The sequence below is a fragment of the Elgaria multicarinata genome, chromosome 7 (genome assembly GCF_023053635.1).
Source record: "Elgaria multicarinata webbii isolate HBS135686 ecotype San Diego chromosome 7, rElgMul1.1.pri, whole genome shotgun sequence".
Taxonomy (NCBI): Eukaryota; Metazoa; Chordata; class Lepidosauria; order Squamata; family Anguidae; genus Elgaria; species Elgaria multicarinata.
The window spans coordinates 16,571,044-16,859,401 of NC_086177.1; the positions used below are offsets into that span (position 1 = coordinate 16,571,044).

The 288,358-nt window shown below is 41.9% G+C and overlaps 1 protein-coding gene across 1 annotated transcript; it reads right to left on the reverse strand.

Annotated features, from left to right (window-relative positions):
* Nucleotides 1–33,622: 33,622 nt before the first annotated feature.
* Nucleotides 33,623–218,858, reverse strand: MYO10 (myosin X). Its single transcript, XM_063130250.1, has 41 exons — nucleotides 218,806–218,858; nucleotides 179,801–179,899; nucleotides 138,636–138,794; nucleotides 126,266–126,453; nucleotides 119,602–119,736; nucleotides 116,530–116,654; nucleotides 115,405–115,418; nucleotides 115,206–115,290; nucleotides 113,849–113,952; nucleotides 112,996–113,125; nucleotides 112,529–112,647; nucleotides 109,720–109,866; nucleotides 109,478–109,578; nucleotides 108,845–108,911; nucleotides 107,167–107,259; nucleotides 105,778–105,846; nucleotides 105,481–105,563; nucleotides 102,242–102,350; nucleotides 101,696–101,776; nucleotides 71,918–72,042; nucleotides 71,694–71,808; nucleotides 70,037–70,143; nucleotides 67,844–68,035; nucleotides 67,604–67,643; nucleotides 65,330–66,232; nucleotides 63,742–63,865; nucleotides 62,146–62,389; nucleotides 61,637–61,732; nucleotides 57,036–57,129; nucleotides 55,169–55,224; nucleotides 51,975–52,117; nucleotides 51,047–51,241; nucleotides 49,583–49,740; nucleotides 47,063–47,186; nucleotides 45,810–46,107; nucleotides 44,181–44,388; nucleotides 42,984–43,120; nucleotides 41,382–41,502; nucleotides 36,830–37,285; nucleotides 35,539–35,730; nucleotides 33,623–34,624 (listed from the first exon to the last, which is right to left on the reverse strand). The coding sequence occupies exons 1-41, from the start codon at nucleotides 218,848–218,850 to the stop codon at nucleotides 34,514–34,516; spliced, it is 6,192 nt and encodes a 2,063-aa protein (XP_062986320.1). The 5' UTR covers nucleotides 218,851–218,858; the 3' UTR covers nucleotides 33,623–34,513.
* Between the last annotated feature and the right edge of the window lie 69,500 nt (nucleotides 218,859–288,358).

The following is a 288,358-nucleotide window of genomic DNA, read 5'->3' on the forward strand; positions in this document are numbered from 1 at the left end:
CTGCAAATAAAGTATTTCTGAAAATGCAGTACAAAGGAGGGAGGACTTAAATAAGTAGCAATGTTGTTGAGAAACCATCCTCTTCCTCATTACACTAGTCTTTACTTCTTCACCCTTCTGCCTGACTTTAACAGTCTGTACCTGAGCCCCTTATAAAGCATACACATCTTTTAGTTGGGATCTCCTGGGGTGGCTGCAGCCCAGTAAGTTCAGCATAGCCCGAGATGCTGGCTGTTCTTCCATCCAGTCTATTGCTGACTGCACCTTGTTTCTGTTTTTCTTATTTCCAGATTCCCAACAGGATTAGTTGTCTATGAGCAATCCTCAGTACCTCACTCATATAGCAGCCTAGTAATTGAACTGTTGAGTAATTTCAATAGATTAACATTACTGATGGTAGGGAGGTAGCAAGTAGTGGGTTGTAGGGTGGGTATGAAGCCACCCCCTGCCCTGGGTTTGGATGACATGCCAATCTGTGCTGCATTGCAGGGGATTATGCAAATAGCAGTTGCACGTGCATGGACGGAGGGAGGAGCCACGATGGCTTCTTTTCCTATTGCAATTGACTGAACCAAGTCTCTAGGTCCGTCATGTTAATGTTACACCTGTCCAAATTGAAGTTCTCTGTTCGCAAGGGAGAGACCTACCTTGCAACTAAACTAGACCATATTTCTCCCTCATTCCCTTGCAACCCTTGCGTCCTCTATACATTTAAGTATGACACTAAGGACTGTCTTCGGTGGCTGTAATTCAACCCACACACCAATAATTATGGGGCCACAGTTGCGCCCCTATGTTAAGGGTGAAAAAGTTGAATTGCTTAAGAACTGCTTTGAAATTTGACAGTGTAGGAGAGGTAGGTTTGAGGATGGTCCATGTTGGTTCTGAGATAGAAAGGATAAGAAATCACTTATTTTGATAGGAGTTAAAGTCTGACAAGTGGTTCCAGCAGTTTGAAAGTTTTTGTCAGTTTTCCTCACCATAGTGTTTGCTGGGACTGGACTTCGTCAGCTGATTTCTCTGTGAGGCATCGTTTGGGAATTTGTGTGTATGTGTGCTAGATCAAGGGGAATGTCTACAATGTTTGCCTTAGTAGTAACGTATTTGTCATTCTTACTAAAATTCAAATTTGTTGCTTATTTTAGCCTATCGTTGGGGATAAGATTTGTGATGGCACATGGTCAGTAGGAGCCTGTGTTGCTTAGCAACAGCTTCAGCTAGAGAAGTTGTTTACAGTGGTGAATGAGGGCTATGGTGGGTTGAGGGGATGACATATTTGGTTTTATATAGTAGCTCACTTCGTTTAGAATGTGGTGCTGTACAGTTCTGGTCACTGCACTTAAAAAAGGATACTGTAAGAGTTGGGGAAAGGACAACTAAAATGATCAAGTGTAACCTTATAGGGGAATTACAACTTCTGCAACTGTTGAGCTTAGCAAAGAGGTGACTGAGGGGAGACAGGATAGAGGTGTAAATGATAACATGGTGTGGAGAACATTGGGTCATTCCATGAAGCTGACTAGTGGACAGATGGAAGTACTTCTTCACAAAGTGCATAGTTCAACTATGGAATTTGCTACTACAAGATGTGATGGTCACCAATTTGGATGGCTTTAAAAAGGGGGTTAGACAAATTCATGGAGAATAAGGCTATCAATGGTTACTAGTTCTGATGGCTATATGCTACCTGTCAGGACGGGCTCCCTTAAAACACCAACAGGTTAACACACGTTAAAATAAACAGCAAACTCTCTTTATTGCACTAAAGATAGCAACACAAACAATCCTTCAAAGTCTGTGGCCCTGAAACTTTAGATAGCTTTCAGTCACATTAAATCAGTTAACCCACACAGAAGCCAGAGATTGGGTTGTAAAATCCAGCATTAAGTTCCAAGACAACAATCCAAGAAGGAGCTAGAAACAGAGTCTTAAAGTCTTGACGGTTTTATCCAAGACAGAGTCCAAAAGGAATGGGATTCTAGGCTTTCAAGAGTTTCGGGGCCAAGAGTATATTCCTAGACAAAGTCCCAAGTGCATGGGAATCTAGGCAAACCAGAAGCTTGGAGCACAGGTATATTCCAAGCAAAGGAGTTTTCCTGTAATAGAGATGTTGTACCCATGAAGCTCTTTAGCCTATGCAGCATTTTTAAATGGATGGCAGGGCGCCTAGAGCTCTTCGCCAGTCCACCTATCCCTGCAGGTAAACCTCAGCCATAATAGTGAACTACATCTGAGTGTCTCTCCTCTATTCTCTTTAGTTGTCCTTGTTGCCAAGGAGACAAGCCTGAACTGTCCGCTTCCTCAGGCAAGTCTCTGACCTGCTCTTTTCACACAGAAAGTTTATCAGGCTCCTGTGCCTCAAGTACCTCTCCCAAGGCCAAATCTTGCAGCTGGCAAGGAGTGTCAGACTCTTTCAGCAGCAGCACCCCTCCCTAGGAAACCAGTCAGAAATAAGCTCTCACCCAGCTTACATTCCACAGCCTGAGCAGGCAGGTCCTAAGTCATCCCCCTCCATATTTCTGAGTCTGAATCTTCATCCAAGGCTGCAGTGCCAGGGACATGGAGAGACATGGCGCTACCGCTAGTATCAGAGGCAGTGTAGCTATGTACACCAGTTGCTGGAGAAGATAATCAGCAAGATGCTATTGCAGGCACCTCATCGGCCAGTGTGTGAAAAGAATGCTTGATGAGATAGACCCTGATCCAGCATGGCCCCCCTTAAATAAAATGAATATATGTTCCCCTATACTGGCATGCAATATCACACAGCGATTTGGTGGTGGACAGGAAATTTGAGTTATAAAACTAGCTGTAATATTAACCTTGCAGTCTTCACTCCCCTCGTCTCCATTCCAATGTAATCTTCACTGCCAGCAAATGCTATCATGCAGGAATTTCCAAATGGTAGATTTCCTGAATTTCCTTTAATAGAATCCTTTTCCAGTAATTTTATTGAGTCGGTAAAAAATGAACAAGTTGTATCTCCACACTGCAGGAGAGAGCAGTGGGGTTAAGCTACTACTGGTGTCACCTAAACAAACTGCAGAATGTTTTTGCTCTGCCTGGGAAAATTGAATCCTTATTTTTATTATGTTTCTATACCATCCAGCAGCCTAAGCTCTCTAGGTGATTAACAGAAGTTAAAACCATAAAATGCAACAGGATAAAACATAGTTTACATTTTTAAAACTGCAGTATAAAGCCAAAATAAAAACTAGCAGCAGTATGAAGATTTAAAATACAGTAACAGATTAAAAAACAAACAACTGAAAGACTAACATACCTAGGAAAAGGCTCTTCACCTAGCACCGAAAGACCACAGCGTAGGTACTAGGCAAGTCTTTAGGGAGCTCATTCCGCAATGGGTACCACAAGAGAAAAGTCCCTCATTTTACTAGTCACCTACCTCACTTCATTTGTCAGTAGCAAATTTGCACCCCATGGCTGTCCCTGACATTTGCCAGTAATGCTGTTCCTGGAACACAAAAAAATTAAACAAAATACTTATAGCCAATTATTATATTTCAAAAGTATATCTATGTATTGGTGGCGTGTAACATATACATTAGTAATAATAAAAATAAAGTACATTGATATAATGAAAACAATTATACAGCATGTGGTAATTCAATGACATTCATATGATGAAAGCAATTATACAGCATGTGGTAATTCAATGAACAGGAGTCCGGTACACATTTATTTATTTATTTATTTATTATTTAAATATTTATATACTGCCCTATATCACTAAGATCTCAGGGTGGCGTACAGATAAAAACATACAGTGTAAAACAATAAATATACACAGTTAAAAACAAATTAAACCATAATCCAAGTTAAAACAATATATAATTTAAAAGAAATAGATGCAGTTAAAACAGTTAAAACAATGTGCCAGTGAGTTGAACCATCAAAGGCTTTGTAAAAAAGCCATGTTTTTACTTGGTGTCGAAATGCAATCAATGTTGGTGCCAATCGGGCCTCCAAGGGGAGGGCATTCCACCACATGACCTCTTTCGCTGGGAATGCGCTCTGGGATATCAATCAGGCTTATAGGTCTGTAGTTATTTGGATCCTGTCAGTAGGATAAGTATGACCATCCATCAAACTCTTAAACCATGCCCACGGACAGGTGCCCCTCCCCCTTTTGGACTGGATGTCCCACCCACCCTAGGCGGAAGTCCTGCTGCCGGAAAAAGTGGTCACCTGATGGGAATCACATGACCCAGCAGGGTCATGTGACCCCTCTAGGGATGCGTCAGGCCATCCTTGACCAATAGAAGGGTTTTTAGAACCCTAACCCTTACAGGGGTGCAGAAATCCCCCCTAGATTGATATTTCCAACCGGATTGGTCCAACAGGGTCATGTGACCCCTCTAGGGATGCGTCAGGCCACCCCCCTTCGCTCTAGGTGGTGTTCTACAAGTATAGAAGGGATGTATTTTGCCTGCCCAGACACGTTTCCTGCATAGAGAAGATGGCGAATCTGACCCCCGCCACTGGATCTTCACTAGCTCCTCCACAGCCATCCTTGAGGATTCAAACCAGAAAGAAAGGGGTGATTCGGGCTTCCTCATATCCGCCAGAAGACAAACATATGAAAGATAGGGCACTTTTAATTAACCGTGATGACTATGCCAGAAGTTACACCCTTTTTGCATTTGACCTGATGCCCGATCAAGAGGAAGGAGACCACTATTCTTTGATTAAAACTGGAAACCTTAGGGCAGAATTTCGCTTTAGTAGAGCCCTGGCTGACACGATCAACATGATCGTGTATGGGTTTTTTTGAGAATGTGATAGAGATAAATCACAGAAGAAACGTCCTGTTTGATTATATGTAACATGGACAGTCCTCTATCTTCAAACCCCTACACTAGAGCGTCTTTCTATAGAGTGTTTCCCAGTGACATGCTACCCCAGCAGCGGTTACATCAGAGACCTGTATGTTTGGTGGTTAACACCCACCCTCACAAACTCCCTGGAGAACATTGGTTGGCCATCGACTTGACTGCAGACAAGGGAGGGGAATTTTTTGATTCCTATGGGCACCTTCCTAACCACAACCTGTTCCCTAAAACCATTATGACATTTTAAAGAAAAAATACGCGCAAGATTGTGTTTCAACCAAGACAACTGCAAGCACCAGAGTCTTTGGTTTGTGGTTACCACTGTGTATTTTTTCTGCAACAGCGCTCTAAGGGGTTAACATTTAAACAAATTCAAGACCTGTATTCTCTCAACTTGGAAAGAAACGACCAGATGGTGGAGCAGTTGGTAAAAAACAAGAACATGTCCAGACCTACCTCAAACATGTTCCAACCAACCCAAGGATGTATATCGTGTAATGATTTTCATAGTCGCATTTCACAATAAAGCATCCTCTAATAGGGGCTTTAAAAAGACTTTGATATCTGTGTGTTTCCCTCCCACCCACCCACCCCATCCCTTTTCCCTTGAAGTAGATAGTCATAGCACAAATTAAATATGTTTTAAAAATAATAATTTATTTATAGGTCTGAAAAAACAGTGGAAATGCATTGGTAAGAAATCATAAGTTGATCCAGGCAGGGGCATTGCGTTGTCTTTGCTTTTTAGCACTCCTGTGAGAAAGGATAGGTGAGCGAGCTGTTGTTGTAATGCTCTTGGGGGATTTTAGCTCATCCAAGGCTTCTCTATTAGCAGGGCTGCCCACTACAGAGGTTGGGACATTCAGTTCAGCCAGAGCCCTCATAAAAACACCCCAGCCTTTAGGGGTGCATTTGTTTGTTAGGGCATGCATTTGCATGACCCCCTTAACCAAATCCATCATATTGGAGCCAGATATAACATCTCCCTTGTACACAAAGGTTCCTTTCTCATCCCATGAGGAAACATCTTTGTTTTGCTTCATTTTGTTTAATAGGAGTCTTGCATGATTTTTATATCTAGCCGGTAGGATGTCGAGTACTTCTTGGTAGACATGGTCAGAAACTCCTGGCACTTCCTCAGTGTTCTGTGGTGTCTGAGGCAGAAATAAGTTTAGGCTTTCTTTCTCTCCCTCCCTCTGCCTTATATGTGTTAGATATTTTGAAGCAAAGAATCATACTTTTTGGCTTTTTCATATTCAGTTAAGCCCTGTCTGTTAAGAATATTCTGCATTTCAGCATCCAAAAAGCTTATTGTCGCACTCCTGATGTTCTCCTCCTTAGGAGATGTCCCCTTTAGTTGTTCTTGTTGGTGGCTGGGGACCAAATACATCTTTTCAGCATGCTCCATTAGTGACTGGTTAAAAGTCCAGTGATCAGGGGAACTGCAAAACTTAGTAAGGGCCCAAGAAACCCACCAGATTGTTTCACCAAATGCTTCTTCCTTCTCAGCGATATTTTCTTGTTACTCAACTTTTTAATAACGGCCCGCTTCGTTCTTAATACATGTACCTGCTGAGGAGATAGAGGAATGTTGCTTTTTAAAGTATTGAGGGCTATTTCTGCGATGACAGCAACCAGGTCATCAGAAGCAATGCATAAAATGGCTTTTCTCTGGCGCGGAGAGGCCTTAATAAGATGCTTTAAGAGAAACAGGTTACTTTTTACACGGGCTAACATGTTTCCCTTCAGCTGGGCTGTACAGCAATATTTAGCACAACACTAAAGGCATCGCTTTTTGTTACCCCCTGCGGTATTTTTCATAGTGTACACTACAGGGAGGTCTGGTGGAAAAAGACCTGATCTTAGCCTATAAGATTCTGGGGTAGCGGCGTTTAAATCCACCACCAGATAACCATAAGGTTTGCTTGTAGAATCTGCAAAAGCTTCCATGAAGAATTGACTGTTTTGAGGATACATTTGATGAGCTAAAGTCGCAATTTGTAATTTAACTCTAGGGTTTTTGAACAGTACCATATATTTGGCATTCGGGCTAATGGTACGGTTGCTTTTTCCCTTGCAGAAAATATTCTGCATGATGAAAAACACACTCAAATTCCAGTGGTGTACATACTGAGTAAAGCTCTTTTCAAACTCGCTATTATCAGACGCAGACAACATCAGATCATCTATCACCAAAAAAATTACTTTATTTGGGGGTAACAAATCAGGATCATCAAATTTCTCAGGCAAACCCGCCACAAATTGGATAAATGAGTATTTACACAGGAGATTTATGTACAAAGGCTGCCAACAACCATAACACCAAACAATATTTTCAGGTATCACGGAAAACACATTATGAGCATTGAACATGTTTTTGATTAAAAAAAAAAAAACTTTTCCCACAGTTGCTAGGCCCGGCCAAAATAGCTGAAAAAGGATGCTGCCAACGGGTATCCATATTCAAAAACCATAGGGCAGAGTGTTAAACCCTTCAGTAATAACTCTTTTGTCATATACCACCTTTTGAGTTTTTTTAAGAGTCTTTGATTCAAGTGTCCATTTGGCTTTGTTCCTTACAATCCCTGGTTGTTGTATGACAATCTCATGAGCCGTCCCCTGGCCCCTGTCTGAGACGTATGCAAAAACCAGGTCTTTGAGACTGTTGAAATTAATTTTTTCACAATTAGCAGTGTTCAATGTGATCCCTTTGATCTTGAGAAAAGCTTTTCCTTTAGAATTTTTAAAACCATAAGATTTTGGCCCTGCTGACACATACTCGGTGATAAATTCATCTGCGGGGATTTCGCTTGTGAGGACTCCTAAATAATCACCTAGGGGCGGCACCCACTCTCCAGGACAACTCACAAATATCACAGAATCTGTGTCATGGTATAAGCAACGCTCCTGCAATCTGTCTAGCACTTTGTACAGCTCAAGACGTGCATATGCTGTTGTAAATGCTGCTATAAACACATTCTTCCTGCCTGTAACCGTTGCTCGTGTCTCAGAATGTTTCCAGGACACACAAACAGCCTCATCAATAAATTCACACATTGAAACATCATAAGCATCAGAAAACAATCTGAAATAACTCATCAGGCTCTCTCACCAACTGTGTGTTTGGCAGATTTGTCCTCTGTCCAAATTTTCCCCACAGAGAATTTAAAAACAATTTAGCTATTTGCCTCTTTGCAGGGTTCACTTCAATCTGATTGGGACGCAATGCAATCCCTTCATTTCGGAGATAATCATCTATATATCACTTTATATCTCCTGCACTGACACACCGATAGGGATACCCTGAAGCCTCCTGTTTCTGGCAAAGATCCAGACAGTGTCCAAGGGAATGTGTGGGTACATCAGACCAAAGCTTAAGATCGTAAGAGGAAGATAAGGAACGAAATCGTAGAGCTGCAGTGTCTTGAGGGTCATCCACATGGATATTGAAGTCACCCAAGATAAGAGTAGAACAGTTATCAGAGAGGAAAAAGGACAGCCACGAATCAAAATCAGAGAGGAATTTTGAGGATGAGCCTGGGGGGCGGTACAAAACTGCAATCCGCAGTCGCAATGGTGCGAAGAGCCTCACCACATGTGCCTCAAAGGAGGAGAAACAATGTGATGGTGGAATGGAAAGAGGCTGGAACTAGCACAAACTAGATAATAAAAGACCCACACCACCACCCCGACCCTCTGGGTGACTCGAGTGAGAGAAAAAGAGTCCTCCAAGAGAGAGGGCAGCCGAGATGGCGGTATCATGGGCAGGAAGCTAGGTTTCAGTAAGAGCAAGGAGGTGAAGAGACCTCGAAATAAACAAGTCCTGAATGACAGGGGCCTTAGAAGCAACAGAGCGACAGTTCCATAAGGAACACGAAAAAGGCAGCTGAGAAGAGGGGAGACACCGAATAGGAACTAAGTTGGGAGAGATGAAATTGGAACGAGCCATAAGGACAGATATGAGGAGAAAGGAATTAAGAGAAGAAATGAGGAGAGAGATAGCAAGTGGGCAGAGAAGTAGAGCAAGCGCAGGACAGGATTAACCAGAACCAGCCCGGCCAAGACCAGTAGCAGGCATGCAAGCAAGAAGGCAGGCACAGCGAAAAGCAGACAGATAGGGTATGTAAATGCAGTCACATCGCCAAATAATAACCCAACACTGTAGGAGATCATGTCCTGAAGCAGAAGTAGCGAAGACCGGTCTGCGGCTGGGGTTCTTCCTCCGAGGTAGCAGTTCCGCTTGACGACTTCGCGCCCACGGCTGAGAGCCTCAGGCTGAGAGCCCTTGTGCTCGCGCCGAAGGCTCGCGCCTCCAGCAAACTGGAGACTTAATTACCTGAAGGGCAAAGCAGCAGTTCAGATTCAAACCAACCAATCCAGGCTCCCCTCTAGTTTCCCGGCCAAGCCCACGTGCAGCACTTCTGCAAACTGCTTGATTGCAAGCTGGAGACTTAATTACCTGAAGGGCAAAGCAGCAGTTCAGATAATCACCTAGGGGCGGTACCCACTCTCCAGGACGACTCACAAAAATCACAGAATCTGTGTCATGGTATAAGCACCGCTCTTGCAAACGGTCTAACACTTTGTACAGTTCAAGATGCGCATATGCAGTTGTAAATGCTGCTATAAACACATTCTTCCTGCCTGTAACTGTGGGCCGTGTCACAGAATGTTTCCAGGACACACAAATGGCCTCGTCATCAATAAATTCACACATTGAAACATCATAAGCATCAGAAAACAGAAGCTGAAATAACTCATCAGGATCTCTCACCAATTGTGTGTTTGGCAGATTTGTCCTCTGTCCAAATTTCCCCCACAGAGAATTTAAATACAATTTAGCTATTTGCCTCTTTGCAGGGTTCACTTCAATCTGATCGGGACATAATTCAATCCCTTCATTTCGGAAATAATCAGCTATATATCGACTTTTATCTTCTGCACTGACACACCATTGGGGATACCCTGGAGCCTCCTGTTTCTGGCGTAGATGCATATCAATATAATCTGAAAACAAGTGATTGGTCTTATTTTCAAAATGCCAGACTTCAAAAATCGCCGCCACCTTGTACCCCTTTTCTATAGCAACATTAAGCTCGATTGTACACCATGTTCCTAATAGGGCCCGTTCCTCATCTGAATGTTTACAAGCTGTCTGTTGGTGAGTTTCTGCACAGGTTGCACACAGCACAAACATGAGCTTACCATCAACCTTGGCTGGGAGAACAGGAAAGAAAAGTCCTCTGGGTGGATAAACTTTAACCCTTGCAAGGCCAAAGTAATCTGTGAGTGGCTTAAAGTTCTCATAAATTATTTCAGGGTGGCCAAGAGGGTAATGCTTGTTTTTGTTTACATAAGGATACAGACTTGTAAAATCATAGTAATGGATCTTTTCCCCATCTTCAGGTTTATAATAGAGGGAGATCGCATTAGTACGTCCCCCAAAGAGGGCGTCTCTAGGTTCTATAGGTTCTGGGAAACGAGCAGCAGTAAGAAAATTCTTGAGGTCCTCATCTGTGCTTAATATTTGCCGCCACTCATGTTCCCAGATGGCTATGACTTCAAACCCTATTAATTTCAGCGTTGTAGTCCTTTTTTCTGTGCTGTTGTATAGGCTTCCATATGTCTTACCCATTAGAGGGTTATGATCCGTTGGAGAATAACACAGTACACAGCCATGCCAAAAACAGCCATGAAGTTCAAAAGCTGTTTTCTTATTGTCTATGACTGCATACCCATCTAGAGAATAATTACCGACTTTGAATTCCCCACCCTTTAAGGCATGCTGGATCTGGACATTGTCTTTATGCTCTATGTAGCACAGCCATTGAATTGCTGAAGAAGAAAATCGCTTACACCTGTTTTCATAATTGTCGTGGGAGGATATTGCAATATTATAATCCATAAACTTAAATCTGTACATTGCGAAACAGGTGCTGGGTAAAGTGGGGTATTGAATAGGATCTATAGCAAACCTTTTCTGTGCCCATTTCTTACCTTTGCGAACAAATCTCACTGTCTGTGTCATCTCTATGATCTCATGTCTATACTTTGTGCAGGCCTGCTCCAAAATATTAACATCTTGTTGGCAGTAAAAAGCTAACTCTGCCTGCATATCAAAGGTTTTTAGTCTGTTTTCCTCATACCAGGCTAAAAAAGCCTCTCTTTCCCCCGGCATCATGTGATTCACACCATAGTCCTCTGCTTTAGGCATTGGACCCACATAATCCCAATTCTCTGGTTTGTTAAAATAATGGGGAAAGTAACCCTTGCAACTAGCAAACCCTAGAGCCTTTGGAAGCTTAGCGAGGGCCATGGGAAGATGATAGAGGGAATCAATAAATTTTATATCTAAACCCTTCACGGTGATACATATTAATTTTCCACCTTGCGTAATAAGATCTACTTCCAGTTTTTCTTTTATCAGCTGGCTGAGAATAAAGTAGCCATCATAGCCCTTTGAGTTATGGGCTATAAATGTACAGTCTGTGAACTGTGTGCTATCTGTGAAAGTCTGGATAAAAGCAGCCAGGCAATCTTCACCCTTAAATTCCCATGTTTTACCTGCTAAATTCCAGGGGATGACATCCCCGTAGGGTTTCGCAACGCTCATTCTTTTCTTACCAGCAGATGATTCAACCTTAAAGGTTTCTACCGTCTCACCTGCAAATGCCTTTGCAAAACAATAATTAGGAATGTGAATGCCTGTAGATTGCTGGGCTTCAAAATCATAGAACACATATTTTACAGACACCATTGGTTTCTTTTTTTTTTAATTTTTATTTTTCTACAATACTTAAACATACACATTTACATTTTCACATAAAAACACACAACAACATACTACATAATGTTGAAATGTTGAATACATAATATCTTATCTTAATAACATAATCAAGATTAACATACAAGTGCACCCCCCACCTTGGGATCTCATTCCTGATTCCAGAATCTCATACTTTCTTCTGCTGGTGGTTTCCCACTTCCTTTAGAAAACACAAATATTAGGAACTGTTTACAAATTCCTTCAAAATCATTTGATTTAGCTATACCTCTTCTCCATTTAATATTACTTGTCAATTTATCATTAATAGCTATATCCCATACTTCTTTATACCATTCTTCAATAGAATATTCCCCTTGAATCTTCCAGTTCCTAGCTACAATCAATCTTGCTGCAGTCAACAAATTCGTTATCAGTTCCTTAATTTCCTTTTTACATTTAAAATCTTCTTCAAATAGTGACAGCAATGCAACTTTTGGTGTTCGTTCTATCTTCATTTCCACAATTTCTTCAATCTCCAAAAACACCATCTTCCACAATTTCTGAACATAGTTACATTCCCACCACATATGCAAATACGTTCCTTTAACCCCACAACCTCTCCAACAATTTTCTGATTGCTGATTGTTTATCTTATTCAATCTAACCGGAGTTAGGTACCACCTCCATACAATTTTAAAATAATTCTCTTTTATTCTTACTGACATATTTCTCAACGCTCTTTGTTTCCATAATCCCTCCCAACCCTGTTGTCCTATTTGTACCTTCAAATCTGTCTCCCAAACCATTTTACCCGAATTATCCACAGTCCCTTTCTCCACCAATATTCTGTATATTTCACTCATCAACCCTTTTAACACTGTTCTTTTCTCCCTTTCATTATCTTTCTTAACTATTAGTTCCTCAAACTTTGTTAATTCTCTACAATCTCCATTATCTCTTACCCACTTTTTAGTCCACTGTTCTAATTGCCTATAATTTAACCAAGTTAATTTTTTATCCTTCAAAACCTCTTCCATATCCTCTCTTGTACTCATTCCTCTTAACCAATCCCTTAATTTCATTTTATTTTTTTCTATTAAAACTTTACTTAATCTACTCTTTAATTCCTCCGGGAAATTCTTCAACATTATTACCGGTGACAAAGGAGAGCTGCTTGGAAGCAGCTCCCCTTTATATTTACTCCAAATTTCCCAGTGAGACCTCAAAAGCGGGTTATTTATACTTTCCACCCATTTTTTTTCCCCTTCCATAAAAAATACATTTTCCAAATTAGTCTCTATATTACTCGTAATTTTTTCTTCCATCCAATCTAATTCCCCTAATCCCGTAATTGCCTCCACTATATATCTTAATCTATTAGCTACATAATATAATTTAATATTCGGGAGACCCAATCCTCCCTTTTTTTGGCTCAAATACCATTTACTTTTATTTACCCTCGCTTTCTTATCACCATTACAATAATTATTTATAATCCTTTGCCAACTTTTTAGCTCTAATTCTGAAATTTTTATTGGTAGCATCCTGAACACAAAATTAATCTTTGCTAAAATCTTCATTTTTGCTATTCTTCCAAACCAAGATAAATTTAACCTTTTATATTTTTCCAATTTTGCTAAAATCTCTTTTTTAACACATTTAAATTCTCTTTCTCTAAACTCTCTAGCTTCTGCGTAATTTTTATTCCCAAATATCTAATCTGATTCTTAACTCTCATTTCTCTTCCCTTTTCTTCCCAATCCTTCTCTTCCTTTTTAGTTTAATTAAACAACATCAATTCTGATTTAGACCAATTTATTTTTAACCCCGTAATATCCTCAAATTCTCTCAGCTGCTGTTTAATTCTCCCCATCTTCTCTATTGGATTCTTTACCGTCAACAACGTGTCGTCTGCAAACATATTCAATTTAATTTCTTTCATACTACCTATTCCTTCAATCTCCTCATCTTCTCGTATTGCATTCGCCAATAATTCCATTACCATTACAAATAGGACTGGTGAGAGCGGACATCCTTGCCTTGTCCTTCTGGCTAGTCGTATCTTATCTGTCACACCATCATTCACTACCACTACGGCTGTATTTTGAGAGTATAACTCTTCTATTATCGCTTTAAATTTATTTCCAAACCCCATTTTATTTAAAACCATCTTTAAAGCTTGCCAGCTCACACAATCAAAAGCCTTAAAAATATCCAATGCCAGAATTCCCGCTTTAACCTTAGACTTATTTATCACCTGTATTACATTTAATACTCTTCCCACTAAATTAGACATCTGTCTACCTGCCACAAATCCACATTGGTCCTCCCCTATGTATTCCTCTATAAATTTATTCAACCGCCTTGCTAAAATAGTTGAAAAAATCTTAGCATCTTGGTTTATTAATGAAATAGGTCTATATGAATCAGGGACAGTCAAATCTTTATCTGGTTTTGGTATTAAAATTATTAATGAATGTTCCCATGATTCTGGCGTTCTATCCCCTTCCAATATGGAATTATACAAATTTAATAATTTTGGTACTAAAATTCTTTTAAAAACCTTAAAATATTCTGGACCTAAACAATCTACCCCCGGTGATTTACCCGGCTTCAAGTTCTCAATTACTTCTTCTACTTCTCCTTGAGTTATTACCTTTTCCATTAACTCTTTATGCTCTATTTTTATTCTCTTCTTTATATACTTTTCTATATAAGCTTCCAACTTTTGTTTTTGAATATCCTTTCCCTTATACAACTCTTGATAAAACTCCTGAAAAATCTTTACTCTATCCTTTATTGTATGACAATACTTCCCTTGTTTATCCTTCAAAATCCCTATCCCATTCCTGGCTTTTTCTTTTTGTGTGAGCCTGGCAAGCAATCTAGAATTCCTATTACTGTTTTCAAAATACTCCCTTTTCATATATATTAAATTTTTTTGAACCTCCTCTAAATTTAAATTTTCTAATTGTTTTTTCTTTGCTTGTATTTCTATTAATTTATATTTATTTTTATATTGCCAATAATCTTTCTCCATTTTCTTAATCTCTTCCTCCAATTGTTCCTGCTCTGCTACTTGTTGCCTCCTTAAATTACACATTTCTCTAATACATATCCCTCTTGATACTGCCTTCATGGTATCCCAAACTACTGCCCTTGACGTTCCTCCCTTCTCATTAATTTCCCAAGACTCTGTCAATTCTCTTTGCATTTTTTCTACCACCTTATTATACTTCAAAAGTTTTGTGTTTAGTTTCCACCTAAACGCTTCCTTATAATTCTTTTTAACTGTAAACTCTAAACTTAACACTGCATGGTTTGTTACCTTTATTACCCCCATTTCCATTTTACATACCTTTCTTGCAAACTCTTTTGAAACCATTATATAATCTATTCTAGAGTATGTCTGATGAACTGAGGAGTAGTAAGAAAATCCCGAATTCGATCCATTCAGTAAACGCCAACAATCTACATAATCTTTTTCTTTTACTAGTTTATTCAATATAGTAATATTATTTCTTTTTTCCACATTTGTGGGGTTTGATCTATCCACTCTATTATCCATTACCATATTAAAATCCCCAGCTAAAATAAGATATCCTTCCCTAAACTCCTCTATTTCATTAAATAAATCCATAAAAAACTCTCTATGTCTTTCATTAGGGGCATAAACATTTACTAATGTATATTGTTCACTTTCTATTTGCCCCTTTATCATAAGATATCTACCATTATCATCCTTTTTTACAGTTTTCAGTATGAATCCACTTTTTTTTGAAATCAAAATTGCTACTCCATTTTTTTTGACGTCCCTAATGACTTTTCATAATAAACAGACCACCTTGTCCGAATTTCATTTACGCCATCAAATTTTTGGTGTGTTTCTTGCATCATAATAATATCCGATCTTTCTTTATTTAACATTTGTTCTATTCTCCTACTTTTCACGACTGCCCCCAGACCTTTAACATTAAGCGTTGATACTTTAATATTCTTATTCATAATTACCCTTTTGATTTTCCTTCCGATCCCGTGTGCTCTGCAACTCATAAACATATACAACAACAAAAATAAAAATAAACCCTGAACCCCCTTCATCTCCCTCCCTCCCACCCTATTAATCCCCCCAACCCCTCTTCCCCCCCACTACCTTCCCCCTCCCCATATCCCCGTGAGTCTATTACTCCGGCCATTATCTAACTTAGGGGAGAGGGGGGAGGCGGGGCCCCGCCCTAATGGCAAGATCTCTGTACTTAACTACTTAACATATTATTATCTCATAATACCATTCCCCATTTTACCCCGTCCCAGACGCCCCGGCTTTGGCTCCATTCCCAACTCCAGCAACAAGACTTGCATCCTTAAATAACCCCAAACTCTTCAGCAGCTCCTTGCCCTGCTCCAAAGAGGTTACTCTGTGTTGGCCCCCAGCATAGGAAAACTTTTAAAAAACAGGGTAACCCCAAGAATATCTCACTGTATTTTTTGTTAGCGTTTCAGTTATTTGCTTAACGCTGCGCCTCCATTGGAGTGTTTGCTGACAAAGATCGTTGAATACCTGCACTGCTTTGCCTTTATATTTAATCATGACCATAGACCTCAATTTCTTCATCACTTGCTCTTTTTTGTAGTAACTGCCAAATCTCACTAGAATGTCTCTGGTTGATCCTCTATAATTTGCTCCTCCCACTCTATGGATCCTTTCGATATCACAGTCTTTTATATCCAAATCTGGCATCATATCGTTGAACCACTTCAAAACTATTTTTCTCAAATCCTTTGCTGGTTTTTCAGCAAGTTGTTTAATGCGTACATTACAACGACGATCCTGATCTTGAAGTTGGATCAACTTTAGATCTTGATCTTGAAATTTTACCTCACAACTTTTTTCAAAGACATCCTGTTTTTTCACAAGTGCTTTTACTTCCACATCCAGATTCTTTATCTCTCTGTCATTTTGCGCGATCTTATCTGCAAGCACCCCCATCCGTGCTGCTGTGTTTTTTCATTAACATCCATCTTCTTGCTCAAAGTGGCAGTGCTATCCAGAATCAGTTTCTTCAATTCTTCCAATGCAGTTGAAATTGGCACCGTGCCAGATCCCTCAGCCATCTTGACAAATCCGTTGCTATCATTTCCACTACTTTGTGAGTCTTTTTCTGCAGACACTTTCTCAAGACGGGCCAAATTATGATTAGAAGGATGAACTCTTTGCCAAGTAGCCTTCCCCGGGGTTTTTTTTTTCTAACGTATGGCATGGGTCTATTTTTAACTCTGAGTCAATGTCCCGTTTACAATCCACACCATCTCTCTTTCTACGCAAATAAACATTTCTTCTTCGGTGCTTTTTTAAAGGGTGAATTTACTGCCAAATAAACCTTTCTCTCAGATTAGGAGTATAAATCACCGCTTATCAGACTTAGGAGACGGGAGAGCTGTAGCAAAGTTAGTTTCGTTTTCTAACTCCCCCCTCCTTCTGTCTGTTTACAGCCAAGGAACGGGCTGCTTTCCTCCCTCCTTTTTCTGAGTCTGCTTCCGAAAACAGGATTTCCACCCTCTCTTAGCACTCATAATCATCAACCTTCATTTTCATTAACGACCCATGCCTTTTTAAGTGAGATAATTAGCTTTCCAGATCTTCCCGATCGGGAGCTCTTAAGGAGAGATCTTACCAGTCATGGCGTCCGGCTCCGCCCCCCCACCATTGGTTTCTTAAGCTTGGACATGTAACACAGATGCTTTTCGCCATCAATAAAACCCCAGCACACTCTGCAAAGTCTTCCAGGACAGTTTTGAAAATCGTGAGTTAATTCCTGGTAACTCCACAATACACTCTACGAACATATTCTACTTTAACTGCCGGGGCTAGTTCTTTATGTTTGCGCAGACATAACGGCGATCTACAGTTACGTTGGCAATACTTACAATGCAGTATTTTTACAAGATTACTGGCACAGTCTGCACTCTGACAGACTCTACAAAAATATAGACAGGAATGAGAATGTGTGAAAAGTGTGGCACATTTCTCACAGAAATTCTCTGCACCAAAAACAGCTTTCACGCTACGTACACCATAATAATGCTCATCGTGAAGTAACATTGAATAGGTTTTACCATATCTGACACCGGTTGGTTTGAATATTCCCCAACCATTTTTTGTGTATCTTATGACCTGTATGTTTACCCTCAAATGATTTTCAATCAGTGAAACATCGCTGAGTGTGACTTGTTTCTGGGGAGACCACCCCAAATCCTCATGTAGTTGTCTGGCCGCAGACAATAATTCTGCATCTGTGGGGGCTTTCTCAGCCATGACAGCTAAGAGCCCCCCTGCAAAGCAGAGATTACTGCCTGTGTAATTAAAATCTTCTAGATGCTGACATTTTCTATGTATGATTTTACTATTAGGAATAGAGCTTATTTTCCGCCTTTTTCCGCCCTCACTATTGTGATAATTAAACGCAGTGTTGTATCCCCACAGCATTGCTTTGCATGAGATTGCTAATATGGGTTAGAAAATCCTCTATATTTAAAACAGCCCATGGTCTTTTAACTGAAAAGAGTGGAAAGCTTAAACCTCCACCATCTAAACGCAATTGCACAAAATCTCCTGGCGAAAATCTCCAGCTGACGTCATCGAGGATTTGTTGTATAGCCGCGTATAGAGCCGTAACAGCCTGGGAAAATGAAGTTATACGATCTAGATTAACAAATCTGAATTCTTCCCCTATGTGCAGGGTCCTGTACTGGCCCCTCTCGTACTCCCAATGCCTCACACGCTCTGCATATACCTGTGGTTGTTCCTCTGACCCCTCTGAGTCATGGCTGGGTTGGGACACCCCAAAAGTATCGCTGTCTGCTTCACAAGAGGGTGTGGGGGGTAGGGAGTGATGTATCTCTGAAGACTCAGACTCTGGATCTGTTTCAGAAATTGGTGGTGAGGTTTTCTTTGCTTTTTACTTGTCATGAGTGTTTTTTTAGCTCTATTTAATATTTTACATACCCTCACCCTCCAATATGGCTGACGTTTGTAGAGGCTCTTTCTCAGAGACCCCCTTTTCCAAAACCTTTGACCACCCCCTACTTGCACATGTTTGAAAAATGTATGGTCCGGCTCCGCACAACTTTGATATTTTTTAATATTATGAGAATTTATGACAGAACCCCCATAACCACTGGAGTTGAGTTCCATAGCTCTCTGCACCAAAAGGGCACCTCCTTGTTGTACAATTTTAAATGGTGGTTCAACCCATGCAGCAAGTTCCGTGACTGTCAACCCTTCAAGATGTTCAAAAGTTGGTAAGACTAGAGGGTTTTCATTTCTCTGCTTCTTTGTTTTTCGACCCCCATCACCGTGAGGTTCTGAGCGATCTCTTTTCACAGCTGCAATTTTCTTGTCTGAAAAAACAAAAGACATCTACATTAACTATGTACAATCATCCTTAACACATTTTTATTTTATTTTATTTTGCACTGTGACACCGCTGCTACTATCTTGGTTCTTGAAAAGTGTTCGACCAGTGTTGGTTATTCATTTCTCTGCTACTAATATACATATTAAAATAAATGTTTAGGCTTTCCTTATAACACATCGCAAAAACGTTTAGTCTTATGGGTAGCTTTCTTACGCTCCGGTTCCTGAACAGTTGGGGTATTTTCTAAATGCAAACAAACAAACAATAATAAAGATGTTTTCAATTATGCAAGGATGGATTGTAAAATATTTGGTATTTACTACACATACACACACACAGATAGATAACTATTACCTGACACCCTTGATGCATCCTGAGATGACACCCCTACTGGCCTTTTAAAAGGAGTCTTAGTTATTGCAAAATCTTCTGTAAAAAACAACAACACATATTTCAGAAGCAGTAGCATGTTGATATTGGTATTTTTAAAAAGGAGCCTAGTTTTGATAGTTCTGTGAAAGCTATGGTTATAACTTTTTAGGAATTGGGGTAGCACATCTATATATGTGTATGTGTTGTTAGCTGTGAAATACCTCCACATTTTTGTTTTTAAAGTCCTATTGAACCTCTCCACAACCCCCGCTTTGACTTCATTATTGGTAACAAAATGGTGTACCCCTGTTTCTTGAATAGGCGATTCACATCCCTGTTTAGGAACTCACACCCTTTATCTGTCTGTATTTTGACAGGAACTCTTCCGTCTTGTGTGAAAATAGCTTTAAAAGCGGCGGACACCTGCCTACCTGTCTTGTCTTTTAGAACCTCTGCCCAAGCATATTTAGACAAAATATCTATAACCGTTAAAATGTACTTGTAGCCCTTGTTATATTTAGAAAATTGCTGCATATCGACTAGATCGGCCTGCCATTGAGCATCCACCTCAGACACAATTGTTCTATTCCTTTTAAAATGGATCGTAGCTGGTGTAAGCATCCTGATCTGACAGCCATCTGCTAACATCTCTTCTGCTCAGGTCTTTGCTCTGTTTTTTGGCCTCCTGAAATAGGGAGTTCATGCCACCCAACCCCCCTACGTGTCTGGGGGTATAATAAATATCCCTTAGGATTTCTTCATGATCGGCCATATTATAGGTTAACACAAGAATGGAAACGTAAGTTTACAACAAACTGTTTTTATTGACTCCGCGGCATCATTTTTTTTTTTTTTTTAGTTTTCATTGTTCAGGTCTGTGGAAACACATGATATGCAGGAAACGTGTCAATCTGCATTTTCTCAAAAGCACCATGGGCCTGCGTAAAAACAAAATTTAGGGGTTTTTAGTAATCAATCTGGCCTTAATACTAAGAACAAATTTCATATATAAAAATACTCACATTCTCCGTCATAACGTCCATCGGTTCTTCCAGTGGCGGGTATGTGTCAGGATCTTCCTGCTCCATTTTCTCTTCAGATGGTAGAACCAATTTCATAAGGCTCCTGCCATCCACAGCTTCATCATTATACTTCTCCGCCTTTAGGTGCACATTTTTTAAATCAGAGCCACAATCACACTCTGTATCAGACCATTGCTTGGTACAATCCATTCTCCAATTGGCCCATTGTGAGGTTTCAGGAAAAGAATTTGGCTCTGCTGGGTACACAGATGATGGTAAATGCCCAGTTGGCGGGTATGAGGAAGACCGAAACAGCTCCGGCTTTTCGGGCTGAAGATCCAGGGGTGCCAGTGGATAAGAAAATCCAGAAGGTCCAATGGGTAAGGGTTTACTAATTGTTGCATCAGAACTATTATTTATAATATTCTGAGATGGTTGTGTAATTTCTCTGTCTTCTGGAAAATATGTGGAAGCACGACTCACCCCTTTCTTTCTGTTTTGATTCCTCAGGGGTGTCTGTGGAGGCACTGGTGAAGATCCGCTGGCGGGGATAGGATTCGCCATCTTCTCTATGCAGGAAAACGTGTCTGGGCAGGCAAAATGGGGGATCCCTTCTATACGCGTCTAGAGCGAGGGGGCTGGCCTTACAGGACCACGTGCACCCTCTAAAACCCCTTCCTATTGGTCGAGGACGGTCTTCCACTTTCCTAGAGGGGTCACATGACCCCCTTTGGACCAATCGGCATCGAGATATCAATCTAGGGGGGATTTCTCCAATCCCATAAGGGTTAGGGCTCTAAACCCCCTTCCTATTGGTCAAGGGCAGTCTGACGCAACCCTAGAGGGGTCACATGACCCTGTTGGGGTCATGTGATCCACGTCAGGTGACCACTATTTCCGGAGGTGGGACTTCCGGCGGCGGGACTTCCGTCTAAGGCGGGACATCTGGTCTAAAAGGGAGAGGGGCACCTGTCAGTGGGCGGGGCTTAGGAGTTTGATGGATGGTCATACTTGTACTACTTCTCTGCAGTTGTCAAGCAATCCATGGAATCCTTTTTTGCTCTGGATAACTCCTGTGCATCACCCAATCTTCCTTTCATGTTACTTTCTTGATGTAGAGCATCATATTCCTCCCCATCCCCTTGTGCGCCTTCCTTATCTGTAGGTCTGCCTCTGTCAATTTGCATGTTGATCAGATGTTCTCTTAAGGTGTCAAGTCTCATCATAATGTCATTTTGTGCAACTTGGGGCAAAGTACAAAAGGAGTTTAGTAGTGCTTTCTCCTAATTATTGTGAAATTCATTTCATTTAGCAGGTATTTGCCATTTTCCATAAACCTCAGCAGGGTATGACCTCTTCTGCCCATGTATCCCTGGGTTTTTGTCAATGGAGATATTTTCTTGGATGGAATCTAAATCAATAAGATTTTTAGGTCTCTCCAGCTGAGCATCTTTTTTTGACCTATATTAAGGTATTTCCCTATTACGTTCAGAGGTATCCGATTTTCATAGAATCTTGAGACTGGAATGCCATATCTGCTGAGTTCTTCCCTCCTGTTTAATAACAGTCTTGCTGAATCCTGGTCATTGAATGTGACCACCACTCATGCCACAGATATGGTTGTAATACAAATATTCCACATAGGTAATATCTGCCAGAGAGAAGAGGCAACAATGTCCAGAATTTGGAGAGGGTGTACTTTGCGTTCCGATTGAGATAAGAGTCCTTTGGGTTTGGGATAGTTGGACACGACCAACTTTTGATGAATCAATACTAAGTTCCAGCTCACAGCGTTTCCTGAATTCTTTAGGTACAATTTTGCTTCCTGTGTTGCTGGTACACATAAATCTGGCATTTCCTCTTCCTGGTGTTCAACCAAGATGTTATGTGGGGTCTGTGGAACAAGGCTGACTATATTTTCTGAAAAGGATTTGACACTGTAATTTTTCTTTACCTTGTTCTTAGATTTCTTTTTAGACTTCAGTTCAGTTTTCTGCACAGTATCTTTGTTCATTTTCTTATAGGAAACACCCTTTGTATTTTTGATGTTTTTACTCTTGTTTTGTTTCCACCCTTCTTCTTGGTCACCTTTTCATTTGATGTAGTGAGAGTTTTTGTTTGTGGCCTATATTTACTGGGCTTCCTTCCTAGACTTCCCTCTCTATATTCTGGGCCACAGTGGGCCAGCCTGTTTTTGCACTAACGCAAGTATTGTTAGGAGTCCATTACATTGGGACAGATAGGATTTGATGTGTTCTATATCCTTCATTATCATAAACAACCAGCCCTCAACTGGTAAACCACCCCTACCCCATCAACTGACTCATTTTGGCTCTTATCCCCTTCTTTATTTGCTCTTCTGTTACAGTGAGCCAGTTCTGAAACTTGTTTTAACATCAGGTCATTTAACTGTTCATTTAACTGTTTGGCCTTTCCAGTTACCTTGTTTGCTCCTTTATCATCCTTATTTCAGCAAGAGCCAGTTCTAAAGCAAGGTTATGAGGGCCTAAATCCTCTGTAACAACCTGAGTGGCACTTTTAAGGTCAACAGACCAATCTAAAATAGGACTTGATGTATCTAGAGGTTCATCTTCAACCACCACCACCTCTTTGCCCACCTCTCTGGCTGTAAAAAAGCATTTTTTTTGTCTGTACTTTCCCATTTAAAGGATACTCTCAAAGGTGGGAACTATCCCCAGCATTCTGCATGCAGTTCTAGCAAGCATCATATTTTTACCACTTTCTGTCCAGCTGGGAAAAGTGGGCTACTCACCCCTGCCAACAGGAACTGGTAAATCAGTAGTATTTGTTGTAAAATTAGATTTCAATCAGTCACAGCCTTGGGTCTCCAGCCTACTCCAACTGTTCATGATAACGAAGGCCAGGTGGTGATTTCGAACATGCTAGGCAGTTTTCTGACTGCAAGCTAAATCCCTATGCTTCCCGGCCTTCTATCAGACAAACACCAATGGGATTAAGGTGAGTATTCTCCTTGTCCTCTGCGCAGCTATGGCACTTCATATTAGTAGCAGCTTGTCAGTTCAAACTCTCCTCTCGTTCAGTTCTTCCAAGGTGGCAGTTCCTCTTGAATGGCTTCCTGCCCACGGCTGAGAGCCTCAGGCCAAGAGCCATGTTGCTCATGCCTCCAGCACACTGGAGGCTTTAGTACCTGTGGAGATGGGAGGGTCAGACAAACACTGTCAGGGCTCAGCCACAAACACCACAACCTTTTCTGCAACAGCCCTCCCCCAAGATGATTTTAGAGTTCAGGCAGGTATATATGTGTAGAGGTAGCTCGAGGGCAGGTGATATAAATCTGTCATGCTACCACCAACCTCAAAGACCTCTTGGCACCTGAGGTTTAGGGGAAAACCTACCAGAAATTCTGGAGCAGTAGCCCATGGATTTAGACTGGACCCAACAGAGAGAAACTGGCAGCACAATTAAATGAGGTAGAGATTTATTTATAAACAAGAATTTAGGAAAGAACAAAAAGGGATCTTAAAAGAAATACACAGAACCATTATATAGCATGGCAACCCAATAGGTTTTTCCTATATAGAGAAGTCCACATGGGCAGATGATAACATAAATTACCCATTTTGTTCCACAATTGGAGAAATGATGTAGCTTAAACAGTCGGTGGTCATCTGGATTTCAAATGTATCAGTTTGCAAAGATAATGTACATATAGTACATCCACTGGATTTAAAGTGACCATGGATGATGGCCGCAGTAAATTGGGGTGGATCAATATCAGAATGGACCAAAAGACCCCGAAGATTTTTTGTACGTCTGAGTCCAATTCATGGTGTATAATTACACCTTGGTAGATCACCCACAATATGCCAATTTTTAAAATAGTTTACATTGTGGCATAGGACAAATGGGAATGTGTCAAAGAGCATGTGATTCTGTTTTCAGGATTCCTTACATGATTCTGCAATAAACTGGATCTTGGAACTGCAGCCGTTCGTCTTTCAGCAATATTAATAACTGTGCTAGGGTACTCCCTGTCCATAAGCTTATATCTTAACTTGAGTTTAATCTTGGAATACTCCTCAGCACAAGAAGAGTTCCTTTTGAGACACAAATATTGGTCGTATGGTAAACTGCTGCACAACTGGGATGAATGACAGGATGAGAAATGCAAGAGAGAATTCCTATCTGTAGGTTTTGTAAATGTTCTTAAATACAGTTGATCTCAATATACCACTATATCCAAAGAAGGAATCTGATGCATATCTGAATGAAAAGAAAATTTTATATTATATATGGTGTACATCCAACTGAAAAATTCCTGCACCCTATGCTGATTTGAGAATACCAGAAAAATATCGTCAATGTAACATTTATAGAAGAAAATGTCATTGTAGAAAAGATTGTTACTAGAATGACAGATAATAGTTTCCTCAAGATAAGCCATGAATAAATTAGCCACACTGGGAGCAAAGGGACTGCCTATCTCAACTCCACTGATTTGAAAATAAAACTGGTTAGAAAACCTAAAGGATAGATAGATAGATCATAGGCATATGAATGCTACAAACACAGTCTCAAATGATAATGTGCAATTAGCTGTCTTCAGGAATGCAAAATAGTGTAACGTCTATCATAAAGAAATTAATACAGTTAAAAATGTCTCATTTTAATAAATAAAAGCAATGTTAGTAAACATAAGTAATTTACATTTACCCTTCAAGAATAATTATTCAAAAATGTCTTTTGATAATAGCATTTAACAATAGTAGTTTAGTGAGCAATAATAACTTATCTAATGACAATTCCAATATTTACTGCTGTTTCTGTGCTTTATCAGAATAATGAAACTTGTTTTATGTGTAATCAATATCTAGCCAGACTGAATTCCTCAAAAACACTATGCTCAATTCTGAGAACCTTGAAACCAATTGTGGAGACAATTCCTTGGAGTGCTTCAATGACCCGTTGTCAGAAACTATGTAAACTTCAAGGAAAGAAATATTTCTGCTGTTCAAGTATATTCCTGATCAAATCTTGCTTCTAGTATGCTAAAAAAAGCCAAACAGCAAGGGGTGGAACCTAAAAAGGACTTCTTGAAGAACGTTTATTCAGATATGCGTTTCTTGAAATATGTTTATTCAGATAAGCCTCAGATAAGCCTATGCATTTCAGACCCCCAAAACTGGGTCCTTCCTCAGTTCAAAAAAGCAGTTTTTGTTCCTGTCATACCCTGTGTAGGTATGGAGTCGGGATGAGGACATGGAGGAACCCAGACCCATTGCTGAAGAGTCCAGCTCAAGGGGGGTGGAACCTGTGCCAACAGGGAGTCCTCCCAACCTAGGGAGCCAAGAGGAGGAAGAGCCGAGCACAAGTGTGTCAGCATCTAGGTCAGCAAGGAGTCCTGCCAATCTAGATAACCAAGAGGGGGAAGAACCAAATGTACCCGTTCCGTCTTTCAGCCAGCAGAGAGCAGAAAAGAAAGCCAGACGCTGGTCCCAGAGGCTTTATCTGAAACGCCAAGCAATCAAGGAGCACCTGGGGGCAGCAGTGACTTGCATATATATGCCTCAGGGAGCTGGGGAGAGTTTGTCAGAGGTTAACTGATTACCCTGGCGAAAGCTCTTGTGTTGGTTGCCTGTGACTTCTCAGCCTTGTTGCCTCGAATCCTGTTTGACCACGGACCTGTTCCTGACCACATTGCCTGCTAATCTTGTTTGACCACGGACTGGCTCTGGACCACGCTGCCTGCTAATTCTATTTGACCACAGACTTGTTCTAGACCACCCTGCCTGTTGTAAGCCTTGACTATTAGCTCTGTGACCTGGACTATTCTTTGTGTGTCTCCTTGCCTGCATCTGGCCACTTTCAAAGAGACTGAATTCTGCCTGTAAACTTTGAGTGTATCTGCTTAGCCCTAATTTCTTGGTTGTTGCTATAAAGTTGGCAGATTACCCAGACACTGTTCTTATCTCTGTCAGCTCCTTAGTTGGTTGTTTATTGTCGGCCTTTGGCAGCTTTCCCGGACAGTTCCTTGTTCAAATGCAGTAAGTTCCTAGTGCAGAAGTTTCATTAGAGGAGATGTAATTGCAGAGTACCCTGGAATGAAGTGGTGATAATAATTTGCAAAGCTAAGGAAACATTAGATGTCTTTCAGAGACTGGGGAGCTTGCCTTTTCAGTACTGCCTGTACTTCCTGAGGATCCTCTATGGGGTGATTTCATGCCCTAAGAAGTCCTTAGCAGTTAGGTCAAATAAACATTTTTCAAGCTGGGAAAAGAGCCTATACTATCATAGACTTTGGAGAATTGAAGCTGATGGTCTGAGGAATAAATCATAATATAATCTAAATAAATGATCATAAATTGATCTAGGAGATCTTCGGAAATGTAATTCATGAAGTCTTGAAATATCACAGGTGCATTGCATAAGCCAAATGGCATTACTATATATTTGTAATGCCCATATTAGGTCTGGTATGCAGTTTTCCATCTATCACCCTTATGGTCCCTGACAAAATGTATCCTCCACACAATTCTAATTTGGAATTAATCTGAACACCATGTAGATATTCTAAAAGTTCAGGTATCAGGGACAAGGGATAATGGTTCCATATTGTTACTTTGTTACAAATAATAGTACAAAACTGATATCCAGATCGGGATGGGCTGATCAGGGAAGCTGCCCTTAGGAACCTTCTAATGTAGAGTTGGGTCACTATAGGGCCATACCTAATTCTCCTAGAATGGATCCTAGGGCTGAGATCTGACTTCTCAGGGTGTTAGCCTTAGGGCTTGCAGACAGGCTTTCCTGTAAGAATTCCAGAACATTTGTAATGTCGTTGGTTAGTGGGTTCCTCCCCATGCCTTGACAGCAGCTGTTAAATGTATGTCAGCTGTGCTTGTAGGTTCTGTTACTTGAAGCCCTGTAGGAGGCAAGGAGAGTGCAATATCCTAGCTGACTAGCCTCAACTGTTTATCCATCCCCACTCAACCTCCAGGCAGTTAGCTTCAGGAAGGCTGGATCTTGGTACATGATTGGCCCCTCCTTAGACGTTCCTGCCAAACTGGAATAGTTACTGGCCTGCTCCTTGATAAGCAGACAGCTGCATACAAGAGTTCTTTATAAGACAGATAAGTCAACTGAGTTGTTTTTCACAATTCTGATTGTTTTATACAAAGCCACAAAGCCAGTAGGTAGATTCTTTACAAGACAGAAAGTTAACTGAATTGTTTTTCACAAGTCTGATAACAGGCATCTGGTTTTTATCCTGTTTCGTCATATATTAGACTTCATCAGAAAAAACAGTTCCATTATCTGTAAAACCAAAACACACTAGGCTGCAGTTGCTAACAACCAAATGTCCAGAATGCTAACAACAGACTAATATACTGTATTACTAATTATAACAGGATTCCGGTTATCTTTTCCCGTTTCGTCATATTAATTTCATTTCAGACTTCCTCAGACATATACCCTTTCAAGTCGCCGTGTGCCGTCAAGAGCTGTGGGGGTGTCGACAGGAGATAGTACTCCCTAAGTTGGTTCCAGCTAACAGATAGTGAAATTCTTTCTTATGTCCTGGCTGAAAATTCATTAGCTTCCAAGTGGCGAGGAAATGATCCATCCATTATCTGTAAAACCAATAAACACATGCAAGATTTAAATTGAATAATATCTTGGGTTACATCATTATCTCCAGAAAGCATCAAAAGATTCCAAGTTATTTTAAAATGTTAAAATAGAGTGTAATTAAACACTCCCCGCTGTGAACAAGCAATAGTCGTTCTGTACTGTTTTTAGTTAAAGCCCTCCAAAAGAAGTTTTTCTGCATAATAAATGTTTTAAAAACATAATAATAAAAATAATAAAATTTATTTCTTACCTGCCCCTCCATTTTGATTTAAAGGTTTTAGAAACATTTTGATCAAAAGGTTTTAGAAACATAATAAGATAAACACAAAGACGGAATAATAATAAAGAATTCAAACTTCAATCGCTGGCAAGTGATCCAAAACGCTTCAACAACGGCAAGTAATGTAGACAGGTGTTTTCTTTTTACCTTATTAGGTTATTTTATACATGAATCTTAAAGGTACAGGAACATACACTGTATGTAGTACTGACTAGAATAGCAATGGTGGAACTGGTAGTAAAAAAGACCATCTGTTGATATTATTTTCCAAGAAAGGATTCCAAATCCAAACTAACATTCAGGCCATGTGGTTGTACAGTGTCAAGCTTGAAAATCCATTCTGCTTCCTTCCTTAAAAGAAGGTTATCAAGATTGTTCCAGTTGTATTTATGGGGGTATACTCTATCAATAACGAAAAACTTGAACTATCATATCTATGAGAGTTTTCAGTAAAATGCTGAACCAATGGTGCATCCAAGATTTGATGTTTTAATTTAGAACGATGTTGTATTATACGTTTTCTCACACTGAGGTTTTTCCTACATAGAGAAGTCCACATGGGCAGATGATAACATAAATTATCCATTTTGTTCCACAATTAGAAAAGTGATGTAGCTTAAACAATCGGTGGTCATCTGGATGCTCAAACGTGTCAGTCTACAAAGATAATGTACATATAGTACATCCACTGCATTTAAAGTTACCATGAATGGTGCATGCAGTAAATTGGGATGGGTCAATATCAGAATGGACCAAAAAATCATGAAGATTTTTTGTTCATCTCAGTCCAATTTGTGGTGTATGATTACACCCAGGTAGATCACACACAATATGCCAATGTTTTTTTTAATATAGTTTTCATTATGGCATAAGACACATGGGAATGTGTCAAAGAGTATGTGATTCTATTTTCAGGATTCCTCACACTATTCTGTAATAAACTGGAGCTTGGAACTGCATCCACCCATCTTTGAGCAACGTTAATAACTGTACTAGGGCACCCCCTGTCCATAAGCTGCTGTCTTAACCTGAGTTTAATCTTGGAATACTCTTCAGCACAAGAGTTCATTTTAAGACACAAATATTGGCTGTATGGTAAACTGCTGCACAACTGGAATGAATGACAAGATGAGAAATGCAAGAGAGAATTCCAATCTATAGGTTTGTAAATGTCGATCTCTATATACTACTGTATCCAAAAAAGGAATCTGATGCTTATCAGAATGATTTAAAATATATATTATTATGTATGGTGTTCATCCAGCTGAGGAACCTTCTAATGTAGAGATGGGTCCCTATAGGGCCATACCTAATTCCCTTAGGATGGATCCTAGGGCTGAGATCTGACTTCTCAGGGTGTTAGCCTTAGGGCTTGCAGACAGGCTTTCTTGTAAGAATTCCAGAACATCTGTAATGTCGTTGGTTAGTGGGTTCCTCCCCATGCCTTGACAGCAGCTGTTAAATGTATGTCAGCTGTGCTCATAGGTTCTGTTACTTGAAGCCCTGTAGGAGGCAAGGAGAGTGCAGTATGCTAGCTGACTAGCCTCAACTCCCACACAATCTCCAGGCAGTTAGCTTCAGGAAGGCTGGATCTTGGTGCAAGATTGGCCTTAGAAGATCCTGCCAAACTGGAAGAGTTACTGGCCTGCTCTTGGATAAGTTAATGAGCTCAGCATAGCATGGTCTTCTTGGCCAGTTTGGGGCTACAGGATGATCTCTGCCCACTGATCCTTTATCCTTTGGATTACCCCCAAGATGAAGAGCAGGGTCAGGAAGGCATACAGGAGGCCTCGAGCTCAAGGTGTCTGTGAACTCAGCACCTTTTGCTTGGTAGCAGATGACAAATATGAGGAATTTGGCATTCTGGGGTGAAGCAAAGAGGTCAAGGCAGGGTAGGCTAAGCTGGGCCTTCACTACCTTGAAGGACTATGGGTGGAGTGATCATTACCCTGGGTCTTGCTCAGCAGTACTGTCCTAATTGGCTTGGATATTTAAAATGTCTTTCAGGTGTATTTTCCTCACTTGAATAACTTCATGGCTTCTTTCTGTAGAGCCCTGGAGGAGTCTCTCAGAAAAGCTGGTGTTGTGGCTATTTCCCACATGATTTCATGTGTGTCGTTCCCAAAGGATGTCTTGGAGCAGGTCGTTTGCTTTCATGTAGGCACTTAATGCAACTATGGAATCCACCAGGAGAAGAGCCTTGTGTAGTAAACCCTTCTCTGTGGAACTCCTGGAGGTCAGGCAGGCGCCTACACTAGGCTGCTTCTGGCACCTCCTGAAAACAACTCTGTTTCGAGAAGCCTTCCTCAACTGACTTGCCACTGTTTTTCTGGTTCCTTTGTTTTTAAATTGAACAATTTTAATTTGTTTTTTAAATATTTTACTGTTTATACCTATGTTCACTGCTCTGGGATCTGTGTTAGATAATGGAGCAATATATAAATATTGTTAATAATAATTAATAAAATATATTTAAGCTTTGGTCACTTACCTGAAGGAGGGTATGATGGCCAACTCCTCCCTCCATGTCTTCAGTCACTGACTATATGGATCAACTGGACAGACTTGTGAATCAGTCAGAATCCAACAAGTCCCGCTTTCAAAGTGAGTCTAAAGGGCCCTGCAGCATCCTTTATATTTCTCTGTCTCCATGGAGACTAGAACCCCACCCACCCACCTACACACACACATTGTGACATAAGAGGCAGGAGCCCTAGCCTATCAGGACATGCCTTGCTAGCCAGAAAAGGCTCAGTTCTTGATGAGTAAAGGATGTGGCCCTTAAGATGAAGTACAGTGCTGCTGGAGAAAGGAAACTTGCCTCAAGGTTGAGACAGTTCTGAAGGGGATCGTGGCTTTTAGATTATGACCCAACATGTCTTAAAATCCTAATGTATTTACCCACATAAAATTCCACTGAGCTAAGTCATTATTATTTCAGGTGATAAACTGATGTGGTTAGGGCTACAAGGCAGATGTAGGATTTGAAACCATCAAGCCCAGGACATTAGATTCTGAACATCCTAATAGTACAGAACTAGCCATAGAAAGTCTTTTATCCTACACTTTTTTCCTCATAGAGCACTAGAAAAGGAGGAATAAACCGTTCTGAGCACCATCAGGACGTATGGTAGAATATGGCCATGTACAATGCTAGCTAGATTTTAAGGTTGAGGCTATGCACCAACTATCATAAGGAGTGTCTTTGTACACAAATTGATGATGTGACCACACTTAGAATACTGTGTATAGCCCTGGTCACCAACCTAAACTAAGATATTGCAGAGCTGGAAAGAAGTGCAGAAAAAAGCAACTAAAACGAGCAAGGAGCTGGAGCAAGTCCCCTGTGAGGAAAGTTACCTTGGGATTGTTTAACTTGGAAAAAAGGAGAGTAGAGGAGACATGATAGAGGTGTATGGAATTATGCATGGTGTGAAGATGGATAGGGAGACATTTCTCTCTCCCGTAATACTAGAACTCAGGTTCACCCCATGAAGCTGATTGGTGGGAGATTCAGGATACATAAAAGGAAGTACTTCTTCACACAGCGTGAAGGGCAACTATGGAATTTGCCAGCACAAGATGTAGCGATGGCCACCAATTTGGATGGTTTAAAAGTGGGTTAAGACAAATTCCTAGAGCAGACTATAAATGGTTAGTAGTAGTGATGGCTATGTGCTTCCCCAAGATCAGAGGCAGTAACCCTAAGTACACAAGTTGCTGGGGACTATGGGTGGGAGGGTGCTATTGCACTGGTGTCCTGCTTGTGGTTTTCCAGTCAACAGCTGGTTGGCTACTGAGTGAACAGAATTCTGTACTAAATGGACCCTTCTGTGCCTCAGTTAGTAACTCAGCCTTTGGCAGAGCAGTTGAGCTGTGGATTAACTTGGGAAATACGAGGATAAAAATAACAATAGTAATAATAATTGAAATACAGAATTTAAACATTTAGAATCAGATTGTGCCAATAAAACCATGGTCGGTTAATCAGGGAAAGCTTGTTTAAATAAAAATATCTTCAGCAAGCATTGAAAACAAAACAAAGTTGGTGCCTGCCTAACATCGCACAAAATTAGAGAAGGCAGAGTAGTTGATATGAATGATAGCAACCAACGAGTGCCAAAGGCACACAACTACTATAGTAATGTACAATATACCAATTACTAAAAAAAGGGGTGAACACTTACATCAAACAAAAGTTTATATAACATAATAAACAACTATAAATGGTAGACATTAGAAAATCACAACATGTAAACACAAATAACAGTATTTTTGAAATTGATATAAACTTCTTTCAAATAGGCTTTTTGACATAAGCTTCTTTCAATAGGCTTAACATGATAAGCAACTATAAATGGTCATAGTACACATTAGAAAATCACAAAATGTAAACACAAATCTCAACAGTATTTTTTTTTTAATGATATAAACTTTTTTCAATAGGCTTAAACAGGTTACCAGTGTGAATTAGTCCTGTTTTCACTGTTTGCTTCTTCAGAATTACTGGAAGGAAATAATAATAGATACAGGTTTATGTTTGTGTTTACATTTTGTGATTTTCTAATGTGTGCTATGACTGTTTATGGTTGTTTATTATGTTATATAAACTTTTGTTTGATATAAGTGTTCACCCCCTTTTTCTAGTAATTGGTATTTTTTATATTACTATAGTAGTTGTGTGCGTTTGGCACGCGTTGGTTGCCTGCCTAACATCAACATGCAGGGACCTCCATAAAGAGGGAACCGATACACTAAGGCTCTACTCCGAGTGGACTCCAAATAGATTATAGGTCCACGTGAAAACAAATAGGAGTGTCTCATCTGATGATCTCAGTGCCCAAGCAGGGTGGTGAGGGAGAAGGCACTCTTACCAATGTTGCAAGTCACACATGATTAGAGGAAGGCACATGCAAGGCCAAGAGTTGTTGTGCATTCTACTACATGTAGAAGCTACATGCTTCAAGTATGTGTGAACTGGCCCATAGGATGCCACTATCGTTTTCTTGCTTCCTCTACTACTCAAGGCTAGTAATCCATTTCTTTAGCATACGTCAGAGTTTTCCAATGCAAGGTTGGGAGTCCATGGCCTGCTTTTCCACTGTCTGTTACCATTCTTTTCTTTTGTCAAGGACTAACCATTAGCTCTAGGTAAAATAGTTCGTACTTTTTCTGTATAAATCACTTGTTTCTTTTTAGTATGGGTTGTAGTTGGCAAGTTCCAACGAGCATATTACAAACTCATGAGATAAATATTTTTAAAAGAAATGTTTAATACCTTAAAAAAACAACTTTATGAACTGAAGACAAGTGATTGAATATTGTGCTGATAATGGCATTTCCATATTAAGGACAGTCTATAAATACAGTTTCTTTCAGCTACATGTATTATCTACAGTACAGCAGATACAGAAATGCAGACAATGCATGGAAAATCCCTCTCTAGAAGAAAATACATTTTAATGCCCCCCCCCCCCCAATTTGTAAATAAAACTGGCTTATAAACAAACTCTAAAATTGGGACAACTATAGCTCTGGACTATTAAAATGTACAGAAAGACTGTTTACACCATTGCACATTATTATTCCCTTTTAATTTTAAGGTTGTGAAACGTGGAATAAAGTTAGAAGTTGACCTGGATCATACGCATGCACCCATATGAAAAGAAGAGCAGGAAGAGAACACAACATTGCCGATTAAGTCCACATGGAAAGCCGCCTGCAGCATTCCAAGAAAGATGCTTCCTTTCTTCCTCATGCATGAACCAGCCGGTTGGTTAGTGCAAGATGGCTGAATTTACGCTCCCGTAATACGCTAAGTGGTTTATTAAAAAACACAACTCCTCTGATAATACAATATAGATCAATGCAAGTTGGTTTTAAACATTTTAAGGCACTTTGTACTGCTTGGAAAACAGTGTTTTAAGGCATACAGTATGATATCTAGAGGTAACAGAGCTTTGGAAGGCTTGAAGTATCCTAGCCAACACATTTAGTATGAGACGATTCAAGTGGATGTTATATTTATCTAAGCTTGCTGAATATCGTGTGTTGAGTGAAGGTTGTCCTAGAATCCTGGATTTGTTTGTAGCTTGGGAGATGCCTCCAATCATCATTTTTGGAGAAAGCAACGGGTTGGCAGTGATATGTTCCAATAGTAAAGGCAGAATAAGGCATATTCTCTAGCTTCACCTGGAGCTGCCTTGACTTCCATGACTACTCACTGATCGAGAGGTGCTGTAACGTTTTTTCACAATCATGCTGATATAGGCTTTCATCAATTTAGCGATGTCAACAACCTAGCAAAACAATATAGCAACAATACAAAACTGGTTAATGCACACTTTAACTGATTTATCTGTGTTGTGGACAGCATGCAAATATGAGATTTTCCCAACTTTGGGGTGATGTGGTATAGTCCAGGAAAGGCTGTACCACATTTCTTTTAAATTGGCTTTTATTTTATGAACTGTCACAGAAGTCAGTTGGGCTTTAATGCAGCCTAGTTACTCACACTTAAATTTTGTTGAATATAACAAGCCTTTAGATTTTCATTGAAATCAACAGAACAAAGGCAAGGAACTACCTAATGAGTTGTGAGACTGAGGTGTCAATACTTACACATCAAGAACATAGTACTACACCTTCTCTGTACTAGGTATTCCAATTGTGTACAGTCTTTGAACACTTTCCAGCTTTTTAAAAACAACCAAACTAAAGACAATTGCAAGTATATATTTTCAGTACTGAAGAAAAACAATGCAGTTTCAGCCCAACCTATTATTTTTACTTGAAGATAAGACTTGCTGAGTTGAATAAAGTTCCCTGAAAATGATATATAGATCAGAACTTTTTGAAGAAGAGAGAAGACACACACACACACACACTTTTTTTTAGCCACTAAAGCAAATACTAGAGCAAGCTATCGTAAGTTTAACATCAACAGTTCAATCTTAAGCATGCTTACTTGGAAATCCCTCTGAGGTCAATGAGGCTTACTTCCATGTAAACATGCATAGGCTTGCAGCCTAAATCTTTAATCTCTATGTGAAATTATGGAGACAACAAAATAATAGAAGACTTCCTACTTCTTAATACTGGCATTGTGGGTTGAGTTTATTCATCCTTTCTATACACACCCACCAAAAATGAAAATAAAAAGATAAAGGAACAGGGCAGCAAAAAAAGGGGTTCCATTTCGATCCTCTCTCACCTCACTGGTTCCAAAAAGCAGCTCTCTCTCATCCACAACAATCTTGTAGAGGTTAGCAAGGGGAGCACCAAAGGAGAGGATGTGTTCATACTGAAACACTTCTAAAGGCCTGCCTTCTCCACGCTTGTAGACAGAAATAGCATCAGCACTAACGCCCAGCCAAAGCTCTTGAGGGAAGCCGCCTTCTTTACACTGGAGAGAGGGGAAAAACACATAAAATGTCAAGGCAAATGGTAGAAAATGTACATAATCAATGACTGAATACCACTGTGATCCCCCAAAGCAATTAAACGTGATTATTCCTATAGCACTTTCTAGTATACAGTGTACGTTACAATTCTTTTCTTGTTTAGTCTTGCATTTTTGTTTAGTGACGTAGACTATGGGAGTAACCTGCCTAAACCTATCAAATGAGAAATCTGGCATTGTGTTTCAAAATCAACACTTTCACTTTTGTACACAATGGGACTCCTATTGGTTAGTATTGGAGTGACTGCTTATTATGAACCTCTTATGAAATGCTAGATTTGAAAATGTCAACAAAACCAGTTCCTTGCACAGGCAGATCCTCTAGCCTCTGAAATTAATGCCAAATCCGCCTCCCTACAATCTTTATTTTTTATAGCCATGATCAGTGTTACCTAGCTATTTCTTTCTGCTTGCCATTTTTCCATGATTAGCAGTTCTTAATATTTTTTTTCCACCTGCACTTAAGTTTGTGGTAGGGATACCTACTAATGCTACTGTACAAAAAGGCACCATGGTTGAAATGTGTGGAAATGTGGTCATAAGATGGACTGTACCTGAGTGGATGTGTACATACTGGTTGTATATATTGATATTTGACTATTCCGTTTCCAGGCCTCTTACGCACAGCAGTCTTTGCTGTTTTCCTTAATGAGGTGGGTATGATCTGAGAGGTGGGTATAGCTTAAAGTAGTAGTGGATGATGTCACAAAGGTCCTGATGACTCCTTATAACAGGGTAAGGACTGATATTCCCCCATGCAGTTCCCAAGGCTGAAGGGGCATTTGGGTATTCTCTCTCTCTCTCTCTCTCTGGTGAAATGTTGCCACTATGTACTTTTCCCTTTTCTCAGGTTTCCATTCAAAGCTCTCCCACACAAGCTAGCAAACAGTTCAGGAACTGGCAAGACAGACTTGTAAATGGGTGGACTGTTATAATAGGAGCTATCTTAACATGTTGCATACTATACATTGTAAGTTTAGCTGTACTTCCTTCGTCCATAATTATGCTGCCAAGACGGATAGCAGAACGCTGGTATGCTCACCTCTACGTCAAAGAGTGTTGACCCATAGCCAGGCCATTCCTTAATCAAACTCATGTATTTAGCCATTGCTTGTTCTTGATTCATTCCCTGCATTTTTTTCCATTTATCAATCACACTAGTCCTGGCTGCAGAAATCTCTTCTTTAACCCACATATCAACCATTTGATCCTCTTCCATCTTCTGCTTGCTGATAGAACTGCTGCGGAAACTCCTCCTCAGTGTTCCTTCCAGAAAGTTGGCCCGCTTCCTCTCCAACCTCTCTGCTGGAGTGAACATTTTAGTGGACTGGATAATATGGGATTTCAGCCTCTGCAACGGATAGACTTCTTCCATTTCTGGCACAGTGATATTGGACGAAGTATAGTCTCCTTGCAGGTATTGGAGCCGCAAGGCAGCAAGGACCTGGAGCGTTTCTTCTGGAGCTGGATAATGTCCTCGAATCACAGCTTCATGTGCCTAAAGGAAAGAACAGCAATACCTTTACAGGTATATGATTGCAACATCCTGAATTCTAAATTTGCTGGTGTAGCACAGTAAAGAGACAGAGCTATGAATCAGGAAGTCCCTGGTTTGAATCTTGTCTCTGTCATAAACGCTCCAAGATGATCTTAAGCAAGCCACTGCTTTCCTCAGACCTCCCTCCCCATCTAAAACATGAAAGTAAGAATATTTGTCTCACTGGATTGTTGTAAAGATTACAACACGGAAGTATATGTGAAGTGTTTTGAACACTTGAATGTGAAATATAAATTATTATTCTAATTAATTAAATAATAATTTCTGTGTGTGTATGTGTATATATGTATGTGCAATAGTTGTACACTTATTTATTAGTAATATTTGTATACCACTTAATAGAGTAAAATCTCTCAGCGGCTCACTTTTTTTTTTTTAAATCACTGTAGTACATGAAAACTTTTCCCCTTTCAACAACAACAATAACAACACAATAAAAACAGAAAAGTAAAATGGAGCAGAATCATGACATTCCATTATAAACCAGGGAAAGCTTGCCTAAATAAGTACATTTTCAGAAGATGTTTTAAACACACCACATTTCCTGACTCCCGAACTGTACGTGGAACTATGTTCCAGAGAATAGGTGCCACTATTGAGAAAGCCAGCTTTCGAGATGTACAACCAACAGAATGTTGACACCTAACAATAGCCATCAAGGCCTCCTCTGAGGATCTTAGAGGTTGGCTGGGTTTATATAGGGGAAGGCAGTCCGCTAGGTGTCCTGGTCTCAAGTTACTTAGGGATTTGTATGGCAACAACAAAACCTTGAATAGGCAGCTAATGCATTTTTTTTTATCACAGCTGTAGTGTGTACATAGCTGGGTGCCCCACTGAGCATCCTACCTCCTGCATTATGCATTAGTTGCAGCTTCTGAACCAAGCACAATAGCATCCCCACATAGAGTGCATTTCAGTAGCCTAATTGAGCTGTTACCAGTGCATGGACTACAGTGTCTAGCCTATCCTTATCCAGGAATGGGTGAGGTTGTTGTACCAGCTGAAGTTCTTCTAGCTAGGTTACTACTCTTGGCAGAACAGAAGAGTGCTCAAATGGTGAGAGCCACCAGAGGGCAGCCAAGCAGCCTCTTCTCCAAGTAGCTGGCTTCTTTATAAATAACTGCAGATGAAATTGTGAAATGAACTGTGCCTGTCTGCAGGTTTAAAGGCAAGGTTATTGGGTGTGTGTGTGTGTGTGACCCATTGCAACACCGAGGAGTGTTTCTTGCCCCCCAAAGATGCAAGGAGTTATTTTAATATTTTTCACTTTAATTTTTGTTGGTGCTTGGTTGTATTGTACTTTAAACAGCAGGACTCCTATCCAGGTTACACTACTAAGCAAGAAACAGTGACTAAGGAACTAAAAGGATAACTGATCAACTATGAGCTAATATTGCTACAAGTAATTTCTATTAATAGTCAAAGCAACTGATCGGCATAAGACATAGGGAACAGCACATGGTTAAGCTATGGAATTCACTTCCACAAGATGTGGAGATGCCCATCAGCGTAGGCTTTAAACAAAGATTAGAGAAATTCATGGAGGATGAGGCTATCAACATCTCCTAGTCATGATGGCTATGTACTGATCTCCAGGATCAGGGGGGGAATGCTTCTGAATACAAGTCACCAGAAAAGGCTAGTAGGTCACTGTGGGAAACAGAATACTGGACTAGACAGGCCTTGTGTCTGGGCTCTATTTATGTTCTTATGAAATGATCCTGACTTCCTAAGCAATGGTTCAGGAAGCCAGAAATAAGCATTACACTTGCTTGCCTCCTCCCCCAAACTTGACTGCTTCAGTCACGGGGATAATCTAAACCTGCAGCCCTTTTGCTACGGAAAAAGGATGCTTCCGCATGTTCCCCATTTCAGTGATCTCCACTCACAGGGCACACGCAAGTGATATTGACTGCAATTACAGGAGTGCCGTTGCAGGAGCGTGTGTGCCCTGCTTCCACATGTGTATCGGTAGAAGTGAGCAGCGCTAGGCAGACGACGTGTACAACTGCACTTGCCAACATTGCACAGTGCCGTATCACACCTGTCTATGGGGCAGATGTGGTTTTTTTTAATGAGTTGTGAGGCATGCGCACAAGCACAGATGCACAGGAACATATAGGGCAGCGGTTCTCAACCTGTGGGTCGGGACCCCTTTGGGGGTCGAACGACCCTTTCACAGGGGTCGCCTAAGACCATCGGAAAACACATATTTCCGATGGTCTTAGGAAACTGTATTGACTGAACTATGTCATGTATCACCTTTTGTTTTATTAAAGCTATTGTTATGTATTATTTTCATTAGCAAACCATCCCATGACAATGGATCGTGTAGAGAAGAACGAAAATAATTTTATGGTTGGGGGTCACCACAACATGAGGAACTGTATTAAAGGGTCGTGGCATTAGGAAGGTTGAGAACCACTGATATAGGGGCATACGAACTCCGATGAATATGCACTCCAGTGCAAAGCTATGGTTGTATTAAAAAAACCCACACCATTCAGCAATGAAACACGCCAATACCCATAAAAAAATGTGGTGGAAATGGCGGACAGGTCCACTCCCACACAGCTGATTGGCTGTTCGCTGAGCCTGCAACTCGCGATGAACAGCAACAACATCACAAAGGGGGGCGGGCACCACACATGTCCATCAGAATGGAAGTGAGAAAGGGGGAGAAACTGCAACAGAAGGAGTAAGGGATATTCCAGAATAAATGAGATGTGGAACCAAGATCACTGCGGGAGCAAGTGAATGTCATGTGCCCCGTTAGTGATGACTGAAATACAATCCTGCAATAAATGGCTGGTGTAGACCCCACCCTGGTTTATCTGAACCAGGAGTTCCCTTTTACATCGACAATGGGGAAATCTGATTTAATGTTGATTTACTAATCAGGATATTAAAACATGAGGAAAAGGCACTTTGGGTTTAAAATCAGTTTACTAAGCAGGCTCTTAAACCATGTTTTGATCTTGATTATAAGGTACTGAGGAGATACTGAAAATGACCATAAAGTTGCAGTTTTGAATCTCCGTTTGTTTGTGTTGTGGGGAGCTCTACACATACAAAACCCCACAGATTCTAATAAGGTGGGGCAGATGAAGATGTGTATTTAAGTCAGACAAGGAAAATCAAAGAGGGATGCATCAGTTTATCAAAACGGAGAATTATCAGAAGTAAACGGTTGACAGAACTACAGAGTTTAAATTATCATTATTTTATCAGGCGTTAACGGAATATTTGAAAGTAGCTTTTTCAAAAGTAGAAATAAGTGAACTAGGAATGAGTTGTCCCCAGTGTATTTCAGCCTCTGATGCAGAAAATTCAAATAGCATCCATGACCAAGTAGTTAATATAGGACAGAATCTACTGGGGATTTCTCCAATGCTAGTCTTACTAAAATGAACTGGAGCAGTACAAGTTCCTGAACTTCCTGATGGATTGTCCCTATGGACTAAGTCTGACTTTTTCCTACTCTACCCCCATTAAAGGTACACAAAATGTGACATGAGGCAACTGCTTCATTTTGCCCCTATGGCAGGACTGCCTCTGGGAATAGGCAAATGTAGGCACCACTTTTAAATTGCTTCTTCAGTAGCTCTCACCTGCCTCTTTGATTTGAATGGTATATGTCATGGGAGGGGAATCTGCAGACTTCCAGATGTTGCAGAACTCCAACTCTCATCAGGCTGAGGCAGCACAGTGAATGGTTACAGGTTCCCCCATTATTATTATTATTATTATTATTATTATTATTATTATTATTATTATATATAGCACCATCAATGTACATGGTGCTGTACAGAGTAAAACAGTAAATAGCAAGACCCTGCCGCATAGGCTTACATTCTAATAAAATCATAATAAAACAATAAGGAGGGGAAGAGAATGCAAACAGGCACAGGGTAGGGTAAGCAGGCACAGGGTAGGGTAAAACTAACAGTAATCATGACATAGGATTTTTTTTAAAAAATAATAATCTCTTACTCTTCCCCAAAGTATAAAACCAAACCTTATTCCCATTCTTTACCTGCTCAAACATGAATGCGAATTCCACACTGTCTTTTGGCACGTGCTCAGTGTCCAGGAAGCAGTAGAGCTTGAAGTAAAATTTCCACGCCATAGTATCTCCTTCTGAAGCAGCACCAAGCCTGAAAAAGTGTAAGTGCAGTTTGAGTTTAAAGAATCAAATTCTCTCAAATCGACAATAAAAACTGTATATAAGACTAGACCCCCCCCCAACTTCCTCTGCTATTTGGAATAAACGGTTGGCTAAAATCCAAATTACCACGTCAATGGCTGCATTTGCACATATCGTTCATGAGCACCACGTGGTGCTTACTGTCCAGTTGCTCCTACTCCATAAGCAAGAAAGCCAAAGCTTCCTGTTAGGTTTGAGCCCAGCTTCGGCTATTGGGTGGTATAAATATGCAATAAATAAATAAATAATAGTTTGCCACTGCCCTAAATAAACCAGAGTCTGAAGCCAGCATTTGAAGTTGGTTTCCTGTTCCTGGTTTGTTAAGAGGACAACAACTCAGAGTCTGGATTTGGATATAATTGGAAACATTTGTTTCCTTGTTAGTTTCTGATTAGTTCAGTTGGCGAGAGGAGCCAAGAGGGGATGATCTGGCAGTGTGGACCAGCATGCTGTTCATGGACAATAAGCCAGAATGGTCAGCAATTCTGGCTTATCATTACATCCGGACCTGGCCAATGTAAAATATTAAGAGCCTGGATGTAACATCAGTGTGGGTCCAAGTACCACTTCAGGCTGTACCCGAGGGTGAGAATTGCAATTTTGAATGCTCCCTAAGCAGAAAATACACTAAAACATCAGGGAGAAGGATTCAAACTGGCAGCCTCTCTAATGCTCTTTTTCTTTTTTTCCTTCAGAAAGGTGCAATGATATGAGATCAGGTATTGCAGATGTAACCTCAGAGCAGCTGATAGTCAAGTGAGCAAGTTTTTGGGTTGCACTTGCTGTTTAGGAAATAGAAACTCAAACAAAAAATGTAAGTGCTGAGTAAAAGCTCCAGAGGAAACAAATACATTTATTGGGTATTGAAATGTAAAAACTGAAGGTGTGTTTAAGATGAATGGCCCACCACCCTGTAGCAAACGTAGCACAGGGCTGCTGAGGAATTGAGAAGGAGAAAATTCTGGTAGCCTTTTCTATAATTTACCACTGCTGCTATAACCAGCTTTACTCCAACATCTGAAGCAAGGCTGGAAGAGCTCTGCATGGATGAGTTTTAAGAAGCTACTGGCAACGTGGGTTCCCTGTCATCCAAGGTTGCCTTGGAACTCTGCCTGCACTAGTGCACCCCACGTTTGGTACCACCGGCGTAGATGTACCAGTTGTGGGAAATCCTAAAGAAGAAAAGGTCCGGAGTAGAGCCAAAATCCAGTTGGGGAGGGTGACTGTTGGGAAGGGATGAGAGAGGAAATTTTAGGATAGCAGAACACAAGTACCACAGTGAAGGGCGATGAAATCATCTACAGGCGTACAAGCGCTTCATTAATCCTTTTTTTGGGGGAGGAAAATGATGCTATTGATTTGAGAAAAGGAAATTCAGAAAGCTGCTGCTAGGGATTTTAATTGCTTACTTATTAGGAGAGGCACACTCACTTTTCAAACTTTGCCAAGACATCAGCCACAACAGTCCTGCTTTCAATGGCTTTATCTGTAGTTCCATTGTATTCAAACAAAGCAAACATATTTCTGCTATCTTCCATGGCCAGGCCTCGAATTAACTTTTCAACAACCTAGTGGACAAAAACAAAATGGGACAAAACAAAGACCGTTAGATCTTAGAAGGTAATAACATCAATTAACAGAAAATGAAGGCAAGGTTAGAATTAGAAAATGTTGGGTCTGGTAGATGGTGTCCTTTTGATCCTAAACCATTTGCTCACTTTAACTGCTTTCCTTTTTATCTTTCAAAAGTCAACATTTTAAATTAGTTTTACTGCAAGTTCTTTCTTGACAAAGTGTTCTTAGATTGTAGATTTTGCAATTTGAAGTTGGTCAGGCACATGCTGAACTGCAGATTTCCTTTTTTTACCCTCAAGAATGTCCCACAACTTGTAATTCTGCATCAAGGTTACCAATAATGAGAACACTATAATAATAATATTTATATCCTGTTCTTCTACTAAAAGTACCCAGTGAAGTGTACCTCATAATCATAACACCGCACAGTATAATTAACAAAAACGCAAGTACAACTAGGGGGAGTTCTAAAGCAAATTACTGTCACAGCTTCTTCACGATATTTTTCTCTCTCCCTGTTATTGTTCCTCAGATTTGGAACATTTGGTCCTGCCCTGTGGCTTGCAAGTCTGCACAAATCAAAGTCATTAGGGCTCTTCCAGTACTGCCCTCTACAAAGGAAAACAGGCAACATTCACAAATACCATATGCTTCTATACCTCTCAAGACAGATTGCAGATCAAAACTGTATGGCTGTTAAAAAGCCACAGATCAAAAGTCCACAAAATCAAACTCCCTGTGCAAAAAAGCTTGACCATCCACTCAACACAACTCAAACTGAGTAATCCAGGCCAAGCTCATAGACTGCTATCTCAAGATTACTTCCATGGAGACAAAGGTGCACTTTTGGGAGATATACGCATCTCTCAAGATGCTTGAAACTGCAGTGCCAGGAAGGTAATATATGTATGTATCTATTTCACAGAGGACGTGCAGAGGTAGGATCTGCTTCTACACTTCACTTGTCAGGCATCGCTCTGGCAAAAGGGGTATGAGACATGGCCCTCTGTAGTTGTCATAACAAAGTCTTGTTCCATCCTATCACCTTCTCACCTCGCCGGCGGTGGTGTGGGAGTTAATGGTGATCTTACAGGATCCTCCGCCGTGACAGTAGACTGTAGATGTCATCTCCTGTCTGTTGATCAAGGCTTCGATTTCCTCCCGGGATGGCACGAACTCTCTGCCTTTTGTCTTTTTAAGAGATTCGTAAATGAACAGGGCATACTTTTCCATTTCTGTGCCTGGAAACTGATCATGCACCCTGTGGGGAGAAACACTGAGCTTCAATTCCTTTGCTGTTGTTGTTTCAACCTTGGTGATCTGAGACATTTCAAGAGGCCATGATGATAACATTCAACACAAGGGGTGACTGACATGGGTGGGAGGTCTCTCTTTACAAACCTCCCTCTCCACTCTGGGGGCAGCTCTAGGACTTTATTTAATTGACCCAATCTCAGACTCATAAGTAAGGTTGATGTGCAGAAAGCTTCTTTATATTCTTTCATCTTACAGATGAGTTGATGGTGGTTAATTGCACCCTGTTCCTGCCTTGTGTGGCCCTGTCTCCCCATAGTTCAGAGTTTCTCTGTCCCCTCAAGCCCCAGGCAAGTGATTGCCTATGTCTCTCGTCTGGGATACCTCCCTCAACAATGGTGCCTTCCCAGTTGGGCTGTTTTCTTGCCCTCTTTTCCTCTCTCCAACATCTGCCCCTACCTGTGGCTCAGCTAGCCTCGGTTTTGGGCCTGTGTCCCCATGTGTTCCAGTCCTGGGAGCAGGAGTCTGTCTTCTCTACTTCCACCTTCCTCTTGGTCTCTGCCTCTTGTCCCTCTCTCCCCAGCCCCATTCCCCTACCAGCATCCCTTTTCCATTGTGCTTCTGTTGGCCCTTTCCTGAGGCCCTGCCTTTACAGCTAAATAAAGTAAATTTTAATATATAAAACTAGTTTTGTCAATAAGATTTCAGTGAAGCTGAATCAGTCCTTTAAACTAGAAATAAAACTACTTTATGAAATTTCACAATTTATTTAAAAGATTTTAGCCTGCATTTCAGGGTGCACTGTCCTCACAAAAAAGTGTACAATATTGTAAAAACGTGAGCATTATAATTATAATTAAACACACACACACCACTAGCAGCTAATTATTTTTAAGCATGAAATGCAGAGTGGAATAAATGTGTCTTCAGGGTTTCTTTTAAAAGCTAGCAGTGATGCGGCCATCTATATCTCTCTGAGGAGGGAGTTCCAAAGGTATGAGGCCCCATTGAGAAAGTCCTTAGTCCCAAGCAGGCTAGGATTGTAGAGTGTTTTGAGGAAACCTTCCCCCTTATTTCCCTTCAAATCCCTCCCCTTCTCTTCCCTCCTGCTACACCCCCTACACAAGTGCCACCCTGAACCCAAGGACTAGGTTCTCCAAAGGTGCACAGAGAAGGAAGCCTGTGCAGCCTTGATCTATACCTTCCTTTGTCCCCTTCCCATGGGTCCAGCTACAGTTCCACAGCTACTGTTTCTCTATCACACTCTAGCATGACAGAGCATGGCAAAGAGATAATCTTGGAAACTGTAGGACTGTAAAATGGTGCAGAAACGTACATTCCTCCCAGTAATTGGTGTGTGTGTGTGGGGGGGGAAATCAACCAAGACACTTTATTGTACTGGATGCAATCATTCCTAGCTGTGCTTACCGTTTTAGGTGGAACTTCAGGTACTTGAGAATGCCACGGCTTGGCAGAAACATGCAGCTCATGCATGTGAGGATCTGCCAGCTGTACAGATTGCCGACGCTCCCTGGATTAGGCACTTTGCTGGTTTGTTTGATGAGCTGACAGTACAGCTCATCACGCAGAGGCCGTAAATCATGTCCTGTCTGGAGAATACCCTGAATAATAGGAACGGGATCTGACACAGATTCCAGTTGCTGCAGAGAATTAAATATCTTGATAGCTTCATCCTGGAGAGTTGTGTAGCCTTTGTCTTTTAGAACTAGACAAGGGAAACATGAAAGTATACTTAAATTGCTCAGAGATCAAACTAATATGTTTGAAATGGTGCAAAGCATTTGGAGCAATGTTTTACAAAATTCAAAACCGAGTAAGCAGAAAACGGGATTTTATTTTTATTAATTTGTAACAATTAAAATACATTTTACACAGATATTTACTTGGTTCATTTCCCTCCGCCCCTTTTCCTTGGAACTGGTTATTTTGTCAAAGATTTGGGAGCGGATTATTTTGTCTGGCTTCTAACAGACAGAAGGTTCTGGACAGTGCTGTGTTGATCCCACACTGGGGAAGCCATTTCCCCCTCCTGCAATAATCACCTCTTCCCCAAGCTCCAACAGCCTCCCTGGTTCTACAACCTTCCCTCATGAAGTGCATGAATAAACCAGGTACCGAAGCAGCCGGCTACCAACATTTATACACCACCCCTCTCCCGCTTTAATGCTGTAGAAAGAGAGGCTAGCTCTGGTGCTATACAGGATGATAAATATAGGCTGGTGTTTGTAAAAAAAAATGTTTTTATTTAAAAGTTCAAGAAGGCTCAACGTTTCGGATTGTCAGATCCTTCGTCAGGAGCACTGATTGACACTTTTTCTGTAGAGAGTCTTTGTGGAGAGCTGTGTTTTCTTATCCAAAAAACTGCTGCTGTTGACAAATACCAGCCAGGAATGCTGGCCATTCCTGCTAAAGATGGATGAGGATGGAGGGAAGTGGGAAGAGGGAGAATGGCAGGTAACTATGCTTGGCTGAGCACAGCAGTAACACGCCGTAACTACCTCTGCTATTTAACTACAGCAGCATGTCAGTGAAGAGACTTCAGAAGGGACTCTATTGAGGGGAGTAAAAGAGCCAAGTCATTTTATCTTTGTGAAAGTATCTGCAGCAAAGGTTCTTATGCAGAAGTGATTTTGCACACTGAAAAGGACGGACTTGCTTACCGTTCAGATTGATGTCTCCGTAGGGAAGGGGCAAGAGTGGGGAATGTAGTGGATGCTGTGTGTAACGAAGAATAGGGTTCCTCTTATAGATCTGTTCAACAACTTCAGGGTTCAGGCAGTTCTCCTGGGTGAATATGAAAGAATTCGAATTATTCATAGCCCAGATGAGAAAAATAATCTACTGTGGAATGCTTGTGAAAGGTCAGGAGTAAACTAAGTTATTTAAGCACAGGTCCAAAGGGAAAGGAGCTGAGCCAGAAAGAAGTGGCCTGTATTTGAATTCTCCCCCAAAACATTTCACAGGCAAACCCACATTCTTATTTATTTAGAAGATTCATATCTTGCCTTTTTCCTCCAAGGAAGCTTACAATATAGATTGAAATCATGTGCAATGATACCACACTGAAACACAAAAGAACGGAGTGCTTACAAACCAGAGCAGCAGGACGCAAAGTTCAAACGAAACAGTAAAACCAATTCAGACAATTAAAACTATGTTCTTTCTGTTGGCGCTGCTAATGAGAAGGCCGTATGCTGTGTCCCTGCCACCTATGCCTCTGAAGGCAAAGGGACATGGAGCAAGGCCTTCAAATAATCCGACCCCCAAAGCTTGCAGGGGCAAAACTAACACTCAAAGGGGTGAATATATTTGTTCAAAGAAGGTGGGGAAACCATTACTCCCATACTACAAAGGAGGAAAGCAACCAGATACGTTGCTTTTACTTCAATGCTGAAGAGAGCGTGCTCTGATGCCCGTTGTCATAGGCCCGATTCAAAAATAAAACACACCAAAAGGTGCAAGCACAAAGAAACAAAAATCCTGCACCTGCTGGACTTTTGTTTTGTTTTATAAATAGCCAGAGCAGCAGGGTTGCCTCTTTGTGGTAGTTGGATCCCACCCCAGTAAGGATGAAGAACTGGAATGCTGTGGGATGGCAGGATCACACATGCACTACCCATGCCGGTTGCTGCCACTGATAAAGGCATGGCTGATGTGATGCTGTCCTTCAAATGCTGCCCTGAGTTCTTTGGAGGAAAGGCGGGATACAAATGTGAATAACAGCACCATCACCACCACTATCACTCTCGTATTGTTATTCTACAAACGGAACCGGCCACAAAATGTTATAGGCTGGAACGCTGCTGTCCTGGGTTCCAGCTAGTCAGCCATGCCCTCTTCCAGGCTATTCCATTCCACCACTATCCCACCACCACCTGCACACAGTAGGCTTTCTGTGCTCACTCAGAATGCTCAGGGCCTCCCTGGGCTGTTGGGTTCCCCCCACTTAGTTATTTTTGTACTTCTGTAAACCTTGATGTTTCCCTCAAGCCTGCTGTTACTTTTCTCTTTTGCATGGATAGTGCTGTTTGGGCTACGTAAGGCTCCTTACTCAAGAGGGTGAGTTTGCTGTTAGCCTATAGGATTTGTTATTGTAATTACCTACATTTGCATCCTGTCTTCTTTGATGGAACCCAGGGTAGCATTTGAAGGACAGAATCATGTGGGGTGGCTAGGGATAGCAGCCACTGAACCGCTCTGGTAGCACGAATTGGGCTTTAGGGATAATGTGGTCATAGAAGGAACAATAACCTCAGTTTCAGAACATTTAACAGAACTCTACTCTCTTCCTTTATGGCAGGAGAAGAACATGGTGGAATCTCTTTCCCCAAATGACAGTTTTCAAGACCATAACCCATAGATGCAGAACGTCAGGCCTGGGGGACCAAATTGGCCCTCTGCAGGTCCCCAAAAGGCCATGCCAACTTCCCCTGGCCCTACCCCTTCTCCCCCAAGTACTGATTGTTTGGTGGATTCCTGGCTTTTGTGCACTTCCCCCCTCCCCCCCCCCCCATTCTAAAAGGTTGAAATGCTTCTCCTGAGACTTAGGGCATTTTTAAACCAGGGGGGTGGAGGGGGAGGATCTCGCGATATGCTGATCGCGAGATCCTCCCCCTCAGTCTACACGTGGCATGCAACGTCCCAGGAGGACATAGGATGTCGCACCCACCATTTTGTTTTCTTTTTTACTGAAAATGAGCACACGAGCGCTCGAATACCAAAGTAAGGTTTTTTTTTAAAATAAAACCCGCTCCTGAACCTCCCACCCCACAGGCACAGGGTTCCTGAAGAGCTCTGTGCCCGGTTCCCGTCTCCACGCGGTTATTTGCGAGGAGCTGGGACAAACTGGGAAGGCCGCCCACAAGTCCTGCGGTCTCGGGATCATCCAGGGACCGCAGGAAAAACTGGGACAAAAGTGTAGGGCAACATCCCGGGGAAATGCAGGGATCTTCCCTCCCTGCTCCCGGGATCCCCTGTGCATCATGTGGATGCACAGGGATGATCCCGGGGCGATCCCCGGGATCTCGCCCCATCTAACCATGCCCTGTGTTAGTTAATAAGAGCTTTGAACTAAAATATACTGGCATTTTGACCCCACCCACCACTGGAATGGGGCCACACTGAGCTTCTCTGAAATCCTTTGGATTGGAAGAGGTTTTGCACCCCTGCTACAAGCCTACCTTAATGTCTTGAATAAGCTGTTGAGTGGGAGTGTCGATGGGTGCTTTTGTGTCAATCACGTTCTGGATAGCACTTGACCAGCGGGTGGCTTCATTGAGCAGCTTGGTATATAGGCGGTAACAGTGCTTGCGTCCGTACACCGTTACATTCCAGTAACCTAAGGGAAGAATAAATAAGAAAACACCTCGTTAATTTGATTTAGACTAACTATGAACAGGTAGCTTCTGAACAACTCTGTATCAACACTTCCAGATCACCCCAAGAAGTGCAGCTAATAAATCTGATTTGTCATGAACTGTGGACCTGCACCAGTGTTTAGCAACCAGAGACTATTCCTTCCTTCTTGCAGCAACCCAGCATATTCTATTTTACATTTTTGTTGTGCAGATCAAAATAGTGCAAAGCCCAGGGTTCTATAGTGGGACATGGGAGAGGGCTTTCTTTGTTGTGGCACCCCTGCTGTGGAATGCCCCCCCCCCTCGGAGGCCTGACTGGGGCCGGCACTGGTTTCATTTTGGTGCCAAGTTAAGACATGGCTTTTTAACAAAGCCTTTGATGGCTAAATTCACCAAGCCTGTACATAGTTTTAATTTTCTGAATTGGTTTTACTGTTTTTAAATTCTATACTGGTTTTAGATTAGTAATAATTTAATTTGTTTTTAGCTGTGTACATTTACTGTTTTATATTGGTTGTATGATTTTATTTGTACGCCGCCTTGAGATCCTTGTGACATAGGGCAGGATACAAATGACTTAATAATAAAATAAAATGTCTCCAAATTGTACAAAATAATACCCCTTTAAAGACCAGTTAACGAAGCATAGCTAGCTACAAAAACACTAGCACTAAAAATAAACAATCATAAGTCCCTTCTTGTGATTTGGCTAATAAGATGTGCTTGAATTAAATTATCACTTTAGATCTGTTTGAAGTACCCAAGTATTTTTAGGGTACAATCTGATTAGGGTGACCATATGAAAAGGACAGGGCTCCTGTGTCTTTAACAGTTGCTTAGAAAAGGGAATTTCAGCAGGTGTCATTTGTATATATGGAGAACCTGGTGAAATTCCCTCTTCATCACAACAGTTAAAGCTGCAGGAGCTATACTAGAGTGACCAGATACAAAAGAGGCCAGGGCATCTGCAGCTTTAACTGTTGTGATGAAGAGGAAATTTCACCAGATTCTCCATATATACAAATGACACCTGCTGAAATTCCCTTTTCAATACAACTGTTAAAGATACAGGAGCCCTGTCCTCCGTTTCATATGGTCACCCTATACAATCCTATGTATGTTTAGACAGAAGGACCACAACTACCAGCATCTGTTGGCTGGGGAATGCTGGGAGTTGTAGATCTTTTCTCCCCGTCTAAACATGCATAGGGGCTGCACCTTCAATATCCTTAATGGATCACATGTCAATTGATTCTAGGAGAAAGGAGCTCCCAAGGAGTTTGTTACCTGTCTCTTTAAAGATTTTCTCATCGGGAGGCACAGCAGAGCAGAGGCTGTTTAGCACTAAAGTGCCTAGTTTGAGGGCATTCTTCTCTGAGCTCTTGTAATAATCCAAGGAATTGTGTGTCAGAACAAACCACCGCTTCTTCAGTTTCAACGAAGTCATCTTTGGAGTGTTCTTAACCTCCTTGTGCAACCATCCTAGTCAGGTGGAGAAAAGACAGTTCCTAAATTAAATAAAACTGTTTTGAAAGAAAAAGATAAAAAAAAAACCTACCATCACAGTGTGGGTGGGTGGGTGGGGAGGCATAGATGGCAGACAAATGCTCCCCTCAGATAAGGTAAATCAACACATTTGGATGATTCAAGCTAGCCCCTGTGCTAATTTGAAACAATTATCTAATGTAAAGTATTCAGCTTTGCCCATCTGTTCTTCAGAGAGAAATCCCTCTGATTCAGCCAACATTTTAACACAACCTGGTGTGAAGCTTTGCCAAAATGTCGAGATGCTGATGCTCTACCAACTTTAGGAAGACTCTCTTCCAACTATGCTGCTATAGTCTTCGCAGTTTTCCCCCAAGTCTGCAGTGGTCTCTGGTCTTGCAACGCGGTACGTAAGACGAAGGCTGCTGAGATGGTGTGGATGAGGAGAGACAGCAGGGCCTCCCCAGCAGAACTGTGCTGATGTTGAAACCAGCTAGTACAGGCAGACGCTTCCCTTTATCATGGTGCCTTAAAGAAACTAAAAACGTCTGCAGACATATATGGCACAGTCTATGCTGTGGTTTTCTGAATTAGGGATTTAGGTTGGAAGAAGAACAATCCTTGTTTTTTGCAAATTGCTACCAAGTTCTTCAAATTCTACAATTTAGTAAAATAAATAAATAAAAACAGCCAGTGTTACCGGGGGATTTCTTTTGAGAAGCGTTCTTACCCCTCACTATGAACTCTTGCCCCTCTACTCGAGTGTCGCCTTTCGATCTCTGCAGCAAGGTGATCCAGTGGTGCATCTCCTCTGGGGTGTCGGCGTTGCAGTGAAGAACACGATTAGCAGTGATGATCACAAATGAATTGGGTCTACGCAGGAGACACAAAAGAAAGGGAAATGCCTGTATAGTAAACATGGACACTATTTGGGACCATAACAAAGTCAGGCTGACCTGCTATCAGCATAAGCACTTCTCCCTTGTTTATAGTGTAGATTCAAGGAAACGTTGAATCACTTCCTTTATCATTTTACTTTAATGGACTTGTTTTTAAATCTTGCCGTTTGATAACTTGGCACACAATCCCCAAACTCAGAGGTAAGGCCCATAATTTTTAATGGAGAGCTCTCCCTACTACCATTTTTTAAAAAATATATCAGATTAAGTAATTTGCTGCAGCCTTTCTGGGGGCCAGAAGAGAGGGATTCATTTTGGCTGCCCCGGGTCTCTATGAACAGGTTGGCCGATGAGGATTCAATTAGACCAGGAGTAGGCAAACTTTTGGGGAACATTTGTCATTTTCTTTCCAGGCCTGCAGGCATCTATGCTTGGCCATTCTTTTCGTGCCCCCCATTTCCTTGTCTTCCTGATTGACTGCCCCCAATGTCTTTCCTTTTTTCTTTCTCTCTCCCGCATTCTGCTACTTGATTTTCTTTCTCCCTGCTGCTTTTATTTCCGCCACCCCCCCTCCACATACACTTCTGCCAAGAAAGTAGATTGGGAGATATGTCTCTCAGGGCCTTGCTAGACCTACCTGAAAATCGGTGCTTCAGGCGCGGCGAGGCTGCGCTACAATTAGCACAGGCTGTCATGCCTATCTACACGTCCGCCATGACGAAGCCCCGCCGCGTCCGCCATTTTTTGTTGTTGTTAAAGGGGCCGATGTGCGCAGGAGCGCACCACCGGAAAGGTGAGGGTTGTTTTTTTTAAAAAAAGGTCCCCCCATCCCCCGATTTCCCCCCCCACGACCTCCCCTGGCCTGCGATCCCCCCGTCCCCACCTCCTGTGTCCTGCCGCCGATGTCCCCAGCCGCTCTGTCCCTCTGCTGCCACCACTGTCCCCAGCCGGTGTTTCCTGTTGTCGCCATGACAACAGGAAACACCAGCTGGGGACAGTGGCGGCGGCAGAACACAGGAGGTGGGGATGGGGGGGTGAGACATGGACGTGGGGACAGGGGGGTTTGGCGGTCGTGGGGAGGGAATCAGGGGAAGGGGGCAGGAGCGCTGCAGCTCATCCGCCACTTTTCCCAGGTACTTGCGCATAAGTGCAATAGCCGGGAAAAGTGGCGGAATGGTCCACATGCCCGTGGTCCTGGCCTCAGCCCAACCTGAGGCCGGGACTGCGGGAAAAACCGGGCTAAATGGGGTTTCATTTACCTCACGCCCAGGGAGGTTTCACCCCTGCCTGACCCTGGGATCCCCTGTGTGTCATCTGGACGCACAGGAGCGAGCCCGGGGCGAGCACCCAGCTAAACCTCCATCTAGCAAGGCCCTCAATCTGCTGACTCCCTGATTCCTGGCTGGGTGTAAGAAAAAGTTGTCATGGTGAAAACTGGGTTCGTGTGTGCAGGGGGTCCATTGATCTGATCCAGCAGGGCTCCTCTTACGTTCATACATTGGAGTTGTCTGGCTTTTGCAGATATTAGTTCCTTATCAGTGGCCTGTTGTGTTGCAACTACTTATGTGTTCTCAAGGAGTTTTGAACATGTGCTTTTTGAAATAGGACTTTCCCATGTTGCATCACAAACATCTTTTGAAACTGAAGAAAGTTTAAAAATCAGTTTCTTTTCCTTCAAATAGCACATCATCATTCCCATAACTTACTACAGTCAAATGCCCCATGGGCACGCCAAATTTTGGTGTTTGGGTGCACTTAAGGATTCCAGACAACGTGTTTAGTTGTGGTATTAATAGATATAACTATATACACCTTGAATTGGCTTCAAAAAATTACAGCTCTCTCTCCAGAATGAGAGCATTTGCTTGCTTTTTTCATTGCATTTGGTGACAACTGTAAATAAAGTTAAAACTCCATGTTGAGACACTCATGAGTATAAACAAACTCTGATTTGAGATTGAAACTTTGTATCAAGTTTATTTAACATGTTTACCTTAGCAGTGACATTAGCTGAATCAGTTTTTATACAGCGTTTTGTAATGAAGTAGTATGGGAGCATAGATCTCATTACAAATGCACCACAACTCTGTATTAATTCAGGCAGTAGAGTTGGTGTGTTGTGGAGTTTCGGACTTTTACCCACTGTGCTTAGCCGTTTGTGGCATCCATTCTGGGATGCACTATCAGTTTGCAAAGGACTCTTGTGAAGCCTCTCTTCCTAAACCTGATGCCCCCCCCCCCGATATTTTGGACTATAATTCCCATCATCCCTGACTGTACACCATGCGTGATGGGAGGTAGTAAGGTCTGACAGCTGCTCATCTCACCAGTACTAGTGTAAAGATTCTCTGCCTCATTAAGATGATCTATGAGGCAGGTGGCTTCCAGATATAACACCCTCTGGGAACTCAGATATCACAGCCTCTGGCCTTAGAGAAGCATTTCCTTGAAAAAGGAATGGTCCGTTTACATTTACATGTTCATCACTTGATCACTTGCATGTGTGAATGACCCATCACAAATCTAAAGCATGTAACATTCACATGTTCACATATAACTTCAAATGTAGTGCTTTTCACTGGAGTCAGTTCACACATTCAGCTGCTAGTGTTCAAGTGTAAAGATACCAAGTCATGTATGCGTAAACAAGTCCATGCCCTTTGCTCCTTCGAAGCACTGAAGCTACTCACTCCAGAGTAACCCTTCTGAGATGAGGAGCAGGTAGTTTCAGAACTGCAGCCAAAGCTGCTTCTGGTCTTTTCATCTTGCTGTGCTGTCTCTCAATGACAACGACCTTGAAACTTTGCTGGTTCAGTCATTCTGAGGGTCAAGGTTAATAGACGCATGTTCTGAACACACAAAAGAGAAATTCTATCCAGTAGTCCAAAATAAAGCAGCTGAACTATTTTCATTTTCCTCTGAGTCCAGGCTCCGTGTGCAGGTGCAGAGCCCATGTGTGTGAAGTACAGAGACCACGAAGGAGAACACATCGTATTTCAAAGCAAAGACCTCCAAAATAACTTACCGATCTGGATTGTCAGATGCACAGACAGAATCAATCAGCCCCACATCCAGTGTCCCCTACGTAAAAACACACAATGAATATTGTCTTTGCTGGCCTTTGGAATCCAAAGGGATACTAACACTATAAATAAATGTATGAGGTACTATGATGATGATTTGGAGGATATTTCATGGATTCAAATTCTAAAAACAGTCGCCATTAACAATTTGAGAAAGACATTCTGTTGATAAGAAGATCTTTGCAAACACCTTCCTACAAGTAAAATATGATCTATATTCTTTTGCTAAGAAATATTTTGTATGTATGTATTGAAATATTAATATACAGAGTACTTTGTTTTCATAAGATAAATTTTAAAAAATGTTTCAAACAATTTACATTTGGACATAGGCCCTTGTGGCAATATGTAATATGTCAATTTAATTTTAAAATAAGAACATATTTTTATTACATGTTGTCCCTACCAGTTTTTACAGTATGTATTTTAAATGTTTACAGCCCCCTGAAGGCGGCCTTGAAAAGATACAGGCCGAAATGCGTCGGGCTTTTCAACCTACAAATAAAAAGCTCAGCATCCTGAGAATTTGTTTCTCCCTTCTTTTCACCTGATTTGGGTGCTTTTATCCTCCTGTTTTTGATATTATATTTATTTAATGTATACGCCGATATATGCAATATAAGCCAATTACGTATAACTAGGGCAACAGAAAAAAAAATTCAAATTTTCATCACTGTTTTATGCATTTGTTAATAAAACTGTTATAAGGGAAAAATGCAAATGCAAAATTTTACTGAAAACAAATTTTAATCACCCTCCCAAAGATTATAAGACAAAATAAGGTCTGATATTATCTCTACTGAAATGTGATCTCGGGAGCACACTTTTCCATTCTGGTGGTGTCCCCCTTCCCTTGGTGCCCTAAGCACGTGCTTATATTGCTTAAAGGTTAATCTAGGGCTGATGTGAGGGTTAAAGAATCTTCACATAACCCTTAAACAGACTATGGGTTATGTGAGGGCTGTTTAACGCTCACATAATCCACGCTCGCAAGGTTCACAAAGCACAACTTCCAAGCAGGGGTTGCATATTCAAAATGGCGGCCGCACAAGTCCTGCACACATTGCAGTTCATTATGCATTTCTTTGCTTTTTTGTTCTGTGGAAGCATGGACTTAACTTAAATAACCCACAGTGGGCTTTCATGTCATGCAAAAAGCCCCATTAACTTGATAAGGCTGTCTTTATTTTGTAACTAACAAAGTTCTACTGCAGGTTTCTTGTGCAAACAGAAAAAATAATCCGCAATCAGTAGACTGGCAGTGTAAATAGAATAATTTAAGATTCCAGCCTATGTGTTCTTTGGTATGCTGGATTTACTGCTTTTATTTGTGGCAATGTCATTGGGTATATGAGCCAAAATCTGTGTCTACTTTGGATTTTTTTCTGTTGACTTCCCCAACCGCAGCTCCGAGTCCAACCATTTGATTCACCAAACCTCTAGAGAAGCCTTGGCATGCCCATCTGAATACTGCAATGGTGCTCAGACTATTAAATCCAATCCTTGCGGTAGTGTAATGTTACTGCATTGCGCAAAGTGGGCAGAGTTTTCGTACCAAGTAGAAAGTGAGAGCGAGTGTATCACTTGTAGTGGCAGAACAGAAACTGGTTCAATCCACATGTAGCTAGGCAAACTCCACCCTGGAAAAATGGAGCACTAGGACCCACCAAATGTATTGCTATAATAATATTAGTAATATACAAAAGAAACTGTATTGTCAGAGATAAAGCCTCACTGATACCCAAGCCCTTTTGATTCTAAATGTGCAAATTGCTGGGGCTGAATGCGTGTCTTTAAATCTTTCCTTACCACGGCATTCTGTGGATTAGCCTGCTCATCATGCATTTCTCTGATTTCTTGTTCTGTGGATGCATGGACTTGACTCAAGACACTGAACCACTGACTGCAGGGACAGAAAGGGGATAAGAAGGAGAAAGGTCAGCATAAAAACATCTCATACTAGTGGGTTGTCTTTCTTACTGTCTTGATATGAAGCAATATTTGTTGAGCTATTTAATTTCTCCTAGAAGGATATGCACATTCCTGTCACCCTCTACTTCCCTGCCACTGGTAATTGGCTTCTAAAAAACCCCAATTTCAATTCCTTTTGCTATAACTACAAAATATACATTGTTGACTTTTAGAATTTAAATCCACTCATCTTCATTCTCAGGCCATATGGCATTATGATATAATTATTATTAATACATGTTTGAAAACTTTTTATTTCAAATGAATAAACACTCTCTTTCCATTGGTAGATACGCCAAGCTTTTTCACAAGGAAAGCCTGCAGTGGACATAACACTGATTTCTACAGGAACGTTACATTTTCTGTATTTGTCTCTGTCCCATTGAAGCCATCTTGATCAATGTTTGCTTTTTAAATATGATAACGCACAACCCTATTGGCCAGTTTAAAGAAATTCTTGCCAAAAAACAAACAAACCACCATCCAGTAATAAATCAGAAGAAAAATGAGTGATTTGGGTCATGACAATAAATACTAATGAAACTTGAGTATCAGATCGCTATTTTTGTTTATGAGATTAAACAGTCACAGGAACTGACAATGAATATGACTTTAAATTAGTCTTTCCAGCCCTTAAAATATTTAAAGCAAAGGTGTAAGCTTGCTTTAAAAGTGTATGAAGCAGAGCTATAAAGTTTTGATCTGAGGAATAAAATTAGTTGCCCAAAATGCTTATTTCAGGAAATGAATCAGACTTCCTAAAGTTGCTCCTGGAGCTCTACAGCCAGGTTCCAGTCTCATAATATCCCTAAACTGATTAGTACAATAGAGAAGGCTGCAACATGGGAGGATTTTTATTATTGCCACATTTATATCCTCCAAGGAACTGTTTTATACCACAACCTTTCAAGGTAGGCAAAGTTCAGAGTGACTTGTCCAAGTTCATGCTGCATGGATGAATGGAGATTTATTTGAACAAAGGTCTCAATAGTCCCACGTCCATTGATTACAGCTCACTTGGAAATGCTTGAGGATGTTAACTGTATCCAAGACTATTGCCTTATAAAAGGATACAAGGCTTTGGGCCAATTGCTAAACATCTCCTTGGTTATAGAGCACAATGTAAGTATGTGCCTTTTTTTTTTTTAAGGTCGCTCTAAAAACAGTTTAAAATCTGACTAAAAAGCCTACGACCATTTACCCATCAGAAATATTTTGAAAAAAGCAATAAACAGATTGACTGGGTTCAGATGACACAATAACCCACAATGGGTTTAATAACCAACAGTGGGTTATTTAACCCACCGTGGGTTATTGTGTCATGTGGTGGGATTTTTTTTAACCCCGGTGGGTTATTTTGCCAAAATAACGCGTGCAAATAACCAACGATGTGCAGTGGGTTATTTAAACCACTGTTGGTTATCGTGTTGTGTGGCGGGCACCATTGATTATTTCGTCAGCTACAGAGTCACTTGGCAAGAGTGGTCAAAGTGGCGGCTGCTGTTCTGCTCAGCCGACGGGATATATTTTCGGCAACAAGGGATGATGGGATACAAGCAGCAGGACTGAGAGGGGAGGGAGGACAGGGAAAGGGTTAGTCAACACACTGTGGATTAATAGACCACTCACAGTTGTTTATAATCCAATTACAGTTAGTTATTTCTCTGATCGTGTGGGGAGTACCCGCAAAATAACCAATTGTGAGTTGACTATTAACCTACTGTTGACTATCCTGGCGTCTGAATGTGGCCATTGTTAACTTGTAAGCTTGCAGGAACAGGAGAAAATGCTAATTCTATCCATATAGTTCAAAAGTAAGTAAGAATGAAGAAGAAATAACGGCAGAATCTTTTAACTATTTAAAAGATTTGTATCTATCAGTTTCCTAATGATAAGAATATCTTGATAAGACATAAATTACAAGGTTTATCCTGTGCCTGTACAACAGATACAAATGGCAATTAATTTATTAAAGCTAAAAAGAACCACCAGGCCTTGTTGGTCTTCTGACTGAATTTTATGAGATATTCACTGATATACTGTTCTTCCTTAAAAAAAAAGATTCTTGATTAATATAGAAATACAATAAAGATTTCAGACTTGTGGAATGATGCAAGAATGTTATTAATACATAAGAAAGGTAAAGATCCAACATTAACATTGTCCTATTGTCTCCTATCACTGCTGAATCAAGGCTACAAAATGTTAGCTGTAATGTATACAAAAATACTAAATATGGTTTCCACCTATATCATAGCTATATTTATTCTTATTAGCATGAAAGGAGGACCAGGTTTTATTTTCAGACACAAAATCGTTTCAGATTATTCCATTATTATAACTTCAGATAATGTATAAGATTGCTCTGCAAATTGTGTATATAGTAATAAAAAAAATAGTTGTTGGAGATGTTGGCAAATGAAGCAGCTTTTATTAATAAATGGTGGCATTGTCAGTTAATCAAATACTTTTGGAACAAAATTTTGCAGTTTCCATGATGATTCAAATCCTCTACATTATGTTATCTAATAATTATTTAATTTGAAAAACAGATTGATCCTATAAAAAAAAGAATTTGTTTAGAATTTGCTGGTGCTGCAAAAAATGTTGGTTGCTAAGAAATGGAAAAGTAATTTTGCTCCCACATTGAAAGAGTAGTTATCTAAAATAAGGAAGGTGGCTGAAATGTCAAGATTGACAGAATTAATGAGATTAAGAGAACTGGAAACTGATGTCCAAAAGTTTGTACAAGAAATGGTCTTTTATTCATGAAATATAGATACAATTTAGATATTAAGAAATACAAAACTTTCTCTTTCCTCTTGGCTGATTAAGTTTATGCATTTGTAAATGTATTTGTAATGACTCTCAATTGTTTAGCTTGTTTCATTCTTTTTATTAATAATCTATAATCATTTATATATGTGGCATATTACGTTTTCTTCGTCATCTATATATTTTATGCATTATATTATGTGTAGGTATCTATAGAAACACCTGATGTAGTTAACTACGTGGAAAATGATAATCCAGCAGTTAGAAGTACAGAAGAAGGATAAGAGAGACAGACTCAACTATGCAGTACATTGGTTATTTCTTTCTTTTTGGGGTTTGTTTTGGTTAAGAGAGCCAAGAATTTAGGGAGTGAGGAAGGCAAAAATCCCCAAGGAACAACATTGATGGTCAGGTCTCATAAATAGGACGGTAACCTCAGCTTTTCAGTTGCTCTGCCAACAATCAGTTCTGTGTTTAATCTTTCTTCTCATGCCAACAAAATATGAGGGAAGTAAAGCTTACATAGTTCTCATGTAGCTATACTGGCATAAGGAAAACAATGTAGTCATATCTTTGACCACTCCCCACTTTGTAAAGAAATGGTCAGCAGCAGATTCAGCATTAACTAGAAGGCGTAAATAATTCAAGGGTCCAATTTCCAGCACAAGGCCTTTTGATTTCAGTACATCTGGAAAATAATTAGCTCGTATTAGAATCAAGGTCTGTCAGGTGGGCAGTGTTTCGTGGAAAGATAAATAAAGAAAATGACAAGAGGTGAACCTGAAGTGTCAGTGTTGTGTGTACACTACACACATTTTGAAATGCACACAATTATCTTCATGTTTTTGGGGAAAAACGACAGGTCAGAGGACAAAAGTCACCTTAAACCCTAGTAAATTTCATTGGCACATCAACAAATCTATTTTTGAACATGCTGCTAATAAGGGGAAAACGCAGATTAATACTTTTATTTCTGAACATTACCAAGTGTAACTAAAGAAACCTGAAAAAAACTGGGGTTTTAAACAGAATTAGACCACTGGAAATAGAGTACACAGTTAATTTTTTACTTTATGGAAGGTCATTGCTCCATCTGCTATGTTTGTAGTGCATGAAAAGAAGCTTTCAACAATTGTATGAAAACAAATTTAGAGAGCAGGAAAAAAATTCCAAATTATACTAAGTTTGAATATTTTTAGTTGCCTCTTGGCCATAACTGAAACATTAGCATTTATTCCATTAACAGTTGTCAGATTCTGAGGGTTTTTCGTTTCTGATTAGCAAGGGTTTAGGAAGCACTGTGGTCTATTCAACAAATTGTTCAGTTATTGTTATCTCTAACATGAACTCCAACAACCATGTAATAATGTGCTGGGAAATGTTAGATCCTGATTAGCAAACAGAACCCCAGAATGGGGGGAAACTCAGTTTAATCTGATACTGGTCAACAGAGAGAAGTTTACAGAATATCGTATTTTGCCCATGCCCATCATTTGGGAACCTTGGCAATGGAGCCAATATCTAGAAAATAGTAAACAGAACCGTACCTGAAAACCTCACTGCTTCTGCTGATTAATTTTTTTGCTGGCCAAGTCATATCAAAGAGTTCACATGTGCAAAAGGATAATATGCAAGTAGAATCCAAAGGAGGAGGAAGTTCTTACCTTGCATCTTCCGGTGATTCAGCAATCAAGTGATAGGTCCTATCTGCCATGATGATGTCAATCCCATTTTCTTTGCTAGTGTTATCAATGATATCTCTAAAGCAGATAGGAAAGGGGGAAATACAATGCTTTCATTCTGAAAAGTCACTGATACTTTGAAAATAACAATAAGCCCCTGGAATTTAGTTTTGTTGCCCTAAAACAATTTCTGCTCTCTTCTGTTACCAAGCAGGTATTTATCTATTTTTTTATGTCCCTGTAGACATTTTACTATAGATTTGTTTTATTTTCATCTTAAATTTCTTCAGCTATTGATATGTTGTTTGAGGCAAATGTTTAAACTAGACATGGAGCTCATACTAAGCTCGAGAGAAGGTTGGTTCCAAAGTAGTGTCATCAGTTTTGACACTCTCAGGGAAGGTGGTGGCTTGCAGCTTAGAAGCCTCTACCTCTGAGGATGCTGAAGATGGCTACTATATCCATGGGATGCCTTAAATGACCTTACTTACTTGGCTGTTCGGATTTCAAGCGTTCCTTTGAGCTTTTCTTCACTATCGTTTTCAAAGTACATCAGCCTGGATTGGCGGAGGACAAACCAGCGTTTCTTCCAGTTTCTTCTGGAAAGTGTAGATGATCCACCACCTTTCTTATGCAGCCAGCCTTGCTTGAGAGCTTCCTGCTTTGAGCGGAACCATAAGAAGGTTTCATCTTTTAAGACACACCAACGGCGCTTCCAAGTATTTATCAAGCCACCTGCCAAGGGGTGGAGGGGAAGAGAGAGAAATAGGTTTAAAAACATGGATTTATTTAAAAATGTTCAACGCTCCCACGTAGCTCTGCATTGTTTTTTTTTGTTTTTTTTAGTAATGATGAATAAGTTGTCTTTCAGGTATGCTTGTAAATCAATACTATATCTCATCAAGAAAATCCGACTATCACAGAAACATAGAATAGTAGAGTTGGAAGGGGCCTATAAGACCATCGAGTCCAACCCCTTGCTCAATGCAGGAATCCACCCTAAAGCATACCTGGCAGATGGTTGTCCAGCTGCCTCTTGAATGCCTCTAGTGTGAGAGAGCCCACAACCCTATCTTCTGAGGTAGCCCAGGATTCTTAAGAGCATAATTTGAAAACCACTAGTCTAGGCAATTAATCAATAACAAAAACTGTAAAAGCTGTATATAGGTAAACAAATAAACAATAACAAATACACCTGCACTATATTTTACAACCGTCACAGAGTTCCAAGCTGTCCCCTCTTCTGACCAGTGTTTGAGAGAAGAATCCAATTCAGCTTCTGTCTCCTATTTGCTTCTCTTCTCCCTTCTCCCACTGCCTCTGGTGACACAATCCTTCTGCTGATGCACACAATCCCAATAACAGGTCCCTAAGTGTTCCAGAAGCCAAGTACTTTGTTAGAACTTCCCTCCGGCAGATGGAACGATGGGCCCACCATTCTTACAAGTAAAAGAAGAAATACAGGACAGAGCTATGCATAGCCTTTATTCAAGCACAGCATAATCATCATAGAGACCAAAATTATTGGTCCCTTGGGGAACATTTGAAAAACACACTTTTTAAGGTCTCTCTGCAGCGATTTCCTTCCATCTTTAGGCACATTCAGGCATTTATGAACACCCATCACAAGAGTTTACACCTCTGATCAATTTGATTAGCAGTCAGTAATGAGCTCCTCCTTCGATTTGTTTATTCCTTTCTTGTTTCATGGCTTTTTAGGCTGCCTTGAAATATCCAGCCTTTCAGTTTTGTTAATCAGAACATATATCATGAGTACAGATGAATGAGATAAAATCAATAAAACTGTAATAATTTCCAACAATATTACAGGGATGCCTGGTAAAAAAAGGCATTATTTAAATCTAAATACTATTAAAAGGGCTCTGCCTTATTATAATTTCTGTTTATTTTCCATCGAAGAAGTAGAGTGCTGATTCTCGACACATGAGAAAGAAAGGCACTTTATTTTGGTTCTTTAAATTACTCTGGACTCATCCATAAATAAATAAATATTGTGAACCACCCAGGGAGCTTCTGCTCTTGGGCGGTATAAAAATGCAATAAATAAATAAATTAAATAAAAATACCTTTCATGTACAAAAAGCTGTGGAAATAGGGCAGGGTGACACAGCTGTAGACAGAATCCCTCCGATACGAAAGTTCGTCATCTGTATCAAACCGTGAGTCAAAATCTTCCTCACTATCTTCAAACTGAAAGATCAACATAACACAGAGAATTAACTTATAGAAGAAGCATAACCTGGGACATTTTCATCACATTCTAGTCCTGTTCAGATATTATTAACTCCTGGCACATTTTTATATAAACAGGATCTCCCTGTTTGACTGGTCACTTCTCCCTGCAGTCAAGGGAGAAGGGGAGGAAGTGCCCTCTTCACAGGGGCAATCCTTCAAAGTGGGGTAGTGTGGCATAATTTCTGAATAGGTCTTCCTTCTTTCAGTAGTTCGCAGACATCCCCCCTCCCCAGAATACAAAAAAAATCCTGAAAGAATAGATCACATTTAGCAGATAATTTTCATATATAATCATTCATTTTCTACATTTATGTTGCTTCTGCAAAGTAACTTAATATCTTGGCCATGTGTTGCTTTATTCATGGTCATTAAAATTAATCCTATGCTGTCTTTTTTTCCTTTGATAGACAACAAATTCACTTTAAGAGTGATTGCAGAATAGCTATTGTAATACGCCCCTCAAAACTGAAATTTCCCCTCATGATAAAGGAGTAGCTATTTAATCTATAAAAGGCAAGAAGGTATCTTTTATTAGACCAGTTTGGTTGGTATGGGCAGAAATGAACTTTTGAGTTACAGCACAAAACCTCGAATCTACGTTTATAAATAGTAAATATTACATGTTAAGAAACGCTTATATTATTGAACCTGAACTCTTCAGGCACTTCCTTTTTCCTATGCTGCTCAACATCAGCAAATTTTTCACAGTGCTTCTCTGTTGTAACATATACAGTTCTGGGAAGAATTTGGTTTCAGGTTATGTCTGTGATCTCAGAGGACAGACGTTTGCAGTCATTACACTAAGCACCAGGAAATTAACTTTGACAATTTATTTATTTATTACATTTATATACCGCCCCATAGCCGAAGCTCTCTGGGCGGTTTACAAATATGTTTACTTGGGTGACCATATGAAAAGGAGGACAGGGTTCCTGTATCTTTAACAGTTGTATTGATTTTTTTTTCAACAGGTGTCATTTGTATATATGAGGAACCTGGTGAAATTCCCTCTTCTTCACCACAGTTAAAGCTGCAGGTGCCCTGCCCTCTTTTAAATCTGGTCACTCTAGTATAGCTTCTTCACCTTTAACTATTGTGATGAAGATGGAATTTCATCAGGTTCTCCATATATACAAATGACGCTTGCTGAAATTATCTTTCCTATGCACCTGTTAAAGACACATGAGACCTGTCCTCCTTTTCATATGGTCACCCTAATGTTTACATATATGTGTACGTATGTATGTATGTGGGTGTTGTTAATTGAAGTTGCACTTGGAATATGTTGGTAAGAACAGTCCTTGGTAGAGACAACTGTGCTACATTAATTTTGACAATGTTACATTTAAACCAGGACATCTTTACATTACCCTTATTCCTTCCCCAAATATGTATAATGGCAAAGAAAACAATACTCACAGAAGACTGAGCTCCCTCAGAACTAAACCTGTATGCTCCAGAACTGTTGTATGTCCCCACAGAATAGCGGTAGTCAGGGGACCACTGACTACTATGAGAATTAGAAAAGGTCACGCTGCTTCCAGAAGTGATAGCACCATCTTCATAGTCGTCTTGGTCATAATCGTAGTCCCCATCAGGAGAAATTAGGTCTGCAGAATTCAGAGGCCTGCATGAGATATTTTCTGGCATGCAGTATGTGGATTCTCCGCTTGAGGAGTTTTGGAGACTGATGGAATCATGGCTAGAAGGAATAAGTGTGCTGTTGCCAGCGTCAGGACTCGCCGGCACTACTGTGTCATTCATGTATGGATCCTCTTCTGAAGAGTCATCGCTCGTCCTGATGCCACTTGTCCTTTGATCAGAGTGGCCATGCTCACTCGGGTTGGGTGAATCTTTAAAAGCATCATCATCCGCTTCAAAGCCCTCATCAACCTCCTCCTCAGGGTACGGCTGGCTGAAGTTAAAATTGGGTTTCTCACTGCCGGTGTTCCCAGTCAAATCACTAAGATCTGCACAGAAACCGCTGCCAACGGAGAGCGTCCTCTCGATGTTTCGGACACATTCGTCAATCTCGTCAAAGTTCAGGGACTCCAAGAACTCCTGCGCTGCTCGACAGGCCTCGTCCTCCAGGCGTTTCAGCTCCTCATCCCGGAGCTGCTGCAGCCTCTGCAGTGAAGCCTCTGTCAAGGACAGTTCTTGCTGCTCCTTCATGCGCTGCAGGTCTTCAATCTCTTTTTCCAGGCGCAGGATCTCTTCCACCTGCTTGTTTTCTTTTTGCTTCTCCAACTCTCGCTTTAGCTCTTCTTCCCGTCGGGCTTTCTGAATAGCTGCCAGTTCCTGCTGCCGCCTCTCCTCCTCCGCCTGCATTTGCAACACACAAGAGTCCTTACTCTATCCCTTGCTACTGTACTTCTTCCAAATTGTTAATTTTGAAGCACTCACTTCCCCTTTTTTCATAAGACATTTGTCAAAATATCATTATACTGAGCTATGTAGAGAAAAAGCTCAGACTAATATCCAAGACTGAGGGTGGAATTACATTTTATAAGAAATACAGGTCTGCTGCTGAAAATAGCAGTCCCATGTGGAGTACTGCCAAGACACAGGCTCTGAACAACAGACCCGGCCGCGGCTATTCCCTGCTCAAGCCAAGCACCACCGCTTGATACGCCTGAGGCAAGGGATAAAAACGACCTTCCTCCAAACTATGTGGAGAAAAGAGTTTAAATGGAGAAGGATTTCAATAATAAAATAATACAATACACTGTGAGTTATATGTACTGAGGTGAATTATTGTCAAAGTGGGTGCTAAATGTATAAACTTCAGATGATAAATGCCAAACAGACATGTGGGACTTTTGTGGTAGTTAAAAACAAAATAATTAAAATTTATTTTTAAAAGTTCACAAGCTTTGTTTCAAATAAAACATTTAAAAACCTTTTTTGAAACCTTTCATCCAATCCTTTCACCCATTCACATACACGCTTTCCTTTCTCACACACAATCACTCTTGAGTTTTCTTTATTATCAGTATTGTTTAATATACATCAACTATGTGCACATCGCACTCCAAAGACACCACTCTCTACACTGAACCTCAAATTCTCCAGATCCAAGTACTCTAAACACCAAGAGCTAACACACAGAGAGTGCTAAAGACTCTAAGAGTACCCCAAAGTCTCTCAGTCCCCTCAGTCCTTCCCTTATATATCACTCCTCCCCCCTCCCAAGACATTCTAACTCCGCCCACTCAGGCCAACATTCTAAACTCACCACAGACTTACAAACTGCAGACATACATTTGGGAACTGAGTTGTGGGGTGTAATGCCACAAGTACCCCTTCCCATTTTAAGTTGTACAACAACATGACCCTGGACCTCCTTACATCATTATATTCGGCATTTCTCAGCCTCCTCACCCCCGTCTTCGGAGGCGATGAAACACTGCACAATGACATCAGAATATGGAGAAAATTATGCAATGATTTTGGGCAAGAGAGCAGGAAAAAGGAACTTGGGACTGCCAATTTTGTCAGTCTTATGTTTCATCCCTTAAAACCTTGCCAGAAAAAAGAAGCAGGGTGCAGAAATCAGACACAAACCACTTTGATCAAGTTCACAGTCATCAGTCCTATCTGACTACCACAGAAAATTCCTGCCACAGAATATTAATCCACATTGAAAAGTTATTCAAACACAAAAAGCGGCAGAACGTTTCTAACATAGCTTACCTGCCGAGCAAGACGTTCTGCTTCCTGCTTTTGTCGCTTTCTAGAAAGATAATCAGAAAAGGGTTAGAAACAAAGAAATAAAAACAAAGGCATCATTCAGCATAGTCTAGTTTTTCGAAATAACATGTGCTCAATAGTATCTGCACAAAATTTCAAAGGCTGATGAAGCGATTTTGCGTGAAAGCCAAGTTGCTTACCAAATATAACCTCCTCCCCACCGCCAAACAATATACTCCGTACCTTTCCTCTTCCTCTTGCTGTTGTTTCTCCTCCAGCAGCTGCTTGAAAACACGGCGGGCGATCTGCCCTCGGAGCTGTTTCTGGAAGGTGATGGCCGCTTTCTTCAGGAGCAGATATTTCCTCCTTAAGTAGAAAGCTCTGTAGTTCTTCTGTATGATAACCACATAGTAAAGGACCTTTCTGTAGTGCTTTCTGAAAAAAAGACAGAGATATGTCTTTGTGTAGAAGGAGTGAAGAACTGACTATTGGAACTGCCAATAGTGCTGTCTTAAATAAAAGTTTCCAAGCAGTTAAAGAGGGTTTGTGGACAGCAATATTAGCTCAGCAACTATGAAAATTCTTCATTGTGGTTTTTGCTACTGCTCCCCTAGGAAGGCTAGACTCAGTGTCTAGCATCTTTGCATGAGAAAAAGATGCATCTTGCTTAAGCAAACACATTTTTATATCATTGACTAAAAGCAACTATTTGTAATCCATCAAGATTCTTTGACATATATTTCCTGGCATGAAGAAAGTAAGTTGCATATGGCAGGGTAGCTTTTGTACTTAAGAGAAGAATTTTTTGCTCTTGTAAGAGACATACTGTCAAAGATATATAGGTAGGATAATATACAGATGAAAAGAAATGACCTCATTGAACAAACAGCTATTGAACAACTCTCTGTTGACTTATGAGGGGAGTAAACAGATGGGATCTACTACTCAGACTCGAGCACATAATGCATGACATTAGGTAAGCAAATAAAGTGTCATAATTCAGTCACCTCCTTCCCTTGTTCTATTGTTCCTTGGTGGGGGGGAATCAAAATAAACAGCTTGGTCTGCTAGGTCGTCTTTTTCTCCCTTCTGCCACTGTAAACACACTAAAGCTACAAATTTCCACATCCCCTTTCTCTTAACAGCACAAATTAAAAAAGTTGGGACTACACTCAAATAAGTGATTTGCAAGCCACAACCAAAAGTAAATATTCAGATGGTGTAAACCACAGGGCTACCTGCACGTTGCCTAGAGAATGTTTTGTGTGTGTGTGTGTGTGGGGGGGAAATCCTCTCATGATGGCTTTTCTCCAACACCCTTATAATATGTAGACCCTGTCACCACATTGTTCTTCTGCATGGTGTGGAACATCTCTGGGTCAGCACATCTGTTCAAGATGCTGAAGTTTAACACCGGCCCTACATATGGTTTCACAGGACACAACATCATGCATAGACAATTTTACATAGGCAGTTTCACGTTCTCTCAGACTTCAAGTTGTAAGAGACATATTCCACATTTTATTGTTACACCTTTTTGACTTTTTTTTAATGTCCTGGCAATCCCTGAACATATGTGCACTATAACTGTGAAGCACTTTCTCCTAAGCAGCATCAACTTTATTATTTTATATCTATTAAATGCCTTTAAATGGATTCTCTAGGCATTGCACAATTCAAATTTTAAAACACAATAATAATCCAATAAGTTAAAATCCAACACAGCATAAAACCCAAACAGCACAGCATAATAAATACAGATTACAAAAGCTTAAACCCACAATCAGGTATAGGAACTAAAAAACCATAGCACTGGGACTAAAATAATACATTTTAAATTACCAAAATACTAAAATACATAAATGCCTAAAATACTTTAAATGCCTTGAAGATTTACAGAGCCTAGCCATCCATCAGGGAGTTGGTTTGTGTGGCTAAATACACTTTTGGCCCATGGAATGCCACCTGGAGCACAGGGGGTCCCCCAATAATACACTAATATAGTAGAACTTCTCTTCTTCATTTAATTCTTCCTGAGTTGCCTATTAAGATCCATGCATCTATGTTTTCAGGAGGAAAAAATATTACACTTGAGAGAAAGACAAACAGACAGAGACAAAGACAACTGGAAGTCTAAAAGCAATTCATGGATTTAAAAATCTCACCCCAAACATGGGGAACACTAAGCGTACAGGTTAGCAAGCAACTTTCATGCCTAATATACAACGTAGGGAGCGGGTGTAGCTTCCGCTGCAGTTGCATGGTGATCCAATTCAATCTACTGTTAATCTTGTATCTCAGCTAGCTAGGCTGGGAAAGCTTGAGTTCCCAAATGGAGTTGGGCTTGAGACCTCAGCTTTTTGGAAGAGTTTTGATAATACTGAATGAGATAGTCTATTGGTCTGACACAGTAGAGGACAGCTCCAAGTTACATACCGTGCCACATAGCCCAAGACATGTGCTCGGATGATCATGGCTGCTTTGCCAACTTCTATCTCTCGCTCTTTTTCCAGCTTGTGTTCCAAAGATTCACGAAGAAAGACCTTGAAAGTAGCACAACAAAGTAAGCAAGGTTTTCTTTCTAGTACAATTGTAATGTGACATAATAAATATAAGTCATCCTGAGTGTCTAGGATAAAAATGGATTAAGGCTGTTTTAAATAAGTAAGTACCAGCCTTCAAGTTGGATCCACTTCTCTACTTATTAGGGCTATTTGCTCCCACACACAAAAAGAGACAAATCAAGTTAAAGTCTTTTTGTCTTCCACTGACAAGACCTTCTCTAAGCTCCTGCACAGCCTCTAGAATGGGTTAGTCAATCAAGGTTTAAAAATATGTTTCAAACACACACATATACACTAAAACTAATGCTTGCTAGTGAGCAGTCTGCTCCAGTAAGAAAAGTTGACTGCATGTGTAAAGGCCAATAATAGTTTCACATTGTTATGCTGGAGAAGGACTACTCACTTGACATATGTACACTCTATACAAGAGAGGGAATGGGAGCAAGTCCTGGGCTAATTGTTAACCTGCAGTGTGTGAAAATTGTAACATGGACCATTGGACCAGCCTTCTTCAACTTGGTACCTTCCATATGTGTTGGACTATAGCTCCTGGCATCCTCCAGCCAACCACGGCCATAGACCAAGGTCTATGCATGCAAAAGAAGGATATAGATCATAGAGTGGGGCCTACTTACGGATGAAAAGCACATGCAGGCCTCAGTTCACATAAAACAGTTGAGAATTGGATATACTGTAACCACCCTTCTGTGTATTACTCATTAACTCAGGATATACAAAGATATGTGCTAGGTGGTGGAATGAGAAGACTTACACTTCCTCACTAAGGTAGGCAGCAATTTGCAAAAGGCTTTTGGCAGACTTAGTGGCGCGGCCAAGCTCCTAAAGTTTTGGATCTACTATGGTGGCATCAATTTAGGATCATAAAACATTCATATGTAATTTGTATGGAGATCAGAGAACAAGCTGTCCTCACAGAAGCCATCCTGTGCCAGAAAATGTAATATCTGAATTGGCACTCAGATTCGTAACAACCCCTTTTTCCACCTCAAGAGTTACACCTCTTCTGAGGGAGAAAAATGAGCAATATAGCTGCAACAGACAATGGAGAAATGAGTTGTGAGGGGAAAATAAGTTAGTAATAAAGCAATGGGGGAATTTGTCATATGCATGGTCATAATTGTACAGAGTTTGCTCACTGTGCAAAAGTAACAATCAGGTTTGCTAACGATCCGATATCTTAGGAGGTCAGATTGGAGGAGTCAGTTATTTTACACTGACACCCAGTTTAGAGACTTGCATTTTTATTTCATTTGTCTGGAATTTCAAAGTCCAGAACCAGCATATTTAGAGTATGTTCCCACTGTATAGAAATTAAATATTTTTTTACTGCTGTTTGCAGTATAGCAATGAAATATTTTTTACTGCTGTTTGCTAACACAGATGCAAATACACCAACTGTTAACGTTTTCCTGGATTAGGAACAGAAGCAAAGTCACTTGGCAAAGTGTGTTAACTGTGCAATGCAGCTAGCTGCCCTAGTTTTGTATTAGCAATTCATTTTATTTTACCTTAGACTTTCCAAGTTGCCATTCAGTGTTTGTGCTATCATACAGATGAAGGAGGACAGTACACTTTCCTTTTAAATCTTCAGGAAGAGTCAAATTTCTCATCAGGACTTTGTACCTGTAGCAACAAAACAATAATAATGTGATTTCCTCTTTCTTTAATTGCTCTACTTGGACCAGATACATCCCATCTAATATGCTTTCTTTTAAACAAAAAGTAAGCTTACCTTTTATGAAAATCCTGAAATGGCCTCCGCACTGGAAAACCAGCCCTTCGTATCCGCACTGTTTCAAGCATACCTGAATAACGCAGCTGGTTCAGCACCACATTCTGTTCAAACTGGTCAGGCATCTAAAAACAAAACAAAAGCCAGTCAAGTCACATTGGATAATGAACTGATGAAGGTGAATTTACAAGCCTGACATTTAGGATGAGTCAGAGATTCATAATTTTGAAGCTCATGAACGTGGTTGTATTGCTCTTAACTATATGTTTCAGAGCTGATTCTTTCATTATATTTTGTGCTTGGGTACAAATGCCGCAAATTAAAAATGCAACTAAAGGACTCGCAAATGTAAAAGTTGATTATGTCCCTTTAAAATCTCAACTACTGGGAGTGGGAAAGTAGCAAACTCTACTTTTGAGTACTTTAAAGGGAGGAGTACATACCTTCAGCTATGACAACTGTAAAAGATATGTTGTAAACAAGCACAAAATGTAAAATGACATGTGTTCTAAGAACTAAAGTTCCATCTCTGTTCAGAATAGGGCCATCACCTTTTATTGGCTTCATTTCTGTGATTTTAGCAGCAGCCTATGATACAAAAATTTAGAACATTGAGTCTTGGGGGCTTGGAGATGGGTGATAAGAAAAGCATCAGCCATGCGTTGGGTTGTTGTTAAGATGCAGAAGCAAGCCCAATTAAGGAAAGATAGCAATCTTGTTTCCAAATGCAGTAAACCAAAGGGACAATTACAGAGGTAAGTCTCACATCTTGTTATTGCTTAATCCAATCAGCGATTCCATCTCATTTCCTTTCATTTCTATTTAGTAATTCCAAATGGTTGACAGTAATGATACAGTATAAAGGAGCCTTGATAACGATACGATATAATGGCTTCTTTAAGTGAATTGCTATAAGCCTTGGGGAAAATAAAATGCCTTGATTTGTATTCTCAAGAGGTAATCAAACCCCACTTGCGAATCAAATGCCACAGACACAAAATATGGGCTTTAATTCCCTTAAGAATCACTGCTCCTGATTCATTTCTTTAGTGATGAAATGTGTTCTACAGTACCACAGCCAGCCTCTTCAATAGATAGTTGTGTCAAGAATGCAAAATCAGGGGACAAATTATTTTAAATATTCCCAACTACTCTAACGAGGAATCCTGCTATATTTTTAGTGCAAGCTGTTAACTACTTTTCTTTCTTTCTTTCTTTTTTAAGGCAAAACCTTTACTGATATAAATCTCAGAAAATTACAACCCCAAAATGAGCAGTAAAATGCTGTTTATTATAGTTAAACTTAAATTCAAGGCTGTTTAAAATATTTTGCGTGCATGTGCATGAGTTCACATGAGAGAGAGGAGTGTGCACTTTAGAGGCTGTGTTGTATTATATTAATCCTGAAGAGAAACGGTAAAATTGTGTTACCACGATGTCATAATTAATTCCCAATTTAGTCATAAACTTGCAAAGACTCAATGCTCAAGTCATTATGCCAATTGTCAGTGTCTGAAGACCACATACATTAGTTTAACATTCATCCTCTGTATAAAACAAAACCATACAACTTAATGAAAGCACCCTCAGAGTTGTTGCTGATACCCAACATATAATCTATAATCAGGATGAGTACACAATTGTTGAAAACAGTCTGTACAGGCAAGAAGAGAATGTTTCAATACACTGGACTTAAGTTATTTCTTCCCAATGATTACAGCTTTCTGTAACATGTTCTGATTTTATTTTCCAATGGTCATATTTTGCATAGCAATGAAATGTACAGATATAAATGTATTTTCCTAATTCCTGGCACAATTTCCACATGTATGCCTCTTTTCCCTGAAATAGTTTCAGGACTGCACAACTTTATATTGCATTGCATTGCATTGCCCGGGGGTGTGGGTGAGAAGACAAAGTCTGAACCAAACACATCAAAGTCATGTCCGTCCACCGGGAGCAAACTATGCTCCTTTATATTCAGACAATGAAACGTATCTATTCAGAGATGAAAAGAAACAAAATGTAATTTTTACAAAACTTACTACAACTTCCAAAATCTCCCTCTGCAATAGCAAAGGTTGTATATGTGAGGAAAAGATAATAATATGGGAAGTTCCACACACCCCGCATTGCATGAGTTTCTTCCCTATGTAAATACTTTGCTCTGCCCATCTCTCAAGCAATATATGCAAGTTGAGAACTTTTATGATACCAGAAAGCTCAGCTATCACTCACCATTTTACAGGCATTGCAGGCGCATTTCAGGGTTGTCTTTGAGGCCAAAAATTCATAGAGAAAGTAACTGCTACACTGACCTTTTCTCTGCAGTGCTAAAGACACTGAACAATAATGAACACTATCCCTGGTGCTTTAAAAAGTACTCAGTTGCCATGGAAACCCCTCCCTTTCTGAGGATAATTAGTGTGGTGTGGCTTTGGGATCTGATGGGGAGGGCTGCACAGAAAAGCATGCTAATGAGCGACACAAGAGCAACAGCTTCTTGCGCTCTGCACTGTAGAGAGGGAACTCCACCTCAGAAAACAGAATATTAGAGGTATTGCATCCTTCAACCAACCACCTGGATTGAAAATGTACCACTGGACTAAAGCAGAGAGAGAAGAATGTGTGAAACTTAACTTGTGGTTTTCTATTCAGGCATCTTTGGCTGTGGACCACTGAGGTCAGAAAAAAAATATTTCCAACCCCTCAGAACCTACTTCTTCTGGGGCATGAGTGTCACTGCTACTGGCCAGTTACAGAATGGAAAGGAGTTGTTTTAGAAAACGCTCAGAAGATGGGTTTTGTCCACACTGAGTGTCTGATTATTTGGTACTGGGAAGGGATTTTCCTCCAAGTCAGACTGGCTAGCAACTTTGGTGTATGGGTGGGTGTGAGTGTTTACCTTCCTTTATCACACAGTTATTCAACTCACATGCCTGAGTAATCTGGAGGTCTTTGCTTATATTGCATTTCCCCCCCACCGTGCTCCTATTTTGGACATGCATGGTCTTATGATAGTGCAAATTGTTCTGAGATGGACCTAGATGGTCTTTCTGTACCTTTCAGTGCTAGGTAGTAGATAAGAGACTTAGCTACAAATCAGGAAGCCCCCAGCTCAAATCTAGACAAGCCACTCTCTCTCAACCTCAGCCCACCTTTTCTGCCAGATAGGAGATAATAATACTGACATACCTTGCATGGGTGCTGTAAGGAGTATAACTAGATAATGCATGTGAAGAATTTTGAACATTTGAAAGCAAAGTGCCAAACAAATGTAATTATAATTAATTCATACCTGTCTCTCAAGTTTTTATTGTTTATAGCCAATGGCCATCAGAATACAAACTCAAAGCACACAAGTATAAAACAGAAAATAATTTGATACAAGAAAGCAAGAATACAATAAAATGATAAGGATTTAAAACATTCCTTCTGTTTAACCCCCTTAGGATTTGACAGTGGTATGGTTTAGAAAGGCTGATCTTTTTTTCTTGCAGCGAGTGCAAATAAAGCTATCTTATAGCTGATGAATTTGTCCACATTAGCCAACAGCCATCTAATTTTAAAATTGTCTGATTGGCCTTCTAAGGTGGTCTGGAAAGGGAGGATAAATTTGGCCCTGGGTGAATCATACCATGGTGTGGAGGACTGGAAATTCTTCCTCCTTACTTTTCATGTGTGGCATCACATTCAGTTTGGCACTAGCCACAGTTTGCTGTGACATCCAAACTACAGCAAACTGTGGCTAGTGCTTGCCCTCCAAACCAGAATTGGAAACTATAGTTTAGAATGGAGGGCAAGTATCAACATGGCATATTTATCTGAACATCATGGCAAAGTATGGTTAGTGCTAAAAGGCAAAGTGAAAGCCACAGACAAAAAGGGAGAAGGAAGCACAGAAGCCTGTTCAGAGTAGGCAACCATCAGCCGAATTTCAAAAGCTCTGTACAAATAATCAGTCCAGACCACAGGATAGAGTGATTATGTCCTTCCCCTGTCAGCCTGTTGGATGGGGAAGAAGAAGGGGAGGAGGAGGAAGAGGAGGAGGAGAATTCTGAGATGCAGCCCCCAACAAATTAACCTTGAGGGAATGTGGCCCTCAAGCGAAAAAAGGTCCCCCCATCACTGGTGAAGCTCATTTTGTATCTCTCACGTTGTGGTTTGGAGCTTATCGCTGTGCTGAAGTTTCCCTACTCTCCATGCCTTTATTGAAGCCAATGCTTAAGTTGGAGTCACTTCAAAAACTTATATGAGAGAGGATAACAGTTGGATCACCTCCTGCTGAAGGTTAGACCTACAGCAGCTTCTCTCCTCTGCAAGGCTGAGGGCCCCATTAAGATGGTCTGCCCCTGGAGACTAATGGATCTGGATGATTTCCAGAGGGCTTTGGGGGCTGTGTTCCGACTGATATGGCCCATCTATGGAATGCAGAAATGACCTGGTTGCCCTCTCTGAAGTAGAGCTCGTATGGCTCCATGGTATATCCCAGAGGTGAGAGCAATGAAACAAAATACGAGATGGCGTGAGTGTAGATGGTGGGAGACTCTTAGTGCATAGTGAATGCAATAAAATACTGGGGTGTGCCTATGGTCAAGAATATTCAGAGGCAGTGAAAGTGGCGAAGAAACAATATCTCTTTGCCTCTACTGAATCCTTTATTTGCTGCCCAGCTGAGCTTTTCAGGGTTGTCTGGGGCTTATTACATACTGGCCCTAGGGACACTGTGGATCCATCATATTTGCAAGGCACTTGCAGATAAAATTTCTTACATCTGCCGGGACTTAAACTCCAGTGTTGTAACAGATGAATCGGGTGAGATATCCAGAGCACAGTCTTGGCTAGTTTTGTTGAATGAATTTCAATTAGTACAACTTGATGACATTGACAAGGCGCTTGGATATATTCGTGCAACCAGTTCCATACTGGATTCTTGCCTGTTTTGGCTTATAAAAACCAACACGGAGGGAACAGCCAGCTGGGTCAGGAAAATGATTAATGCCTTCTACCAGCTTCGATTGGTGGCCCAGCTATGCCCCTATCTGGACTAGGGATGCCAGAGAAATCCACAATGAAATCAGATGAATTCCGATTTCTATGAATCTGACCTGTGGATTCTGCAGTGGACCATCTTTTCCTAAGTCGCATGGATTCCATGACTTGTGGATTGTTATTTTTTTACTTTCCAGAATTTTACACAAATTTAATTGTTGAAGAAAGTTAATGGTCTTCGGCAGCCGCAGACCTACACACAAATGGACTTTGGACCAACAGGTCATTGAGCAGGTTCGCTCATTTAGATATCTGGGTATTCTCTTTAGTGAGTCCCTCTCGTGGAAAGGGCATAGGGAGGCAGCGAAATTGAAAGCACAAAAAACTATAGGGGCTCTAATGAAGTTTTATTATAATAAAGGGGGACAGTTGATCGAACCTGCCCTAAAAATCTTTAACACCAAAGTAATCACAGCTGCTTTCTGGGTCTGAAATCTGGGGGTCTGACAACACCACGACCGAAGCCTTGGAGATTGTGCAGAACAACTTCCTTCGAAAACTTTTCTCTCTTCCATCTGCTACCCCTGCAGCTTTCTTGCGCACAGAAGCTGGTAGTCCTTCAGTTAGGGCAAGAATTGAGAGTGTGCAGCTAAAATATTTTAAACGAATCGCCATCTTGCAAAATGAGCGTCTTCCTACTAAGTGTTTTCTAGAAATGGATAACAATTGTCATTGGATGGCAATATTCCAAAAGCTCCTGTATAGTTATCATCTCCCTGAATTGAAGTTTGCTCTAAGCATGGATAAGAAGCAACTAAGGGATTGGTGTTTTGGGGTAGATTCCAGGAGGGACCTACAACTTATTAAAAATTCTAAATTCTCTCGGTGGTTCCCTCTTCTAAAATCAGAACACTATAGAGCATGCTATCTGTCCAAATTGAGGCCACTGCCCCTGAGAAATGCTTTCATTGAATTGAGGTTTCAAATGATGCCAACTGCAGTGCTGGATGGACGCTACCACAAGGTACCATTTGAATCGAGATTATGTATCTCTGGTCAACAACATGTGGAAGACATAACACACTATATGTTAACTTGCCCTCTGTATAGGGACCCAAGAGAGAGACTCCTGAAACCGCTGCTGACATATGGAGGCATGAATGCCCAAGCAGAAACAGTTCTCTTCCTCCTTAGCGATACCAACAGTTATGTCACTCATAAAGTGGCCCTGTTTGCACTGGCAGCGAAAAAGATTAGGAAGAGAGAACTAGATAAAATTGCTATAAACTGCCACGGAGACTCAAAGTGCTGAGCGAAACGAGCGCTTTAGTCACAGTAAAGTTAAGCTTGTCTGTATGGTTCTCTTGGCTATTTTAAACTGTTGTGTACTTTTATAGTTGTATGCTTTTCTATGGATGTATTTGTCATGGCCTTCGGCTAGCACAATAAACTGATGATGATGATGATGTTGAAGAAAGCCAGTTGAAAATACGTATTTCCTCCATAGTCTAAAGCATAAAAATGTGTAAGGGGAGATTTGTGCCTTTTGCACAAATTCAGGAAATTAGAAAAAAAAAATGATTCCGTCAATGAGTGGACAACAGAAAGTAAGGCAATTGACAATTTGTGAAACACAGACAGAATGGATTTTACAAAATCCGTACATCCCTAATCTGGACAGGGAAACCTGGTCTCAGCAGTCTACCCTCTAGTAACCTCTAAATTAGATTACTGCAATGCACTCTGTATGAGGCACACTTGAAGATGGTTCAGAAGCAGCTTGTGTGAAATGTGGCAACCAGATAGATTGCAGGGACCAGAAGTTCTGAACATATAACACCAATTCTGCCCTGCTTGCATGTTTCTGAGACTAATTCAAGGTGCTGGTTTTGACCTATAAAGTCCTACATAATTTGAGGCGAAAATACCTGATGGAGGAGCATCTCTCCCAGTAGGAACCTACTTGTACACTATGATCATCATCTGAGGTCCTCCTCCAGAAGCCTCCTCAAGAGTGTTAGAGAGTGGTAACAAGGCAGAGGGCCTTCTCAACGGTTGTCCCCCAATTGTAGAATGCTCTCCCCACTGAGGCTTACCTGGTGCCAACACTGACATCCTTTCAGCACCAAGTTAAGACTCTCCTCTACTCACAGGTATTTAATAGCACATGATAAGGTTCTAACTGGTCCTGGAGTATTTTTTATGCTTAAAATTATTTTGTAAATCTTTTATATTAATGTTTTAATCTTTTGTAAACTGCTCAAAGACTTTGGCTATTGGGTGGTATACAGGGATGTAATAAATAAAATAAGGCGGGAAGATTTGGTTCTCTTAACTAATAAAAAAGGATGTTTGCAGTTGTGTGACTTCCATATTATTATTATTATTTCTATACTGCCCAATAACCGAAGGTCTCTGGGCAGTTCACAACAACTCACAAAAATGACAAACAACGGATACCAGATATTAAAACATATTAAAAAAAAAATTAACATACAAAAAATTAAAATAATTTAAACAGCAAAAATCTATTTCAATAAGGTACTAGACAGACCTATAAATGCCCCACAATATGCCATTATAACTGAATATTTCCTGGAAGGTTTTATAACTCAACCCTTCAAAAGCTTAGGACTTTATGTGACTGAAACTCATGATCTCTTAATCTGATAAATATCTGTTCTGAGCTGCCTTGAGCCTGCTGAAATGTAAAGCTGCTATCACAATACTAACTCTTGGGGGAAAACCCCAAGGACAAGACATCTTGACCCTTCCAAAGATTTCCCACCATTTATTTATGTTCTGCTTCATCCTGCACTGGAGGAATAATTTAAACCAGTGGTTCCCAAACTTTTTCAGGTCACCGCCCCCTTGGTTCCACAAACTCATGCCCAGTGCCCCCTACTCTACCCTATAAAAATCATTATTCATAATAGTGGTTTTCAACGACCCATTAAGGAAGATAATAAAATTCAAAACAGTAATAATTAATTGAATATTTATTCAAAATCCAATTACATTTTTTTAGTTTATTCAATTAAACATAATTGATGAACTTGATCCAATGATATCATCTTTTCAAAGTCATTTAGCAAGAATATTAGATATCACATTTAGTAACTAGGGTAGAGTACCTCACTATTCTGTAAATTCTTATTGTGATGGATGGGCTTGATGAAGTGATACCACTTTCCCAATGTCTGGTTTAAAGTCACTTAACATGAGTCTTAAATCACCATGTTTAGTAACCTGGAGTCGATTACTTTGCTTGGAGAGAAGTAGGCAGACCACACTAAAACTACATTCCACCAAATATGATGCTGGAAATGCAACCAGGAGCTTCTGAACCACTATCCATAGTGCAGGATAGTGATCAGAAATTTCCTTCTGTAACCAAAACTCCTGGTACAATTTCTTAAACTTTGGCTTCAGCTCAATGTCATTTTGTAGCTTAATTGGCCCCTTTAAATGGGAAGCACCCGCCACAGGCTTGCCGAGGGAGGGAGGGAAAAGAGAGTGAATGCCTCTATTTTGCAGCCGGCATGGCGGGACACACCAAGCGGGGTATGTCTCTTCATTAGCGTTTTGGTGCTTTTGAAACATTTCAATTCATCGTTAAAAGGACTCTTCTTAAACAGTGTTAATACATGTGTGGATTCTTCCCCTATATGGCTTGGGACCAAACTACCTTCTCCCATAAAAATGTCCCTGGGTTTTAAGACCTTCTGGAGAGGTGCTTCTCAGAAAAGACTACCTCAAGTGCCCCCCTGCCACCCCTTTGCCTCTTAGCGCCCCCCTGCTGTCCCCTTGCCTCTTAACGCCCCCCTATGCAGTACTGGGCGGTACTGCCAACTTTTGGAACCACTGATTTAAACCAACAATTTCTAGTAAGGTTATCAAAACAATGCAGGGCCATAGAATATCTAATTAACAGCAGCAATCAAATAACCAACTCCCAAGTGCCTTCCTGAACTCCATCTGAGATGTGTTTCGATGACTCTCCTCTGCTGGAAGGCTTATTCCACAGCAGTCTAAAAGGCCTCACTCCTTGTGTAGATCATGATGATCACCTATGATGATGGATCATGGCACAGAGCACTTGATACACATCTTAATTTGCAGAGATGGGGGGGTCACATACAGGGAGAAGCCATCTCAAAGGCGGGGGGTCACATACAGGGAGAAGCCATCTCAAAGGCTATCTGGGTCCGAGACACTGATGGCCTTTTAAAAGTGCATTATTTCCTTAGGTAAAACAATTGAATCAATAAAAATCTCACATGAAGGAAGGCAGTTTCCTTAATGTGCAAATTATATAGGAGTTCATCTGTAAGCCATCATGCATAGGATGTGTGTGGAGTTTACTTAGTCACACAAAAACAACTAGGTTATTTGAATAGCTTGTCTTTCAGGTAACCTAACAAAAGGTGGCATGAATTGTGAAAGAGGTTGATAGAAGCAAGATGAAACAAAGGCTTGGCAGCCAGGGTGTAAGTGTAAAAAATGAAAGTCTAGACAGGATGAGCTACCACAAAGAATAAACTGAGAAAAGGATATTAACTGGACTTTTTATTCTTTGCCATTATTACTCTAAATAAATTTCAGTTCAAATGCAAATTAATTCTGCTAGTGGGTAACTTTGTGGTGCAAATCTGCAGTATGGTATAGTTTGCTTTCCCTCACAATATTAAAATATAAAGAAATCGTAAGATCTTTACAATAGAGCACAGATGTGAAATAGTTCTTGTTCCCAAGAATAAGATTATTTTATAGCAAGGTAGCAATACTTCTATAAAATCTGCTTATTCTTGGAACTAGGAACTGTTTCGCACTTATGCTTTGTTTTCTAAAAGACCTTGAAGTCATTTATATTGTAATGTGAGATTAAGTAGCAAACAATAACATTTGCACCAAAGAGCTGTTCACAGTAACTAACAATATTAAAATCAGATGCAGCAGCTGAAAATAATTAAAAACAATGAAATAAAACAATGAAACAAGCAGCAAAGCATGAGAGGAAAAAGCTCATTGCAATAGATAACAGAGAAAATCTCCTTTCACATTCAGGGCCCCAAATGCCAACTGAAAACACACATCCTTCTCCTGTCACCGGGAGGCCAACAGTATTGATTTTTATTTTATTTATTTATTGCATTTGTATCCCACCTTTTTTCCTCCAAGGAACAGATAGCATACATAACCCTTTCTATCTCCATTTTATCCTCACAACAACCACCCTGTGAGGTGGGTTTGACTGAGAGTCTGTGACGGGCCTAAACTCACTCAGTGAGCTTCCATGGCCAAGTGGGGACTAGAACCTGGATCTCCTGACTCCCAGTCTAACTGCTACACCTAACTTGGGTGCCCTGAAGATCTGCTTATTCATCAGCTCCAGCCAGCTGTAGCCAAAAACATCTGTCAAGCCCTCAGATTAGGGAAGCCAGGTTTAGTGCAACAGTTTCCATTTTCCTAGTTGTGATTCTGCAAGTGCTGTATCTAGTTTGAAAACATCTGCCATGATACCTGGGAAAAACGAACATCTAGAAGCACGATAAAATAGACAACAGATACTTCACAAGTTAAAGAAACGGTGTGTGCCTGTCTGCATAAAGTGTGTGTGTGAGAGAGTATGAGAGAGAGAGAGAGAGAGAGAGAGAGAGAGAGAGAGAGAGAGAAACAAAAATCTTTATAGCATGTACCCATCACATGGAACTGCAATTAGTTGTGGGTATAGACAATTTTTATTGCAACGATGGCACTAGCTCAATCATGCTTCAGTATTTTGATAACAACAACAACAACAACAACAAGAAGGAATGGGGGTGCTCTTTTTTCTATAGGGATAAGCTTTGCTGCAGGTGGAACGTTAGTTGCTTTCCGAAAGAGAGTAAACAGCACAGCATCCATTCCACCGCAGGTGTAGCTCTGCCAGCGGCAAAGTATCAACATAGGGCTCCATGGAGCTCTCTTCTTAGGCAGGCCATTACTCTGTATGAGAGGCTTGTGCCCACTTCCCATATTATAGTCCTAAGCCAGACAGAAAAAAGGAATGTCTGCAAAAGGGTCAAAAAATGATTCTACAATTCTGCCTCCGTATTGTTGGCAAGTACTCAAACTGGAAAGGTTTTATCATATGCTAAAGATCTAAGTCAAAACTGCAAGCTTTCAAGAACTTAGCTTTCATTTGTGTGTGTGCACATATATATATATATATAAAGGCTGGTGCTGACAGAGTGAGCAGAAGACGAGCAGGGACTAGGGATGCCATGGAAAACAGATGCTTTGAACAGATGTTCAAAGTGTTGTGGGGAGGGAAAAGAAAGGGAAAAGATTTAAGTTTTTTATTTTGCTTCAGGGCTAACACATCTTACTAAAACCAGCAGCAGGACCCCAAGCACAGACCCCAGCTGGAAACCTTGATAGGCCCTCCTCTCCACCTGTGAAATGTCTGTTGCCATTTCATCTAAGGTCATCCTAATTAAAACCTACAGTCCCTGCTGGATAAGCCTCAATCTGGCCTCTCCCCCTTTTGCCACATTGTTATCGGTCAGTGGTCTTCCGCTAAAGAAAAATCAATCAGGCTTCTGGACAGTCACAGATTTGCCCATTTGAAAACACATACAAAAACATGCTGTGAAACGCTAATTAAGAGACAGCTGTCCTCTCCCACCTAACTCCTGATGACCAAAAAGAAGGAGCATCTTTGTTTAAGGCAATGACCAGGAGGTCTGGCCCACGTGTCTGAACAAGGACTATGCCATCGCTAACACAACACAATGTCTGTGGTTTAAAGTAACAGATGTACTCTTCCTTGTACTGCATACAAACTAATATCATAGACTTTATAGCAGTTACCTCTCGTAGCAACAGGGGACTGATTCAACCATATGTTTTTTCCGGTAGTTTTCATTTTACTTAGTACTCTGTTTTATTTTCAAAATCTTGTCTTATCCTGACCTCTGTCATTCAGATTCTCACTTATCTCAAATGGAATTCTATTTCTATGTAGATTTGCTTTGTGTATAATCTAGACACTGTAAGCTGTAAACCAATTAAATGTGAATTACCAACAAACTTAATGTAAATGCCTTCTTAAGATACTAAAAAAGTATGAGAGAACTCATGATAGAATACACAGAAATGTGTAACCCCAAGTTAGAATGAAAGCTCATCTAATTTTTTTGGTCCTGTAAACACCAGGACCAAAATGGCCTCAATGTCTGGGTTCACACAAGATGCTAGCCCACCCAATGTGGGCTATTACTGAACTGTGGGTTATTCTGCTGTCCAAACTCAGTTGAGTTTTTAATTTTTGCATTTATATCCCACCTTTTTTCCTCCAACGAACCCAATGCAGTGTACATAATTCTCCTCCTCCTCTCCATGTTATCCTCACAACAACAACCCTGTGAGGTGGGTTGGGCTGAGACTCTGTGACTGGCCCAAAAGTCACCCAGTGGGTTTTTCTGGCCAAGTGGGGACTAGAACCTGGATCTCCCGACTCCAGTTCGACACTTTAGCCACTATACCACACTGGCTCTCTGTGGGGTTGCTTGTTAACCATACAGTGTGGGTTGTTAATCACTCTGAACAACCCGAAAACAAGCCAAGTCAAGGTTGCTTGCTCATAAAAAATAAATCACACTGCATGGTTAACAAGCCACCCTACGAAAAAATGTGCTACGTTCAGACGATAACCCACTCTGTGGAAAATGTGTTGCATAGTGGGTTAATGCGTTGCGTGAACCTGGCCTAAAAATAAATAATCATTCCTTTAATTTTGGGCCTCGCTGATTCCAAATTTGTCCTCACCAATTAAGAAGCTGCACATTTATTAGTATATTAATTGCAAAGTTACAGTTTGCAGACTTAACAGACAAACTTTTAAAACAAAGACAGAATTATTATCTTGATGGTTTGGCACTTTCATTATCCAAGTTCAGTGGCATGCTAGCTGGGGGAAATGGAAGTTGCAGTCCAACATATTCACCATGTTAAGGAAGGGTAAACTCATTCAAAGGGAGGACTAGTTTAAATACTCAGCTACCCTACTTTTAGTTTAAAATGTGCATATGCATTATTTAAACGTTTTTGTGGTCACAAGACTATTCTTAAAAGTGCACATCAAAGAAAAAAATGTGCAAGAGAAGCATGGCTCCCTCCATACCAAGTTCTTCATGTTATGCAGTTAAGGTAAATTTGCATTTAAATTAATAATAGTATCAGTTTAACAGATTTAGAGGCGAGTGTTATCAGCATACCAACAGTATTTAGCTCCAAATCCCTGGAGTATTAATACAGATGTTAAAAAGCATGGAGGACAAGACGGAATCCCGTGGGACCCCATAATGCAGCCTTCCTCAACCCAGTGCCCATCAGATGCTTTGGACTACAACTTCCAGTATTCTTAACTATTGGCATGCTGGCTGGGGGTGATAGATGTTGCATTCCAACACATCTGCAGCACAGCAGATTGGGGAATGGTGCTATAATTCAAAAGCTATTCTCTGGTACCAACCCTGCAAATAGGAGTGAAACCACTGTACACCATGCTCCCAATTTCCAATTCACATAGCCGGTCCAGAAGCATACCATGGTTGATGGTATCCATGATAATCAACAGGGTGTCATTGCCTTCGCTAGAAAAATCCTCCTCAGAGGAGGAAGCAGAGCCCCCAGAAACCAGGGAGACACCACATCAAGCACTGGCACCAGACCAGGAGGAGCCTGGGCCTTCAGGGGAGACGGCTCCAGGTCCTTTCCTGACAGGGAGAGGGGACTTTGACTCTAGAGCAGAGGTTGAGCAACCCCCTAACCCCCAGGAGTGTCATTGCCTCAAGTGACAAGCCAGTAGGCCTCTTGTAAGGAGTGCTCGTTTGCAAAACCGGTCTCCTCAGGAGAAGGCAACTCCTCTTGAGTGGGGCTCTGGCCAGAGAGCTGTGACGGACAGCAGTTGAGGTGGGGCTCAGCAGCCTTTGTGAATAAAATCCAGCAGGGAGAGCTTGCTGATTGCTGGAAACATCTCACTAGCTTCTTCTGCCTAGTTGCCTGACTTGCTTTTGAACCCCCGTGCGATGACCTTGGACTCCTCCTTGACTCTGCTATTAGATGGCGTACAGTATGTATTGGAATGTCTCGCTGTGTTTGACCCTTCGCTTGGTTGACAACTCCTGCTTCACTTGCCTCTATACTTGGGACTGATTGCTTGTGCCTTGACCTTGTGCCTGTTATCTGGACTAGTACGGCTACAGTCAACACAGGACACAGGGTTGCACTCCTCCGATTCCTTTCCTGGCATAAGTCACCTATCAAGATGCCCAAGACCGTTTCGGTGCCAAAATCAAGTCTGAAACTAGGCTACAAAATCATTTTCTTCAACAGAACCTGGGCATTTTGACAAAAAGGGTCATATTGACAATTGGCAAATTGTCCAAGGAGGATTTTTTAAAGGAACAGTTGTACAAACAACTCCTTCAAGGTGGCTGGCACCACTCTGTCTCATAAGGAAGCATTAATCCCCTCTTGCTAGATGTCACCAGCCAAGAACAGCAAGGTCTCGCATACAGGTAGTAAGAAAAGAAAAGAAAAAAGAAAAAGTCTACTCCTCAAGCTGCATCAACTGAAAATATATTTTGACTGTAGGCCAAGAAAAAAATCTCACTAATTATGATTTGACAATTCTTTTCTGGAGTGATATTTTGCAAAGTTATCAGAAAATTGACAAAGACATTTCCATGACATTATGACCACAGATACTAGGGAAGATATCTTGAATTAAAGTAACTGTCACTGATTAGCTCCAGTGTGGAGATAAGCTCTTTCCATCACCAAGCTTCAGCCATTGGCCACTGCAACTCCTTATTCAAGGATAAGAAATTCATTAATCTGACCTGCACACCTTGTAACCCTTCAGCCATGGAGCCTGGTCTTCCAGATGATCTGGTTTTTGCAATCCCAGGCTGGCAGCAAAACCGGGATGTTTATTGAGTGTCTGATCATGGCTGATTATTTGGTTTGGCTTGGCAGGTCACAAGTTGTGCATGTCTAGTTTAAGGCCATGTGTGACAATAAGAGTTAGAGGTACATCTATGATTATGGAGTTTCTTATCCACTAGGAACACAACTTCAACTGTGCACTGGTTCTAGTCAAGCCACTGATCAAACGTTGGTAGACACACACTGAAGCAAGTCAATATGATCTTACTTTGTGAAGGAAAAAATTGCTTCTCTGTGATACAATTCATTCCTGGAGAAATCTTCTGTGAATTTACAGAGCAAAAAGGAGCCTAGATAACAATGCTGCTGCTGCAGCAGCAGACTGGCTGCTTGGAGCTTTTATTCAACAGGTATGTTCTTGACAATTCCAGGGAGTTTTGGAAGGGAAACGGAGCTAGAAAATGCAATTCTGAGCTTTCTCTATTGCTTATTAAAGAAATTGGCTGAGAAGTCAAAATGGGAAAAAAACAGCCTTAGTACACAGTTAATATTTGATATGTGTAAATTAGGTACCCCAGAAAATGTTCTACTGAGTGTCTTTGTGTTGCTAGGAAACCAAAGGTCAGGCAACATTCAAAGGCCAAATTTATTCCCGTCCCCTTGGAAAACTCATAGAACTCCTTTCATTTCAAACTCTGACTCTGTGAGTTGGGACTGAAAAACCTAGTGACCCTGCCACTCACGCAACCTAATTGTGATTCAGGGCTCCTTAGTTCCACCCTGATCAATCAATGCCCATTTACTTCCCTTATGCTTGAGAGAATGGGGATCAAATGATATTGCCACCTGTGGGTTTTCATCATAGAGTTTGGCACTCTCACAACAGCTGACTTCCTTCATGGCCAGAGAATCTTGTGGCATTCTTTAAAAAAATAAAATAGGGAAGTTCCAAAAGTGAGTGACTGGCAACGATCTTAAAAATTGCCATATTGTTTGTATTAATAGCTGGGGGCAATGTGCTAGCTCCCAGTGAAAGGACCCGATTTACAGGGGATATATTGATCTCTGCATATTAACATGGGTATTTTTCAGTAAGGTTCACAGTAAAGGCTTGCTTGGTACTATTTGTAGTCTAACAGGTGGAAAAGAACTACCAGACCGCTAGGAAATCCATGCAGTCTTCGCTACCTATCTCAACATGAACCCTCTTTCTTTCCTTTTTTGCATGTTTTAGTATTACATCAGCAGTGGTGTCAATTATGTTTAATGTTAACCAGCTTCCTTCTAAATTAGGATTGGCAAGCCCACTTCAAACCCTGGTTTCAAATCTTAGATAAGATGGAACCCTATTAGCATTAACCGTGAGGCATCTGTACAGATAAAAGAACCATCTTGGATCAGACCAAGGGTCCATCTAGTCAAGCATTGTGTTCACACAGCAAAATCAGCTGCCCATGGAAAACCCACAAGCAGGATGTGAGGGCAACAGCACCCTCCTGCTCATGTTCCCAAGCAACTAGTGTACATAGGCATACTGCTTCTGATACTGGAGGTAACATGAACCCACCATGACTAGTAGCCATGTCTAATCCCCTTTTACAGTCATCCAAACTGGTGGCCACCACATCTTGCGGTAGCAAATTCCATAGTTTAACTACGCGCTTTGTGATGAAATACTTCCTTTTATTTTATCTGTCCCGAATCACCCATCAATCAGCTTCATGAGATGATCCCAAGTTTGAGAATTCTGATATATAGCTATGCCTGGCTAAGGCAAATCAGCGAAGGGGTGGGGGAGGGAGGAATTTGTAAGATAGAAGGGAAGAGGGATGGAAGGAGCGCTCCTTGCTGGCATGCTGATTTGCAAGGAATTAACATGATATCTGCATCTGGCTGCATCTGGCCAATGTGCTTCTCCAAGGCCAACATGCAGTAGAAGCAACAAAGGCTTACCTTGCACGTTCCTCATGAGTTGTCTCAGCAGTATTTGGTTGACACATGCAGGAAATAACAAGGCTCCTGTGTTTTTATCCCCCCCCCCCCACAGCAAGTGGTAAGAGCTGGGTGGAGCTTCACTGTACAGGATCTCATGTCTCTTTGCTGCTAGCCAGCACAACACAGCCAGGTCATCCAAGAGTTGGTTGCAATTTAGCCCCCAGCTTAGCAAAGGATTGACGCTGCCTAATCTTATTGGTCTTCAGTGGAACATATGCACCTGTTTAAAGGGATCTGTTGAGCCACAGGTATGGACCACAGCAAACTGCTGGGAGCAGAAGCTTTGAGAGGACAGTTTTAGCAAATATGCTATTATGGACTGTTAGCATATTTGGTTCCACGCAATCAAAATAAATTCTAATGATTGACTGTTCCAAAACTTTTGTGTCAAAGTTTTTCCACAAAGCTGCTGGTTTACAGAGTATGGACTGGAGTCTATCATACTGCACTTAGGGGCACAGAGAGGTTTTATTATTATTATTATTTAGCTGAAATAAGCACAAACAGAGGTGGCTGGCACATTCTCCATGGGTGCTCTTGTTCTTTCAGCTGAATCTGGGGCAGCCATTCATCTGTGAAAGCTGATACCACACAAGAGTTGGCACTTAGCAGTAGCTCTTCGGAAGTGGAGAAGTTCTTTCAACCATTTGCTTTATCTCTCTGTTAGGCCATTTAAAAAGCTGCAGGCCTGGAGATCTGCTGATGACAATTAAGTGTATTAAAACATAATTAATTGCTACATATTTTTTTTGAAATTGCAAAATATTTAGACATGCAGAATGTTAATGGTGAAGAACCTTTGATGGCTTTGTTCATCTGTAAACATAATTATGTTACTAAACTGAACATTGATGATAATGAGAATCACTTGAGACAAGATAGATAGATAGATAGATATAGATATATATGAGATGATCAATTCATTATTATTATTTACATGATACACTCAAGGTATTTCTCTGTACAAATCCCCATTAATGTAAAAGAACTAATGTGAATGGGTATTTTTAATCATTATAAATGTCACTTTGCACATTACTTTGGTGTGGTTATATGCAAGTTGGGAAGGAAATGAACCCAAGGGACCACAAGGCTAGCTTTGTATCTGGGCCATGAGTGAAGTAGCCCACAGGGACACACCTACCATGTACACTTTGCAGGAAAGCAGTGACCAACCTCAGTTCCCTTGTGAGTGTATGTTTTATGCTGGCAGGTTTTCATGTGCCTTTAAAAGCTGCATGACTGGTAGAGGTACAACAGGTGCAGCCTTGCCCATCACTGCCTCTCGATGCTGGGAAAAGCTGCAGCTGCCTAAATACGACACCATAGGCAGGAATGTGACAGCTTTAGTTTTTCCTAGAATAGAGATGGAGTGATGGGAAAAGTTGCATGTGTTGCATTTTGGCTAGTCGTGCAACTTTTAAAGGCACAGGAGCCTGGCCAGAAAAAAATAGTGACAATTCTACATGCATTACATATTGATACATTACATATTTGCATGCACATGTGAAAACATTTCATGGGGAAACTTTTGAAAATATAATGTGAGAAATAGCCCTAAGATTTCCAGATGTATTTGACAAAGTTGGCTAGCGTCCATGAAAGCTTATGCCAGAATAAATTTAAGGTATTACAAGACACTTGATTGTTTCAATGATAAAGGCAGAAAATGCACAAGCCTGGTTCACACATAATGCTTACCCATGATTTATTCAACCCGTGGTTTGTTGCCCTACCCAAGGTTTGTCTGGAAGACAAATGAACAACCAGTGGTTTGTTTTCTTAATCCCTGGGTTGTTCATTTTCCTTCTCCTTCCCCCCCCCCCTCCCTCCCGGTATCCTAAATGCCTTTGCAGTGCTGTAGAGGAACTGGTGGTTTTTTTAAATGCTCTTGTCCATATGCTCTTGCCTCTGGCTAAACAACCCATGAATGCCACACAGTTCTGGGTTTCCATCTAATGACAACCCATGGTTTTAATATTTCAGAGTTAACAATCCAACAACAAACCGTGGGCTCTCTTTCTGGGCTGTTTATGGTTGACAAACTACGCTTTGTTAGCACAGTTACATTGACAAATTATGACAAGCCAGAATTCAAGAACCCAGAGTGTTGTGTGAACCAGGCCACAGTGTCAGCTAAATGATAAAAAGTCAAGGACTAATTTAAAAAAAATATCCATGGGTTTAATAAACATTTTTAGTGTTTTTGTAATCTTGCCAAAGTTTATTTTTAAAGTTGGTTTTTATTGCAATATTTCAGATGAAAGTAATGACTTTCAGTAGCGGGGGAGGGAGACTGTAACTTATTAACACTACTGGATTGTTTAACCCAGGACATCATTGTCAAATGCCTATGAGATTAACAATGTTTGTCTTACTTCTCTACTTGTTGGCAATGCACTTTTCATACCTCTAAAAAATACCATTGCTGATAATATAACATGAAGCAAGGTCATATTATTAACTTCTGACCTGAAACATATACTTTTGAACAGGCTAACTATAGGCAACTGAAGGGTATTTAAGGAAAACTGTCCTATGCCTAGGGATGGGCAAACTCCCCTGCATCCTGTTTGCACTCTGCTTGCCAGATTCCAACCAGTTACCCCACCGCAGTGTGCAGGTGGGGCAAGCTACCAGATGGTCCGCAGGCATCCAGCGAGAGCTTGTGTCCTTTTTTGGATCACAAGCTGTAGTTTGCACAAATTTGCAGTTGGGAATATTTACAGAAATCATTCACGCAAAATTGTGTCAATAGTGGGATTTGCATAAAGATGGAGATATAAAAGGCCATTTACGCGTGCAATTTTGCACAAATTGCACTATTTACAGCCGCAATTTTGCGCAAATCCGGAGTTTCATAAATGTTCCCAACTGCGAATTTACGCAAATGAGGATTTGTACACACACATTTTTTTTTTTTAAAAAAAGTGGAAAATTGCAAGCTTGGGCAAGTCAGTACGTGCCGAGTTGAGCCAGCTCAGGGATCTGCAAACTGGCATCCAGGGGGGACTGAGCTGGCAAAAACTTGCTGAGCTCCACCCCCAGACAAATTCCTTCAACATCCCTACCTATGCCTGATTACTAGGAGATTTCATTGTCAGAAAGGTTAACAAAGCCTGGGGACAATCTCCAGGAGCTGCCCTGTCTACCATTCCTCTTGAGAAAATGTTTCTGCAGTACTCACTGTTCTCCAGTCCCTGGATATTGGCAGCTCTGCCTCTATATGCTTATATGTTCATAGAAGAGAATACCACAGTGGAAGTATTTATACCTAGATCCAATTCACTGGGGTACAATCTGATAGGCAGTACTGCTCCTGTTTCCCACTGAACTGCTCATAAAGGGAAGCTACCAGAGGCCCCAGGGATCTTAAGGGATCTGCTGCACATATCCTCATCCAAATGCAATGAATGGCCAGACCAACACCATGGGATATATTGAACTAGGGACCTTCTGGGAACTGAACTGGAGCCTTGTTCCCTTATCAGCACTCTGCTTTGCTCTACTCTTTTCCTACTTGCATCACTTTTGACACACCAAGACAAATGCATCCACCAAGTAACCACTGGACAACCCCCTCATTTTTCCATGTCCTGGCAGTCAAAACAGGTCTGTCGAGACTCTAGAGGGCCAGTCTACATGGCTGGTGGGCTGTGTTCAGTTTGGTGGCATGCCATTTGTGTAAGCCTGATTTACTGGGTGCAACAGGATTGGTTCCAGGTGTGAGGGGCCCCTTAATAAATTGTCCTCTGGTAGTCTGCCTCCTCTTCTATCAGAGGACCCTTGCTGGCTTACTTGGTTGCAATGGCAGTGCTGGAGAGCAGGGTCTAAGTGCTGTTTTAATTTCCCAAAATTCCTCAGAACAATGCTAAATTGAGGATATTGCAGAATATTAAAAGAGTAGCGAAATCCAGGCACTTGTTGCTACTTGGAGTGATAGGCCAATAAGGGTGGAGCGAGACAGGCAAGAGCAGTAGGTGCTGACACTGGTCTTAGTATGCATCTTAGACTCAAAATCTCACCTTCCTGCCCCCTAGCCCTGCTGGACAGCTTTCTGCTCCTCATTCTTAACAGCCCTGAACCTACTCTTCTTCACCACATGGACCCTGTATATTCAGAGTGCCTTCTTGGAACTGAGCCCTCTAAAGTCAAGCGAGCTCAAGACTTCCTTGTTACCTGGTTTAGGTTTGTTTTTTAAAAACAAAACAGCAAACTGCTTTGTCTGCCAGTGGGCACAGAATCCCAGACTCAACAAATGTGCACCATCAGGTCTTGCCACAGATTGCAAAATTCATTCTAACTTGTGGGCGCTTGCATAAAAGAAGATAACCTCTTTCAACTTTTGTGCTTTTTCATCCTCACCTGCCCACCTCCCTCTCCACAGCTTTTACACAAACTGTACTTCAAGCAAAGCATTGCACTACACACTACCCACACTATCCCCCCACACACCCACCCCCCACTTATATATAAAGCTACACAACTGCCTGGCAAACAATAGAGATAATTTCCACTCCCTTCCCGTACTGAACCCTTTTCCAAACTGTGTACAAAGGAACCAAATGCTTTAAATGAAGCTCCATCAACGTTTTGTTCATGCAGTTCTGAGAGGGAGCTTCTGCAGAAAATATCGATAATGGTATTTTACAGCATTATATGACCTTTTCATGAAACACAGGGAACTTTGCTGGCTTGTTCTCTGCTTCCACACAAGTGAACAACTTAGGACACATTCTCACCAAAAAAAAAAAGGAGCTTGGTTAAATGTTCTGGTTCCTAAGCATTCACAAATATCTCTATGCTAGCAATCAAATAACTTCGTTTGGAAGTTAAGAACATTCCTTCCACCATAGTTTCAGCCCCAAAGCCAAAGAGTTAAAACTCCCATCTATCATCTATCTTGAGATTTCCCTTACCTTCTTGAAGCTCTTCCCTCTCTTAGTTTCTAATCGACAGTAAAACCCTGCATTTCCAGCAGCAGCAGCAGCTGCACACATTAAGCATACGTGCACACAGAGGCAGTGAAACTTGCACACAAAACAGGGCTTTCTTCAGTTTGCTGGTATTTTGAGTCTTTCATGTGATATCTTTGGCAATGCTTGTTTTAATTCATTCCTGCTGCTACTCAGAGGAAGTCATGCCTAGCCAGTGTTGGCTCAGCCGCAGCCACTGTTAGATACTCCCTAACCAAGAGTACACGGGGGCTAATCTTTCTTTATGACTGCTGAGAATGTAAATAGCTTTTAAAGCCAACAGATTCTTTAGAGACCTTAGGAGATAAAACAAGCAAGATGGCTTGAAACAAAGTCTAGCCTGGGAGTTAGGAACGCTAAATATTTTCGCTGGAGGAGAATAAGCTGCCCTCCAGTTGTGCTTTATTAGCGGCTATTCATCAAGGGCCTGCATATCTCCCTGAGCGGTTGCCATGTCAACATGGAGAACGCGATCAGAATTTAAGCCAGAATTCTAGAACTCTGGGGCAAGTTACTTTTTGCTTGTTTGCGGATACTGGGCAGGCACTCATACCCACTTTTGTTTGAAAATAAAAAGGCTTGCAAATGCAAGTGTTTGGTTTTAAATCTGGCTCTTCCAAGTTTCAGTGGGGCTCTATCGCCTTTCCCACAGTGTGGTGCTGTAGGAAGTAACATCAAACTTTCTCGCTCCCGTTCCTTGAGGTTTTAGTAGTTATTTTGCCACATGTGATGCTGTTTCACTCTACGAAACTTGAGAGTCAAACTACATATTATGTGAATGCATGGCATGTAGCGGAAGGTTAAGGTTTGTATTTACCCTAAGGTAAAAATGTATGGCCCTGATTCGAATCAGGTCTACCACACAGATGGAGCGGAGGATTAAACTATTAGTGTAGAGTGCAGTTTGGCTCCAAGAAAAGTTGCTAGGAAGTAATGTCAGTTACTACCTGTTTGCTGTGGCTATGAAGAGAAAGTAAAGCCCAGTTTACATGATCACTCTGCTCATCTAGCACTTCCGCTTTCCTCTATTGGTCCCCCAGTATGAGATGGGAGTACAATGAACCCCAGCACAAGAACAAAACCTTGTCAGTGACTGGCAGGTGCTGCTTGAGGAATTCTGCCATGAATAGTTTTTTATGAGTTTTTATTTTTATGAATTTGCAATTCCTCATATGCACATATGCCCAGTGTCATTGAACCCAAGGAGCCAGTATGGTATCTAGGAGTAGGGAGAACAGGGTTCAAATCCCTATTCAAAGCTAAAACAATGGGCCTGTTCAGATGACACACGAAACCATGGTTAGACCACTAACCCCTTTGCAGCAAATGGTTAGTGAGTGTGTTTAAACCATGGTTATGTAGCCACCATGGCTAGGAATGGTTCACATGACATGCTAAGCCGTAATGTTTAGCTCAAAATGCTTACCCACCATGGTTTAGCATGTCGTCTGAACAGGGTCAAACTGGGCGTCCTTTGGTGAGTCACCATCTCATAGCTGAATCTACCCCAGAGGGTTACTGGAACAATAAGGGGAAGGAGAACTATGTGTACTGTAAGCCCCTTGGGGGAAGAGCAAGATAAAGTGTAGAAATAGTGCAGAATCCAATTCTGCCTGTGAGCTGGTGGGAGCCATCGCTAGCTCAACAGGAAGCCAGCAGATTCTAAAGCAATTGGAAATGAGCTGAAATGCTCATTTCCAGCATGGGGCAGGTCAGCAGAGCTCACAGAAGGGAACTAAGTTGACCTGCCTTGCGCCAGAAACCAGCATTTCAGATCATTTCCAGAGTTGTTGCAGGGAGTGCAAGCTCCCTGTAGGGCTTGGGGAGGTCCTGCTGTCAGAAAAGAATGAGTGCGGTTTCAGTGGTGGTATTAGATACTGCCCAATAAATATTAAAACTAGTAGGGTGCACTATTTTCTCCTGGTCTTGAACATCAGGATCCAAAAGTCCAAATCAAGAAAAAAATGAGAAAAAGAATCCTTTGCTACACAAGCAGTGTTTGCAACACAAGCAGAGGTGAGCAGAAGGCAGATCTCCAAACCTTTTGGACTTCAGCAAGCAGCATTCCTGACCATTGGCCAGACTGGCAGGGGCTCCTGGAAGTTGAAGTCCAAGACATCTGGAGATCCATTCCTGCATTAGGGAACCCATTCACATGAACAAAACCTCCACTGTCTTCCACTGTCATAAATATTGGAGATACTTTTATGCATGATATGATGCTACTGTGGAAAGGCTCTTTTCTCCTTGCTTTCTGCCTCAGCCTCAGATTTCTGGGCTGTGCCTGTTTCAGTCCAAACATACAGAGAAATTAATTCATGGGTTCATGAATGAATTCCTGAGACCTGTAATGAGCTTCTGGAATAATGAATAGTTTCATTACTACCTTATGGAATGGAATTTGTCTTAAAGGAAAGAAAACCGAAAAGTAATCACAGCTGGAAATTGCCTACCTACACCCTGAGTTCAATGGCCAAAAGCAGCTGTGGCTGTATTCCAGAGACAAGGAATTTTAAATTATGTTATTTTATTTATTAATTTTTATCCTGCCTTTCTACCAAAATTGGTGCTCATGGTAGTGAGCAATAATAAAATGGAGGTTAAAACGGAACTTGAACACAAGATGTGAGAGGCATTTACAGCAAAAACAGTGAAGAAAACCACCAGGGAGAGTTCACAGGGATGGGGGGAGCTCACAGGTGGGGTGGGGTGGGGTGGGGAGAAGAAACAAAGAAATTAAAAATACACATGCACAAAGAAATTTCACCAAACCAGTTAAAAGCCCCTTCAGCAGCAGATCAGGTTACACGCCAAAGGCCTGTCCAAATCACAACATCTTTGCTTGCCAGCAGGAAGACAACAGAGAGGTGGCCGAACTACTTTTCTCAACAAGGACTTCTAGAGTCTGGGAGGAGCCACTGAGAAGCACCTCTCTCTCGTGTCTTCACCGATGGCAGTAGATCCAAGAGAAGGGCCTCCCCATAAAGACTTTAAAACCTGCACAGATTCATATGGGACAGTGGTTCTTTCAAATACGATATTCAAAAAGCAAAGGCAGCTGTGTTGGCTATAAGAAAAAAATCCAAAATCCATATTAACGCAACACTGAACTTTGGTAAGCCTAATAAAGGTATTGCCTTACTATGGATTTTCAAATATACATAGGATGCCTGTCAGCCTGTGAGGCTTCGTCCTTTTTCTTCTGCTGCCCCTTACGCCTGGAACGCTCTTCCAGAACACTTGAGAACTACAAACTCAATCACTGCTTTTAAAACTCAGCTAAAAACTTTTCTTTTCCCTATAGCCTTCAAATATTGAGTTTGTTCTGACTCTATACTGTTAGCTTCTCCCTACCCGGTGCCTGTTTACACTTTCCTGTGCCTGTTTGCATTCTCCTTCCCTCTTTATTGTTTACTACAACTTATTAGATTGTAAGCCTATGCAGCAGGGTCTTGCTATTTACTGTGATCTGTACAGCACCATGTACATTGATGGTGCTATATAAATAAATAAATAAATAATAATAATAATAATAATAATAATAAGATAGGCATCCAGATAGGACTGCACCTAACCCGTCAGCAAATAATATTGTCACTCCTCCTAAAAGAGAATATATAAGTTGCTTTACATCCATGTAAATATTTTAAGCGCATTGTAACTTATAACTGTCCCTTATACTGTACTGACAAAGATTTTGTTTTTAAATGTGGTGGCAATACACCTTTTTAAGTCCATTTAAAAAGCTGGTTACATGTAAACGTTACAGACTGAGGCAGGCACGATGCAGAAGTGAGCATCTGTGACAATTCTTGCTTGAGCCACTTCTTGTGAGGAAAGGTGAGCGCGAGTCTTGTATTGTCTCCTTTTTCTGTCCCTGAGTGACCTCCGGCTTACTTAAAATTCCGGTTCCTCAAACTTTTGGGCCTAACTCATGAGTCATCTTGAAAGGCAGAGGCCAGTCATTAGTTATACTGGATATGCCGATTACACATGACAAGGGCAGCAATGTAGCCGCTCAGGCCCTGTCTAGACAAGTGATCAAGGTCCAGCCCCCACCCCATTATTTTTAACCCTGACGCACAACATTTGTCCCATTGTGGGAAAGAAATATAAAACCTTGAGCCAAATCCAGCAAGTTTAGCCAAACTCGGAGGTCCCTAAAAGGTACTCTATTCCGAGTTTAGCTATAGTCATATTTCCTCCAGACTATGTGAGCAGCTAATATGAATTGTTCATCCCGCCATGACTCCCTTCCAATTAAAACTTGCACCTGTCATCAACCCTCTGCCAAGCCATGCACACAGGGGCAGCTTCTCCTCTAGCCAAGGCGGCTTGAACTGGCACAGACAGCTACACCCACCAAACATGTGTCATTTCTACTCTTTGGGCTGGCTCATAGCTGAATGTGCACGTGGTGAGAAGTGGGAACAGGCCTCGGGTTTATGTGTCCTCTCCCTCATTGTGTGTAGAACTGTAAACTGGATGCTGTGTTCATAGGCTGGGGAAAGTACTGGGGATGCCTTTCACGCTCACCACAGGTCTCCACACCTTAATAAGTGAGAGATGGGTGGGTGCATCTTGACTCTAGTATGCACACACATCTAAATGCATGTGCATGGACACAAAATGTGGTGTGCTCTTCCCTTCCATTCTACCTACAGCTGCTTACTCAAATAGTCAGCATTGCTGAATGTGTTTGAGTCACAGCAATTTTATAAGTACAAAGTGGATTTGATTGAGATCGAAGGTTCCATTAAACATTAGTTAAAGCAGGGATGGAGAACTTCCAGCTGTGGGCCGGGTGCAACCTAGGGGTTCCCATCGCACCCCAGCCCTCTGCAAGCCTCTTCTGCTGGTATCTCTGATCAGTGATTGGAGATAAGAGGGTATTTAAAGGCAATTAAACTTTAAATATCCTGCACAGAATTCAGCTGTTGCTTTTGCAGGCATGAGAGTTATTTGCACTAGGGCTTACACCCAAGGTGACTTACTTAGAATTGAGCTGTGCTTTGCAGGCCTGAAAGCTGTTGCACTGGGCCTTACTCCTGACTAGACTTGTTTAGAATTGAGCAGGGTTTTGTATGGTGGTGGGAAAATGTCCAAATTGGTCAGAATTACCTCTGCCCTTGGGTCTGCTCCACACCCTTAGCCCCACACACGGCTGAAATGCGGTCCCTGAGACTCTTCCCAAAATGGAATTTGGCCCCTAGACTGAAAATGATTCCCCACCCCTGACACAGTTTAACAAAGAAAGAACACTGATGGTCAGTTTACCAAGAAACGTTTATAATGGGAGAATTAAACTTGACATGTTCTAAAGTCAGTGCAGCACAGAGTTTGCAGAACAACTGAATACAACACACAACTACCTCCTCAGAAAGATCTCATGAGGCATCCAGATAAAACAGCACAGACTTCTTGTTTCATCAAGCATTTAATTAGTTCCCATGTATTTCTGCTACTGGATGGTTTTTATCACTTCTGCAGCTTGAATGGTTCTGTTTTAATGCTTTCTGATGTTTTTATGATTTTTTTTATGGATGTAAGCTGCCTTGGTGGCCTGTTTTGATTTTATATAGCAGCAAACAAAACAGCCAGAGGAGAAGAAGGGGTCAGGTGATGAACCTCAGTATGAGAATAGATGTTCTATTTTTATCCATTAAATGTTGGAGGGTATCCCTGTGTAGGCATTTGGACACAGAGGCCCCAGTTTGCACAATGAAGTGGGAAAGTAAGCAATTATTTATATCCCACATTTCTATGGCTCAAAAAAGCAGTGTGAGCTTCCAAAGATTGCTCTTGCATGTAGAATCTACACACCAGGGCTGTGTGTGAAGCAGGCCTGTTACAGCATACTGAAATATATTTAAGTCCAAAGGATTTAATCTGCACAGAAATTGTTATTTTCAGAAAGGCTTTCTTTTGTGACTGTTAAATCCTTGTGACATTTAGAACGTCCATGTAGAATATCCCATCAAACTTGTTTGTACAAGAGGTGCTTCGTATTTTCAAAGTCTTCTTCTGGGAACTTTGCTTTAACATATAGTCATGCAACAAAAAGTAGAAGCATTCAGAATATTCAAGAACTCAGCAAATATTTATTTCCAAATTGCTCAAAGCGATGTACAAAAATTTGGAGCGTTTTTGCCCTGTGACACACAATGAGACCAGAAAACCTGACATTATCTTACTCAAGAAATCCAAAGTGGGACTCAAAATAACTTTTGTTTATTTGCAGCTTTCCTCCTTTTCCTTTCTTCGTTTATTCTGGCAAGGGCCCACATGCTGGGGGAAAGAACCCTGGACTGGTACCCTCCCACAAAAACACATATACAAATACAAAAAGACTCAGGGAAGTAAAGAGCCTGAGAGGGTACCAGACAACTACCACATATCCTTTAGAAATCCTACTCAAAGCTTTCTTTCTTTCTTTTTTAAAGTTGAAATTCTGGCTAAAACTGCAGATTCAACAGCAGGCAATGTGTGTGCCCAAGATTAGGAAATACGATACCTCAACAGCTTGCACAAACTCAGCTGAAAAGAATCATCTACAGTAGGAGTTCCAAATCTGTTTCTACTCAGAACCTGAAAAAAAACAACCACTCTGCTTTCCCTTATAATTTCTACGAGCTTTTTGGAAACGCACCAGTTTTCTTACAGCCATGAATCCATTGATGAGCTTTTAATTTTACTAAATCTATTCCAGCAGAGATGAAACCACTCAAACTTGAAAGTCATTGACTTCGGCAAATGAAAGGTCACTGTGCGTTTCTGTTTTAGCTCTATCATGCCTTTGAGAGCCATGCCTTTGGGAAGTGTTTACCTGAATTAAATGACTAGTATCTAATGGATGTCATTAATGACCATTAAATGTGCTGTTTTTACCTCCCAAATGAAAAAAAGTTATTACTATTTATTTATTTCATTTTTATACTGCCCAATAGCTGAAGCTCTCTGGGCAGTTCACAAAACTTGAAACCATGAAAAGCATAAAACAACCAACAATTTACACTGGAATTAGTGGCTTTCAAATTGAGTTAGAAGGAACTCCGGGGATTCTGGGAAGCTTGTCAGGGATTCCTCAAAGAGAAGAACAGTAACGGCCAACAAGCGTCCCTGACAGGCAGCTTGAGCATCATCAATAACTACCTTTCCCTGCACATACAGAAAAGAGTATTGGGTGTATCCCAGAGTACATTCTTGGTTTATCTGAGGTGGCAGTGAGGCCCAGCAACCATAGCCGGGACCCATTTGAACAGAGTATGTTCATATAAATATGTATCCCACAGATCCTCTAGATACACAGTGACTCCTGAGGAGACAATCAATGTGAAAAGAGTGCCACAAATATAGGAGTTCGAAACCCATCAGTTTAAACTCTTATACAACCATGTACATTGTTTGAAAAGTAAACAGTAGCAATCAAAGAGCTATCATTTAACTTAAAATCTGCTTTAATAACCACAAAGTTGTGACTGCTTTCCACCTTAAGGCTGCAAACCTATACACCCTTCCCTGGGAATTTAGATTGCAGCAGCCTAACTGGTCTGCCTCATACAACCAACATACTGTAACCAAAAAGTTCTGCTCATGCTATATACACAAGGTGGGGTTTTGTTTTGTAGCCAAATTTTTGATTTTCAACTTCCAAGATTTCATTAAAAGTACAATCCCACAAGTGTGAAAGAAAACCAACATTGAAGGACTGCAGAGGATTGGATACCTGAAACATGCAAACTTGTAAAACTAGTTAGCATTTCGGTGAGTACAAGCAGAAAGCTACTGTCCTAATGACCACGAAAGACATACACAGGTAGCCATTAATCTCTGGACACATGTCAAAAAGTTCCAAGGCAAATGCAATCTTAAATATTACCTTCTGCATGTTTGGCTTGATACAGCGAACAAAGAAGGGATTGGATGTGCTTAGTGTTGTCATTAAGGAATGCAGTGAATCCTAAAACAAAAACAGAAAAGGGGGATTAAATTTGTAAATCATGCTGATCTCAGAAAACCTCTGCTAGCTGTCACTATAGCAGCACCTAGTGGCAAGGTCTGCAAATTACACCAATGTAGGTGTTTCTGCAGGAAATGTTTGATAGCAAGTCATATCTTTCTGAAATGAGCCTGTGCCCAACTAAAAGGAAGGGTAAGAATACATTAACAATGCAAACCTACACATCTACTTAGAAGTAAGTTTCACTGAGTTCAATGGGTCTTGGTCTCAGGTAAGTAATTCCAGCCTAAATATTTATTTTTAGGAAGTTAAAAAAAAACCTGAAAATAAATGTCAAAAACAATCTATTTATGGCTGGAGATTGAAGACTGCTTTGTGCGTTGATAAGGATTTGAGAGTGGATTCAGAGAACCAGTCACCGACAAAACACAATGACCAGAAGAACTCTAGGATGAAGCAACTAACCTTAAATTGTAGGCTGACTGTGGGTTTCCGGTGTTTGCTCCCACATTTCAAAGTGTCTTGACTGCTACGGCTGGAAACGTGTTCAAAGAGGTCATATATGAAATCGAGACTGAAACGGAATAAGAGATTTACATTAATTTTAAATGACCCAAGAATACACAGGGCCCACCATAAAACCCACACAGGGCTGTGCTTGCATTTACAAAAGTTGCTCTGGTTCCATGGGAAGGATATCTCTGACATACCTGGCAGTCTAAAGCTATATGAAACTGCGAGCTGAGAACTAGTGAAGATTATTTCCTCTGGATATAAGGGACTGAATCATCATACATTCATAGAGCACAATATACTTCTGACTACATTAGATTTGGGGCCTTGCTAGACCTGCCGGATAAACCGGCAGGGAGGAGGGGCGACGGCGCGCTAGAGCTAGCGTGCGCCGTCGCTGGCTTCTACACGCACAACGTGACGGGGCAACGGGAAGCCCCGTAGTGTCGGCCATTTTTTTTTTATTATTTTTTTGTTAAAGGAGCCATGTGCACCGGAGCCCCGCCGGAAAAGGTAAGTGGTTTTTTTTACAAAAATAAAGCCCCCCTGCTCTCCCTGCCCCTGATCCCCCGCTGCCTGCTCGCTCGTCCTCCCCCCATCCGCCAGGCCCGATCCCGTCCCCGATCTTCTCCCCCCCCCTTGCCAGGCCCAATCCCGTCCCCGAGCTTCTCCCCCCCTTGCCAGGCCCGGTCCCGTCCCCGATCTTCTCCCCCCCTTGCCAGGCCCGATCCCGTCCCCGATCTTCTCCCCCCCCCTGCCAGGCCCGATCCCATCCCCGATCTTCTCCCCCCCTTGCCAGGCCCGGTCCCGTCCCCGATCTTCTCCCCCCCTTGCCAGGCCCGATCCCGTCCCCGATCTTCTCCCCCCCCTTGCCAGGCCCAATCCCATCCCCGATCTTCTCCCCCCCCTTGCCAGGCCCAATCCCGTCCCCGATCTTCTCCCCCCCCTTGCCAGGCCCAATCCCATCCCCGATCTTCTCCCCCCCTTGCCAGGCCCAATCCCGTCCCCGATCTTCTCCCCCCCCTTGCCAGGCCCGATCTCGTCCCCAATCTTCTCCCCCCCTTGACAGGCCCAATCCCGTCCCCGATCTTCTCCCCCCCTTGCCAGGCCCGATGTCCGGCTTCCCCCCCCTCTCCTGGCAGTTCCGGTCTTCCCCCTGCCCCTCTCTCTCCCCCCCTGGGATCCCCCCCGGCCCGATGGGCACAGCGCTCGTATGAGTGCTGTGCCCAGTCCGTGGCTTTTCCCGGCTACTCGTGAGTAAGTGAGTAGCTGCAAAAAGCCACGGACCCTGCTAGATATTCCGCAGCCCCGGCCTGAGGCCAGGGCTGCGGAAAAGCCGGGCCATAAGCGAATTCGCTTATGCCGGCTTAAGGCAGGCTTCAGCACGGCCTGACCCCGGATTCCCCTGTGCGTCATCTGGATGCACAGGAGGGAAACTGGGCCTCACACTGCGCTAACGCCTGGTCTAGCAAGGCCCTAGGACAAGGAATCCTCGGTTTAAATCCCCATATAGCCATAAAGCCCACAGGAGAATGTTAGGCTAGCCACTATTTCTTAGCATGACCTACCTCGCAGGGTTTCTGTTATTATAAAATAAGATGACCTCATGTATGCTGCCCATCCTTGGAAGGAAGGGTAGAATCAAAATGAGATTGATCAATAATTGTATTTATATTCATTTTAGAGAATCGGTATCGCCCTGTCCACATTAAAAGCAGCACTCAGGATGGCTTAACTCACTTAAATAAATAATTGCGAGGTACTGCTGAGAAGGTTGTACAACATTCATATAAAATATGGGAGAACATGTGATTTTAGAGAGTTCTCCCAGTTTTTTTGTTGAACATGTTGAACATGTTTATTACAAGGCAGTCAAAACTGCATTTAATTATTTCCAATACTATTAATAGGGATTTGTCTATTAGCCATAAAAGCCTAATATATACAGCTCTACTAAGTACCAAGCAATGTCATTCGTGCATGCCTCCATATTATGGTATTGATTAAAACCCTTTGCAGAAGAACCTAATGGCACTTTTATGTCTCCGTAATTATGCCTATCTACTTCACATGCTCTCCATGTTTTACAAATATGCAATAGCCTTTGTGCATTTTCCTTGTTTGACACCTGCCTTTCCCTGCAAAGCTGCTTCATTTAGTGGAAGAAAAAGGATTAAATAATAGACATTAGAGAGTTATCGATCAGTGACTCCATGGTCACGGGCCCTCTCAAAAGTGAAGTTAAGACTGCCAGTTGCCTCTTTAGGTAAGTATATACTCAATAATAATGGTTGCATAGAACAAGGTTTCTATGCCCTTGAAGATTTCCCTGATTGGCGCTACTTTTCATAAGCAGGACAATTTGCCAGGCTTAAAAGAAATCTATAGGGCTGATTGTTTCTATGAAAAACTCTCTCTGAAGTTAAGAATTGTTGCTGGAATGCGAGATATTCAGATGCAACCTTAAGGGTCACGCAAAGCTCTCTAAAATGTAGACACATGAAGTCGATACACGCCCCAATAAATTGTATCATATTATCAATTTGTTCTATGTCCATAATTTATTTGGACTATCAATGAAGCACGTTATAACTAGAGTCCTCAAAATTAGTCACTGCATAAATCAAGGAAAATCTATTTTGAGCCTCCCTAAATGTAATTAAGGTAAAATTACAGCTTAGACATCCTTTTAAAAGCCTTGTGTTATGGAGAATTCAGGGGCAGAAAAAGCCTCTCCCATAGACCTTCAGCATAAACTATCAGCGCAAATGGAGGCAGGGGCATGTGTGTGAGCGCATGGCAGCACATTGTTTATGCAGCTATCCCCCTTCCATGCTTTAGGCAGGAAACAGATTGGCCCCGTTCAGACAACACGCTAAACCACGCTGCTTAACCACAAAATGGTCAATGGAATGCATGCATTCCGTTAATCATTTTGTGGTTAAGCAGCGTGGTTTAGCGTGTTGTCTGAATGGGGCCATTAGCATTCTACCTGACAAATCAAAGCAGACCCAGAGGTTGAAGCTGCACAATAAGGCCAACCTACTACTCAGGTGCTTCTTAATAAATACAGATTATGTTTAGAACAGCATACAACAGAGGTACACTATCTATCAATCTCCATTAATACTGGAATCCAAAATTTTCAGCGTGCTATATGATCAAGACCCTAGATGAAAGTCTTAACATACCTGCTTTCCCTTAAGAGGTTCAGGAGATCATCCCTGAAAGTGTCCCTGTTTTTCTCCAAGATTCCTCTGACATCATATTGGACCTATTTGAAAAGAAGCAGAACAGGCTCCACTTAATTTTTATTTTTTTAAAAGCAAGCTCCTCTTATTAACAGCTTCACACAGAGGCACTATTGTAAAGAGCAGAGAAGAAACTGAATGCTTCAGTTAATTTGCAAGTGGCTGCAGGGCAAAACTGAACTGCTGCTGAAACATTATTTGGAAGAAGTTCAATACACACAGAAGTAAAAAAATTACCTCCCCGGCATAGTGTTTCACTCCAAAGTTGTGGACAGCAACTCTTGGTTTCACATAAAAAGGATTGTTCTATTTACAAAGGAGGAAAAAGATAAACTTTTTTTAGGTTACAAAATTGGAAAATGTCAGAAGAGCAGAATATTACCATGCTTGTCAGAACTCGCTGGAAGACGGGCTTCATAAAATTGGCGGCCATGTTTATATGGGTAATCACTCTAGACTGCTTCAAAAGCACAGTAGGTAAACAGGCATTGTATAAGACTAATGCCTATTTGGCAAAGATGCAAATTAAAGGGTATACTGATTTTTAAAAAAATACACCTTTAACTGGACTTATTCATTTTAGGTATTAGTGAATATGCACAAATAGGTATCAAACAGGCATAAAATTCCAATAAAAACACAAAAAAATCTATGAAATACCTAGATCACAGATAGGCAACCTTTTTCGGCATTGGACAAATTTGTCAATTTGAGAAACTGCCCTGGGGACCATCACAAAATGGCTGCCATAGGAGGCGTGGCAAAGGACAAGTAACCTTCCCAAAAGACGGAGTACAAAGTAGAGGTGGGGTCTAGGTTCAACTCCTTTGAACCCATATTTATAAGGAACACCAAAAAATCAACTTCACAACTATACCAGCAGCCAGTAAGATGTGTATGTGTGTGTTTTAAGTGAGAGGGGTAGAGTACCTTGGTGGGTGCCAAGAAAGGCAATCATGTGCGCATGGGAGATCATGGACACCACGATTCCTCCCCCTATTAATGGTAGATACGGCCATTCCCCTGTCCAATAACACTGATCCTCCATGTATTAACTCTCCCATTTATTAACCCGCGTAATGAATATCAGTACAATATAGGCCCCAGAATTCACACTATTCCCCCGCTCGTGCTCTTCGCTCCTCTGATGCCAGGTTTCTCACCTGCCCAAGGGTCTCTACTTCCCTTGCTCGGCTTCGTCCATTTTCTTCTCCTGCCCCTTACGCCTAGAACACTCTTCCAGAACATTTGAGAACTACAAGTTCAATCGCAGCTTTTAAAGCTCAGCTAAAAAATTTTCTTTTTCCTAAAGCTTTTAAAACTTGATTTTGTTCTGACTTTATACTGCTAGTTTTACCCTACCCTGTGCCTGTTTGGTGCATTCTCTTCCCCTCCTTATTGTTTTATTATGATTTTATTAGAATGTAAGCCTATGCGGCAGGGTCTTGCTATTTACTGTTTTACTCTGTACTGCACCATGTACATTGATGGTGCTATATAAATAAATAATAATAATAATAATTTTTCTAAAGCCTACAAACACTTTGAACAGGATAAATACCAGCAACATATTTGAAGTTCAGTAGTAGAGCGTATCTATAAACAAATAACAAGAACATTACTCACAGCATGTTGGATGTGTAACTTTGCCAACAAGGTGCTGTCTGTAGCTTGAGGGAAATGGCTTTCTTCATTTATAAGTGCTAACAAGCCAAGTTTCTAGACAATTAAGACACAAGAAAATAAAATAATGTCAAGCAGGCCACAAAAGCTGTTTGTACCACTCTTTTCTTTTCTGTTTTTGTGTGTGACGTTTTTTGCACGGAATCACGTATTCTCAAGACCAGTAAGTCAGTGTGGTATGTTTGGCTTTTAGTGGTATAGAGTGACATGAACGGTATATTCTTCAAGGTTTCTCAAGCTGGAACCAGATCCTGGCCACCCTGCACTTGCTATAGCAACAGCAGCAACCTTGCATCTTGTTCTCCATACAACATCCAGTGGTGTACAATGTGTGGCGTGATATAATTGCTCTGCAGGTCCCCCTGCATGCAGCAGCCAATGAAATGGAGCAGGAATGGGTAAACATCCAGCAGGTTAATGTCATGTCACACATATGTATCTCAAGATCCCTAAAAATATCTATAGGGGAGGAGGAAACATGGATCTGCTGTTCTCAGCAGCAGCCGCCTCACATCTGCTCGAATGTATCAGTCTAGCCTCCAAATTACATTGCTGCCTGCTCCTCTGGCAGAGAACAGACTCATTCCTAAAGAATCAGCAGATGTTGCACCAAGGAAGACCTCAGATTTCAGATGGGCCAGGCTATTCACTATAATGAATAAACGAAGCATGTTTTTTATTAAAAATTGCCACCTCCCCCATTCCACTGATGGAAGCTGATCCATCAGCAGTTTGAGTTAATGTTCTTTTAGCTCTGGTCAATCAGCAAATTGGCTCCATCACTTCCTCGTAATCTACTTCTTGGTCACAACCTGATTTTGTTATCCTGATAGCTCTAGCTGTCTTCAAAATACTTGTTCTCTCTTTTTCCTTCCCTCAATAGCCCTGTCCTGCCCTACAGATGTGAAGGCTTGGGGGGGGGGAATCCATAAAATGGGGGTGGGAATAATAATTTTTTAAAAAATACTGGTGGGGAGGGCAATTCTTTCCAGAGGCTTTTGAAAAATTTGGAGAAAAAAAAACCTTCCATTTTTTCTGGGATTTGGACAATCAGTAGGAGAAACAATGCAGCATCGCATGATTCCCACACCTCCATGTGTGCTGGGATTACCCTAATTACCAGGGCTGCGTCATAGGTTGCCGTGTCATCGGAACCTGACGTGCGGTGCAGGCATAGTTAATTTCCCCCCACCCTACAACCCTATGCCATGTTCAGGTGATACAGCAACCCACGATGCAGCATGGGTAATCGGGGCAATCCCAGTTGCGTGGCTGTGGCATGCGGGGGCAGGGTGGGGGGGGGGGTTGGCGCTGCAGTGATTCCCCCTCTGATCGTCCAAAGTCAGCCAGACTCAGCAGTGATAACGAAGCTTGCCACAATGTTTCAGTTTGTAATGCACAATTATCACATTAACAAATAAACATATTACTTTTGTCAGTGGCTATTGTTTTGTCATTGTTATTAAAAATACATGCTGCCCTTGTATTCCAGTATTAATATGAATTATTTCTCAAATGTATAGACAGCTTCTCAGCAAAACACTCCTAAGGCCTTTAGCAATAAAACCAGAATAAACTGAACTGATTATATTGCACAACGCACAATATAAAGTATATTTACCTTTTCAATTAGATCCAAGCATTCCCCATTATCTGTCCAGTCAATGTCTTCCCATAGGAGTCCTTCTCTAACAAAACCCAAGAGGGACACATTTTATTACAATTATCAAAAGCAAATATAATTAGCCTACCCACTAAGAAAACTGAAGAGAAATCGGCTTGTTTTAAAACAGGGGTGGGCAACTTGTGGCCCCTGCAACTCCCCCCCTCAGCGTGGCCCTGCCACCCTCTGAATTCAGGGGGACACCCCCTACCCAAAATTCAATTTTTCCCTCCCAAGCAAAAAGGTGTCCAGAGTTGCTATGGAGAGCCCAAAGGGTAAAAAATAGCTCATTTGTGATTAACATTGACTATTTTGGAGCTACATAGCAGCTACAAATGTCATTTTGTTTTTATTTTTTATTCCTCCCCTTTGTTTGGCCCCCATGGGGGAAAGGTACAAGGGAAGGTCCAGAGAGCGAAAATGGCCTCTGGACCTCCCAAAGTTACCCACCCCTATGTTAAAATAATGGTAAGATAATGCTTATAGTGGTCCAAAATACCATAAGGGAGCGGAGCATCAGAATTAAAAGCAGATAAACTTGGGTTTTTTAAGTCTATGGCAGGAAAAAAAAAATCACCTTACAATTCTTACCTGCTATATTCTAATTGCTCCAATGAAAAAATATGCTTGTTGAAATACTCTTGAAGTTTTTCATTTGCATAGTTAATACTGAACTGCTCAAAACGATTAACCTGGAAAAAGTCAGGAGATATACGAAGTATTAAAAAAAAATCACCCTCAGCAACTGGAAATCCTAGTCAGGTTATGCAGGAGCAACCAGATCAACAATGAAAGATAAAAGCATCAGCTCTGAATACATTTTTGGAACATACCTCAAAATTTTCAAATCCAAAGATGTCTAAAATTCCAATGGACTTGAAGTCGTCTTTGCCTTTTATTCTGCTGTTGATTTTTTTAATAATCCAGGCAAAGCACTGGGAATAAAGTGCCATAGCTGCTGAATCTCTGCTATCTATTGCCTAATGAGAAACATAGAGCAGAGCAATTTTGCGTCAGGATTTTTGACATACTCCCTTTCCAGCAATATAACTCAAAGTTTAGAGACATGACAAGCACATCACAATTGATACACAGAGGCACACAACACACAGTCACATTTCATTGCCTTCTTGAAAAGCATAGACCCCCCCATCTCCGTCCCTCCCAACTGCTGCTGAATAAAGATGCAGATAGATAGATAGATAGATAGATAGATAGATAGAATCCAATGTTAGTCCTAACTTAAGTCCCATTCATTTCAATGGATCTACCCAACTTAGGACTAAAATTGGATACTACTCTGTTTCCCGCATTTTGTAGACAAGGCAAATATTTTAACATGAACTTGGAATTCTCTTGTTCTGCCTCACCCCACACAAAGATTTAGACACAGAACAAAAAGAGAGAAGAGCAACTGATAATGTAAAATCTCAAAGAAAAGCAAGATGGAGAATATGAAAGGGTCACCCAGAAAACCATGTAAGAGACATACTGTCCTCGTGAACATGGGAATGCCTTTGTCCACCCCGCATCCTCCCAACGAGAGAAGACGTGGTGCAGGCAAAGCCAACTCGACTGAGGGCGGTGGATGGAATGCTCCATTTGCCACTACGCCTGCCCTGCCTCCTCCCCAATGGAGGAAGGTATGGCATAAGTGAAGCTGGGGCAACCAAAGTGAGTGGGGTGCTCTAGATACTACCTCTGTTGGGGCGGCTTTGGTGAACTGCATACTTTCCCCGGCTGGGGAAAATCTGCCCGTACGGAAATTGCCATGACCAAGGCCCGGAGTGGAGGCTTTGCCTGACTTCTGCCTTCCCCCATTGGGGAAGATGAGAAGCATCTGAAGCTGTTCCCTGCCCAATTGGGAGAGTGAGTGGCATGGTAAGCAAAGGCAATCCCCTTTTCTTACATAGGAGCCTGCCCAGGGTTTTAAGATCTTCCGAGGATGCCCTTCTCTTGGTTTTGCTGCCATTGGAAGCAAGTTTGGTGGGGACATGAAACAGGACCTACACAGTGGCTGCTCCCAGTCTCTGGAACTCCCTGCCAAGGGAGATTAGGTTGGCTCCCTCTCTCTTGTTCTTCTGCCAGCAAGCAAATTTTTATTCAGGAAAGCCTTTATCATGTAAACTGATCTGTTGCAGAAGGGGTTTCAATTGAGTTGGGTGCTGTTTATTTCTTTTAATGCGGTGTTTTTAATTGTGCCTTATATTTATTTTATGATTTTTTTAATTACAGTTTGTTTCAATGTTAGTTTGAAACAAAATGTAATTAAAGCTGCCTTGGGCACCATTTTTGGGTGGAAAGAACATAAGATACTGAATCTGACCAAGGGTCCAACTAGTAGTCCAGCATTCTGTTCACACAGCGGCCAACCGGCTTCCCTCCGGAAAACTCGCAAGTAGGGTATTAGCACAACAGCACCCTCCTGCCCATGTTCCCCAGCAACCACTATACGTAGGCATATTGCCTCTGATACTAGAGGTAGCCTACAGGCATCACCACTAGGAGCCATGGATTGCCTTCTCCGGGAATTTGTCTAACCCCCTTTTAAAGTCACCCAAACTGTGGCCATCACTATATCTTCTGGTAGTGAATTCCACAGTTTTACTATGTGCTAAGTGAAGAAATACTTTCTTTTATCTATCCCGATTCTCCCATCAATCAGTTTCAAGGGATGACTCAAGTTCTAGTATTATGAGAGAAAGAAAAAATGTCTACTTATCCACATTTTTTATTATTATTATTATTGCATTTATATCCTGCCTTTTTTCCTCCAAGGAACCCAAGACGGCGTACATAATCCTCCTCCTCCTCTCCATGTTATCCTCACAACAACAACCCTGTGAGGCGGGTTGGGCTGAGAGTGTGTGACTGGCCCAAAGTCACCCAATGGTTTCCCTGGCCATGTGGGGACTAGGATGCTTTTAGTATGTTTTTAGGAAGTTTTAAATATTGTGTTTTGATTAATATTTTATGTATTTTATACTTGTTGTTCCCCGCCTCAATCAGGATGGAGAGGCGGGTTAGAAATAAATTTATTATTATTATTATTGTTGTTGTTGTTGTTGTTGTTAGAACCCGGATCTCCCGACTCCCAGTCCAATACTTTAGCCACTACACCACACTGGCATAATTTATCCACACCATGCATAATTTTGTAGACCTCTATCATATCTCCCATTACTTGCCTTCTTTTTCAAGCTAGAGGCAGGATATAAATCAAATATTAAATAATAATAATTCCAATCCATTATTCCCCCCCCATTGCTTCCAGATGATTTTTTAAATTTTTATTTTATTTTTATTTAAAGTGATACAAAGCTTCCAGAGGATGAGGCATGGGTGGGTGGTGGGGGTGATGGAGCCTGCAGAAGGAGCCCGCAAAAAGAACCAAAGTCTCCATAAATCAAATGGTGGGACCTTTATGGGCTGGATTAGGCCTGTGGGCTGGGGATTCCCCATCCCTGCCTAACATCCTCACCACAGCCCATCAAATTGAACGGTGCTGCCTTCTCTATCCTAGGGTCACGTTTGGCCTTCCAGCGTATGCACACCCTCTACAGGTCACAAGGCTGCAGCACCAGGGAAGCCAAGCAAGATCAGACAATGCATGTAAAATACCCCACAGTAACTTATTTTTACCTGCTGTACACTGAGAGGTGTTAAAATTTCTTCTCCCCTGAGTATCATTGATCTCTGCGTCAATGCTTCGGTTAGTTGCGTTGAGTCCAGCCCAAGTAACTCTGCGGATCTACCCAGAGCTAGAAAGAAACAGAGAGGATAAATAAACAAACAAATAAAAATAGATGCCGACAAGCACAGCAGTATGATTTGGGATGAAAAGAAAAACCTAAGGTTCCCTATGAGGCAAAGAAAAAGTGATAGATAACCTAATCAACAGTTTATCCAAATGTCTATTTCCCTTCAATTGAGTGCACTTTATACCCAATACCATATTCTGAGTTATCTAAATTTATTGATTTGGAACTCGAAGAGATGATTTGTTAGTTTCAAATGGATTTGGTAAGTTGCCTTGAGTCATTTAGCTTTTGAATAAAAAGACAGGATATAAACATTCCTAATATACAGGGCCTCGCCATCTTTCTCACCTGTTTTGAAGGACACCTGTGCTCCGCCAGCAGTAATAAATTCAATGTTGCCTAGGTGCAAAATGCCAGCAAGCAGCCGAAGAACGTCTCGCACCTCCTCAGTGGTGAACTGCATCACTTCCATGGCCGTCTAGAAGAAAACACAATGTGATTATTGAGGGCTTGAGAAGGTAAACACAATGCATTTTTTTCCCTTCCAGCCAAGTAGCTCCAATCTCCAATCCCCTCTGTTATGGATTCATGCAGAGAAAACCAATGCTTAACCTGCAGATCAGGAAGACAGTCAGCAATACCAATGGAAATTGTCAATTTTTGCGGCGTAAGAATGGGAGTGGGCAACTTTCTGGTTTCTCAGTTTTATGTAACCCACAGACATAGGAAATGAGAGAGATGCATGCCTTAGCTCTGGGAACGAGGCAGCCTGTAGCCTTGTCCCAGTTCCTGCCACTGAAACTAAAACGGGCAATTTCTAAAGTGATATAGTTCAGAAAGAAGGTTTTACTACTCTATTCGGATGATTCTGTAAATTGCCCCACAACATTGTTGTGGCTACAGAGGCTCCTTTATAGGACTATGAAGGCAGAAAAAGGGCCTTCAGGAAAATGGCATCCTAAGCTTCCCCCTGGGGAAAGATTGGGTGGAGGGGAGCACACATTCTTGGCCTCTTCTTCCCAAATGTGCACAGAGTGCCTTAGGGCAGTAGCACCCTATCCTCCTGCCCCACCCAGTCTTCCCCAAGGGGAAGGCTGTATGGGGCAGGGTGGGAAGCTGCATCAGAAGCTGCAGAATAGATATGGCCCATGAGCTGAGGGTTCCCCACCCGTGCTATAAAGAATGGGCATGCCAAACTCACAATGACTTCTTTGAATGATTCTTTGTCATTGATTGTCTTGTCCGCGACACATCCAGATTGGTTCAGGTAGTGATAGCTCTCCGGTGCAGATAGGTAAAATGCTTCTGGAAACAGGAAACACAATTATACCACACTATTGTATTTAAAATATGGAAAAAAATGCTTAAAAGTAAAGGAGAGGAGGAGTTACAGTATATCTTGATTATCTCCAATATGAACCCTGGTCTCCCCTAACCACTATACTATACTACACTGGCTCTTTATACTACACTGGTCAAGCCATCCAACAATCTAACCACTACACCACACTGGGTCTTACTAGGTAAAGCATTTAAGAAACTGGCTTTACTTAGTAGTAAAGACCCAGTGTGATATAGTGGTTAGATTGTTGGACTTGGAGAGGGGAAACCCGCAGCTGCAACAAGCAGTGGTGCCACGCCTCCCTGGAAAATGGATCCATCCGCCGAAAGAAGAAAACGGCCTCAGCGGATGGATCCAATTTGCAGTGACGCACCACCGCTTGTTGCTGGGTGACGGGCAGGTCGTGTCCTTTGCCGACACAGCAGACACCGTAGGGAGAAATGGGGTGGTGGTGCCTGGATCGCTCCTCGGAGGAAAAGCCATCTATCCGCCCCTTCCTCCTTTCAGCATGGCTAAAGCAATCTGCAGCAGGATGGACTCAGTAAGGACACCCCGCTGCAGGTTGCTGTAGCCGTGCTGAAAGGAAGGTGGTTTCTCCCGGCTTGACAATACATGTCAAGCCGCAGGAAATATCCTCCTTCCCCCCCTCGTGCTGTAATCTATTTGGAAATTGTGTCAAGGGGATGGCAGGAGCGCATCCATCCTCTCAACCCAATCTCCAAATAGAGCATGGCACAGGGTGTGGGTGAAGGGACATGGACGTCCCTGGGAACATGTGGGATGCCACAATTTGGGCCTGTCACTGATTCTCAGCCTTCTCTGGCTCACAGGGTTGTTGCGAGGATAAAATTGAGAAGAGCAGGACCATGCATGCCACTTTGGGCTTGTGGGAGGAAAATGCAGGATATAAATGTAACAAAGAAAGAAAGGGAACAAGTAATTTCTGCAGGCAATACCAGTGCGATGCTTGCCTATATGAAAAATGCAGCAGTTCTAGATTATTATTATTACATTAGTTATTTTCTTTCTTTACATTTAAAAATGTTGTTTTATTATGGTTTTAATTTTTGTGAACCGCCCAGAGAGCTTCGGCTATTGGGCGGTATAAAAATGTAATAAATAAATAAATAAATAGACTAAAATGGTGGAAAAGTAATGAAAAAGCGTTGGCAAAGAGCTACTCAAACCATTATTCAAGCACAAGAATGCCTCTCACCTTTCTTTTCTCCTTCAATCCCTGCCAGCAGGGCATAGAATACGTGATAATTCCTCTCTCCTGGATTTTGCCTTACTACTCGATTCTATGAGAGAAAACATACTTAGAGACCTATCCAGCACAATATAGGTGAGATCATAAGCAAGGTTCTTTACATTTAAAAACAAATTGTTAGGAAAGAAAATGAAATACGTCTTACCTTCTCTAATAAATCTTTCACAGGTAGCAGATAAATAGGTCAAGGAACAGAACAGTTGAGTTGAGCATGGGGAGGGTGGGGGGAGATATAGCCTGTATATTAACTTCTTGGAACACTTGGTTTACAAACATTTTTGTTTTATGTTTGTCTAATAAAAGATGCTAGAGCTTTTGTATCAATCCTTTTTTTAAAAAAAGAAGGTTATTTAAGACTGTCGTTGGGTGAGAATTTTAACTGGCATCTGTTTATTTGCTGCTCAGTTCAATGCCTGGCTAAGAATAACTTTTGTGAGATTTCAGTTAGGAATTAAGGGCAACTTTGAAAACCCCCTGATTAGACAGGCAGGGAGGATGACCTTTTCCACACATGCTGAACAGAAGAAATACCCATCTCTCTCTCTCTCATTCACCAATTCACTAGTACAGTAACAGCTAACCATTTTAACAAGTGCACCATATGACCAGTCCAAAAGGATGGGATAGCACTACTCTACAGAACTATAGAATAGAGGCAGTTCCTCATGGCTCAGTGTGATTTTTGCTAACCAAACCGGAGAGCTTGCAGCAGCGTAACATGGGAGAAGCAAGCAAGACTGCGTGGTTGCCTCTATGGCCACAGCCACGCCTACAGGGCCTCTCCTGCCTCTTCCAGGAATGTCACACATCGTTGTCACAGCTAGTCTCACTTGGGACAACCATGGCACAGGCTAACTGTCAACACACTAGTGCACAAATGAATTCGGCGGATTATCGACTTGATTAATAATGGTGAAGTTGGCACCACATCGTTCCCTTCTGCCTAGCCCAAAAGTGGATATCTGACCATGTTAAGATTGCCGTAATTCTTGTGTTTCAACAAAGAACAGAATTGTTCCTAAGGATTAATATGAAGCAAGAGCTAGATATTATAGAAATCCACTTTAAAATGTTATTACTCTTTCACCACAGCATTTCACAATAATCCACAATTAAAGAAAAGACAGAAGTAGTTTGATATTTAGAGACTTTGGCATTGTAAACTACGATCATGGGATGTGTATGGGAAGACAAGCAAAGTCCCCTTTGTCTGCCATATAAAAATACATGCCGTTATAATGTCAGGGCAATCACGGAAAACACAGGATACAATCTATAATTTTTCCTCCCTGAATGTTGCCTTTCTGACAGAAGTTCAGCTGAATGAACTTCCCAAAGCGGCTTGAGTTGTTGTTGTAAACAGTCTTCGCATTGCCGAAGGCCTCCATAATTGGGCTGTGGAAAAACAAAACAAAACAGGTGACAAAAGCCGGAGCGATAACAATAAGCCTTGCTCACTAAGTAAACAAAAAAGTACATCCAGTGTAAATCACCCCTGACTCATCCCCACCTATTCCTTGGTTGTTGGCTCCTAGACTGTACAGCAGCCTCCCCCAACCTGGTGCCATCCAGATGTTTTGGACTGCAACTCCCAGAATTCCTTACCATTGGCCATACTGGCTGGGGCTGATGGGAGCTGCAATCCAAACATCTGTAAGGCACAAGGTTGGGGAACGCCGCTGTACAGCTTCATGGTGCAAGTGGGAATTTGGATGGTTGAATGTGCTCTGGAGGGGGAGCCAGGGTAGAACTTTCCCCCTCACGGCATCTAGCTTGTTTGGTTTGTTTAATGGGTGGGCAGGTTTTGTACGGGTGAGAATACAACCAGGCAATCCTGCACCTTCAATCTGAAGTGCAGGGTTGTGCAGTCTTACAACAGGGAGTACTAGTGTGTTGAAAAATAGGTTCCGTGCATGTTTATGCTTGTTGCAGCTGCAGATAGGGAATCATAGTTTTACTTCTCATGTTTGTATGTGAACCCAGATATCCTGTTACCCATCAAGATAAATATGGCAATTCTCAATTTGTCCTTCTACCACAGTGATCCCTGTTCTTGATGTTGTTTTAGTTGTTGTTTTACCTGTTAAGGTAAAACAACAAGCCTTAATGGGTCCAATGCAATAAAACAAAAGTGGACCCCCAACCCACCCACCCCAATAGTTTGATTCAACTCTAAAATTTGAAGGTATCCATTTGTCTACCTATCCCTGATATTTTTTATTTATTTATTTATTACATTTATATACTGCCCCATAGCTGAAGCTGTCTGGGCGGTTTACAAAAGTAACCTCTGGCATTGAGTTCCCCTTGCCACCCCCGCTAGAAAAGGCTAAAGAGCTATAATTAGTATGAGCCAGTTATTATGAAATTGTCCAAGGTGGCCATAAAGAGATTCAGCTGCATCTGAGTGACCCTTGTCACACCCTTAGCCTTTCTCCTTTGCCATGTTCATTCATCTATGAAACCTGCAATTATGATCCAAGCTTCTTCAGAGACAATTTATTTAGCCTGTGATGAGATGTACCTGGCAAAGTAAATGAATGAATCATAGGTTATATGCACAGAAGAACATCTGCAAAAAAAGAACAATGAGCTCCATCAGACCGGGGGGGGGGGGGAGGGGGAGAGGAATCACGCTTGCCTCCTGTGGCTTCTCCACACCGGCTTTCATTGCTCGATACTTCCTCTTTCTCTTGGGGAGACGAAAAAGGAAGTAAAAAGTGCACGTGACCCATTCAGGGGTTGTCTTTATCGTGCTGCTGCTTCTGCACCCTGCAGGAGATAATGGCAACTTCCATGTTTAAAATACATCACACTTATTGGGGTGTATTTTTGTGGTATGAAGGAGGGGCGGGAGGCGTACAGGAGGCAGACAACGTCGTGAGAGGGACCCACGAAACTCTGTGAGTGCCCAGTAACGAGCGTGCAATAAAAAGATTGTCTGATGGAGCTCAATGCCTCTCTTGTGCATTTGTTCTATAATCATTTGGGCTTGTACACATTTATTTTCCTCCCCCCCCACCCGCTTTGCTGGGATTCTGTCGTGAGGACCTTGCCACATTTCTTGGCAGGTGGCCTCATTTGACGCAAGTAGGGTGGGTGAAGGATAGGTGCTGCTTGGTCACTGCTTTGATATGTCATGTCCTGGCAAATCAGAAAACAAACATCGAAAGTCCTCCTCCGGGTGCCTACTCTGAGAGAATCTCAGAGGATGGCAACAAGGGAGAGGGCCTTTTCAGTGGTGGCCCCCCAATTATGGAAGGATCTCCCTGACAAGGCTCGCCTGGCACCAACATTGTTATCTTTTCGGCACCGGGTCAAGACTTTTCTTTTCTCCCAGGCATGTAACAGCATCTGCTGAGTTTTTTTAAAAACTGACCCCAGAATAGTTGTTTTTAACTGGATATTGTCTGTTTTTATGCTTATCGTTTTTAAATTTTGTATACTTATTTTTAATGTTCAATGTTTTAATCTTTGTAAACCGCCCAGAGAGCTTCGGCTATGGGGCGGTATATAAATGTAATAAATAAATAAATAAATCTTTTTTAAAAAAATAAAATGAGTGGGGAACTCTGAGAAGCTTACATAAAAACCCGAAGGTTCTGGAATGCCCTCTGAGAGCCAGAAGAGAATTGACATAATTGTATTTTGCAGGCCACTATCAATCCTAACAGCTTATCTATTTTCTACAGCCTATTTATCTATTTTCACTATCTATCCTAAAAGACTCTTTCTGGTTCTCATTAATTCATTTATGATATTATGCCACTGCTTTTAGATAGATTGCAATAAAGTAACAGAATCTACAACAAACCTGCAGGGTATATGACAATCAGCTGCCCCGAAAATATTTATATTGAAGGACAGGATACAAATTTATAAAATAAAAATAATAATAAACAAATAAGTAAATAAAATGTGTAAGCTACTAAACTGAACACAACCCAGAATTGCAAAAACAAGGGCATTGCAAACCACCTGGCAGGCTAAAATAGGGTCAGATGTTAGAATTCTAATTACAAAGTTTGAATTTTTAGGAAGAAAACTATTCTTACTTTCATCTGAGTTTTAAAAGATTTGACGCGCTGAATAAGTGCAAACATCTGAACCAAGGAAACAAATTAGATGTTCCTCTAAAAAGACCACTGTAATTTAGAAAATCTCAAGGGATGGGATGTGCTTGTTGTCTGCCTGTCCTTGGTTCTGTAGCGTGTGGTTTTTTTCCTGGCAGCTGAACAGGCAAAGGTCTCCTTGGAAACATTTTCCTTCCAGATATGTTCCTTATTTAAATTTGTCCCTTGGAAAGTGCTGTGAAACACGGGTGAGGTTATGGACACGATACCTGCTCTCCAGAATCGCTTGTTCGACACTAGATGTCTTCTCCTTCTGAGAGAGTTCCAATGAATGTTGGCTCACAGCGGACAAAAACTTGAGGATCAACTTAGTGCTCTCTGTTTTGCCAGCACCACTTTCACCGCTGGAAAACAAAAATGAGACAAGACTCCAATGAGTGACCCATACAAAATACTTCCAAATCCAAAACTTGCTGGAGGCTGGTGAATGAAGGACTTCTTAGTGGGAAAGGGTGTCTGTTTGGTTGGTGTTGGTGTTGTTTTGAATGACTAGTAGTTATTGTATCATTCTTTAAAACATGTGGTTGTATTATTTTATTATATTACGTTTTCTATATTTGTTAACTACCACAAGAGTGCTAGCTATTGTTAAACCATGTTTCGAAAAATAGAATAAATAAAAAGAATCAAAAATAGGTCTTCTGAGAACTAAGATACATTAATGTAATGCAAATATGGGCAATTTGGGGCCCTCCAAATGTTTTCGCCTACAACTCCCATCAACCCAAGCCAGCATAGCCAATGGTGAGGGAGTTTTAGGACAAAACTTCTGCAGAGCCACAATGTAACATCAAATAGATCTTGCAAAGAACATGAAATCTGAAAACCACAGAAAACCCAAGTTTTTGTTACCATGAATTATTATGGCTGTGAATTAATCTTATTTGATGGTGATATTATTTATACTTAGATACCAGGTAACCTATGTTTGATGTAGTTGTTCTGTTAGGGGTTTGTTAGGAACTGCGATGGCATTTCTCCATGCCCCAAAGTGTTACTTTGTCCTGTAGTCCTACAACCCTCCCACTGAGTTATATAGGAGCAGGGGAGACTCCAACTTCCTCCTAGAGGCTAAAAAGCAAACCTCAAACGGCAATGTGCACTTTCGACCTCGGTATCTTTTGAAATGCAACAAAGCAACATACTTCAAACACACTTCAGTTCAATCTCTGGGCTCAACAACTCCCACAACAGGTAAGATAGAAGTCTCAAATGGCCGATGAGTTCATCACATTCATCCTTTTATCTTGCTGGGCCAGAATAAATCGCTCCCTGGAAAGTTTGATGCTTGTCCAAACAGTAACTTGCTTAATGTTTCTTTTAAGGCAGAACAAGAAACTCTGAGGCTTTCAGAAGGCACTTAAATGCAATGATCCAATATCAGACAAATTTCACACCTCAGGCATCATCACCTCCCCTCACAAGCAACTCATTCCTTCATGCTAGGGCCTCCACAATCTTGGCTGCTTTGACATAAAAATGGGGGGGGGAGGGGAATAATTTATTTTATTCACATCCTATGCCCCATACCCATGCATTAATAACAGCCAGCATGAGGAGCTGCTGGGTTGTATCTAGTTGCTAGTGGCAACTAGAACTTCAATTCTAGCAAGCAGCATGAAAAACTACAGGTCGACTCCATCACAGAAGCGGCCATTTGTTTTAAATAAACTAGCAGCACATGGAGGCAGACAACACCCCTTTCAAAATGGTGCCAGAGCTGCACCTGGGATTGAGATGCAGCAAATGGAAGGGTACAGGTTGCTAGCAACTCTATCCACCCTCTCTCTCACACACACAGAGCGAGTTTGGCTGACACTTTAGGCAATGGGGGGAGGGGAATAGGCAACTCACCATGTGTTATGTTGCCGGTACTCCCCACACAATCTGTTGGCCCGTCCCCTGTTGCGCGGCCGAAAGTCCCGTCGCCCCTCCACGCAGCTGGTGCTCTTTCCTCAGTCCTCCCACCCTATCCCATCATGCATTGCAAGTTCTGCCGGCTGTACAAGAGCAGCTGGGGCGCTTTTGGCTGCTCCTGCCGGAGAACTCTATGGCTAATGGAAATAACTCATGGTACACGCAACGGAGCCCGGCACATGACATTTTAATCAATGGGTCTCCGGATAAGCAATGGAGCAGCCTGTTGTTTTTCTCTGTGGGTTAAATGGAAAAAATAGCGTACCATGTGTTGTATGCCCATTCTTTGTCCCCCTACCCCCATGACATGATAAGCAACACAACGGACGATTGACTCTTTACCCCCCCATTACGTATTGTGTCATCCAAACCCAGCCGCACACACACACACAACCTGCAGCTCCTCCCTGCTACACCACCCCACTGGTGAGTCAAGTAGCTAGTATAAATGGGACCCATTAGTTTTGCCTTCACAGAACCAGAAGCAAGGAAGCAGAGCTTTGCCAGCTACGAGAAACAGTGCTTGGCTTCCAAGCTTGGCCAAGATGAGCATTTATATAGCACTTTGGAATGTTTGAAGCATTTCAGGTATCACAACTCAGTCATCTTTACAACAATCCTATCAGACAATCTTTCCCAACATGGCGCCCTACAGATGTGTTGGACCGCAACTCTCATCTGATTGCAAACGATGGGAGTTGCAGTCTCACACATCTGGAGGGCACTAGGCTGAGAAAGGCTGCTGTAAGTTAAGCCAGTACTATTCTCCCCATGATGCAGATGAGGGCTGAGGTGGAGAGAACAGTGGCTTGCCTAAGGCCACCATGTGAATTCATGACAGAGAATTTAGTCTCTTATAATAGTTATTATCACAATGAAAATGATATCTATTTGATCTAGACAGCAATATATCATGTCATCTCTCTCCAAATATTTCACAAGATGAAGAAAAAGAATCTAATTTATAAATAGTGATCCAATAATCCTTTAATTATAAATCTACTGTGCGTCAGATAACGAAATCCCCATAGAACCCACAGCCATGCTGTAAAGAAGGCAATCCACTAGAGGGCACTTGCTGCCTTTAACAACCCCACCATCTTCATTAGGCACAGGTTAGAATTTGCCTGGCAATGAGCCCTCCTACAACATGCATAACACACACACACACAACACCTGGGTCATGGTTTGACTTGAGGTCACACTTCGCAGCTACCTGGATGGGAGGCTGCTAGGGAACCCTCAGGTATGCTACCTTCAGTTCCACGGTGGAAGGAAAGTGAGATAAAATGTGCCAAAGAAATGTGTTGTGTATGTGTTTTAAAAAAGCAAAGTACACATTGAAAGGGCAGCGGTTAAGACCAAAATTGGGAATATTTAACCCTTTCCCTGCCTGCTATTTCTGTGTTTCCCCTCCCCCGCTCCCCACCGGCGGTATGAGGGCAAACAATATACCCTTGTAATACTGGGGTTTGGGGAAACATATGTCACAGAGGAAATTTGGTGCTAGGAAACAGCACGGAGGGAAAGGGTTCCTCCCTGCCACTTTTTTGCTCTAAATTACTTATTTCTTCTTTTTTTAAAAGATGACATTGGGGTACATTTACATGTATTACCATGTAGTGCATCATTTACTCCTAACAGAGTTGAAAACAAACAAACATCATTAAGTTCTTCACCTTTTCAAAAAAAGAATTTTTCATCATTATTCCCTCACCCCTTTTTAACTCTTTCATTTTGTACTTGCAAACCTGAAGATGATACACGTACACACATGCACACCTCAGCTATTTCCAACTCCTTGGCAAAAAATTTTAAAACATGCATGCCTGTTGCTCAACATCAGAATTTAACCACAGCCAAAATGGAAACAAAACCAAAACCATAAAGAAGAGTAAGTGCAGGAATAACACTTTACATTCCTAGTTGTGAAAATCCGTTAAAGAAAGAAAGAAGTGCTCAGTGCATTTGGGACTTTTTCCAACGACGAGCACAGTGAGAATAAAAGCCAGAAGAATCAGAAGAATACAACCCATAATCAATCACTTTTATCATTGTCACTGGACAGATGACAGAATTTTGATACACACCCAGTTCCTACTGTATCTGGCATAAAATAAGTCACTGTTAACACAACCCAGCAGTTTTCATCAACTGTTGCCAAAAAACGTGACTAATGTTGAAAGGGTTTCCTGCTGTCTCTTTGATGAGAAACTGCATGTGTTTGACAGTTCCAAGGATCTTGTCCCACACCCGTATCTTTTTGGCAGGGACCCATCCCACGCCTGGTTGCGCCCATTTTCTGTAGTGATGTGCTTACATTAAACTCCTCTGGTTTCACTGTAAAAAACCCAACATTCTTAGTACCAGCTCTTTAGATGGGCGCTTTGTGTCCTATTCTACAGGAATTAAATATATACCGATAGAAGGTGTCACAAGAAATAGGCACTAGACCTATAATGCCATGCTAGCACAATGTAGACAAACAACTAGGACCATGCAAGGGGAAGTCCTACGATCGCAGAGCACCTGGGTTTCTTCTTATTTTAGATTTTGTACTTGGGTGTGCCTGTCCATACCAACTTGTGGGAGCGGACAACGGTACATGTGCATTTAAACTGCTGCTTTCCCCTGCAAAATACCAGGAGGCAGGGGACCAATCCTGTCCCAGTAGCTGCTTCCCCATATTCCACTGAGAAAGGCAGCAAATTAATTGTGTATGAACCATTCTCAGCTGAAGTGGGGCACACATTATTTACACTTGAGTAATTTCACTACATATAAAATATAAAACAAGAAGCAGCACTTAAAAGACAGAACTTTTGTTAAATTATGTTAGCGATCACATTACAGAGAACTGCTTATGAAAGCAATGAAAGTCTCCCCACTTCACCCCCAATTCTAAAACATTTGGATTGGAACTACATGTTAGAAGGCCAAGTCACATCACCAATCCCCAGGGGCAAATGCAATTTGGATACCACAGATGAGGGAGGGATTAAGTGATCCTTCCCCAACCTGCCACATCTCCTCTTCAAAGTGTTCCTCTCAATTACATATTTGATCGCTTATTGTTGTTTCCCGCCTCAATCAAAATGGAGAGGCGGGTAAGAAATAATAATAATAATAATAATAATAATAATAATAATAATAATAATCTACTCTGCAGCAGAGAAATGGCAATTAGATTTTTATGATGTAGATTTGCCATCTAACATTTAGTTCTGGCCTTGAGGTAGTTGAACTTCCACTAACTATTCTGTAATCCTGTAACACGAGCGGGCTGCATGAAGCCCCGGCTCCCCACAAATGAGCAAAAGAAGGGGGGAAATCGGCGGTTTGCCACCAAAATTCAATGGTAAACAGTTACAGAAGCTTATGAAGGACAAATTTAGCTTGAAGACAGTAAGCTTCCATAGTGGTTTGCAGCCAAATTTCAATGGCATCCCAAGGATTACTTTCTCTTTTGTTTTGCTGTTGCCACTGCCATAGCAACAATAAGAGTGAAGCCGATAGGAGGGGGTGTGGAAATTGGTCCCCAGGCCACCCGAAGTTGCCCACGTACAACAATACAGCATAATAAGGGAGTGATATTTAGAGGTGGATATGTTTAAGCATATCCAGCCCATGAAGAGGGATAAACTATTTCTCAGGGGAGCAGCCCTGGATTAACCTTTAAGCAATATAAGCATGTGCTTAGGGCACCAAGGGAAGCGGGGCACCACAGAGTACTGGTACCATAACTGTAGCCATCTAATTTTAAGGAATTCCAGATTAAAAGTCATTTTCAATACATTTTTGCATTTGCCTTTTTCCCTTATAACAGTTTTAGTTAAAAGAAAGAAAGAAAGAAAGAAAGAAAGAAAGAAAGAAAGAAAAAAGTAGCATCCATTAAACTTCTTCAGCTGCAGACCAGCAGTCAGTCAATTAATTAATAGCAGTTAAATAGTCCGATCAGGGCCAGCCCAAGACATTTGCTGCCTGAGGCAAAGCAGCACATGGCATCCCACCTACCCACCCAAGTCAAGGTGCAGAGGCACTTATGGTGGAAAATTCCACAAGCAGCTCTCCCCCTTCGTGGTAGTAAAATACAATAGTAATAAATTAATAATGAACAATTTGCTGCCTTTTCATGACACCAGAAATGTGCTGCCTGAGGCACTGCCTCACTCTGCCCAGTGGTAGGGCCAGTAGTGATGGAATATCAGGCTATTATCCCCAGGCCGTTACTTGCTTGAGGATATATGTAAAAATGCTAATCCCGTCTTTCATGCAGTCAAAGGCCCTTTGAGAAGTGTGGTGCAACATCAGTGTCAATCACCATTAAGACAGTCACTGAAATGGTACCACTCAAAATACCAATGAACATCAAGCCTGAAGTTAGAAACGATTTTATCCTCATTAAATAAAAGCACAATTAAGTTAAACAACAGAGAAAACAAGCAAGCACAATTAAGCAGATTGAACAAACCAGCACACCCAAGACTTTCCTTTGTTGTTGTTGTTGTTGTTGTTATTTATGGGCTTCCTAACAGTCTTTTTTTTTTAAATAAATGTGCTTATTCCAAACTGCTTGCAACAAATTAATCCTCTGCACAGCAGGGTACAGCACAGTGGGTAAACTGCAGTGTTCAGAGTGTAAAATGAAGTCTAAGTGAATAGGCCAGAGTTAAAGTGTGTTGGATTTAGACTCTCTCTGTCTCTCTATGTAAATGGCCACAGGAGGACGGATATTAGCTGAGACAACTTTGTCATTCAAAAAGAGATTGGGATCACACAGCAAAGCTACGTCACCACAAAACTTATCATTAACGGGTTATGAGAAAAGAGTTGCACCCCCCTTTTCCTTTCTCCCATCATTCAAGGATCTGATGTATGCCCTCTCCGCCACCTCCCGCAGCACACACGTCAAATTCAATAACAAAGGCAGGAGTAATTAAAATAGCATTCAGGTACCTGATGAGAACACACTGGTTGTCATGACGTTTCCATAGGCAGCGGTAGCACTCGTTAGCAACAGCAAAAATATGAGGTGAAATTTCTCCCAGGTGGTGCCGGCTATACTGCTCCACTGTGGTGTGGTCATACAGGCCTGGAATGGTTTTATAGGGGTTGACAGAGGCAACAATGGAACCAATGTAAGTCTGAAAAAAAAGGGGGGCATATATTTGATGAGCCACAGCATGTTGTAGTGCAGAAAGTTCCAATACTGGAGGAAAACCAAAATAAGGATAATTCAACTTAAAACCAATGGCCACCCAAAGGAAACAATTTCCACAATATTTCCACAGTACTTTCTTACTAATTCTTATGAATATATTCTTGCCATGCAATCCTATGCATAATTACTCAATAGAGTTCAATCGGACTTACTTCCAGGTTAGCGGCCTAACCAAGGCTTAGCATGTTGTCTGAACAGGCCTGTCACATATGTATCTTTTTGAGAGTTTACATCAGGGATGAGGAACATGTGCCCCTCTAAATGTTGCTGTACTGCAACTACCAACATCCTTCACCATTGGCTATGCTGGTGGCTAGGGGTGATGGGAGTTGCAGTCTACCAACAGATGGAAGGCCACATGTTCCCCAGTACTGATTTACAGCTTTTGTTGAAATAACATTTGGTCTCAGTTTCTGTGTGACTGCAGCAAATCTTGCAACTCTGAATACAACAAATTTCTCTCAGTCAGACAGAATATAAATTATTCTGACAAAGATCAAAACTGGCTGAATGCTCCAACAACGGTTCACTATATGTTCTCCTGGGTTCAGTATAAATATCTCAACAGAGTAAGTAATGACAAAAGTGCTCTCTCACCTGAACTCCACAATGCCCCCCACCCCAAAAGCTGTTGATCTGAAATGATCTTCCAATATTTTCTCTCAAGATATTGACCTGGTTTGCACATAACACAGATGATCAAACAAACTGTGGTTTGATTTTGCAATCCCTGGATTGTTTCCCGCCTGCTTCCTCCCTGTATCCCAAGTGCCTCTGCAGCACAGTAGTACTGGCATGTATAACATCTGGCTTTTTTGACCACTCTTGCCCACCACCTCTGTAGCCTGACAAAACAATCCATGTTCTGGGTTCACATATAACAACAGCCAGAATTCATAACCTAACAACAGATCATGGATTTTCTTTCTGGGTTGTTTGTGCTTAATGGCTGGATTCACACATCATGACAATGAAAAATTTAACAACCCAGTTACTGCATATGCATAGTTTAGAATCTCAATGCAACAAAGGCCATAAATAGATAAGTCTTGAAAGTACATTTCAAGAACATGCTGTTTTAATTAAATGACGACATGGAGATAAAAAAGGAGATTGGTTTTTTTGAAGGCCCAGAAATATGAATCTTCACTGCCCTGAATCTCACTTCTGCTTTAATATTAAATGTGAGTATATAAACCCCAATTATTCACCAGACATACGTCCCATATTTACACTGGCGATAATTTTTTAAGTGTACAATGCAAACAGAAAGGGTGAGGCAGAGAAATTTACCTCTTGAACAATGAGACAGCCAATAACATCACCAACAAAATGTACCACCTAACCAATATGTATAGCTACATTATTTCCATTTGAAAAAAGTAGTATTTAAATTTATTTTTACAACTGCATTAAAAGTTATTATCGGGAATATATTCAGTCCACATAGTCTCACTCATCTCCCCCAAAACATAAACAAGCTTGCAAAAAGAATCCACAATGCCCCCCACCCCCTCAATCACTTAGCATGCTGAATACAAAAAAGATGTTACCATATTTCTTCGATTGTAAGACGCCATCGATTGTAAGACGCACACTAATTTCAGTACCACCAACAGAAAAACAACAACCCAAAGACACACCCGCGAGTCTAAGACGCACCCCGTTTTTAGAGATGTTTATATGGGGGGGAAAGTGCATCTTAGAATTGAAGAAATACGGTACTTGCAACTCTCTTAATTGCCTTAAGCTATAGGAAGACCCTGCATATAATCTTACAATTCCTCCACTTTGCAAACTCTTTAGGACTTCTATTTCAAACAAACATAAATACTCAAATTTGGTGTCTGCCATATGTACTGAAAAAGTTGAAGGACTGCAAGTTTGAAACATCACAGATAATGGTAAGAGGTCTATTTTAATTTTGGCAACCAGTAAACTTCCAGGTTTCAAAAACACCCTCAATGCTTCAGGTCCATCTAGTCCAGCACCTTAGCCATGATCCAAGGAACTGCTCAACATGTTCTGTACATCCAAGAAGGGCTGTTGTACAGCATCCCCTCCCTCTCTCTCTCACACACAGAGCAAACTTTTTTTTAAAACTGAGCTGAGTTTTAAAGCTCATGAAACAGGAAAAAAAAAGTGATAGTCATGCCTGTTGTTAACTTCCTGGTATCTGGACCAGTATTGAACAAGTGTGGGCAGGGCCAGCGCTGCCATAGAGGCAGCTTAGGCGGCGGCCTAGAGCGCCAAGCAAAGGAGGGCGCCAAACAGCGCACCCGGAAGCTGCTCTCCTAGAGCGGCTTCCGGGTGTGCTGTTCCAAAGCCGCCGCCCTGGCCACCCCCCAACCCCAGCGTCCTGGCTTTGAAGCCAGCGCCTGGCCGGAAGCCGCTCCTGGCTTCGAAGCCAGGATGCTGGGGTTGGGGGCGGCGGCTTCAGAATGGCGCGCCCGGAAGCCACTTCCGGGCACGCCACTTCGAAGTCTCCGTCCCAACCCCCAACCCCAGCGTCCTGGCTTCGAAGCCAGGAGCAGGCGCGGGGGCCGCGCCATTCTGAAGCTACCGCTCTGCCCCCCAACCCCAGCGTCCTGGCTTCAAAGCCAGGAGCAGGAGAGGGCTTTGGCTTCAGTACGGTGCACCCGGGTGCGCCATTCTGAAGCCGCCCCCCCGCCCCCAACCCCAGCATCCTGGCTTCAAAGTCAGGAGTGGGCGGCTTCAGTATGGCGCACCTGCCTAGGGCGCAAAATAGTTTGGCGCGGCCCTGAGTGTGGGCAGCCAGCCAATTTGAATATTCAAAGCCCAGATGCAGCTTGTCATGTGAACCTGGGACTGTGGGTTATGCGAGGGTTAAACAAACTTCGCAAAACCCATGATCTGTTGTTGGGTCATGCGAACCTGGGGTCCCTGGGTTCACAGGACACAACAAGCCACAGCCAAGCGTTGAATAGGCAAATCCCCTCTGGTACATGTTCCAATCCAGCATGGCTGTTTTGATCGTGCGAACTAGGTTACTTACTGCCTCTGAGCATGGTGGTTCCATTTTTCACTATCAGGTCTAATGGCCTTTGATAAAAATCACGTCAGTTGTAGCGTACTGTATGCTGGGCTGTGCCTCCTCTCTTGCTTCTCATTCTACGCAATTATCATAAGTTCGATTGAGCTTTCTTTGGTTTCATTTTCTCTGTGAGGCTAATAGGTCAGCCACTGAACATAAGCCAGCACAAAAGATGACATGAGGCAGCACTGCAGTTTGGCGTGGTGCTTTTTCAGTCTTATCCTAAAGAGAGTCATAATTGATGGCCTCATGCATGCTAGTAGCCTTGATTTACTGAAGCTGCCGTCAGCGCGGCCTGCAGTTCAGTTTGTCTCATGCTAATTTGTAAGGGAATGAGTCCAGTTCTCTTCCTGAAATTACAAGCTCAATGTCTGAAGCCAAAATATCTTTCTCAAAAGCAATAGTTTAACATGGCAGTGTGATTATACGTTTCAAGAAGCTTCTACCCAGTCAGATCATTTCTGTTATGGAAATGTCAAACCCTGTAATCTTGTTTTATGTTCACATAAGAGTTCGTGCGCCTCGCCATACAATGTAGCACTCACAACACATTTAAAATCTTCCTCTACAAACAAACAATAGATAATTTAATTTCGCTCAAGAGGAATTTGTTTTCTTTCCCATCATCCCATCCTGAAATTGGTTGCAAAAGAAACGCCTCAAGAAAAGTACAAACAAGAGAAGGACGGGGGAAAGGTCTGAATTAAGACTATAAAGAACTTACTCCTCATATACAAATAATCCCAATTTAATGTTCATTCGTGCCAGCAAAGCCAGAGGGAGGGAACTGAGTGCATTTTGCTGCTTACTCAGGAGGAAAAGCAGCATGGATTTGTGAGAACATGAAATAATCATAAATGTGAGAGTCCTAATTGGAGGAAAAGCAAAGTCGATGTTTTAAAAAGTAAATTAATTAAACCAACAAAAATGAATTGTGCCTTTCTACATATTTCATTGCAAGAAATACATGATATTGGATATTTTGCCCGAAATGTAACTTGTGTGCAAAAGTTGTTTCGCTATTTGTCAAATATGTACACTGCTGGTCAGCAAATAACTTTATGGCAGGTCCGCTCTGAGAAAGGAATAGGGGGTGATGGAATAGGGATCAGAATTTCCCATCCCAAAGTAGACTCCTGGTACGTGGACTGTTACCATGGACTTTACTTATAGCTACCCAGGTCTATTATCTCTTGTTTTACAACTGTGGGAGGGGGTAAGCTGGTATTTGTCAGGGTTTAGCCATGGGGGCTCCAGTTGATGAGCCCTAATGTAAGTCCACAATTTATTATATTTCCTTGCTCTGCAGGTATTTTATTGAGTTACACCTGTTTTCTGTTAGTAGTGCATTTGACTCTGGATTACATAAAATGATTGGGGGAGACTGGTGGGTGGGTGGCCGTATCTTGCAGGAGTAGGTTGCACTAAAGGTCCTTTTTATTCTGCCCTGCCCCCATCTCTGAAATTTTATACTGTTAGAGAAATATAACTTGTTTGTTTGTTTGTAGATGAAAAGAAAGCTAAAGAAAAGAATTCCGAAGACTTTTAAACTAAGCCATAGGAAATAAGACTACTGATCATATAATTAAAATTCTGGGTTGGAAAAACAGACTCCAGAATCATCTGGTATCCAGACACTTGGTAATCATCCACAGAGCAAAAGGTGTTTACATTTACAAAATTACCTCCATCTACAGGGGAAAAACCATCAACCAGAGCGAAGCCATGTAGCAGAAATTTCCTCTCTCTCTCCCGCTCTCTCTCTCTCTCTCTCTCTCTCTGTGCGTGTGTTTAAAGAAGAATCATCAGGGTTGCACTCCCCCAGTCTATCTCCCATCTAGGATTGATATATAAATATAACACTTCCAAAACATTAATGATGATTACAGGATTGGAAGGCAGGCTCCCTTCCCCAGCCTCTGATGTGATCACATAAAAATGTAAAGTGTGATTGTGACAAACAAAAGCTTAAAAACAGGGGTTTCACTACTAGTACACTTGTCAGGAGGTAAAGAGAGGCTGAAACTCCCTGCCATATGTACAATCAGTGGCAAACCTTGGGCCTTTGCTAGACCAGGCTATATCCCGGGATGATACTTGGGATCGCCCCTGTGCATCCATATGACGCATGGGGTCCCGGGCTCAGGGAGGGATCAACCCTCCCTGGCCCCGGGATATAGCCTACCCCTTTAAGCCCAATTTTCCCCACAGTCCTGGGCTGAGCCCAAGACCGCAAGCATGTAGCCCATTCCGTGGCTTTTCCCGGCTCCGCGCAATTACTTGCGCGTAGCCAGGAGAAGCCGTGCACGGGGCGCAGCACTCCCCAAAAGCACTGCGCCCATCAGGGGCAGGGTGGGGGGAGCGAGGAAATCTATTTTTTAAAAACAACAACAACACTTCCCTTTCATCATTCGTGCACTCCTGCGCAGCTGGCCCTTTAAATCTAAAAATAAATAAATGGCGGACATGACAGGTCTTTCCTTTAGCTCGTTGCGCCTGACGTGTAGACTAGGGCGACAGCCCACGATAGTTGCATCGCGGGCTCTCCCCTCCTCTCGCCCGGATTTTAAGGTAGGTCTAGCAAAGGCCTCAGTCTCCTTTACATGCTGTGTGAAATTAACCTTCAGCAATAGGACACGCGTAAGTACAAACAATTATTTAGACCTCCAATAGCCTCATGCTCTGAAAAGCTCTTGTTCATATCAGCCAAAAACACACTTAGAATTTGGAAAAGGAACTGGGCGGGGTGAGAAAGATGTGGTACACTTTCTGCAAAGGTAGCTCTAAAACAAAACAAAAACCAAGTGCAGGGACGTTACTTGAGTATGCACCCATGGCCAACATTTTACAACAATTAGCAATTTTCCATACCATACCATACTACTTTATTGCGATCCATAGATCCATGAGAAAACAAGAATCAAACATGAAATCATACAGTTAGAGCTATTATCAACTTTCATCTAATACACAGAGAGCTCTAATCCTGGCCGCCACTGTAAGAAATTTAGCAACAGCCGAAGATACTCTTGAGGACTTGTCTTCCAACAGAAACTTAACATAAAATTTTTGAGAAAACTTTTTGAGAAAACTTTAGCAAGTTGTAATTAATCACCTGTAGGGAAATGGCAGGGTTGGGGTTGGGCATTGCTCTTGGCGATATTACGTGAAGTTCTTTATTATTGTCATGGGCCATGGAAATAGACTTCATTTCCATTTCATAAATGAGCCAACTAAAGAAATGGGTTTGGTTAATGTTCCTTTCATAGGATCATCCTTAAAATGAAATGAAACTTGCTACAGAGTTCTCAGCAGACGGGAATTCTGCAGTTACGTGGCTGAGCTGCACAGTGACCCTTTTCTTCTGCCAGCACAAACATAATGTCAGACTTGACTAAAGCATGATTCTTCCCCTACACATGATGCAGAGTGCCTAGTTCACAAGTAATATAACCTGTGTGGTAGAAAGGAGCCCATGTGAAGCCTCTCATTGGTCCAGGTATGCCAGATGTTAACGACCACTTCACAATCTATTTCTTTTCACAGTGATTAATCAGATCTGAGGCACTACATTCCTCATTATGCACGAAGGAATGGCACAGACATTTTTCCTCCTCTTAGATGCTTGTGTTGGTAAGCCGCTGCTGCTCTTATCACCTTCCCAAAACACCTGGGGACGTACCAGTCCGTAGGGTGGATAAAAAGCAACATTTAGGGCACAATTCTATGCATGTTTGGACATTAAAAAAGTCTTACAAATCCTAGCATGCCTCAGCCAGCCATGCACAGGATTGTGGCCTTTAAAAAAAACAGAAAGATCAGATTTTTAAATCGGATTGTTCTTGAAAAAATTATCAAAAAACCCCACCCCACAAAAATTTCTCCATCGTTTGAAAGTAACATAGTTACAATTAAATATAATCACAGACATGCCAGACCTATACTTACAGTCTCATAAAAATGAATTAACGGCTCTCTCACACTCATATACATTGGCCTGGTTTGCATGTAACAAGAAGCCACAGTGGTGAGGGTAGGTTGTCAGGCTGATTAACAAGGCATCCAGAGCCCATGGCCTGTTTTAGGATTAACTACCCCAACAACCCACCCTCACTAGGTTTGCACGTAACAACAAACTATGGCGCCCCTACCACCGCTCGAATTTTCAAAATGGTGGCAGCCACCACAACGACAAACCTCACAAGGAAATTCCCTCACCATGGTTCCTTGTTTTGTGGAAATCTGCCCATTGAATTACCTACATATCAATTATGGCATTTATTTCAGCTTTTCCTCTCATAAAAATGGCTCTGTCCAGCCTAATTAGGGTGACCAGATAACTTGGAAACCCCCGGAGACCTCAGGAAAAATAGAGCTTCTCCGAGGCAACTGGGGCCGGGCCCCAATTTACCAGGTAAAAGGCCCAGAAAGGATACAAACAAATACAAAAGCTAAAATAAAACAACACAGCACAGGACAAAAATATATAACAACAACCATAATTTCAAAAACTAAATTCTAGGATGACTGGGGGGAAAAGACAGATAATGAAAAGATAACAATGTAGGTGCCACAAGAGGTCTTCTTGGGGAGGGCATTACATAAATGGTGCCACCAGTGACAAGGCCCTCTTGTAGCCACCTGCCAAACGTATTTCAGAGTTTGGCAGGTGGCTACAAGAATGCATAAGGGTCTCAAGCAAGTACATACCTGGAATGTCTTTAGATACTCTAGCCCCAAGCATTCAGGCCTTTAAGGATCAACACCAACTTTGAATTGGGCTTGGAAATGGACTGGAAGCACTGTTGTTTCCACTTGAGTTGCAGATATCTTATGCACCAGTGGATATTAAAGGGCCTTCTAAAGGATTCCCCCCCTCCCTTAACACCATATACTACTACTAGAAAATATGCAGTGCTGGAGGAAAGTGCTTGTTCAAAATTGGGCAGGGAGGAGAAAATCCCACTGCCTTTGAGCTAAACCCCAGTGAGTAGCACTACGGCTCTCCCAGTGCAAGGGAAGCTCCTCCCAATACACATTTTTAGACTTTTTGTGGGTGACCTCTTGTTTTGGTCATAAAGAAAATACATGACAGCTGCTTTCAGAAAAGTCTGTTACACAAATACCTAGAACCTGGATACCACATAAAAAATCTAGCAGATTAGGTTAACAGACCTACTGACCTGAATTTCTAAAGCATTTCTAGCATCTGGCTAGAATCCAAGAAAGAGCAAAACAATTCATTATTTCATTGATCATTAATGTGCAGCCATTAGCTCCCTGAGGGATCTCTTGAGAATAAAGCTAGACAGAAAAGTATGCTATAATTAGATGGATCAAGTGTTATTAGAAGAACTTACTGAACCAAAACGAAGAAATAAAGCAAATGGAGATCCAATTAAAGCTGATGAAAACTGTTCAATATATTATTTGAATGTTGCAAGACTAATTTAAGTTCCAATGCAGTTTCTAAGATATCAAAAAAGCAAATCAGAATAGAGCTTCTGCTTAGAAGTTTTAAATAAAATGATGAGGTATCCACAAAACATATAGAGAAATGAAGTCATAAACATGGGATTTGGCTAAGTGGGGTGGTGAGTGCCAACTGTAATATACATCCTCTGTTTCTAGCAGGCATTGGCCACCATTTGTGGTTTCCTTTGGGCTCTGCTTCCCATAGCCTAGGTCCCCTGATTTTTCCATTTCTGCTTCCCTTGACTCCTTGAATCTGTCTGCTGCCCCAGATGTTCCTGCCCCAGAATCCTTTCCTCAACCCCTGCTTTCTCTACACCTCTGTTTCTAGGGTCTTTGCTTTGCCTAGTGTATTTCCTAGTTGCTTTCTAGGAAATTCTCTAAGCCAGCCTTCCCTAACCTGGTTCCCTCCAGAAGTTTTGGACTTCAAGTTCCATCAAATCCTGGGAATTGTCATCCAAAACATCTGAAGGACACCTTATAGGCCCCTTCCAACTCTACTATTCTATGATTCTAAGTTGGGGGAGGCTTTCCTAAGCAAAGTAAGCAGCCTAGGGGAAAATATGATTTCATTCTAAAATATTAAGTGTCACTGGGCAAGTGGTTCTCTTATTGTTGCAGAACTGGGCCAAGGACAGAGCTTATATGGTAATGGTTAAACAGATGTTCAAACCATAGACATGAAAAGGAGTATGTGATTGGTTTATTGGCTGGTGATGTCACAATTAAAGACACCTGAAGACCAAATGCCCTGCTGCTATTCTTTTTTTGGCTTTTTCTTCACTATGGGCCTGTTCACACAACATGGTAAGCCATGGTTAGGCCGGTAACCCTTTTGGAGCAAATGGTTAGTGAGCATGTTTAAACGTGGTTATGTAGCCACCATGGTTATGAATAGTTCACACAACATGTTTAGCTCAAAATACTTAACCATCATGGTTTAGAATACTTAACCATCATGGTTTAGAATGTCTTCTGAACAGGGTCAATGTGTCTTGAGAAAGCAGGCATAAATCAGGAACAAGAAACCCAAAGCAATGCCTCTTAAGGAGTCAGTATAAAAACACAAGAGGAAGCTCTCATCACGGTAATGCTGACTCAGATGAATATGTCACCATTGATACAAATCATACCACATGCCTTAGAAATCCCTTGAAGACTGCCCACAGCAAAGAAAGATTTGGCTACTACACAGCATAAAATAAAGAAGGGCATATGTGTTAAATGGGGATACTTTTAGTATTGAATCACAGAGGATTCATGTGTGAGTTTACATATTTATTTAATGGTTTTATTTTTAGCTCTCACTCACCGTTCTTAAATAGCTCCCTTTCATTCTGCTTTGACCTCTTTTCGAGCTTATATTTGCCAGAAACAGTTGTCTGTCTGAGACATGTGGGAGGCAAATTCAGTCAGAGCCAACTCCTCAACACCATAATTTGAATGCCATTGCTTTAGGTACATCCCATATGTACTTATGTGGTTTTAAAGTCTTCCCTAAAACTTTCAATGTAAGCTCAAACTGTCCTAGGAAAGGATAGTCTCAACGGACTTAGGGACATGCCCCCACCCTTTGATAAAGCAAGCCACAAAACTGCCATACCACTGGCACATCTAATTTTGGAACTGGGCTTCTGAATACCCAGAAATTACAGCCTTTAGTTGGCCATTTTATTATATGCACATTTGTTTGCTTTGCTTTAGATGAAGCATCTCAAATAACAGTCATCTGGTCACATTTTCAAACCTGGACGTTTTAACGTTTTAACCATCTAACTGTATTAATCAGAGTAAAGTTTTAATGGTTCATATGATATTGTAATGGCCTTTGGCTATAAACAATAAAGGAGACTTGAGACACCATTGGAATATGTGCAAATTGGAAGGCTGAATTTTATACAATGATTTGAAGAAACAACCAAATTTTGGCTGCCCATCTCTACCACAGATGTAATTCATTATGTTATCTCTCGCCCTCCAATGCCACTAGCTGCTATAGCTTCCTCGCCTTGTTTCTCACCACTGCTACTACTTGCTTGCTTGACAGACAGAGAGCCAGTCAGCAAGTAGGCAGTGGCATATACTGTTCCTCCTTCTCACTACCACCATTGGCTGGGCCAGAATGAGAGGCAGGTGAAGAGGCAGGTTGCCATGGTGAAAAGGAGGAGCAAGGCCAGATGGCTCTCAGCAGGTGCTTAACCATGCCTACCATTGTTGTCTGCACTTAAATCAAAAGAGAACATGTGCTGATTCGCAAACTAGTAAGGTCCAGCTCTGGCTGTGGAGCACTTGGCCAGGCAGCTGGTGGTGGCTGGGCCTATGGTAGTGCTGCCACCCAAGACCCTGCCTGGGTTCTTCATGGTCAGGCTGACATCCTGCTGGACCATGGAGCACCCCTAGTGATGCAGCAGGGACTTACAGAATGCAGCTGGTCAGGACACACGCATACCAGTTTTGCGGCCCAGCTGGGCCTCAGGCAGCTGGTGGCAGGGTATGTGTGCACACCCATTCTGTGGCACCCCTCAATCCACTGCTAGAGATGTAAAATTTTCCAAAAATTGAGGCCATGGGGGGGGGGGAACATTTTTGCTAGGAAATGGACATTTTGGGGAAATTGAAAAATAAGCAATATTTTTTAGCGTTCTTTACAGATCTAAAATCACTTTATTGCTTTAAGACAGCCTTACCCAACCTGGTGCCCTACAGATACTTTGAATTTCAGCTCCCATCAGCCTCAGTCAGCATGGCCAATGGTCAGGAATGCTGGCACTGTAGTCCAAACCATCCAGAGAGCACCAGGTTGGGGAAAGCTGAATTTCTGGTCTTAAAATAATTTTATGTATACCTTAGTTTGCTCATAAAATTATCATTATATTTTAAAACTTCTAAAAGTAATCCCAGCTAGTAAATTTGTAATTATAGTCTGAATAGATTAGAACTAAATTAAATGACTGCTACAGCATAAGGAACACAGGCCTCTATAGAACAAAACTCTACTCACATGTTGGGGAACTGCACATAAATGTCTACCAGTACAATACACTTTAGATCAACAATTTTAATTAGGAATGAAAGAAACAACTATGCTGGGAATTCTTACAGAGAGGATTAAACAAACATTTCCCCCGTAGTTTCATTATTTCCAGACATTTTACATCTCTAGCCTTTCTATGAATCTGTTCTTATTGCATACCTTTTAGAAATCATTTTGAGGGATAACAATATATAAATATTTTGTCTTAAATTCTAAAAGAAAGTATTTCATAATGCAAAACTGTTCGATTTTTCAGAAAAAAACAAAAACAGTCCTCAGAAAAAAACTGGAAAAAAAGATGTGTGCGCACACACACACACACACACACACACACACACACACACACACACACACATTTCCCCCCAGGCCTTCACATCTCTGTCCACAGTCAGGAATCTCAGTGTGCGTCACGGTAGGGCTAATCCTATGGCATCATTTCATATATTGCAGAAAATAATTATTTATAATAATTTAAAATATTGCCCAATATATGCTTTAAAATATTGCCCAAGTTCATCCTATTCCTGCCCCCATCCCAACTTACATAAATTTTGTTTTGCTGGTACCGCTGGAATAGATTGTGCATGATGGCGCCCTCATGGAGGTCTATCAGTGCTGCCATGTCTTCCAGACCATCTGTGCTTGTAGACTGCATAGTTGTTACTTTTTGGTGTGTAATTGACCTCTGTTTGTAAGTATATACCTGAAAAAGAATAAAAATAGTCCATTAAAAACGGGTGGTTCTTTTAAACATTTGTTCTGGATTTTTGTTTGCAAAAAGTTTGTTTCCCTCTCCATGACTTCAGAATACCACAAGAAACCACAAACACTCTCACAGCCATGCACCAACTAGATACATGTTCAAATATCATAATCTTTGCCAATTGCTAACAACTTTGCAAAAGAGCAGCATGCAGCATCTACTAACTAAAGCCACCCCTACACATTACACAATTCTGAATCTTAAGAAGCTATCTATTGGGACAGAACAAATAAATCAAAAGCACATTAGAAAAGAAGTCTAAAGAAAACTAACATTATGCCTGCAGGTGCTACTTCAATTAAATGCCTGTTCTCCCAGTTCAGGCTGAGGTAACCAACAGGAAATCGTTATACTCAGAATTCTTTGTTCTGTGTAATGGAATCCAAAAATATATTCAGACACCATTTCATCCCTGGAATTCTACCCTGAGTGAGATTAGGGCTCAGGCATTCCTTTCCCCTACTTTACGCTATTCCCCTCACCATGGAGAGAATTCCAGGAGTCAATGTAAAGTGTCTAAAATAGACCCATTAGTAATAATTTGTATTTAGCCATAGGCCATTACACTAAAAGTACAATTAAAAACAGAGACCAAGAGAAACAAGTTAGGCTTACTCTTCACAAAGCAGCTGCATTTTTTTCTTTGCAGCCATAATGAACAGGGCTACCATATAACTAACAAAAGCTTGAACATCACACCCGAGTTCCACTATGATATCCTGAGGTGATTTACTGAGGCACTGCCAAGTCATATATGAAATTAATTTCCCCCTATTCCACATACAGTATGTGATGTGAGAGATCTTCAGTCTGACCACAGCTGAGAACACAAAACACCCAAATAGAATGTAAGCCTATGAGGCAGGGTCTTGCTATTTACTGTTTTACTCTGTACAGCACCATGTACACTGATGGTGCTATATAAATAAATAAATAAATAATAATAATAAAATAGGCAGAGGGCATCTCCTGAAACCCTACTTCAGTAAAAGCCCTGCAAATCTGAGGGTGAATCAGTGTTTGAATATAGTTTGCCCTAAAATGATTCCTTTTGATCTTAACAAACCAGGGTGAGGAACAGGAATAATTAATGACTTCCCTATCTTTGCCTGTATCCTGATTGAAAGCCCATTATTATGAGACCTTTGGGAAGTTCCTTTATAGAACAGGCAACATGGATTTAATAATAATAAAAAAATCTGCCTTTGCTCAAGCCTGTTTTTCAGTGGCTCAGCCTCCAACTTTTGCCTGTGAAAGCTCACTCCACAATAAGTCAACTAGCTTTTAAGCTTTGGTTGGTCACTGTATTGATCGGTAAGTCAGCCTGTGAAAACTGTATGAGGTCGTGGGCAAAATTATGCCCTGACCCTATGAAAGTTTTGTGAAAACAACCTCCTTTTCTTTCCACCACTGCTAGAGTTTCTACTTCTTCCCCATCCTTGCATTTCTTTTGCTCTTCCCTTAGCTGCCTGAAATATCTTTTTCTGGCAGATGGAAAAAGAGGAAAGGGAAAGGGGGAGGCATCTTCACAAACATGGGAGGAAAGCACGTTGTTGCTATTCGCTGTAGGAGGAAATCAGCTCTGCTCCATGCACAGCCTGCCCTCCTAAAATCTGGCTTTTCAGGGCCAAAAAAACACAGTTTCAGGTTGGAAGGGTGTGTGAGGAGTAGAACCAATGGCATCAATGAGAGACGCTTGTTACCCACCCCTCTCCAGGCTCCCTGTGCTACTACGGTTTCATGAATGGGAATGGGAAGTAACTAATCCACAATACTAGCTCCCCATGAGAGCACTCCACCAGCAATAAGCCCCAATCCAAAAAGTCTCGCTCCGGCCCCTTTTCTCCACTTCTCCCTGCATGCAAATGTCAGGCCTCTTTGCTGTCCCAGGGCAGATCTCTAATTCGATAAACCGGAAATGTGCAGTTGTGTAATGGCAAAGGAAAGAAGAAAAACACTGGAAATTTGCATTTTCAGAAATGTACGAAGGAAAAATAAAAAATCAAATGGAACAGAGACAGCTGAATAGGAGAAATGGGGGGATAGAATCATAGAATAGCCGAGTTGGAAGGGGCCTACAAGGCCATCTAGTCCAACCCCCTGCTCAATGGGGATAAGGGAAAAACTGCTCCATTTTCCTTGAGGAAGCAAAAATCCCCAGTAATCCTGGATAAGGTCTGAAGGCTCCCTATAAGAGCACCCCACCACCTCAATTTCACCCCATTCCAGCAAACTGTTGCAGAGTTATCCGCTGCTATATAAATAATAATAATAATAATAATAATAATAATAATAATACTCTTATCAGAGGAATGAAGTAATGCAATGCAAACATAAGAGTAATGCAAACATAAGAGGAGACAAATTACACAAATATCAGAGAATTACACAAACATCAGAGAATTGGAAAGTATCAGAGAAGTAAGTAACACAACGACAGAGAACTGAATGAATACAGCAATAAGAAAGCGTATAAACGTCTCTTAATGGAACTGGATAGGAAAATGAGGAAATGGGGAGGGGGAAGCGGCAGTCCCTGTCACAGCCAAGCCCAGGATTTAATGCAGGGGCATGGGAGCACACTGCAGAGCAAGCACCTGGGAGCTGCTTTAACTAAAACGAACGGTGTAAAATAACTCTCTGATACTGCGACTTTTCAAGACAGAAGCAACTGGTTGGGAGTGTGCTGGTCACAACATCATTTGCCGCAAACAACCTCACAATGCACCTGAGCCGCAGGAAACTCCCAGTGAAGACGGCTACAAAATTCTTGGCATTCTTTTAGGGCAGGGGTAGGCAACCTTTTCAGACCTGTGGACACACTCATCGTAGTTTTTTGGGGGGTTCAAGGGCTCATTTGTCCTGTGGTCACTGGGGGCCTCACACACTTATTTTCAGGATTATTTTCTTCCCCCTTCTTTTCCAGGATTTTCACTTTTCTTGAATCCCTCTTCCAGGATTCCTACCTCTCTTGAACCCCGCTTCTTTCCTCTCTTCCCCTCTGTCCTGCTTGGGGTTGCCTTCCTCCACTACCTCCCTTCTCATCCCCATCTTTCTACTACACTTAGCCCACTGCCACTGCTGCACTCACCTCAGCAGAGAAGAAGCAGGAAGGCAGCGGATCAGGAGATCGGACTTCCTTCTTCCTTGTTACTGAGCATGGTAGGAAGCAGAAGCAACGGCAAAGGTGAGTGGGGAAAGACAACGGCGGGCAGCTAGCGGGTGCTCCTGGGGGTCCTGGCAGGGCACCTATGGGCATAGGGCTTGCCCACCTCTGCTTTAGGGGTATGATTTGGCCAGAAAGCTACAAATTGCTAGTCTCTGTTCCAATACTTTTTCATTTTGTTTTATTTATGTGTTCTCCTCTCACATAACAAACCAATTGTTAACTTGAAAGCATCACTGGATTATAGTAAAATATTACAGATGTGAGTTATTCATTCATCAAAAAAAGGTTCATTGATATCACAGGAATACTGGATCAGAAAGAATTGGACCATTAAGCTCAGCATTCTGTTGCCCCTTTTTTCTTTTATCCATAGGCCACAAGCGAGTTGACAAGCAAGTAATGGGTAGAATAAGTCACCCCCTGCATCTGTAATTCATAACATATTCTTTCTGAATGCAGAAGCTGCATTTCTGGCTATTATGGCAGATATATATGACTAGAGGAATTCCTACTTGTATTTATATTATTTTAGATCAATTTATACTTTTGGTCATCCTAAGATCTTGGGATACTAAGTTCCATAGGTTAATTATATATTGTGTGAAGAAGTGTTTCTTTGGTTTTAAACCTGCTGTCTTCCAATTCCACTCTTGGACCATGGTCCATGAAATTCTTTGGCAGACTCTCATGACATTCAGACATTAACATCAAACTACATAAAGGAGAACCTATACACATGATGGAACCATTGCAAGCATTTTCCAGTGACCTTACAATAATTTTCCTAATTAGCTTTTTAAAATGCCTATTCCTGTGTATGTTTTTAAAAACATATATTTATGTAAGAGTTGCTGTTTTTCAGAACAGAGCCAGCACAACTTGGCACATGTATTTACTGGTAACATAATCACCCGTAATATTTTAGAAATTCAAACACGGTGGTAACTGAGGAGGTTTTAATAACATGAAACATAGAAAAGACCTTCTAAAACTTTCCAGAATATTTATAAAGCTCTTTTTCTTTTTTAAGGATTGTGATAGCTGGCAAATTGAACTATCTATGAACATTTAACAAATGCTAAAATGGCTAAATTCTATATTCTTGTTAATAGAAGTTCCAAATCAGGACAAGAGAACAATTAATTAGCTGCTCTTCTCTTGACCCGATGACTAAAGAATATATGCTTTCAGTCAAAAGCATTAACAACTGGCTTGTATTCTCTCCACACCATCCAGATTTGTTTTACTCAACAGACTATAATTTCTGGGTAGCCTGAGTACTTCAACTCTTCTTTCTGGAAACCATTTTCTATAGTTAATTTCTTGGGATTATCCCTTTATTCTTGCTTATAGTGCAGTGGTTTGATAGTGTTCCTAAATTAAACAGTAAAAAAATACTTCTTGAACCATTTCACCATTTTACAAGCAACATACCTGATTTCTTGCTGAGAAAAGCTTTGGACTGGTAGCCTCTTACCCCCACACACAAACACACATGCACACAGACGTCAGCATTTTACATTACTACTTTCCATTTTCAATCATTATCCCTCCTGCTACATAAGAGGAAATCAGAAGCAGATTTGGGATCACATGCTCTGCCTCCATTCCTCTCACTTGCGCTTAGAAGGTAGCATCTGAACTGGGAGATCTCCCAGTTACTTGAATGTGGGGTTTTCCTTACCATAGTTATTGCATGCTCTAAATTGAGAGAGAGGGGGGGGAATTATGAGCACCATCACACCTACATTTTTGTCCTGGTTTACCCCTGTGTTATCTGCCTTTGTTTCATTAGCGTATCAAGCACTGGTCACTTTCACGTGTGCATGTTGTTGTGCTATTTCAGTTTGTGCATCTTTTCACCTGTGCTGGTTTGTGCTTCCTCGTATCTTCCGCTATTGGACCCACCCCACCACCTCCCTTCTCCTTCCCCCAGCAGTTAATTGGTTGTTGTGGCTGTGAGGGACATTGTGATGGACATGTACACATATCCCCATTCTGTTTTTTCGTCTAACATTTAAGGGAATTGGGGTTTTATCGCCCATTTCTGGTATTTGAACTGCACACGGTGCAGCATCTTTCGTTACACCAGCTGCTCAGGAATTGCCTCCTGGTGGGCAGAAACCATTTTTTTAAAATTTCTGCACAAATACAACATTATGCAATCACAGCAGCCTGAAACTGTGCAATTATGGAAAAACAACACACAACGCTTTCCCCTAGAATCGTATTAAACAATCTAAGTGAAGGAGGGGTTGTTAGCAATCGGTGAAGGATGCCTTTGGGGAACCGCACAATAAACAGAAAGGAGTTTTTAATGGGAGACAGCATGGGCAATTTGGGGCTTTATTGGTGGCGCCTGTTTCTGCCATTTGAGCTGTGTGGGGCATTCGTGCGTCCACACTCCCCCCCTTTCTCAGTTGCGCAATTCCACCTGAGCACCCATACAACAGGCAGAAAAAAGAGGGAATCTGAAAGAGAGTGAGAGTTGGAGCAGTGAAAGTACAGTCAACTGTTCATTCGTTCCACTGACTCAGCAGAATGAGGAAAGGAATTCAAATGGCGCGCTGGAAGAGAACCGCCCTGCCTTCTTCTTTCATCTGTGAGACCATCCTTCAACACACATGCCCCCAACAAAAAAACTGGTATGTGCCGATAGCATGAGGAGAGCTTTACACAGGGACGAAGGAGTGGTTTAATTGCACATGGAGGAAAAAACTGACTTTCCCCGCTCCAAAATAAGATGGAAAAAGTGGGTGGGAAAGAGGCGAAATGAGTGCAGGACAGGGATGACGTCATGTGAGTACCGCGCTGCAAAACCACATGCCAGGCATGGTGAAAGAGCTATAGATCGCTGGTGTAATGGAGCTCTAAGAAAACAAGAGACAATCTACTTTTCAGTTTACATTGCAAAATTTAGGGTTACCTTTTCAGTGGTGCCTCCATTGGAATTCAAAGAATACCACCCATCCTGCTGTGTGCATAGTTCTCCCCTATTTCCGCATATATCTTTCCCCAAGTGCTGCCATTGCTGGTAACAGCAGAGTTTTAATTCAGAAGCCTTTTAAGCATCCCACATATTGGCAGTTCAGAGAATGCAATGGTTGCAAAGTAATGATCCTCAACTACTATTGGGCCACATTGTAAACCTTCAAGAATTAGTCAGTCCCAAAATGGAGCCATCTGGGGATGGAAAAAGAGGCAATGCCTGCAGAACTGAATGAAAGTCCCCCTAAACAACATAGTGGGTTGGAGCTTATTTGCAGAAAATGAAAGGACAGCCCAGTAGCTTGGTGTCAAAAATTAGAGGGTGTATATTGTACTGGCATCACAACTTTGAACATTACTGTTAACTACAGCAGAGGGAGGGAGGAAAATTCATGCTTTTCCAAGAGCCAATACGGCTGCTGTATATATCCAGTTGGCTCTTGCTGGCTCTTACGAGGGCTGCTGGAAGTAGAGCTGAAAGAAGACTGTGAGGAGACTCCTGAGTGGGAGAAAATAAGATGCAATCACTCTCTTCCCCAAAAGGCTGCTTACATTCTTTCAGCCTGAGATGAAATCTTGTCTGCTAAGCTACAGTCTTTAGGAAACTGGTGTTTTCCCTTTTCCCGGGAACGACAGCTGGTACTCCAAGCATCCATCCTCTGTGAACCTGATGCCAGACCACCTACAGTCCCTCCCGGGCAATATTTGTAGCTTGGGGATGCCCTGAAGAGGCGGCTCCGGGTGTTTGGTAGCAGCTGCATTCTACAGCAACTGCAAGTAGGGACAGTTATTTGTGGGTGCCCAGCCGTTCACATTTGATCCCTGATTTTGTGCTTGGGGACTTGGGCCAATAAGCTTCAGCAGAAAAGACTGCTCTTGATGTTTGAAGAAAACACACACATGCACCAGTTATTTTTGGCTATCTCTGGTTCTAACAAAAAGGTCACATTTTATATAGTGTTTGTGTGTGGGGGGGATGTTTTTATTTAAAAAAAAACAAAGTTAAGAGTTACTAGGGCTGACAATCCAGTGAGAGAGACCAAGGGAGCCTCAATCTCCAGGCATCTAGTCAACTACCCAAACAATTTACTTCATTTTTGCACATTCTTATAGAAATATGGCTTTCACATTCAGTGTGAGAGTCTAAAGGTCCAGTATCTGTCCAAGCCTGTACCCCACAGGGGAAAAGATACAGTAGCAAATACTATGTGTTGGATTTAGAGTTGACTTTCCGTGAATGGAATGGCTTCTTCCACTGATGGAAGTAACTGGGATCCAGCAGAGCCTTGCCACTGGAAGGAGGTGGGATGGCCATTTTCACTGATTTCTCCTGCCCCTTGAAGTCCCTGAAATCTGCCAGAGCACAATTTTAGGGCCATAAGAGGTTGCTGGGATCATCTGCTCCATGAAACTCTGGACTCAGCCTCATGCATCTTTTCAAATCTTTCTACATTTGTGATTTGAAAGGGAGCTCACATTACAAGCCACGGAATGCAGATGTCAAATCTGTCAGAGTTCTAACCAGAGCTCAAGCACACATAGTTTAGCAGCACATCCCCTTAAACTAAGGCTACAATCTTATGCGCACTTACATGGGGGTAAGTGCCACTTCAGTCACTGAGATGTAATAATGAGTAAATGTACATAGGGTAGGGCTGTAATATATGAAGGCTTTAACACCCAGGTTCAAATCCCCAGTCAGTGCCAAACCAGTCAATTATGAGAATGCAATTAATTGACACTTTTTTGTTACATAAATAGCAGTGTGCTCAGGAGAACCTGACCAGCATTGGCGCCCAAGCGGAGTGGAGAGAGGGAGCAAAAGTTTAACACACACACTCACCCTTCCAAGGTCATGATAAAACTGCCTCTCCTCAAGTTGCTGTTTGCATCAGGAAGGGAAGACTCTGTTGGTGCAATTAACACCGTGCATAGTTTGACCCTCAGCTGTGAAGCTCACTGGTCAGATGCTAGCCTAACCCACCTCACCTGGTTGTTGTGTGGTTAAAATGAGGTGGGGTGGGGGATGTGTGCCCTTCTTGGAGAAAGAGTGAGGAATAAATGTAACAACAAATATGGAACAGTGCACAAATGCTTGAACAGCTGAAATTTTTCGTATGCTTTTGCTGAGCTTGTCCATACACTGTAGGTCATATCCAACAGAACCTCAGCACGCACCGAATTCTGCTAAGTAGGGATTTCACCATTCGCCTAGGCTGGGGACTAGTCAGCCATTATTTATGTGGCTGAAAAAAGACTCCCTTACTTATTAATTATGTCTTCCAATGTCACCCAGGCTGGCTTGCTCAATGCAGCGATGTGCATGCTTCATTCCAGAGAATGGCAGCAAATCTGTTCTATTGATCCACCAGAGGCCAACGTAAGCAAATCTTGATCATTTCACTAGCATATTCATGTGGACAGTGTAATGTAGGAGCCAGGACTTTCATGTAAGTGATTTTCAGCAGAAGTCTACCATTAGCGTATCATCTGAACTCAGTTTTCCTCTGATATTTCCCCCCTTCTGAATTCTTCTCTGGCACTTACCGCCTGTTCTCGCATTGACTATTCTTTCCCTCTTTTTAATGTTTTTTCAGCTTTTTCTAATTAGACACACAGTGGGTGGCAGGAATGAGGGAACACCAATAGGAACAGCTGGGCAAAACCTTCAGCTGAAGAGCTGGAGAGGTTGAACAGCAAATTGGGCTCTTGCCCCTGAAAACTCGGCCACAAAAACAATTCGTTTGTAGGGTACCACAGTGCACATCATGACGAATGATCCTCTGGCTGTCGATAGGATACACTATTTTCCACAAATCCTTATTAAAGCTGGCTAAAAGGACACAATTTCCTCTCCCTCCATTATTGCTTTTCACACTAATCCAACTGATGTATATCAGCAGAAGAACCTCAAATTCCTCACAATCCCAGTGAAAGCTAAGATCTCATGGGTATATTCTGAACAGGAGAGTTACATATCATGTATGCAATTTCACACTGTCTTTTATTTTTGAACTGTGAACTTTCCTGTGAGTGTTCTTTTTTGATTAGGAAAATTCACACCTATTCTGCTGCAGAACATTCTGCACTCACAAAATCATATGGAATCAGATGGTGCAGGACTTGCAAGATGATGTAGGATGTGGCAGGGGTGGGGGTGGGGGCAGGAAGCCATTTTCACACCTTGGTTTAAAAAAAAAGATTATTTTTTTACAGCCTCCTTGGGAATGAAGAAAACCATTAACATTTTGACATCATTTACTGTTTTACTTTCTCGTCTTACAAAACGCTATTTTGCTTGTGGCACAGTATGCAGGGCAAGACAAAAATCTTGTGCAGCCATAAGTACTGCCAGAGACAAAAGGTTCTCTGTATGCAAAAGGTGTGTGATTAGGCAATTAAATCATGCTGCCAGGCCTCCAGAACACTATTTAATGATACCGGTATCAGGCCTGGCCGGCAGCGAACTTTCCATCTGGCAAAGTGAGCCAGGAAATAGTCCTATAAAATGCAACAGAGCACAAACTGCCTTGTTCGAAACCTCTCCTACCAATTAAGGCCTAGTTCTCCCTGTGGTGGTAAACCTGAGTTTGGGTGGTTACACTTTAGGGGCTCTTATAACTGAATGCTCCACTATTGGGGGGGGGGAATTAAAACCCTGCATATAGAAAACTAGCATGGCAAGGAAAGGGGTCTAGCCTGCCTTTTGCTTGAGATGCCAATTTTCTACGTGGACAGATTTTTTCTGTATGGACTAACATTCAGTCATGTGAGCCCCCACCTCCAGACTCAAGTGTGGAGGCACAGATTTACTAGGTAGGTCTTAAGTCAGTTTCCTGTTTCTTCATGTCAAAACTTTTCAAAAACAGACCAGAAAGGGCAACAGCAATTCCTGTATTGTGGTAAATGTCCTTATTTTCCTACTCCATGTGGGAGATTAGAGTGTTTTTGAAACAAAGATTTATTCTTGCCGAGCTGTGTCAGCTGTAATCATTTCAGGCCAACAGGTTGCCCTGCTTGGTGTGTGTCTGCTTTACTTATGGCTCCTGCTCTGTTTCAATCATGTTGCATTACTACTTGGGTCACTTCAACACCAGCTCACAGCCATCCTCAGATAACATGTTGCCAGCATATCAATCACGTACACTGCTTGGACTGGCTCCAAAGGCTGTAGCGTATAAAAATGCATTATGGATTGAGGGTTTGCATTTGCTTGCAGTACAAAAGAAGTCGGATGCAGTAATTTCAACAAAGCAGCCCTGCCCATCAGGAGGATCACAGCCCTCTAATTACGTAAAGAGGTTTGAAATACCTTCTGGTTTTGCTGATTGCTCAGGACATCAAAAACCGGGGTTTGTCAAGCACTTGCTGAGGCACAATACATGTCTGGCGGACTGTATTCAGCTTGGTGTGTCACAAGTTGGGCAAGCCTCCTCTTTTCCTATTTTTATTCAAGTTAAGGCACTAAAAGCAACTAGTCTACAATACAAATTCATTTTGTCTGGGTGTATAAGAGACAAATATTATTTATTTATTTTATTATTGCATTTATATCCTGCCTTTTCTCCCCTTAAGGAACCCAAGGTGGCATACATAATCCTCCTCCTCTCCATTTTTAGAGCAATGGCCACAACTAAACACAAAATTAAGCATGCTGAAGCATGTTGATTTCAATGGGCTTAAAGTGCACCAAACTCATTGCTACATAATGGCCCATAAATGATAGATGGTTACATGGTTTTACCTAGTACGAGCAAGATACATGGAATAAATGCACTGTGTTGTATTGACAGATGCAAGTAAGTGAAAATAACATGAAAAGGCGTTTTCGGGGAATAGGATTGGTTGGTAAATGATTTGTGAGATGTATTTTATTGTATTCCATTACTAATTAATGCTAGTTCCACTGCATCTCAAATCCTTTACGATGTCTCAGTGTGCTCTTCATCCCATTTGATGGCTTACTCAATCAGGAATGCAGACTCCTAAGAAATACATGTCACTCTGGAGTCATTGGCATCAGAGACAAGGGACAGAATTTCTTGCTATTAAGGAGATGTGAGCAAAATTCCTTTTCATACTGCCAGTAAATACCAACAGAGATTTACACAATGGCCACAATCCTGAATTGAAGTTAGGTATTGAAATAACTGAAATCAGGGTTGATTTGATTGAAATCAAAATGGTTTAAATCTTTGGTCCTGGTCAGCCATGACTTTGAAGTACATAACATGAGCCTCTGTTGATGATCTTAATACTGGAACAGGCTCATATGCCCAATCCCCCAGAAGTGGATCCTCTAGGCAATCTGGTCTCCTGAAAACTGCAAATTATTTTTCTACAGAAGACGACTCACAATCTCCTTTATCTGGGGCCTGCCCTTCCTTGTTGGAGAGAAGCCCCTGTCCCCGGGTGGTGGAGCGGGAAGAACAGCAAATTGCATTGTCCGTCCCCCCGCCCACTGAGAGGTCCCACCAGTGGGTGCTCCGGTGAGAGCCAAGCCAGTTGCTCTCCCACCATAGTATCTGTAAGATGTGGGAAGGGCTGGGGGCGTACGAAGAGGGAAAGTGACACAGTGAAGTGAAGGGAGTGGACTAGATACAACATGGTGTAGGGAATGGGTGTGATGTGTAGTGTAGCGCACTCCTCTGGTGGTGGGAGAGCTTGCACTTGGGCTGCCTAGATCCTACGTTACCCAATGCCCCAGAAGCGGCCACTCTAGTCAGCTTGATCTCAGTGGTTCTCATGGGAGTTCAGGCTTTCTCACCTGGATGTCTCTCAATGGCCCCCTGGCTTTCTGCCATGATTTCACTCACATTAAGGAACAAGATGGAACAGCTACACCTTGGGTGGACGGGATATTACTAATGCTGCTCTCAGAAATCTGTCCTACATTAATATATATTATCCCAAAAGCAAAAAAAGAAAGGAAGTGACATGTTCTGTCTGATCTTTATATCTAGTGGTATAAAAATCTAGGTACCAGTAACCTGGTGACTGACATCTTGGTTGCTACAGAGAACAGGAATCAGGAGGAGCAACTTGTCCAGCTCCTAAAAAATCTTAGTAGTATAGTTTTGCACATGTGCATGCACAGACGTTCAATCAGTTTAAACCCCAAGTGGCTCCCCACATCCCCACGTGTAATTATTGGCTGCATGCTTTATAGGTTTATTATCATCCATCAGCATCTCCCCTTTGCCGGCTTCCATCACTCAATATGATCAAGCTACCCTTCTTAAGGATTGATTTTCATTCAGGAGTCTGACTTTGCAGAGTACCATTAATTATTTAATCGTTCAATGCCAGTAAGGAAAATAAGGCCCAGCAGAATTCTTGACCAGGCACTATTTAAATTAATTTTGTTTGATTTAAGGGCAAACTTTATAGGAACAGTAGAGAGATGCCTCATATCTGCCTCAACCCTACCCAAGATGAATCACATCACTGATGCCATGGCCAACTTGAAGGAGAAGAAAGAGAAAAGGCAGGTGAAATGAGAATGCAGGAAAAATACAAATTAAAAGATGGGGCCAATGTTGCCAGCTGGGGCTAAAATTGAGTTCTGGCCTGGATGTTTAAAAGCCACTGGTAATTAGGGTGACCATAAGAAAAGGAGGACAGGGCTCCTGTATCTTTAATAGTTTTGTAGAAGAAGGAATTTCAGCAGGTGTCATTTTTATGTATACAGCGCCTGGTAAAATTCCCTTTTCTATGCAACTGTTAAAGATACAGGAGCCCTGTCCTCCTTTTCATATGGTCACCCTACCGGTAATACTATCAGTAACATAAACGGAGCAAGTGCAGTGCATGTAAGTTAAAGAGTCTTAAGAGACTTCTCAGAGAAAAACACAAAAGCATAAACAATGGAGATAACTTTCCTTGCTCATACTTTGAGTATCACAAAGGCACAAAAACAAATGTATTTCCCCAAGAAGGGGCTTGGAGGACAATACTAAGCTACCAAGCTCTGAACCTACCAAGCTCTGAACCTAATCCTGAAAGGGGTATGTAACCCTGTCCAGAACAAGTAGAACAGGTGAGCCACCTGCCAACACTGTGCTGTCTGAGCTTCAGTTTACTCCAGGTTGTAAAGCATTTTGAGGATAAAGGTTGCCAGAGGCAGGACAGCTGTGACTATCCTGTTTAAAAGTGCTTGAAAAGATTGCTTTATTTTGCTTATTTTTCATCAAAATTTGTTAGTCAACTGTCTATAGTTCAAAAAAAAAAAAAAACAGGGCAGAAAGGGCCACATTCAAAGTATACGTGCAGCTTAATTCGTCACCATTAGAGATTGGATGTTAAAAGCAAGGTTCAAAATCTTAGCAACCGGTAACGTTACCTTGGCATAAGAGCCATCCAAACAGAAAGCAAACTTTAATCCATCAGACCGACCAGGAAGTAACACTAAAAGAGGATGCAGCAATTATTCCACAACTCCTTTATTTTAGATTTTATTATAAAAACTACAATAAAGCAACGTATGAGAAACAGTCTCAGTCTCACTACAGTTGCAAGGGCATAATCTTAACTGCGGAATACGGAAGGTAAAACAGTAAATCTTGTCCGGAAAACAGATTTTCTATATTTTGGGGCCGCTAAAGTCTTCAAATATGGAGCACATTCACTCAAGCAAGGGATATTTAGATCATACGCGCCAATCTACTTCTATCCTTTCCTTAATTAGCACTTTGGCACCATCCATATCTGGCAGTAGTACAAGAGAGAATCCCAGGATGATGATTTTCTGAAAGCAAACCTTTTTCCAGAGGAAATAAATGGATCCATAAGAGTTAAATAGACCTAGCAGAATCACTAGAGCACAATTGGATCCAGAAGAGTTATAGTGCACTCTAAAGCCAGATTTTTCAAGGATCCCAACCCTACTTCCAGATTTCCCCTGCAACACTTTGAGGTAGAGATGTAGGATTTTTTTGTAAAATCCATTCCATCTGCATTTCACAGATTATCAGGTGCCTTTGATTTTGTCATCTACTCATTGACAGAATCGGATTTCCCCCAATTTCCCGAATTTGAACAAATTTGCACTGGCAAAAATATACAAATTTCCTCCAAAATACACATTTTCACATGATCGCTTTCCCTCCCACTGACCAAAACAGCAAGCCCTCTGGTCCACCTCTCCTCTAATTGGGCAAACTGCCCAACAGCACCCAAGCTTGGACACTGGTCTTTCCCAGAGAAAAGGCTGTCTGGGAGTTATTTGATAAGGGAGAGAGAGGAACTTGGCAATGACAATTTTAGCCCTTAAGGGCCAGCTAAAAACTGAACATCCCCTGGATGAAAAGTAACAGGGTAGCCTCCTCTGGAGGCAAGTAGTTCTGCACATCGGTAACAACTGAATAATCCAACCACATCTGACACAAAAGATGAAGTGAACGCCTTTCGTTATTTAATTAATATATCAGGGCACAATAGATCTTTCATGGCAACTCAGGTCGTGATTTCATTGCCATCTAAGATATTTTGCCCATTGCAAAGTAGCCCAGAGTTTCAGTAAGCTTGAGTCACTCTCTTTTCATGCATCCAGCTTTATCCTTAACATGTTGCTATGCAAAATTTTAAAAATACAAATGTTTTCTATGATGGCATTAAGGGTAGCCCTTCTATACGCTCCTCACCCTGTAAAGATTGAATAGGGGTAAAGCTCTCAATAATAGTATCATCATCGGTTTTGCCAAGTAATTTTTTTTTAAAGTGGCAGATGGTCGAGACCAGATTAAGGCCAAAAGAGACAATAAAACATCCATAGAATGAAAATGATTATATTAAAACAAATAATATTTTTGAAAGAATTAATGAGCATCAGGAGGTTGTGAAATCTCTTTCACTGGACATTTTGAAGAATTTGGGCAAGAATCTTTGACAAATGCATTAGATATAGGACATCCTATCTTAGGGTAAGGGACTATACTAAGAGCACATTTTTATTATTGTCAATTCAGAAATAAGCCCCACGGAGTTTAATAAAGCTTACTCCCAGGTAAGTGGGTATTGAATTGTAGCCATAATGATTCAATGTATTCATTCCAACTCTCAGAAACATGGCAGTTGCTAGCCACCTATTCCACTAAAAATTTTAGAGTTCCGTTATGTATATTCATTCAACCAGACCATTGTTTACAGCAGAATTAAGAAAACTCATGGCTCCAATTTTTGGTAGTTGAAGAAATAGCAGTGTCCTTCAATGAACTTCAACACTGCTTAATTAACAATAATGCATGAGAGTTACTGACTGGGTTCAGATGACATGATAGTCAACAGTTGATTAAACAGCCAACCATTGATTAAAAAGTCAACTGTTGACTACTGTGTCGCATGGCAAGCCTTTTCCATACCACGATAGTTTATTTCCCCAATATACCAATGCAAATAATCAACAGTGTGCAGTGTTGACCATTTGCACAACTGTAGATTATTGTGCCGTGTGGCACGCCACATTGACTATTTCACTTGCTCATTGACTATTTCACATGCTTTTGTCCAGCTGGGTTCCATAGACATGTGTCAGCAACCAACTCCATGTGCAGAGGTAGAGTTGCATGGGAAGACTGTACCACGTACTCTCTAAACATTTGCATCAGCTCTCAATACTATGTCTCAGGAACACTAAGATTCTCATCAGTCCAGTGGGTAAAAATCTAGGTCAGTGCTATGGCTGGCAACCTTTACTGCAATTAAGAACCGGTTCCTCCCTCCAAGTCATAAGACTGGCTAACCTATGTTTAAATGATTTGGCATGAGAGGTTTCCTTTACAATGCTCCCTTTACACTTTTGTATGCAACCACAAGGGTTCTGAAAGCTGGCTACCTAGATTTCTAAGCATAGGGCTGTGAGGGAGACAAGAGGAGGGAGTATGCAAAGTATCCCTTTCTCTTAACCCTATTTAAGAAATTGAGAATCATCTGTATGAGGCCTCTTTCTCTGCTTTCGAGCCATAAAACCAACTGTCTCTCTTTAAGTCTGTAGGAAAAGTGAGGACACTATGGAGGCTGTGTGAACAGCTCCATCCCATGATGGAATGGCAATTTAATGGCAACAGGGGGTGGGGGTGTTCGGCCACCTGGAGTCAACAGTAACTCACCTCTGGCTATCAGGCAAGTACTACATTACAAAGGGCTAGAAACATGGAGTTTTTCCTGCTTAAATCAAATACTCATCTTGGCAAGTTTAATGATCAGGTTCCACGTTTGTGCAGACCACCTTCAAAATCACATGTAACCTACACAACCATGGTTATGAGAAACCTGTAAGATCGAGAAAAAGTCTAGATTAAAAAATGGATTTTTAGCCTTTTAAAAAAAACCCACCGTCCTGTGGACATGGGCACCATCACACATGCAATACTCAAAATTCAACACTACAAGGCCAAAGACAAAGAGGATAGACAAATGGTACTCCTACTGCTACCATTACATTCAACAAATAGCAGCCTTCAGTCACAAGTCAATGTAAGACCTAGTTAGCTGTATTCCTCAAAAGTGTGTGCAGCAATTAGTTTGTACTTTTGCTAATTTAAAAAGGCTCAAAGTGCAGTGATAGAGACCGTACTGCTACGTGCTCCATAGCTTGGAGCAGTGGAAAATTCATGGAACAGAGCTACCCGGTTTAGTTCCCTTTGGAAGATTGAACACAGAAGACTACTGGTATGTTTTTAATATTTGCTTTATCTACAAATATATAAGCAGAGCATAAGTGGAAGTGATCAGTCACTCTTACAGCAGGCAGCAGATCCCCAAAGAGCAGCTTGTATATCACTTACTACAACTGTACCCACAATTTTGTTTAACCAGATAGAAACTTAGCATTCTTTCTCTGGCTCGATTCCAAAGTCGAAAACAAATTTGCTGGGTTGTTGTTGTAGAGCTAGTAGAGCTGGGGGAGACTGTACTCCTTCCCTTCTACTGGAGCTGTGTCACCTTCTGGGAGCTCTGGTGGGTCTCGCTCTTCCTCCTCCAGCACAATTCTTAGCTGTCAGGATACCATCTCCTGTCCTTAGCTCCCATTAAACCATTAACCACCATCCTGGATTACTAGCCAGCAATCTGCCTAACAAGGAAATAATCTGGCCATAACATCATGCTTCCTCAATTCAAACCATGCCGTCTCTAATTAAAAGAATTTCAGGTAACAGGTCTGGGAAAGAGTATTTTGTCTAAAGCCTTGGGGAGCATTGCCAATTGGAATAATGGACCAATCGTCTGGCTGCGTGTAAGGTAGCTGCACAGAATAGTAAGAAGCATCTAACATGAAACACACAACATCCTATGATTTACCATTAGTATGCCCAATTTTTAAATATCCCCCTAAAATACATGAGATTGGCTAACATGAATAGAAACACAGCGCAAAAGGAAATACTGCCTTGAAGTAATTTTTGATGCTGAAGGCCAGCAAAAGCATCTTAGGGAAACTCCTGGGATCACAAGGAATGCAGTCAAGAAAGCAGCTGTAAATAAAAGGAGAAAATCTGGCATAAAGAGCAAAGGTAAAACCCTCTGGAGGGGGATATATATATATATATATATATATATATATATATATATATATATATACACATACATATATATATATAAACACACACACACACACACACACACACACACACACACACACACATACACACACACCATTTGTGAGCCCTTTATCCCCACAAATCTGTGGAATCTGAAACCCTTGAAAGCCCCCTGTCTGCATTCCTTGAAATAATAAGGGTTAAATTTAAGTTCAACAGGAAATATGGTTAGATTATCCAAGCATGTTACTGAGAACACTTTAGAGCTAGAAGAAACTGATTAAAATCAGGCCATCCCTTCTGACTGGCTAACACAAGAGCAAAGGTTGTGAGATACTCGCTGAAACACCCTTTTAAATCCCATCCCTCTTGACAAGCACTCCCTTATGCCGTTCCAATTGCCCAAACGCCAACACCGTTTTGCAACAGAAATGAGCAAATGGCTTCCTTGAAAATTGTGCCCAAATATTTTACATCAGTCCATAGAGAATACCTTTCACTGAATGTTTATGGCTGTGGAATCCTGCAATTGAAACCCAAGAAAATCGACCCAACGATCCCCACTATTATCTGCATTGTGTCAAAGTCCAATTTTCAAACAATCACTCTGCCTTTCAGAGCATGCCTTTTACTTAACATGTTACTTTTCAAATCATTTGCTACGTAGAGGGCCTGCCCTTTTGAAATTACAACATTAATTTATGCTGACTGCTTTGTAAGCATCTCCGATATAATACTTTGCTTTTATTAAAAAGGAATGCTATTTCTATTTCCGTTTAAAACAAGGAAGACGTAAAGGGAGAACCGAAACCAAACAGAAAAAAGTGAAGAATTGGTGGTGGGTGTCAAACTGGAGGACCTGTTCAGCCAAAATGGCAGTATTACACAAATGGGTCCTGAGGAACCTCAGGTTCAAACAATGTCTTCTCCTCCCCTCAGGCACTATTTCCAATCCTTCCTTGCAACAAAACATAGGACATCGCTAGACCTACCGGGACTAGCATGACGGAGGGGGGAGGATCTCGTGATACCTTGCCCTCTGTCTACACGTGGCACGTGATGTCCCAGGAGGAAGATGACGTTGCGCCTGCCATTTTGTTTGGTTTTTAAAGGAGAAAGCGCATGAGCACTCGATCGCAAAAGGTAGGGTTTAAAAATCAATAATCTCCGCTCCCCCACCCCACCCCCGATGCCCAGCTCCCACGTTCTCACGAGGAGCCGAGACAACCTGTGGCACCCAGCTTCACGTTCATCCCGAGACCGCGGAAAAAGCAGACTAAAAGGGTAGGGCGATATCCAGGGGAAATGGAGGGATCATCCCTCCTTGCTCCCGGGATCCCCTGTGCATCATGTGAACACACAGGGGAGATCCCCAGGATATCGCCCTATCTAGCCATGCCCATAGTTTGTTAGTTTGGTCAAACATACAGACTAGAATTATTTGCTCTTGCCTGCAAACCAGGATCCAGCCCTTGCTTGTGATCCTGATTTGCTTGCAAGACATACATCACATTTTACCTGTTTGGGTAAACAACCAACTATGATGTCCAAATAAGGCCCCGAAGTTGCATGCAAGAGGACATGAATCCATGCGGCTCATTCATATAATGCTTAGATCACAGTAGACCAGAGGAAGCATTCCTTAATTGACCAGCCATGGTTTTGTTGCTCCTCTGTTTTAAAACTAACAATTTTAATATGGTGTTTTAATCTTTCTACCTTTTTAAAGTTTTCCCCTTATGTTCACCGCTCTGGAATCTGTCTCAGAAATGCTGTAAATAAATAAATAGTTATACCTGAATGGGCTCTGTGGGGGGGAAAAACGTATTATAACTCCTTCCTCACAACTGCTAGTATATTTTCCATATACATGAAATCTTTCCCTAGTTATTCCTTTATAATTAATATTTCACCTTCCTGCAATCAATAGTAAGAGGCTAAAATGTCCTACAGTTTTTAGCTTAAAGGTTCAGGATATATATGAATAATAATTTATTAATTATAAAATTATTTATTATTATTTGAAGCAGTCAACAAAACAAGCAATACTGCAGACACAGCTAGGGAAAGATGTTATGAGAGGCTTTTAACACACCAGATTTCCAAGGTTTGGTTAACCTTGAGAAATCCTCTTTAGAGTCCAGCTGCAATAGCAGGATCCAATAAGAGGAAAAGATTAATTCATTATTTACTCATTTTAGGATAAGGGTCAGACTGTGTTTTTAAAAGATTGGAACCATTAATTTTATCATGCTTCTAGTTGTGTACATTTTCCAATTTACCTTGTTTTTTCAGCAAGCCCTTTTCAGGACTAAAAGGAGTGCCTTCCGTTTCCATAAACATGGCACAACGTATCAGATAACATTGTAAGCCTACCTGAATCTAGGGCTGTAATTGGATGGGATGGCACAAAAAGCAGTCCCTCGCGTGCCATAATGTCTGCTTCCAATCCAAGTGTCACAAGCCCAAGTCCATCTTTCTATTCTCCTTCTGCTAACAATATTCTAGTCCACATTCTTCCATTCTATTTCAGCTGCGCTGCAATTCCATACACACTTACCTGAGATTAAATCCCATTGAATGCAACCAGGCTTACCTCTGAGTAGACATGTGCAAGATTGCACTGTTAGGATACTCTTTCAATTATACTTGCCAGAAGAAAGCAGCAAGCAAAGAAAGGTTTCAGAATCACAGAAACAAACGTTTAATTAAACCATGTTCTCTTAGAGATCAATAAATCTTTGTAATGTAATGTCACAATTGGCAGAAGTGACTTTGCTGACAGTTATCTTAAATGCAGAATTAATTACCCATCACAGATGTATTGTTATTGTACAACTTTTAAGAAACCTTAGCCAGTTGTGGGGGGAGGGGGACCTGTTATTCTAGTCATTCTATTTGGAGTTCTCTGCCCGTTATTGTCAGAACAGCTATATTAAGGCAGGATGCTTGATCCACAAGATATTCAGCCGAAACTGCTTGGCTTTAAACTAGTTTCTATCTAGGTATCTGATTCTGGACTGCAGCCTAGTCTAACATGGGGAGGCAAAATGAGAGTGGCCTTCACACTGCCAGTGTTCTTCCACTGCCTCACAATTTCTCATGTCACCCTTGTAGTAACCATGCAGAACATGGTGTGTTGCGCAAAATTTCAAACATATATTAGATCCTTTCACAAGGCTGGAGTTCCATGGGGATTTTGCCATCCCAAAGCAACCATGCCATATGCCATGATTTGTAAAGCAAAACGGTTGTGTGAATCCAACTCAGGTATGCTCAGTTCCAGAAAAAAGCATGAGAGTGTGTCTGTGGTTTGTACTGCAAAGGCAACATGGGTGAGAAAATTGAAGCCCGCTGCCCTAATAGGTTTGCATGCAGCTTGTCAGACAATATCTATCTGGTTAAAACAGTCGCCTCAAAATGAGACCCTACAAGTACCAAAGCCTCCTTGCACCCATAGGTGTGCGCAGCACATTTCATTAGGGTGTGCACCCAGAGATTTTTTTAAAAAAAGATGAACATTTATTGAATAGTCAGTCATATTTTTATTCATTTATTTATTAAACACTGTAGATACTGATGCCCTACTCTGCATTCAGCTAGCCTGACCATGGGAGGGCTGTTGCAGGTGGGGTGGGGAATGAGGAGATGCTCCTCAAGCCCTAGCATTGGTGGGGCTTTATGGTGACACTGGCCATTTCATTCCAGCAGCTGGGAGCATTGATGCTCTCTCAGAAACAGCAGTTCTTCGGCACGGTGGTGGAGCAGCCAGAGGGCAGCTGGAGGGCTGTTCCTGATGTGTCTGGATCCCCCTCTGGATCCCTACTCAATGGCCCCCTCAGTTCAGCACTTATTGCTTGAGACATTAGGGTGTGCATGGGCACACCCGGCACACCCCTTGCGCATGCCTATGCTCACACCTCTTGTAGCTATGGCACTCTAACAACTACCAACGGCAACTGCAGCTAAAGAATGGTCTTGTTTCCTCTGCACTCCCAGCAAGGGGAGAGCAGCCACCACCACCACCACCACTCACTCATCCTCCAGGTAGCCCCTAATGGAGGAGGAAGCTGTTTTGCTGGGCTGTTTAACATCCTTTTTCTGACAACTTCTGGAAATCGGGGAGGGAGGGGGTTGAGAGGGGATGAAGTAAATCTGCAAGGATTCTCTCTAGATTTCCACTCTCCAGTGAATTTCTTCAAACAATACAAAAGGCAACAGTGAGGGTGATATGTAAATATTTATCCATGCATTGCTGCAGAACAAAATTCTTACTCATACAGCGGCCTAAGCACAAGTCTTGATATCTTAACTATCTGTGAAATGGGACAGTGTTTAAATTAATTTCATATCCTCCCAAGCATGTCCAAAAACCAAAAATGGAATGGTGGCAGCTTAACACCAGGGCTCTAGATGCTATTTCTCAGTACAAAGCTGGGTTATTAATGCTAATATACAATAAATCAACAAATTAAAGATATATGCAAACTTGAGATGTCTCAAATCCTGAAAATATTTATACATATTCCCAAGGTGCACAAATGTGCAAATACAGAAAGGTCTGACCAGGGTTCTGAACTGAAATCAACCACTTTTGATTTTCTTTTGCTATCTTGGACTACCTCAGACAATTAAAACAAATTAACATTGTATAATGAAGGCCCAGGTCACACCAAACCACACCTCCTCTAGAAATGTAATTAGCTTAATCAGTGTAGGAAAAGGATTTGAGCAAAACCCAATGTTAGTGCTATGAAAGTGGAACTCCCAAGCCACACTTGTATTTGAGAGACACTTAAACAGAGCTGCTAGTCTGCTTTCTGGAGGCTCAGACAGTGCCTAGAAAGTGGTGCACTTCCCTATAAAAGACCTCAGGATGGGGTCATGTCTTCTGCTTGTTCTCACAGCATAGACTGGGGCTGTACACCCTAGCGTGCACTTGCCTCTTCCACTTTAGTGTACAACCCACAATGGGCTTCTTTGTACGTTATGCAGTGTGCCATGTGAACTCCGAATGCTGGGTTGTTTAGGGCTAAACAACCCATCAGTTAACCCAACAACAAACCATGGGTTGTTTAGCCCTGTCCACAGAAGAGAACTGTCTAGTGGGCACACATGGTTAGAGTATAGTGATGTACTGGAAGTGTCTCAAGGGGAATATAAACTAAAAGTAAGAGAAGGGTTGTTAAAGGAGGGCCATATATGTCGGTGGTTCTCCTACCTACAGATTACGGAGAAGTTTAAGAGAGACATAAAAGAATGCAGATCTGAGGAAACAAAGTCAATGTTTGAAGTAGCCCTTCGTAATGATGGACATGTTATCTCTAAGGTGTATAAGCTATTGTTAAAACTTGAGACAGAGAATGAACAAACAAAGGACTGTATGATAAAACGGGATCAAAATTTTGGGTACAATGTACTAATGGAATTATGGAAAAATATGTGGGTAAAAGGTTTAAAATGTATGTTAAGTACCAGACTTAAGGAGAATTTTTATAAGATGATGTATAGATGGTGTATGTCTCCCTCAAAATTAGCAAAAATGTACAGGGGCTGTTTAAGAGACTGTTGGAAATGTGAAGAACAAGAAGGAACTTTTTACCATATGTGGTGGTCATGTAAAAAAGCAAAATCTTTTTGGGCTCAGATGCATTTGTCAAGGCAAAAAATATTAAAGACAAATATACAAATGAATCCAGAAACATTTTTGTTGGGACTTATGGACGATCAACTTAAAGAAAAAGGAGGAACGTTGTTTTTGTACATGACAACGGCTGCCAGACTACTCTATGCACAATGTTAGAAAAATACACAAGGACCATCAACGGAGGAATGGCTGCTCAAGGTTTTGGAGCAGGCAGACATGGCCAAATTTACAGCTCTAGTAAGAGAAAAATCAACAACCTCGTTCGTATTGGACTGGAAACCTCTGATAGAGTATATACAAGAGTTGCAAAAGAATGATGTACTTGTTTGTGGTTTTTACATATAATCTGTGGTCTTAACACATAATACTGGGCTGGCTAAAGTGAAGTAACTGACAGCCTATATATCTGACATGAAGATTGCCTTAAATGGAATATAGCCTTATATGTTTTGTATATGTGTTTTTATTAGATTGTATTGTTAGTTAAGTGTGTGATGTTTTATGTTTTCCTTCTTTGCTTGTCTTTCCCCCCCTATTCCTTTGTAGAAAACAATAAAATTGTTAAAAAAAAAAAAGAACCCAGCAGTCCAGGTTTGACTGACATACTGTTCAACCTATGAAGGAGCCCATGGTGGGTTGTGCACTCCGCACATCGCTGATAACTCATCATTTTTTAAATCTAACAACAGTTTATTGCGGTCAATAGACCATTCCAGCAGATAAAAATTTTACATACAGCAAACTGAACATACCATTAACTATTAACTATTAAAAGTCAGGCGATCATAAAAGATCTAAAAGAAATGGCCAGGTTCAAAAACTTGGCCACTTGCTCAGTGGTTGATTTGTCTATATTACAAAGTAAAAGAGACGTTAAGAATTCAGTTGGGTGACCAGGATAAAATTGTAAAATAGGGTTTAGAAGATCATTTCTAGCCCCTAGATAAAATCTGCAAAACAGTAAAACATGAGATACAGTTTCCACTTCACTATTGTTGCAGGGGCAGCATCTGTTGAGCACTGGAATTTTCTTAAATCTGCCCTCCAAAAGTTTGGAGGGAAGAACATTAAGTCTGGCTAATGAGAATGCTCTCCTGTATTTAGGAATAGACAACCAGCGTAGATAAGGCATCCCATCTTTACAAAAGGAGGCTGGTAGTCCTAGGGACAGGGGGGAGCATGGGCCCCGTGCAGCACTCTGAAGGACTTGCATATCTATATCAAGCAGTCTCTGTTTCACTACTGATTTGGCACTAGCTAGATCCCTTGATAGTAGCTTTTGGGGGGATAGGATTTTTTTTAAAAAAAAATCTATGGATTGGTGTTACTTGCAACCTAGGTCACTATGTTTACCTTGATTTCAGATCCCAAAACCTAATCTACACAAACAATGACTCATCATGTGGTAAAAACTGTTCCTGGACTGCCTACCACTTCAGAATGAAGACCAGGGAAGATAGCATGATTGTTCTCCCCCCCCCCCAAAACCACCTAGACTATTTACTAACAATATTTATATGCTGCTCAGTAACTAAGTTATCTGGGCATCTTACAATGACAACAGATGTCAGATGCAAGGTTTCTTTTCTAGGCTTCTTCCTGTTATACTAGGTTTCTGTGTGCAGGAAACGTTGGTTCAGTCCAGATAAAGCTTTGCTACATTATTGGTCGAGACTGGGACCATGATCAAAACACGTAGCCTGGGGCAGAGGAGGCACAAGGATGGATTCAGAAACATCTGGGATAATAACTACCATTAGCTATGGAGGGTGTCATCTAGGCACAAAAAACACTGTCTTCAGGTCTCAGCAGGGATGACTTTATCTTCTCCCTGATGTAAAATATTCCTGTGAAGAAAGATCTTTCATAGAAACCTGTCCTTCTCCCAGACTGGCTGGCTGTACAGCATAATGTTTATCAAATTGGCCTTGGGGGCATTTAAAATATTTAGATTAATCAGCTGTGATGTTAAACATCATTCCTGATTATCTGAAGGTTAACTTGACGTGGGTCTGCAGATAAGAGAAAGGGTTACCGCAACACATCTTGCAGCTGTAGAACTACTGAAAATACAACTAACTTAAGACCCATTGAAGTATGACTAAGTCTGGTTCCATCCTAAATCTGTAATGAAAATTCAACAGAATGCTGCAGAACTGAGGGAAAACATCTCTGGGTATCCATCACAGGAGTGTTACAAATCCCACTGTTTTGTAATTATGTGCTGAATTTTGACTGCACATCTCAATTCCTCCAGAAACAGATTTTATATCAAGGTCTCCAATGGGAGAGCTTGTGCTGTTTTGTTTGTGTGTTTCCTCGTCCGTCCCATTTGTGAAGTTTAGATACCTTCTGAAGTCATATCCCATAGGATGGGAACTTTCTGTGTACTCTACCTATCCAGCTAGAATATATTTTTGTCATCTGTGTTATACCTTCTTCTGTTATCCCAACCATTTACTTTCAACTACATTGCGGCTGCAATTCTGCCAGAATTCCCTATCTTACACTGAATACTTGGAACCCTGAAAAAGTGTGGTGAATACTATTTGTCAAAATCCCATTTTATCTCCAGAAATCCAATTTTGCCCCAACTCACATGGTATTTAACACCATATTTAACACAGATGGTTTGCAAAGGACAGATTAATATAAAAATGGTCCATTTTATTCTGCATATTATAAACACTCATCATTTTTAAAAACAATAGAATTAGCTTTAGCCTATATTTTGGCACTGATGGCTAAGCCTTACCTTCGCTCCCTTTGGTTTAAACACCAAAGGCACTGGCCTGATTACTGTGTTTTGCAATTAATGAGATTAGCTTTTGACAGTCTGCCTGCATAAATCATACTTCCCATCTGTGTGCAGAATTGAGTTAAAATGAAAAGAACTCTAACTTGTTAATACAGGCTTTTAAAAAAATGCTTGTTACCAAAATAATAATCTACTAAAGTATTTCAAAAAGGTCTTTTTGAATTTAATAAAAGCAATAAAAAAGAACTAAATTGGCAAGTTGAAATAGCAATAATGGTACTCGGAAAACTGTGAGGGCGTCTCTCTCTCCCCAACACATACAATTTGATATAGCTAACTCAATAAGAAATAAGAAATCACATTACCAGCATTTCCTTAAACAAACACTTTGGGCCACTTTTGGAATGAAATGCTCAATTCTCACTGAAGTAATTGTATTACTAGAAATCTTCACAGTAAGCAAAACAGATACAAATGAATCCAGTTCCAAAAATTAAAGCCTATTAAAAAAAAAGCAATAAATAACTGTCTTCAGAACTCAAAGTGTATTTTGGAAATTTGAAAGCCATCTAGTTTTCTTCTAAAAAGATAAGTTATGAAGCCCACATAAACCTTTCAGTTTCCCCAGCTGTGGTTTATTTTATAATTCTATATAGTTTATTCAGCTAACATCTCCCCAATATTTAGAAATGTAAATAAAGACGCACAGCAGAACTGAACATTTAATATTAGTGGGTTTCCCTAGACAATTATTTTGAAGGGCACCAGCAGAAACAAAAAGAGAGTTACACATGCTTCTTAAGTTGGCACTAATGAACGATGCCTTCAAGGATAAATTACAGGTTACCTTAACAACCACCTTTTAGTATCTCACACTATCTAAATATTTGCAGCCAGCAATTAAAGACACACATATTCCTGTTTCCTTGTGAACTTGCAAATTCATACTCAATTACAGGTGCTGGTGGTCTTGCTGGAGCAGCTGTTTGCTCTAAGTGCAAGGAAATTTGGACAAAGCCTTCTCCTGCACTTTTTAGATGTTGTGCAGACCTAGATGAAAAATGTATGCAATTAACATGTCACACTTTGTAACTGCTGGACAAAAGACCATTGTAGAGCCACTTTTCATATTTTTCCTCCTTAGACAGATTATTAAAGGAGGAGGGCAAAGCCTGTTCATGCATCTTCATCTGAAGCATAAACTACTAGGAACGTCTCCTGTTTTAGCAGAATTAATGGTACCCAAGCAGGAGCATGAACCCCTCCTCACATAACTGCTACTCTCGTATAAATAAGGCTTGCACAACTCACACCCCATATCATAACATACTCAGGAACTTGGTAGTGGTGGTGATCAAGTATTTAGCAGTGGTCCTGCTTCGGCTTTGTTTCAGACAGCCCTCACCACCTAAGTTCCGCTATTAGAGGAAGTGATATGCGAGGGCAGACACTGCAGAGGTAAGCAATCGCATATTGATTTTAAATAACTACCCAAATTTTTTACCTCAGGCTAGAGATGTGAAGGCCCGGAAAAAACCCGAAAAAAATCGGGGGGAAACTGGGTTTTTTTTTCTGTTTTTTTGCAAAGCCTTTTTTCGGGTTTTTTCTGAAAAATTGAAAAAAATGAAGAAAAAAACGGATTACGGGATGTTTTATTTTAGCATGATGAATAAAATGTTTAAGACAAGGTGTTCAGATATTTACTTCTCCAAATGATTTCTAAAAACTGTACAGTATCAGATTATTACAATGTCTGTGCACCAAGGACAAGCAAGCCCTAGGTTGCAAACTGAGACTACGACTCTCAAATGCAAGAGGAAGAAGCATTTCTGCCTCTAGGGGGCACTTCCATGGAAGCAGAGACTGAAACTAATACTGATAGCTATAGGTCAGAAAATGAGTCTGATTAAATTTCATGCATATTCATTATCATTATCATTATCATTATTATTATTATTATTATTATTTATATAGCACCATCAATGTACATGGTGCTGTACAGAGTAAAACAGTAAATAGCAAGACCCTGCCGCATAGGCTTACATTCTAATAAAATCATAGTAAAACAATAAGGAGGGGAAGAGAATGCAAACAGGCACAGGGTAGGGTAAACAGGCACTGGGTAGGGTAAAACTTGAATTTTGGTTCCCCCCCCCCATTTTTCTCAGTTCTTTTTATGGGAATGGGGGCTTTATTTCTTGACACTGGAGGACTAGCGGAGACATAAATAATTTTCTTTGTTACTAATGTTGGTGGTTTCTTCAGTTGTTGTTTTTTAAAATTGTTTTTTGCCTGCTCCTCATAAACTGGCAGAACCAAAGAGGTTCCTTACAGTTCAGGTGTTCCTAACAGTTCAGGAGCTTGTAGCTCCATTTGTTACCAAAAAAAAAAAGTAAAAAAAAGTAAATTAAATTTGTAATAATTGTTTGAATACACTAGTTTTAATATACCAAATGTAATAATTTTATGCCAAACCAACTTGGACATAATTATATTTTATGTTCCTAAAGTAACAAAGTGACTTTTAATCTGTAAAAAGTGCTAATATTGCATTATTTCAATTTTTCTGAAAATTTCCATTTCCACCCCCCCCCAAAAAAAAAACAGGGAAAATGGTTTTTTATTCATTTCTGCCATTGCAATCTCAAGCATTTTTACTCAAAATTCTGCTGCACTGATTTCAATGAGATTTATGTAAAAGGATGTCCTAGGTGTAAAGAAAAGGTCCACTTCCTAAGCTACCTAGCAGCGAAAAATGGCAAGAGCCTTGCATTAAACACACACACACACACACACACACACACAAACACAAACTATATACGTCACTCTCAACTTTAATGTGGGTCTTTGTTTATTTTCTCTAAACCGCAATTCACCGTTGCTGAAAAATACCAGAAATTCTTCTTTATGCAAATTGGAAGGCACAGTAATTTTGCTCCGTTTAAGTCAAACCATATGTTTCTGTGACACCGAAAGCGCTGAACAATTGACTCAATCACACATCCATAGGAATTTTGTAACTGTGCATAACATTGGAACAGATGACAACAATCGCAACACCAGGATGGCGGGGCAGGGTGGGGGAAGAAGGCACCACGGAATGGTTTATTTTGTGTGAACAACTGAAATGTGCCCTAAATCTTACAAAGGGCATTTAAACTGCAGTCTATGTGCATCTGCTTTAATCTTAACACAAGAGCAATTCTGCTTTCTTTAGTGCAAGAAAAGGACAAGAAAAGAACAGATGGGTTTGGGGTTCTTTTCCAGGAAACCTACAGAGAGGACTGACATTTTAACTATTTACATAGCTGGATGACTTTGCTAGTCCCAAAGGACAGCAGATACGTCAGGTAAAGCAATATTACAGGACCAGTTCAGGTTGGTGTAAAAGTACACAAATGTTCAAATTTCACATAACCCTTGGGCTGCAATCCTATACCCTCGTACCTGGGAGTAAGCTCCACTTAATTCAATAGGACTTACTTCTGAGTAGACATGTCATCCTCAGTGGTCCTTCTTCAAGAGCCCCCACCAAAGGAGGTAAGGTGAGTGGCTACTAAGAAGAGGGATTTTTCTGTTGTGGCATCTTAGGTGTGGAATGAGCTTCCCAGAGAGGTTTTCCTGGCACCCACATTGTGCTCTTTTTGGTGCCAGGTGAAGACCTTATTTTCCCAGGCATTTTATTCTTTCAGTTTCTGTTGTTTTAAGTCTACTACTGTACTTTATATCTTTGCATTGCTCCTAGGTTCTATTTTGGTTTTTATTTTACACTGTATTTTTTAAAAATGTTATAATGTATCTTATTAAGTTAATTATTTCGAACCACCCAGAGCTTTGGCTATTGGAAATAAAAAAAATATAGGCTTGCACTACAAGTCATCATTGTATTTATCTATCCAGTGCCACACAATTTACATGGCACTATAACATAAGCAATAAAGTCCCTCCCACAGAGAGCTCTCTATTTAAAACTGGCAGAAAAATTATATGAAACCTGAAAGCTGGCCATTTCATTGTTATCCAGCTCTCCCTCCAAGGATGTTAGAGCATCATTTTCATCTCAAACAGTTCTAAGGGATAGTGATCATGCAAACAGTAATCTGGATGCATGGAGATTTGAAATGGAGTTTCTCACACCCAACACACTACACCTCAATGGATCTCTTGCATACCCTTAAATCCAAGCTACAGGTAGTCCGTTAAAGTATCATTCACTCATTCCATGCACAAGTTTTGTTTAATTGAACTAAGGTCCAAACTACACACTATGATGTCAGACCTGTGACTTTAAATGTGGAGCTGTCTCATTCACTTGTAAAGCAATATTAGGGTTCAATTTACAGGGCCAAAGGATGGGCAAAGGGTGGGTTGAGCCTGTCAGGTATAGGTTTCAGCAAGTCCGGGAGGCCTTGCAGGTTGTAGTTAGATTTAATTAGAACTAGGTTGGAATGTCAGAATCTGTGCAAACTTATCTCTGTCAGAGTTTTCACAGGAGTAGCTTCACTCACTCCCTGTCTCAGCCTTGACGCTGTTACGACTTCTCCAGGAAATGGATAGAGTATTTAGAAAGGCAGGGGGTTATGGTTGAAACAGTCACTCAGATTGCAGCGTCATCTTGGTGGGCTGAGCAGTGCTGCGCTGTTTGGACACGGGCATGGCTTAAGGGCCAGGGCCTGTCTGTTAAGTGGGTTGAAAGAGGCCCATGCCTCCTTTTATAAGCTGGAGCAAAGGTGAGGAGACTTTGCTAGGATCATCTTTCAACTCATGGCCCAAAATCCCTCCGTTTGGATCCATTTCCGCTTGGGACTCTGAAAGCACTCTGCACATAGACTCTGTTCTGTTTGGACTTTGGATTACTAAGGACTGTGCCATGAAAACTACTGTGAGGCATTTCACATTTGCTGTGGATTGTGTGCTCAGTGTAAGGAGAGTTATAGTGCCTGAGATTTTTATCTTACCTGTGATCTTGTTTAGGCTGTGGGCATGTTCCTTGAGTTATCAATGAATGATCCATGTTTGGACTAGCTCCCTAGGCATGGTTGGTTAAACCTTTCAAGAATGTCCCATTATGATTACCTGAAGGATCTTTAAAGACACAGGTCTGCTGCTGCTAATGTTCAGGCAAATTAGTTTAGGCCTCCTCTGCTGAAGAGAATGTAACTTTGTAAGACAAACAGAGAATTGGTAAAAGAAGCAAACACAAAAACAGCATACAAAACCCCACTTATGGCCACCCTCTATATCACTGGTCATGAATTGATGGGTCACCAGTGATATTACTACCATTTCTTTTTGCTTTTTTGTTTGAGTAGCTATATGTAGAAAGATCAGATGTGAGCAACCTATACTCCACTTCCAGAGTGTGGTGCCTGGCAAAATGCTGCATGTGTTCCACAAACCTCTGTGCGTTGCTCACAAGGCAAGCAATAGAACAGAAGCTCAATGAATACAAGCACAATGGTAGCCCCAGTGGTCCTCCTTCCAGCTGTAAAGAGTTATTGAATTTAGTTCAAAGAAACTGATTACTGAACGAGGGGGAAATCACACACACACACACACACACACACACACACACACACACACACACAAAGATTTGACAACTCCATTTCCTTTGTCCTCTTCATTCCTACTGACCCCCTCAGAGGTCATGACTCCACAAGTTGGGAAGTGATGAACAGGCCTTTTTGTGTCCTGCAAAAAGCTATTCTGAAACACTATACAAAGCCTGAAAGGTACTGTTAACTACAAAAAGTTGGTCAGTCTCCATATGTAGAGAACATATGTTTTTGGCCATTGTTACATGACTATGTTTCTCTAAGCAATGCCCAGTTAACATCTGCTGTTAGGTCTCTTTCACCATGGTGCTAGGCAGATGCTTGAAGCAAGACTTGCTGAACTCTGATAACTTGCCTTAAGGTGTATCTCACTTTAAAACAAAAGGTAAACTATCTTTTAAAAAAAAGGAATTAGAAAAAAAAAAAGGAAAGCAACCCTGAACCCCCTCCCCCACATCTACCCAATCCCTACTAGTTTCTAATGCTTTCTCACTTGATCTAGGTTCTGAGCCCATTATTGTGATATTGGCCATAGCTAGACCTAAGGTTTATCCCTGGATCGTCCAGGGGTCAAACCTGTTCATCTAGGTGACACACAGGGGATCCAGTGCTCAGGCAGGGGCAAACCCTGGATGATCCCAGGAGAAACCTTAGGTCTAGCTGTGGCCATGAGTCTCACCAAGCTGAACACCAAACAATTTATCAAGCCTATTTTTTTTATTGCATTTTTACCTATGCTTCCTCCAAGGAGTTCAGGGTGTTGGATTTATGGTTCATGCCCCTGCTACATTTTATCTCATAAAAAGAAGCCCAAGGTAATCCTGGATCTTCCTAATAACCTTTATTAATGTAATTGTTGCTATTGATATATAATTGTATTTGTATTAATGTAATTGTTGACTATTGCTATTATTGCTGGCACTCTATTCATATATTGCAAGCTGCTTCGGGCTCACTTTTATGGAAAAAAGCATACAAATACACCAATGATGAGGATATAATTTGTAGGCCAATTTAACTGAGTGTACTCAGTTAAAATCAGGCAATTTAGAAACCATTTTTTCTTCAAGAACTACCCATCATAATAAGAGACTTGGTAATAAAGGTTTGTAAGTTAGGTATGAGATGAGGTAGAAATGTTATGATCACTGTTATAAGGGACAACTCTGCTCACAATTTCCACAGTATTTGGTGTAGTGTACCAAGTCTGTTTATTAAAACACACACACACACACACACACACACACACACACACACAAACACACTTTAGAGCTCTGTCAGCAACTAACTTTACTAAACACCATTCTGAGTAGAGAATGCCTTTTTAAGATGACTTTTTAATAATGTGCTGCTTTTAATAATGTATTCGTTTTAAATGTTTTCATTAGTTATATGTATTTTATGGTGTTTGCATTTGTGTTGTACCCTGCCTCAATCCAGAGGGAGAGGTGGGTAACAAATTATTATTATTATTATTATTATTATTATTATTATTATTATTATTATTATTATGTGCCAAGTGATGAGCCAAATCTTCAAAATTGCAACTGCCTTCCTAAATAGCTTCTGTTTCCTCCATAACTCTCTCTTAGCCCTGGGTTAGCAATCTGGGGAGAGGCGGCAGACTACAGAATTGATTTTGGCCCAAAAAGGAAAGTACTATCAAAGTACTATCAAATTGTCCTTCAAAAAGTGCTTCCTCCCAATAACAGTTCACCCAAGACTTGGCCTCATAGCAGTCCACTGCTGCCATCTATTTTGGGGCACAACACTTTGCACATTCAGACAGAAAAAAAAAAGTCCTATAACCCCCAGCATTCTCCAGCCAGCTTTGTAGGAATTCTCAAGAAATGTAAGTGTGACTCTCCCTGAATATAAACGTTAATCCCCCTTTCCTCACCCTACTCTGACAAATTCCCAAATGAAAAGGAAAGAAGGAAAAGTATAAGCCTCCATAGACCCTATATTTTTGGAGGAGGAGAGATATATTTCAGGCTAACCATCATGTCATTCTGACTGTGCAGAAGCATTTTAAGTTAAATTCTCAAAGGGGTGGAGGGCTCGTTAAAAAAAACCCCACATTCCCCCCCCCCAAAAAAAAACATCTACAGGTGCCTGTTATTTAAAGCAGAGGATACTGGACTATGTTCTGTTTTCTGGCGTAATGCCACACTATGAATGACTTCTTTGTTAAGTAAATTCAAGGAAGGCTTTTTGAATGACAAGGTCTTTACTGGTGATACTTACCATCTGTGGTTTTGGGGGAAAGGCACACACTCTGCATTTTTTAGATATTATGTCTCAGCTGCTTCCATTTAGAGGGTTTGGATTTGAACCCCCACCCCCCAGGCTTTGTCCACTAGAATACATAATTAGGCATTCTGCAGTTTGATGTTACAGATGCTAATCAGTTTGTGGTCATCAACTAGACCCCCAGCCAAACTGTTGCTAGCTTTTCCATCCCACAGTTCTTTTCTTTTGTGTCACGTCTTGTTATATTTAGAGGAAAGGGTGTTTTCCCCTCTTCAGAAAGGGAAAAGGAAAAATCTGTTACAGAAATCACATTTTATTATGTGGTTGTTATTTGTTGTGTTTTTAAACCCCTTTAAAAGGCATGCAATCTTTGACATCACTAGTAGAAACTTACTTAGGTTGCCAAGAATAGAACTCCAATTTTGTGTGTGTGTGTGTGTGTGTGTGTGTGAGAGAGAGAGAGAGAGAGAGAGAGAGAGAGAGAGAGAGAGAGATACACATACATACATGCACACACATATATACAGTATATAGTAGTAAATATTCTGGACAATATGCATCTTTTTCAACAGGACTAACTAATTTTAATAGACACAACAGGTATTATTATTATTATTATTATTATTATTATTATTATTATTATTATTTGCATCCCGCCTTTTAGTGGAGAGCCAATGATTAGGCATTTTATGGTGGTGCCTACAGCAGTTTCTCAAAGTCCTAAATGTGCCCACAGGTCCAAAAAGGGCCGGGACCCGTGTCCTAATCAGTGGATCGCCGCTATAATGCAATGGATTGAGGACCTTGCAACATGTTCAATATTTGAATAGGTGGCATATAGACTCTACCTTCCAATGGATAGATATCTGGATATTTGGTCCAATTTTGTTGTAGCTTACATATAATGGCTAGAAAGTTGTATGCATTTCATACAAATCTATTTACATATATTAAAGAACGGAAAAATGAAAATAATAATTATTTTTTTCGGGTGCTCAAGGGCACTATGTTGGGGATCCTTTGTGAGCATCATGGCACCTGCGGGCCCCACATTCAGGATCCCTGGCATAATTCATTAGTGATTTGACAGATGGCCTTTACAACTGTTGTCTTCACATTTTCCTCTTTGAGCCATCTGCTAAGGATATCAGCACTTCAGCCATGGAAGTGATGGAATCTCTGTGCAGTCAAGGAAAAAGATGAGCATGGCGGGAACCAGATTTTTCACTGTGGAAATAGGGAAGGGCCATATTTTTTGAAAATGTTGTAAAGACTTAGCAACTAACAGAATATGGGGAGCAAAGGAGAGAGAGAAACTAAGATAAAGCAAAGACTTTATGCTTATTCAATAGGGTGGGTGGTTATGTCAGTGGTTATAGTTTACGCAAGGAGAGAAGGGACTGGAAGGATGAGAAGTTCTTGGGCATACCTGGTTCACACATAATGCTAACCCATAGTTTATTTAATCCATGGGTTGAATTCTGGGTTTTTGTGAAGTGCAAATCCAGCTGCACTAACAAACCATGGTTTGTTAGCCAGAAACAGCCCTGAAAGAGAACCCATGATTTGTTGTTGGGTTGTGAACTCTGGGTTGTTTGAACCATAGGATGTAATTATGTGTAAACCCAGAACTCTCTAGCCAAACTAGAGAAGCTGTAGGCAAGAGCGGTAAAACAACCACCACCACCAGCCATTCTACCTGACAATACTACAGTTCCGCAAAGTCATTTGGGATACAGGGAGGGAGCAGGAGAAGGAGGAAGGAAACAAACAACCTAGGAATTGTGAAAACAAAGCATGGTTTATTTGACTGTCTGCCAGACAAACCCTTGATATGGCTACAAACCATGGGTTAGCGAAGGCTTAAATAAACCATGGGTTAAGGTTATGTGCTACTGAGGCCAATGAGTTCGAAAATATCCAAGTGGAAATTTCATTAGAGATTGGGGACTGGATAGAGGCTGAAAGTTCTGAGGTACCCAGGTGAAGCTGGGTTTCATCACCATATAGGTAGCATGGGACAATTCCAAGGAACCCTCGAATTCCATGGAACACAATTTGAAAACCATTGCTTTTCAGCACACTTACAAAATAGAAAAACATATGACTATAATAATATCCATTACTAAGGCTGCAATCCTATACCATACTAAGTTCAATGTGTTTGAGTAGAAATATAAAGGATTGCTCTTTAAACGAGCACTTTAATATTGGGTTAAAAAAATTGAATACTAAAAAGAAATGTTATAAAACCCAGTGCACAAATGACCTTTAATAACTACTGCCATATCTTTTCCTAGGTAAGAATTCAATGTTTTGAATTCAAAACTTCATTCTGTCAGTTAAATACAAGAGCTACATTTTTCTGGTCTCATAGTACAAGAAACAGGTCAGCAAAAAGTAATCCAAATTTTATGTTTCTTTGCTTCTACAAATACAGTACCTTTCTTCATAAGCTATATGTTAATAATGGTCCTCCAAAGGAACAGTTGTCATTGCTTGAAAAATGAGATGTCATGAACACTCTTTTGGTCTGGCAAGAAAATTGATACATCGGGTAGGTTTCTGACAACAACTACAACAACAACAACTTCTTTTGTATAGCGGTGGAGGCAAGGGAAGTCAGGTCAATCTGCATTTTCTGTCAGGTCAATCTGCATTTCTGTCAATCTGTCAGGTCAATCTGCATTTTCAAACAATAAATGTGTTTTAGTAGCAAGGAAGCCCAGTTGCATCTAGAACAACTCCAAAATGCCGTATTGATTTATAGTCTCAATTCGGTTCCCTGTGCAAATTCTGAGACCCCTATTTCCAAAATACTTTTAAATTTTTGATAAAATATTTGTGTTGAACAAGTTGTACTCCTGCTATAAACCTATGTAACAGCTAAGTGGAAGGATGCACTGTCATGATTCAACTAACAGTCTGAACCTAAGTATGCACGTATTTGATTGTACACTACTGGTTCATTTTAAACAGTTGCCATTTACTGCACACAATGAGACAAGAGTAGAATATGTTGCTAACCCACCATTTAACACCAAGCCAAGAGCACTTGGTGACAGACGGAAAACTGTATGCATTGAAGCTAGCTGAACTGTTGAAAGGGAGATAAGTTGGTATCAAGCCACTGATATGGTTCTGTTCTCAGCCAAAGGAACAGCTGTCCCATTATCAATTTAATTGAAGTTTTCAACATCCCACCCTACAACTTCCCCTTGTAAAGAACAAATAGTTGAAATATATTCAAGAGTACAAAGTGCTTGCAATTGTTACATTTTAGAAAGCCTATAACAGTTAGTGTGCGCCAATACAATTTATAGGAGCAATTTACTAGAGGCAGTCTGAAGATATATTAGAGAGACACAGGGATCAAAGTGGCCTTGTTCGCATGCAATGACAAACCAAGGTTTGTTTAAACCCTGAGTTGCTGCAAACACTGGGGCACACTGCCTGATCACTCCAGCTGTGAGTGGCTAAACAACCCCAGAATGCTCCTTCCATGGGTTGTTTAGTGTTATGTCCATACCTGGATCTCTGACTTGCCTCTTCCCCAAAAAGACAGTTAAAACAAACCGTAGGCCATCCAAAAAGGGCCATGGTACTAATGAGTAGCGCTGAACTGAAACAAGTCATGCATTTTATTTTGTTTCCACTTTAACCCCAAACTGCCCCACAATTGAGGGTTATGTTCCATGACGTTTTGGGGCTTGTTTCATTCACTCTCTTTAACTGCACAACCTTTCAGTGCTGATATCAAAAGCCATAGCATACCACACAGTTTTGTATGCTAAATGGTATCCCACCAGCTGCCTTGACCCATAAATTCAATTTTCTGAACATAACATCAGTCCATTTGCTGAGTGAAACCTATTTGGCCTTAATAACCAAGGTGAATGTAAACTGAAATCCTAAGCACTTGAGAGTACTCCCTTTTAAGCTAAAATGCACAGGACTGTGCTATCAATTACAGAAACTTACTGTCACTCCTTTACCAAACTACTAGTAGTTTTTCCTTCTCAGTTTTTCCTTTCTCAGAGCTCATCATAGCTGGTAAGTTTAAAAAGGGAAGCTTTGTTTTCAAACACTACCTTTTTGGGAAAAGCAGCCAGACAACTCATTCAGCAAAGTTATCTGCCCCATCAAAAGTACATACAGCAATTCAAATATCAAACACCACAAAACTCAATACAACCCCAATCATATTATATGCATTTTATTGGATGACAAAGAACAGGTTATTTTAACTTGTTCTTTCTAATATTGGAATAGATGGACCTCTATCATAATTTTCCTTGCAATTTTTGTCCAAATAAGGCAACGTCGTGAACTATGCATTTAACCATCTTCTCCCACCCCTTAAAATAGGCAAACAAAATCTTAGCCTACCCTCAAGGTTCTCCTGCATGATAGAGTAATTGCAGTTTGCCAGTCTCTCATTTCCAGTACACCTTCATGGGTGTCTCAACACAATATATTTATCCTGAATTCCTTAGAAACCATCCTTGCTGGTCTGCTCTTCTGAAAACCTGAGTCTTACAGTCATCAAAGAGTGCACCAAATTTAATGTGACCGGCTAATCACAATTACTCATGCAACTGGAGCTACTACTCCAAAACCAGTCAGCCACAGCACATCAGGGCCAAGCCCCTGCAGACCCTATTTATAGTGCTCAGATGGGCCTGTTCGCACAAGCAAGCAAGCCAACATGGCTTAAATAAGCCACGGTAGCTTGTTTAATTTGGCAGCACATGCAATTCTCTTAATTACCCACCCGGGCGTAGCTTGTTGTATTGTCCAACCAGGGCAGCACGGCTTGTTTGAGGGGGAAACAACCTTCAAATTGCCCAACAACAAGCCCACTCAAACAAATAGTTTCACTACCCTATTTCTTCAATTCTAAGACACACTTCCCCCCCCCCATATAAACATCTCTAAAAATGGGGTGCATCTTAGAATCGCAGGTGTGTCTTAGGGTTTTTTTTTTCTGTTGGTGGTACTGAAATTAGTGTGCATCTTACAATCGATGGCGTCTTACAATCGAAGAAATACGGTATTTGGGTGCTCCCTCAAACATCACCAGAGTTAATGATACACCGTCATATAATGTTAGAATAGTACATACTTCACCTCAGAACAGAGACATGGAAAGCAAGTATATAGAACTGTATTTGCTCACAACCATTCTTTGTTATCCTTGCCTCTTTCACGTCTGTTACCACTGCTTCTCCCTTCCTTCCCCTCCTACTACCCCTGGTCAAATTTAAGTTGTAAGCTCCTTTGGGGCTGAGGCCAATTTGTCTGTTTTTGCTAACGATGCTCTTTACAAATGCATTGATGGTGACATATGAATAACGAAGGAACCAGAAACAAAATTTACACATTTTCTAAGTTAAACCTATCACAACATACACATTACACATTGTGTATCTCTGAACACAACTACAATTCCTGAGTGTTCCTTTGCCATTCAAAAGCCCCATGAGAGGCAAACCTGAAGTTTGATTGTGCCGAGGAATTGACTAAAGAAACAGATGATGACAATATCGGGAATGTAGACATGTTCTGCCTCTCTGAAAAAGTTTTATAGCAATTCAGAAAACATGGGGGGAAACTTGAGAATAGGATGAATAGATTTGGCCAGGTGATTTCTGTTCTTTGTCTCATCCCCCCTTCAAATGAATCCTGTACCTAAACAAATAAACAAACAAACACTCTGCAAATAGAATAAATTATACCCCCCCCAAAATGACTTTAATAATTTGCAAAAGAGGTATTTTGCATAATTTGTAGAGCTTCTCAGATTCAAATAATTTTTACTTTTTTTAAAAAAATGTATTCTTAAAGAAATAAGTATTCAAGGCAAAAAGCAGAGAAATTTGAATCAGACACCTTGCAAAGCAGGCTTCTACAATATCTGATCCAGAAAGACAAATGCAGACCACCAGGTGTGCACTATGGCCCCACTGCTGCTTGATAACCTCCCCACACCTCCATTTTTGCAGTCCAAGGCAGCAGAAACAAGAGGCTTATTGAGTCACTGCTGGGCTTCCACATGGATGAAGGCCCTAGAGAGTGTCAGTTGCTGGTTTCACACAACATGTTAACCCATATTCAGGGTTGTCGTTGAACGGTGGGTTAGCATGCTGTCCAAACCCAGGACATTTTCCGCAGGGTTGCTTGTTAACCATTCAGCATGGCTTATTTTTCTCAAACAAGCCATGGTTTATTATTGGATAGTTCAGGGTAGTTAACAACTGCATGGTTAACAAGCCACCTTGTGGAAAATGTCCTGGATCTGGACAACACACTAAACCACATTTCAATAAACAACCCACATTCAACCATTGAGCATGTTAGTGTGTTGTGTGAACCCAGCCTATGAGAGCACACAAGGCCACAAGTGTGAACACAGAGTGACTGAGGGTCTACAAGTACCTGGCTGATATTATGATTGTAGAATGAAGTGATAAACAAAGGACAGAACTATCAACAGATGATCAGGCAGCCTCCTCCACGAGCAGATAATCGGTCTGCTAGGGACTGAACTATCCAATCCTACCTGATGCAGAGGCATAGCAGAATTATCTATCCATGATGAAGGCTGAGTAGAAGAAAGCAAGACGAGGCAAGCTCTTCATTTGGGCTCAGAGAAGCCTTTAATGATTTATTTCTCATGGAACACTTGCAGTTCTCTCATGGTACACAAGTAGAGGAATTATATTTTAATATTACATTTATATTCTGCTGTTTTTTTCCTCCTGCAAGGAACCCAAGCCAAGTTACATGGTACTCCTTCTCTCCATTTTATCCTTACAACAACCTTTTGAAGTAGGTTAAGCTGAGAGTCAGTGACTGGCCCAAAGTCATCTAGTGAGCTTCATGGTCAAGTGGGGACTAGAACCTAGATCTCCCAAGTCCCAGTCCACCACTCTAACAGCAACACCATATTGGTTCTTCCTAATTACAACAACACATGTATTTTTCATAATGTGGAGTCGTGACTGCAACAGAAGTCATTTAGAAGTGACATATTTACCTGACCATAATCTGTCCTGAACACAACAACTCCCTCAGCACATGAAAGTACAGTACTTGGATAATGTTGTCCGTTTTCTCGCAACCAAACCCGTGTTCCCTGGAATGAAAAAAAAATATACAAAATAGTAGTTAGTACACCCAAATGTGCAGTGATTACCTTTCGTATTCATATTTCCGTGTGCAAGGGAATTCACGGAGTCACAAAGCGAAGTTCAGGTCCTATCAGGAGACTAACAAAATAGATAAAGAGATCACCTCCTGGTGAACACATAGCTGCTTCTACTCAAGTTATAATCCTAAAGGGACCTGAAGTTGCGTTTTCCCTTCTGAAAATGGTTCTGAACAACCACAAGCACAGCTGAATCCAATTCATGGAGTCACACAATTGAAGAGCTAGTTATGCAAAATTACAAGTGACATTCGAATTTATGGCACAATGCTTGGGCTCTGTCCAAACTTTAAGAATTGACAGGCCTTCATAAAAACTGCCTCCTGCTTCATTAAGGCGCACTAAAAAAAAGAGAAATCTTTAATTTTTCCATCCTGAGGACAAACACTAAGCTTCTTGTTCACCACTACCTAAGAAAATGTGAACGAGAAGGTGGGGCAGGCAGGTCAAGAGAATTAAGAGTAAGACAAGTTTTCATTTGTATGCCAAAAGGTAGATCATGTTTATTTTAATTGTGAACCGCCCAAAGAACTTTGGCTATTGGAGGGTATAGAAATGTTTCTAGAAAAAGGATAAAGAGGGACAGATGGCAATCGCTTCAGAGACAAACTAAATGTTGAACAGAATTTAATTAACGTTAGGATTTTCAGTAAATAACAATATTGATGAAATAATAACTAGAACTAAATAAACAAAACATGAGCAATGCTTTTAAACCATAGTTCTCTACAAAGCATAGTGTTACTGTCCTTAGAACAGCAACGGGTTGTCGCTTCCCTCGTCTCGGTTCCTTCAGACTGTCATTGATGGCATCCATGAGGGAGTTTCACTCTTCCTTTCTGGCTGAGGGCTGCTCTATCTGACTCTTTCTCTTGTCCACGACACTGCAGCCTTCTCTAAATGTCCTTCTCAGCTGCTCTATGCAGAGTGGTTTGTATGTTATGTGTCAATGCACTCTAATATATAATAATTTATATTTGTGTGTTGCAGGGTGGGGTGAGGCTAGGAACTCTCTCTCTCTCTCTTTTTTGAAGGATGAAATCTTAAGAACCTAAGAAGTGCCCTGATGCTGGATCAGACCAAGGGTCCATCTAGTCCAGCACTCTGTTCACACAGTGGCCAACCAGCCATCGGCAGGATGAACAAGCAGGACATGTGCAACAGCACCCTCCCACCCATGTTCCCCAGCAACTGGTGCACACAGGCTTACTGCCTCGAATACTGGAGATAGCACACAACCATCAGGGCTGGTAGCCATTGATAGCCTTTGCCTCCAGGAATTTATCCAACCCCCTTTTACAGCCATCCAAATTGGTGGCCGTCACTACCTCTTGTGGTAGGTGAGTTCCATAATTTAACTATGCACTGTGTGAAAAAGTACTTCAGTCTATTTGTCCTGAATCTCTCACCAACTTGTTTCTAGTTTTCATGGTGGCAGCAGAAATATCAAAGATGTACAGATTATGCTGAAGAAATGTGTAAGATTGCATGGTTAAAATTGCCTTTTCCTTTCTTTCTCTACGATGCAGATACAGTTCCTCCCGTAATAACATTTTTGGGAACTCCTAGCAATTTATAACCCATTATTTTAAAAGTGTACCTTACAGTTATAGAAAGGTAGGGTTAGTTTTTCATTCAGTGTTTGTTTAGGAAACCACTGCCCTTGGACCTAGTGTACACTTTATGCATGTTGTGACTTGCAGCCAAGAGGAGCAACATTGGGTATATACTTTGTTATCTTCTCTTTGCCTGAAGAACAGTCAACACCCTGATGGAAAGTTTAGTACTTGTTAAATTCAAACAGCCCTCCCCATCATTTTCTACACAAAGCTGACCTAGAATCATTTGGCTTTATTTATTTATGGAATATCTCAAGAACAGTTGTTCAGCTAGCTTTTGAAATTTCAGTCAGGCTTTGCCAGTTTTACAAATACCTGTGATATTTCATTCATTTTCTCCTACCCCACGGAGCTATCAGCTCTTTGTAGCAGAATCTGATGTGTTTAGTTGCTCATTGTTGGTTACGTTTTTAGCTCACATTTTAGGCAAAATGTCTGCCAAAATGATTTAAAGCAACTAAAATTCAATGCACAATGCTAGTGACCTGTGCGGCACACTGATGAAAATAAGGCACAAGCTCAAACGAAAATAAGGCATCAGGTCTATAGACTAAAGAAAGACAAGAGATACAAGGTCAGGGGAGCTGAGAGCTCACATAGAAGAGGAAGATTGGTTTGTCCCTGCCAGGACAAAAGAGGAGAGCTCTCAACAAGCATTGACATTCAGTTGGGGTCAGATTAATCTCCTTTGTATTTGCTGAGATGGACATGGCGCAGCTAGCAATCCCTTGTCCCTGTAGCCAGTGATGGGAGTCCCAACCGGTTCTTTTTCCTCTTGCTACTTCAATCCTAGGGCAACAGTTAGAGCGGAGCTTTTTTTCCTGGCAGGGAGTTGGGAAGCAAGCACCCCGCAGCTGTTTTTTTCTGGCCAGTGGTTGGAACCAGGCTGGTCAGGTGGGGATGCACTCTCCCCTTTGCCCTGTGCTCACCTTTATGTCGCCACTTTGCTGCTTAGTTCCGCCAAACCCCTGCATTATCGCAGCTGCGGGGTGGGACCAATAAATCTTGATGGGAGGAGGGAAAGCAGGCTATCTGGCCAGAAAAGCCGTGGCACCGGAAGCCATTCAGCTCATCACCCCCTGCCCTGACTTCTCACGCTTACCTAGACCTACCCTGGGCTTCGATCCGCCCCCAGGAATGCCCACTAGCTCAACCCAAAGAGAAGCCACCACCGACAGATGAGGAAAGAATGTGGTGACTTCGGAGCAACTTTAAACATCACGAAAAAGCACCGTTTCTGGGAGAGAAGCCTGATGTGGCTGCAAGTTGGCAACTGCATCATATAAACAACGAAGTGCCACTGCATAGCCAGAACGGGCTAACCAGGACATATAGACAAGGCCCTGGTGAGTGGCAAAGGCCACAAAGGCCTTCCTCTTGTTAGATAAGGCCTATTCAGGCGTTCTGTACCTCAATAAGGCAAACATGCAATGAGTGGGAATGCTTCCCTTGTCCTTCATCACATCTGCTGCCTTCCACATATGAAGAGGCAACTGTCTGAAGAGCAGAGCCTCCTCTATCTATGGAGGCTCTCCACACAAGCCAGAAGGCTAATTTTCCAGTTCACAATACAGTAGTGTGAGAAAAATCTATACCCATTCATAGGCATCAGACACAGAAGGTGGATTTTTCTGCGTGGTTTGCAGGGCAATAGATCGGTGAGAAAGAACGTTCCCCCAACTTCACTGCTATCAGGAAATTATCTTGTCCTTCAGCCACAACAGACTGCAGTGCTCTCCTCAGAACTGGGATCATCCAAGCACTCAGATGACCACAAAGCCAAGAATGGGAATGAGGGCTAGATCCTCCTGCCCAATGCTTCTCCTGGGAGCCGCAGGGATGGGGAAGACACTGCTATATCTTGAGAGTTCTTGGGGTATAGCGTCAGTCCAGAATCTCCTGTCCAGTGGTTTCCTGGGGCCAATGGGCAGGAGGACTGTAGAGAGGCTGTTACACCGCCCTACTTGTAAGGGAGGCGAAGGCAGGAGGGGTGGGGGCGATAGGGATAGGCCACAGGAGAGGAAGAATGTAGGGGCAGGGGAGGAACTATAGCGAGGAGGAATTTGGGAGGGATTCGTATGTATGTTGACTGTGCAAGCCAGAAAGCAAAGGCATACATATAGATGTGGGTATGCATATGCAACTGAATGAATGTGTGTGTGGTTACATCACACACACACACACACACACACACACACACACGTATGGGGGAATTGGCAAAAGGGTAGAGAGAGAATGTTTATGGAGGAGGACAGAACAATGGAAATTTCCTTCTTGAATCTGTCCCCTCTCTCTCTGCAATTCTTCCCACTGGTCCCTATGTATATTTACCATAATTATTACAAATAGAACACTGCTGCTACAGGTGCCATGTTGATCTAAATGGGCTTAATCGCCATCAGTAAGCATCCATGCTGCCAACACGTTTCCCCTGCCCTAAAGAGGCCATCAGGCCAGACACACACACTTACACACAGGCAGAGGCGACGTGTGCTCATGGACTGGCTTATTGTTTCCGTACACTCAACCCTCTCCCTTTGAGCTCAAACAACCTTGACTGCTGACAGGGCGATACGGATGACAGCAGTAGTTCGAGAAAGAGAGAGAGATAAAGCTCACTGACACTTGCAGCTGCCTGTCAAAGTCTGTCCGATTCAGTTATCAGGAGACAGCTGCTGCTGCTGCTGCTTGGGAGACCGAGCCGCTTCCCTTCTCTTTGCCAACTGGCTCTTTAAAAAAACCAAAATCACACTTGTTGCCAGGAGTTGAACTACAACACGGCTAAGGCGTAAACACGTGCACCTGGGCTGCAGCTGGTTCTTGCACCAAGGTGCGGACGGGAGCACACACAAACACTTGTTCCCACCCTTTTGTGATCACTGGACTCTTTTCTGAATTCGCTGTCTTTTCGTTTGCCACCCAAAAGGCATTTCTCCATTTAAGGATTCCCATGGGGCAAATCTATCCAAAGAGGCAAGGTCAATGGCAGATGTCCATCCTCACCTTCCTCCTACTTATCTTAGAAATGTCCTGAAAACTAGTCAGGAATGGGGAAAGCAGCAATTCTTTAAAAGAAGGTCTAGCAACTGTAAGGCCTCCAGTGCCTCCCAAATCTTGTGTGAGAGGAACTGCCTCTTTGGACAAAAATCAGTGCAATCCTGACCATTTAATCCAGGCTTGCAATCAGCAAAATGCCTGGTCACCTGCAATAAATAAAAACTTCCTTTAGGAAACAAGGCAGGGGAATGTTCTTTTTTAATTGAGAGTTGGATTTGTTTGCTTTTATTATTTCTTTTTTGTTGACAACTGATTTTCAAGGCAGGCTTAGTCTCTGCTTAACCTCTAGAAATAAACCCAGTCAGTGAGTTAGACTGCCTCATGCTTTTCAATATACTCATACACAGAGGCAGGAAAGGAAACAATAACAATCGTTTAAGACATCAGCGTGAATTTTAATTTAACCTGGGCCTATCAATGTAAATTAACTTAGGACTGAGCAGAAAGGGAAAATATTGATTTTGCACAGGAATATTATAGGTATATGTTCCACCAGCACTCTGTTTTCCTGACACAGATTCTCTCACAGTGCCTCACGCCTGAATTACTGAGGCAGAAGTTGTACCTAGCAAAGATTTACGGTATAGTACTTCATAACTGTACAGAACCTGTGTGCTTTAGCCTCTGGTCCACTACACATAGGTGCTAATAGGCATACTGCATCAATCCACAGGACAGGGGTGGGGAACATCAGGCCTGAAGGGCCAAGTTCGGCCCTCCTCAGGCCCCCATATGGCCATGCCCCCTTTTCCTGGCTACACTCCTTCTCCCTGACCACTGATCATTTGACGGTTTTCCAGCTTTAACATGTGTCACACTCCCCCCCACAACTCCTATTCTAAAAGGTTTAAATGCCTCTCCTAAGGCTTAACAGCATTAAGCTAAAATAGACTGATATTTTTGGTATTTTGACCCGACCCAGTACTGGAATGCAATCCCTGTGAGCTTCACCAAAATGGAATTCAGCCCTGGGGCTGAAAGAGATTCCCTGCCCCTGCCACAGGAGATGCATTATGCATCTGCCAGAAGCTCTGGATATTACAGAAGAAAGGGCCACCAATTTCTGGCAGAAAAAAAGGCAATTGATGGATATTGGAGCGCTTATTTACACCTTGGGAATCCTGACATTTCACAAGCAGAAGGGCATTAAGAGGACAGCCTGGTCCTCCACACAAAGCCATTCTCACTTCCTCCATCCCCCACTAACATCAAATAACTCCCTCATAAATTTCTGTCACACTGTCCTGGACTGCCACTCCATTAGATTAGGTGTCTTTTCCTCCCAGACTCAGGCTGTGAGTGTAGATCTGAACTGAACCGTTTCTGCACGCTTTAAGCAATCATAATGTTGAGCATTACTCCAAAAACCACTCCTCAGCCATGCACATACAAAACATTTCTCAACAATGATGCTGAGGAACAAAACTCTTAGATAAAGCATCTCTGAGATCCCAGGATAAGAAAGAATACAAGAGCTGGGATTAAGGGCTGTGGAGCAAAATTGCTCGGCTATACAATGAAGGGGCTTCAGGAACACAGACTTTAAGCACATGGCAAGACCCTCATTGTAAAAAGATTTTCCACTCTAATCAGAATGAGTGAAGGGAGGAGAAATGGGGGTGGGGTGGGGGGATCACCCTATCAATAATCTCTCATCACAATGAAGGATCACCCTACAATAAGGAAAAAAGAAGCAGAGGGCATGGTGAAACCAAATACTGCCAAATTGATCCAGGGAATGTTTAAAAAAAAAAAAGGAAAAAGAATATAGCAACCCATGGCAAGATTATCTAAGTAACAGTTCCTTCTGGCAAAGGACAATTTTACAAAAGCAAACTGCCAGCAAACCATAATGCTAGCAGGTAAACACAGGAAAAACGCTAATTAAAAGGTACACTGCATCTTGATATAGCCCCAATAAATCCCCAACTCCTTTTACAATTAAAAGGCCAGCTCCGCAACATATTTTTGTCCTTAGCAGCCAAAGAAATACTTGAAAGCCAGCTCTTATGCAGTGTAACGGAGACCAGTTTGCAAAGTGTTAAGCCAACCTCCCTGCACCTCTCTTGAGTAATTTTCCCTCTCCATTCTAATCCCAGCATTAACTTTGAGTTCCATGGTTAATGCAAAACGGGGTTTCCCTTGTAAATCCAGGACTGCAACCATGGTTTGAATTGGGTTTGCAAACTGTGTTTATGAGGGAACAATGTTTGTGCTAACCATGCTTTGTACTCATGCACATGTAAAACAAAACAATGGTTAATTCCAGGCCTTAGCTGGACCTAAGGATTATCTCAGGCAAATGGAGGGGTCGTCCCTGCCTGCTCCCGGGATCCCCTGTGTGTCATTTGGATGCACAGGGATGATCCCCGGACAATCCCGGGATATAGGCCTGGTCTAGCCATGGCCCCAGAAAAAGGTAGAGAGGGATAAAATTGCTCTGGAAAGGGAAGGGGTTAGAAGTGTGCATTCTCAAAACCTGCTTCTGATTTGCAAACTAGTTTGCAGACAAGTTTGCATTAAGTTCAAACCAGGCCATACAATCTTTAAGGCTGCAGATATTCAGCACTTCATATGAGGCTTCTATTGCCTTGCAGTACTACAAAGAGTCAGGAAGATAGAAACCATGCCTCTATTTGAAAGATCTTTAAGGACACAATCCTATGCATATTTGGCCAGAAAAAGCCCTACAATTCTGCCCGTAGGCAAATGTGAATCAGCTACCAACAACATGAAGCAATTTCAACAACATTAGCTCTAGGTTCTCTTAGCCAATCTGATGTTTTGCATTCAATGCAACAGACCTCGGCCGAGTGCCGATGGAAAAGAACAACAGATTGCTTTTGTTGTTCTAAACTTTAATTTTGCTGTTGTAAAATGAAAACCTAACCAATTTGCTAATAAATTAAATAAATTCAAAACATTCAAAGTTTAAAAATGCAACATAAAATCAGGTAAGTTACAGTCTAGGGAAACCCTGTGTGAAAAAGTATGTTTTCAGGAGGTGTTTAAAGGATGTTACAATTTCCACCACCTGAATCGCACAGCAAAGGGTCTTCCGGGTGTGTGCGTGTGTGTGCTGCGACAGAGGAGGCCTGCCGCTGAGGTTCTTCGTTCGTTTCAATGGCCAGCAACATGATCATGCCAGTTCATACTGTGTCCACTGGATTGCTCTGTATGATTAGACTGTTATGACCCAGCCAAAAGAAGGGCTAAGTCATTTTAAAATAATCCCCCATCAATATGAGATTCTTGCATTCACATCATCCAAGCCAAAGGGATGGGATAGAATCAAGTCATGTTGCTAACAAGCACAATTCATTTATATATGAAGTAATTAACACTTTTCCAGACAATGGGGCATAGTAAATATGAACTTACACTGAAATTCAAGCCACACATTTCCACACTCATAAATGAATACAAATGGACCAGTGATAGATTATGCAGCAAGAAAGAGCAAGTGCTATTTATACAGGATGTAAATACTAAAATGAAGTAAAGATAATAAACGAGAGCAAAGGAAATGTAAGAGTTGTGGATGCCATATATCCCCTGAGTACATTTGTTACAGAGGGTCTTGGAAGACTGGGTGGTCTTCACATACCAGGCATTAGGAAGTGTGTATATACAGACAAAGAGGAAAGAATGACCAAAAAAAAATCTCACCTCCCCACTTCTTCATCTGTTGACCTATTTAGTTTAAATTCTTAGGTACAGTAGCAGCCCAGTGCTCCAGTTCTCATTCATTAATTCAGCAAGTATACAGAAATGCTCTCAAACTACATGCCCATCATTAGATCATTAAGACTATATGAGAAATAGGCAAAAATTGAACCCACTGCTTGGAAATCAATATGATATAGAGCAGGGATGGCCAACCCCACAGCCCTTGGCCTGATTTTAAAAACTTTCTCCAAGCGATCAGTTCTGACTTCTGTCAAGTGTCATCTGTCCTTCCTTCGGCAGCTCGCTGGGCAGGAAGAAGGAAGGAAAGAGGGACAAAGACAGAAAGGCAGAAGGGGATGTCAGAGAGAGAGAGAGAGAGAGAGAAGGGTGGTTCTGCCTACTTTTGCTCATGCTCACTACTGGTTCAGCCCGATCTACCATAGGCATGCAGCACACACCCCTCCCCACACAAAGGATTACTCCTGAGGGAATGAGGCCCTGGACAGGGCAAAGATTCCCTGATCTAGGGCAAGTCCTGCTCAAACGTTTCCATGGACTAATATGCATAAATGTAGTAAGCATACATCCAGTAGATCAGGAACCACAGTAGGTAACCTGTTGCTCTCCAGATTTTTGGCACTATAACATCGATAAGACCCGGTTGGCATGGATTATGGGAGTTGCAGCTCAAAATATCTGGAGGGCTCCACACTGAGTAAGATTGCAGTAGAATAGGTTTGAACTATATCATGCAATGTACATCAGTATTTGATTACTGGTGTGGTTGCCCTAGGTCCAAATGTCAGACAGAGATGGGGACAGAATCTATCCTACTGCTTTATAACACCATAGACAACTGTTCAGGCCCAGGACACATTCCATATACCATTTTCAAACTGTTTTCAAAGTGTTATAGCCTGCTTGATGTAGATCAGGCCTGGGTTCAGATAACACGATAACCAATGGTGATTTAAATAGTTGACGGTTGGATATTTAACCCACCATGGGTTATCATGTTGTGTGGAGGGAGTTTTTTAACTAACAGTTAGCTATTTGGCCGAAATAACCAACGCAAATCACCAACTCTGTGCAGAGTTGGCTATTTGAACCACTATTGTTTATCGTGTTGTGTGGAGGGTACCGCTGGTTATTTCCTCAGCCACAGAGTCGCAAGGCAAGAGTGATCAAAGTGGTGGTTGCCGCTCTAATCCAGCTAATAGGATAGATTTTTGGCAGCTATGACTGATGGGATACTACCTGGAGGACTGAGGGGTGGGGAGAGGGCAGGGGATGACTGAGTCAACTAAGCGTGGAGTAATAGTCAACTCAATGCTGATCCTAATCCACACGTTTGATTATTATCATGTTGAGAGTTGATTATTACCCCACCGTTGACTATCATGTTGTCTGAATGCAGCCAGAGAGTAGGTAAATTAGGTTCTTTATTGGTCCAAGTACCTAGGAAAGTAGTGTAGCCTTATTCTGCCAACACAGTTGGTGCAATAAAGCTTTCAACCAATCCATTATTGTTTAATAATCTGTTGTGTGAATATATCCTCATGGAAAATATTTAGAAATGTTAAACGCATCCTCATATTAAATATATAAATAGTACACATTCATATGTACGTGAAGATGATCATTCTACTTTGTCTTTTTTGGGGGAGATGCAAGGATGTTTACTCTCTTTGAGGAACTTAATACCGGACATCCTTTACTTTATGTTTCCAGGGATTGGGGGTGTTGCTTGCCAAATTGAAGTATATTTTAAACAAATACATGCTCTGAAATTCTGATCATAATGAAATCCTGGCAGACTTCTAGACACCTTCTATTTTTGCAAAAATAGCTAACCAAAGTTTCTGCAACATATGTTTTTTAAACAAAAGAATGGATAAACTCTTCACCCAGTGGCAAGCAAGTAACATTATAGGCATTTTTCCTCTTTCCTTAGTTTGCTAGTTTTATAATCCAGAATGTTTTCCTCTGTTGTTTAAAATGTCAGCTTCCTGAGTAGACCAAATAAAGACAACTGACATTGGACAGATGTAAGCAGGGGCAGATGTTTTCCCTTTAAGTAGTTTGACAGGTGGTCCACCCCCAATCTAGCACTCCATGGCACTGTAATAAAACTCCTAACTCTGCTCAGCATCGATTTTAATTACATATTGAAATCTCTAAGCACACTACCTTAATGCCGATGTTCACAGACATCAGTTCCCATCCTATATCCTATTCTGTGCATTTTAATTTTCCTAAAGAATAGTCCATTTATTTTCATCCCCTTGATATCCTTATTAGCAACTAGATATATTTTATTACTCCTCTTTGTCATCCTCGGCAGGACCTACACGACTGCTTATAGCGGTTTATAATGGTTATGACAACTGTTCAGGCCCAGGACACATTACATATACAGTTTTCATACCGTTTTAAAAGTTTTATATCCTGCTTGGTGTAGATCGGCCCCACTAAAATAAACACCATACTTTTTAGAAATATCACATGCTAATTTTCAGAAAGAAAAACAACAAATATCAGAGTAAAATTCTACAAAATGCTCACATTCAATTTTCAAAAGGTTCTTTCAGAGTAGCTCTTTGGTCTATTTTGCAGCTGCAGTCTCCAACAACATTACAGAACAACTAAATTCAATGTTTTCTACTCCAAATAATTTTGGTATGATTGTTTTACTTCTGCCGCTCCATTTTACCCAAGTTTCTCCACTTGATCCCCTGTCTGGTTGGGTCTCGCCAAATATAGAACCCCGGCCCTGGAACCTTGTCAGAATTCTTTTGGCACGCTCTGGGAGTCTGGCTGTCACCTACAGCTGTTGCCTTTTCTTCCAGCTCCACATTGTTAGCACTAAGCCCTTTTCAGCCTTTGTATGCTCCACACTGGGAAGCAAAACACAAATTCCTGCTTCAAAAAATCCAGCCCCATGCGAGAGTAAACACACGCTCCTCATTCATCCAGAATGTGAAAAAAAGAGATGTATGCTTACAGCGCAATCTTATACATGTCTACTCAGAAGTAAGTCCCACTATGTTCAAAGGGCCTTAATCTCAGATGGTGTGTACAAGATTGCAAAACGTTCCCAAAATATAATTGTCTGGTTTCTTTTACTTGCAAAGAAGGGTCTGAAAGGCTCAGGTGTTACCAACCGAACAAGCTTGGAAAGGTGGCTCCTCTCTTCCACTTCCTGCATTTCTCTAATTAAAGTTTGCGGTGGTATCTCAATCAGCAAACTCTACTAAAGGCCTCCCCATCCAAACCATGGTTCGAAACCACAGTTTGAAATAGGTTTGCAAGCAAGGCAAGGTGCTAACCATAATATGTCAATCTGGATGTCACAGCAAACTATGGTTGGAAAAAAGCAGGAAGTGGTGGTGGACACCTTCATGCAAGCTCATGGCACATGCCCAAACCCCAAATGACTTGTTTGGAAGAGCAGGTTTGATATCTGAACTGAACCTTAATCTAAGTCATGGAAGAATTAAACCTTATGCTATGAAGGTAATGCAATGTTTCTTTCAATTCCAATTATTGTGTGAATTAACTTTGACATGCATATTAGAAACATTTTTTTAAAAAAAAATAGTGTGCTTTTTTAATGCTGCTATAAGCTCTCAGTACACAAGATCAGATTATTTCTAGGATATTAAGGAAATGGCTACATAGAATTGAACTGTCCTATACATGGGGAGGGTTTAGAGGCAGGAAAAATGGAAGATCCAAAATCAGAATTTTCCTCTTCACAAATTTGGATTAGCAGCTCATGGATCCAGACCATTGGGAAAAACCGACAACATTTTGGTGACTGAGGCAGAAAATCCAAATGGCACCACCTCACCCAAATATAAACAAATCTGCTTCATTTTAATGGTATCTCAATATCAGAGGCAGGCTGCTTCACTTTGCCTAATAATAGAGCAAGCCCTGGAGACAACACTGTGATGGGGAGGAGACATGTTAACAATTTAGGGGAATCACATGTGTTAACATTTTAATTGGATAATTTTATTGAACATGTATTTTAATGTTTATCCTTTGATGGAGTGGAAATGATCCACATAGGCGTGCTTTGGTAGAGAACACGTTTGCCATTTGCAATCCAGTATTTTTAGTGCAGGAAAATAAGCAAGGTGATGTGAGTTGCAATACAGATGTAAGGGATATATATTATTTACATCAGAAGCAACAGCATATTTTCTATATAAATCCAGCAGATTTCCTTGTACAGTGAATTGATGCTATGAGGAACCTCACTACAATTTTTGTTCCTGGAAACATACCTTTTAAACCACTTCTAAGAGGTCATTCATAATGCAGAAATTATCTTTTCTAGGTCTTCCTTTGAGTCAAAGGTGAGTACACCATAATACTTGCACTTAGGTAAATCTGCTTCTGATGTGCGAGCAGACACCACAGTAAAACAGTGCTGTAACTGAATGAAGACCCTGGGGTCACCTCGCTTGACTAAAAAAGAATTATCTGTCACACACGAAGTGACCCAAAGACTTCCCTCACTGGTCATCAGGCATCAGCACCAAGGTAAAAAAAAGCACCCTGAAATAGTGCATTCATTCTTTTCTCTCCTCAATGTCACAAATCCTATGAAAAACCATCTCCTGCATTTGTTTAAACCTCTGCTCTTCTCCCTACAATGACCAGATGCTTTTATTTGAAAGGTGGTAGTGGTAGTACTATTAATCCAGCAGACTATTAGCATATGGCATTTTATTTTTCTGTAACTATGCCACTGTGAAAAGAGATAACCAAGAGAAATCCTCTGACCCATTTGCAGAAATGACTTTCTAACCCCACTGACACCAAAGCAGAGGAAATGCAGCAGCCAATCCTTTAACCATGGTTAAGAGATCAGAACAGCCTGTAGAATGTTATGCTCCCTTCCACATCCCCTCCACTGCCCCAGCCCTATCCTTTCCCCTCCTACCCTTGGCCATGGCTAAGAGTTACAGTTGCACTATCATTAACCATGGCTAATGCTAGCTGGGGGTTCAGTCTTAACCAGGGTTACATATGCTAGTTTGACTTCAGATTCTATACTACAGCTATATATGGTGACTACCAGTATGGACTGCTACACAGTAGTTTAACTTCCCACTGATGGACATCTGCCAAAGGCAAACAAGCCCCACCCAACCCCAACCCCTTAACCATGTGGTAGCTACTTTAAACTTACCACATGGAGTCCTGCAGCCTGCTTGCCCTGATTTCTGAGACACTGTAGGAATGTGGAATCTCTGGGATTATGGCATGGCAAGAAGCCATTATAGGCAAGACAGTGTCAAAGTGTGTTCCAATGTTAGGAACCACAGTTTCTTGGACAAAATGGGAGACTATGGTTAATTATAGGCTTCCTGGTTTGGTCGCTCGTCCCGTAAAGAAAGGTGCAAAGGGGGCTGTGAACACAGGCAAAAGGCTTGGCTTTTGATATGATCATCCACCTGTGGCCATTCTTAATGCACATTTCCCTCTTATTCTTGTTCTTTAGTTTCACACTTGAAGGAGATTTTGAAAGCACATTATAAAGCAAGCATGAGGTTAGCTGGCTGTGTGACATTAGGCAGTACACCTACAAATGCACTTCACTGAATTTTGCTAATGCGCGTTAAAACCTAATATGCTCCTGCTACATATGTGACTGGCATGTGCATCTGTACAAATCTGCCAAGCAACATACAAACAGAAAACCTTGCTGCTTCTGAAGTAGTAAGCCTGAGTCCAAAAGAACTCTTAGAACTGTTTCTCAATCATGCCTGGGATACTTAACATTTTCACTATGTAAGTTAGCACCACCAATCTTTAAAGGGCTTCTGAAATCATAGAGGCCTGAGATGCCAGGAACTGAATACAAATGATTCTGTGTACCTAGAAGCCTAAAAATCATTCTTTGGGGAAGGTTGCTCAAAGCACGGGTCTCAGCCCCGTTAGGATTGCTGAAAACATGGGAGGAGGTTGTGGGTTTCTAATGCAAGGAAGAATGGTGGAATTTGCAATCCAGCTGTTCAAACAGGGGCGCTTACTGCATGGCTCCAGCAAGAGATGATGTACATGGATGCTGTATTACCGAAGGCACACCCTCCCCCATTCCTGTACTACATACAGAATATTCCATGTATGTAACCTAATAGATACCTTGACTTAATTCATTCGCTTTGGGAAAGTTCTTCTACTGCCCAAAGCCCTCTGCAGTATTTTCCATCAGTTATGTCTGGGCTAAATGCAGATTTTGTCAGATATTAATGCTTTAAACCGTTTTTATTTAGTTAAGCTTGGATAATTGCTTTCTGGTTTAGGATCAGATTAAAGGTTTTATCAGTCTGTGCGGTACAATGACACACTGTCTTTTCATTTAATAATAATAATAAAAAAACCTACATGAATTTTTGATTGTTAACTTCTACTACAAGTGATGTGTTCAGACAGATTTCCTCTGTCAGTTATTGCAACTTACAAGCCTAGAGACGCCTACCTTCTGCAACAGTATTTCTCGAATTTTGTAAGAAATCATTAGGGTGTGGATCCAGGGATTTTTTTTTTTAAAGGCGAACATTTATTGAATAAGTCATAAAGGACATTTATTTTATTCATTTATTTATTAAACACTGTAGACGCTGATGCCCTACTCCACGTTCAGCTTGCCGGGCCACGGGAAGGCTGTGGCAGATGGGGCTTTTTAGTGACACTGTCCAGAGGAGGGGCTTATGAGGCGATATTAGCCTTCGGGGGCCCTTCTCCTGGCCTCTTTGAAGCCAGCTGAAACTCAAATCTCCTCCTCTGTTGTCACAATGAACCATGGAATTCCCAGCTAAGTAAAATATCTATAAATAAGTTGAACATAACAGAGGCCCAGGAAACCATATTATTCCAGAAGGGTGATCTGGGAGAATTGTGGTGAATGATACACAGCTGTTTAGCATGGTATAGTCTCTTCCCCACTACACTCCAGGAATGGCTGCAGGAAACTCCAGCAAGTATTAGAACTGACACATTCAATATTAACTCCATGTCTGTAACTTGGGGCTCTGAAGCACACTGCATGGAGAGCCAATGGAAACACAGCTCCATGGCAAATAAACCATGCTGCCTGCTGAGAAGACAATGTGCAGATACAACCCACTGCTTTCCTCCTGCTGCTGTTCCTCCTCTCAGAGACGGCAAAGAGAAGCAGGGGGCGATCACAAATCGAGTAAGAAATTCCCTCTGAAATCCTTTACATGCTTTTGACACTGGAGTATAATTAAGTACTGCCCTATATAAGAATACACCAATGTGAGCCCTGTTTAAATATAAAAGATTTAAACACTTACTAACTCTTTTTGTCAAGGCTGTCAACCAACTAAAGACTTTTGTTGATGAATCAACTGACTATAAATAAATCTGCATGTTACCAAAATCTCTATGTAGGTGGCCTTTTAAAGACACTAAAGGAAGTATGCCATAATTTAGAATTTAAGAAAACTCGGTGTGAGAAAGGCCATCTCACATTTTTTTTTCATTTCCTATTGCAACAGATAGCCTCAAAAAACAAACATGCCCCAAATTTACTGCCCTGACCACTCACTGATTAATTAACAGAAGATTTAACTGACTAATCTATGAAATAAAGGTTGCCACTATAATTTTGAGCCCAAACAATTCTATGAGCCATTGTACGTCAAGAAGGGACCATTTCTCGGAAGCTGCCCAACCTTTCACTGTCAATTCTAATAACAAGAAAAGAGTAAAGGGGAGAGGAAGGGTCAAGCACAGCAAAGTAGCACTATTCACTAACACAACCACTCCCTCTCTGACCTCTTGGCCTGTGCCCTAAAAGAAACCCTATACAGTATTTTCAAAAGAACAAAAAATAATTACTTTATTGAACAGAAAGGACAATGGGATGAAGTGAGGTCTTAGGTCATGAAAAAGAAAACATCTGTAATCTCATGCAGGTCAATGCACCTGAAGTGGAAAATTTGGCAGGAAAGGGATAGAAATGGGTCACTGCCTACCTGAAACCTTTTTGGCCACCATACAACTGAACATTAGCCACTATTGCATTCTGCTCATGAGCCGTAAGTTACTTGAAAACCTGCTTGGATAGGTTGCTCCAACAGGAGATAAACTTTATTTCTGGCTTGTAAATAGCCACTAACCTGTGGTGAATGATAATTGTTCCCAGGCAACCCAAGAGGAAAACTTTTGTAAATTGGGAGACAGCTGTCGCCCCTTTGATATGTTCTAAGTGGGACTGCCTTTGAAAATGGTCCAGAAACTTCAGCTGGTTCAAACTGGGACAGCAATATTATCAAAAGGGACTGGCCAATATAACATTACAACAATACTCTGCCATCTGCACAGTCTTTCAGTTCATTTCCATGCCCAATTCAACATGCTGATATTAACATTTAAAACTCTGAAAAGCCTGGGACCTGAAGGATCCCCTCCTCGCACATATAACTACCCAGACCCTGACATCTTCTGAGGCATGTGAACAGCCAATGCTCTTTCTCAATCTGTGCATAATTTTTTTCTACATGTAACAGTATCTTTGAAGCAAAGGCAGATTTGGCCATCATTTTGTCCTTGTTATAGGACAGCTCCTAGTCCATATGATGAGGCATCTTCTGAAATAATAGCTCATCTCAGTGGATCAAATGTCACTGGAACGTGTGCAATGGTCAGAACCTTTCTGATTTCCCAGAAGGCTTGTTCCTGGCTTGGGCCCCAGACATGTTTGATTTCAACAGTTCCTTCAGTGGGGCTGTAAGATTCAACAGATGAAGTGTCCCAGAAAATTTACCATTCCTAGAAATTGGCAGACTTCTGTGATTGATTTGGGGGTTGAAAAACCCTCAATAGTTTTTACTTTCTCCAGGTCAGGGTGGATACCCTCTCCATCAACCACATTTCCCAGGAAATATGCATATTGGACAACAAATGCACATTTCTTTTTGTTGAATGTGAAATTAGCCTCCCGCAGTCTGTTGAGGATCTGCTGCAGTCAAGTAACATGCTGTAGCATCCATGTAGCAAAAAACACCTTCAATACCTCAAAGCAAATGGCTCATTCTCTTTTGGAAGTGCTTGAGAACTGAGGTAGCCCAAAGGGTAGCCTTTTGAAACAGTAGCATCCAAAGAGAGTGACAAACGTAGAGAGCCAGTGTGGTGTAGTGGCTAAAGTGTTGGACTGGGAGTCAGGAGATCCGGGTTCTAGTCCCCACCCAGTCATGGAAACCCACTGGGTGACTTTGGGCTAGTCACAGACTCTCAGTCCAACCTACCTCACAGGGTGGTTGTTGTGAGGATAAAATGGAGATGAGAGGAGGGTTATGTACACCGCCTTGAGTTCCTTGGAGGGAAAAAGGTGGGATACAAATGCATAAATAAATAAATAAATAAATAAACTTCAGGGAGCTTTCAGTCAATTGTATTTGCCAAAATCTGGTGTTGGCATCTAATTTAGAAAAGAATTTGACTTTGCCTAGCTGCCCCAGCGTGCGCTCCACCACTATCATGGGATGCTTTCAACACTTCTATTTAGCTGGGTCAGGTCAACACAGATGGGTGCATCTCCATTTGGCATACCTGTAATAATCATTGGAGGCACACAACTCTGTGGACTCATTCCCTGGTTCAATAACTTCTATTTCAATAATCCCTTCCAGCTTTTTCTTGACTTTGTCAAGCAATGGAATTGGTGCTTGCCTGGGAACACTAATGGAGAAGGATTTAGGGTCCGGTTTAAATTTGATCTCACATGATGTTTCCATCATATGAGAGGAAAGACAAAAATCTGGCAGAACCTATGCTTAACTTTTCTAAGTCACTAATTTCAGTCAGCTGAATCATATTATTCCATACACCCACAATTTGGCAACAGTCCAGAAGATTCTCAGAGGCCAGGCACCTGCAAACAACAAGGATCTACATGTATAGAGAATGCCTGTAAGGAAGGTTTCCACATATATATTTACTGCCCACCCATCCCCTGTGTCACAGCTAGAAGAAACTAAGAGAAAAATTTCACAACAGACCAATTCTCTCTTCAGCATGTTTGTTCTTGAAGAATTATACCAAGCATCTTTCTACATTATGAATCATGGAGATTGAAGATAAGTTTAAACCTTTACTTCTGGAGATGAACGTGTGTGTGGGTGTGTGGGTGTTAGATGCCACAGTAGCAATGTTTTATGAGCAGCCTTTGCTACCAACAAGTCTTTCGCTAGCTCATTTGTTTCTTTAGCCTACAGTACATTGTGAATAACATGTTCTACAAGCCTTTCACCTCCCTCATCTCACAGTAACACCACAGTGGTTGCGCTATCATCTTTATGGAAGTCCGAGAACCCAATCAAATCCAGATTTCTTTCTTTTTTCTTCCCATTAACAATGCCATCTTGCAATTTTATGCCTCTGCATTTTTCCTAATAGGTACAGAGTTTTCTTTACATGGTGTTTTCAATGGCACACTTAACAACAGAAGGCTGGTACGTGAAGAACTACCAAATAAAACATTAAGGCGTAGATCAATAAGGTCACCATATACGTGTAACAAATACTTTAATTCATTCAGATACATGTCACAGGAGTCACTGGTTGGGACGAGGGAAGGTGGGAGGTCTAACTTTTGACTTAGGAAGGCGCTCCAGTGTTTCAGGGACATGCTGTTACCACAGAAGAGCATCCAATGTCAACATGATGAAAAAGACATCAAAAGACAACTGGACTAAAAAGGTCTCTAAAATGCTGTGGATAATCAGAACAGCCATTTTCTAACAAAGATGCTCTTATGTAGCAAATACAGAAAACTGATTGTAATGCAGGTTTCCTGTCCTATTTTTTTATGACACAAGAGTGACAGCAAAACCCATTTCAATTATAGCAAAACAAAAGGGGAGGGTAGAGGTCACATGCAACATTACTTTTTTTGCACATACATACCTTAAGGCCCATGTCTAAAAAGCCATGCAGATATCATTCAAGACTGGTTATTATTAATTATCCATGTATCCGTTTCATTGCCACACTGATCGTTCAGAAAAAAATGACACAAGTAAATCAGCCAAATACTCTGCACAACAGCAGCAAAACAGACCAGCTAGAAACCTCTGGAATGTTTGCAAATCTTTTGCTATGTGGCTGAAGTTGAATATGTCAAAGATATAAATGGACCCCATCAAAGCTAAGGAAATGAAGAGGCTTTAAGTTTGTCTTAAAGGAAGGAGCCACTGTGACTCCCAGAGAGTAACAATCACTGCCAAGAGAAGGGTTCAGTATCTCAAGTGTGGCTGAAATGTTCAGATCTGATCCGAACTGCAGCCTCCTCTACCAAGTCCTTGGAAGGAAACTTCATCCACAAACCATAGGACACCTCTCTTTTACGCATTTCTTCTCCAGATACGGGTAAAGCAGGATCCACCAAAACAGTTGGTTTAATGGTATGATAACCACCTTATATTAATTCAGTTAACTCCCTATCACAGCTGCAATTCCCTGTCAATTTTTTAAGTTCTTTGGCTATAGCTACTGCCAGTGTATTTGACTTTTATTCATACATTCAACATGTATCAGGGTGAATTCATATCTACACACTCAAACTGCAACAGATGACTCCAGAAATAACTTCAGCAGTAAAGTACTTTACTTCTGTATTGTTGTCACCACCAGCTCAGTGGACACTAAACACTGCTGTGCAAGGGAGCATTTGCATTTACACTCACAGGCTAATGTAACCCATTAGCTCACTTATGTTCAAATGATGGGCAAGATAAGAAGTGGAGAAACAACCTTGCATTAGTTTCTAAAGGAAAATGGTGACTACAATGATTTTCTAGAATTATTTGTTAATAGTCCTATCTGAATATGCCATGATCCCAAACCAAAGATAAAAGCTTAGCCATGTAGAATTATGGTTTGCATTTTGAATGAACCTATGTTGCATTTGGGTGCTCAATTAGTATGCTCCAGAAGCGGCACACCCACAAGACAAGAACATACTCATACTTTATGATTAACACACCATTAAATTCATGCCTGTGTGTAAGCACGTTTGCAGTAGGTTGACGTGGTCTGTTTTCTAGGCCGGCCTAGCCCAGTGAATTAATTGGGAACATCTGGGTTATAAAATGAACTGTCAGCATACAGGAAACAGAAAGAGAATTTAGCAAGGGTAGTGCTGAACACCAGATCCACAACTAGTACATCTCACCGTCCTTGGTGGTATTAAGCAAAACAAAAACCCTACTAATACCCTGTTTCCCCGAAAGTAAGACATCCCCCGAAAATAAGACCTACTTCTAGTTTTGCCTCTCGCTGTAATATAAGGCATCCCCCCCAAAATAAGACCTTTTTTTTTGTTCAACAATAAATGTGTACCGTATTCTTCTTCATGGAAAAATACGACATCCCCTGAAAATAAGACCTAGCGCATCTTTGGGAGCAAAAATTAATATAAGACACTGTCTTATTTTCGGGGAAAGAGGGTATTATGCCTCTAATTTGTAACTCTTCATTTGTAGAAGAAATGATATCCCAATAGCAGTATTCCCTTAGCACAAGTGCTATTTAGACCATGTACATTATGATTAGAAGAGCAAAACTGGGATCGTGGGAAGCGATGTTACGCCAAAGCAAATTATTATTCCATCTAATAAATAATACTCTACCTTGCAGTGACTCTCTATAGAGTCTCAGGCCACAGCTAGACCTAAGGTTTATCCCTGGATCGTCCAGGGATCAAACCTGTTCATCTAGGTGACACACAGGGGATCCAGTGTTCAGGCAGGGGCGAACCCTGGATGATCCCAGGATAAACCTTAGGTCTAGCTGTGGCCTCAGGCAGAAACTCTTTCCCATCACCTGCTACCAGATACTCTTAACCAAAGATGCAGAGAATGAACTCGGGATCTTCTTCATGCAAAGAAAGTCCTGGGCCCTCCCCTAAACACACATTCCCCAGCATAGAGGACTTGAACCCTTGCCCCAAGGAAGTCTATGTGCAGGTCTCCATCCAAAGGAGCTATTCGGATGTTGCAAATGCAAATAGTGGTTTCTTAACTGTAGATAGAAAATTGCAAAAAAACAACAAAAAGAAAAGAAAAATGGCAAAATAAAAATGAAACCAGCTTGCTTGATCAGCCCTATTGTAAAACTAATCTGAATTAATAGAAAACTGGGCAGGATCTACACTACTGCTTTAAAGCGCTTTATAGCAGTTTTGACAACTGTTGGGGCCCAGGCCACACTCCATATACAGTTCTCAAAACTGTTATAAAGCATTTTAAAGCAGTGGTGTAGATCCGGCCCAGGACACAGACTCAGACAAGAAGTATGAAAACGTGTCCTTTGTTGTAAGAAATAGGGACCTTTCTAGTTCAGTCCCATTCTATCCTCAGTTGTGTGTTTTTAAGAAATGCAGCTTGAAGTAACTTTCCAGCTACCATTCAGTACCTATCCTGTCACAAAGAGTGAGATCTTCTTGGTTCTTTTCTCTGGCCTTTGTACACTCCAATCAGCCACCACTGAACTTATGTATAATTATTCTGCAGCCTTTGCACAGGGTACAATTGGCTCAGTCAATCACTGCCAGTGCACAGATGCAGCAGAATCATCCACCCCCAGAGAAGTCGGTCCAATACATCTTTGCAGAAGTCACGGGACTTCCAATCAGGGGGTATCACCAGAAGAGTGGCTCAGGCAGAATAACAGGGAGGCGGTTGAGCTCCACTAAGGGTGGGTAATTCTCCCAACGGAGGAGGGGTTCAAGAAAGATGCAAACAAGTCCCTCAGAAAAACGTGCTTTTGAAAACTTATAGCATTTTTTAAATGTTTCATCTGTTTTAAACATCTGCCCCAAAAGCAACCAAACCAGCCTGACTCCAAATTAAATTGATATTCTTAAAAACACAGAGTTGTACACTTCAGTCTTTACCACACTGTAAGAAAACATCCAAACAGCACTTCCTCCTTTACCCCACCCAACCATGCCAGTTAGTAGGTCATCTGTAAATAATCTCCAAATTGCTAGTTCCAGATGGACGTTCTTCAACAAAGCATCTGCTAACACTATATTTCAAACTTAAACCAGTCATACTGTTGCTGGTCATCTTCCAGTTTATCAGCTTACCTTGTAGTTTATTGCTAGGCAAACTGAGTATTAGAAACAGATACTGATAACTGCTGGGATTCACCTTTCCAAAGGGGCGGTTCTGCTTCTCTTTCCCAGCATACCTTTCCCAGGTATGCTGGGAAAGAGAAGGTTAGAATTAAGCTTTTGCACAAACTTAACTCTAAGTTCATTCATCTGCAAGAACTTCCTCCATTACCATCTTCGGATTTAAATTCATCTCTGCTCCCTCAACTACATAATTCTGTCACACACATCTTTTTTTAAAAAAAATTCTTTTAACATTTAACTTGAGAAGAATGCCATATAACTTTAAAGTCCTCATGCATGCTCTTCGCTCCTCTGATGCCAGGTTTCTCACCTGCCCAAGGGTCTCTACTTCCCTTGCTCGGCTTCGTCCATTCTCTTCTGCTGCCCCCTACGCCTGGAATGCTCTCCCAGAACATCTGAGATCTACAAGTTCAATCTCAGCTTTTAAAGCTCAGCTAAAAACTTTTCTTTTCCCTAAAGCTTTTAAAACTTGATGTTACTCGGACTTTAGATTGTTAGTTATACTGTTAGTTTTTCCCTACCCTGTGCCTGTTTACCCTACCCAGTGCCTGTTTGCATTCTCTTCCCCTCCTTATTGCTTTACTATGACTTTATTAGAATGTAAGCCTATGCGGCAGGTTCTTGCTATTTACTGTCTTACTCTGTACAGCACCATGTACATTGATGGTGCTACATAAATAAATAAATAAATAAATAAATAAATAAATAAATAAATAATAATAATGCTAAGAGTACACTCAACAACAAGCATCTATGCATGATTCTCAGCAAGGTGAAAGAAGCCTCAGGGAAGTCTAGGGGACTGCACAAGAAAATAAACTTACTCTTGTGGTGAATAAAATATCACTGACTGGCTTCTTGTGTTTCTCACCCTCATGTTTTTTGGTGTTAGCATCTATTTTCTATTTCTAAAGGGCAAACTACATGAAGGAATGGCCAGCGAGGGGACACTGCATATGTTTTGTGGTACATCCTAGAGTCACATTGTCAAAAACTTTTTACTTGACTTATGACACTTCCCTCAAAAGTTAGCAGTCACTAACATAAAACATCCATACAATGCTCCACACACCATTCTTCCATGCCCTAAATCAGCCTTCCCCAACTTGGTTCCCTCCAGATGTTTTTGGACTTCAACTCCCATCAGCCCCAGCCAATATGGCCAATAGTCAGGAACACTTGGAGTTGTTCTCCAAAACATCGAAAGAGCACTAGGTTGAAGAAGGCCGTCCGAAATGACTTATGGTTTTAGTGGCAGAAGTCCAACGTGTTTCAGGCTTCAAAATCTTCTTTAGTGGCAGCTCTCGTAATCTGGATTTTATACTTGAAAATAAGGAGAAATGCCCTTGAGGAAACTTTAGAAAACCTATCGGCAGTATCCAATATTTCTGCTGCATGCAGGACTCACTGCATGCACAATAGAAAGTAGTGGTTCAAAAAGCAACCCTGGAAATAAGTGAAAATGCTTGTATTTGGATTGGAATAGGTTCTTCTGCACACTTTGCTGACTTGACCTGTTTGAGACATGAACACATCAGCTCGTTTCTGGCTGCTCCTGTAACTACTAGCTTTCTGTTACAATAGCAATAGGTCCTGCTAGTGTGCAGGAAGAATTAGATAATCCCCTCAATTGTGTTGGGATTTTGTCAGAATTTTTTTTTTTGTTTCCTAGCAGCTGTGGAGGTTTCTTCCTCTCATTTCCTGCCCCATGGTTTTGCCTCTAGTTGTCCAAATTACAGGGCATCCAGCAGCATTACATGGAAGAGACAGACATGAGTGCCTATGACTATGTCAAAGCCAGACCTATGTGCCTTCTTGCTCTTGTCCAGTGTGCCACATAGTTTCACTGCTGGTGTCTCTGTGCAACTGTGCTACAGACTGGATGACCCACATTTTATGGATAATCAGTCCAAGAATTATGCGACACATGTTCACGTGTTGAAAAAGCCACAAGTTCTATCATCACTACAGTTACGACTTTGTGGATATTATTCATGAAAACTAGTTTCTCACCAATAGAAAATGGATGGTGAGCACATTGTAGAAGTGTCCAGGAGAAGACAGACAGCAGGGGGCTCAGAAGAGTCTTCAGCCCCAAGAGTATAAGCTGACTGGAAGTCATTACCACAATATTCTTCTAACAAACATTAACACTGGCAACAACAGCATGAAGCTCTGGTTCTAGAGAGAGAAACAGATAGTTTATTTCTGTAAAACATTACCACTAATCCCTTGCCAGTTAACCAAAGGCCTCTGCATCAACAGCCACAAAAAATGCCATTGCTCAATACAGCATATGCAACAAGAGTGAGAATTAAGGATACCGGACCAGTAAGTCCAAAGCAAAATGCATTTCTCCCTCTCTCAATCTCCCTCTCATGAACACCTGCCCCCATTATTCTCAAGAAAGCTACTGTAATGATTTATGTAGTTCCAAAGCACACTCAAAAATCATGAGAGTCAATGTGTTCTAGATAGCACAATTGCTGACAACTATCATAGGGCTAAACGTGGACACTTCAATGTGCTGGTGTGAGAAAGGTGGGCTGAGGGGAATAATTTACCCTAACAATTGCTAGGAGGGAGAGATGATATTCCAGTTTTCATCCAATTAAAGAAGGTTTTCTTACAGGCATGTGAACTGGGACACACATTTTAAGACATTAGTTAAACAGGACCAGTCAGATACTTCACCTACGTAGGATCCTGGCACCTTGGAAAAGAGCCCTTATCAAATTCCAAAGGTTCAAAGAAGAGGGGAAAGGGGAAGTTTCTACTACTTTTTACATCCTTCCTGCCAGGAGGCTTAACTGGATATCCTGACCAGATTCACGTGGGATGCTTTGTTCATGACAGGGTGTCATGATAGCCATGAGTTAAAATGGAATGTGAGGTGGGGGAGATATCAAATGAAGATCTAGACTGCAAAATTGAAAGTGGTAGAATCTTCGTTTTTTTAAAAAAATATCTTCTTCTTTTTATAAACACTGGTTTCACTAAATGCAAAAGTGAAAATTCCAGATGATGATGTTAAAATATATGCCAGAAGCCTAGCCAGAAAAAATGATTATGTAATAACAAGCTTTTATATTGTATTTTATGTTATGGTTTTATACTGTTGTTTTATACTTTGAATGTTTTTAAATTTTGTGAACCGCCCAGAGAGCTCCGGCTATTGGGCGGTATAGAAATGTAATAAATAAATAAATAAATAAATACCTGGCATTAAAATTATGAAATACTATTCCACAAACCAGCAACCATTTACATTTTCTAAAAATGCGTGTCTAGACCTTAGAAGAAAAGCCTCCTAAAAATGTTTCCAGTAACATCTGTAGTGATGGCTTCTGAACATTCCATTGGTGATAACTTTGTTTTTCATTCTATATTTTAAAAAGCTATTATTTAAACATACATTCAGGGCCTTTGATCAATAGATATTGTATAGTGCTGAAGCAAAAGAAGCAAAGGGCATCAAATGCAGAAAACTAATTTCATGCCAAGCTGCTTTCTGAGGTGTGAAAATTCTTCCTCATGAGAAAAATTACAAAATTACAAAAGTAAACTTGTAGTCTCCCAACTCACATCAAAGTAATAGATTTTTCATCACAGCCAGTCAGACTACATCAGGCTTTCTCACAAGACCATATAAAAAGAACTGATTTCCCATCCCCTTTTGTAATTTTGGATATTGCAGGGTGAGTGGTGGGAGAATTACAACAAGCTCAACATTTGCCAGATGGCCATACAAGTGTGATCACTATACTTTATAATGTATACTTTCTCCCATACGAACCTGTCCATCCACTAAGATAATCTACTGAGGGCCCTACAGCAGATCCGTCTGATCCCCCGCTTTGGAGGTTAGGTGGCAGCTACTTGGGACAGGGCCTTTCCTGTAATGACATGCTAACTGTACAATGCCCTCCTCAAACATACTCACTAGCATTTACTTTGAATTGTTTTAAATGCTTAGTGAGCCTTTGACCATTTTAATTGCAGATGGTTGTTGGCAGGACCAGCCCAAGACATTTTGTTGGCTGAGGTAAAGGACCAGATGGAGCCCCTTCCCCTCCAGTTGGCTCTAATTTCAGAACTGGTTCTAACTTCAGTCTTCAACACTGGAGACAGGAAAGTGTCCTCCTCCACCACATCTAAGGGCAGCCGGGTTGGCTTATAGGGTGTAGGGCTGATTGTGGCCTACCTCACTGCTACTCCCCTGAATCCTGCAACTGCCATCTGAGGCAACTGCCTTACTCTGCTTGCTGGTAGAGGCCAGCCCTGCTACTTTCATTTTGGATCTACATTATATTTTTGTTTGGTTTTATTCTTCATTTTATTCTTAACTACATTTTAGTTTGGTTTTATTCTTTATTTTGTAGTGATCTTTTAATTTCTGTTAACTTTAATGAATTTTATTTTGATAGAAAGGCGAGGTAAAGAGTACTCCAAGATTAAAAACAAATGCACATTTCTGAGACATAAAGTCTGACCCAATTGTTACTGAGGGGAACTCTGAATTACTAAGGTTAAATGCTCCTTCAGGGTTCTTATTCAAACTTGGGTAAAATGCGAGAAATTCTGCCTTCTAATTTAATTGGATTTTATATTCTGATTTTGCACGAGGGTTGCTAACCTACATGGTGGAAGGTAGATGAACTATGTGAACATCAATCCAGTCTTATACAGATGCAGAAATGTGTGCTTCCATTTTTTGACTGAAATTAGAGCTGCTCTGGATAATGTCTGATTTAATAGTTAATTACTATTTCAGTACAGTAGTACTTCCCCCCACCTCCAAACTTCTTTGATTGTGCTTATATTCACCTTTTTTGGATAACCTGTCCAATCTCTGCTGCCTTGGCAGTGTTTTTCTCCCCTGGCTACTACTTTTTTCAGGATTGTAGAAAACATTTGCAATTAATTATGTGTAGCGTTGGCTCTGCACTAACAGAAACATTGGTACATGACAAAGCTCTAGATCCCCACATTATATTTCCTAAACAGGCAAGAGTAAAAATGGGCCCTTCATTTTCTTATTAGCATGTTTTGAAATAGCAACTGGCATATAACTTGTTTTAAAAATTAAAAGCAGCCATCCCTTTTTATTCCTGGCTGCCTCATCAAAACAACTGAATGTCATCTGCCCGAAGTGTTGTTGTTATTTGAAGCACAAAATATTAGAAACAGAGGAAAAAACCTCCAGCTATAAAAGCTATGCTATCTAGAACATACAAAAACAACTATCGACTTGTTTATTCTTAAAAGTAAGTGTGTGTGTGTGTGTGTGTGTGTGTGTGTGTGTGTGTAGAGAGACTTCTCATGGCACAACGTGATTCTAATATTTTTTAAAAACAAAGAGCTTACTTAAATCACATTCTTTCTGGTGCACACTTGGGGGAGAAAACAGGAAATACCAGCTTTTGGAGCTGGCTATAAAAGCCACAATTATATTTTCTCTTAGCCTTTGTGCAGATGCCATTTTCCCCATTTTTAAAAAAGCATAGATGTTATGCCCTTCATGAGGATGCCACTGAAAAAGGCATGCCCATGGCAAGTTCTCCTTCCTTTCTTGTAATATTTAGGAATACTCACCACATGACAATTTATCATCATTCTTTGAGTTGCCTTGCACCCACTAGCATCAAATAACAATGTGAAACAGGGCTAGGAAAACTCACAATGTGATCATGCCACATCACATGGTGAGTGTTCGAAAATGGTGTGTGTGTGTGTGTGTGTGTGTGTGTGATGGTGGTGGTGGTAGGATTTATCACAGGGAAACTATTGTTGTTTACTCACATGCCTAGTTTATACAATCACCATAATCAAACAATATTCTTGGACTGAACTATCTCAGGCTGGAAGTGGAGGAGAGTTGGGATTGCATGATTGAATGCTCCTCCCATAGGAAAGAAAACACACTTTAAAATAAACCAAAACATATAAAAGAGGTTGTCCAGCTAGCCTTTCCTCTGATCCACCCACAGGAGAAGATTCAAATATTCAATTTTCCCTTTCACCTTCAAGCCTTTAAGTAGTGCAGTCCAGGAAAAGGTTTACCACTTCTACTGATTTTATGAACTGACCAATACACAGGAGGAAAAGAGAGAAGTTTCTTCCTGTCTTTCCTCCTCATTTCAAACACAACATAACCCAATGAGTGCAGCTTGTCAACATGACATCTGCATGTTCCTTTAGATAAATGCATTCTTGAATTCAAAATGAAAACAAGCAAATTTAGTTACACATCACCCAAAACTATTAAAGACACCTGGAACCCATCACAAAACTACAATCCAGTAAGACAAACAGGCATACTGCTGTACCTTGTCCTGACCTGAACTCCCTAATCTTGCAACACTGGCTTTTTCCTAGACTATTTAAATATTATTCTATCAATGCAAAACATTACCCAAGAAGACAAAAGCCATTCAGCTTGCTAAAGTTATGCTGTTGCCACCAACGGCTTTTGTTGTAATGTTTTTAAGGTTTGTTTTGTTTTTTTACGCCATTTTTACATTGGCTTTGACATTGTATTGAAAGTGTTTTTATGTGAACTGCTTGGAGATCCTGGCATGTCAAGTGGAATAGAAGCAGCTTAAATAAATAAATAAACAAGAGATACAGAAAGCATACTGGAATAATTTCATAGAACAGTGTTGTTTTTTAAATGCATATTAATGAAATCACTTTATTTATGTGCTTAATTAAAAAGTGTAGCCAGGATGTTGAAAACCCCGTGTTCTGGCTCGCTTGGGGAGCTCCACGGAAATAGGAGGGTCTCTTTTTCAGACTGTCACCCTCAACAAGTTGAGAGCGACAAATGTGACATGGACAGGAGCTACACTACTGTTTTATAATGGTATTGAAGTGCACTGACAAGTGTTGGGGTTACTCTTTCTCCTCTCTTGTTGGTTTTAACCCCTTTCTAAATGCCTGAATAGGACTAGAATGGGTACATTGTTGTGTAAGAGGAGTGTGTGTATATCAGGGCTGGGCAACTTGGGGCCTTCCAGATGTTTTGGCCTGCAGTTCTCATGATTCCTCACCATTAGCCATGCTAATGCTAGGACTGATGGGAGTTGTAGGCCAAAATATCTGGTGGGCCACAGGTTGCCCATCTGTGTATATGAACTGGGAATTCACAGCAAATCACTGCTTCCACCATGTACACATGCTACAAAACAGGCACGCATTCATTCTTCATGATAGTATACATGCACTTTGTGTGCTGTTCCATAAATTCAAATGGTAAGATTAAAAAATGTCATGCATGAAGCAACTGTACAATTGCTACAGCGTTAGCTGCTCAACATTTTCTCCCCACTGGAAGCCCCACAATCTTCTCACTTCCCTTAAAGTGGCTTCTACCACTTCTGAGATAAGATGCATAGGAGAAATCTCACAATCTTGCATGTTCACAGACTTCTGGGCAGGCACAGGTTCAAATTCCCTCACAAACCAGCCCTTCTTACCCTACCAGTTGCTGATCAATATGGCCCTGAATTCTATCAGAATCATCTACGCATACACACACACACACAGAGGTTTAAGTGTGTTTTTTCCCTTTTTTCGAGTATTACAGCCTTCTCCAACCTGGTGCCTCTCACAGGTATTGGACTATGGTGGCTGAGGATGATAGGAGCTGTAGTTCAACACATCTGGAAAGCACCAGGTTGAGAAAGGCTGTGATATATGAGTGTGCCTTAATTCATCTCTCCATTAAAAATACATTGCATTTTTAGGCCTAACATCAGTCCTTCTTTTAATAAAAACAAAAATACCTATATAAGCATCGATTTACATTAAGATCACTTTTTAAATTTAAATTATTAAAGAGCCTCATAAAAAACTAATAGGCTTTCACAAGCCTTAATAACAGAATTCAGCAAGAACACAAAGGAAATACAATGTATAGGTCCAGTTAAAATGGCATTAATTGACTGAGTATTCACCTCTTGCTTTCATCCCCTGCGTCATAATAGGAAACGAAATGCACTATACAGCAGAGCAGAAGATTCTGGCAGCTTCTTTTTGAGTAAAAGATACTGGCTGCATTCAGACAGTTGTTTTTGTGGTGTACTGTATTTTATATAGGTTGTATGTAACTCATATAGGATATATATGAAGAGCCCCAGGTTTTTTGTGAGGAAGGGCAGGATATAAATACAATAAAATAATAATGGTAAAGTATGGTTTAGAGTTATATGCACAAACAGCCATGCACCTCAGCTCACTCAGTCCTTCCCTTTCCTCCGTGTATGGAGTGGGGAGAGAGAGAAGATTCTGAATGTGGTTAGTGGCAAACTACAGTTTTCTGTTTTGTCCGAGCCAAGCAAACTATGGTTTGCTGCTAACAGCGATCAGAAGTTTCTACTCTACTCCTCTTGCATGTGGGGGAAAGTGAAGGAGGGTGCATGCAAGCCTGAGAATCATGGATGCTTGCGCATTTACACCAACATTAGGTCTAGATTTTCACTGTCTTTTTACAGCTGTTGTCATGTGTCTTCCTGTATACACATCTGTATAGACGTATCCTACTTGTGCTGCAATATAAATATGCATAGCATGTCACACACAGCCACAGCAGGCAGCAACATAATGGAATGTAGGAGTGACTACTACATCTTTGCCTAGACAGGCCCAAAGTAGCATGGAATAAAAAGAAGACTTCATTTTTTTCCTCTCATCTTAGCAGCAGTTTCCTCTTCAGATTGACACAAATTAATGGTGCAAGCAAAGGTTCCAGTCCCATTGCAGCTTTATTGTGACTTGGTCCAAAACTGGATATATCATGAGGATAGCAACCAATGGCAAGAAAGTAGAGGTAGAGCGACTCCTGGATCTGTGCCATATTCAAAGTGGAGCTTTTTCATTTGGTGCTGGTGGTGTTCAGGGCTATGTGTCATTTTAATTGGTTTAGGACCAGTAGCACCTTCTCCCACATGTTGAAGTAGCACCTTCTCCCATATATTGCAGCCTGATTCCTAAGATCATCTTCAGAGGCTCCTCTCTGGATGCTGCCACTCACAATGGCGTAACAGGTGACTAGTGGAGAAAGAGCCTTCTCTATAGTTGCGCTCTGTCGATGGAATGCACTTTCCAGGGTGATCCTCTGGTGTCTTCATTGTAAACGTTTAGGGTATAATCCAATGCATATTTCGATAGAATAAAGTCATACAATGCTGACTGGGGAATGCTGGGAGTTGTTTAGACAGAAAAAGTTCTACATCCAAAGGATTACACCTTTGGAGTCTGCATTTTAGATGCCAGATTAAGACCTCAGTCTTTTAGCACGCGTTTAATTTTTAACATGTTGCTCAATTGCTTTTACTGTTAGCTCTGTAATTTTTAAAATATATTTACTGTATTTTAAATATTGTATTATTTTGGTATTTTTATAGCTGTATATTTTTGGGGGGTTATTTTATTGTTGTTCATGACTGTAAACTGCCCCAGAGGCATTTGCAAAATACATACATTTAATGAATGAATAAAAATTTTTGTGTGTGTTTTTGTAGCTCTGTGGGAGAAGTACTCATCAGCTAGTAGACTAAAGGCGCAATCTTACACGTTTAGGAAGAAAAAAATCATACAACTCCCAGCATGCTGGCGCATGCTGTGAGTTGCAGAACTTTTTTCCTGTCTAAACATGAATAGAATTATGCCCTAAGTCTGTTTTTCCTGAGCTAGAGTAGTGACAGCAACCAATAGCAGTGCTGGTCTGGCACTCAGGGAAACTCTGTGGTAAACTACTGCTGTACAAGAGGCTTTTATTAGAATGGAAGAGTCGAGAATAAGAAGTCTTGTCTCTATGCAGCTGGTGTGTTTTTTTATCTTTGTATATGCAGGTGGGTAAGTGAACATATAGGTGTGCACAGAGACTATTTTATCGAGACTACTTGTAGCTTCATACCACAGCAAAGACTCACTCTTATAATGAAAACCAGCTTATGTCTGATAACGTAACATTATTTTGCCATTTCCCCGAATTCAAGCATGGTTTCAAATAACTGGACCTTTAAAATATTCCTAAGCGGAGACCTTTCCAGATTAGTGTTATGCCTAGAGCAACTTTTTAACAGTGTTATAAATCCCCAAAGGAAAAATAAATACATTAAAAAGAGCTGCCAGAGACTTTCACGTACAACCACAGCTATTGCAATTAATGAAAGAAATTAAGAAGAGACGTTTGGGCCAAAAACAGTAACTCAGTTGTGAGCTAAATGCCCTCAGACTTTTTCACTACTACAGGAGGAGAACATGATTGTTTGGAATTTCACTGCTGAAGCTCTCACAGAATTCACTAGGGTGACTGGAGAGTGCAGTCAGTGACTCACTCTTAAAGTTTGAATCAGTAAAGTTTGGGGGTCAACTTCCCAAATCAATGGTAGGATTCCTAAATTTGATGTGAGACAGATGAAAGCCGGGAAGACTGCTCTTTCTGATGTGTGTGTATGATGTTCCCATTTTAGGGGGGGAGCATTATTCTGTCCTTCCTTCCTAGGAGCACAGGGTGGCATTCATACTTTGTCACCTCACTTTCATCGTGAAAACAAATTTGTGAGGTAGGTTAGGCTGAAAGATTGTGACTATACCAAGATCACCCAATGAGCTTCAGGTCTGAGCAAAGATTTCAATCCATTGTTCTGGGCAGAAACAATCCTACTGTCCTTGGTAGAAACGCAGGGTATGAATCAAATAAATAAAATTTAAATAAATAAAATTCATTTTCTTCTTAAAGACTGGGGATAAACAGAACAAAACAAGTAGCTATTCTTGCAAATTACATTGATTAAATGGTGGCAATGTTTTGATAAAATTCTCCTAGTTTCAACAACAGTTGTTTTGTCTCTGTTAAGTCATTGACTTTAGGAGATTCAATACACCATGAAGTTTTTCAGCGCTAGCCCCAGTGAAATGCATGGGCGCAGCACAAGAGCTGGAGAACGTCCTGGTAGACTATGCCCAAGGGAAATTATATTTGGGCTGTCTGAACTTTGCTGCTCTTTAGCTCAATACCTCACTGCCATGTGTCTGTCTGAGGAAAGAAAAATGTTTATACTCAGCAGTGCAACTTTGGATACAGATTAAAGGCAAGATATATATAGACACACACACACTCTCACTCACACACACACACACACACTGATCTTTTAAAATAATACCAACATGTTGGAAGGCCTAAGAGATCATAACTGACATCAAAGTCACACTCAGAAACCACAAATTAACATTTATGTTGAAAAGCTACTGTGCTTTCCCTCAGGTGAGCAATTTTCATTAGTGAGCAAGTTATCTGTGAGAATCACACGAGCCCCATAAGTAAGAAGGGTCCAGATGGGAGCTCCTGAACCACAGAAAGGAGAAGTCTATCAGCTTTTTCTTTGCTTCAGTACTAGGAAAGGTCTTAGATGAAATGTTTCCTTTTATACAACTCTGAAAGTTTTCAGAGACCTTTCAGGATTTGAACACATAAAGCTTACTGGGAAGAAAGCATATATTTCTGGAAACTCTCTGTAGAGTCATTCATCCTACATCTTAAAAAATACCGGTTCATAACGCTGAGCAGCAAGTAAGGAACTATGAGTGTAATGCAGCTAAAAGTAAGCAGTTTTATATCTCTTGATATCAGTGGAAAAGTTAAGCACATGCTTAAATCTCTCCTGTTGAAACCAATGAAAAAAGTGCTTATCTTTGACTGTATTATTCCACACTCTGTGTGTGTGTGCATGCATGTATGTGTGTGTGAGAGAGAGAAAGATGGTGTAGAAGAGGCAAAGAGCATGAGCGGTGGGCTGGGAGGCCCTCAGTTCAGAGCTCAGCCACAAACTCACTAGGGGCCTTAGGCAACCCTAGTCTCTGCAATGTGGGAATAAAAATACTGGCCTGCCTTGCAGGGCTGTTGTAAGGATTATTGCGATGATGGATGTGACAAACTTTGAACATGTAAAATGCACCATTTAAAATAACAGATCAATTTTTAACCAACAAAATGCTACTGAGCAGCTTAGCATCCATACATTTGAAAACAAACAAACAAAACCCTCCAATGATCCTACTCACTTGACTCAGTTTTTAGATCTTTTTTTTTTCACCTGTAAGGTGAAGAAAACTCAGACCAGTTCCATAGAGTACCTTCACTGTCATTTCACTAATTACCATTCTGGAACATACAGCAGCTGTTTTTCTTAAGGGAGTGGCAGCAGCACTATAAACATGAAGGGCTCCTTTCTCCAGGAGGGAAAAGGTGCTGTGACTAGAAGAAGACACATGAACATGTGATCCAGAAAAGCCGTTTAAGTGTGCAAAAGAGCATTCATGCACTCACAGCAACTTTAGTCTCCCTCTTCCCTTTCTTGCTCCTGAGTTGCAATTCCACACAGCAAAACAGATTTGAGGCTCCCCAGGATTCAACCAGAAGGTGCCTGTTTAACATAAGAGCCACAGGACAGTTGTGAGAGATCCCTTCTAGTAATTCTGGTAGTTTTGGAAGCCCACATTTTGTGAGAACAGGTGTGTCCCCATAGGTCTGTCAGCAGCAGGGACAGGAAATTGCATGTGTTACCACGTCTGACTTGCATGACCACTCTCTCCCTGGACTCAAAAGTGTGGGGTGGAATTGGCAACCATTGTTTTCAGCCTGTTGCTGAGCCACACTGCATGGCTTTGCTGCATTTGGGATTCCCTCTGTGTATGAATCTGTTGGGAGAGTGAAAGCCTTGTGTGCTGTAGCTACCAAGCTCACTACATAAGAGTAGATGCAGTGAGGGGAGACAGAAGAGAAAAGGGCAGTGAAAAGAGGCATGGAATGCATACTATGGAATGCAGAAACAAAAGAGAATTAACAGAGAATGGTTAAAAAGAAAAAAGTTATGTTGCTTTTTTTTTTTTTACAATATAGCACAGGGAAGGAAGAAAGGGTGGGGCTGAAAGCCCCAGGTAAATGTGACGTTTCCTGTAACCTTAGGCCATTATGACTCAACTTCCTTATCTACTAAAAGTGTGCCAAGTAATGATTAAACGTTTGTAATTCTTTGAAGCATTTTTCCATACAACCTGTATTGACTTAACATCTTCCATTTCAAGATAAAACACACCTGAAAAACACATACACCTCGCAGCCTTTTTTTTTAAAAAAATGCTAATAATAAACATGTTGTTAATTTAGTCTAAAGATCCCAGCTTGCTTTACTGGCACACAAATGTTCTGGCCTGCATAGGATATAATCTTCCTGGGAAGAAACAAATAGAAGAACTGGGTGACTCATTCAAGGCTACACAGTAAAATGGTGACAGGGCCTGCAAGGGATACCAGACTTCTAACTGCCAAATACAAAGTCATGTGAGCACAGTTGTCCTTATCTTTGTAACGTCCAAGTTAATCAAACAGAATTGTTTGTTCAAATAGTTTTCAGCACTTGAAAATCCGTCACTTATTCAAACTTTAGTTGTTCCAGAACAACTGAAAGTTGAATAAATGAGGCAGGCGTCTGGGAATAGCTACCACCAGGAACACATCTCCGGGTTACCACATAAAAAAGCAAACTACATATTCAGAAATACCACATGCTACAGCCCTCTTGGGGCTGCATCAAGACTCCAGGTGGGATGTCATTGTACATGGAAAGATAGCAGGTCGAAGAAAGGATTCCAGTTTAGTCTTTCCCCTGACATGCTGGCTTTCCACAGGCAGAGAGGCATTAATGCAGGCAAACATTTAGACATGCAATCCCTCTCCTGCAGTCTGAAGTCAGATAAGCCTGTCAGTCTGTAGCACGTGATATCTCTGAACATATACAGTTCAGAAGATTTTTTTTTTAAAAAAAGAGAAAGCATCACTTCACATAAAACGTGTATACTTGACTGAAGAACAATGCATTTATTGCGTTTTATGGCCTATTCTAAATCAGCCTAGAATTTTTTAATGTCAGGATAGTATAAAATGATTTAAATGAAATATACACCAGGTATTTCAAAAATACTCAGAGGTGAACAAGCATACTTGTCCCAAGAACAGGACTGATATCTACAATATCACTAAGAGGGTTCTGTCCACCCCCCTTGTGAAATCCTCTAAAGGAGATCCCACTACACCCTAAATACCTACTGTTTTGCTAAACATCACTTATTACCATATAAAGTTTTTCTTAATCTTAAGTTTGAACTAGCAAGGCAGATCTTCAAATTGCTGCTGCCTCTTCTTTTTGACAGACTTTTACATTTTTAATACCATCAAATTACCCCCTAAACACACACACTCATACACACACACAACCTTAATCCCTTAACCCAGGGATGAGGAACATCTGGTCTTCCACATATTTTGGAATGCTACTCCCATCATCTCTCACTGTGAGCTATGCTGGCTAGGGATGATGGAGTTGAAATCCAACAACATCTGGAGGGCCACAGGTTTTCCACCACTGTCTTAACTTCTGCCTGTTCACAGCATTACTTCTCTCATAGGGAAAACCTTCCATTAAAAGCATGTATTTGCAAAATAAGATTTTAATTCTGGGGTAAACTAATTCATCAGAGCAATGTGCATCTTTTCAAATAGAAAATTCATTTATTTCTCTCTCTCATACACACACATGTGGAAATTCCACTTGCAATGCAATTGTACATGCCTTTGGTTTTAATCAGAAAAAAAATCAGAGAACTGAAAAGCCTAACAAAATGTCACTTGCTACACTTACTGAACACTTAGTTACCTGCAGAGGTATTGCTCAAGAATATCAATGTCTGCAAGATTCAGACGGGCAACTAAAAACAAGAAGCTAATGTTTAATTCAGATTCACCTACCATTCCCGTAATAGACTGCTTCAACCTTTCACATATGGCTACTCGCTAGCAATCTGTTAAGGCAGTGGTAGGTGAATCTGAATGAAACATTAGCTTCTTGGTTTTGTTTGTAAAGTGGGGTATTGTAGTATGATCAAAAGTACGACTAAGTCTGGATGCAACTTATACAGTCTAACTCAGGTGTAAGTGACCTTGTGAACAGATTGGTTTTAGAAGTTAAGCAAATTCAAAGTGCTGCAAACAGCAAGCAAAAAATATTGTTCTCAATTGATTTTTTTTTTAGGTAGCGTTTATTTCAGTGGGAGAGTAAACGTATAAGGTATTTTTGGCAAAACAATCAAGTGCCTGAAGATCACTCAACCAAAAAAAAACACCACTAAAAGTTTGTTTTAAAACATGACTCTCACAATGAAATCAATGGGATTCCATGCCACTGAAAGAACTCACAAGTCCTACTTTCTCGAATAAAGATGGATTTGATTTATTGTTATGCCCAAAAATCTTGACAAAATATCCATGAAATAGTAAGTTTTCTGTAGTAGAAGCTCAGCAGGAGCCCTCTTTAATAAATAATGCACTTTTAAAGTGTTTTCAAGTTGAACAGCAGTTAATATGATGTGATCTTCATGCAGGGTTCAGGTCAGATTCTTCCTGTAATCAATGTTTTTGATTACTTTTAAGTAAAAGGGGGCAACATCTGGACAACATTATGAAGTGGATAGCAGAAGACAAAAGAGGAAATGGACCAAAATGAAATAAATCCTCCATCCTTCTCCCCCCACCCCCCCTATGCTTCTTCCTTCTGCTCTGCTGGCATGGAAGCCCTCGAACCCCTGCAGAGGCCTGTCTTATCCCCTCACAAGAAGCTGAGGGAGTTTTTCAAAAGGAAATTCCAGACCTCTCCACGAGAAACCAGGCGCTTAGCCACGTTCTTGTTTTAAAATAAACTTTCTGCACACAAGGGCGATCTTGCAAAAACACAACAAAAAACCCAGTGCTTTTCTTCTGGCATTGCGCTCACAGATGTGCTCAGCGGGCCAAGCCAAAAAAATGCCCTCTCGGTTTACTGACCTAAATGCAACGCGCCACACAATGGGGAGAGAGCGAGCGAGGCACGCAAGCGAGGCGAATACACACAAAAGGAAGCTCACCTCCGCGCGGTACATCCTGGATAAAAGGGGGAACGCGGAAACGGACTGCAATGCACATCCCACCGAAGGCAAGGATCCATTTCCCATCGGGTTAAAGAGTTTGTGGATTGGCATCCACAGTAGACAGTTGCATCGCGAATTTACCTGGTTTTTTTTGGGGGGGGGGGTCATCGGAGGATTTAACTCCCCCTCCCCCTTTTTTTTTACAGTCTCACCTCCTTCTGCAAAAGACAACACACCTAGGGCACGATCCGGACCAAACTTAAGCACTTTTAAGGCCCCAATCCACACCGGTCACCTACCTAAAAGTAACTCCCATTGAATTCAGCGAGACTTACTTCCAAGTGGACATGCTTAGGACCGAACCGGGCTGCAAATTCCATTGAAACAACCCCCCACACCCCCTTTTCTTTTCATTTCAAAACAGGCGTTCATCCCACGCTTCAGTCTTTCCCAAGAGCTTCGCTTTGACCGGATCGTTCACACACAGAATAAACTTTTAGCCAACTACTCGCAGGGTTTATTTATTAATTTGTTTAAGTTGGGAACTCCACTTATACACAGAGAGCGAGAGAGCCCAAATGCCTCTTTTCAGAATATGACATCTCTTGAAACCCCAAAGCAGAAGCGAGGCTGCAATGGCACGCGCATTTACAACCAAGCTTACTCGGAAGTAAATCCGACCGGGCTCGGTGGGGCTTCCTCTCAAGCAAGCAAGCGCAGGATCGCAGCCTCGCCGGGACTTGCTCCCAAGGAAGCGCCCGCGTGCAGGAGGCTCGGCCTTCCCGGCGACGGTAACCGATCGCCCTCGGTCCCTCCTCCCCGCCCCGCTGCCCGTCTCGCGCTTCACCTCCGGGAAGAAGTTCTCCATCGCAGCCGCAACTTGAGAGCGAGTCCGGCCAAGGCAACGGCGGCTTCAGCCAGCAACCATGTGTCGCGCAGGGGACGGGGCGGACTCCTCCTCCTCCTCCTCCTCGCCGGGCTGAGGGGCCGCGCTTCGTCACGCCCTGCCTTCCCCCGCTGCCATCCCTCGGCCTCCCCGCGCTCCGCTCGCCCTCGCTCCCCGCCGGCCAAGCGGCCGCCAGCACGTGCATTCAGACGAGCAGCGCCTTTTGTCCTCCCGGACGCGGGTCCTCTTCGTCCTCACAGCCGGTTGCGCCGGGGCGCCCGGCGGCACATGGCTCCGCTTCCCCGCTGAACGGACTCCACACCGCTGGAAAGGAAGGCGCGTTGCGGCGGGGCTCCCGAGCGGAGCAGCTCCTGCTGGGGCAGAAGGCGCGCGCGTGAACGGGCGGGCGGGAGCGCGCGCGCTCACCTATCCCGCGAAGAGTGCCCGTCCCCGTCCCCGTCCCCGTCCCCCACGGCGGCTGCTCAAGGGCCCTCTCGGGTCACGGAGGACTCCCCTGAGAGTGGTGAATCCCCGCCCTAGAGAGAGAGCGCTTTAGCCAATCCCAGGCGAGCGCCGCTTTGGAATCTTGACCCGCGAGGCGAGCGAGCTGGGTGTTTGGGGTGTGTGTGTGTGTGTGTGTGTGTGTGTGTGTGTGTGTGTGTGTGTGTTGCAGCAGCAGCAGCAGTCAGGCAGAACGCCGTTTGGGTTAAAAGGCTCCCCCGCCACTGCCGCACTCCCCCCCCCTTTCTTTCTGCCGAGGTCCGCTGTTTGGGCTGGCTCTCTGCGGATTCTCGTCCTCAGCGCACACCTCCACCTGCCCGACAGGCTCCTTCTTGGCATGAACGCAAACGACCTGAAGGTGTATTTATAGGGTGTGGGCAGCGGTGAAGATGCTTTCTGCTTTCTTCAGCCAGTATGTTCCATGCTGAGGAATTCCCTCTGCCTCCTTGTCCCTTTCTACACCTAAGAATTATCCCAGGAAAATGGAGAGATTGCCCCTGCCTGCTCCCGGGATCCCTGTGTGTCATTTACAGGCACAGGGACGATCCCTGGAAAAAAGGCAGGTGTAGAAACGGCCCTTTTTAATAGAAGACACGCTCCTTAAAACACTTTTGAGCCTTTTTTGTACCTCTGCTGGTGTGTATTAATGAAAGGTGGAAATGCATCTCCCCCCATGAAACCTATTTAAAATTTTATTTATTTCTTTAAAATATTTATCCCGCCCTATATCACTAAGATCTCAGGGCAGCGTACAGATAAAAACATACAGTATAAAACAATAAATATACACGGTTAAAAACAGATTAAACCATGATCCAAGTTAAAAAAAATTTTTTTTTTAAAAAAAGCAATAGATATATTTAATCTCCCTCTGTACATAAGTGGGGTAGGAAGACTTTGTCAATTTCACTCACACTCATAATTCTTTCCCATACCCCTTCTCCATGAAAAGCTTGTCAATTTCAATGCTGCTGCTTTCCTTCCATGGCTCCCCTTCTTTGCTCTCAGAAAGAAACCCTGCTTTCCCCCAACTTTGTCAATGTCCCTGGAGGGCAGAGGGGGAACTGCTGGGATAGCTCTTTCTCACGCACTAGCAGGAGCTGGTGTGGTGACATTTTAAACAGAAATGACATAGCTTGTGAAGTGCGGCAATGTATGTTAGTAACAGAAGGTGGAGGGGCAGAGATTCCCAAGTGATCATTAAAGTGCCTTAGAATGCAGGTGGGATTTTGACACGATGGACTGGTCTCCCTATTTTCTGCTTCCCTCAGATGTCTAAGGCCAAAACAGAGAACTGGACCTTGTCTTGACGAGAGGAAAGTCCCAGGATGGCTCTGCAGTGGCGCTAGGTCATTTATATGACACAGCAGCCATTGCGGGGCCATCCCAGGGCTTTTCTCTGAAGATCTGAAATAAAATAGTCAGGGACTTTTTTCCCTTGCAGCAAAGTGACGACAGCATCTGCCGTCTGTTGCCTTGCACTGGAGTTGCGTTGGAGGTGTGTCCAGGCAGATGGCGGCCCCTGATTGGTTGCCACCTGCCCGGACAAGGAGGAGGAGGGGGCCAGTGAGCCGAATGGCCACTGGAATGCCTCCGCTTTTCTCTGGTGTGGGGAGAAGGATGCTTGGCTTCTGAAAAAAGGTTAAAAAACAACAACCTGGAAGGATGTGAGGAGGCATGCGTGCCCTGGTGCATGGGCAGTGGTGCACGGGACGGCTGCTCCTCCTTGTATGCAACCCCCTCGCTTGCTCCTTAGGTGGGGACAACCTGAAGGAGCACAAATGTGGGGTTTGGGGGGCTCGAGGCGCCAATCCACCCTCTTCAAGACAGCCCCCTAGAAAAGGCTTAGTAGCATTTTTAGGCCATATGCCTATGTTCACATACTTAGGAGTAAGCTGAATTGAAGCCCGTGGCATTTCTGAGAATATTTGCATAAGATCAGGTTGTGATTCTTGTAATCACTGCAAACCAAGATACCACAGATTTCAGAAAGACTCTGTCTAGTGCAAAAGAATGCCACAGTTCCAGTAAATGATACTGATTCACTCCTGGCCCAGGTTTTGCAATGTGTTTGGACACAAGAGTTTGCTGAATTTCCTTCAGAGGTCAAGAAATAGATTAAAATCCATCACACCAGTCTGAATTAGATTTGTCTATTATTATTATTATTATTATTATTATTATTATTATTATTATTTAGGTATTTCATTTCTATACCTCCTAATAGCTGAAGCTCTCTGGGCGGTTTACAACAAATGGCTCTGGTGCAGTTATTTGAAGTGAGGATCACAGTTTCTGAAGTTATCCATCTTGACAGTAACTAATTCCTACCACCCACACAACAAACCAAACACTTTCATTGCTCTTTGGGTGGTAGGAATGTCCTGGTCTGAATTAAAATCCTTGTTTAGATGGGAGCTCATGGAATAATCTTGATCAAGTCACTAGCTATCAGCCTCAGTTTCCCAGCCATCAAATGGGAATATTGTTTTAGGTTGTTCAGGGGGTGAAGTGGGAATGAATGCTATAAAAAGCTGACAGCCACATTGCAAGCAAAGAGCTGTAAAAAGTATGCACTGCTCATTTAATGGTGACTGTGGTACTTACTATCCATTATTTCAATGAATCAAATATTTCCTGAAACTTAAAAAAAAAACACCACGAAAACAAACATGAATACAAACAAAACTGCCAATTCTCACAAAACATGAGTGATCTCTTACCAAGGAACCATATTGGGTTCATGCTTTGTGTGCATGCAGCTTGCCCTGTGAGTCAGTCCCAAAATTGCAGAACACTGTTGTTCAAGCAATTATTTGGGAGTTAACATTAAATAATGTGTATGAGCCATTTACACAATGTGTCAGTACAGCCCTTGTCACAGAAATAATGGTTAGAAATTGTGTTATGTGTATTGGTCCACAGACATCTGGTATGCAAGACACAACTTTTGAGTTCTGAAATGCAAAGCCATGTGAAGTTCACAGAATCATGGAATAGTAGAGTTGGAAGGGGCCTATAAGGCCATTGAGTCCAACCCCCTGCTTATTGCAAGAATCTACCTTAAAGCATACCTGACAGATGGTTGTCCAGCGGCATCTTGAATGCCTGTAGTGTGGGAGAAGAGCCCACTACCTCCCTAGGTAATTGGTTCCATTGTTGTATTGCTCTAACTAGAACTTAAATGAAATGCCTTACTATAACATAGACGTCCACAGAAAGGTCACAGTATATATGGCAGTTATAATAATTCTTATATTACTCGTCCACATGCAAAGCCATTGACAATTCTTTTCTGTCTTCACAACATCTCCTTGGCACAGTAGAGAGCTGCACCTATTTCACAAATTACACCACAAGAACAACGCCATCTTGACCAGTAATTGGCCTGGTATACACATGCAGCAGAATGAGGTGGTGGTTTCTATGGTGGTAATGTTTACTGAACCACTTCATACTGCAGGTTGTGGATCCCATTTCTGAATACTGTCCTAAACAAACAACTCCCTACAAATAGAAAACTAACACAATGGGGAATAGTCTGGGCAAAAGCTGTCAGCGAGAGCAGCTAAACAATCCACAGACTTCCCATCCATGGTTTGGTTAGCATTATGTGCAAACCAGAAACTCTTGCTGGTCTCTCTCCTGACAAGTAAGAGGAAAAGGCCTTGCTTTGTTGTTGGGTTGGTTCTGTGGCTTGTCAGAGGAGAGGCAAAACAATGTTCCTGGTTCACACATAACACAAACCAAACCCCAGATGGGAGATGTATGGGTTGTTTAGCTACTCCTGTTTGCAGGAAGAGAGATCAGGCTTGTTCATGATAGCCCACATTTTTTTAAAAAAAACACTCTAGGTTGTTGTGATGCGTGAATCAGGCTAGTGACTGGCCCAAGGTTGCTCAGTGAGCTGGATGCCTGCAGGGAGATTTGAATTCTGTCATTGGGCTCCTCTAAATGAGTGATTTATTGCCCAACCCTGACTGGCCAGCCAGGGAAGTTTTGAGGTCCATTACATGACTTCATAAACAACAGGATGTCTCCCACAGTATCCCCTGGAAACCCCGGCATGAAAAGAACCACTTTTAAGGTGGTAATAGCTGGGGGAAAGTGAGATCTTCCACCATTAGATGGTGCTATCTCAATAGAAGTAAAGGTAGGGGAAAATATTCAGTTCAAAGCATGTGGTTTCCCCTCTGCTCTTGTAATGCATCCCATTAACAATCGCACCAAAGAACAAAAGCCCTGAGTAAAAAACGTGATTTCCCTTAATGTAGAGACAGTCATTGTTGCTTCACATATATTCCAAGTCTCAAGGTGTGGTAGTGAAAGCAGATTCTAAAGCTGAGCCATGCTACTTGAAATTCAGTGCTGGAGTAAATGAGTATACTCGGTGCGGATAAAGGTGATTCAAATCCTGTAAGTATCTTTGAGAAGGGCGTGGCTTCATATTAATACTGCATGAAGGAGTGGATTTAAAAGAATTACAAATGTACTTTAAGGAATACAAAAGGCTTAGACTTCCTGAAAGTGCATCTTATGCTGAACTTGTATTACATGAGAAATTGGATAAGCCCTTCTGAAATTACATTTACAGATGCTGCAAGTCAAGACTCATGCATATATTGTTTTCTCCTTTTTATGTGACAATGGTCCACAACATCAAATAAAAGAATTACTAGATGTGCAAGGTAGAATTTTTTTATCAAACCATTTGAATAAAATATTTTCATTTTACATGTCACGTTATTAGCCAGTTTTAACAAATAGTCATAACAACATCCAAAAGTTTATATACATAAGGTAAGTATAACACACATCAGCAAACATGCATAGTTCTCTACCAGATTGTAACCCCCAAATTCAGGTATTATAGCACTATGCCTCATTTGATTTCGGCTTCCCCTAAAATGCATAGGGAGCTACATTATATACATTGTCAACAAATGATTACTGCCCAGTTTTCTATTTGTCCAATCAAAAGTTGTTTTTATTGAGCGTTAGGTGGCGTTTGTGATGTTTTACTATATGTGGCTATGTTGTTAAGTGTAATATGAAAGTTTATTAAGGTTTGAAAAGTTTAAAGAAGGTACTCACTGAGTATGTATTATAGAAGATTGGTCAGTATAAGGCCATAGAGGGGGAGTGAGTGCTGGATGGAAGGGGAGTGCTGGTTGGATGTTTGTGTGGAGCGTCTGGATTGGTGTGAGAGAATGGGCGGAGTTGGAGGACTGTGGAGTATATATGCTGCTGCTGACAGGAGAGAAGGTCTGAAGAGAGAGATTTGGAATTGAGATAGGAAGGGTCTCTATGTTTTGTTGGATTAGAGTGTGGGAGAGAGAATAGTGTAGCCTAGAAGGGGTAGAGTAGGTAGGCGAACTTATAAAGTTACATTTGAAACGTTGAAATGAAATTTCCATCTGAAACTGTTACACATTGTACTTTGAAACCATTGCGCTTGTGAACTGAGAGAAACCATTAAGCTTTTGAACTTGCATTAATGTCTTGTTAATAAATTACATTCATTTACACCTGGTGTGGTCATTGGAGTACCTGGGGAAGGGTACAGGTCGATCTATGGTGGCAGCGGAAGGGAGAAGTTTGGGGCGAGGGTGTGGATCTGTATAGCTGTGGGGTCTAAGCTGATGAAGGCCTGCCACAGGGATGGCTTTAGCATCCCAAACCCTTGACGAAGGCACCTGAGCTGGGTTCTCTGAGTTCCAGAAGGAACAAGAGAACAATATAAAGTAGTAGTTGTTATGCGTAGTGGCAACGGGAGTGATCCAGAGTAAACCCAGTGCAGAGGTGGTCGTCACAGCGTAGAGTGGACGGTACCACTTCCACCTACTGGGGGCCATGCCATTTTGAATGCTCCCAATGAAAAAACCAAAACAATAAGCTTTTAAGTGTTTTTAAAAATAACATCTCTCCCTGTTGTGTTTTCTACTTCCAGGGAGCCTTCCACATAGGATTAACTTTTGCAAATCAGTGTCCTCTTTTGTCCTCTTTTTGGCGACTCATGTGGCCACCCTAACACATGCTTTAGGATCTGTCTGAAAGCACTGGAAATCAAAACCAGTTACTGACCATTATTAAGTATTAAGTAACACTTTAGTAATCTAAAATAAATGCAAGGTTTTCTTCTGTGTGTGTGTGTGTGTGTATTGTGTATGCAGAATGAGTGAGGCATAGTCAGAATTGTTAAAATCATGCATTGCCTTTGGGTCAATGTGGTGCTGGTTGGTCTGGATATAGGCAACCCTGTTTCATATTCTTGATTTAGTATAAGCTCACCTGATAGCTTTTGGCAACTCACTCGCCCAACTCCTGAACCCACATGGCATTGCAATATGCTCCCAGGATATATTATACTAGAGACTGCAAGTCCAACACCTATGACTAACACACATAAATATGCTTTCTCCATTGAAATTAATGGAAAAACTCTCCCACGCAAGAGAGCTGCAGAAATACGTTGGAAGATCAAGGCAATAATTTCTCAGCCTAATCTACCTCACAGGGTTATCCTGTGGATAAATGTAATTTGTACGCTAACACACTCTGAACACTGCAAAGGCAATTGTCATGCTACTTAATATCTGGCTTTTGGCACAAAACCTCACGAGTAACCCAATCTTGCTTGCCTTTGTTTTTTCATGTTCAGTCTCCAACAACACTCCACTCTTTTGTGCATTTTTGCTTCTGGACCAACATTATGTCTCCGCCCTTTTCTCTTCTTTAATTTTCTTTGTGTCGTTGTACTTAGGCTTTCATTTTGCTCTTCCTTCTCATTTCCCTTGCAGGCATATCCTGAACTAGTTCAACATTTCTTAGAATTGGCAGTTAGGTTCAGAACAAGACAAAAGGGAGTCTTACTTCAGACTGTGTATAATTATCTTTTGGAATTCACTACCATAAAATGTGGCCACCAGCTTCACTGGCTTTAAGAAAGTGTTAGCCAGATTATCTATCAATATTAGCCATGAGAACTACATAAAACCTTCATATTCAGAGGCAGTATATCTCTGAATAGCAGGTGCTAGGGTCAAATCAGAGAAAGGAGCTTTCCAGAGGCATCTGGCTGGCCACTGTTGAAAACTGAACCTAGACTAGAAGGAGCTTTAGGCTGCATTCCTATACATGCTCACCTGGGGGATTGAACTCTTACATCTGAGTAGGCATGTCTAGGGCTGTACTATTTGTCTGATCCAGAATGGCAGTTTTTATGTTCTTAATATCTCTACAGATCTATATGTAGATGCTATTTTTTATTTATTTTTAACCAAAAGGAGTTTTCAAATTACTGTAGAAGGGTAATCCCCAAAACATTAATTCAATAGCCCATTTCGCACGTAATGCTAAAGTATAGTTAGCACTATTTGCATGTGCCAGACTCAGTCTCTTGTGCTCACCTCTCCTCCTCCTCCTGTGCAGCATTTAATACAAGAGTGGCCCTCCATATGTTTTGCCTACAACTCCCATGATCCTTTACCATTGACAGTGCCTGCTAGAACTGATGACAGTTGCAGGCCAAAACACCTGAAGGGCCAAAAGTTGTGCACCCCAGATTTTGGGCGCAATTTGATGCATGTTTAGATAGAAAAAAAAGTCCTACAATATTCTCCAGGCCGCATGTCGGTCTGGGAAATACTGGAAGTTTTAGGACATGCATCAGATTTCGTTCTGAATAGGTTCACAGCTATTTCATAGGTTCACAGCTTATTATTGCCTATGAACCAGAGAGTAACAGTAAAGAAAAGGAGTCTTTCCAATGCCAGCTTGGACCAAAGCCAGCCAAAGACCTTTCCTCCTGTGGGAATGCAAGATTTTAAGATGGATGAGGAATTAGGAGCAAGGTATTTATTTATTTTATTTATTTATTACATTTTTATACCGCCCAATAGCCGAAGCTCTCTGGGCGGTTCACAAAAATTAAAACCATCATAAAACAACCAACAAGTTAAAAATACAAATACAAAATACAATATAAAAAGCACAACCAGGTATCCAAGAATCAGACCCCAGGTTAGGAGGTTGGAGCATCTCCAGTATGTAAGGTATTCTAAAAGGGTCTTCTCTGCAACCTGATTCTAATTATTCCCTTTAATTGAGCTGATGCAACCAGGGGTTCACTTACTTTTTCACATATCCTGACTCTTAAGTACTCATTGTTTGCCTAATGTATACATTGTTTTATTTCTCAAGACATGGAATTGGTTAACATAAACCCAATTGGATATTTAGAAAAGGGCTGGTTTTGATTCAGAAAAGCTATCACGGTAAAACTATGGAATTTCTGTAATTATCAATAGGGTTCATAAACTTTTTCTCACCACTGTATTCTCTGAGGTAAATTACTCTGTAAAGCTACTACTCCAACTAGTAGGTAAAACCATCCTACCAGTTTTGCTCAATGTGGTTCCTATTGACTTCTATTTTTAACCAAGCACACCATCAGAAATTATGACCAACATTATTTTTTTAAAAAATATATTATAATTAAATTTCATAGTATTTAAATCAACCATCAAACACAATGGAGCGTTTCAACGAGCCATTTTTACAAGAATAAACCATTGGCATTGCCTAGCTGGTTGCATGTCCCTTCTATGGCTGTTGCCGAATGTGATAAACACGTGCCACAGAGCATAGACGTCATTACAGATCTTTGGACAGTTTATCCATTAGCTCCAAATCCCAGAGTCTCTTTCCAGGCATTCAGTGAGGATTCTCTGGTAGATAAAGATCCTGGGGTTATTAAAATCATCATCATCATCATCGGTATTGCTGGGGTGGTTTACCTGGAAAATCTGGTCGTCCACCTCTTTGGTAGAGCCTCCTTTAATATCTGGAGCGTCCTCCCACATTTTGCCTCAAAATTGCGACCATGTAGACTTCATGATTTCACCTTTGTCAGTCTTTGTCATTTCATCTTCCCCACCACCACCACCACCCACCACCTGCTTTTTGTCACATCTTGCCTAATGTCCTGGAGATCTTGAAAGTTTGCACATTTTCCTGAGATGGCCTAATATACGTATTACTCTATCATGGGTTTTGGAATATTTCTTATGACCAACATGGCTGCTTTTTCAACAACTAACACTACCATCATGGCATATTGCAAAACACATTGAAAACTTCACACAGTTTCAAGATAAGTCTGCCATCCCCCAAAACTAGAATTCTATAAAACTATATATCTTGGGGTGGGCAACACGTGGGCCATATATTCTCTCCCCTGTCCTACTGTGCAGCCCTGTGCCAACACTCTTGCACCACCAAATTTGTTGGCATGGCAGCAAAACACCATTAAATCTTGCCATTCAGTTTTGGTGGCCAACATCTACGGAGAATTAAAAAGGATATATGTCATTTCTAAGGCTCCAAAGAAGTTTGCTGCTAACATCTGGCAGCTGTGTGGCAGCAGGATTGTGGCCTACAAGGAAATGGCTGGGGGTAAAAAATGGCACCTGAGGTTGCTGCTCCCTCCCCCACCTTGGGCTGCTATCCTTCAAACTGTCTCTGCATTTTATAAATGGGGAATTCAGCACAGAAATCCTGTTCTAATTGCAACAACTTACTGGTAAGACTCAAGATAGGCCCGGGGTTCCGATAGAGCTTCAGTTGAAAACATATCTTTCATTTGAGAAAGATGGATATTGTCTTTTTTTTAAAAAAATGTTCATTGTTTTTAACTTTTGTAAACCGCCCAGAGAGCTTCGGCTATGGGGTGGTATATAAATGTAAATAATAATAATAATAATAATAATAATAATAATAATAATAATAATAATAGGCATGTAGGTTTGCTGTTCAAGAAATCCAAGTCTTAGGCCTCAGCTAGACCTACCTGGTCTAGCGTGGAGGAGGGGTGAGGATCACACGATATTTTTATCGCGAGATCTCCCCCTCTGTTTACATATGGCGTGGGACAACCTTGGAGGGAGAGGGCATCGCGACCGCAATTTTCTTTTAAAAAAATCCAGAAGAAGTGCATGAGTGCTCATGTGCTCAAAGGTAGGTTGTTGTTTTTTTAAAAAAAATCCCCACTCCCTCACCCCACCCCTGATGGGCTCAGAGCAACTGAGGAGCTCTGCGGCCCATGCACGGGACAAACCGCGATGCCCGGCCACACGTTTCGTGGTCTCGGGATCAGCCCGGGACCACAGAAAAACCGGGCTGCAAGGGTAGGGCAAATTCCCAGGGAAATGGAGGGATCATCCCTCCCTGCTCCCAGGATCCCCTGTGCATCATGTGGATGCACAGGGATGATCCCGGGGCGAACCCCGGGATAAGCCCTCATCTAGCTATGGCCTTAATCCCCCCTTGGGCTCCTGTTTATTTGCATACTGAAGATTGACTTCAGTTTCTCTCTGCAGAGAGCGGCTAAAGAGGCAGCATTTCGTACAAAGAATGGGCAAGTGAGATCGCAGTGGCCTCTTGCCAGTCATGCTGCAGCAGATCTTAGAGGAAAGGTTGAGGGACTAGACGGAAATGCGCGCTTCCAACTTTCCTTCCCAGGCAACAATGGCATAGCCTTGGCATTGGGAACAAACAGGGAAATTCTCTCCTGAGAGGAAAACAATAACAACGACAACAGTTACAACAGGTGCAGTACCCTCCAGCAATGGTATCACACCTGGAGAATTGTTTGTAACAGGATAGGTGCAAGAACAAAGCAAACAGACCAGGTGGGAGGCAGGCAGAAGAGAGGCTGACCTGGCAAAGAAGCCAAGATGATGAAAGAAGGAAATTTAAAAGCACCGTCTATAAAGTACAGCCTGCAGTCTTGTGACATCATCACTTGCACTGAAATTCTAAGCACGGTTACTTAAAGGTAATCCAACTGATTTCTACAGACTTTAGTTACTTGATTCTTCAGAAAGATTCAGCGGGAGCTGTATAATTAAGCCAGCTTTTCAGAAAATTCTGTGTTCTTAATTTTAAAAACACAAAATCTCCCTACTGCCTAAACTGAGGAAGGTAGAAAATGGAAAAAAAAAACCTTGATGATTAGTTTCACAAGCCTTTATTATAGCACACGGCACCAGTTGTAAGTTGAAACTGTTTATTTGCTTTGACAGCAATCAGATTTTGGCACCAGCCATAGATCTTCTCAGCTCTTGCCTCTTTAGCCTTGCCAGATGTCGCTAGATGCAAACTGTGGTGGTAGAATGTGATCCAGAAACGCACGATGGGAGAATGGTTGATTGTCAAACAATCAAACCCAAGTTGTCTCACAATAGCGAGCCCTTTCAGGGCTCAGCTCCCTGGACTGTAATCTAGCAATAAAAATCATTGTGGTGTCCATCCTCTGTTACAGAAACCAAAAATGCGGTGAGATGCCTACTTTTTTTTGCATTGGTTATTCAGAAAAATAGGCGTTGCAGCACACTTTGTGCATTGTAGTTATTTTAAACATGTTTTTCCTGCAGAAGTACCTTCAAGAAGGATGTGACTCACTAGAGGTCTATTTATTCATCATCATCATCATCCTTTGACTGGAGATGTTTCAGGTAAAATTGTGCAAGTGTTATGTGATGTTATGTGCCTTCTTTGATAGTGTAAGCCAACATACCTTTGATGTCTGGCCGCATGCAGCTCCCCTCACCAATTTTGAGGCCGCTGACCCTGCCGCAGCTAAATTTGCCACAGCAAACAACCACCCCCCTTGTGATTTTTTTTCAACTAACCAAGGCATATGGGGAGTGCATGCCTTGTTTAGAAGCAGAACCACACTCCCAGAAGCCTCTCATGAACGCAATCCTGCTTCTAAACAATGTGTGTTCTCCCCACGTGCCTTGTTTGCATGTAAAATCGGTGGTGGCCGTGGGGTGTTGCTTCCATGGCAGCAAATTTGGCAGTGCCACCAACAGTTTTTGCAATGGAAGGAGTGCACTCCCCCTTGGGGGGTTCTGTGGGGGGCGGGATTCCCCACCCCTGGAAGTTGCCCTCCCCTGCTGTAAGCATTCATTTTGTATAACTTGGGGTTTATTTATTTATTTATAAAATGAGGCTGCAGTCCCAGACATGCTTAGTTGGGAATACATCCCGTCCCTTTAAACTCAGTGGGCCTCCTTCTGAGGAGGCAGGCGTAGGATTGCAGTGCTAATCACCCTGACCCAGCTATATGCATAGAAGCAGGCTTCCACATGCATCTGCTGAGGTGGATGAAGAACTTCATGTTGCAGACAGGACCTGTGTATGATTCCTTTGATCCAACTGCTCTTTAAAAGCCTAAAATGCCATTGATCGGTGTTCAACAGCTGGACTCTGGATTCAGTTCCTGAGCTCCCCCTTCTTCCATCAGCAGGATTTTAGCTTGTTGTTGTTGTTGTTGTTGTTGTTGTTATATTTATTTGTATCCCGCCTTTTGCCCAATGCGGGGCCTCAAGGCAGCCTTACAAAGTTTAAAACATACGGGGGGGGGGGGGGGACATAAACGTTTAAAATACACAACAAAATTATAAGACATTAACATAGATGGAGGGCCAGATTATTCTCCAAAAGCCTGCTGGAACAAGAAAGTTTTAGCCTGCTTCCGAAAGCCCATCAAGGAGGGAGCCAGTCTAGCTTCCCCGGGAAGAGAGTTCCAGAGCACTGGAGCAGCCACCGAGAAGGCCCTCTCCCATGTTCCCACCAAGCGCGCCTGTGAAGATGTTGGGACTGAAAGAAGGGCTTCTCTAGAAGATCTCAAAGCACGGGCAGGCTCATAAGGGAGAATACGGTCTTTCAAACGTATTGTTGTTGTTGTAGTTAAAAAGAAGCTCCTGTCATAGCCCAGGGCCCTGACCAGGCCTGGTCCTATTAGGCAGAATGAGGCAAAATATCTCAACCAGCGGATTTGGGGTGTGATGAAAGGGCAGGAAATTGTTAGTTTTAAAAAATTATTTTAATCTTATTTTTACAGCCAGGGAGGAGGCTATCAGTGCTTGGGTTTTTGTTTTGTTTTTTTGCTTCAGATTCCAAAATAATTTGGTTGGGCTTGGGTGACATGCACCTTGATTTATTTTTATTTATTTACAATGTCAATAAACTGCTCTATATCTAAAAAAGATGCCTGAGCAGTGAACAGTAAAGAAAAAAGAATTGAAGTACAAAAGAATAAGAATGTTAAAGTCACGATAAACCAATAAAACCGTGGCTGGTCATTCAGGAAATGCTTGTTGAAATAAAAATGTCTTTAGCAGATGCCGAAAACAAAGCAACCTCGGTGCTTGGGTTTGAGCTGTCTCAGGAGCAAAACGTTTTGGGACGGATTTGATCCTGATGCACATAACCCAAGAGCTCTAAGGCTGGAAAAGACTGGCTGTCCTGCTAAAGACTTCCACAGAGAAGGAGTGACGTTTCGTCTGCCTGAGGAGGTAGCTCTGTCTCCGTTCTCTGTCAATCATCCTCAGAACCACTGGAGCCTAGGAAGACCCTCAAACCCTCCACCCAGCATAGAGGCTGCTAGAGGCCTGCCAGCACCATTGGCTCTCATGCCTGTGTAAAAGAGCAGAGGCATCCCTTTACGCCTTGAGCAGGCTGTCCTAGGGAAGCAAGGCCTGGACCATGCACCTCTCTCTGCAGAACTACTTAAAACACTCATTTGGCTTGTCAGTGGTTCTGGTATCTGGCTTGTCCTTGCATCCAGCCCCACAGTGAGCTCGCTGAAATTCAGAGTTTATTCTAAGCTCCCCACCCCTGCATAAACAGTTACCACAACCCTCAGTCTTGCAGCAATGCTATCCCGGAACATTTTAGGATAGAAAGAAAGGGGGGAATGACAGAGAGCAAGAAAGGGGCGGCGGAGGAATGAGCATAAACAGAGAGAAAGAAATAGAAAGACAAAGAAGGAAGAAAGGGAAAATAACACAAAGAAAAAGATAAATTAATACATTTGCTGACCTCAGGGATGCAGAACTGTTTGCAAAGTTTATGGAGCCAGTTTGGAAGGAGAAATGCAGATGTGAATAGGGTAGAGAATGAAGGGATATAAAACAAGGGTGGGGAGCTTTGGCTCACTAGTTGTTGCTTTACAGTTCCCATTATTCCTGACCTTTGGCCATGCTGGCTGGGGCTCATGGCAAATGGAGTCCAACAACATCTGGGAGGCCACAGGTTCCCTACCCCTGATATAGGCGAAGAAGAAGTCTCCTTCTGTTCTCTTCAGGAACCCACACTTCGTATTTTAGCCAGCTTGGACAACTTGGATTTGCACCACTGGGTAGTTAATGTAAGGCATTAATGAAAATGTAACCACAGTCTTAAAACCACAGTCTTAAAGACTGCTCATTTGGTTTTTTGATCTGAGGGTATGGCTTATTTGTATGTTTTCAGCTGTATGCATTTGTATGCAGAACGCTTCATCCTGCCACTACTGACTTCAAGCAATTTTACTGCAATTTTGCAGCACTTAGGCCTTAGCAAGACATACAGTAAAGTCTGGGGGAGAGGAGGGGAGACCTCGCATTGTGAACAACGCGAGATCTCGCCCTCGTTTACATGCAAGGCGCGACGACCTCAAGAAGAGAGGCGTCGCGCCCACCATTTAAAAAAATTCTTAAAGGGTCGGCAGCGCACGAGCGGAAAGGTAAGGTTTTTTTTTTTTAAAAAAAATGATTTCCCTGCTCCCCCCACCCTACCCCCGATGGGAGCAGTGCTCCTGGCTCCGTGCAAGTAATCATGCGGAGCTGGCTCAAGCCGCAGCAACGGGCCACACCTTCTGCGGTCCTGGGCTCAGCCTGGGACCGCGGAAAAAGCAGGCTCAAAGTGTAGGGCTGTATCCCGGGCCAGGGAGGGATGATCCCTCCCTGATCCCAGGATCCCCTGTGTGTCATCTAGACGCACAGGGACGATCCCGGGGTTCGCCCTGAGATAAAGGCTGGTCTAGCTAAGGCCTTAGTTTCATTTAATATACCCACCGCTTTCAGACAGTAATCAGTTGCTGCATCGTCACGAGGTCACAGGACTGAGCCAGGACAAAATGAAACATGCTTTGTTATTTTGAAGTTAAAGCTTTTGCCTGGAATCTTGAAGAGAGTTTCGTAACAAATGCCTCTTATATTTGCTTTTCCCACAACACATTAGAAAATAACCACGAGCGAGGCTTTAAACCTCGCTGAGAATCTTGGCACCACCAGCACCCCTTCAGAATTCTGAAATTGTACCACATTGAGAAAGCTGAGTCAAATATGTCTTTAAGCTCCATCACACCGGGGATTAACATGCTCCCTACCTTCGTGTTTTCGTTCCTCAGTTACTTCCTCTTTTCAAAAGAGGAAGTACAGAACGAGCACGAGGCCCATTGAGTCTGCTGCTCTAATGGCGCTGCTTCTCCTGCACACAGCAGGAGAGAGCAGCGATTCCGAGTTTAAAAAAACCATCAGACTTAAAGAGGGTTTTTTTTTTGTCGCTCAAGGAAGGCCAGAAGGCACGCAGGAGGCAGACGACGTCATGTGAGGGACCTGAGCAAACTCCATTGAGTGCCTAGTAATGTGCGTGCGATAAAGTGCTTGTCGGATGGAGCTTTTCATCTTCTTTCCACTGGGCTTCTTATTCACATGCATTGTGATCATATGTTTCCTTTTTCTTTTACCAAGAACACTCTGCCATTCTATAACTAGGCCTTCTAGAAAATGAATATAGCTGAACTCTGAAGAGGATAAAGTCCCAAGGTTTAGATTAGTCAATTCCTTTTGTGAGAAGATTTTGTTTGCATGTACCCATTTCTAGGTGTCAGTGAACAGATGGTGCACCTTAGAGAGCTGCATCACCCGTTAAGTACTGTTAAAAAGGAAAAAGAGGATTGACTGCCCACATATCCAGGTGTATTGTGGGATAAATCCAAATACATTCAAGTACATGGATTGCAGATTGCAGGACAAGCTCAATATTGCCATATGGTGAATGTTAAACTGAAGTGAATTATTCTATTAAGCAACGGGGTAATCTACATTTTAAGCCTCATGTCACCCACTTTGGAGTAACTTCTGACTGTTTTCATTTCTTGGATAAATAGCAAGCCTTATGGCCAGGTTCACATGTCATAACAATCCACAGTTAAGAAACCATGGCTTGTAGAAAAGAGAAATGGGAGTGAACATGCGTGCTGGTTCCTGCCCACTTGCTCCAATTGAGATAAACAACCCAGGGACACCCCATTCCTGTGTTGTTTATCATGATTTCTGAACCTAGAACTCTGGGTGGTTGGGAGACAGTACACAGAGACTTGGGGCCTTGCTAGACCTACCTGATAATCCGTCTGGGAGGCAGGGCAACGGCGCGCTACAGCTAGCGCGCGCCATCTCCCTTTTCCAGAAGTCAGCACGCGACGGGAAAAGGGAAAGCCCCGTCACGCGCTCCGTGTTTTCCCCCCTTAAAGGGCCATGTGCGCAGGAGCGCACCGCCGAAAAGGTAAGTACTTTTTTTAAAAAATAAAGGGTCCCCGCTCCCCTGCCCCTGATTCCCCCCCACAATGCCTGATGACCCCCTGCCCGCTCGCTCGCCCGTCCTCCCCCCTCCCCGATGCCCTGTCCGCGTCCTTCTTCCCCCCCTCCCCGATGCCCACTTGCTCGCCCGTCCTTCTTTCCCCCGTCCCTGATGCCCACTCGCTCGCCCGTCCTTCTTTCCCCCATCCCCCATGCCCTGTCCTTCTTTCCCCCCATCCCCGATGCCCACTCGCTCTCCCGTCCTTCTTCCCCCCCTCCCCGATGCCTGATGCCCTGTCCCCCATCGTTCTTCCCCCCCTCCCCGATGCCCGTGCCCGTCCTTCTTCCCCCCTCTCTCCTGCTGGGTCCGGCCTTTCCCCCAGCTGCAGCTCCCCCCCTGTGATTCCCCCCCCGGCCCGATGGGCGCAGTGCTCATATGAGCGCTGTGCCCAGTCCGTGGCTTCTCCCGGCTACTCGCGAGTAAGCGAGCAGCTGGGAAAAGCCACGGACCCTGCTAGACCTTCCGCAGCCCCGGCCTGAGGCCGGGGCTGCGGAAAAAACCAGGTCATAAGCGAATCCGCTTATGCCGGTTCAAGCAAGGACTTAGCCTGGCCTGACCCCAGAATCCCCTGTGCGACATCTGGATGCACAGGAGGGAGACCGGGCCTCACACTGCGCTAACGCCTCGTCTAGCAATGGCCTTGGTTGTTTAACCGAGGAATTGCGGGGATGAACAAAGTGCGCAAACTGCATGTAATCTATTTCCGCTATTCGCTAGCAACCCAAGAATGCTCCGTTCCTGGGTTGTTTCATGATATGCAAGCCTGGAAACTCTGTGTTGTTTATGGGTTAAACACCCTAGAGTTAACCTAACAATTGCCATTCGTTTGTTAAACAGCCCGGGAATTGCTGCTGTGATGTGAAAACTAGGTTTGTTTGTTATGATGTATGAACTAGGTCATTGACTCCAACAAAGCACATGTGGAGCATCCCAACTTATGTATAGGAGCTCTGCCATTCCAGATGTTATAGCCAGGTGTAGCAAGGGAATGGATCAGGACTTCAGCAGAGTTGATTCTAATGTGCAGCTGTACACATTTTTGTGCCATGGGAAGAAAAACTGTCTAGCGAGCCTAAGAAATTTCAAACTACTTTTGTATGTTGTTGGGCATTTCCTAAGAATTCACTTACTTGGGATTGACTAAGCGAGCTCAGTTATTTCTAAAAATGAAAAAGATTAGAAATAGAAATGGGAGATGAATACTGAATTTAGGAAGGGTGGATAGCTTCCCTTTACTCTCCCATTCTTCGCAAGACACCTTCATTCCCCCCTTCTATTCTGTCTTTAATTTATTTCCCCTTCAGCATAGATGGCCATGCTGGCTGGGGCTGATGGGAATTGCACTGCAGTGCACCTGGAGAGCACCTGCTTGGAGACAGTCTGGCCTAATCTGCATTGCAGAGTCATTAAGCTCCATCACACCAGGGGTTAACATGCTCCCTACCTTCGCTTCTCCGCCCGTGTTTTCATTCCTCAGTTACTTCTTCTTTTCAAAAGCGGAAGTACAGAACGAGCACGAGGCCCATTGAGTCCGCTGTTCTAATGATGTTGCTTCTCTTGCACACAGCAGGAGAGAGCAGCGATTCCGAGTTTAAAAAAATATCGGGGTTTTTTTTGTGGCGCAAGGTAGGCCAGAAAGCACGTGGGAGGCAGACGACATCATGTGACGGACCTGACAAACTCCGTGAGTGCCCAGTAACAAGCGTGCAATAAAACGCTCACCAGATGAAGCTTATTGTGAGGATAAAACGGGATAAGCTAGACGCAGCACAAGATGGAACCCTGTGCGTATGACCCCACAAGGGAGGTTCTAAAGAAACACTAGTATGCCAGACATCAGCTGTTTTTCTCTGGACATATTTGCCACTCTAAACTTGCCCATCACTCCCCCATCAACCTGCATCCCTGATTCTAATGTGAGGCATTCTAGAAATGCAGATGTTTTTAATATTTTCCTAAGTCCTCCCAATAAAGATTTTGTAGCATTAGCTTTGTTATTGCTGGATCATCCTTTGAAAGAGCCTAGCAATTACCCTTGTGTTTATTTGCATGTGGCCTCTGCAGATGGCAGGGATCATAAATCAGTGCTTGCCTATTACATGTTCCACACTGAAGTCTCTGAATATGAGAATTGCTCCCAAACAATCAAACCGTTGGGCTGAAAAAGCTGCATTTGAGGGCCAAACTACACTTCGCACAGGAGAACTGTGAATGACCAACCATTTTTATTGTATTTTTTGGGGATGAAAATCAACTGTAGGGCGCAGTGTGGGTGTGAGGTCGTTTAACCATTTCCGCTGTGCCATTTTCACAATCAGAGTCATCCCTTGCAAGCTGCTATTTGCCTTTTGTGGGGAATGTTCCTCATGGGGCAAGCAACAGAAAATGACACCCCAGGATGGAGGAGGCTAAATGAAATTGGGAAAATGGCACTCTGGGGGAGGGAGAAAGGCTCACTGCTCAATACTGCTCTAGAGAAACTGGCAGCTTGTGCAAAATGCAGCAGCTAGATTGATAACCGGAACCAGAAGGTTCGAACATATAAGACCGATTCTGGCCCGCTTGCATTGGCTGCCTATATGTTTAATCTATAAAGCCTTACACGGCTTGGGACCACAATACCTGATGGAACGCCTCTCCTGACATGAATCTACCCATACACTGCGCTCAACATCTTATGTCCTCCTCCGAGTGCCTACTCTGAGGGAAGCTCGGAGGATGGCAACAAGGGAGAGGGCCTTTTCAGTGGTGGCCCCCCGACTGTGGAATGATCTTCCTGATAAGGCTCGCCTGGCTCCAACATTGTTATCTTTTCAGCGCCAGGTTAAGACTTTCTTCTTTTCCCAGGCAGTTAACAACATATGCTGAGGAGTTTGTTTTTTAATTGTCTCCAGAATAGTTGTTTTAAAAGGATATTGTTGTTTTTATGTTCTTGATGGTTTTAAATTTTGTATACTTGTTTTTAATGTTCACTGTTTTTAACTTGTCCAAGCCGCCCAGAGAGCTTTGGCTATGATGCGGTATATAAATGTAATAAAATAAATAAATAAATAAATCTGTATTTCAGTTTAAGAAAAAAAAACCAGGAGATAAGGATGGGATCTTCATGGTAACATGTAGCTTGGTCCTAGGCATTGACTTGAAGAAGGTTTCTCTTTCTTATTTTCAGATGTAACTGGTCCTGACATAACAGTTAGTCGACTGACTTTATAGCCAGGTCCCAAAGAAGGAGCAGGCACGTACGGGAGAGAACAGGGCACACGGCAAGAGCTTTGTTTGCTCTTTTCTTTGCAACAGTTCCCACGGCTGAAGAGCCAAGCCACCGCTCACCCAACAAAGCTTCAGATTCATGCTATTTTTCTCCCCTGCATCTGCGCACTCCTTATTTGATTCTCAGCATGTCTGTTTTCTGCTGAGCGTTGTAGCTATAAATCAGAGTTGCTGCTGACCTCTGGAATTAAAGGGATTACTGGGCAGTTTTGGGGGTTCTGCTTCAGCTAAGCCAATTCTGTTGAATTCACCAGCTGTCCAAAATAGGTCTGACACAGGCCAGCAGTGGTCAGGCCTCCCAGCGGCCAGAAGCTTTGTGCCACTGAAGATGTCATGAGGTCACATCATATAGTTTTCTATATTACCGTATGCTTCTATCCTGCCTTTGCCCAAAGCAGATCAAGGCAGCATACATAGAACGTCATCACACGGAGGAAAATCACGTTTGCTTACTGTCAATTCTCCACCCGTGTGTTTGTCCCTCATTACTTCCTCTTTTGAAAGAGGAAGTAAACAACATGCTTGAGGCCCATTCAGTGTGCTGTTTTGATCCCACTGCTTCTCCTGCACACAGCAGGAGATAGCAGCAACTTCCGCCCTTAAAAATAATTCGGACTTACTGGGGTGGGGTTTCTTTGGTGGTGCGAAGAAGGCTAGAAGGAGTGGGAGGCACTTGGGAGGCAGACGATGTTGTGAGAGGGACCCGTGAAAATCCACGAGTGCCCAGTAACAAGCATGCAATAAAATGCTCGTCTGATGGCGCTCATAGTTCTCTCTTCCCCCTCCCTCATTTTATCCTCACAAGAGCTCTGTGAGCAGTTTAGGCTGAGTAGTGGCTGACCCAAGGTCACCCAGGGAGCTTCATGATGAGTGGGAAATGATGTCATCAGGCCATGATGACATCAAGTGCATGCCAGGGCCTAGAGCAGCCTTCCCCAACCTGGTGCCCTCCAGATGTTTTGGACTTCAACTCCCATCAGCCTCATGCAGCATGTCTAATGGTCAGGAATGCTGGGAGTTTATAGTCCAAAACATCTAGAGGGGACCAGATTGGGGAAAGCGGGTCTAAAAGCAAATCTGGCAATACCAAATTTGCTTTTGCACATCCAGTGATGTCCTATACATTAACCTATGGTTTTGGGTGGGAGGGGGGCTTAATTATGATTTGGGCCAAGAAAGTTCACAAGTCTTGAAGGCCGCAATCCTAAGCATATTTACTGGGAAGTAAGTCCCATTTAATTCACTTGGACTTCTTTCTGAACAAACGGGGTGGGGTTTGGCTATAAATTGAACCCTGTACACTAGTGGAAATCACATTTGAGTTCTGCAGTATTCCTCATCTGCATCACTTTAAAGTGGAGAGACAATCTCAGTCTTTGGTCTCACTCAGCCAGTCAAGGTAATACCGTATTTCTTCGATTGTAAGACGCCATTGATTGTAAGACACACACTAATTTCAGTACCACCAACAGAAAAAAAAACCCTAAGACACACCCGCGATTCTAAGATGCACCCCATTTTTAGAGATGTTTACATGGGGAAAAAAGTGTGTCTTAGAATCAAAGAAATAGGGTAGTTAATATCCAAGTAGAACTTCAGTTCTTAAAGGATAGAGGCAATAATCCCAAAACCACTATAGTTGGCTATGTAGCTTTTGTAGCCTTCAGTAATCCTAGCATTTCTTAGACATTTTTATTTATTAATTTTATTACAGTTATATACCACCCCATATCCAAAGCTCTCTGGGTGGTTTGCAACAAACTTGACACTCCACAGAAATGTGAGCTGGTGGGGGAAGATCTAGAAGATGATTGAAATGACCTGACTTTTTTCTGATTTGCTCATTTTCTGTACACAGGGAAGATTTCGTTCTTTCCCCCCCCCCCATTAAGGATCAATCAGAGTCTCGGATTTGGGTACAGCCCAAGCGTGGCCTTGATAAGAGAACAGCAGAGCCTTTGGATTAATGCTGTTCTTTTCTAGAACCTTAAATCAGGGGTGGGCAACCCTTGGTCTAATTCAGGTGGTCTAATTCAGGTGGTCTAATTCAGGATTTCAAAATCCTTCTGCAAGCAGTAAGTTCAGGGCGGCTGTCTATATACAGGGAAAGTCCTGTGGTGGCTACGGATCTGCACTGTATCAGTTACAGGAAGCAGACGCAGCTTCACAGTCACAGTGGAGCTTTCTTGGGAAGGTGCGCATTGGGAAAAACCAGGGACTTACCCCCAATGGGAGCAACATCAGTACAGTTCTGCCATCTGTTGTTGCTCTGCGGCCAATCAGGAAGCAGTCCCTGGTGGAAGGCGACCAGCGATGGTCACCTCTACCAGGAAGAGGGTGGAGGGTGGCTACAGTACCTGGATGGCTGCTCTCCTTCCTTGACTACCACCCTGGGAGGCAGTGCCAACCCGGCACATTTAAGAGAGCCCCCAGGCCTCTGCCAAGAGTGCTCCGTCCCTTGCTGGGCAGCTCACACATTAGTGTGTGTGTGTAAGAGAGAGGGAGAGAGAGAGCTGAGGGGGGAAGGAAAAAGATTGTTCCACACACTTTTGGCTCTGGCCCAGCTCACTGCTACCATGCGCTCCCCGACACATTGCCCCTAGTGGGATTTGGCCCTTAACAGAATAAAGGTTCCCCTCCTGGGGTTTAAAATTTCATTCTAACTTTAATTTTGGGAAGCAATGTATATCGATAGAATTGGGGCTTTACAGATTTACGCCCCTGGCTCTGCCCACTTTGGGCTCCCCTTTCAGCCCCTTTGTCCCAATCACCCCCTCCGCACTGCAATTGGGCTTTTAAAAAAGCTTCAATTGGTGAGAAAAAGTAGACAAAGGGAAAGCAGAACATGGCAGGGTTGAGTGGAAGGTGCAAAAAGGGGAGAAATGAGTTCTCAAGATGCTGAACTTTTTATTTTTTTAGATTAGCTTGAGAAGTCCAACACGTTTTGGCCTGTATTTTTGCTAGGCCTTCTTCAGGGGCCTAGCATAAAACATTAAAAAAAATGTTTTAAACATATTTCATCTGTACAGAGCCCCCTGTGGCCATATGTTAATTTTACAATAAGAATATACTTTTACTATGTGTTGTTCCTTTCATGTTTTACAATATGTATTTACAATATGTATTTCAATTACTTACAGCCCCCTGAAGAAGGCTTAGCAAAAATACAGGCCGAAACGTGTCGGGCTTCTCAACCTCATATACAAAAATAACAAGTTCAGCATCCTGAGAACTCGTTTCTCCCCTTTTTGCACCTTTCTTGGATGCTTTTCTCCTCCTGTTTTTGCTTTAGGGTTGAGTGGAAAGCAACATTGGGCGAATGAGGCAGGGCAATAGGGTGATAATAGCCTCGTCTGGAAACACCTGTAGACATTGGATTGTGTGCTCAGTTAAGGGTCTCTTTAATGAAAACTATAAAGAAAAGGAAAGTTCCTCTCCAAGATCCTTTCAGATCTTAAAAGAGATCATTAAAATATACCAGGTTAGGAGTTTTGTCCTTATTTAGAGATAGGAAGGCATGCACTTTTAATTAAAGTTATCAGTGCGCTCAGACATGAAATAACAAAGGAAGCTGAGGAAGTTAGCAAGAAGAAGACTGGGAATGTTGTTTTGTTACTAGTGGCCTGCTTTCTTCTTTTTGTGTGACTGTTGACATTGTGCCTGGAGACCAGGAAGGAAGGACCTAGAATCTACACTGGGGTTATGAAAGACTTTGACATCTGCTTCCAGCAGCCTAGCCGACCGGCTAGCGAACTAACAGACCCTCAGGGGTGATGCAGACATTGCATTGTAAGTGGACATTGAAATACTGTAAAGTGGCAAAGAGACAAACCCATGCTTTGAAAAATGTATCTTCTAAATAGTACCGGGATGGGGAACATTGGCTGCCCCAAAATGTGGCTCCCCTTCCAGCTGCAAGCTTCTTTTGCTCTTATCTCCAATCACTTATTAGAGATAAAAGGGTGTTTAAAAGCAATTAATCATTAGAGACCCTGCAAAGAATTGAGACGTTGCAAAGATTTTGAACTGTGCATTTTGCAGGCAGGAGACCTGCTTGCTTCTGAGTAGACATGCAGAGGCATGGTATTTGGGATGCTATCTGAAAGTGCTGCTGAGTAATTCAGTCCTGCTTACTTCTGAGTAGACATACAAATGGAATGTGGCCCTGTAGACCTTTCCCAGTTTGGCCCATGGGTAAACAAACAAACAATGTTCCTAACCCCTGGTATAGCTACACTCATCAGAGGCAGAATTTGGCTACAGCTCCCTGTCCAATGTACTCAGCATGGCTAACCTGGGTTTGCTGAGTTTTTCGGGGGGGGGGGATACTTTATTTATTTATTTATTTATTTATTGCATTTCTATACCACCCAATAGCCAAAGCTCTTTGGGTGGTTTATGAAATTAAGACAATTCAAAGTATAAAACAACAGTATAAAACCATAATATAAAATACAGTATAAAAGCATAACCAAGACAAGCTCTGTTTCTTTGCATTTTACTTACTTTATACAATTCTAGTAAATATTTTAATTGCAGGATTTAACATTTTATTTCACATCTGAGTGACTTATTTCCGCTCCAAAGGCTTTAAAAATCACTATATCTAGCCTCAATTTGTTCCTCCAGAAGTAGAAGGCAATTGCCGCTGGGGTTTGTAACTTTAGCTGTAGACAGCAATAGAACAGGAAGTGAAGGACAATATATCCTGTTAATAATCTGCTGGAAAATGTGTTGGAAGAGAGGAAATGAGACAGATTAGATGCTGGATGTCAGCATCTTTATGTGGGAAGGATTCTAGGCCAGGTATATAGAGACCATGGGTTTAATTGTCTCATCTACATAGTCAGTGGTTCCAGTAACAGCTCCAGGTTTGGGGGAACTTTGGGCAAGGTGCCCTCACTTGCCCTCTCCCTCTGTGCCCAATCTGCAAAACCACCCAGAGGGAGAGCACAAGGAGAGTGATGGACGCTGCTCCATCGTCTCACTCATTTCATTGCTAGCATGCAGGCAGTAACAAGGAGGAGGATCAGGAGGACCCAGAAGGTAGCAGTGCCCCCACCCCCACCCCATTGGGGTGTGGGCCTTGGCAGCTGCCCAACAATGCCTATCCTTGATGCCAGTCCTAAACAGTTCACTGGCCAAGCAAATATGTACGTAGGCCACCATTCAGAATAAATTTGGGCATCTGCTTAAAACCACTGAAATCAAGGGGCTGAAGCCACCCTTAGACACTCCCCCCAACAAAGAACGGGATGGTCGATAGAACACAACCACAGAAATACCCAGGAGGGACGGGAGCATTTATTTCACAGGGAGGGGAAATAATCCAGACTTCCCCTGCTCCAAAAAGAAATGAAACATGGAGGATAAGAGCCGAAATGAGTGCAGGACATGGACGACGTCATGTGGCTGCAAAACTGCATATCAGGCATGGGGAGTGTGCAATAAATCGCTGGTGTGATGGAGCCCCAAATGAGGGCGTAAATTGGTGCCTGGACCGTACCACTTCATATTGCAGTTGGGAACTCATATAACTGAATGCTCCTCCATATCACCACCACCACCACCACAACCCAATTTCCTGTGTCAAGCATGTCAGAGAGAAGGCTGGGCTAGAGCCCTGCTGCTTGACATCTCCTTTGCTATGTGCAGTGCTTTATAAGAAGAAAGAATTCAGTCATGCAGTCCTCTACTTGCAGTGGTGCACTCCTGTGATAGTTATAACGTATGATGAGCTGTTCGTCTGGATCAGGGGCTGGCAACTTGTGGTCCTCCAGAGTTTTTCACCTAAAACTCCCATCATAGGCAAATGGTGAGGCATAATGAAGGCCAAAACAGCTGGCAGGCCATAAGTTGACTACTCTTGGTCTAAACGGCCTGCTAATTTCAACAGCTGATTAAAGTGATTAAATTATTGTTAGTGAAGTACTTCAGTATAAAGCCTAGCCTGATATAATATAAAATCTGATTTGTGAACACACTGTCTACTCTTAGTATATGGAGGGATCATACTTTGGTGAAATGCTGGATTTTCCCTCTACTGTGCCTTTGATTGCTCAGACTTTGCATTATGCTGATAGCAGTTTATGCAATCCAAGTGCAGAATCTTTCTGCCCAATGTCCTACTGTCGTTCCTCGGGGGTGGGGGTGGGGGAAGGTATTTTATACAGTCTCTTTACCAGTGAAGTACAAATTAATTCACTGCAAGAATAGCTGGATTTGACATACAAAGCAAAGCAAAAAATGCTGGATTTGAAATGAGGGTTTTAAAACTTAAAAACAGATTTCTGAATTTTGTCCTTTAAAAAATGTATTTTGAAAGCCAGGAGGCAACTATAGGAATGGATGTTGATATGAAGTGTTTTGTAAACCGCCCCAAGAGTGTCGTCTATGGGGCGGTATATAAATGTAATAAATAAATAAATAAATAAATTAACATTGAACATGTTAGCAGGATGCTGCCTGTTTGAACATGTTAGATAATATTGTACAGAATTAAGTGTTCCTCTTAACTAGCAAATACATGTTTAAAGTCCATTGGACCCTTAAAGCACATGTTCCTAGTCTGCTATGGATAAAACTAAAGGAACATAGTGGATTAGGAAGAGATGCAGAAGCTAATACGTACTATAGTTACCTTCTTTCCCTAATCCAAATAAAACCTGAGGCTTTGGCTATAGAAAGCAGCTCATCGTGGATCACAGGAGACATCTACAATCTGGTGCCTCTAGAAATTTCGGACTACAACTCCCATCATCTCCGCACAAAATGACCAATGGTTGTGGATGATAGCAACAGTAGTCAAAACCATTTGGAGGGCTCCAGGTTAAGGAAGGCTGGGAATAAGCAGATGTCAATTACTTTATACCCAAGCGCACAAAACCCATTTAATCATGTCCAATGATTGGTGAAATTGTATCACAGCATTTCCCAATAAAATCCACGATCTAATTCTAGCTTCTGACCTTCTGTGATCATTTTTCATAAGAGGAAATATAGAGGGTAGTTTGGTTTCTCATGATACTGACTCGGCTTCGTACCATTCATTGGCTGCACAAACGCCATGATGTAACTTTCCCTTCATTCAACAGGCAGCACCACAGTGAATGGCATCAAGCATTTTTTTATAGTGCTCTAGAGTGTTTGTAGTGCTTTGCAGACATTACATGATGAATCATTACAGTAGCCCTATATGATTATCCTCATAATGTAGATTGGGGAGAAGGGTGAACTGAATTCAAGAGAGCATTGTTTGGGTAAGGCCCACGTAGTGAGTTATTAATAGAGGTAAGAGGCAAGCACTTGGCTCCCTGATTTGCTGTTCAGTCTCTCTTAGCCACTATACCACACCACCTTCTGAAGTTGTACATCTTTAATTGCTCATTTGATCAAACCCACAATCATTCATATGTCAGTGCAGTCATAACTCTGGCCATGGCTAAACCAGGCCTATATCCCGGGATCATCCCTGTGCATCCAAATGACACACAGGGGAACCTGGGAGCAGGCAGGGATGACCCCTCCATTTGCCTGGGATAATACTTAGGTCTAGCTAAGGCCTCTGTCTCTACATCTCTCTCTATCATCAGCTACAAGTGGGAGCAACTACTGATACTCAGTTGTAATTAAGTACAGAAAAAATAGACCCTCAGTCTCCGGATGATGTTGGACTGCAACCCCCATCACCACTGACTACTGGGCATACTGACTGGGGAAAATGGGAGTTATAGTCTTAACAACTTCTACATACCCAAGTTTGGGAGCCATTGCATTAGAGTATTAGGCCATAGCTAGACCTAAGGTTTATCCCTGGATCGTACAGGGGTCAAACCTATTCATCTAGGTGACACACAGGGGATCCAGTGCTCAGGCAGGGGCGAACCCTGGATGATCCCAGGATAAACCTTAGGTCTAGCTGTGGCCTAGGAGTCGAGAGACCCCAATTCAAATCTCCCAGTCAGCCATGAAGTGCACGGAGTGACCTTGGGCAAGTCCCTCTCTCTCAACCAAACCCACTGCACTGGGTTGTTGTGAGAATAAAGCAGTGGCAGGGAGAACCAGATATGTGGGATAAAAATGTAATAAGAATAAAATTTAATGTGTCTTTTTTAAATACAAAAAAGCATGGAAAAGGTGGGTTTTCAGGAGGTATTTGAAGGAAGACAGAGAGACAGGATATCATGGGGGTATTCTGGGGGTGGGGGTGGAAGTTGTACAGGGAGAAGAGATGGATTCTTCTCTCTGGACTGAGCATGAGGAGTGGAGGAGGAAGAGGAGGAATAAAAAATAAAGCTACAGCTTCATGCCTGATCGGAGTGTATGGTGAAGTCAATAGATATTAATAGCATAAAAAGAGATGACAGCTTAGGAAGAAAGAGATGGGAATGAAGCATCCGCACAGAAATATCAAAAGGTAGTTGGAGAAGCAGGATTGAATGGAGGAAAGGTCTGGGGCGTACCTACAGACCTACCCCCTAGAGACATAGAGATTGTGAGTGCCATCACATGGTGGAAAATTGTGTTTGCTTACCATCACTTCTCCGCCTGTGCATTTGTCTCTCATTATTTCCTCCTTTGAAAGAGGATGTAAACAATATGCACGTGGCCCATTCAGTGGGCCATTTTGATCCTGCTGCTTCTCCTGCACACAGCGGGAGATAGCAGCAACTTCTGTTTTTTAAAATAAGTCAGACTTACTGGGGTGTTGTTTTGTTACACGAAGAAGACTAGAAGGATCAGGAGGTACTCGGAAAGCAGACAACATCATAAGAGGGTCCTGCAGAAGTCCATGAGTGCCCAGTAATAAGTGTGCAAGAAAACACTCATCTGATGGAACTCTGTATCATTAGCATCATGGTGGTACTAAATGACATCACCCAAGGAATGGAAGAGGGCCAAAAAAAGATCATAGAGAGACCTTGATCTTGCAGGTGAACGCAGAGGAAGAACTTATCCCTGTGGAAACATTGAACGAGTGATCAGACAGGGAGGAAGAGAACCAGCGAAGGACAGGTAGGGATGGACTGAAATGGCCACCCCCAATTCACCACTCCATACACAGGTAGCAAATTGTTAGCAGAAGTTTGGGTTTCACAAGATGCGATTTGACCCCTTCAGTGGTTTTGAGGGGAAGTGAAGGGGCTTAGAATGGCAACAGAGAGGCTTATTCATCTTCCTCCTCTTCCTCCTCCTTAAAATAAATGTAAAAACTGTCAGTTCTTCTAGCAGCACAGTAGCAGAGCTCTGGTTGCTACTACCATTTTTCCTTCCCAAAGTGCGAGAAACTTTTAAAAGAAGAAGAAGGAGGAGGAGGAAGTGGTGGTAAGAAGCTCCCCACCATTGAAGGCTTCCTCTCTTCCCCCTCCAAATGGTGCAAATGACTTTGTGTCCCCACCTTCTCCCTGTTTTGGGGTTTGCCCAAAATTCCCTCCCAAATTTGACAAACCACAAAACAGGGAGAAAGGGGACCAGCCCCACAACTCTCATGGAAAGCTGTGGAATGTCAAGCAAGCAGGTTTGGGTGACCAAAAATGAGGAGAGGGAAATACTTCTGGATTTGGCATCAAGGAGACTGTCAGTCATTTGTGGGAGGACAATTTCAGTGGAATGCTGAGAGCAGAAGTCAGTCTGGCAATGGTCAGTTCCCCCAGATTGACTATAAATTATACAACTTCTTTTGAGTTTCAACTGCAGGAAATGAAGAATGAGGTTTTCCTTTCAAAATACTGGTTGGAAAATGGGTTATGGTCCTTACACATACACACACAAAATGAAACATGCAGTAAGTTTAGACTGAATGCAGTTATGATGGGAATGTCTGCTAAATCTGTATCACATATGCCATTGTTCCTGTGCTGTTAGTGGTTATGATGATACTGACTCACTTGGATGACTGATGTACTTGTGGCTGGGAATATTTCAGAGCCAGTAATCATAGCAACACTAACTCTGCTCTGTTTTCTCACCATTTTAAGTGTGATTGTTGGATGGATCTTTTTAAAAAAGTGGTGTTTCCTTACATCACTTTGTTTGATTGTGCCACAGAATTCTCAAGGAGGTGAAGAATTCCCACCGAAAACTGAATTTCTGGATCTGCCAGATCATTCCGCAGCCTGAGGTTTCCTCAAAGAGACAAATTTTGGACTAGAAAATCTAGGCATTTAGGAACAGGAAATAATACATCTCATCCTAGATGCATTCATTGAATTGGTTGGCCCTCAAGTAGCTGCAGCTGCTATCAACTTAGCATATCAGCCTCAGATGTGTCGAGGAGGAATCAATCTGGCTTTCATGTTTAGTGGGAGTGACATTTGCTGGTATGGATTAGTGGGATTCCTTTAATCTTCCTAATCCATGCCATACCAGCATGTGTAGCTTTTCTTACACCACTTGTATTTATTTGCACTGCTTTGCTTGTGGCATTTACACAAATAGGTGCTAGTGGCATTGTGTAGATCGGGCTTTTTGAGGGAATGTGGGATAAGCAACTGTAAACCCACCCACCCTGCAAAGGAGTCATTCGTATGTGCTGTGTAGAGGCCCTTATGATTAAAATAGATCATTAGGCATGAGACTGTTTCAGGGTCCCTGTGATGCCTGAAGGTCATGGCTGAGAGAGGATGTCTACAGCGCTTACTGCTCCCTTACCTTGGGGCTAGTCATTATGACAGCTGTTTAGAATTATTTGAAACTTTCACCCAGGCGGATTATACCTCCCCACCCCCACATATAGAGATCCCTTTTTATGGTCATTCCAAGGACAGATGGCAGTCCCCCTGCTTTGGACCCTAGGTTTGGCAGATAATATCTATGACCCAGTTCTGAAAGTCATTTAGAAACCGTCCATCTTTTAAAATAACAATAATGATGATGACGTTTAATATATCAAAATGGAACACACATGAAAGACATTGCAAATGTCATCAAATGCCAATGGGATAAATACCCATCTGCTAAAAACTAGGATACAATGAAGGGCTGAGCAGTTTAGACCTAATTGAGTCAAAGCCATCAGGTCAACTTCTTCAGTTATTGACTCCATTTTCCCGCAGACTTTGAAATGGCTACTCAACCTAGTTGTAGGTTTGCCTTTGTCCTCCTGTCACTAAAAGTTTGCTTTGTTAGAATTGTGTCAAAATGCAAGGACTGGCAAACTAAAAGATGTCCCAAGCTACCACCTGTGTCCTACAATCTAGTTCTGGCCAAAGGAAGGGCTTCAGGCAGACCAACCCATAAGCCAAGGAATCCTTCTTATGCCAAAAGGCTAAACCTGGTGAAGTAATACTCCCTGAGCCCCATAAAAGCTCCCTGACAAGCTTTGTTCACTGGTCTGTGCAGCCAGAAGTCATGTTTTCACAGGTGACAAATCGCCTTGGCTTCCACCTTCACAGAAGGTGGGTCTCACCAATGTTGGTAAAAGCAGACCCAGCTTTGTTGAATCCAGTGTATAAGAATTATAAAAACAGGTGAAATGACTCCTTTTATTAGACCTAATTTTGTTGGCATGGGCGTGAGCAAACTCTCACATTACATAGAACTCTTGCTAAAGCAGGTCAGAGACCATGATCACTCTAGGTCAGTGGTGGGCAGATGTTTTGGTCTACAGCTCCCATCAGCCCTAGCCAGCATGGTGATGGGTGATGGGAGTTGTAGGCCAATTCATCTGGAGGGCCACAAGTCACCCATCCCTGCTCTAAGTAGATTCAGAGACTAGTGGCAGACAACCAAAATTCAGGAGCCAAAAGTCATAACAGAGTTGGTGACTGCATCCAGCAGCCCAAACACAATCTTTTATATACAGCAGCCTTTCCCACCCTGATGCCCTCTGGATGTGTTGGAGTAGACTGCAACTCATATCATTCCCAGCTTTGCATTCCAGGCTAGGTAAAACGTGGACTCCAGATGAAGAGGTGGAACCCATTCTACCAATTGCCTGACCCTGTCTAAAGCCATGGAGCAGCAGCAGAGATACTCTTGGAAAGCATTTGCTACAGTGCAATCCTACACATGTCAATTCAGAAGCAACTTTTCCCTGCTGTGGACTTCTTGTGTACCGTTCTTCATCCTTTCCCCCCTTTTCCTCTCCTGCAACACAATTTCGTCAGCAATAGCACCCCTTGAGCACACGCCCACAAAACATTGTATTGAATATGGCTAAAAATACACGTTGGGGGTAGAGTGGCGTCCTTTCGATTTACCAGAAGAACTGGACTTTCCCAACTCCAAAAAACAGCATTTAAGTGGGGGGGAAGGTGAGATCAGGATGACGTCATGTGATTCTTCAACATGCAATGCAGGGCGACAGTGGGCTATAACGCTGGTGTGATGGAGCCCCTTGTTATCATCATATTAGATATCACTTCATCCCCTGGATGTAAGAATATATATTTTTCAGCAGCTACTTTCTTCTTACCAGTCTATATTACTATTGGTGTTCTGGGAAAGATCTGACTTTGGTCGGGTTCTTCCATTCTGGCTGTCACATTCAGCATAATTATATCATGTGGTGGCCATTACATGAGAGCTGCTCAACACGTGCTTGTCTTGTTTAGGTGGCACACAGAGTGCTTGCATGCGCACACACCCAACTGCTAACAAGGTGAGGTGCTGGCATTGATTAGCATTGAGAGATCCCCAATGTTTGTTTGTTAAAAAAAATAGTGTATGATAGATCACGTCCAACAGATCATTGGTAAATCTAACAGGTGGTTCCGTATGCTCTCCTAGTAAAACAAGAACATTGTTCTTGCTTCCGTTCCTTCTTCAAAAAAGAAGGAATCATTTTGTACTTGCAGTATCTGAGGAATTTCAAATCTGGCACCAAGTCCATAAGGAGTATCTGCAGAAAAAGGGGGTGCTGCTGAGTGACTGAGTGACATCATGACTGGCCACAAAGAACGTTTGGGAAATCATGGCTGTACGGTATCTCCAAACACATCAACCAATCCACCTCTGCCATCAAGAATAAATGGCGCACTGCCCATAAAAAGCAAAAAAACATAACACTAATTCATCTCGGTGCCCCTGTACAGAAGCCATTTTTATAAGTTGAAAAACAAAATCAAGGCAAAGAAAAACTCAGTTAAAGAAATGACAGTTTGATGTTTTATGTGACCTTAAATTCCCCCTAACTCTGAAAACTGTGCCATGACTAAGACACCCTGAGGCAATTTTTCCTCCAGTGCCCTTTTCCCTCCTCCCCAGCAGCCATCTAAGTCTTTTGCATCCAGTCTACTCACAAAACGTTCCTTTCTTAATACTCTCTTCTAATTTCTAAAAGAAAATTCACAAAGGCTGAATTGATATATTTTTTCTAAGGCCCATGCCAGCAGGAAACAACATGGAGACTGGGTAGCTCTCAGTTACGGAACAGACCAACAAAGAGAATATTGTCCTTGTTTGGGTAAGCTTACCCAGAATTCTTTGCTTCCACAGTGCATGTATATTACATTTTAACAGCACAATGGAAAATCAGCAGCAGATGCACCACTGGCTTTATGCACTTGTAATAAAATATTCCCACAGGATTCCTTGTCGCTGGGCCTTTTGCTTACCTCACAAAACCAGCAATTGAAGCTGGTATGATTATGTCTTATAACTTACCCATAAAAGTGATTGATACATTTCGACAATACAAATAAGCAGAGTGTAACGTCTTGTAATAAATAAAGCATATCTGGCACATAACAGCTCATTTTCCGAATGCTCATCTCTTTCAGAAACAAATCTGTACACACTGGAAATACCTCCCCACCATTATTACTCAGGCCGTTTCTACACCAGCCTGAAAATCCGGACTGGTCACAGCTGAGTTCCTGCATGTCCAAATGATGCACAGGGACTCCCAGGGGCAGGGGGGACGATTCCTCCTGCGGTCTCAGGATCATCCCGAGGGAAGGAGCCGGGCCAAGAGGAATTGGGGGGGGGGAGTGGGAGCAGGTTTTTTCTCTCCCCCTCCTTACCTTTTGCTGGAGTGTGAGTACGCTCCAGCTCCTGTAGCTTTTTAAAAAATGGCCATCTTTACTTATGCAACATCCCTCCTCCCATCCCGGACATCACGCTGGCCATTTGGACACAGGGGATGATCCTGGAGGAAGGTAAGTCCAGGATCGCCCCCTCCCCCTACACACGTATGGTGTAGATAGGGCTTCAGAAAGGTCTCCATTCATTAGATACCCAGGGACAAGCATATCTTCAAATCTCATTTGAGGGCTTCCCCATAGTGCCAGGTTGCCACCACTTTAAGGACAACCCAGTGCTTTCAATGTTTCAGGGTGGTGGCAGGTAATCCCGGTGCAGGAGGCAGCGTGGGCTTTCAGGAAGCCATTTGGCTCACCAGGCTTGCCCTCTACCTGGGCTTCCGGCGACAATCAGGGGTTGTCATCCGCCCAGGAACATCTCTGCTTCGACACCAGAGCGAGGTCATACAGAGGAAGGGCTGTAGTGACCTCGCTCCAGTGTAAACAGTCGCGTTAAGTCCCTGCATTTTTTAACACGTAGTGTTACGGGAAAGCCCCGCAGTGACTGCGAATTGGCGACTGCATCGTATAAGTGACGTAGTGCCACCATGCAGCCACTGCAGGGCTTTTAAAGCATATAGACAGCCAATCCTAAAGGTACTTGCTGGGAAGTGAGTTGATAGTGCTAAAAAACAATAACAACCTCCCATTTCTATTGAATGTGACTACTTTCCATGTCAGTGGTTCCAAAACTGTAGGGACAGTCCCAAACATTTGCTGCCTGAGGTAAAGCACAAGGTATTCACAAACAGAAGTCTAGTGGGCTGACAATTCAGTATTATTTCAACACTGGCAAAAGAACAGCAGCATCTTCTACCATACCTGAGGGCAGCAAGCTAATGTCTCCTAGCATTTGCTGCTTGAAGTGACCGCTTCACTCTGCCTAAAGCTAGGGCCAACCCTCCGAACCACCTAAATTTTGTTGCGACTAAACCTTACTGAAAGCATCCATCCTGTGCCTGCTTAGACAGAAAGAAGTCCTTCACCTCCCAGCATTCCATAGTCAGCATAGGACTGAGCCCTTAAATTATTATTAATTCTGAAAACTTATCCGTGGATTGAGCAGAATGCTTGTGTGCTATCTACATAGTTGCCTGCAGTGGCTAGGAAGGAAAGCATAGTGCAAGGAACTTGGTGTTCATATGGCAGCTTTTTGTGATCTTGGTTTGGTAGTTTTTGGCTTAATGAGAAATGAAAGAAATGTAGGACTTAGAAACAGATACTTGTCCTTACCTTAAGAACATAAAAAGAGGCCTTTTGCATCAGACCAAAATCTCACCTTATCTCACCCAGCATTCTGTTTTCACAGGGGCCAACCAGAAACCTATTGGAAACCCACCTATAGGACAAGCAAGCAATAGCACAGTCCTGCTTGTGTTCCCCAGCAACTGGTACACAGAGGCATATTGTCTCTGATTATTGTAGGTAACTTATAGCCATCACGACCAGTAGCCATTGACAGTCTTATCCTCCATGAATTGGTCTAATCTCCTTTTAAAGCTGTCCAAGTTGGTGGCTATCACAACATTTTGTGGTAGCAAGTTATATACAGTAGTTTAAGGATAAGCTTCATGAATAAGTGCTTCATTCCTTCATCGTTGTATCTTACGGAGGCCGTTGCTAGACTAGGCGTTAGCGCGGTGTGAGGCCCGGTTTCCCTCCTGTGCATCCAGGGTCAGGCTGCGCTGAAACCTGCCTTAAGCCGGCATAAGCGAATTCGCTTATGGCTCGGCTTTTCCGCAGCCCCGGCCTCAGGCTGGGGCTGCGGAACATCTAGCAGGGTCCGTGGCCTTTTGCGGCTGCTTGCTTACTCGCGAGTAGCCAGGAAAAGCCACGGACTGGGCACAGTGCTCATACGAGCGCTGTGCCCATCGGGCCGGGGGGGATCCCGGGGGGGGATCCCGGGGAAGGCCGGACCCGGCAGGAGAGGGGGGGAGAAGGCCGGGCATCGGGGATGGCGGACGGGGGCGAGGGACGGAGAGCCGGGGACAGGGGATGAGGGTGAGGGACAGAGAGCCAGGCATCGGGGATGGCGGACGGGGGCGAGGGACGGAGAGCCGGGGACGGGGGATGGGGACGAGGGACAGAGAGCCGGGTACAGGGCATCGGGGATGGGGGATGGGGGGAGGACAGCCGAGTGGGCAGGGGGGGCGTCAGGAATTGTGGGGGGGATCAGGGGCAGGGGGAGCGGTGGGGGCTTAATTTTTTTCAAAAAACCCCACTTACCTTGTCCGGCGGCTCTCCGGCGCACATGGCCTCTTTAACTCAAAAAAAAAAAAAAAAAAAAAAAAATGGACGACGCTACGGGGCTTCCTGTTGCCCCTTCGTGTCGTAGGTCTAGAAGCCGGTGACGGCGCGCGCTACCTCTAGCACGCCATCGCCCCTCCTCCCTGCCGGCTTATCCGGCAGGTCTAGCAAGGCCCTGGGTATGTAATTTTTGCCACATTGACTCCTCATGAATTACATCTGCAGTAATTTTTGCGACATTGACTCCTCATGAATTACATCTGCAGTGTTCACAACCACAAAATCCATGAAGCCAGGTGCAAGTTTTCAGCACAAATAAAATATTCTATGGATATTCTATGGATACATATTTGGCCCTCTCAAGACCTGGAGCACACAAGCACCCTAATATCTATGCAATCCATTTAAGCCAGTTGTAACACCATTTAAATGAGAAAGCTTCCACCTGTGGAACCCTGGGAAATGTAGTTCTACGAAGGAGTATCTATGCCTTCAGGCTATGCTTGGGGTATCCAATGTGGTGCTCCAATGGTACCTCCAGTCTCATTGCTCCTCATGGTTCTTTTAATTTTTAAAAATATTTTAAAATTGTGTTTTAGATTGGGAGGATGACATGCTGCAAAGCAACACACCGGCATCAAGCACCATCTTTTCTAGATTGTCTCTGGGAGGCATTCTTAGAAAATAAAAATGGTGGATGAATAGAGACGAGCACTTATGTTTGAAGTATGTCCAGCCGCCCAGGGGAAAAAAAAAACAGGTTGAAAGTGAAGGGGAGCATACTAGAAAGCTAGCGAGTGGAAGCAGTATTGGCAAGGGGTGGGTTGAACAGGTAGTGTTTTGCCTGTGCTGTGTGTCTGCCTTCTGTGAAATGGGTCTTTTGTTGTGCTTCGCTGTGTTGTGCAAATATGTGATCTGGAATTTAGAACTCAGAACTCCTACTTCTGCCTTGTATATTTTTTTTATCAAGTTACTTGTCTCTCAGTGTCTTCCTTCTGAGAAGTGGGTACTGGAGGAAAAAAAAAGTGGGCTCAGATGATTGGAGCTCAAACTACACCTCTGCCTTGTACATAGGTACCTGGGCACATTACTTGTCTTTCAGCCTCACCAGCCTGCCTTTGGTAAATGGGTGTTTTGTGGCTCACCATGTCTACCACAGCAGCTACTCTGTGAGTAGGCAAGCCTAGGGTGACCAGATGACCCAGAAAACCTCAGATACCTCTGGAAAAACAAGGCTCTCTGGGGCAACCAGGACTGGGCCCCAATTTACTGGGAAGTGAAGGCCCGTATCAGTGCTGGGAGGACCTAGGAGGATCCATTCCTGGACTTCCAGGAATGCATCCTTCCCCCATGCTGACCTAGCCTTCTCCTTGGCCGGAACGATCACGCCAGCCAAGGAGAAGGCCAAGATTGGCTGGGGGTTGCTGGAGGACAGAGGAAGAAGCAAGAGAAGAAGCAAGTAGGAGGTAAGACTGAGGTATGTGTGTGAGAGAGTGTATGGGTGAATGGGGTGCATGGGTGAATGGATGTATGTGTGCTTGTGTTTTGGAGTGGGTGATCCTGATGTGTGTGTGCTAGTTTTTTCTGTACTTGTCAACTGCTTCATTTGTTCAGTGGTAGCAGTATGTTGAATCTGTGAGTATGGATATGAGAAAAGTGATGCGGAAAGAGTGTTAAATGTTAGGAAAGGTGAGACTATGGTCAGCAAGCCCCACCCAAGGCAGCCAACTTCTGAAAGCACCCGTGACACTATCTGAAAATTCTGAACATGCCCACCTGCTCAGCAGCAGCAGCAGCAACAACAACATGAGAAACAGACAAATATTTATCCGAATAATGCATAATGACCTCTAATTTTAGAACTGCATTTCATGACCCAAGAAATATCATTGGAGGAAAACTCTCTTATTTGCAGCCATGGACTGAAGACGTTCTTATTGCTGATGCACATTTCAAATAGTTCTTAATGCTGATAAAATACAATGTATGCATATTAGAGAAGACGGTGGCAGAGAGGAAGCAGTGCTGGTATTGATTGAACCTGTTGACCCACTGCAATTTACTGCACATGCACCTATTAACAGCCTCTGATCAGCTTGTGCAACGTGGAAGAAGCTTGTTTTGTGGATTACACTGTGACATGTGAGATAGTCAGTCTTTTATAACCAGAGTAAAAGTGTGGATCTGCAAAACCTCAAGTATTTTTCTTAAAGGAGCATGTTTGTTGAGAAGATAAAGATGGAGGCCACAATTCAACAAACAGTTAAAGCACTTGAACCCACTGATTTGACTAGGATTAAACGTGCTTAACTGTGTGTTGCGTTGTGACCCTTTGCAGTTAAAATCAGGTATTGGTACATTAAGGAAATTTATAAAAAGAGTGTTCAGTTCAATGTAACTTCATCAAAAAGAGTTTTCAATTAACCCCAGCTCCTGCTATGTGCAACATTCCCCCCATAGGTACTCAAGGGGGAAAACACTGAACAGCAAAGCCTTACTCAGTTACAAAGCAATAGCAGAATCTGGATTTTATAGCCCAATTTATGCTCTTATGTTTCGTGCTATCGTTACAAGTCCTTGCTGGATTTATATGAGGTATAAATTACAAGCAGTGGTGAATTATAGGGCTGTAACTCCATCAAAATGTCCCGGTGATGCTGTCAACTATGACCAGAAATCTGAATATCTTAGTGGAATTACAAGTCTGTAATCGGAGATTACGTCTTTGTTTTTCAGCCAACGTGAAGCTGATGCCCTTGCTTACATTTTACACCTCTTCAGGAGTAAATTTGATATCTCCCTCAGTTGCATCCTACTTCTCCTACTCTTTCCCTTCATTCATGTTCTCTTGCTTCCCTCTATAGCAGCCTTCCTCAACCTGGGGCGCTCCAGATGTGTTTGACTACAACTCCCAGAATGCCCCAGTGAGCTGGCTGGGGCATTCTGGGAGTTGTAGTCCAACACATCTGGAGCGCCCCAGGTTGAGGAAGGCTGCTCTATAGCATGGATAGGCAACCTTATCAGGACGATGGGGGTCTGACGGGTGCATTTCAGGGTCCTGGAGGATGCCAGGTTGCTAGCCTTTGCTTTATAGTCTTTTACTTGTAGTTTCTCTGCTTGCTTTCTAATTTGGAGCAAAGTTGGGTGGACTAGCAAAGTGCCTACATATCAGTGGTGCAGCTAGAGCTGGACCTTGGGCCAAAGTCCAGAGAGGGTCTAGTGACCACCCAAAGAGTGGCAGGTGATGTGGGCAGCAGAAGCAAATTCCATTTCATTCCTGTAGTCATGGTGGTGTTATGATTTAACTGAGCTCAAAATCCAAGACTGCACATGCTGTGATTTTTTAAATCAGGTTTGGCAAACATTTTTCTTGTTGTTATTCTAATTTAGGGGTAAGCAGGCACAAATGTGCCCCTGGACACCTTTCTTGGCGCCCTTCAAGTTGCCCCATTCCTCCCACTTTTTTTTTTAATTACATTTTCTTACTAGAGTCTGGCGCAGGCTCTGCATCATAGCTGTATGCTTGTATAAAAGATTTTCATAGACATCAAATATTTACTGTCTTACCCTATGAATAAATTTCATACAAAATAATTTAGAGCCAGTTTCTATGGTTAGTAAAAGCAAGTAGTAGAGCTTTTTCAGAATATGCAGTTGTTTGAGCGTGTGTGCATATGTGTGTGTGAGAAAGAGAGATGTGTGTTTTCATGCTTTGTCCACTATACGAAAAACAGGAACTAATACCTGCACAGAGAAAATTACTGTCAGGGAGTAATTTGGGTCCCCAACCTTTTGGAGTTAGTGGGCACATCCAGAATGTTGAGAGCATGTCATAGGGGTTCTCACAAAAGGGTTGCCATGGGGGCTTGTTCATTCATAAAATGGCTGCTGGAGGAGGGGGGGGGGCTTGGCCAGTCACAAAACACTCATTTCCCAGAAGGCAAACTGGTGAGACTTAAAGAAAAGTAACTTGCGCAAGGGCCTAAGTACAAGGCAGAGATGGGATCTAAGCTCCAAACAGAGAAACACTATTTTGAACCCCAAAAAAGATGGCACTGGAGGGCAGCACTTTACTTCATGGCGTGCCAATGTCCTAGTTAAAAATAATATTAATAATAAACCATTATGAATCAAATGAAAATCAGGAGGGACAGGAAGCATGACAGTGCTAAGATAGGCATCCATGGGCACATTGATCCCCAGGGGCACCACACTGGAGACCCCAATTAGCCTAAAGTTCTCCCAGATATGCTATTTTTCATGTTCAAGGAAGCATCCCCCCCACCCTTATCAGTTAACCTTTTTGTTTTCCTTTTACATTTTTGGTATTGATGATGATGATGATGATGATGATGATGATTAAATGTATGGATTTATACTCTTTTGGATGAGTTTTGTGGTTCAGATTAGTTTATTGTTTATGTGTGATGTTATATATAATGCATCTTTTAAGTACTCTGCCTATCTGGAAGGAAGAACTTTAGATCAATTAAAGTCATTCAATCCAAGCCAATTTGTGTCAAAACAAGCCCCTTTCTATTTGAATTCAAAGGAGCCCAGACTTTACGTTCCTACCCAGTTGGAGCTCCAACAACCTCTCTTTTTAAGGAAAAGAGAATCTGAAAGTTAATTCTAATAGGAACTAGCTTGGAACCATACTCATTGCAGCACATGGTAAAAGCAGATCTTGGGACAGTCCTGTGTCAAAACTTTAGAAACAAGGAAACGAAAAGGATCTCGGAGCACTCATCCACAGCATCCATTAATCCATTTTGACAAATAATAATAGCATGATTACCCCAGCTTTCACGCCTTCAGCAACCTTCTGCTAATCTAACATCTCGATCTGAGCTTGTTTTCCAGGTCATCAATTCAATTTATCCACACTTTGTAGTCTTCATTAACCTCGGCATTGTGTCCATCTGCTGTTATTTTCGGGCACTGCCTGTTTCCTTAGGCCTCCAGTAACCTTGAAACAAAGCCACAGAAGTCCTCAAGTCTGTACAGTAGTGTGCCAGTGAAATGGTCTGAACTTGTCTATGTATGTGCATTTGTCTTTGTGAGACCCTAAACTCGCATTGGATGAATGAGGTTGTTCGTTCCCAGAGAATAAAGAAAATGGGCCAGTTTGCATGTCATGATAAGCCAACCTGAAAATAAGTTATGATGGGTTGGTTGTTCACTTGCTAGCCCATGTTGCTCCTGACATGATCAGGAGCTCTGTGGCTTGCTGTAGTTTGTTACCCCCTTAGTTTTCCTGCTCACTTCCAGCATGCATCCCATGGGTTTTACAGCACAACCTCAGCAGCCTATTCCACGAATGAGCACAAATGCGCTCATTAGCAGAGTAGTGTATATTCTGTAGAACTTCGTTTCACCTTTGGGGAGATTTGCACGCATTTAGCATTTTTTCACCTTCAGGGAAATTTATGCAAATTTAACTTGAAAAAAAAATCAGGGCAGGTTGTGCAAATTCGCTGAAGTGCAGTAACTATTTATGTGCAGTAACTCGCTTTAGCGAAATTGCGTAAATAACCCAAAAGTTTAAATAAATAAATAAATAAATAAATAAAGTTAAATTTGGGGAAAACTCCCAAAGGTGTGTGTGGGGGAAATTAACAGTGAATATGTGCAAATCTCCTGAAGATGAAACACCAATGTTAAATTTGTCCAAATCTCCCCAAAAGTGTGGTGGTGGTGGTGGTGGTGGTGGTAGGAAATAATGTCACTTTCTAGGGAGGCAACGAAGTGGAGAAGTAAATTGACTAGTGTCACTTCAAGATGTACTAGACGGGTGACCATATGAAAAGGAGGACAGGGCTTCTGTATCTTTAACAGTTGTATTGAAAAGGAAATTTCAGCAGGTGTCATTTGTATATATGGGGATCTTGGTGAAATTTCCTCTTCATCACAGCAGTTAAAGATGCAGGGGCCCTGCCCTCTTTTAAATCTGGTCACTCTAGTATAGCTCCTGCAGCTTTAAATGTTGTGATGAAGAGGAAATTTCACCAGGTTCTCCATATGTACAAATGACACCTGCTGAAATTCCCTTTTCTATGCAACTGTTAAAGATACAGGAGCCCGGTCCTCCTTTTCATATGTTCACGCTGCTAGAGAGGGGATAACTTTAGTGAGATTGCAGAGTCCAACCAGGGGTAGGTGGGTCGCCATTCTTGCCAGGTGGCTCTGTAATCCTGCATAAGCCATCATACCAGGTTCACATTTCAAAACAAGACACTCTTAAAACAATCCAAGCTGAACAATTGAACAACAAGCCATGGGTTCTCATGGTGGCTTGTACAAACCACACTGAGGAAACAGCACCAGGTTCAGATGTCATAACAATCCACCCTGAAACAAACCATGGGTTGTCTTGTCATACAAACCAGCCACTGTGAACAAAGAGTTTCAGGAAAAAGGTCCTGGTTCAAGGCCCATGTTTAACCAACATTTCCTAGCAAACAGGGTGAAATAGTCAATTCCACCAAAGTGATCATCCTAAAAGCCCTTACTATGCATGCAAGCTTTACTCTTTACTAAATGTCAAAATGTACTTACAGTCCCAATGATACATGCAATCATGGTCAGCAACTAGATTTCCTGCAGGGGCATTTTTAAAACAGGGAGACACTCTTGAATGCTCTCTGGCTACAGATGCTTCTCACTCCAAACAAATCTCCCCCCCCCCTCACTGAATTGTTGGGAGAAGTGATTCTTGGGGGCAGATTTGGCCTAGAGGTCACTAGTTTCAGACCTCTAATATGTAACATGGTGGTGTTCCAGAACAGAGTTCAGTTTCTTCTTGAACAAAGCTATGCTGTTTTCTTTCTTAAATTAAAAATAATTGTTCATACTAGACTCATCTGTAGGGCACAGGCTTGGATCCTGAGAATGAGTGGAAGGAAACTTGCAAAAGGGGACTTTCCTGTCCCATTCTCCACAGTGCAGCCTTTGTGCCCCACAGAAGGGTCCACTGGAGGGTCAGGAGACCCTCTTCAGCTGCGTGAGTGGGGGCATAAGGGCCTTCAGAAAAAGGGGAATAATCCAAATTCAGATGGAGGAAACTTCCGTGAGCTTCTTTACCATTACATTTCTTAGGATCCAAGCCATAATCTTTATACTTCCTTTGAAATGTTGTACATATATTATTTATTGTACAGAAAACTCTAAAATCTACTCCATCAATTTAAATGACTAAAGTCTCATACTGATCGCTCTAAATTTAATCATATAAGTCAATTTCATTTTTATCTGCTAAAACTTTAGTAGCCCAATATATACTAGTGATATGTTCGTTCCCAGTATGCAGCAGTGGTAACTTGTATTTCCAATATTCAACAATTAAAATCATAGCTGCAGTCAGAAGGTGGTCTCTTTCTTCCCTTCCTACACTTTTAAAATAAAAGAGAAATATGTTATGATCCAGTGAAAGAGTTATCTCCCATGCTTCATGTTTGAAATCCATTGGACTGAAATAAAAAATTATCCCAATAAAAGGACATATTCACCAGAAACACACACACAGAAACACACACACAATATGTTATGATCCAGTGAAAGAGTTATCTCCCATGCTTCATGTTTGAAATCCATTGGATTGAAATAAAAAATTCTCCCAATAAAAGGACATATTCACCAGAAACACACACACCAGAAACACACCATCTATATAACCAATATATATGATTCAACCCTATACATATATACTCAGAAGAAAGTTATATTAAATTCAGCATGTCTCACTCACAGGTAAGTAGGTAGGTGATTGCAACCTTACTCTCTGATGATAACCATATACATACACACACAGACACACATGCTGATATGTAATTTACCATAGCGTAAATGCTGTTTATATGCCTTTTATTTGCAATTAAGCTGAAGGGCCTCTAAATCAGCTAATTTCCAAAGAATTTAATACCATTGAACTATAATTTTATATAAATCCTGAACTGTCCAAAGCAATCCCAGACAATTGGCAGCCCTACTAGGTTTATTTTTTTGTAATCTTGGGTAATTAAGGCCACCCTCAGTCTATTAGAGCTAAGCATCTGATATAAATGCAAACTGTTGTGATGACTCAGTGTTGTTTGTAGGAAATTGGAAGGGTTTCATAGAATCATAGAATCATAGAATAGCAGAGTTGGAAGGGGCCTATGAGGCCATCGAGTCCAACTCCCTGCTCAACCCTCCCTTTAAAATGGAGCTTAAAAACGAAAAAAAAGTGAGCCAATTGCTAGGGAGGTGAAAGGTAGCACACTATCACATTTGTCCCACCCTTACTGTGTATTAAAAAAAAGAAAGATATAGGGGACATTTTAGATCAAAACGGTTAAATATGGGCAATATCTTGATACCTGCCAGATTGTACATGGCAATCTGGCCAGGAAAGTAATGCATTCCGGAGCTATAAATCATGGTAGGCTTCCTCTTCAGCTGCTTCTGAGGTAGTTCCTACAAAGTCACACTTCCAGGGGGAAAGCAAGCAGGTGGTTCAGTGGATTAAGAATTATAAGCAAACTTTTAGCCATCCCCCCTCCTTTCCAAATGCAGTATTCAGAACTCTGTTTGTACAGTACTGCACTTGTAGAAGTGAAGTCTCTGATTGGCTGAGCGGATGTGGTGGCATGGAATGTTCAGTTATTTGGAGAACTAAACACTTTGTACCCCAGCTTTGGTGAGGGAGAGATTAATTGAGATTGAAACCACAAAAAGGTACAGCCTGAAGAAGTTGGGCGGGGCGGGGCTAAAAGGTAAGGAGACAATAGTGTGAGAAAGAGGAACCCGAGCAAGGTGGAAAATGAAGCTTCAAGGAAAAGGCAGATGCGGCTGGGAACTGAGGCAAAAAGAGGCTAATCAAAGAAGAGGGTCTGGCAAAATTTCACAGAGGAACTCAGGAGGAAGAAAGAAATTGAAAGGAGGCTGACCAAGAGGGTGGGTGGCTGAAGAGAGCATGGAGCAAAGCAGCCAATGGGCTGAAAAACAGGCTACTCTAGAAATAATGGGTGATGCTGTGATGGAGTTATTTTCTGACCAAGGTCAGAGTAGGCCTGGAGATGTGCCTTATTGGCTGGAAGAATTGGAGGGCTTGGGGCTGTGAATCAGGGAGCCAAGGGGGCATAGGGTTACAGGATCTAGAGCAGGGGTGGGCAGCTTGTAGGCCAAAATCAGGAGTGTCACAACTCCCATCATCATCAGCCAATGGTGAGGGATGTACGCCACCCTGAGATCCTGGTGATATAGAGCGGGATACAAATGTTTAAATAAAATAAACAAATAAATGAGGGGAGTTGTAGGCCAAAAAAATCTGGTGGGCAACTCTGTTGTTGATTCTCTTTTGTTTTTATGGTTGCTTTTACTGTAAGTGTATTGTGACCTGGCAACCTCAAAGGGGCAACATGTGCCGAAAAAGACACCCCACCCTGCTGAATTTAACATATTGCTTTGAATTCACATATTGTTTTGAGTTCTTTGTCTACGTGCTGATGTTCATTGCCACTTCTGCTAAATCTTTAAACCAAAGCACTATGTCAGGCTGTTTTCCAGCCTGTCCTGCCAACTGGTGTGATGACCTTGTCCAGAGCGTCTTCAGTACAAATATTCCCTTCCACCTACCCTGTTGATCCTTTGTGTACACACAGCCTTTGTGAAGACCTTGAATCTTGTTAGAGAAACATGACATGATATCTCATAATGGCATGAAGGCAGAGTTTACATGTGTGGGCAAGAAAATTAGTTTTAACTTTTACAATAAAGTAAAATCTAGGAATGAATTAGGAGTCTGACTTTTTTTTAAAAAAAGTAGTCCCCAGTCGTTAGAAAGGAAATCCTGCTTTAGTTCCATTAAAATTGACTAACCTTTATCCTTGATTTCAGGGAAACGTAAGCACAATTCACTTGTGTTTTCCTCCCACTGCAGTTTGCTCCCAACCATAACGCCCTTCACTACTGGAAAAAAGTGTGCCAGTCTTATTCATTAAGCGATTACAGACAACTATTTAGCAAACGATAACTTATCACATTGTGCATTAATCATATAATCACTTGGTAAGCTTGTCGATTGTATCATTCCGCAAAGTAACGAGGAGAATTTTACCACATCCCCAGATTTCTGATCAGATGCAGAAGTATAGTAAGTTTTTTCCTCTCCATGTGGTAAGACAATCCAAGTGGGAATGGCCCCACACCATGAGAAACGGCCACTTGTATCCACCCATTGTTTTCTATAATAGGAAACACATTTGTGGATCCTTATATAGTAAAAAGGCACTTCCACACACAAGAGGAAAGATATCAGCAAGATTTGTGGAATCCTAAGGTTTGCAGAAAGATAGCAAAAAAGTTTAGGGAAAATGAGAAGAGGGCAACACCTTCCACCCACCCCCAAAACAGCCCAATGAGGAATGAGTAGGCTCAGTGGACACAGAATGCTGACTGTTGGTGGGGGGGGGAGGGGTGGCAAATATAAAAAAGGCTGAATCCAGGGCCAGCCCAAGTTTCTAATCATTGATACCACTTGCTTGCTTGACATCCCGAGAACCAGTGAGTGAGTAGACAGTGGCAGCTACTGCTCCACCACCCTACTGCTGTTTCTTATCACCAGCCTTGCCCCCATCTATACGACAACGGGATTGCTCCTCATTGAATAGAAACCCAAATTTCATTGATTCGAATCTAGGCAAAGAGTGTCACACTGCAGCAGCAACAGCGATTTATCTCCTGAATCATTTGCTTTTGTAGTGCAGTTATTAATGCACACATGCACACATACGATGCTACGGAGTACAGACGAGTGAAGCTATGAATTTTATCTGCGGAACTCCGCAGATTCATATAAGATAAAAACCGGGGGGGGGGGAAGGAACAAGGCAGCAGAGGAGGAAGCGAGAGGGGGACTGAACATGTCTCCTCCCTCTGGCTGCCCGTTCCCCCCTCTTTGTTTTAATATTATCAGCTCTATTTGTGGAGCTCCGCAGAATTATATAATTCAAAATGAAAACGGCGGGAAGGAACGAGGAAGCCCAAAGAGGATGCAATAGGTGAGAAGGCGGGAAATTGGCCAATCACTTTGGCCAATCACCTCAAAGCTACGCCCACATTTCAAAATTCAATTTAACTCCCCCAGCGACACGTAACTATAATGCGGTGCAAACTCGAACGTTGATCCAGAAGTCGTGGTAAATCGCAGCTACGAATATGCGCATTATCGGGTTAAAAACCCGGCGCTGCGGCGGATGGGCGGCTGTGTCATGTGTTCTGAAACACAAATCTGCATGTTTAGGTTGGGGTAAAGAAGCTGTATAGACATCCCCCTTGTCTGTACCAGAGTGAGAGGCAGGCAGGTTGCAATGGTGAAGAGGAACAACTCCAGGGGGCTCTTGTCTGTTGTGGGGTGTGGGCCTTGGGCAGGTGTCCTTGATGTGGCTCCTGTATGGGATTACAGGCTTTGCAATGGAATTTAGTATGAAAACATGCCGTCTCCTTACTCTGGTGAAGCTTTAACGGAGACAGATGGGAAATTTGCTAGATTGAAAGTTTGTTTGCTTCACAGAAGGAATTGTGCTTGAGCTCAAGATTGGAGCTTCACTTTTATCATGGAAATGTCCCAAAGAAAGTGAACTCCCTGATGTTCTGGCAACAAAACCAACTGTTTAAAATATCTGGTAAAACGTTATTCCTACTAAGATCTGATTAATCCCATGGTGGAAAATAGCTCTTTCGGCACACAAATCTTGCCACCCCTTACAGGGCTTCCAAAGTGGGCAGTAAATCTTCCCGATAGGCTGGAAGAAATGATTTAGCACAACTCATGTGGTCTTGTGATGAAACAAGCTCAGTAGCATGTTGAAGTCTCCTTCCAGGGTTAGGAATCAGAAATTGCTTTAAATGCAAGGAAGTTATTAGTCAGTGCAAAATGCTTCAGCAAGCCTGATCTCATGATGGAAAGGTGTCTTTTTTCAGTTACAAACAGATTTCATGTTCGTAGCTCGTGAAAAATGCTGCTTGTAATTTTAGGTTTTGTGCTCCCAGGGTTTGAAATATACATTTTAATGATGCCAGGAAGAGCTGCCATTTTGGCGGCTTCTGCAGCAGGGAGGGTTATTGCTATGGCCTTTGCTAGATCTACAACACCTGGTAATCCATGCGGGAGGAGGGGCGAGCCCACGGTGCAGCTACCATGGGCTGTCGCTCCAATCCACACGTCAGACGTGACGGGCTAAAGGAAAGCCCTGTCACGTCCGCCATTTCTTTTCAATTAAAGGGCCAGATGTGCACCAACGCTTGTGCGCTTAGGTAAGTATTTATTTTTTTTAAAAAAAATGTTCTCCCCGATCTCCCCCCCGCCCTGATCTCCCCCCCTGCCCTGATCTCCCCCCTGCCCTGATCTCCCCACCCTGACCTGATGGCCGCCCCGTCCACCACTTTTCCTGGCTACTCGTGAGTAATTGCAGTAGCTGGGAAAAGCGGTGGAACGGGCTACATGCTCGCAGTCTCGGGCTCAGCCCGAGACCATGGGAAATACCAGGCCAAAAGTGGTGCCCGTTATCCCAGGGCCAGGGAGGGTTGATCCCTGCCTGAGCACGGGATCCCCTGTGCATCATCTGGATGCACAGGGGCGAGCCCGGGGTTCACCCATGGTCTAGCAAAGGCTCAAGTTACACCATCAGGCTGTGGTTGATTCTCCTGCTTTTGTTTGAAGGAGATGGAAGGCCATTTAATGCCTTGCTGCTGACTATAAGATCAAGTGCTGACTTGCAATGTGGGAATGAGCCATCACAGAACTATCACTACAGACAGAACGGTCATCCCACCCATGTCAACTAAAGTGCAATACTTTTCAGCAGAGTCACTTCATTAATTCCATTGCCTGTCATCGAGTATTGAGTCATTGAGTGATGAATGTGGAGGTGTAGACCACCTCTCTGGCTTCTTCAACTGCACAGACAGACAGAAGGAAGGCACTCCCAGCCTTTTTTTCTTTTTAATATAAACTAACCCTAAACCTAAAATTTAGTGTGAGGTAGAAAGCATGCTGCTGGGTCAGTGCGCTGCTCATGCTGTGCAAGCTGCTGGTATTTTAATTTCATAACAGCTGGTCAAGTGATATGGCATAACCACCAATGGTTAATGAGGAATGTAAAAGGAGCCACATAGAGGAAGCAGACAGTTGGATCTAGGCATAATCATACTTTGAGTAGACCCATTGAAATCTATAAGATGTTAAGTTAGTCATTCCTGACTTAATTCCCATTGATTTCAATGGATCTACTCTAAGGGTGCTTCTAGTTGAGACTTTGGCCTTAACTAGATGGGGTGGTATCCCGGGGCGATCCCCGGGATCGTCCCTGTGCATTCACATGACGCGCTACACTTTAGGTAGATCTCGCCCTACACTTTAGGCCCGCTTTTTCCACTGTTTCGGGCACAATGTCCTCTCCTTCTGAGGCCACTACATGCTGCGTGTAAACAGAGGGGGATCGTGTGATAAAAACATCGTGAGATCTTCACCCCTCCACCGTGCGATAACAAGTGGGTCTAGCTGAGGTCGTAGAATATTCCCTCACCCTGCATCATGCACAAAAATTTACCATGTGTATCCAGACAGTTACATCTTCCAGTTGTAATCGTCCCGTGTTTTCTCACAGCTTCTTCTGACCATTTTCTTACTGCAGAAAATCCATCATGGGAAAAAGACAGAAAATGCACAATGCTTTCTAATTGTTAGTGCTAAGAGGTCTGGAATCACCCTAAACATAACACTAGATTGGATCCAGGATCTGCCTTCCACAAGAGGAAGGGCTCTACCCATGGAAGGTTCCTCCGCTTGATTCTTGGGGATCCCCCATTCCCCCCACAGCTCATCTCATTCAGGTAGAGAGCTGCTTCAGATGGGGGGAAGTCATGCTTGCCTACCGCCACTTCTCTGCCCCCACTTTTGTTGCTTGATACTTCCTCTTTCTCTCAGGAAGAGGTAACAGGAAGTAAAAAAAAGTGCCCATGGCCCAGTCATGCATCTTTATTGCGTTGCTTCTCCTACACACAGCAGGAGAAAATGGCAACTTTCATCTTTAAAAATAATATGGATTTACTGGGGCTTTTTTTGTCATGTGAAGAAGGCTAGAAAGGGAGGGAGCCACACAGGAGGCAGACAACGTTGTGAGAGGGATCTGCGAAAATCCATGAGTGCCCAGTAACAAGCATACAATAAAACACTTGTCTGATGTCACGCTTAGGAACAAGCCAAGTAAGGAATGGCTTAGGGCCTCATGTTTTGAGGGGCTTCTAAATATTGTAGAGATAACTAAGGTGTAAGATAACTAAGAAGAAATTGCTATGGTTTAAATATGTTGGAAAGTCTGATGTGGCTAACAGCAGAATTTCTTAACATAGAGAAAGCATGTCCACACAGCATTTAGTACTGGAGGCAATAAAACTAGAGCCAGTTTAAAAGAAGTTCATATCAACTTATTTTGTTAGTCCTTCCATACACTTCTTCAGAGAAGGCTATCTAACACTGTTTAACTACAGGCACCTCCTAACGGTGGGTGGTACCCATTCACTACTGTTCCTATTATAAGGGAATACACTTTCCCTCTTGCTTTTCATAATAGAGGGCCTCTGAGGCCATAGCTAGACCTAAGGTTTATCCCTGGGCCGTCCAGGGGTCAAATCTGTTCATCTAGGTGACACACAGGGGATCCAGTGCTCAGGCAGGGGCGAACCCTGGATGATCCCAGGATAAACCTTAGGTCTAGCTATGGACCAAATCTTGATATGGCCTAGGGCCTCACCATGCCTTCATCTGGCCCTGGCCCAACTCATTCACCTGACTCTCTGTGTGGCATTTTTAGGGGACTGAAGGTACTGCCATGGGAAGGAGCTCTGGCAGTTCTATATATCCTCTGAGGGAAGGACTGCAGTACAGAAACTGGAGTTTATAATTGTATGATGCCTTGGGGTAATGCTGCACTCTCTCCACCACCACCACCACCGCCACCACCCCGGAAAAAACAACAACTCTATCCCATGTGCTTAGAAGTATAGTTATTATTATATAAACCAATATTTATATGATACCATCTCCTTTTACAGATTTCTCCACTTTCTAATCAAACACAATTTCCCATCTAGTCCAAAACTAGAATATCCATTTTCATTTCATGAGCTGAAATCTAGTAACATAAGGTTGTGTGTATATCTGTTTCGAAAGCTACATTCACTGCAAATTTGACTTTTACAAAACTCCCTGTGGCATACAATGGCACAATGTGATAAGGCATGTATGTATCCAGACTGAATACACTTGCAACCCCATAGCATTCTTAAAGCAGTACAGGCAATAACATAACTGAAACACAAAAAGACCAAATACTGTGGGAAAGGTTATCACTATTCATTCGAACTTTTCCGCCTTTTGACAAAAACAGCTAGCAGTAGACCCCACCCTACTTTAATGATCCCAGTACCTCAGTTCCCACAAGGAGACTGTTTCTAGCTTTTGTGTTTGGCTTACTTTAGAATAATGCTGTGTGTCAGAAATGACACGTGCTATTGTTTTTACAGTAACGTCAATGTAGACATGAATTCTTCTATATACTGGTAGCATGACACAATGTAATCTGTTTACACAGAGTTTTCCACCTTTGGTTGAATGACTGCCACTACCAGGATGGTTCATTCATTTATTTAATTTACTTGGTACGTAGAATGGTACGTAAATTCCTCTGCAAAGGATTTACAAGGTCAACACAAAAGGAAAGAGCAGAGCTGAAGGCAGGAGTCCCCAACCTTCTTGGATCTTTGGACACACTTGGAATTTTGAAAGTGTGTCATGGCTACTCTCACAAAATGGCTGCCATGGAGGGTTTGCCCATTTTCACAAGTCATGCGTATAATATGGATAATTCTTGGCAGGGTCCAGATAAAGGTCCATAGGATGGGTAAGTAGTTGCAAGGTTAAGGTGAATTCCCATAGAGCAATAAAACTAAATCCCCTCAGGATCAGAGAAAATGCCTACATAATGATGTCAGTTATAGTAGTGGTAGAGTCAGGATGATCTATTGCTGAGCTTGCTTTAGAACTCAGCCAGTCTTTTCTTGTCTCTCTAGTCCAGCACTCTGTTCACACCGTGGCCAACCATCCGTTGGCCAGGGATGAATAAGCAGGACATGGTGCTTGAGACCAGGTTTCCTCAATCTCCCTCTGTACCAACCTCCCAGGCCACTACAAGCATCAAAGGAGGCCCTGATGTCCATGCATTGGCTTATGGATTTCCATTGGAAGCAACATGGAGATGGGCCTTCTCTACAGAGGCACCCACCCTATGGAATTATCTTCCCTCTGAGATATGTCAGGCCTCAATACTGACATGTGTTAGGTATTTATCAAAATCATATCTATTTATTTTGGATTTCCCCCAGCTATGAGCTACCTTTGAACCAACCTCACCATACATGTGTTTGTGTGTATAATTCTTTTGTAAACTGCTTCAGGATTTGTTCAAATGAGATGCAATATATAAATATTGCTAATACTAAATCAATTAGTTGACATTTGATCGCATTTGGCCTAAGTAATCATCTTTTTAAAGTGAAATTAATAACATAAATCTAGAATAAAGTCAACAATTATTTTCTTGAGGAAAGATTCCTCTAAGTACAATATACGTATGTAAATCTCATTATCTTCTCTTTTCAAATGCCTCCCCCTTTCTCAGCTAGCATGAAAATTTCAAATTCTTTCCTAGTACGTTCTGGGGCCTTCTCATGGCATATTTCAAAGCGAAATTGAGGGGGGAGGGGGAAACCTGCCTAAAGGTCTGTTTTACTTTATCTGTGTAAACAGGTCACTATGTCAGGTTTGTAACTATGAAAACTGAAGTAGACTGCCCTTTGGAAGCTCTTTATCAACTTTTGAATATTGGCCATATAACCTTTTGGCCTCTTCTGTTGGTGAATTCTACAACTTGGTCACAACCCAAAGCCTCACAGTTCCCTGATGTGCACAAGAAACTATGCACATCAAAAGGGCAACACCATTCCCTTACACAAATTAAGCGGTGTTCATTACCCTTATATCAGAAAGTAGATCAGTGCTCCTTAAGGTGTTAAGCCCCGTAAGAGCCAGTATGCATGATAGTGACCACAATGTTGAGATTGGACTGGAGGTTTAAATCACTGCTTGGACATAAAGGTTCCAGGTAGGCTTGGGTGAGTCACTTTTGGCCTAACCTATTTCATAATTGGGAGGAACTCTTGTAAATAGAAGGTGCAACTCACCCCCCCCCCCAATCCTGATTTGCACTGCAACACGGAGTAAAGTATTAAAGCCCTCCAACTCTCCACATCAGGGTCCCTATCCATATCAGGGGCCTTGTACTGACTATTTGTGAAAGAAAATCCTGCACTGAAGCAAGGGGGCAAAACCACATGATTAACGTCATATGTAGTCTGGCTCTTTGCTTAAGTGGTTGTTGCCCTGTCTACACTACACTATCAGCACCTTATTTCATCAGCTATACTGATTTTAGACTGATCTAACTAGAGTGGTTCAGTAATGTAAAAGCTGTGGAAGAATGTGGAGGATTGTGAAATTCACTGAACAGATGTGTATTTCTTAGCCATACTTCACAACCGGTGTGCCACCTTTCTGAATGTCACCAACCCTTTAGGTGCTGCTCAATGGATGAGAGATGGTCATGTATGCCTTACTTCAGAGACATCTGATTGCTCTTCCTTGTTGCAAAGAGAATGATGGAATAGATAAAACTTGGGCTGATCCAGCCAGCTAGTTCTTATGCTCTTAAGAGAGTTCATTTGTGCACGTGCAGAGTACATTCCCTCACTGTCAAGCTGTAACAACCAGCTTCTATACCTCTCAGATGAGGGTCAAGAGTGCCACCGCTGCCTTCCCTTCCCTTCTTTCTCAGCTGTCCCAACCTCCTACGGGGCTTTCAGATTGCCCTCCATCCTTCACCCTTTGCTCCCTCTCCAAGGAAGGCAAAGAATAAAATCCGGTGCTGGAGCGGCCGAGGGCATGTCACCTTCACTCCGACAGTCCAGGAAAAGAGAGAGAGAGAGCCTGCCTCCCGCCCACTCTTCTGCCTTTCCCTGCTGCAATAGGCTACTGTGGTATTGTGAATAGGTAAAGGAGGCATAACACAGTGAAGGAAGAAGACGGGGCTGTTGTTGTTTTCCGCCTTCTTTTCTCTGGATTTCCCCTCGCATCACCTGTGATTTTAAAGGAAGGCAGTTTGTCCTGGAACAATCTGTCCATCGCTGGCGAATGACCAATAATAATAATAATAATAATAATAATAATAATAATAATAAATCCAAGGGCGCAATTGTGAATCCTTGAAACAGCACTACTGCGATTTTCTGAATGGGATAAACAGGCTATATACTGTGGCCATAGCTAGACCTAAGGTTTATCTCTGGATCATCCAGGGGTCAAACCTGTTCATCTAGGTAACACACAGGGGATCCAGTGCTCAGGCAGGGGCGAACCCTGGAGGATCCCAGGATAAACCTTAGGTCTAGCTGTGGCCTGTGAATGTGTAAAGCAGCTACTGCGATACTGTGGATGCTTGGAATAGGGCTACTGCAATGTTCTGAATGGGATAAATGGGCTAGATATTATGAATGGGAAAGCAGACCTACAGCGAATGGGGAAAAAGGGGGAATGGCGGGAAAGGGGGATGATCCCATCACTTGACCAGGTCACTGCCAGGTCACAGAAAAATTCACGGCCAAGATTTAATGGGGGCGGGTGGGTTGGGACACACTGCACTTCCCTGTTGGGGAGAAGAGAGAGCAAGGGGACAGGAGCAGACAGAGGAAACATCAGTTGCCTGATCCAGTTTGACTTGCCTCCTTTGGTAGCAGGGCAATCCCATCAGTCCTGTCGCTGGTCTACTTAATCTCTCTCTCTCTCTCTCTCTCTCTGTCTGTCTCTCTCTCTCTTTCGTCTTCCCTCCCAAACTCCTTTTCCTTGTATGTCATGCCTTTTTTAGATTGTACGCCTGAGGGCAGGGACTGACTTCTTTGCTAATTGATTGTAAGCTGTTCTGAGAGCCTTCTTTGGCTGAGGAGCAGGGTAAAAATATGATAAATAAATAATAAACTGCGTGCGAGCCGTGTTTAAGGAAAAAAGATGCATTAAAAGATTTTCTGAAAATGCGCCTTTTCCCCGGAGAAGCTGCAGGGCTTGCTTCAGATTGGTGATAGCACCATCTGTTTTAACTGTTTTAATAGTTTTACTGCTTTTAAATTATATATTGTTTTAACTTGGTTTATGGTTTCATTTGTTTTTAGCTGTGTATATTTACTGTTTTATACTGTATGCTTTTATCTGTACGCCGCCCTGAGATCTTATTGATATAGGGCGGGATATAAATGTTTTAAATAAATAAATAAATAAATCTGTCATGAATGACCATGTGCTTGTCTCGATGAGGGGTTTGCCGCAGGGTGGATCTGCAGTGGCCATCACGGAGCTGCCCCAAGGCATTCCCCCCGAAGCTCCAGATTTAAATAGTTGGTGACTTACCACAAGTTTTTTCTCTTAGAGTGAGGGGACAACGGCATCTGCCATCTGTTGCCTTGCTCCGGAGCTGCTTCGGAGGCGTGTCTGGGCAGATGGCGAAACCTGATTGGTTGTCATCTGGCCACACGGGGGGAGGGGGTGGATCAGCTAGCTGAATGGCGGCTGGTCTGCCTCCGTGCTTCTCCGGCATGGGGAGAAGCCCCAAAAAGGTTTTTAAAAATGGGGATACAAGGAGGCACGGGCACCCCGTGCACAGGCGTGGTGCCTCCTCCAAAGTAAAGGAAAACAAACAAACCAAAAGCAGGAATGTGAGGAGGTGCTCCTCCTCGCATGCACACCTCTGTGCTCACTCCGCGAAGGAGCGTGTGGATAACGCGAAGGAGCACAAACGCGGGGGTTTGGGGGCTCATGGCGCAAAAGCACCACCGTTAAGCTGCAGCTCCTGATGTACTAAAAGAGACCTTTTATCAGCTTAGGCTGATATACCAACTGCGCCCTTATCTGGACAGAGATAGCCTAGCTACAGTTATCCATGCTCTGATAACCTCTCGTTTGGATTACTGCAATGCGTTATTCGTGGGGCTGCCTTTGAAAATGGTCTGGAAATTTCAACTGGTACAAAACAGGGCAGCACGCTTACTAACAGGGACTGGCTGGCGAGACCACATCACGCCAGTCCTTTTCCAGCTTCATTGGCTGCCAGTCCGGGTCCGGGCCCAATTCAAAGTGCTGGTATTAACATTTAAAGCCCTAAACAGCTTGGGGCCAGACTATCTGAAGGAACGCCTCCTCCTGTAAGTACCTGCCCAGACACTAAGGTCATCCTCAGGGGTCCTTCTCCACGAGCCCCTGCCAAAGGAATTGAGGCAAGTGGCTACCAGGAGGAGGGCCTTCTCTGCTGTGACACCCCGGCTGTGGAATGAGCTCCCTAAGGAGGTTAGCTTGGCACCTTCATTATACGCCTTTAGACGCCAGGTGAAGACCTTTTTATTCTCCCAGCATTTTAACAGTCTATAAATAAATTTTAACTTGGTGTTTTAAATTTGTAATTTTGCATTGCTGCTGTTTTTATCTGGTTGAGCTTTTATATTGTATTTTGTATTATGGTTTTATACTGCTGTTTTATACTTGAATGGTTTTAATTTTTGTGAACTGCCCAGAGAGCTTCAGCTATTGGGTGGTATAGAAATGTAATAAATAAATAAATAAATACTGTTGCTCCACACTAAATTGACTGTGTAGATTGGGTCAGGGCCAGTGAAAAAAAGCCAACAACCAGCTCTGAACCTGTTACTATCAAAATGAAGCAATGTTCTCTCCCCACCCCCAGTACTTGTGAACATGAAAATCAGTGCTGCTTTTGTCCAAATATTTAGTCTAAAACTGGAAGTAGCTGTTTTACCAAACTTTTTTTTTTTTTAAAGGAAATAGGGTGGATGTGACTGGGACCAATTTTTGAAAGCTAATCTTGAATCCTGGTTGAAATCAGGTCAGCTAAAGGAAGGAAGTTTTAGTTTCCTCTTTGTGTTGATTAAAAGTCTATGCTTAAAGGGCAATTCCAGACAACGGAAAGAGATAATATCACGATCCTTGGAACACTTCCTATTGTAATGGCATTAACTTTTTCTCTTGGAATCAGAATTGCATCAATCCCAATATTAGAAATCAGCAAAGGAACAGTGCTACAACAGTATTTTACATCTATGTTATGCATTCACGCTTGTTTACTTAATAGAGTTTGCCCCAAACCTTTAACAAAATGAAGTGTTAGTAAAGTTGATCAATAAAACATTTGCAATATTAAGAATTTCCATCAGATTAAAAAAATTAACTAGATCAGGGTTTAATATGAAATGCTGGGCTTGAATGAAATAGCAGGTAGAAAACATAGCCACCAAGTTGAAATGATCAACTCATTTCAACTTAGCGCTATGTTATTTCAGCACTTCGCAGTTGGAAAGAAGACAGTCTAAAACAGCAGTTTTAAAAGAAAAGAAGTATCTGGGGCCACAGCTAGACCTAAGGTTTATCCTGGGATCATCCAGGGTTCGCCCCTGCCTGAGCACTGGATCCCCTGTGTGCCACCTAGGTGAACAGGTTTGACCCCTGGACGATCCAGGGATAAACCTTAGGTCTAGCTATGGCCTGGATCTTTTAGCTTCATCACACCAGGGTTATACTGTGCAATTACTGCGAATTGCGTGCAAAGGACTCTGAAGTTTTCCAGTTTATAATCTGCTTTGACTGTGAAATACTCCCATGCATCCTGCTTTAATTGTGCTTCATATTTAAACGAACCAACCTATTTAACTACCTCTTTAGGAGCGAATCTTTTGTTGTTCTCTGAGTGGCCACTGGGGGCGCAGGAGAATGATTTGATATGTTTAAAGTACCAATTAAACAAATGCTTACATCTGTGCAAATTTTAAAGATAAAGGCGTCAAAATTGGCACAGTAATAAATATTAAGGAGGGCTTTAAGCTTCCTGAATTTGAATCAGATTGGTTCATCCGTTGATTTTTTATTATTTTTTACATTTCTCCCCCTTAACCCCTTTCCTGGTATGTAAAAGATCTTAGGAGTGCTGCCACCCGGGGTGTGATTTCACTAACAACAACAACAACAACAACAACAACAGCTTTACGTTATGGGGATAAATCGAGGGAAATGGGTATGTGGGATGAAGATTACAGGAAACACGGCTGTGTTTCCTGTAGTTAAGGACGGTCAGTAAAACGAGCATTCCACCATGTTAAAAGGAGTTACTGGGTGCTGGGTCTACCTAGCATTCTAAAATGAAAAATATTTCACCAATCTTTCTGAAATGGAGACCTGCCAGAAAGAAATGCTGGTTTTACATACCTGCAATAACAATATATAACTTGCAATATTGAACGAATGTGAAGACGTAAAATGACTTGCAGACATCCTTTTTTCTCCTTCCTACAACTGGTTGAAGTTATCTTTGGAGTATAGGACTGAACTCTGTAGCACAGGTAGGAACTCATACTGTCTTACTGCTACACAAAGGCAGCAAAAATTCTATTTCCCTGAGCAGATCTTGGAGGTAGGGGCATTTGGAGGCTCTCTTTCCATCATGAATGGTTTTCGTGTCCCCCACCCCCAACAGTCTTATCTTCCTCACCCTGTCAGCTTTCAGAATAATATCTTTTCTATCCCTGTGGCAAAGTGACCTAGAACGAAAAGGCAGCAGACACTCGTAGGCACGTGGAACATTGTGATATAGGCCCTGTTCAGAAGACACCTTAAACCATGGCTTTAACCACAGTGATTAAGCCAGAAAGCTAGGCTGTGTTCAGAAGACACCTTAAACCACTGCTTTAACAATGGTGAATAAAGCAAAAAGCTTTATTCACTGTGGTTAAAACCATGGTTTAAACTGTCTTCTGAACACGGCCTGGCTTTCTGGCTTAACTACAATGGTTAAAGCCATGGTTTAAGGTGTCTTCTGAATGGGTCCAAAGGTTTCTTCAGTTCCATGCTCTGTGTTGGCCTCTTCAAGTTAGAAATCCATCAGGACTTGGAATCCTTGATTTTAATTGAATTCGTACCAGCGGTGCAGAGGAGCCAGGACACTCACAAAGACACAGTGCCAGCATTTTTTTTATGAGCCAGGATGCTGACGTCATCTGTAGCCCTACCTGCCCTTCTGACTTCTCTGCTCCCTCTGAGCTTAGCTGCAATCCTCACAGTAGCTGGCAGGAAATGAATTTTCCCAGCAACACTACGTTGTTCCCTGTCCTAATGCAAAGTATCTGGGGCGGCTTGGTCTTGAGTGGGCAAGGAAGACTCATTAGCTTTACAAAAGGCCTGCTCCTGGTAGAGACAAAAACTGCTAGGACTGGTTTGTTGATATGGATCAACACAGCGCCCTGGATTTTTGGACTCTCCTTGGGGGCATGGCTATGGGGACTGTCATGAGGAGTGCCTGCACTTCGAAATTTGCCACTACACCACTGATTTGTAGCCGCTGCTGGTTTGCTCATGAATCCCTTCAAGCCTCTGTGGGGGAAAAATCTACATGCACGTGGTGCAATCACCACATTAACACTGCACAAGTCTGTAAGTATTATCATGTGTCCAATACCAAGAGACATCTGGTTGGGCTTTAGAAATGTCATTCTTTCCTTGTCTTTCATTATTATTATTAATCAACACCAGAACTTTGAGATGGTTCTGAGTGAATGCTTTGATTTCCCTTGGCATGAAAGACTCAATTTATTTTGTTTATCAATATAGTTTTCATAAGGACTTCTGTAATGTGAACATTTGAAATTCGGCACTCGTATACAATATGTGCCACCTGTTCCTAATGTGGGCCAGAACGCCAGTCAAGAAGTTGGAAGGCAACTCAGAAATACTTGGCCCAGTTCCTAATAGTCTCAAAGAGGAGTTTCGTGCTGTCTCATAGATTGACTGTTTCAGACACTCCAGATGTTTCAGGTCCTGCCTGGAGGCAAAACGGCAAATGGCAATGCATGCAGATGAATCTTTGCAGGTTGTGCGGAGAGAAACGATGACTCCTTGTGGCTTGACGTAGCACCCCTTAAAGCCATTTTGACTGAAGTGTAGGGATGGGGGTGGATGCAGTTGCAAAAGGGAGACATGTTTGAATGGTTGTCCGAGTCCAGTTTAAACCATCAGAAGGGAGAGCAGAGGCCTTGAGGTAGATTATCAACAGTGAGCATCTGGACAGCAGATTGAGCAGGCACACAAATCACAGTCTTCTCCACTATGGTGAGTTGTATTGTTTCTCTATTTAAATTATAAGAATTAGTTCTAATTTTGCATCCATGCATATAAATTAGCATATGGAATTTTTGTGCAACATTGTGTCCTCTTTGGTCCTCCTTTTTGGCAACCTAAGTCTTCCTTTTTTCTTTTTGCAATGTGTAACTAGCCATCCTAACCACTGTTGGGCTGTTTCCTGATAGGTGACTCCTAGCAGTAGCCGTCAAAAGATATGAAGCATCTCTACATTACGGGAAAAGCACACTGCCTTACTGAGGCTGCTCCTTTGCACGATTGTGATGGGCTCCATTACATGGGCGGACAGGGGTGATTGCATGGGTTGAATTGCCAACCAGTGATTTGCAATTGAAAACTTCCTGTCCTTTTGGTGTTCATAGTCTTGGATGAGACAGCACCATCTAGTGGCTGCTTTATAACACAACTTTGACTTTAGATGCTTGGAAAATCCACACTTTGAGCTCTTTCAATGGGGGAAATTACGTTTGCCTACCGTCGCTTCTCCACCCCCGCTTTTGTTGTGTGATACTTGTTGTGTGATACTTGTTGTGTGATACTCAGGGAGAGGAAAGAGGAAGTAAAAGTGTATGTGGCCCATTCAGGGGGCATCTTTATCGCTCCGCTTCTCCTGCACACAGAAAGAGATAGCAGCAACTTCCGTCTTTAAAAATAATATGGACTTACCCTGTACGTATGTCTTTATCATGCGGAGAAAGCTAGAAGGGGTGGGAGGCCCGTGGGAGGCAGAGAATGTCATGAAAGGGACCTGTAAAAATCTGTGAGTGCTCAGTAATGATCATACAATAAAATGCTCATCTGATGATGCTCTATTTCAAAAGGACCAGAATATGTCAGGCTTTTTTAAGAGTGAGATTTCTGGAGGAAGGCGTAGGAGAAGTCCTGGAAGTTGATGACATCATGTAAAGGACCTGCAAACTTTCGTGAACATGTCATATATCACTGGTGTAAAGATGATAATTGTCCATCTTTTCCTCCTTGATGGACTTTCTGTGGAAAGAAAAAGGATGGACGAAGTGGTGGGGAAACACAAGAAGGTTACAATGGAAGATGCTATTATCTGGAGTCCCATAAAATTCTGCGAATGAAGCAAAGCCTTGTCTGGAAGCACCTTTATCTAGTATAGCAAACAGGGCCGACTGTAGGTATGAAGGGAGCCCTTGGCAAGGGCCACTCTGATATCAGTGCCTTCCAACATCTAGTCGGCCGCCTTGGACATCATTGCCTTCCTGGTGGGCTAGCAGCACTGTAAACTGCAGCAGGTAGTTGCAAGCTACCTGCTATTTTAATTAGTCATAATACCCTGATGTAGCATTGTTCCAGGGCATTGTGGGAAATTTCTTACACTACTAGGCATTGTTCTGCCACTAGGTAAGCCCAAATCTGGGAGGCAGTGTGTGGGCAGGCCCAATCCAGGCATCAGTGCTGCTGGAGGAAGCCGGGTACTCATGCAAAGCCTGATAGAAAGAGCCATAACCTGAAATGTGCTGTGCTAGATGACTTCCTAATCTGCATAAATAACCAAATCAGCCCTGGATGATGACGATGACAATGGCAAGCATTTATGAAGCATGAATTTTCAAAGCACCTCACATATATTATCTCAGTCCTTACAACAGACCTGTAAGGTAGGCCACTATTATTAACACCTCATTGCAGTTGAGAGGCTGGGAGCCAGAAACTTTTTCTTGTTCATAGCTCAGTATTCTAGCTGCTTCGCTATGGTAGTTTCAGGCCTCAAGCTGGCTAAACGTGCTCATTACTATGTCCAGTTGAGAGCAGGGAGACTTAAGTTAGTTGCTACTAAGATTTTCCATTGTTTTCAATGGGCCTGTTCAGACAACACGCTAAGCCATGGTTAGGCCACTAATCCGTTTGCAGCAAATGGTTAATGAGCATGTTTAAAACATGGTTATGTAGCCACCATGGTTAAGAATGGTTCACACAACATGCTAAGTCATAGTTCACATGACATGCTAAGCCATGTTTAGCTCAAAATTATCATGGCTTAGCATGTCATTTGAGTCAAACTGCACGTCATATTAACTGGGCAGCATGTAGTTGAGCCTGATTGTTGGTTTTTTGTTTTTATTTACTTTAATGTAACTGCACATGGCCCCAATTCAGATCAGGGCCAGTTCTTGCTAGAAGGGGAGGATTAAAACTTCCTTCTTCTCATTTTGTCCCCTGAAATTCTACATACACCCCTGGGGTGGAGGTGGGGATGCCTCTATTGACTCAAATACAGACTCCCCCCCCCTTTTAAACTCCCCATAGGAGATGGATTTGGTGGGTGGGTGGAGTTAATTCTCACCTCCAAATGTGCACTGGTCCTGATCCACATTGGGGGCATGCACATTGGCACTAAATTAAAGAAATTGATCAGGCTCAGCTCCATGCTATGCATTTAATAGAACGTGTCATTTGAACCTTAGCCGTGACCAAGTTTAGCTGGATTGGGGCCCCTCGTGTAAATCCTGCCAATTATGAAGGACACACATGTACAGAAATAAGCACATTTCCCTGTAAAATTCATGGAAACATTGATTAGGAAAGGACTGGGCTATTAATACATGCCCGTGTCCTTCACAACTGGTAGGATGCACTAATTGGGCATCTATACCCGTGTGTATAGCATGTCAAGTAAGAATCCACTTGAGAGCCTGTGAAACCTCATCCGTCCCCATCATCTTTACCAATGAACATCTGGGCGGCCCTTTCTACTCCCTGGGGAGCAGTAATTGTACAATGAACTTAACACAGTATTTTTAAAAGTCCAAGGTCAGGAATGTCTCCTTTCTCCCCCTGACCTACTGCATTTTTGAGTGCCAAGCATAATTGCTTACACAAGGCCGAACTCCAGCATAGAGCTCTTTTGAGTCTCAGAGACTTTCAAAGGGGACAAGCACGTCTGGAAATCTTCTCTCTATGGAGTCCAGCTGTCTAACTGTAACCCCTCTGGTAATTGGGGAAGGGGGGAGTTAGCATCCATATTCGCCAAACACTTTAAACTCCAAATATTTTTTTTTAATGCAACAGTATTTCTATTTTTTCCCTAAGTCCACCAGAGATTGCTTTGGATGTGTGCCTGTTTCTTCGTTTTGGGATATATTCTTTACTTGGCTGATGGATGAAATAGTCATCAATCATCATAGACCTAGGATTTTTCATAACAAAGCTTTTTTAAAAAGATACTGCCGTTTTTGAAAGTGTGCAGGAGGTAGCTATATATGCAAAGTTTTCTCATCGGCATCCACTAACCGGTTCCATGTTATTTTCAACCAATGCACCCTTGGAAAGTTTTGATTATACCATTGATTACATCAGCCTGCCTTAATCTGGTGTCCTCCGGATATGTTGGACTGCAACTCCTATGATCCCCAGCCAGCTGGTTGAGGATGATGGGAATTGCAGCCCAACACATCTGGAAGGCACCTGGTTGAGAAAGGCTGAGTTAGGATACAGAGTGTCCTCTCCTAAAGCTGAACATAACCCATCCCTTATTTAAAAAACTGTATTTTCTACTGGCCATATATAATTTGCTTAGAGCAGGGCTGGGAAACATGTGTCCACCCAGATGTTGTCAGACTACAACTCCCATCAGACCTCGCCAATAGCATCTGGTGGGCCACTTGTTCCCCAGCTTTGGCTTAGACAAATTAGCAAAGGCCTTTAGGACATAATGTTCTAAATGTAGTTCTTATTGCAAAACCCATCCATCATTCTTCCATTTTGTTCACCAGTACTTGGAGTTCCATTATCTGGATTAAAAATGAAAACAGATGCATCAAGTTGCAGCTATCTAAGAGTAGCTGCAACAGATTCTTCACATACCCAAGGAGTGAACTCATCTTATGGAATTACAGATATACATATCAGCAAACCAAACCTGGTATCACTGAATTGTTTCCCATACCAAGGAAGCCTATTAGCCTCCATTCCCCTTTGTATATCAGTCTGGCTATCTGACTTTCCAAATATATTTTAAGAGCAAATTTGCCCTTCCATTTACCAAATCCTCCACTTGCTGAAATTCTATGAGTAGTCATAAAATTGTTCTGGGAATTGGGTATATTTTTGTTGTTGATGACATGGGTACTAGCCAGTAGTTCTCCTAGTTCAAAAGGAACTGCACAGAAGACCAGAAGAATCTTGCTCCTGGACAGAAATTTGTGTGTTTAGGGTGGCAGTGAAGCATCCTCAAACCATCTTTACCACTCTTAAAATGAACCGCCCAAAGAGCCTGGCTATTGAGTGGTATAGGAAATAATAAATAAATATATATTTTTGAAAATGTTACATAGAAATATAGGAAGCTGCCCTAGACCAAGTCAGAGTGTTGGTCTATCTAGCTCGCTATAATTTACATTGATTGGCAGTGGCGCTCCAAAATTTCAGGCAGGACTTTTTCTGGAGGTGTCAGAGATTGAAAAAAGGGAACTTCTTTATGCAAAGCGTATGCTGTACCACCAAACTATGTTATGTCTGTCTTCACCATAATATAGTTTCATAAGAATTTTACACAATAATTTTGGCTACATGAAACTAATCAAGGGATCTTCTTCTTCTTCTTCTTCTTCTTCTTCTTCTTCTTCTTCTTCTTCTTCTTCTTCTTCTTCTTCTTCTTCTTTAAATAGTCATAAAAGGGAATATAACCCTCAGCATTATAAAATAAAATTGTAGCATTTGCAAATAACAAGCTGTTTAAACATATCATTTCCTTTGCTCCATAGTCAATAAAATCCATCATAATGGAAATCTTTTGTTAAGAATAGATTCCTTTTTGATCAAATAAAACATGTTTTAATATTAAGTAATTATTACAAGCCTAAAATCAATATGCACAATCCTTAAGAGATTAGCAAAGAGAAGGAAAGAGGAAAAAACCAAAGCGTTCAGACTGCTTTTGGAAGGACTTGGGTTTTAAAGTTCAATCAGTATTTAGCAAATAGAAATAGAATCATTGCTTAAGCCAGTTATTACAGAGTAAATTTGTTGAGTTCTGTTGAGCTGATCTACACATACCAGACTCATATTAGTGCTCAGTTCACCAAAAGACAGCTTAGCTTCAGCCAAGCATATCACTCCTAACAGAGAACTCAGTGGGTGAGTGCCAAAAGGATTGTAGCCAAAATGAGGCCACTGAGGGGGGAAAAGGTAAAAAAAAAAAAGTGGTGGTGGTGGAAGTATCATCTTGCTTGGAACCCCCCCACCCCCCAAAGGTTTGCAGAAATTCAAAAACAAAATTAGGGAGGAAAGCTGAAGGGGCAAACACTACGGTTATACGAGAAGTTTGTTCCCATTCACAGATCATGCAAGCATGGTCCATTCACAACCCCAAATCTGAATGTAAACAGGAGTGCAATTCTCAGGATTTTTTTAAAGGAATTTCCTGAATTTCCACTTGCATTTGAAAGTGTGCACTTCCAAAAACACACAGTTGAACAGGTGTGCACTTAAGCAAATGTACATCCCCCCCCCCACCAAATCTGCATTTTCATTCTGTTGTCAGTGAGGGAGAGCATGCGTTTTAGGGGCACACTTGTAAAAATGCACATTTTTCCTAATGGAAACAACCACCACCACCACCACCCACATTTGGAAATGTAAAAGAAGCAAACTGAACTCTGAGGAGGAATTCAGAGGACCTCAACAAGCTCAAATATTGCATGTTCGCCCATCCCTAGCAAACACCCATCAAAAAAACCTAGTCCCTGAACCTTTTAGCTCAGAGGTTTAGAACCTTAGACCCGGGGGCCAAATCCAGCCTAGCTGATGTCCCAGCTCAGCTCTCTGTGGTGCCCCAAAAGGCCCTCTTCCCCTCTTCCCCTGGCCCCTTTCCCCTTCCTCTGGCCAACAATCATTCAATGGTTTCCTTGCTTTTGTGTCATTTCCCCCCATTCTAAAAGGCTGTAATTTCTCTCCTAAGATCATTGGCACTAACAGCTTTTTGGCCCCACCCTTTCTGCCTTTGGCCCCACCCCTTTTGCCTTTAGCTCCACCCACCACTGGAATACACCCCCTGGGAGCTTCTCTGCAATGGGATTCAGCCCTGAGGCTGAATGAAGTTCGACAGCCCTGTTTTAACTGTAGATGCCAGCAGATTGAACCTGGGACCTTCTGCACGCAATGCATGTGCTCTCCCACTCAACTGTGGACCCTCTCCTTAAAGGCTTCTGTGAACCTACGGCGCCTGCCCTCAGAGGGAGCTCCTGCTTCTCTGCGGGTTGTTGCCCCCCATGTCCATTTGCCATCCCTTTTTCTTGCTCTGGTCCCTTTCCCACTACAGGCAAGTAATTCCATTGAGTCTATGCACTGGGTGTGGTTGGATCATTCGATCACTCCTGATGCAGAGATGCAGCAGAACTGCCCACCTTCAACGGAGGCTGCCCTCCATGTCCCTGCATGAGGCAACGCTCAGAGCTTTCATCCTTCTCACTCAGAACAGTGACTGAGGCAGAAACGCTTGGGGGTGGGTTGGGCTTCTCAAAGTAATTCTTTCCCCCACCAGCTTTCACTGAGAGCATGTAAGAGCATGTTTCAGAAAAAGCCCTCTAGCTCAGCTATCTGAACATTGGGGAAGGTGGGGGTAGTGTTTGGTGCTGTCTACCACAGCATGCAGACACCAATTCCCCCCTCCCAAAGTTATATGGTATCAAAGGCCTGTGGTCATTAACCATGCAATTCTTGGCTATATCGAATAATACCTTCTAGTGATGCAGAAGACTAGTCTCTCCAATGAGATCACTTATGGTTGGGCACTAGCGATATCAGTTTACTTTGTACCAAGCACAATTCTAGCATTTGTTCTCCAGCCTGAGTTTCATACAGACGTAATACAACAGGACCTATATCCTGTCCCACAATCTCATTTGGTAGCACAGAGAGAAGCAGTAAAAGTGTCAGCTATTAATACATTCCGACTTTCATTTAAGCTTAACTTTGAAGGCCTGGGTAAGGAGTTGGGAAAGAGAGACTCCATACTTAATTCATTGCACCAGGGCAATCTCAGCTTAGCTCTTAGCCACCGTACTCCACAGTAAGAACTGCGGAGGGACCTGATGTGGCTGCAGACCTACTTGTGGAGGGGCCACGGTTGAGTGGCAGAGCATGAACTTTTCAGGCAGAAGCTCCCAGATTCAATTTCTGGCACCTCGAGTTTTTTAAAAAACCCATCAGCTCATAAAGCATTGGAAATGGTCTCTGCCCGAGAGCTGCACTGGACAAGACTTCAGCCAGCCAGTCTGATGTGGAATAAGGCAGTTCCTCACATTGCAGACCTCAAGTGACTGGAGCTTGTTCGTTCCAGCTCACAGTGCATTTTCTTATTAAAACATGGAACAGAGCATGAAATACATTCTCTCCTCTTTGTGCCCTCTCCTTTTGCAATTAGGGAGCGAGGGGAAGCCATGATCAAGGGCGGGAAGAATGTTTTCACAGCTGTAAAGCTAAAGGCTTTAGTTCATGTCCCCCTGTACAGCAGGTCGAAGTCAGTCTGTTTGGACATCAAAGGAACGCCACTTGCCATAGTGCCCACATGGAAAACGTTTGACAAATGCATGCTTAAGATTTTTTCAGAAAACCCTTATAAGAGCATCTAGAATAGGCGGCTTCTTTCGCCCTGCTGAAAACTTTGGCTGATTTTTCTTTCTTTTCTTTTCTTTTTTCTTTTCTAAAAAAATGGTCTGAGGGTCTCTTCACACATAAATTTTTGCCTACACAGAAATAATCAGCGCTGTGTGTATGGCAGAATTCTACAGGAGTACAGGGGGGAAATGCAATGTACAGAATGTGGTACTGGGCACAAAATGTTGTTTAACCAAAATCTTTGTTTTCATTTTAAACTTGCAAGTTGCTACCCTTATGGCTACAAAGATATGCTTGAACATGTGTGGCTGCTATCTCAGATGTTTGAAAGATAATATTAGTATCAGGGCTTCAGCGACCTATATAGTTCCTACCCCAAGGCTGGCAAAAACAGAATAAAGTATGCAAAAATAGCAAACATGCAGGATAGGTTATTTATTTATTTATTGCATTTTATTTATTGCATTTATTTATTTATTGCATTTATTTATTGCATTTATTTTCCTCCAAGGAATCCAAGGCGGCGTACATAATCCTCCTCTCCATTTTATCTTCACAACAACAAC

What these genes read in the sequence shown, in the direction of transcription:
- MYO10 (XM_063130250.1), bottom strand. Translation starts at nt 218,850, where the DNA reads ATGGAATTTGCAGCCCGGTTCGGTCCTAAGCATGTCCACTTGGAA. An exon ending in AACCTCTTAAGGGAAAGCAG is followed by an intron (nt 102,351 to 105,480) that starts GTATGTTAAGAC and finishes ATTCCGTTTCAG; the next exon opens with TCTCGATTTCATATATGACC. An exon ending in GTCTTGGGCTATGTGGCACG is followed by an intron (nt 68,036 to 70,036) that starts GTATGTAACTTG and finishes TCTTTTTTTCAG; the next exon opens with AAAGCACTACAGAAAGGTCC.